General features: G+C 40.5%; 3 protein-coding genes and 2 pseudogenes across 3 annotated transcripts; 2 read left to right on the plus strand and 3 right to left on the minus strand.

Moving 5' to 3' along the window:
- Positions 1-34393: 34393 nt before the first annotated feature.
- Positions 34394-164185, minus strand: SCN11A (sodium voltage-gated channel alpha subunit 11). The gene is made up of 26 exons (XM_037828765.1): positions 163919-164185; positions 160544-160662; positions 159628-159729; positions 137449-137577; positions 136169-136263; positions 131841-132020; positions 131017-131083; positions 116351-116492; positions 115572-115769; positions 114512-114685; positions 111146-111275; positions 99820-100058; positions 85450-85635; positions 83107-83469; positions 80991-81419; positions 67722-67820; positions 66907-67021; positions 64750-64904; positions 62742-62915; positions 59329-59430; positions 58571-58843; positions 57877-57930; positions 54585-54726; positions 43874-43974; positions 38801-39071; positions 34394-35689 (listed from the first exon to the last, which is right to left on the minus strand). The coding sequence occupies exons 1-26, from the start codon at positions 164183-164185 to the stop codon at positions 34659-34661; spliced, it is 5337 nt and encodes a 1778-aa protein (XP_037684693.1). The 3' UTR covers positions 34394-34658.
- Positions 164186-221206: 57021 nt separating this feature from the next.
- LOC119526580 lies at positions 221207-223015 on the plus strand (annotated as a pseudogene).
- A 16712-nt stretch (positions 223016-239727) lies between these two features.
- On the minus strand, positions 239728-240012 carry LOC119528099 (cytochrome c oxidase assembly factor 6 homolog). The gene has a single exon (XM_037828778.1). The coding sequence runs from the start codon at positions 240010-240012 to the stop codon at positions 239773-239775; it is 240 nt and encodes a 79-aa protein (XP_037684706.1). The 3' UTR covers positions 239728-239772.
- Positions 240013-252835: 12823 nt separating this feature from the next.
- LOC119528107 lies at positions 252836-253201 on the minus strand (annotated as a pseudogene).
- A 1977-nt stretch (positions 253202-255178) lies between these two features.
- LOC119526589 (myelin-associated neurite-outgrowth inhibitor-like) lies at positions 255179-256449 on the plus strand. Its single transcript, XM_037825815.1, has 2 exons — positions 255179-255182; positions 255845-256449. Exons 1-2 carry the CDS (start codon positions 255179-255181, stop codon positions 256447-256449), a joined length of 609 nt encoding a protein of 202 aa, XP_037681743.1.
- Positions 256450-288358: the final 31909 nt, after the last annotated feature.

Genomic DNA, 288358 nt, shown 5'->3' on the forward strand with positions numbered 1-288358 from the left:
TGTGCTTGCTCGGACACCATCACCTGGCCAAGTTGACACATGAACTTAACCATCACACTGTGTATATGATAGTGAGGGTTTGTGAGCCAATGTGTCACTGGCTGCTCTGTCCTCTCACCAGCCTCCAGACTCCGGTTAGAGGGAGACGTGGGCTGAATCCTGAATTCCTGTCCAGAAAGAGAAAACTGAGAGAGAGAGAGGAAAGGGAACATCCAAGTAAGGAAGAAGCTGAGGGATTTCCAATTTTCTCCCTACAGACTCATAAATGTTCTTTCAGTTGACTTCTCTTTATCCGTGTTAAATATTATTGACCACCCTCTCCTTGAGAAATGTTTCCTTCCCTTGGCTTCCACTGCCAGAGGAGCCTCCTTGGTCTCCTTTGCTGGCCCTATCCTCTAACTGACCAGTGAATCATGGCATTGATTATGGTTCTTCCTAGGCCCTCTTTCTGATTTATTTCTGGATTCCCATGGCTGGTGAGGTAGAGAGATATCAAGTGAAGGCTTATTGGAGGAATAAAGGAATGAAGCAATCCTTTTCTCCTTTTAATAACTCTTCAGTCCTTTGTCACATGTGTTTATCTAACTCTTTTGGATCCAGATTATGTTTTTAACTGGCTATAGTAACAATCCCTTATATACACAAGGGCTTTATAGATATTTTACCTTTGAATAATGATATCTGATAGATACATGATGGAAAAACGGGTCCTTATTTTACATGTGAGGAAACTGGGCTTAGAGAAATTAAGAGGCTTCACCAATGACGCTCTGCTGTGACAAGTCAGAACAAGGATGAGAACTCAAGGTCTCCTGATCCAAGGCTCAAAATTTTCCAGATATGACTTTTGCCTTCTTTGGTTGCTCACCCTTGGGTAAAAAAGGAGCCAACTCCTTTCAAGTAGTAACTGTCCTCAGAAACTATGGCAGTGTTTGGCAAGGTTGAAGGGAGAGGATCCTTGCCAGTTTCTTGGTCCTTCTGTTTTCTCTGCTTCTCCAAGCACCTTTTATCCAACTCTGTGCTTTTGATGTGCCATGGATACAGGCTGAGAGGGCAAAAAGGAGCCCAGGGATGAGGATGCCCTGGTGGAGTCTGGCTTTCCTGTTGGAAATCCAAACACCAGGGAAAGGCAGCTTGGTTACCGTGGCAACCTGCCCACCAGGTCCCTGCAGCTGCAGTCCCTTGCAAGCCCCTTAGGAAGGGGCTGCGGGTGCCCTGAGCCAGCCCTGCACTCACGTTGGTTCCCACTGGGTTCCAGGGCTGCAGCAGGTGTGAGAAGGGTTCAAGCCCGAGGCAGGCTCCTCTCTCCAGGTTAGATCTTTGCCTGACACGGTTCCCATAGGGATGGCTATGGATACACACTGCTTGTGGTCAGATACCTGAATCAAAACTGCCCTGCAATTCTGTCAGCTCCTCTTGGATCAGAGCCTTTGGAAAGAAAGACTGAGATTTGTGTGCCCTGGCCCCTCACCACATCCCACCCCACAACCCAGAAAAAGGTAGATTTAAGAACTTGGGGCTGTGGGGGCTTTCCATTTAGTATATAGGCCATCCCCTCTGGGCCAAGGTCTGGGGACTCCAAGATGACTGAGGCACAGTGGCCACTCTTAACAGGCCATTGAGCTGATAACTGCAATACAGCATGGCCTAGCAACATGGAACTAGGAACAAGAACCAGTGGAGAGATTGACCAATTCTGGGAGGGGGAGGAGGAGACATTCCAGGCAGAGGGAAGGGTTCCTACAAAAACGTAAGATGAAACAACATGCTCTGTGAAATAACAAAGTTTGAGGTGGAGTGGAAGGAGGGGAAGGAGGCGGTGCAGCTGGGAACATGGACAGGAACCCCACACTGAGTCACCTCTATGTAGGCCACAGAGCTTCAGGGAAAGAGGAAGCATTTTAAGTGAGGAAGCAATGTAATGGGATTAGTGATTTAGAACAGTCATCCTGGATGCTGTGAAGGGACCAATTTAAGAAGGAGGAGACTGGAGATAGGGAGGACAGAGAGGTGGCTACAGAAATCCTGGCGAGGATGCCAAGGTTGGTGACTAATGTCTCTCATAATCAAGGGCCACCCTCCCTGTGAGGTGTGGCCATGGGCTTTGACTCTGTACATTTGTTACTTCTGTGTGGAAATGGCAGGACCAGGGAGCCAGGAGATCTGGCCATCAGCTGAGAGTTGCCTTACCCACTTAGGCTTCCAAGTCAGGTCCTCAGAAAGATGCTTGGAGCTGCTTAGCCTGAATGCTATTGATTAGGGAGTGCCCTTGGAATCAGCATCTGTGGGAGAGAGGAATAGAGATAGGAATAGGGTGGGACTGGGGAAAGGGAGAAGTCAACTGCAGCACAGGCCAACAGGAGCTGAGGCAATCCCTGTGGAGGGTGACAGTTGGACTCTGCTCCCAGTGCTCCTGGAAGGGTGATCTGTGAGTGGTGCATCTGCCAACTGGGACCCTGGGCAGGCCTCCCACCTGGAATACATTTGGGTCTGGACTAAGTGGTCTGGAAAGTCCTCTGAGGCTTGGCTCTGATCGTGTGTGCCTCTAAAATTAGGGAGAGTAGTAACAGCAGAAATGACTACCATGGATTGAGTACGTACTGCACACACATGGACTCTATGCCTTTGCATTTTACTTGTGCAACAGGTACACCTATTATCCTGTTTCAAATGTGAGGATGCTGGAGTCTGAGAGGTGAATTAACCTGACCAGGTGCTCAGCAGGTAAATGGCAGAGCTGGGATCTGAAGCCTGAGGTCTGGTCCCATGCCAAGCATCTCACCCAAAGGCAGAATGACTTCCCTCCTTATTGCAGCTCTTGCAGCTGTTCCAGGTGCAGGCTGCAGAGGTGGCTCCAGAGTTGCACGGGGACTTGGGTGATGAAAATGTGATCATCATGTAAGTAGTGATCAGGTGGGTCAATGAAGCATATCAACCTGCCAGGAGCCCCATGCTCCAACAGTCCCCACTGCCTATTTAAGAGTCCATGATTAGTGCCCAGAACTGACCTTGGGGCCTCAGGGTAGAAGGGTAAAAGAAAATAAAAGACACTGTCCTGAGAAGTGCGCATGTCTGTCTGGTTTCTAGCAGTAATCCCTTTGGTGGATGGAAGAAGTGTTCTCTGAGGACCTTTGGGCTAATCTTCATCCAATGTCTGCATCCCCTTCTCTTCCCCTGTAAGTACCACACTGTGATGTGATGTGAGCCCAGTTTGCTTCCTGACCACTAACTCATGAGCAAAATAATCACCACTGTGCTGGTTTGGATATATTGTGCCGCTCCCCCCCCCCCCCTCCAAAAGCCATGTTCTTTGATGCAATCTTGTGGGGGCAGACTTATTAGTCTTTTTATTAGGGTGGAATCTTTTGATTGAGTGTTTCCATGGTGATATAACTCACCCAACTGTGGGTAAGACCTTTGACTGGGTTATTTTCATGGAGGTGTGGACCCCATCCATTCAGGGTGGGTTTTGATTGGTTCACTGGAGTATTTAAGAGTACTCAGCAGCCGACACAGCTGCTGATGCTTGGAGACCCTTAGAGATGCAGACAGAAGGACATTTGGAGATCTTAAGCTAAGAGTTTGCCCTGAAGAAGCTAAGAGAGGACCCTCAGATGCTTAGAGAGAATGCTCTGGAAGAAAGAAGCAAGAACACACAGGAGCTAAGAGAGAGGAGTGGAGACAAAAGCCCAGAGACATTTTGGAGAAAGCCATTTTGAAATACAACCCAGGAGCAAAGGACCAGCAGACGCCAGCTGCATGCCTTCCCAGCTGACAAAGGCGTTCCGGATGCCATTGGCCTTCCTTCAGTGAAGATATCCTCTTGTTGATGCCTTAGTTTGGACATTTTTATGGCCTTTGAACTGTAAATCTGTAACCTAATAAATCCCCTTTATAAAAGCCAATCCATTTCTGGTATTTTGCATAACAGCAGCATTAGCAAACCACAACAACCACCATTCATTGAAAAGCGAGGACCCACCAGGTGTGCACCAGGACATCATCTCATCCTCTCAACAGCCCTGGGAAGCAGGTTCTGTGACTCCCATTTTCCAGACGAGAAAACTTAGTCCCTGTTCCAGTTTGCCAATGCTGCCATTATGCAAAACCAATCAAGACTCACCTTGAATGGGTGGGGCCACCCCTCCAAGGAAATAATTTAATCAAAGGCTTCACCCACATTTGGGTGAGTCACATGTCCATGGAAACACTCAATCAAAATGTTTCATCCAACAAGATTGGATTTAAAAATCATGGCTCTTCTGGGGTCCATAACAGTTTCAAACTGACACAATCCCGGTGCATTAAATGCCTGGGCTGGGCCACCCAGCTATTTTGGGGCAGGACTTGAATCTAGATTAGTCTGTCTGTACAGAGAGAACTATGAGAGGGGCCAGATCAGAGGGGCCAGGAGTACAGAAGGACAAAAGATTGTAGTACAGTGGACCACAGCAAGAAGTAGCAGGAAGCCATGCAGCGCCAGAGGGATGTTGGGGCTGGTGATTCCAGAAGTTATGCCAACAGAAGCTCCTGAACCAGAATCTTGAGAGGGGGATTTGGAGTTGTGGGAAAGGGCAATTCTGATGAGCTTGATGAATGTTACAGGAAGTCCTGAAGGGGATTTAAAGGCAGTACAGAATGACACTCAACCGGGGACTCAGGAGATCTTGTGTCATCTGTGAGAAAATGGATTTTTCCGTGACTTTGCCCCTTGGGGTTCCAAATTATCAGAACATGGATGAACCGAGGGCACTGAACAGAATTTCTGTTTTTTTCTCCACAGAGTAACAGTAGCCGGGACTGAACTCACCATCAGGATTCTTGAACTTTGCATGAACAGGACAGACTAGAGAAGAAAGACACCCTCATAGTGAACAGAACAGAGCTTGGAGTTATATTAATTTGGATATTAAAAATATGTGATTTTATTTCAGACCCTAAGCTCCTAGTTATAATAGGATTGGATGGGGGTGGTGCTGGTGGGAAAGATGCACTGTGGCTCACATTATCTTTGAAATGGATTCACATTTGTTTAAACGACAATTGTTTTACAGTCATCATTGATGCCTGTTTTCATAATTTTAAGGTAAGAGGAAAAAAATAGGTAGAAGAAAAGATTCCTAAATCAGCAAAAGCAGTGAAATGCAAAGGTGCCTTTCTTAGGCAATAGCATTTCATTTTACAGAGGGCTGCTCAAAGGAAAAGAACTTGCCTGACGGGGATTCAGTGCAAGTTGGGTGAAGAGGTTTTTATCCAAAGCGAAAACATTTGGGATCGCAAATGTCTTAGACCTCGGCTGGAGGAAAAACTCACAGATGGGCTGAAAGAAACAGGGTGTGCTCTAAGAGCTAGGCCATGCCCAGGAGAATCGGGAGCTCGGAATACAACTTAATCTAAATGGACAAAGGAAATACAGAATGGATGTTAATGGATAGTTCAATTTAAGATGAAATATGAGTTGAAGGAACATTTCAGTATTATATATATTTAATTGAAATGAGCTATGTATCTTAAAACAAAAATGATGCTAGCAATTCTGTGCAGAATGAGAAATGCTCTGTGACCTTTCTTTGTTCCATTACTAAAGCTTATTTTAAGTGAGAACTATAAAGTGCAAATATTTGCTGAATGAATGTTTGAATGAATGGATGGAGTAGAAATTAGCAAAGGAGGATTTAGAAAGCATAATTTTAATAGTGTGGTTAATTTCTTGTGCTTTCCAAGTTTTCTTCAGTGAAAATATTTTACTTTGATAATTAGAACAATACTAAAACTGGGTTAGGGAGACTGGTTAGGAGTCTGTCCTCTTGAGAGTTTCCTGAGGTGGGCAGTGAGATGCCTGCTTTCCTGGGGGCAGACACGGTGCTCTCCTGAACGATGGACCAGCACAGGCTGCAAGATGGGGGCAGCTGCTGGACAGTAAGGCTGGGCAGTGAACGAGCTGAGACCAAGCTTCCCTGTATTGGAAGTTGTGTATGGAGCTGGCATTCCTGGAGAGGACACTGAGATGGTCACTCCCTCAAGTATTTCACGCACACACACACACACAGACCCCATCTGCAATCCACCTCTCCGGGCATGCTCTTCCAGAACATGGGGAAAAACAGCCAGCTCAGGCCTCTGGCATGCAGCTAGGCCAAGGGGCTTTCACACCTTCCTGCCCAAGTGTCCTCTCTTCCTGAAGAGTGTTGGCTGCTGTTATTTTATTCTATACATGTAAAAGCATTTTCTTCTGAGAAGGAGACCACCGAACTCCTCCCTTCATGAAGAATGTTGCCCACTGCATGCAGCCCTCGGCACTGAGCTTGGAATGGGAATGTGTGTCCTCAAGAAAATGCTGCCCAACTCCAAAGTGGGTGGAGCAGGGCTAGAGAGCAGTGCTAAACCTGCTAGCTCAGCCAGGAGGCCATGAGCCAGTAGGAAAGTGGGAAGGCACTCAATGTGTTTCTTCCAGACATGGCAGCCGTGCATCCTGAGCCTAGGGGTGTTGCAGCCAAGGCAGGGAGGGGCCTGGGTGTGGTGCCGGGTGCCTGAGGCAGCACCAACCTGCAGTGAGCTGTCCTGGCCCCAGGGAGGAAGGGTGGGGGTGAGGGAGCATGACACCAATGTCACCAAGCATGCCAGCTGACACTTAGGGTGCTCGTTATGTGCAAAGGCCTTAGATGGATTATCTCATTTACATCTCCTTATATCCCTAAGAGTTCTTAATCTGGTGTGCATGGGTTGGGGTCTCAGGATAGAACTAAGGGGTCCATGGACTTGGATGGGGAGAGAATACATCTTAATTTTCACCAATCTCTAACTGAAATGTAGCATTCAATTATGAACGTGGGCAACAGACCCCAGTGGTCCCAGCAGTGCCATGACTTTGTTACCAACAGAAATTGCAGTTTTTCCCTAGCAGTTACTGTCGTGGCAGGTAACTTGAGTATTACCAGCCCTGATCTCCACATGGACAGTATGGTGTTTGTTGACCCACTGCTGGGACTTGCTATTTAACATGCTAATGACACAGCACATGTATTATATAATTGCAAATTTGTATGTTATTATTTTGATAAATGTGTTTAAGCATAATCAGTTACCTTTGAATCCTATTATTTTATTTTATGCATTTAAAAACATTTTTCAGAGAAGTTGTCTGCAGATGAGAAAGAAGTGCATAGGACAGAAAAGGTTAAGACCCTTGTTCCAAGTGCAGTGTGGAGAATGACTGCAGGGGCGTGAAGGACATGAGGTTGCTGGAGAGGAACCTAGTGAAGGACAATTCCGGGAAGGTAGAATGGAGGGTGGTGGGGCTGGAGCTGGGAGAAGGGGTTCCATGTGTGATATCTGAGGGGCTGGGATTGCAGGGGTCACAGATGGACCAACATAGAGACAAAGGGAGGGAGTAGCAAGGACTCCCAGGTTCTCGGATACAATATTCTAAGTGAGTTCAGGGAAGGCTTCTGCCATCAGCTGAGAGCCACTCAGTTGGTAAAGAGCATGTATGTCGTGTCCTGCTAGCCACAGCTCCAATAGAGAATAGAAGGAGGGCGAGGGATGGGGGGTATGCTCAGAAACTCCTTTCCTGTCTGATTCTAGCCCCCAAACCACATGCTCCCCAACACTTCTGGGATGGTGTCAGAGGAGATGGCCACCAAGAGTGGGGGTCAGACAGAGTCAGATTTGGGAACAGAGAGGGTGCAGTCATTCGTCTGGAGTCAGTACAGACAGGCCTCAGACAGTCAGACCTGGGAGGCTGCCACTGCCCTCACTGTCATTTATTTGAAGACATGTTGGTTTGCCATAATTATTCATGTGGACCCCCTCCACTCCTCCAGGCCCAGCAGTAGGGGGGATACTCCAGTTCTCCAAGATCAACCTCTCAGAAGCAGTGGGTGGGGCCGGCAGGTGGACCCCTCTGCCAGAGTGGTGGAGGAGAGTTAAGTGGGATCAGAACAAACAAATGGACTCAACAAAGATTGAGCACCTCGGGATGTCCAGCTGCAGGCCCAACCCTCTCACATAAAAGCCCTCATTGAGCTCTCACAGCAGTCCTAGGAGACAAGTGCTTTTATCTTTCTGATTTTAATGAAGAGAAAACTGAGTTAGGCACAGAATTTTCCAAGTCACAGAAAGAACAGCTGGATGAGACATTGAGGTGACCAGTTCTTGAAGACCTCTGTGCTGTCAAGCGCACTGGAGAAAACCATTTAGAGTTCTGGTCCTTCGGAGCCCTCCAAGGACCCTTGGCCACTGACTTGCAGGAGAATGTCTACCTGCAGGCTGGCAGGGACTGGGTCCCAGGATACTGCTTCACTCAAGGGGTTGTTTCTTTGGCATCATCTGAAAGATTTCCTAAAATATCAAAGAAATGAAACAACTGTGTTGAAGGAATTAGATTGGAAGTTCCTTGAAGGAATGGGGCTACATTTGCATCATCTTTGTATCCCCACCCCAGCCTTTCAAAATCTAGCACATCTACTACACTCAATAAATATCTATAAAATAATAATAATGATGTGTTAATTGAACCATATCTCATTTAAAGACCATAGCTACCTGTGCTGGTTTGAATGTATTATGTCCCCCAGAAAAAGCCATATTCTTTGATTTAATCTTGTGGGGCAGACATATTAGTGGGGATTAAGTTGGAATGTTTGGATTAGGTTGTTTGCATGGAAATGTGCCCCACCCAACTGTAAGTGATACTCTGATGAGATATTTCCATGGAGGCGTGGCCCCACCCATTCAGGGTGGGTCTTGATCAGTGGAGCCATATAAATGGGCTGACAAACAGAAGGAACTCAGTGCAGCTGCAGCTGAGAGTGACATCTAGAAGAGGAGCTACAGCCAAGAGGGACACTTTGAAGAATGCACTGGAACTGAGAGAGGAGCTTCAGCTTACAGAGACGTTTTGGAGACAGCCTTTGGAAGCCAACTTTTGCTCTGGAGAAGCTAAGAGAGGACAAACACCCCAAGAGCAACTGAGAGTGACATTTTGGAGAGAAGCTGAAGCCTAGAGAGGAATGTCCTGGGAGAAAGCCATTTTGAAACCAGAACTCTGGAGCAGATGCCAGCCATGTGCCTTCCCAGCTAACAGAGGTTTTCCGGACACTATTGGCCAGCCTCCAGTGAAGGTACCCGATTGTTGATGCATTACCTCGGACATTTTATGGCCTTAAGACTGTAACTGTGTAACCAATTAAACCCCCTTTTATAAAAGCCAATCCATTTCTGGTATTTTGCATTGCGGCAGTATTAGCAAACTAGAACACTACCGCATGAAGTATTACATTATAACCTCCATTTTCTTAGATCATTAGCACCTCAGAGAGAGTGAGGAGTGGGTTCTAGATCACCCAGCTGCTATTTGGTAGATGGATGTCAACCCAGGCAGCCCCATTGCCCACCATAGTCTCAGCCCAGGGAATGCAGCAGAATCCTTGCAATGAGGAAGGCATAGGGCTGGAAGCAGACTACACAAACCCACTCAAAGATCCAGTGGCATCCTCTCTAGCTTTCCCACCCATATTTCTGGTCACTGTAAATCCAATTTCAATTCCATTATCTCAGTCTCGGAATGAACTACCTAAGGAAATGTTGCATCATCATTCAGGGTTGACTTCAGAAGCATTGTATCTGTTAGAAATTCCCTACAAGCTGCTAGAAAGAGGGACCCACAAAAGAATAGCTTAAAGAATATCCAAGTCTCTCTCTGTCTCTCTCTCTTTCTTTCTCTCTCTCTCTAACATAATTTGATGTCCAGAAGTAGGTAGTTCAGGGGTCCAGCAGCTCCATCTTTCCGTCAGGTCCCACTTACTTTTTACCTTTCTGTTCTGCAACCCTTAGAGTGTGGCTTCTTAAGGATGCTTGTAGTAACAAGGTGGCTTCTGAAGCCCCATCGTCACATCTGTATTCCAGGCAGGAAGTAAAAGGGGGTGATGAAGGATAAAAAGACATTTGGAAACTGATTTAGCTCCCCCCTTTTAAAGAAATTTTCTGGAAGCCTCATCCAAAAATGTCCACTTAAAACTCATTGGCCAAAACTTAGTGCAAGACTACTCCTAGCTTCAAGAGAGGATGAGAACTGCATTTTTTTCAAGCTTGGGCACTTTGATACCTCTAATAAAGCCAGATTTCTTTTACTAAGGAGTTGGGGGAAGAAGTGGATATTGGGTAAAACCCTCACAATCTCTGCCACAGCTTGCTTTGCCTTGGCCTGACTTTGGTCATTGTAGCCAAGGACAGCCCTGGGGACCAATTTCATAGAGACCAAGCTGTAAGTGGCTTCCACAATCAGAAACCTTGAGGTGAGTCAGGCCCTGTTCTAAATGCTTTCCAACAGCAGCTTCAATGGTATGGCCTCTCATTGGCCTGGCCTCGTCTCAGGTAGAAATGCACCTAAAAATGAAGAGAATAAATACCCTTGGCTTATGTATTTAGTCAAGGTTCTCCAGGGAACTTGGACGAAGGTTTTCAATGAATTCCCCAGGAGAAGCTGACTGGCTGAAGTAGAGATGGAAATTCTTCCTCTTAAGACTTCATAGGAAGTAATTTTAATGTCCATATTTCTACCAACAGTCTCTTCAAAGCAGTCTGGGCCTTTTCCATCAGGCACCTCACAATTCTTCCAGGCTCTCCCCACTACCCAATTTCAAAGCTGTTTCCACATTTTTTGGTATTTGCAATAACATCTCCTCACTCTCCCAGTACCAAAAACTGTTCTAGTTTTCTGGCTGCTAAAAACAAATACCATGCAATGGGTTGGCTTAAACATTGGGAGTTTATAGGCTCATGGTTTTGAGTCTAGGAGAAGTCCAAAATCAAGGCATCAGGCAGGCAATGCTTTCTCCCAGAAGGCTGTGGTGTTCTGGGGCTGGCTGCCAGCGATCCCTGGTTCTTGGCTTTTCTGTCATGTGGCAATGCACATGGCAGCCTCTCCTGGCTTCTCTTCCAGGTCCTGGCTGCTTCCTGTGGCTTCTTCTCTCTCAGTGACCTTCTCTATAAGGCCTTCAGTAATAGGATTAAGACCCATTGTGACTCAGCTAGGCCACACCATCACTGAAGTAACCTCATCAAAAGGTCCTAGTTACAAGAGTTCACACCCACAGGAATTGATTAAATTTAAGAATATGTTTTTTTTCTGGGATACATGCAGCTCCAAACCACCACAGTTTAGCTATGTCCTGAGCCTTGGGGAAGCTAATGCTCGTGTTGGCACCTCATAAACTATGATGCTTCTTGCTGATGTCACCAAAGTCAACGTGATTACTGCTATTGTCCAGGACCTCACTACTCAAATGGGGTCCAAGGATGGCAACATTGGCATCGCCAGGGAGCTTATTAAAAATGAAGAGTCTCAGGCCCACCCCAGACCACTGACTCGGAATCTGCATTGTAAGAAGATCCTATGAGTCATATGCACATTAAAAGTTTGACTAGAAGCACTAAAGAGGCTGTGGACCTAATGATAAGTAAGATCAGATGACAGGAGACAGGTCAGCTCACCGCAGACACTTCCTCTAGCCTGATGTATGTATCTTGGGAAAGCCACACTCCCCCTCTGGGCTCAGTCCTCCCACCTTGAGTATGAGGGGTATGCATCAGACCCTCATCCATGAAGTGTGGTCTTGGACCAGCAGCCTCAGAATCACCTAGGAACTTGTTAGAAATGCAGAACCCGAGGCCCCATTTTAGCAAGGACCTTCGGTGAGCCATCTGCACATTAAAGACTGAGAAATCCTACACCACATGCTCTGTGTGTCCTGAAGTGAGAGAAATCAAAGTAGTTCAGGCAGCCAGCCCCAGGGTCGCAAGCTATGATGTAAATGGCAGGAGACCACTGCATCCTGCAGCATCCTCGGTTGGGCTGGATGGAGATCAACTCCCTTTGAAAGCTCAGTGATCAGCAGACCACAATGTCAAGGAGCAGTGAGTGTGGCGAGCCATACACGGTTCTGTAGATGCCGGGGCTGGGTCTGCAGCAGGGGTGGGGGGTGGGGAGTTCCTCGGCCAGCCGACACTTCTCCTCTGGAGCTGGATAGATTCCTGGAGACAGAAGCAGGAGCTGCAGGCAGGACTCGGGGGTGGCTGTGGACCACGCCTGCCGCCTCCTTTTCTCTCTCTCCAGGGAAGGTGGGTGCACCGTGGGTGTATTGGCAAGTACCCTGTTGAGCCAGTGCGGTCTGCTGTCAGAAGCAGAGGGAAGGGGAGCCTACCTCGGCAGTCTTCTTGCCACTGAACACTTGGTTGTTAAAAAAAAATCTTTTAAAACTGATGTTTTGGACTAAATAAAGCTACACTCCCACTCCAATTGAGCTTATAATGGAGTCTAATTTTATAAAGAAGCCAATTAATGGCTTTGTAAATATAAAAGAAAGGATCCCTGCTTTTTATTTTTCCCTTGACCAAAAAGCTCCAGAAGTTAGTCCTTTAAAAATGTCAAATCTTGCTTTAAAGAATGGCAGGACTTCTTCGAGGAGAAAAACAGGAAATGACTCACCGAGGGTACCCTGAGGATGCTAGGCTATACAAAAGGGCCCCTGCGCAGTAATGTGGGGTGCGGGTGGGGCTGCTGGTCAACCACAGGAAGGCCCGTGCCTCGCCCCAGGGAGGGGCACTGTCCTTCTTCTCTAGGCAGGGGGCTGCTCTGTGAGGCTGGAGGCACTGCAGGCATGCTGGCTGGTGGAGACAGAACAATGCTATGAGGCTGAGAACTAGACAGGCCCAGGATTCAGTATCTCAAGGAAAATGCACCTAGAGATAATGCTAAATTAACCATACAGAACTGCCAACCCAAGGACTCTTACCTGTGCTGGGTTCTTTCTGGCTTTCACGTTGATCCCATTGGATGAGCTGGGTGGAGTTTATTGCAGAACAGACCTGGAAAAGTGCCTCGCCTGGTTTCTTGTGAACTAACTCAGACTTGAATCATTTTTATTTCCTGCTTCTAGCTCCCCATCTGTCTTCCCTCAGGTCCCTTCTTCCCTTTCCCCCTTGTCCTTCCCTTCATCCTATTGCCTCCTCAGTTCCTGGATTCTGCCCTGCTAAAGTTCTCAGTAAGAATGGGAGTTCTGCCCCAGGCTCCCCAGATCTTTAGGTGATGGATTGGAAGATATTAAGATGGAACACATTGGTACAACCACAGCATTGTTAAAATATTGAACTTGTCTCTGACAGATATTGTGTAGCTGCTAATTTGAGCCTCTGTATTAGTTATTCAGAAAGTACAATCTCCCCTTATGGCTCAGGAATCTTTAATGAAATGACTGCTTACATAGGTATTGATATACAGTTGTATTAATTAACCACCACTGCGTAACAAATTGCCCTAAAACTTTGCAGCTTAAAACTACAGTCATTAGGAGTGGTTTAGCTGGATGATTCTGGATCTCTCAAGAAGTTGCAGTCAAGCTGTCTGAGGGGCTGCTGTCAACTCAAGACTTGCCTGGGGCTACAAGAATCCACTTCCAAGCTCATTTGGGGGATTGTTGGCAAGCCTCAATTCCTTGCTAGCTATTGGTTAGAGACTTCAGTTCCTCCCCATGCAGGCTTCTCACAACCTCACAGCCTGCTTCCCCTGTGTTAGTGACCCAAGACAGAGAGTGCCCAAGAGAGAAGCTGTAGTCATCTCAAAATGGCGTATCCTCACTTCTGCTATATGCTATTGCTATGGGGCGTGCAGAACAAATCTGGTACAATGTGAGAGGGGACAACACAAGGGTCTGAATACCAGAAGGCAAAAATTATTGGGGACCATCTCGGAAGGTGGCTACCACAGGAGTTGAGGATGTTGAGGCACTCAGAAATTAGCAATAGCAGGAAGCAATTGCTGCCCCCAGGCCTGAGGGGGCAAGAGGAAGAGAAGAGGGAGGAGCCCAGGGAGAGCTAAAATGGTACAGAACGGGAGCTGTAGCCTGAGAGAATGCAGCAGGCAGGAGGCAGGGAAGAAGCACCCTGACTGCTTTCCTGTTCCTTCCCTTCAACCTCCTGCACACCGCTAATCCAGCCACTCTCGGGGACCCTCTATAGAACTTGGGAACGCCCATTTTGTTTGTTCAGTGCCCAAGTCTTACCAGAGGTTAAATATTTTGAACATCATCTCTGGTCAGAACATTCAGCTTTGGAAGTAATTTGAACTGAAACAGAGAATGATGGCCAAAAGAAAGTCACGTGAGGGCCTGCAGTCTAGTAAGAGGGAAACCTGTGGTTCACACACTGTTCCATACATTTCTGAAAAAGCCTCGACAGAAGAGTGTGTGAGGAGGCTATTATGTCTCATGGAGAAGGGCTCAAAAGATCTGCCATTTTGGGTTTGGAATGAATCTCTCAGAGTCACCAGCACTGGGTTTTCCATGCTGTATGGAGTCCCAGGAGCAGGTGAGGGGCAGGGCAGACATCAGGGTGCAGCAGACAAAGCCCATTTTCCCTTTTGGAATCTCCTCCACACATTTGTCCAAGCCGTTCCTTGCACAGCAGTGGGATATGTAAAGTTTGAAGGATGGCAGGAGTCATCTAGGTCAGCTTAGAGTAGAATTAATCAAAGAAGCTTCCTGAGGTTGAGTTCAGAGCTGTGTTGGGAAGGGAACAGGGAGGAGAGGGCAATCTGATGGAGGGGATTGGTGTGAGGAGAATGTGGGGGCAGGAGTCACTGGGATTATGCAGAGAACACCCCAGGGCCTGGCAGGGCTTGAATGGGGTGGCCGAAGGGGAGGTAATGAGTAGGTGGATTAGAAGTAAATTGTCCATCCTGGCCTGCACAAGCAGACCCAGGTGCCCTCATTCTTTCTGCTCCTGAGGCCTGCCTGAGCCATTGAGCCCATGCCTAAGGCCAGCTGTGGCCCATCTGGGGCCAGCTGATGGAAGGTCTATAATGGCAGGCGGAGTTGGATGTGATACAGGAAAGTGGCCAGGTCACTGTAACCTGGACTGTGCCTTTGCATAATTATTTGCATGTTGATTATAATGTGTTTACTTTCTAAATGAAAAGAACCTCATCCAGAATTTCTTCCTCTTTTCCAACACCTCTGAGTTCTGGCATTTCTGTCCTGCCATTCTCCCATGGACCTCCAACCTGGGATGTGTTGCCCTCTTCTTCCTCTTCCTGGAAATATTCCTTGTTGCTCACACAGAGTTGTGGGGCTGTGAGGATGAACAAGCAAGCACCTGCCTTCAGAGGGCATTTAAGCCAGCCGTTCCATTTTAAATGCCAAAATTAGGTACAGAGAGGGGCTGGGCCTTGCTCATGGTCACCCAGCAAGTTGGTAGGAAAGCAGAGATCAGGCCCCCACTGCACTGTGAGGAAGGGCAGGGAAGTTTTCTCAGCATCGCATAGAAGGAGCGGGAAAGCAGCTGCAGGCCTCCCAGTGGCTCTGAGAAAACGCTGCTATTGGGCTCATCAGAGCATTCTTAAGTATAATTGACTTTTAGGCATTAAATTTTTACCAGAATGAGCTCACACGGTCTGTAGGGAGAGGGAAAGTGCCTGGCATTTCCTGCCTCCTGGGGCAGCGTCGGGGGGGGGGGGAGGTTAGAAAGCCCATCCTCCTGACTGCAGTATGGAGCCCTCTCCTGGGAGGGAGAAGAGGTATGGGGTCCCTGGAAAGTGGGAAGGGGTGCAAGCCTGGATACAGAGTGTTCACTGGCCAGCTGGTCCTGTCCTGCTGGAGGGGGGTGGGAGTGGGAACTAAGACCATCCGCCCAACTGCCTTCGAGCCGTCATCACCAGATCAAAGAGTGGCTACTCCAGAGACAGAGAAGAGAATTCATTCCCAGCTGGTGAGAAGAACCACTTCCCCTCCTCAGACCAGGCTCACTCACCATTTTGTCCCTTAATCTGTCCTACCATCAATCAGGGACCTTGTTACATCACCACAAATCTCTGGACATCAATTTTCTTATCTAGATAATGAGGAGGTGAACGAGATGATATCTTGAAGTTTTTTGAGCTTTGTCACCCCCTAATGAGGGAGTTATTTCAATTCTTGTCCAAAGGGCTTCTTTCCAAAACTGGAGCAGCCTCTCCCCACTCCCAGGCAGGACTTCACCTTCACTTGGTAAGTCTCCCTGGATCGGTGGACATCCCTGGATCAGCAGCTGTCTCTCCCTTCAAACTAGGGTGCTAAAATGGGGAACCCAGAGCCCTCCATTTAGATCCAGAAAACTCACGGGCTGTACTTTTTTTAAAAAAGACTTACTGAGGTCTGGTTGATCTGCAATAAACTGCAGTTATTTGAAGGGTACAATTTGATAAATTTTGATGTATGTTATCCACCCGTGAAGCCTTCACCACAATCAAACCAGTGAACATATCCATCACCCCCCAAAGCTTTCTCATGCCCCTTTACCCTCCCTCCCTCCCTACCCTGCCCTCCATCCCCAGGTCACCTCTTATTTTCTTTGTTACTATAGTTTAGTTTTTATTTTCTAGAATTTTTTATAGATGGAATCATACTCTTTTTTTAACCTAGTTTTTTTCACTCAGCATAATTTTTTTTAAGAATCATTTGTGTCATTGCATGTATCAATAGCTCACTCCTTTGTGTTTGCTGAGTGGTATTGCATTGCGTAGCTATACCACAATTTATTCACCCATTCGCTGTCTGATGGACCATTGGACTGTTTGTAGTTTCTGACTACTAAAAATAGAGTTACTGTGAATGTTCATGTACAAGTCTTTGTGTCGTATAAGCTTTCATTTCTAATAGGTAAATATCCAGGCGTGGAATGGCTGGGTTGTGTGGTAAGCATGTTTAGCTTCTTAAGAAACGGCCACTGTTTTCCAAAGTGGCTGCACCATTTTACATTCCCACCAGCAATGCTTGACAGTTCCAGTTGCTCCACACCCTCACCAAAACTGGGATGATTAGCCTTTTACTTTATTTAAGCCATTTAATCAGCGTAGTTGTGTATTGGAATCTCATTAAGGTTTTAATTTTCACTTCCCTAAAGACTGATAAAGACTAATGATCCATAGTTTTACCAGGCTGCTTTTCTTCTACTTATTGGGTTGTAAGAACCCTTTATATATTCTAGATGCAAGCCCTTTGTCAGATAGATGTTTTGTAAATATATTCACCAATCTGTGGTTCACCTTTTCATTTTCTTAGCAGGTGTTTTTTGGAGCAAATGTCTTTAGTTCTGATGAAGTCCAATTTCTTGATTTTTTTCTTTTAAAATTCATGCTTTATGTGTTTTAAAGATATCTTTACCAACTCAAGGTCACTAAGATTTTCTCCTATATTTTCTCATAGAAGTTTTATAATTTAGCCTACATTTAAGTTTATGATCCATTTTGAGTTTATTTTGTATATGGTGTGAGGTAAGAGTCATATATACATATATAGCATATGGCTACCCAGTTGTTCCAGAACAGTTTTTAAAAAGACTGTCCTTTATCCAAATTACCTTGGCATGTTTGTCAAAAGTCAATTGAACATATATATAGGTATATTTTGGTCTTTATTTTGTCCATTGTCTATGTTTATGCCAATATCTTAGTGAAGCTTTATAATAATTCTTGAAATCAAGTAGTGTTAGCTCTTCCACTTTGTTCTTTTTAAGGTTGCTTTGTCTATTCTAGGTCCTTTGCATTTCCGTATAAATTTTTAAATCAGCTTGACAATTTCTGTCATAAAACCTAGAGAGATTTTCATTTGGATTGTGTTTGGGGAGAACTCATTTCTGAACAATATTGGAATCCTAACAATATTGAGTCTCCCTACCCATGTTTGTGGTAAATTATAATAATTTAGATCTTCTCTAATTTCTTTCTGCAGTGTTTTTTAGTTTTTAGTGCCTAGGTCTTGCATCTCTTTTGTCAAATTTACTCTAAGTATTTCATATTTTTGATGCTATTGTAAATGGTAATTTTTATTTTAACTTCCAATTGTTCTGTGCCAGTATATATAAATACAATTGATTTTTAAAATAATGATATTATTATACTGCTGCCTTGCTGGACTCACTTGATTGTAGATTCCATGGGTTTTCTACACAGTCAATCATGTCATCTGCAAAGACAGTCTTACTTCTTCCTTTCCAATCTGGATATGTTTGACTTCTTTTTCTTGCCTTACTGCCATGTGTAGTATCTCTGTACAATGTTGAGTAGTGTGGTATGAGCAGACTTCCTTGCCTTGTTCTGATCTTAGAGGGAAAGTACATAATTATACAGTTAGCTCTTGTTTTGTTGTGGATCCCTTTAACAGGCTGAGGAAGTTTTTTTTTGCCTAATTTGCTGAAATTTCTTGTTTTTTAAGTCAGGAGTAGATATTAGATTTTGACAAATGTCTATTTTATTTTCTGTATCTTTTGAAATGATCATCATATAGTTTTTCTTTTTGGCTCATCAGTGTAGTGCATTATACTGATTGATTTTCAATGTTAGACCAACCATGTATTTTGGGATAAATACCACATGGTCATGCTATATTATTATCTGGGTTTGATTTGAAATTTTGTTTTTGAAACTAGGTTCACTAGGGATATTGGTTTGTAGTTTTCTTTTCTTGAGATGTCTCTGTCTGGTTTTCATGTCAGGATAATGCTGGCCTCATATAATGAATTGGAAATATTCTCTCCTCTTCAATTTTCTAGAGGAGTTTGTGAAGAATTTATAAATATTTTCCTTAAATATTTGATAGAATTCAGCATCTTAAGCCCTATGGGCCTGGTATATTGTGTGTGTGTGTGTGTGTGTGTGTGTGTGTGTGTGTGTGTGTGTGTGTGTGTGTGTCTGTGAAGGTTTTTAACTACAAATTCAATTGCTTTAATAGTTAGCCCTATTCAGATTACCTATTTCTTTTTTTATGCAATTTTATTGAGATATATTCACATACCAGATAATCATCCAAAGTGTACAATTAATGGTTCACGGTATCATCATATAGTTGTGCATTCATCACCACAATCAATTTTTGAACATTTTCATTACTCCAAAGATAATAAAATAAAAATAAGAATAAAAATAAAAAAGAACACCCAAAACATCCCATATGCTTATCCACCCCTATTATTAATTATTCTTTGTCTTTGTTTTCTTACTCATCTGCCCATATACTGGATAAAGGAAATGTCAGTTACAGGTTTTCACAATTACACAGTCACACCATGAAAGCTATGTAGTTATAAAATCATATTCAAGAATCAAGGCTACTGGATTATAGTTCAATAGTTTCAGGTATTTCCATCTAGCTATTGCAATACACTAAAAACTAAAAAGGGATATCTATATAATGTATAAGAATAACCTCCAGAATGACCCCTCAACTCTAATTGAAATCTCTTTGCCACTGAAACTCTATTTGGTTTCATTTCTCTTCCCCTTTTTGGACCAAGAAGACTTTCTCAATTCCACGATGCCACGATGAGGGCCAGGCTCATCCCCAGGAATCATGCTCCACATTGCCCGGGAGATTTACACCCCTGGGAGTCATGTCCTACATAGGGGGGAGGGCAGTGAATTCACCTGCAGTTCACCACGATTAATTTTAAATATTTTTTCAATTTTTAGAACATTTTAATTACTCCAGAAAAGAAATAAAGACAAAAAAGAAAACTCAAATCCTCCCATACCCCTAACCACCCCCCCCCCCATTATTGACTCATAGTATTGGTATAGTACATTTGTTACTGTTGATGAAAGAATGTTAAAATACTACTAACTGTAGTACATAGTTTGCAATAGGTATTTTTTCCTGTATATACCCTTCTATTATTAACTTCTAGTTATAGAGTCATACATTTGTTCTATTTCATGAAAGAGATTTCTAATATTTGTACAGTTAGTCACGAACATTGTCCACCACAAGATTCACTGTTTCATACATTCCTGTCTTTTAACCTCCAACTTTCCTTCTGGTGACATCCGTGACTCCAAGCTTCCCCTTTCCACCACATTCACACACCAGTCAGCACTGTTAGTTCTTCTCACAATAATGTGCTACCATGACCTCTGTCCATTTCCAAACACTCAAGTTCACCCTAGTTAAATATTCTGCTCATAATAAGCAACCACTCCCTATTCTTTAGCCTTGTTCTATATCTTGGTAACTTATATTTCATGTATACAAGTTTACATATTATAATTAGTTCATATACAATATTTGTCCTTATGTGTCTGACTTATTTCACCTAATATAGTGCCCTCAAGGGTTCTTCATCAACTGTTGTTTTTTTAAGCCAGTTTTGTTCACCCACCGTACATTCCGTCCTAAGTAAACAATCAGTGGTTTCCTGTATGATCATATACTTATGCATTCACCACCATCACCACTGTCTATATAAGGACATCTCCATTTCTTCCACAAAGAAGGAGGAAGAATCAAAGAAGGTAGAGAGACAAAAGAAAAAGGGAAAAGAAAGAAAAAAAAACACGACAGCTAGGAAGCAGCAAAAGGAAAGATAGCATTAAACTAAAGTAGAATAAAGAGTCAGATAACATCACCAATGCCAAGAATCCCATACCCCTCCCTTATGTCCCTCTCTTACAGGCATTTAGCTTTGGTATATTGCCTTTGTTATATTAAAAGAAGCATAATACAATGTTTCTGTTAACTATAGTTTCTAGTTTGCACTGATTGTATTTTTTCCCCAATACCACCCCTTTTTAACACCTTGCAAGGTTGACATTTATTTGTTCTCCCTCATGTAAAAACATATTTGTACATTTTAACACAATCATTGAGCACCCTAAGTTTCACTGAGTTATACAGTCCCAGGCTTTATCTTTCCTCTTTCCTTCTGGTGTCCCACATGTTCCTAACCTTCCTCTTTCAAACATACGCACAGTCATCTTTGTTCAGTGTACTTACATTGTTGTGCTACCATCACCCAAAATTGTGTTCCAAACCTTTCACTCCTGTCTTTTCCTGTCTGTCTGTAGTGCTCCTTTTAGTATTTCCTGTAGAGCAGGTACCCTGTTCACAAATTTTCTTGTTGTCTGCTTGTCAGAGAATATTTTAAACTCTCCCTTATATTTGAAGGACAGTTTTGCTGGATATAGGATTCTTGGTTGGCAGTTTTTCTCTTTCAGCATCTTAAATATATCACATGACTTCCTTTTTGCCTCCGTGGTTCCTACTGAGAAATCCACACATAATCTTATCAAACTTCCTTTGCATGTGATGGATCACTTTTCTCTTGCTGCTTTCAGGATTCTCTTTGTCTTTGACATTTGATAATCTGTTTATTAAGTGTCTTGGAATAGGTTAATCAGATAAATTCTGTTTGGGGTATGCTGCACTTCTTGGATCTGTAATTTTATCTTTCATAAGAGATGGGAAGTTTTCATTGATTATTTTCTTTATTATTGCTTCTGCCCCTTTTCCCTTCTCTTCTCCTTCTGGGGCACCCATGACACATATATTCATGCCTTTCATGTTGTCATTCAATTCCCAGAGACATTGCTCATATTTTTCCATTCTTTTCCCTATATGTTCTCCTGTGTGTAGGATTTTAAGTGTCTTGTTCTCCAGTTCCTGAGTGTTTTCTTCTGCCTCTTGAGATCTGCTGTTGTATGTCTCCATCGTGTTTTTCATCTCTTATGTTGTGCCTTTCATTTCCATAGATTCTGTCAGTTGTTTTTTCAGACTTTCGATTTCTACCTTATGTTTGCCCAGTGTTTTCTTTATAGCCTTCATCTCTTTTGTTATATCTTCCCTCAGCTCATTGATTTAGTTTAGTGCATTTCTTTGAAAATCTTTACTAGATTGTTTCATTAAAGTGAAATAATATCTCAACTGTTATCTTGATTGAAGTATAAGTTTTTTCCTTTGACTGGGCCATATCTTGGTTTTTCTTAGTGTAGGTTGTAGTTATCTGTTGTCTAGGCATCTGCTTTCCTTGGTTATCCCAATCAGGTTTTCCCAGACCAGAACAGGCTCAGGTCTCAGAAGGTTTCCCTGACGGTGTGTCTTAGAAGATTGACACACCCTGTGAAGTCTCCAGTTGCTGTGCTTTTCCTAACCTGCCCAGTAGGTGGCACCTGTCAGCCTGTTGCTCCTGACTGGTGTAAGGAGGTGTGGTCCCTTCAGTTTCTGTTTTGGCTGTTTTCCCCCAGGCTCTGGGATCTGGTTCTGAAGGGAAGGCTGGGCCCCACCTCCTTCCTCTTAGGGAAGATATACCTCCTAGGGATTTATCATCTGCATTTGAATAGTCTCTCTGTCTCTGTTATCTCCAACCCTGTCTGGGTCAGAGTGCTGGGAACTGAAAGTGACTGAGGCTCTCTCCACTGGAAATGGCTGCAGCTCTCTCCTCTGAGCCCTGCAGGTTGAGAGAGAGAAAGAGGGACAGAAAGTCCCCTTTTGGAGCCAGTACATGGTGCCCTAGTTTCACTCATTGGCCAGAGGTAACACCTGGTCTTCTGGCCTCTCCCTCCCAGTACAGATGAGTCTTTTGTTCTTTAAGGTCAGTTGTCACTAAAAGCCACTGTCTGCTTGTTGGGGGTTGTAGATTGTATTCAGCAGCCCACATTTGTTAATTAAAACCCCAGTTGGAGCGCAGCTGAGCTAAATTCGCTTGCTCCACTCAGAGAGTGCTGCTAGTTTCTATCACAGTGAGGCTTTGCAGCAAAGCCTACCATGGGAGAAGGGGGCTCCCAGCATAGTTCTGCTGTTCTTACAGATTCTATAGGAATTCCTCCAAATCCAGGTTGGTGTATGATGTGTGGACAGTCACGGTAGCACCCCAGCAGTTATTCCAGATTATTTACTAGTTGTTCTTGGTTGTTTATTAGTTGTTCTAGGGGACTGACTAAATTCCACTCCTCTTTATGCTGCCATCTTGCTCATTTTCTCCTTCATTTTTGAAGGACAGTTTTGCCAGATATAGAATTCTTGGTTGGCAGTTTTTCTCTTTCAGTATCTTAAATATATCATACCACTGCTTTGTTGCCCCCATGGTTTCTGCTGAGAAATCTGCACATAGTCTTATTGAGCTTCCCTTGTGTGTGATGGATTGCTTTTCTCTTGCTGCTTTCAGGATTCTCTCTTTGTCTTTGACATTTGATAATGTGATTATTAAATGTCTTGGAGTAGGTCTATTCAGATCTATTCTGTTTGGTATGCTGCATTTCTTGGATCTGTAATTTTATGTCTCTCATAAGACAAGTCTTTTCATAAGAAATTTTCAGTGATTGTTTCTTCCATTATTGTTTCTGCCCCTTCTCCCTTCTCATCTCCTTCTGAGACACCCATGACATGTATATTCTTGCACTTCATGTTGTCATTCAATTCCCTGAGATGCTGATCATATTTTTCCATTCTTTTCCTTATCTGTTCTTTTGTGTGTAGGGTTTCAGATGCCTTGTCCTCTAGTTCATGAATCCTTTCTCTACCTCTTCAGATTTGCTGTTGTATGTCTCCATTGTGTTTTCCATCTCTTCTATTTTGCCTCTCATTCTCATAAGTTCTGCCATTTGTTTTTTCAAACTCAAGTTCTTCCTTATGTTCTCCCAATGTCTTCTTTATATCCTTCATCTCTTCTGCCATATCTTCCCTCAACTCTTTGATTTGATTTTTTATTCGGTTTAGCATGTTTGTTTGAACATCTTTAATTAGTTGTTTCAACTCCTATATCTCATTTGGAGTGTTAGCTTGTTTCTTTGACTGGGCTGTATCTTTGTTTTTCCTAGTGTGACTTATAATTTTTTTTGGTATCTAGGGATCTGGTTTCCTTGACGGTTTATTCTAGAGGTCATTTTCACTCTTTTACCTAGGGGTTTTTTGTTGTTGGCTTTGCTCCTTATCTGTTCTTTGGCATTTATTTCAACTTATTCTAGACCTTCAGCATAGCTTCTGTTTAACTAATCAGAATTTTTCAGCTCTTGTTATTCTGGTTCTTGCCTTGTCTATTTGGAATGATTTTTGCTTTGTTTTATTTTTTGAGGAGGGTATTCCCAGATATGATTAACCCCAGTCAGATTTTCCCAGACCATATAGGCCCAAGTCACAGGAAGAGGGTGTAATCAGTATCAAGTTTCCCTGAAGATGAGACCCAGAATGTTGTCAGACATTTCTGTGAGTTCTCTAGACTCTGTGATTTTCCTGTCCTGCCTAGCAGGTGGTGCTTGACAGCCCACAGCTCCCCACTGGTGTAAACAGGTGCAGTGCCTTTAATTCTCAGCAGTTTCTGTTCCTGCCAGGAGTGTGGGGGAGACAAGTTGGAGACGGAGGGCTTATACTGTCTCTGCCTTTCAGCCCCTGGTGTCTGATTTCTCTGAAGAAGAGCTGCTACTTGAGCTGCCCCCCCCCCTTGTCTTAGGGAAGACATGCCGTTTAGAGAATTGTCTCCTTCACTTCACTCCTATCTTAACTCTACCCTTACCTGGGTCATTGCTAACAACTGGAAATAGCTGGGGCTTTCTCTAATGAGCTACTTAGAATAGTTTTAAAAAGAAGAGGAAGAAGAAGAAAAAAAGAAATCCCTTTTCCAGAGCCAGTCCCCAGCCCCCAAGTTTTACCAGTCGAGAACCGGAGTTGGTTCCCAGCTTTATGTACCCCTTTTCTTGTGGCACAGCCTTTTTCCAGTGTTCTGAGCTTGGCTGACTCCAAGAGCCTCAGTTTTAATTTATTTATTTTAGTATTATTTTTTCCATCAGCTCTTCATCCTGTCTGCATGGAGAGACCTCAGGTTTCCTTTCCTGCTTGTTCCGGGTTTATCTGTGCTTATAGCTTGTATTCAGTAGTCCAAATTCATTAGTTAAAACTACAAAATAGCTTGGTTGAGCTATTTTCCCTTGCTCCTAGTAAAGACTGCTTCTTTTTTTCTCTCAGGAAAGTGTTCCAACTCAGCCTACCATGCCAGTAGGGAAGGGGTGCCAGCCTCTGCTGTGGCTTTACTCACAGTTCTATGCGGAGATCTCAGCCGTACCACCCCTTCAAGACTGGTGTATGATGTGTGTCCAGTCACTGATGTCCCCCAAAGTGTTCTTTCAGACAGTTTCTGGCTATTTCTACCTGCTCTCAAGGACAAACTAAATTCCACACCTCCCTATGCTGCCATCTTGCCCAGCCTCTCTCTCACCTGTTTCTTTTTGAGTGAGGTTTGTAGTTTGTGTCTTTTAAGACATTTGTCCTCTTCATTTAAGTTGCTGAGTTTATTGGCAGAACATTGTTCATGATAATCCCTTATTATCCTATTAGTAGACTCTATAGAAATGTCCCCTCTCTCATTCCTGATATTGGTCATTTATGTCTGTGCTGGTTTGAATCTATTATGTACCCCAGAAAGCCATGTTCTTTTAATCCACTCTTGTGGGGGCAGACCTATTGTGGGTGGGATCTTTTGATTAGGTTGTTTCCATGGAGGTGTGACCCCACCCATTCAAGGTGGGTCTTAATTAGTTTACTGGCGTCCTCCATGAGAGGTTAAAAGGCAGAGATTTTGGAGAGAGCCCTGGGAGGAACAAGCAAGGACACACCCAAGCCCAGAGACATTTTGGAGAAAAGGGCCAGCAGATGTTACCATGTGTCTTCCCATGTGACAGAGGAACCCCGGATGCCGTCAGCCTTTCTTCAGAGTCAAGTCTTTGAATGCCTTAGTTTGGACGTTTTCATGGCCATAGAATTGTAAATTTGTAACCTAATATATTTGTAACCTAATAAATATCAATTTTTGGTATTTTGCATTCTGGCAGCTTTAGTAAACTGTAACAATGTCTTTTTTTCTTTTTTTCCTTGTCTCTCTGGCTACAGGTTTCTCAATTTTATTGATCTTCTCAAAGAAGAAGCTTTTTATTTCATTCATTTTCTCTATTGTTTTTCAGCTTTCTATCTCACTTATTTCTCTCTTACCTTTGTTATTTCCTTTATTCTTCTTACTTGAGGTTTAATTTATTTTCATTTTCCTAGTTTTTTAAGGCAGAAGCTGAGGTCAGAGATTTGAGACCTTTCTTTTTTTCTAACATAAGCATCTAGTACTATCACTTTTTTCTCTAAGTACTGCTTTATTTGCATCTCACAAATTGATACATTACTTTTATTTTCATTTAGTTCAAAATATGTTTTAATGTCTCTTTTGGCTTATTCTTTTACTCGTTAGTTATTTAGCATTTTGTTGTTTGTAGTTTCTAAATATTTAGTGATTTTCCAGATATCTTTCTGTTATTGATTTCAAATTCAATTCCATTACAGTCAGATACTAGACTTTAATGTTTTCAATATTTTAAAAAATTGAGACATGTTATGGCCCCATCTTGGTAAATGTTTCATGTGTACTTGAAAATAAGGCATATTTTGCTATTGTTGAGTTCTATAAATATCCGTTAGAGATGGTTGATTGTTCAAGTCTCTCTTACCCTTCCACTTTCTTGCAGAAGGCATCAGCACTTTCTTTTCACCCCAGGCATCTCTCCCTTGATAAGTCTCCCATGGAGTGGTCCATTTCCCAAGCTCTAATGTCTTCCCTTGGAACTGCAGAACATTCTTCTTTCAAACTGTAGTGCTAAAGTGGTTGACCCAAAACCTTATTTAGATACAAAAAAACTTCAAGTGTTGCACTTTAAACCATTAATTTACAAGAAAAATATCTGGAAGTCTGACTAGTACTCAGGAATCAATAGACTATGAGGCATCAGTGTGATTTGGCTCCAGAAGTGATTTTAAAATATAGGAAGAGCTTAGACTCTGGAAAGGGGTAGGGGGACTTGAAACTGCATTGGCAAAACAAGCGTGATAGTTTCACTCAGCCCATAAGCTTGTTCAGGGTAACTTGAGTAGGGGCATTGATGGAGTTTAAGGGGGACTGAAGGAGCACCTCCAAGTTCTCATGAGCACTAAGAGCACTATGAGCACTAAATGAGCACTAAGACACCTCTTGGTACCACCACTGTTTGAATAGCACATTTGTGGTCTACATTAATAGAAGTATATTGTCCAAAGAGAGGGGGTAATCCCACTGCCCTCTTAAACACGTGGTTTTAGAGAAGTTGAATTACCTAGATTTTGCCTGGAGAAGAAGGGATAGAAAGGCAACAAAATGGAAACTCTGGATTTTAATCCTGACAGGGCTACTTATTGGCTTTCTGACTTTAAGTAAACTGCTTATTGCTGCTACATGCCTCAGTTTCCCCATCTATATTCTCAAGGTCAAAAATAGTTTCTCTCTGGACTTCCAACCCACTGGGATAGTGGAGTAAGATGTTTCAGGGTGCTGTTCCCCAAAAGAATCTTTGAACAACTAGCAAAAACTGGCAGAGTCATCTTTTTCAAAACTCCAGAAAATAATTAAAGGGTTGTAGTAACTAAGCAAGTTCTGAATTAAGAAAAGGGCAGCCTGAAAAAATGCTGGGAGAGGCTTGCGGTGCCTTTGGTGGCCCCTCCCCCAACCCCTCCCCACTGCCTCATGGAGCCAGCCTGCACGCCCATCGTGGGTCCCAGGGAGCAGAGTGACCCTTATATACATACCGGGGTGCCTCTATGTCAGTGCCAATTTACCAGAGAAAGCCTGAAAGGTGAAAAAGGAAACTTTTCTCAGGCTCTCCCTCCCAGAATTTGTCCTGAAGGCAGAAAAGCAGCTTGAGGACAGCTAAAGCAGTACAAAAAACAAGTCAAAGCAACCTGGCGCTATCTGCATTAAGTCATAAAATAGAGCACCCAGGAGGGGTAAAAGTCTATTTCAAGGACCACACTCCACTTTGTCTAGTTTATGGATGGATGAGTAGAAAAATAGGGGAAGGAAACAAACAAACAAGCAGACAAAGGTACCCAGTGTTCTTTTTTACTACAATTGCTCTTTTTCACTTTAATTATTATTCTTGTTATTTTTGTGTGTGTGCTAATGAAGGTGTCAGGGATTGATTTAGGTGATGAATGTACAACTATGTAATGGTACTGTGAACAATCGAATGTACGATTTGTTTTGTATGACTGCGTGGTATGTGAATATATCTCAAGAAAATGAAGATAAAAAAAAAGTCTATTTCAAAGGGAGTAGAGGGAGTATTGAAACATCTATAAACTGTAACTGGGGGGATTTCTAAGGCCACCAGCAAGCATAAACCCAAGAGAAGTATAGGCTCCACCACTCCCTGCAAGCTCAGGTAAGACTGAGAGGACCTTGTAGTTGGCATTTGCCACGGCTGATCTACCTGATAGGAGGGTGAAGCTCTGAAGGAAACCACCAGCCAAAATAGAGGCAATTTGCAAAGGCTGAAGGGTGCATTTTGCTTTGCTTTGTTTCTTTTTGTTAGCTCCTGGAACGCAAAGAAATCACTGTTATATCACTATCTGGACAAAAACATAAGGAACAGATAGCTCAGGGACTAAATCCCAGAATTAAAACTTCAAAATATTAAAATATACAGTAGGCAACAAAAGATTATAAGACAAACAAAGAAATAGGATATAGCCCTTCCAAAGGACCAAAATAAAATCTAGAATCCATCAATAAAAATGACTAGACTTTGGACATACAGGACAAAGACTTTAAAAAATGATCCCCAATATGCTCAAGGAGATAAAGGAAAACACAGAAATGAATTAAAGGATATGAGGAAAATAACAAATGAACAGCATGAGAATCTTAATAAAGAGATAGAAATATTATAAAGGAACCAAATAGAAATACTGGAGTTAAAGACCACAATAACTAAAATGAAAAATTCCCTGGAGGGTTTCTGCCAGCAGATTGGAGTTAGAAGGAAGAAAGAATCAGTGAACCCCAAAACAAGACAATTGAAATGACTCAGGCTGAGGAACAGAAACTAAAAAGGAATTTAAAAATGTGAACAGACCCTAAGAGATATATGTGAGACATCAGCAAGCATACCAATATATGCATTACAGGAGTCCCAGAAGAACAAGAAAGAGAAAATGGGGAAGAAGAAATATTCAAAGAAATATTGGCAGCAAACTTCCCAAATTTAACAAAAGACATGAATATGCACATTCAAGAAGCCTCATGAACCACAAACAGGATGAACTTGAAGAGAACCTTGCCAAGGCACATAGTAGTCAAACTACTGAATGCCAAGGAAAAGGAGAGAGTTTTCAAAGCTGAAAGAGAAAAGTTACGTTATGTATAATGGATTCCCAATAAGATTAAATGTCAATTACTCATCAGAAACCATGGAGACAAGAAGGCAGTGGCACAAAATATTTACAGTGATGAAAGAAAACAATTGCCAACAAAGAATTTTATATCTGATAAGGACTGTCTTTCAAAAATGAAGGAGAGATTAAGACATTCTTAGATAAACAAAAGCTGAGGGAGTTTGTCATCACTAGACCTACCCTGGAAGCAATGCTAAAGGGAGTTCTTTAGATGGAAAGGAAAGTACTCTAAACAGTGGATTGAAGTGGCATAAAAAAAATAAAGACCTCCAGTAAAGGTAACCACATGGGTAATTAAATGCCAGTACTATCGTATTTTGGGGGGTATGTAACTCCACTTTTTACTTCTAACAAGTTCTAAAATGCAAAGACTTACAAAGTAATGATAAATTTTATGGTTTTGTGTATACAATGTATAAAGATATAATTTGTAAAAAGTACAACAAAAAGGTGGGAGAATGGAGAGATATAGGAACAATGTAGGAGACTTCAATACATTACTTTCCATGATGAATAGAACGAAAGATGGAAGCAACCCAAGTATCCATCAACTGATGAATGGATAAATCAAATGTGATACACGTGTGCGTGCACACACACACACACACATCACAATGGAACATTATTCTGTCATAGAAAGGAATGCAGGTTTGATACGTGTGACAACATAGATGAATCCTGAAGACTTCATGTTGAGGGAGTAAGTTAGACACATAGGGACAAATATCGTATGATCTGAAATAATTGTGAAATAATTAGAATAAGCAAATTCATAGACTCAGAAACTAGAATATAAGTTAACAGGGACCAGGGAGGATGTAGGGATGGGGAGTGAATGCTTGAATTTTTAGTTTCTCTTTGGGGTGATGGAAAAGTTTTGTTAATGGATGATGCTGATGAGAGCACAACACTGTGAACATAATTAACAGCACTGAATTACACGTATGAATGTGTTTAAAAGGAGAAATCTTAGGTTGTGTATATGTAACTAGAATAAAAATAAAAAAGACTGTACAACACCAAAAGGAAACCCTAATGAACTATAGTTAATAGTACAATTATAATAATATTCTTTCATCAGTTGAAGAAATGTATCACACTAATGCAAGGTGTTAATAGGAGAGGAATATGGGAACTCTGTATTTTCTGCATGTTTTTTCTGTAAACCTACAACTTCTCTAATAAAAAAAGATATTTCTACCTTATAGAATCATGATGAAGATTAAATGAGTTAAGGCTGGTAAAGTGGCTACCTAGACCCAAGAAAGTACTTGATAAATGTTAGCTCTTTTTGCTCACCGCCTCTTGATAATTCCTTGTGAAGTGAAGCACAGGATTGCCCACTGAATGACCCTGGAGGTTCTATGTGGGTTGCCAGGCAACAAGCTATCGGGGACCACTGGCTCCCCCTCCCTGAGCAGGAGGAGTTGTACATGATTTCAACCTCTCCCAAGAGAACAGGGTGCTAGTAGCTGACATTCCAGTATAACTCCCTGGAATAGTTGGCACCTGAGCCCTGATTGTTCAAGGTCAAGGTCTCACCCTTGCCCTTAAAAAGGTAGAGGAGCAGGGGGCAGGTCCTTTCCTGGAACACAGCCTCAGTGTGCCTGGCTCTTGCATGCCTCTTGGTGGAAGGATGAAAAGGTGGGCCCATGTATCTCATCTCATTGACTGTGAATTTCCCCAGTAAAGCCTGCTCTGTGCCCAGACTACACGTTGTAGTACTTGCTTTCATCTCCCTTCCCACACCGTTCTCTGAACTATCTCACCCCTCCTCATCCTCATCCTCTGAAAACACGCATGTCTCTGGGACGTTCTCACTTGGACCCATCAGCATCCTAAACCTTCAAAGTGCTCAAAGTTGGATTCATTTTTAGCCTCCATAGCCAGCAACACAATGAAAATAAATGAAAAACCTTGTTCGTTCTGTACTCATTAACTTGATGACCTGTACTGTCATCTTTCATGCCTCTCAGACCAAAACTTCTAAGGGTCCCCAAGACTCCTCGCCCACGGCCAGGGGTTGGCGTGTGCTTCCTGGAGCCACACCGTGTCTCCTCGGTCCCCTCCCCACTCGGTCCCTCCTCCCTGCCAGGACCAGGACCAGGATCTTTTCCTTCATTCCACTCTGCCAACCCCATCTGGTTCATTTTCCTCCTCTGCTCAGATTCCTTCACTGCATCTCACTTACCTAAAAATGTTCTAACTCCACACTCCGGAATTTGGGGCTCTCCAAAAAGAGGCTTAGCTCCTGCAGCTCCACTCTATGCACCGCCCAGTCTGTTGGGAGGTTGGCACTTATACTTTCTAGCCTCCATGGTCCTGCCTGTGCTGCCTCCTCCACTTCAAACACCCCTCCCGAACCACCTCCACCTGTCAAAATTCTACACATCTGTCACCCATGTCTCAGATGCCTTTCTCCCATGAAGATTTCCTTATAAACTTGCCTCCATTTATACCCTCACAGCAGTGGTGTGTCTCCAATTCATGGCACTTGCTATATTGTATTGTATTAGCATCACATGAACACTTGTCTAACTTTCCTCCCAGTTCACATTTATGTTCTTGAGGTTAAGGGCCATGCCTTTTGTTAGTATCAGTTTACACAGCTGTGTCGCTTCGGTCCTAAGGAACGTCTGTGGATTGACCTGAGCAGGAGTCAGCTTACCTGGAGAAGAGAAAACTCAGAGGACAAGGGACAGGCTGCATGTGCCTGAAGGGCTATTTTCCATGGACATGCACTATGGCACCAGGAAGGCAGTGCTCAGACCAACATCTCTGTCTCTTGGGGGTATCCTGGGTCCTCTCGCAGTGGGAGCTCTCTCCGGGAAATAGGAGCTTCCTGGCACCCATCTAGGGTTTGGATAATTCACCACTTCCTGCCTCTGTTCTCTTCCCCGCTACCCGCTCCCTTGCTCTCTATTGCCAGGCTCATACAGGGATGCTGTGCAGTGCTTGGGAAAGAACACTTTGGACCTATGCTGCCATCTAGTGATGGAAGGAAGGTTCAGCCTCTTGCTAAAACCAAGCAGATCCTGTGCTTTCCCAGGAGGTGGCTCCAGGAATCCAGCCCTGGCCAAAGGGACCATCCGGGGGTGTACAGGAGGGCCAAAGCATCTGCACATAACAGATCACATCTAAGCCCCTTGATGGTAATCTGGAATGGACAAGATCATGTCCTTCTAGATCCTCCCTGCCTCCAGCCTGGAAGGATCTCTTCTGGAATGTTGGCTAGCCATCTTTTTCAGAAAACTTGGTAGGAATCTGTAAAACACCCATAGTTCATAATTGGAGGCATCTTTTAGGGGAGAGTAGTAGGCCTCCCTCCTCTTGATCATCCCCAGTGCCTCAAGCAGAAGTAGGCTGTGACTTTAGACTGGTGATTTCCACAAGACCCTCACGGCCCTGCACAGGAGACGTAAGTCATCTGTCTGAAAAGGTTTCCTCATCCTGGGATGACATTCTCCCCCTTCTCCAGCATAGCACAAGGGTTCAGGCCCCAGCAGCCGAGTGGCCGTGTGCAAGTTACCCAACCTCTCTGAGCATCTCTCTTCTCATTTTAAAATGGGATGCACTGTCCTCATTGTATCGTTGTGAGGTGCAAATGAAATTATTTATGATAATTGCTTAGCCAGTGCCTGATGCACAGCAACCACTAAATAAATATTATCTAATGATATTATTTTTATTTTGCCAACTCTCCAGAGAATCAACTGCCTACAAAACTCAGGACCTGTACATGAATACATTAAATCATGGTTAGATCTTGTACCCACTGAAAATAGCCACCTCTTCAGCTGTGGGATCCCATGCTGTCCTTCCTTGCCCTGGAGAGTGGGGGCAGGTCAGAGGTTCAGACCTCAGACTTTATGCTGCTAAATGACAGGTCAGCTCTTCCAACCTTGTCTGAGGTAGAGGATTCCAGGGCTATTTCTATGGGGTTGAAAGCCCCTATTCTTTCCAACTAAATTATCTCAGTGTAGGTTGGGGACTGGCAGCCTAATGCCTTGTTTTGCTTCTGGTTATCTCCAATTTTTAAGGAAGTCTTGGGCTAGACCTGGGGCCAAGCCCTATGATAGGCCTGGGTTGTTTTCTGGGCCCCATTTCATGCAGACACTCAGCCATAACTGAGTCACCAAATGGCCAGATTATTACGCACTCCCTCCACCCCACCCCACCCCTGTCCTATGGCCCTGTTACTAACAGGTTTCTCTCTCCTTCCAAGGTGCCCACCCGCAATGTGGTAGATGGGTCATGTCCTCCATAAAGGCATGTTCAAGTCTAACCCCCAGTCTTGTGGATGTGGACTCATTTGTAATAAGCTCTTCGAAGATCCTGCTCAAATGTGGCCAAACTGAATTAGGATGGGCCTTAATCCAAGAGGAATGCAGACCTTATAAGGAGAGGAAATCTAGTCAGAGACACAGATGACTTAGCAGAAGGAGTAGAAGTCACAGGAGAAGGCGGAGGGAGACTGATGAACATGTGACGGAGGCAGAGATTGCCAGCAAGCCCCCACCTGAACGCTGCAGACTTCAGAGAAAGCATGGCCTGCTGGTACCTGGACTTCTAGCCTCCCATACTGTGCAACAATAAATTCCTGTTGTTTAAGCCTACCAGTGTGTGGTATTTGTCATATGTGGCAAACTAAGACACCATATATTTTGACCAGAGTCAAGTGGGACTTTCTTATTGGTTCCAGACAGTGGGGTAGTGGAGCCAGCTCAGGCCGGCTGACGAGAACTGATTGTATTTCTTCTCAACTCCTTGATCAGTGACATCCACTATGATGGGAGTAGTTACACTATGGAAATCAGTAAATGCTATAAATCAGGGCTTTTTTTCCTTGGCGAGCCAGTTATTAAACACTTATCCCATACCACTGACTCCAGCTTTAATCTCAAGCAAAGCACGACAGTTAAACCACTACTTACACAACCACTGAACAACAATAGGGAATTATTAATATGCTATCTGAAAGAAATGCAAACTGAAAGTCTCATTTATTTTTTTTCCAAATTTTTATAACAGAGAATTTAGCTGGTAAAAGATAGCATGGTAACTGAAACTACAAGTTCATGCTTTTAGCTGTGAAATAAACCCCAAATATTTAACTTTGGTAAAAAAATATCTGCAATAAGCTATTCACTTATTGACAAGTTTGGAATTTTCACTTAACATGCAAAAGATCTATGTGTGATAAACCACCTACTTGCCTGGGGGAAAACATCACACAAAGATATTGGATAGTGTACCTAGAAACATATGGAAAAACACAATTTAAAACTTTTAATGTGCTTTTTGTTTCTTTTTATTCTTTTATTTAGACATAATTTGAAATGCATTTCAACCCCAACATTTGCTTGTCCTCCATAGCCCTTTATAGTATCTTCTTCATTAAAATAGTACCAGTGGTTATCAGGCAGACATATCTTATATCACTGTAAGATTCATTTAAAATGAACATGGAAATAATACTTCTTTATTTTAGCCAGAAAAAACAAATGGAGTGGCTAGTTCAGTGAGTCCACTGTGTGTTCATATGCTGAGCCGTGGGGCCCTGGAGCTGAAAGGCTATGAGAAAAGCTATGAGGCTGTGGGGCAGGGGTGGAGGTGAAGGACTCAGTCATAGTGGACCTTGTCTTTGGTCAACCCAGAGCTGGACAGGTCTCCATTGCAGAGTGTCTGGAGTGGCGAATGAGACCTGTTTTCCAAGGCATCCTTGGGCATCTTCATCATGTACCTTCGAAAGGCCTTTTGAATAACAGCAGCACATTTTTCCTCTTCCTTCCTTTTGGTAGTAGTGACTATGGGTTCATATAACTTCTTGAAAGGGTTGGCTTCCATGAATTTCTCCTCCATCATTGCCTTCATGCCATCCAGGCCCTTGGAGTCACCAAGTACCCTAGTGGTGAAAGCAAAGAGAATATCCATGCAGTGGAGGCGATCCCCACTCACCATGGGCAAGTCCATTACTAGAAATTGAAATTTATTTGGCTTCGCAACACGTAAAGGCTCAGGCAGAGCATCGGCAAAGTCAGAAAGGGCAGAATATTCGATAAACTGTGTTGCTTCTGGATCAAACTTTTCCCAAACTTCATAGAATATTTCAAAATCATCTTCACCCAAAGGGTCCTCACTTTCTTCAGTGGCTGTATTGAAGTTTTCTAAAATCACAGCAATATACATGTTGACGACAATGAGGAAGGAGATAATGATGTAACTGACAAAGTACGTTATGGCTATGACACGGAGATAATGGCTCTCAAAGTTGGGGTTACCTGAGTCTTTTGGTTGCAACATGGGGCTGAGGAGGGCATCCCAGCCTGCTGACGTGGTTATCTGGAAGAGACAGAGCATGCTGTTGACAAAGTTTTGGAAGTTGAATATGTCATCAATTCCAGCCTCAGGCGCCACTTTGGAAAAACAGTTCATACCAAAAATGGCATAGATGAACATAACCAGAAAGAGCAGAAGACCGATGTTGAATAGAGAGGGAAGGGACATCATCAGAGCAAAAAGGAGTGTCCTAATTCCCCGTGCCGCTCGAACAAGTCTCAGGATACGGCCTATGCGAGCCAAGCGGACAATTCTGAAGAGCGTTGGAGGGAAAGGAATCTGTTCCTGGTGTTCCAAAGCAGAAATTATTGCACCTTAGGGGAAGGAGAAGAGTCAGTGAATTTCCAGTCAGCACACTGGATTCAGACCCAGGCTGTCTCTCCAACCTCCGAGTCCTGGGGAAGCCAACTTTCTATCAATACTTGTAATTTATGTCCAAATTTAAGAATTTCCTTTAATATTATCAGGGAAAACATCTATCTGTGCCTTAACAGATAAATAATTTCCAAGGGCCATACAACTTTAGGTTGTGAAAGTAATCACGGTTAAATGAAAAAAAATCACTTCTAAATGAAGTCACATTGTTTGATCTGGGCTTGGGCCTTTCTCAGAAACATACCTGATTTCAGAATGTGGAAAGTCATGTAAGAGCTGGGAGGGGCTCAAAGAATGTCCAAAAATATTGAAGAACAACAACTAAGGAAAGGAAAGAGAATCCAGAAGGATGGCTTAGTGGTTTATGAAAGGCTATTTTGTGAGTTTTCTTATGCACTTGAGGTACATTATCCATTTTGGGTATCTAAAGTCTCTCATGGGGTAACAAATATAATGGTTTTCCATATTTGATTAATATATATAATGGAAACCAGATGATCTATAGTTTCAGTTGTTCATATTACAGAGCAAGGTGAAATTTCTACTACTGAGTATTGGCTTGTGCCGGTGCTGCCTGTGGAGATTTTGGAACCCCTGACTCCAAAGATCTTTGAAAATGATCAGCTTCTTATTTGTAAGGGGGATTTGAATCAGCCCTGGCACAGGCAAGGATGGCTTACCTGCCAAAAGAGCCACAATGTGGTAATGGTGTTGGGATGCTTGTCTGTGGTCTAAAACTGTCCACAGATCACTCATATTTGTACATAAGCTCAAAGGATTCCTAAGGTTCAAACTCAGAGGCTTAAGAGATCAATTTCTCTGCTATTGTGGATATCCCAGAAATGGCATCTCAAGCAGAGGTTTCTGCACACAACTGAATATTTGGGCTACAAGGTCACCCTGTTCTCTCATTGTCTGCCCTGTAGGGAAGTGATACAATGACTTAATTCACATTTTGGCCCAAATATTACAGAATGGCTGGAACATACTTGCCTTGCATAGGCATGACCTTGCTCTGGCCCTGGGGGTCCTCTAAATGTCATTAGGAGTCATTCTGGTACAGGCAACCAAAACACACAACCAAAACCATCACCTGAAGACTATGGAGAACTGGTTGATGATACGATTCACTGACTGACCAATTATGCCAAAGATGTGTAATTCATGCACTCATTGGGCAGCTAACCCTGGTAAGATGTGGAATTTATTAAGTGACAATTCAGCAATAGCTGGCAGAGGTCCATCCTTTAAGGCCCACCTTCTACATGAATGTTTCTTTCACTAATCCAGCCCACAGTAATCTGTCCTTTCTCTGAACTTACTTCTTCGGTGTACCATGTAATTTTGGTGTTCAATTGATTTCCCTATCTTTTTCTGATTCTTTAAGGTGATTAATTCTTAATACCTCAACTGGACTGTGAACTTCTAGAGAGAGATTCACTTGAACTCATATTCATTTTGTATTTCTCTAAGGGTTTGGGACAGAGCTTGGGAAAGCATAGCAGCTAAGTGGTGGGTGGCACTGCACAGGCATATAAAAAGCTGCCCACAATGGTGAGCAGGATTTGGCTCAATTTGTGAATTTTCTCATCTAGGGGAGCAAAATGCTACACAGCATGTACAACTACAATGGCCTGGCAGCTGTTCAAAGGACAGAAGTCATAGATATTTTAACAAACTTCACAATGCCTAGCACTGCCTGAAGGACTGAAAAAAAAAAAAAATAGTGGAATGAATGAGCTGCTCCATGGATACTGGAGGAAGGGCTCTTTAAACTCTCAAGTGGGGCTACCCCAGACTCATGTTACCATCATTTCATAACTTTTATTGCTGCTGTCAATTTCAATAGGACTTGCCACTGGAATTGACTAATAAAGATTTAAGGGTCTATTTAACCATAAGTATGTTGAAGGATCTATTACTAGACTTTATCTACATACTTCATGGCTTATAAGTCAAAAGAACAGACTATGAACTGCATCATTTTCTTGGTCTCTGAAACATTTGTGTTGCATAGCAATAGGAACCAAAATATTTTGATGCAACTTATCCGATGATGCCTCTTTTCTTTCTGAGATCACACAAAAGCTTCTACCTGTTAAATCAGTTTTCATTGGTCTTCACTGCTTTTTAAACTATGGAAAAGAATCCTGGGCAGATTTATACAATTTAAAAAGCTAAATTAATAGTTTAGTTAAAACTAGGCTTCAAAAACCCAGAATAAACTCTTATGGTTTAGCAATGAAAATTTTAATGCTAAAAGTTGACATGTGTGTGTGTGTTTCGGTGTGTGGTTATAAAAAGATTCCTGGCAATAACCTCTTTCTTCCCCGTTCTCCTTTCATAAACCTTATGGTTACCCTCACCTATGGTTAAGAAAAATATACTGAATATAAAGTGAGGTTGGTTGATGAACAGTACAAAGCAGTAGTGGTAAGCACAATTCACCATGTGGTTTAAGTTAACATGAGATACAAGGCAAAGAGAATGTACTATCCTTATGACACACCCTTGGAAACTCACTGTAGAATGGGTCATGGGGACCTGTGTAGGAAGTGAGGAAAGATAGAGCAATGGCACAGGGGTGACAATAATTGTGGTCTGGAATCCACTTGTACTTTGAACAAAGGGAAATCAGGAGGAACTAAATGACAAATCCTAAAAAGTTTATATAATGCATATCAGTGCTTATAGTTGCATAGGCAAGGTGGAACCTTGACTTAGTTACCTGGATAAAACAGGTGCCCCCAGAAAAACTTTCAAGTCATCTTAATTTTGTCTACCTCCACTGAATAAATTATCCATATAATTATTTAACTCTCGATTTCAATTGAGTAGACAGTCCAGGGATTGGACAATAAGCACTCTCTCCTGGCAAATTCCTAGTGGAGAATGGCATTAGTATACCTGTCTATTTTTTTTTCAGAAACCACATTCAGGCTAATTTGTTGCTTTGTGGATTGTTTGGACATACTTCCAAATGACAGAAAGATTTACAAGTTTACTTCTGGCTCTCAGTTTAAAGCCCCTCTGCTGCTAATTTTACTTACTAACAATGGAAAGAACCACGACCACACAATCAAATAAATTCCAGCCATTGGTGAAGTAGTATTGCCTCAAAGCAAAGATTTTGATGAGACATTCTACTGCAAAGATGACCACAAAGGTCAGGTTGAGGTGCTCCAGGATGACTTTCGTGGCCTTGGATTGTCCGTCTGATTCAACCATCATGCAAACCATGTTTAGGACAATGAAAACTATGATGACCATGTCAAAGACCTGGTTTGTGACAAGGTCAAACACGAGACCTTGGCATTTGTTCTGAGAAAGAAAAGAAATCATAGGTCATTTTGAGTTGTAATAATGAAATTGCATACATAAAAAAAAGGCCATGAATACAACAGAATTATTTGTTCTCTCTTACAAGTAAAGCAGTTTCTTGAAAAATGTGCCGACACTTTTTAAAGGAAAAGAAATCCCCAGTGTTGCCTTATATATACCCTCATTTAAACTTAATTAGATAATTGGTTATAAGATGCTTAGGCTTATAGCTTTAAATCCATTTATATACATAAACTTAAAATACACATTTAAAAATTCTTAATAACATAATTTTGATGTGTTGGATGATGTCGTTTGCTGAAATAAAATAGCTCAAATTAGATTCAATAATAAAAAGATGAATCTGGATTTCTATATTTCATGTTTCTGTATTTTTACTTCAATAATATTAATGCAGAGAATAACTACTCACAGAAGTATGTTGGACAAAATGGAATTAATATCTCCAAGTCTCCATCAGTCAGTTCAGAATAATCAGACCTTATACCTAACCAAACCTCTGTATTCAACCAATTCTTGAATTTTCTAACTCTTGTTCACTTGAAATAAGGGTAGAAAAATGGGTTTCTGATCCAATGATTACTAAAAATGGAACAGAAAACTGATTACGTCATATAATTACTGATGGTGAACTTAGATTTGTTTGAACATACATAACATTTATGGCCATACTGCTCACAGAGTGTGTATGTGCTGATTGCTCTGGCACAGTTCTAACCCAAGTTTGTTTGCCAAATCTACCACAAGCAGTGAAATGACTCTCTCCACTACTTTCTTTAGTCTAACTGCTGTGAAGCACTACTAAAACAGTTCTTAAGACCAACTCAGACTTTGTTGTGGCAGTTTTTTACTATATATTGGTTCTTTCCAAATATATGTATATATTAGATTAGTTTATATTGTCATCTAATCAAAGTATGCATTCATGATCCTAATTAGAGAACTCATCCCATGGACCCCTAAAAATATATCTTTAGACCCCCAGGAAAAAGAGAATGGTGGTTTATTGTGGTAGCAGTGGAAAAGACATAAGCATTGGCTTTAAGAGCTAATATGGAGCTAGAAGTACGTTGAGTCAGAGAGTGTTTGAATGTTGGGGGATTTGGGAGAGTTAAGGCTGAATCACTCATTTCTTGCTGGTGGAGCCGTACAGCCAGCCAGAGAACACAGAGGATGAGGCATTTTAGAGGAAAATGATGAGATCTGTTCTGAGCATGGTGAATTTGAGGTGCCAGGGGGACACCCAAAGGACCACAGGGCATGAAGCTCAGGTGCAGAAGCTGGACTACAGATGTGTTCAACAGCATCAATACAGATGGGAACTGAAGCCAGGAGAGAGAATGATGTAACTCAGAGAGAGCAAGGGTGATGAGAAGAAAGAGAGGAGGGGTCTCTCAGTATTGGAGACACATTACATTTAAGTTAGAGCCTTTCAAACCATGTGCTTGGAGCCTTAAAACTTTTATCAAGAGCTTGGAGAAGAAATTTGAAAGTCAAGTGCATTTGTTACGTGGGAATACACCTGGGAAGTCAGAAATGACCTGGAGAAAGATACTTTAAAGGATTATCTCCAGGGAAGTAGAATGAGGGGGCAAAAATAAAGTTGAGGGAGAATAAGTACTGGCCTTACAGTTCAGCTCTAATATTTGGACAAATAGAGGAGACTAAGAGCAAAAATTACCTAATGTGGTAGATGATCAAAAAGCATTCTAATGTCATTCAGTGTTACTTCAGAATATAAAAGTGACTCCTACATCTCAGTTTGATTTTTATACCAAGCAATGAAGCCAACCTGTGGGGATACTTTAGGAAGAATTGAAATTATTCTGAATGCTTTGCTCTTTTGCTGGAAATGAAAAGCAATATTGCTCAGATTAAAACAGTTGGAATTTTCCCTCAATGCAATTACCATTCATTTGTTTCAAAGGTCAAAAGATAATATTTATATTTTAGAGATTTAAAAAAATATCTGGGGACTTCCTCATGATGTGGGACATGACTCCCAGGGATGTAAATCTCCCTGGCAACATGGGCCATGACTCCCAGGGATGAGCCTGGACCCGGCATCGTGTGATTGAGAAAGTCTTCTTGACCAAAAGGGGGAAGAAAAATGAAACAAAATAAACTTTCAGTGGCTGAGAGATTTCAAATGGAGTCAAGAGGTCATTCTGGAAGTTATTCTTATGAGTTATATAGATATCCCTTTTTAGTTTTTAGTATATTGGAATAGCTAGAAGGATACACCTGAATCTGTCGAACTGCAATCCAGTAGCCTTGACTCATGAAGACAATTGTATAACTATGTAGCTTACATGGTATGACTGTGTGATTGTGAAAACCTTGTGACTCATACTCCCTCTATCCAGTGTATGGACAGATGAGTAGAAACAATGGGAACAAAAATTAAATGAATAATAGGGGGATGGAGGAGTGGGATGTTTTGGGTGTTCTTCACTTTTATTTTTATTCTTATTTTTATTTTTTGGAGTAAAGAAAACGTTCAAAAATTGATTTTGGTGATGAGTGCACAACTATATGATGGTACTGTGAACAACAGATTGTACACTTTGGATGATTGTAGGGTATGTGAATATACCTCAATAAAACTGAATTTTAAAAAATCTCTTGGGAATAGATGAATGGATGGGTGGGTATGTGGGTGGATGGTTGATAGATAGATAGATAGATAGGTGATAGGTAGAATGATAAGGCAAATGTGACAAAATGTTAAAAGTTAGTGGGTTGGGAAGTCTGGGTGGGGTATGTTGGAGGATGTATTATTTCTGCCACTGTCCGGTAAGTTTGAAATTATCTCAAAATACAAAGTTTAAAAAATAAATGTCTGGGGAGGAAATGTTATTGGTAAAGAGTTGACAGTTGATTTGAAGTTTTAGTCCAGACTCAGAGAAACCTGGGGATATAATGCTGGATTTATCTTATGTAACACTTCCCTCTGGATATGGAAAGTTAAGATAAATGTACAGTGTTGAACTAGTGAGATTGTACTTAGTTACTGGAACCCTTCAGTGTGAAGACTTGATGAGTGAGTTGTGGTGGCAACTTGGCACCTGCTCCTGAAAGAGCCACATGACAAATGTGCTAAAACAGATTAGGTAAGGAATGTAGGTGACAGCTTCCCTAAGGAAAAGTAGAACATGCCCACTTCAAGCTATTTCTTGCAGCTGAGCATGCCCTATGCAATGAAAAGTCCCCAAAGCTCTTTTTGATGTTGCAGCTTCTGTTTGGTTGTGTGTTTCACTGCTTGCCTCATATCCTTTATGGAGTTACTGGTAAATATGGGGGACCATACTGTGTCTCGTGAATCTTTTTTCAATTCCAAACCTAGGACTAAATGATATTAAGTACATCATTGTATAGCACGAGCACATAAGTAAAAATTCCCTTGACTTTTTCCTTAGCTTAAATTCAAATAAGAACTTGAAAGTGAAATTAGTACTGGAAAATGAGATTGGTACTTAAAAGCCAGATACTGACTGAGGTAAATTGAAGCCCCACATACAGTTGACAGATTAAACTTCCCCAACTATAATCTTATCTTTAACCCCCCAGTCAAAAATCCTCCCCTGTATAAAGAATAAATTCTAAACACTCTGCCCTGACATTCACAGATATTTTTAGTACAGCACAAATATTTAATCCTAATGGAACAGACTCTTATCAGCACCCTATAACATATTCTTCCATTCCATAAATATTTACTGAAAACACACAATATGCCAGGCTCTAATCTGAATGATAGGAATACAGTACTTAATTAAATGTGTCTGATTGGGAAATATGAAAAGTTCCAAATCCTCTACATGCTTCAGATTTCAAGCCCTTCTTCCATGCTGATTTTCCCAATGTTTCAGCCCCCATTTGCCCTCCCTGCCTTGAAACTCTGATTTCAAACTATGTTACTGGGGCTACTAACTGTGCTTGCTGTATTACTTTATAATTCAGTGCAATCTAGCTCTTCAATTAGACTGCAAGCACAGAGCAGCACTGGATGCCACTTCTATCTTACTCCTTATTACTTGGCAAAGCAGGATTCACAGAAAGCGGGGGTCAGCAAACTACGGTTTACAGACCGAATATGGCCCACTGCCTGTTTTTGTACAGCCTGTGAGCTAAGAATGGTTTTTATATTTTTAAATGGTTGGGGAAAAGAATCAAAAGAAGAATAATATCTTGTGAAATATGAAAATTATATGAAATCCAAATTTCAGTGTCCTTAACTAAAGTTGTGTTGGAACACAGTCATGCCCATTGGCTTATGTGTTGTCTTTGGCTGCTTTTGCATCACAGCAGCAGAGTTGAGTAGTTGTGACACAGCCCTTAAGGCCTGCCAAGCTTGAAATATTTTCTATCTGACCCTTAACAGAAAAAGTTTGCTGACCTCTGATATAGAAAATTTATTTGCATGTGAACTCAACCTCACACCAGAAAAAGCTGGTAAAAGATATTACAAATATATTTTAAGCTTTGGCAACATGAAGTTAAAACAAACTGCTAAACTCATATTACAGTAGGTATACACCAAGCACTTAACGTGTGTTCATTAAAAAGCAAACTATGTTGTTTGCTGGGATCTCCCTGTTGAATTTGAATGACTAATTTTCTTAAGGATTTGGGGCATACCAGGATATCTGGGTTTTTGTTGAGTTCTTAGATAATAGCTGTGAATTTAAAAAATAGATGAGAATTGCAATGCAGAAATCTAAATTCCTCATAATCATTTACATTTATTTAAACACTATGAATTATTCAGTTGCTCTCACCAGAGGCCTTGGAATGGGTTTTTGAGGTTTTTTGGATCCTAATTTTTTCATTGCATTATAGTATTTCTTCTGTTCATCTGTCATAAAAATGTCTTGGCCACCTAAGTATATGGAGAAAATGAGAGCTAATTATTTTTAAAAGTTTTTTGGAAATCAGTTCTGAAAGTTTTAATAGTTTTAAAAGTTACGTTACATTTCTATCAACAATTCTCAAAATTTTAATTAAGGAATAAGGAGAAATAAGGTTATTTTTATCTGTTATATTTCATTTTTTATAAAATTTTTATAAAGTAAAGATTACAAATTTCTTTGCAAACCTCCAAGTTTACCAAAGGTAAACATATGTTAGGTACATAAATCAAACCACAATGCACAAAAATATAAATTAATAATAAAAGTTTAGACCAAAAAAGTCCTATAAAATGTCAATTTAAATTCTATTAAATAATGAATACATATAACACTATCAATAAAATTTCACAAAATCTGTCCAGAGCCATTCTTAGGAAAAAAAAAAAAGAGAGAGAGGGAGGGAGTGTTAAATGTTTTCACTACTGGGCAAGAAAGAATGGAAAAATGAATTAGGATTTTCATTTCTGGAAATTTGGGGATCAAAATATCTGGAAATGTTGGGACAAAATATAACAGAATTCCTTTTAAATGTATAGCTGAACTTGCACAAAGTAAGGAAAATCTCCAGGGCCTGAAAATTAGCTTAGGGTTTTTGCTAATCTCTGTAAACTAGAATCTTGCCTTTTAATAACCACAGTGGGGTCAGGATAAAAAAGGCAATGGGCTTATGTGAAGGGAGGGATGGAGCAGAGGTTCCTGCAAGAATCTGGGGCTCTCCAAGACTGCCTACTCAATGAAAGGGTGAAGAAGAAAACAGGACTGTCTGTTGGCAATGGATGTCAGCTAGGAAATGGGTATGTCTCAATCTTGCCTACGGGTAAAAACCAAGTTTTCCCTGATGATTTGTGACTCCAGGCCTGCCTGGATATGGGTTTGGAGTTTATATTTACACCTCCATTATGGAACAAAAATATACTGCCCTAGAAGTTAACCTAGAAGTGAACCAGCTTGTTTCAGGATGAACAAAAGAGACAAGTGTTTTCAGTAATCATATTCATCATGACAGTATTAAGACTGTTATTCTGAGACTGCTGTGTGTGTACTGTGTGTGTGGTAAAGAAAATGAGTAATTGTGGAAATCACCTCCTGGGCCCTTGAAAACCAGGTTCCTCAGAGTGGAAAGAGGAAATACAGATGTACTAGAAACAAGTTTAAGTGAAAACTTTGTAGTCCTGAGTTTGAATTATCAGTATGTATAATTCCACTTATAGTCCTGAATTCAAAGTAGCTCTGTGCACTGAAAAGACCTAGAATCAACAAACAATAAACATTCCAGATTGCTTTTTTTAGGTTCTTTTAGGTTCTAAAAGAGCAGGAAATTCAGAAATGACCTAAATGTCCAAAACAGAGGGAATGATTAGGATAAATTACAGTTTATCCATAACATGGAGTGCAATTCAGCCTTGGATTCAAAGATAATCTCATGAACACCATTTCCTGAGACAGAGACCACTCCTTAGAGAAATGGCTGATTCCAAATCTGACCTAAACCGGGAACATCTTATCAAATTCCAGAGAACAAGGAAGCTATCAAATAGGTAGGCCTCATTTGAATCTGATTTGGGAAAACAAAACAAAACAAAAACACTTTAATAGAAATAAATGAAAGAATGAGTAAAAACATAAATAAGTTTTAAAAATTAAAGACATGGGGAAATTTGAGCACTGACTGATGATATTAAAGAAGTGTTAACTAGTTTAGATATGATAATGGAATTGTGAGTATGTTTAAAAAAGATATATGCTTTGAAATACTTATGGATGAAATGATGCAATGTCTATGATTTGCTTAATTAAAAGAAATCCAGTGGCAGGTTTGGGTTAAGGGCATAGATGGCACAAGGATGTTCTTAAGTCAGTAAATGTGTTGGGTGATGGGTATTTTAGGTTCATTATATTGTACTCTTGTGCATGTTTGAAATTTTCAATAATAAAAAGTAAAACAAAACAAAACAAAAGATGCTATGGACTGATCAAAACAGGGATTTCAAATATAAGCCTAAATCTAAACTTGCATGGCTGACACCCAAATTGCAAGTATTGATTGCAATCAAGCTGCATTTACAGAGGTGACCTTACACAGCACACTCCCAAGGAGCTGCAGCAATATAGATGTGTAACAACAGTGAATGGCTCTCACAGCTGACACAAAGAGGGCTAGTTGGTGTCAAGGCACATTGTGGAAGGGTTATAAGAGGTTAACAAGAAAATAAAAAGGGCCATCAAACAATTAGGAAAATTAAAGGTGAAAGGTGAATATTTAGTTACATTATATTGGAATTGAGAAATGTCTTTAGGTTCTAAATGCCAGAAAAGAAGCCAAAAAGGACAAGATTGGGAGTTTGACTCCATAAAAATTCTAAATGTCTGTAAGTCAAAAATTTACTACAAAAATGTAACAGGCAAGTCACAAATTGGACTTATGATATAAAAACACATAAGAAAAAGATGGCAATCCCAATTTAAAAAATAGAGACTATAAACAGATAATTCTTAAGGAAGAAACCCTTAAGGCCATCAACTGGTGAAAACGTGTGTAACCTCACTAATGATCAAATAAATGAAAATAAAACCATCAGACTAGAAAAGATAAAGATTATAGCACTCAGAATAATAAGAACACAGTAAATAGGCATTTTCATACCCTGCAGAAGGAGGGTAATCACCACAGCATATCTGCAAGGTAATTTGACAAAGCATCTTAACAGCCTTAAATATTCTAATTCTAAGAACTTATCCTGAGTAAATAATTAGAGATAAACAGAGAGTTTCAAGAATGCGTAATGGGTATTTTAGGTTCTAAAAGAGCAGAAAATTTAGAAATGACCTAAATGTCCAAAAACAGAGGGAATGATTGGGATAAATCACAGTTTATCCATAACATGGAGTGCAATTCAGCCTTGGAGTCAAAGATAATCTCATGAAGTCTGGTCAACCAAGCTGGTGGCATAAGACACTCCAGGGTGCCATCCTCCCACAGAATCTTTGAACAATTAAGAAAAACAGGCAAAGCCATCTACCTCAAAACTCCAGAAAACAGTTTAAATGGTTACAGTAACTGAGCAAGTGCCGGATCAAGAAAAAGTAGCCTGAAAAATGGTAGGAGAAGCTCATGGTGCCCTTACCAGTGCCCGTTCCAACTCCTCCCCACTACATTAGGAAGCCAGCCTTCAATCCCATTGGTGGTCCCTGGGGGTCCCAATGGGAGCAGAGTAATCCCTATGCCCATACTGGGGTGCTTGTACGTCAGCACCAATCTATTCCATGGTAGCCAGAAAGGGTTAACAGGAAACCTGTCTCAGGCTTCCACTCCCAGAGAAGCAGTCTGCAGACAACTAAAGTAGTTCAAGAAACTGAAGTTGAAGTGGGCTGGGGCAAAGGACTACCTGCATTAAGTCATAACAACAGAGCACCCAGGAGGGGATGAAAATCTATTTCAAAGGGAGTAGAGGGAGTTTTCCAACCCTTGTAAACTATACCTGGGGAAATTTCTAAGGCACCAGCAAGCACAAACCCAGAAAAAGAAGCAGGCTCTGCAGCTCCATGCAAACTCAGATAGAATAGAGAGGACCCTGCACTTCTCATTCAACACACAATGATCTTCCTGATAGGAGAGCTAAGCTGTGAAGGTAACCACCAGCCAAAGTAGAGGCAATTTGCAAAGACTGTGAGAAGTGCATTTTGCTTTGTTTTCTTAGTTTTGGTTAGATCCTGGCATTGAAGGAAATTTCTGTTATATCACTAGCTGTAGACAAGCCAGGGACAGACAGGTCAGGGACTAAATCCAGAGTTAACACTTTAAAATACTAAAATTTACAGTACGCAACAAAAGATTACAAGACAAACAAAGAAGCAGGAAATGAAAGCCCATCCAAAGGAACAAGATAAAAATTCAGAAACCATCAGGAAGAGGAAGAGACTTTGGATATACAGGACAAAGACTTTAAAAACATGATATCAATATGCTCAAGGAGATAAAAGAACACATGGAGAAAGAACTAAAGGATATCAGGAAAACAAAGACTGAACCAAACAGAAATACAGGAGTTGAAGGCCACAATAATTGAAGTAAAAAATTCCCTAGTGGCTTTTAACAATAGCTTGGAGCTGGTGAAGAAAGAATCAGTAAACTTGAAAACAAGAAAATGGAAATGATTCAGGCTGAGGAGCAGAAAGAAAAAAGAAATTAAAAAAGCAAACAGAGCATAAGAGATGTATGGAACACCATCAAGCAAACCAATATATGCATTATGGGAGTCCCAGAAAGAGAAGAAAGAGAGAAAGGGGCAGAAGGAATATTCAAAGAATAATGGTAGAAAATCTCCCAAATTTAATGAAAGACATGAATATGCACATTCAGGAAGCCAGACAAAGCTCAAACGGCATAAACACACAGAGAACCACACCCAGACACACAGTAATCAAAGTGTCCAATGCCAAGGACATGGGGAGATTTCTGCAGCTGCAAGAGAAAAGAGAGGGTTATGTACAAGGGAATCCCAATAAGATTAGGTGCAGATTTCTCATCAGAACCAAGGAGGCAAGAGGGCAGGGAATGAAATATTTAAAGTGCTGAAAGAAAACAATTGCCAACCTAAAATTTTATACCCAACAGGACTGTTTTGCAAAAATGAGAGATTAAGACATTTTAGATAAACAAAAGCTGAAGAAGTTCCTCACAACTAGACCATTCCTACAAGCAATGCTAAAAGGAGTTTTTTAGACTAAAGGAAAGATACTAGACAGTAGACTAAAGTGGCAGTAAGGAACCATATTGGTAATTAAAAATTCTAGTCCTATTTTATTGTATTTATTAGTGTGTAACACTGTTTTTTACTTCTTACATGTTCTAAAATACAAAGTCATGAAAAGTAATGATAAATCTATGGTTTTGGACATACAATGTTTAGAGATATAATTTTTAACAAATACAACAAAAAAGTAGTGGGACAGAGGGGTATAGACAGTGTATGTACATGCTACTGATGTTAACTTGGTATAAAATCAGAAGTGACTATTATAGATTTAGGATGTTAAGTTTAACCCAGGGTAAGTGCAACAAGATATATTCAGAAAGAAATGAGAAAGGTCTCAAAATGATACAATATAAAAAAATCAAATAAATATGAAAGTAGGCATTAATGGAAGAATTGAGAGTCAAAAAATATGTGACTTATAAAGACCAAATAGCAAAATGGCAGAAATAAAGTCCTGCCTTATTAGTAGTTACTTTAAGTGTAAATGGATTAAACTCTGCAATCAAAAGGCAGAGGATGGTAGAATGCATAAAAGGTATGACCCTACCATATGCTATTTACAAGAGACTGGCCTTAAATTCAAAGATTCGAGGAGGTTGTACGTGAAAGGATGGGAAAAAATATACCATGAAAATAGTAACCAAAAGATAGCTGCGGTAGTTACATTAATATAAGATAAAATAGACTTTAAGGCAAAAAGTGTTATAAGTGACAAAGAAGGTCACTATATATGGATAAAGTGGTCAATTCAACAAGGAAGCATAAAAATTATAAATATATATGCATCTAATCCAGAGCTCCAAAATACAGGAAGCAAATATTGGCAGATTTGAAGGGACAAATAGACAGTTCTAGATTAATAGTAGGAGACTTCAATTCATCACTTTCAGTAATGAATAGAACATCTAGACAGAAGATCAATTAAAAAAATAGAAGACTTGAAAAATACTCTCAACCAACAAGACCTAACAGATATATATACATATATAGAGAGAGAACACTTCACCCAACAGCAACAGAACGCACATTCTTCTCTAGTGCAGATGGATAATTCCCCAGGATAGGCCCTATGTTAAACAGCAAAACAAGTATTAATAAATTCAAACGTATTGAAATCATACAATATTTCTTCTTTGACCACAACGGAATGAGCTAGATTTCAATAACAGAGGGAGAACTGGAAAATAAACAAATACGTGAACATTAAACAACATACTCTTAAACAACCAATGGGTAAAAGAAGAAATTACATGGGAAATTAGGAAATATCTTGAGGCAAATGAAATTGAAAACACAACATACCAAAACTTATGGGATTCGGCAAAGGCAGGGCTAAGAAGAAAATTCATAGCTCTAAATACTTGCTTAAAACAGAAAGTTCTCAAATAAGAGACCTAACCTCACAACTGCAGGATCTAGTAAAATAAGAGCAAACTAAACTCAAAGTGAGCAGAAGATTGAAAATAATGAAGAATGGAGATAAATGAAAAAGAAAATTTTTAAAAGAGAGAGAGAGAGAGAACCAAAAAAAACAAAAATTCATTCTTTGAAAATATCAATAAAATCAACAAACCTTTAGCTAGACTGGAAAAGAAAAAGAGCAGACACAAATAACTAAAATCAGAAAATGAAAGGGGGGACATTGCTACCAGCCCCACAGAAATAAAAAGAATTATAAGAAATATACTATGAACAATTGTATGCCAACAAATTAGATAACCTAGATGAAATGGAGAAGTTCCTAGAAATATACAAGTTCCTAGAAACACACAAACTACCTACAGTGACTCAAAAAGAAATAGAAGATCTCAACAGACCAATAACTAGTAAAGAGATTGAATCAGTAATGAAAAAGCTCCTAAAAAAGAAAAACCCAGGACCAGAGGGCTTCACAGGTGAATTTTATCAAACATTCCCAGAAGAATTAACACTAATCCTACTCAAACTCTTCTAAAAAATTGAAGAAGAGGGATCACTTCTTAACTCATAATATGAAGCCAACATCGCCTTCATACCAAAGTCAGATAAAAATACCACAAGGAAAGAAAATTACAGATCAATATTGCTTATGAACATAGATGCAAAAATCCTCAACAAAATACTAGCAAACTGAATCCACAGCATATTAAAAAAAATGAATTACACACATGACCAAGTTGGATTTACCACAGGTAAGCAACAGTGATTTGTCAAGAAAATCAATTAATGCATTAATAGAAAAAAGGGGGAAAAAAACCCACACGATCATTTCAATTGATGCAGAAAAGGCATTAAAATCCTGCTTTCTTGATAAAAACATTTAGAAAAGTAGGAATAGAGAAACTTCCTCAACTTGAAAAAGGGCATATATGGAAAACCCACTGCCAATAACATACTCAATGGTTAAAAATGGAAAGCTTTCCCTTTAAGATGAGCAATAAAACAAGAATGTCCACCATCATCACTGTTATTCAACACTGTACTGGAAATTCTAGCCAGAGTGATTAGGCAAGAAATCGAAATAAAAGCCATCCAGAGGGATGGAGAACATCTTCTTGACCAAAAGGGGGATGTGAAAGGAAATGAAATAAGCTTCAGTGGCAGAGAGATTCCAAAACGAGCCGAGAGATCACTCTGGTGGGCACTCTTACGCACACTTTAGACAACCTTTTTTAGGTTCTAAAGAATTGGGGTAGCTGGTGGTGGATACCTGAAACTATTAAACTACAACCCAGAACCCATGAATCTCGAAGACAGTGGTATAAAAATGTAGCTTATGAAGGGTGACAGTGGGATTGGGAGAGCCATAAGGACCAAACTCCACTTTGTCTAGTTTATGGATGGATGTGTAGAAAAGTAGGGGAAGGAAACAAACAGACAAAGGTACCCAGTGTTCTTTTTTACTTCAATTGCTCTTTTTCACTCTAATTATTATTCTTGTTATTTTTGTGTGTGTGCTAATGAAGGTGTCAGGGATTGATTTAGGTGATGAATGTACAACTATGTAATGGTACTGTAAACAATTGAAAGTACAATTTGTTTTGTATGACTGCATGGTATGTGAATATATCTCAATAAAATGATGATTAAAAAAAAAAAAAAAAAGCCATCCAGAATGGGAAGGAAGAGGTAACACTTTCCCTATTTGCCGACGATATGATCCTATAAACAGAAAATTCTGAAAAATCCACAACAAAACCACTAGAACTAATAAATGAATTCAGCAAAATGTTGGGATAAAAGATCAACAGGCAAAAATCAGTAGTGTTTCTATACATTAGTAATAAATAATCTGAAGAGGAAATCTAGAAAAAAATTTCCATTTCCATTAGCAACTAAAAGAATCAAATATCTTGGAATAAATCTAACCAAGGGTGTAAAGGACTCGTACACAGAAAACTATAAAACACTGCTAAAAGAAATCAAAGAAGACTTAAATAAATGGAGGGACATTCTGTATCCATGGATTAGAAGACTAAATATTGTTAAGATGTTAATTCTACCCAAAGTGATTTAGAGGTTCAACAAAATCCCAATCAAAATTCCAATAGCTCCTTTTGCACAGATGGAAAAGCCAATCATGAAATTTATATGGAAGGGTAAGAGGTCCTGAATAGCCAAAGCCACCTTTGAAAAAGAACAAAGTTGGAGGACTCATGCTTCCACTTCCCATTCGTAGACTTACTACAAAGTCACAGTAATCAAAACATCATGATACTGACACATGGACAGACATATATAGATCAATGGAATCAAACTGAAATTTCAGAAATAAACCCTCACATCTATGGCCAATTGGTTTTTTAAAAGGCTGACAAGTCCACTCATTGGGAAAGAATAGTCTCTTCAACAAATGGTGCTGGGAAAACTGTCCACATGCAAAAGATTGAGATGGACCCCTACCTCATACCATATACAAAAATCAACTCAAAATGGATCGAAAACCTAAACATAAGAACCAGAACTATAAAACTCCTGGAAGAAAACATAGGGGAGCATCTTTAGGACTTTATGTTAGGCAAAACATGAGCAACAAAAGAAAAACATAGATAAATGGGACCTCATCAAAATTAAAAACTTTTCTGCATCAAAGGACTTTATCATGAAAGTAAAAAGACAACCTACAGAAAGGGAGAAAATATAAAGAAATCCTTCAATTCAACAACAAAATGACAAACAACCCAATTTAAAAATGGGCAAAAGTCTTGAACAGACATTTCTCCAAAGAAAAGATACAAATGGCCAAAGAAGCACGTGAAAAGATGCTCAATATCATTAGCCATCAGGGAAATGCAAATCAAAACCACACTGAGATACCATTTCACATTAGAATGGCTGCTGCTATTTCAAAAAAAAAACACACATAAATTTAAAAGTATTGGAGAAGATGTGGAGAAATAGGAACACTTGTTCATGGCTAGTGGAAATGTAAAATGGTGCATCTACTGTGGAAAATAGTTTGGTGGTTCCTCAGAAAGTTAAATATGAAATTACCATATGACCTGGCAAATCCCACTTTCAGTTATATAGCCAAAAAAATTGAAAGCAGGGACTCAAACAGATATTTTCCCACCAATGCTCATATAATGGCATTACTCACAGCTGGCAAAAGATGGAAGCAACCCAAGTGTCCATCAATGGATGACTGGATAATCAAAATGTGGCATAGACATGCAATGGAATATTATTCAGTTGCAAATAGGAATGAAACTCTGATACATGCAACAACATGGATGAACCCGGAAGACAGGGTAAGTGAAATAAGCCAGGCACAAAAGGACCAAAATTGCATGATCTCACTGACATGGAAAATTATAGTAAGTAAAATCTTAAGAGTCAGAAACTAGAATATAGGTTACCAGAGGCCAGAGGGAAGGAATGAGGAGTTAATGGTTAAATTGTACAGAGTTTCTAATTAGCGTGATGGAAAAGTTTTGGCAGTTGATGGTGGTGATAGTAGCACAACATTGTGAACGTAATTAACAGCACTTAATCATATATTTGAAAGTGGTTAAAAGGGGAAATTTTAGATTGTATATATGGTACCAGAATAAAAAATTTTTAGAAAAAGATGATTTTATGACCCAGGTTCACAACTGATTGGAGAAAAAAGCTACAAAATTAAAAATGTAGCATAATCCCATGTAAAATTAATACATATTTGTTTAGAAAGTAACTGGAAAGGATTGTACCAAGATGATAAAAGGCATTGTCTAAATGGTTTGATGGTAGCCTTATGGGTGATTTAAATGTTCTTTTTTTCTTCCTTTATTTTCCAAATTTACTACAAAGCTCTATGGGTTTTAGAATCAGAAAAATAAACATCAATTTACTATAATGTAGGAACAAATTTCCCTAGTCCTGCTTCTTCCCCAACCATCTTCTTTCACAGTAGGTTCTACAGATCTGATGAGGCTAGAGTGTTGGGAGCCAACACAGAAATTTGCTGATAGTTGAGAGTCCATTCTTTTTAACCTGGATAATAAAGTACACTTGAAAGGTTATTAAAATATGACTGTAGTGTTATAAATATTAATCATATTGGTTATTGTTCTATTAGGATTCAATTATTATCAGGCTTAATCTTAACAATAGCAATATCCATTGATTAGGAAGGTAAGACAGAGACAGAGTAAAAATAAAATTTTATAAAATCCAGACATTTTCAGGCCCCTTCCAGGCTCATCTTCAAGAATATTCTCCAGGCTGAGGTGGCAGGATCCCTCTTTGTTTCATGCAGACGATAAAGGCTACTTTGCACAATAATCTAGACCAAAGTGATGCTCCATTCTAGCCCTTCTGAGAATAGAGATGAAATGATCAAATCAGGACAATGTGCATACTTATCTTTTTCTGCTGTTGGTTGAAGTTGTCAATAATAACACCAATAAAGAGATTCAGCGTGAAGAATGAACCAAAGATGATAAAAACTATGAAGTAAAGGTACATGATGGGTGTCTCCTCAAACCCTGGCTGTTCTTCTTTCTGTTAAGGTTTTTTTTTTTTTTTAAGTGAAGAAAAAGAAACAATTACTGGATAAAAATATAAACCGTTTTAAGTGTCTTTTTTAGAAGACTGAAGTGTTTCTCAGCAACAACATTAACTCCTCCATCTCCCTCAAAGGGCCAGGGCCCTGCAGGGAGTTCATTTTCTAGTTTCCCCTGACTCGGCTTGAGTGGTACCATGCAGGAGGGAGGGGCCTGGCAGGGAGGTTCAGCTTTTTCTTCTAAGCAACAGAGAGTAATTGAAGGGTTGTAAGAGAGGGGTGAGTCAGAATCACATTTGTCCTTTGAAAAAGTCTCTAGGTCTCTAAGATATCTTTATAGGCAAGTAATTGAAGGATGCCAGACTGGAGATGAGACCCCCAGGGAAGCAGCAAGTTCACCTGGGCAGAGGACTGAACCACCAACCATCGTTAAACTATCACATACATCATACAGAGCTCACTGTAATATTCAATCTGTAGTTATGTCTTCTTCCTTCTTGAATTCCTAGAACCCAGTATACCTTCTGGGTAGACTCTCAATGCACATGGAATGAATGAATGAATGAATGAATGAATGATCAAGCCCCAGAATGGACACGAAGTGACTTACAACCAAGCTTCCCCAGCTCAAGGCATGGCCAAAAGCATCTGAGATCCCTTTTGTCCAAGTTCTTCCCCTTGTCATCAGCTTTGTATACTTTAAGGAAGGTAATGAAAGGATTTCCCTTCATTTTCCCCTGATTACATTAAAAGATATAACTATGCATATTGATTCCTTTGTTGTCTGCTGAATGTGTTTGTGATATTTCAACACCCAGCATAAAGACTAGTATAATGTAGGCAAGCATTCAAAAATATTCTTTTTCTCTTTTGCCTTGAAGGGTACCTGGCCTTAGTCCCAGTTAGCTTCAGGCATCCATTTGTTTGAACAAATAGTCATTATTACTGAAAAATGGAAATAAAGAATTAATCTTTAGCATGTGGCATTTAAAATAAGATTATGCAGTAGGCTAGCAGTCTTGCAAGCTAAGTTATAAGCTTAAGATATAGGAATGTCTAAGTTCCTTTATGTCTCTCTTGGGCAAATCAAGGGCTTGGAAGATGTAGTGGGCTGAATTGTGCCCCCCACCCAGAAAGACATGTTTAAGTCCTAATATCTGAGACCTCTGAAGGTGCCTTTATTTGAAAATAGGGTCTTTGCAGATGTAATTAAATTAAGATGAGGGCATAGCTTGGGTCATAAATCCAATGAGAGAAAGGAAAGAGAAATTTGGATATAGAGATACAGAGGAGAAACAGAGAGAAGCAGGCCATGTGAAAATGGAGGCAGAGATTGGGGTAATGCAGCTATCAGCAAGGCATTTCAAGGATAGCTGGGAGCCACCAGAAGCTAGAAGGGCCCAGGAATAATTTCCCTTAGAGCCTTCAGAGGGAGTGCAACTCTGCTGAAAACCTTGACTTTGGACTGCGAAAAATAAATTTCTCTTAATTAAACCACCACGTTTGTAGTACTTTGTTTACAGCAGCCCTAGGAAACTAACACAGAGAAGAGTTTTATGTAAAGGAGGTTTGGATAGGAAGAGGAAAGGACAAATGCTCACCTCATTTGTCCCTAGGAAATTGTGGGAAAAAGAAACAGAGAAGACCAGAGACCTGAGATGTGGCTCCTGATTTTCCCGTTGGGTCTGGAGAGAGGGTTTTGGGTCCAGAAAATTAAAAGGGGAACATGCTCCACTTCTGTGTTTTTTTCTGGGAGGAAATTGCTGTGCTGGGGAGGCCTGGCTGACTTAGAAGGCTGGAGTAGCATAGTTAGAGAGAGGTATCCGGAACCTTCTTCCTCAGTTCCCATGTGGCTTGGACATGGAATGACAGCCACGGGGTCTTTCGTGGTGTGCCTTGCATAGCCAGGGCTGGGAGTAGGCTGCTGGGACAGGGGACCATGTGGAGGTTATGGCAGAGAGTCAGAATCTGAGGCCAGGAGGAGCTGAGGGGGAGAACGACCCATGATTTCATGAGTCACAGCTTCAGTTTTTGAGACCAGCAGGTTGCTCTGGGACTGAATAGAAAATGCCAGCAAGTTAGAAGCCAGCACACACCAGTTGGTATATCCCAGGACTACTGTCAAGGCAAAGATCCCTCCACACACCTCCGCCCACTTTTTACTCACCCTGGGAACACGTGTAAGCCACACACTTCTTCTCCCATGCATCTGGATAAGACTGCCTCCTCACCCCCCATCTCTACCCGAAGGCAGACGGATGCCTAAGGCAAACTAGGGTGAAGGGCATGTACTCAAAAAAGCAAAAGGACTAAGCAAATAAACAACTAAAGTTTTTTTCCTTTGTTAAGAACTACCTCTACTGTGTATACCACCTTTACTGCTACCAGCTCACCATACTGAACACTTACTAAGTGCCAGACATCAACTCTGCAGAATTTCAAACAAAACAGGAACACATATGTGTTATAATAGGAAAAAATATACACTGCTGATTGCATTCTTTACTCAATCATTTTCTCATGCCATGGCTTTGGGGAACTCCCCTTCTCTCTATCCCTCAATTTTCCCAACTAAGAAATAGAAATGAACAGGATTGCTGAGTACTCTTCAAACTTTAGGAATGCACAACCATTTTTTATCTAACAAGAATTCATCAATTGACAATCATCAAAAACCCTTTTTGTCTCTGGGAAGTCTGGAGCTATGGGAAGGTCTCTATTGCTCACGTGTAGTTCAGTCTTAAGGTGTTCCAACAATCAAGAGCAAGTACCCTTTGAAATTTGGCCTCTGCCTGTCCACCCCATTGAAGAAGAGGTGAGAGAGGAAAATCAAGACTTCCTGTGATTCTGTTGCTTCTGGCTTCATCTACATGAGTGTTTTCTCCTTGGTCATCATGAAGAAAGAAGACTGGTCTCTGGAGCACGCTGGCAGGTCAGATACACGCTGGCATGTCAGATACACACTGGAGTATGCAAAAGAAACTTTTATATGCGGCACAGATATTTCACAGTGTTTTGTCCTGAGGAAAACAGGTTAGAGAATCCCTGGCCACTGGAACTATGATGCAGGAGGTTCTGGATTATCAATGTAGACATGATGTCCCTAATTTGACTCTAACACCCTAGAACATGATGGAACACAGACTCACCCCTCTAGAATCGACGGCTGCACAGATAATATCTAACCAGCCTTTAAATGTCGCCTGCAACAAAAGCAGAGAAACATGAACACAATTGTAGATTTGCCTTCAGTAGACAGACATGTGCCATGCTAAAGCAAGCAAGGCCCAGTGGGTAGATGTACATAAGATGATGTCCCACCCTTTCAGGACAGAGTGTCCAAATAAAAGAATAGAAGAAAGGAGATCAAGGATGGGTGTCTCGGATTTTTTTTTCCTCTTTATTACACAAGATAAAAAGTTTTAAAACAAAACGAATGTCTGCCTTAGAAAATTGTTGGAGAAGCTGTTCCCTGACAGTACATCTGTTTACGCTGGGTATCCAAGACCTGCCTACCATGGTAAGATGTGGGACTGACTTCCAAGGGGGCACTGCTCTACATGCCATGACCTTGCATCTCAGGCTTGTACCCTGGAGAGTAAGGTGCTGTATACGCCATATATGACAAGGTGAGTAAGACCTCTAAAAGGGTGTCACTTGGATGCTGGGGTTCAGATGGTGATTCTCAGAAGGGGACAATTCCAGAGGGCATTGGCTCCCACATGAGGAATTTAGATTTGATTTTATTGTCTCAGTGGAGTCACTGTATCTTATTAGCTGAGAAACAATTTATAATTCTTTTACGTTTCCCCTCCTCAGAATGAAAAACATCCTGACACTTACCACTTGCAACAAAGCGAGATAAGCCATTCCCACATTGTCAAAGTTTACTCTCAGGATGTCCCAGGAGAAATTTCCACTTTCACACTGGCTTCGGTTCGCAATGATGTGGTAATGTATAACTGAGTTGTTTGCATCTGTTGTATTAATGCATCTTCCAAATTTTCCAGAAAAGAAGTTTACTCCCAGAATACAAAATATGAGCCAGAAAATGAGGCAGACAAGCAAAACATTTATAATTGCAGGTATGGCACCTATGAGAGCATTAACCACCACCTAAAGGAAACAAAACAGAAGAAAAACAAAACAGGTATGTAGAACTCACCAAGCTCTTGAGTCTGCAGGCTGGGTTCTCTGTATGGGGCTGGAACTCTTTGAGCAAAGACCCTCCACACCACTACCCCTCATGACAAGCCCTGCTCTCAGCTCAATGAGCAATGTATTCTTATTGTGTTCTTTCTGTTTTCCCTGAGAATAACTTGAAAAGTGCCCTTTGATGCTGGTGTTAGAGACTCAGAAGACACTTGCCCTAGCATTCCAAGGAGAAGCCAGAGCTCATCGTGGCTGTCATAGAAGCTGTTGTAGGGCAGAGACTGTATCTTAGACTTCCCTCCATCTCTCAAATTCTAAGCACTGCATTGGATGGGAAGGAGTCCAGGAAAACCTTGGCAGCTTAAGAAAAGCCTAGCCCCCAAACACCTGTCAGCCTCTCTGCCTTTCCCCTGCCGACAAAGCTTCCTCCCATCCACCTAAGAACGTACCTTCATTCCTTCAAACTTGGACAGCGCTCGCAGAGGCCTCAGCGCTCGCAGAGTCCGGAAGGATTTCAAGTTGATTGGGTTGATGAGACTGATCACAGAGATCTGTGGGGAAGAGAAGCCACGGGTATCACCTCAGCTCATGCCCAAGGAAGCCGGTGGGGAGTTCGAGTCCTCAGTCCGAGGAGGCTGAGCATCCAGACACTGTAACCAGGCTGACCTTGCTGGAATGGGGTGGGCAGATGGAGAGTCCATTTTCCTCTTTGTCTGGCAAGGCTATAATCCATAAAGGTAAGAGTGATGCATTTACATTGCTTAAGGAAAGATAAAGAAAGACTGAGAAACTGTTGTGAACTAAAGGAAACCAAAGAGACATGACAACTAAACACAGTGTGAGATACTGGAGGATTCTGAATTGGTGGCGGTGGGGGCACAGAGTGGGTTGACAATAAACAACTTTATTGTGACAATTAACAAATTTCACAATGTGAAAATTTCCTAACTTGGATAATTCCACTAAGATTACGTGAGAGAATGTCCTTGTTCTTAGGAATTATACACTGAAACATTTAGGGGTAAAGGGGTATGATGCCTGCTACTTAATTTCAAGCACTTTAGAAAACAAATACAGAAAATGACAAAGCAGATGGGGAGAAATAGTAACAATTGGTGAATCTGGGGGAAGAGAAAAAGGAGTTCTTTATACTATTTCTTGCAACTTCAATGTAAGTTTGAAATTATATCAAAATTAAAGGTTACAAATAAATAAATTACTTGTTTGCTAATATTTTCCCTCATTCAAATAGTTTCCTTTTGGGGGATTAGATGCACTTTTCTCTCCCAACATACTTCTCCCCAAAGGGAGAGGCCCGAAGCTTGGAAACCTCTGAAGGAACATTCTGTTGAAACCTAACATTATGCTGAGCTTAGGCTGAGGACCAGCTCTACAGCTGTTCTTACAGGTTATGCAGAGTCTTCAGAGGCTTAACTTGGAAGGGGAGTTGCTCAGCTTGATAAGAAGTGAATTAGGATATTCTTTCTTGACTAAGTTGATGTCAGAGTTTACTATTATCTAAAAATATCCCCCACTAATCCCGCAAATCCCACTGTAGTAGTACAATATTTACAAATTAAGAGAAGGTAAGTGAGTTAATATGATAGCATAACAAAATCTTAAAATTTGGAATCAATTTTTAAAAATCACCATTGATTCAAAATGTTTTTATCTTTATGGTTTTCAAAGTACAATGATTTTTTAAACAGGCTTTTTATTTGTTCTTTTAAAAACAGCATTGCTTGTCGGAGAGTTATGTAAGCAGTTTTTCCACAAATACTCCTTCTACCTTGTTCCTAACAAGAGAGAGGATGGCAAAACATAGCAATTCTTCTGGCTTTACCAAATCACAGTTATCATTGGTCGGAAGAAGTATTCCTACAGGGACGTTGTGCACCTTTTCATCTGCAACCTTACTTCCAGTCTCTGTCCCACCCAATGGGGAGGTATAAATGAGACATTCAGACCTAAAACACCCATATTCCTTCCCACTCTATTGCACTCTTTAGGCTGGGAAGTCTTTGAAATCTTAGGATAAACCAACTTGGACATTGTGTCTTTTTTAAATAAACTACTGGATTCAATTTACAAATATTGTATTTAAGATTTTCATATGCTTATTAAAAAGGGTTGACCAATAATTTTCTTTTCTTGTTATAATCATCTTTGTTCTGTATCTAAGGCCCTTTTGGACAATTAATGTGTGGCGACCTTGGAATGTACTTTATTAAACTCATTTTATCAAGGTTACACTTATCTCATTATGTAAGTTTGCAAGCTTCCCCTCTTTTTCTGTTCTTTGTGACAATTTGAATAATATGGGATTACCTGCTTGTTGACGCTTGGTAAAGCTTACCTGTAAAGCCTTCTGGGCCTGTTGCCTTTTTTTTTGATAGTGTGGTTTTGGACTACTGTAAAAAAAATATTTGGACTACAAATACTTTTGGTATTTTTAATGGTTAGTGCTAGATTTATTTATTTCCATAAATCTGGAAATTTGGGCAACTTAGAGTCCACACTTTCCTTTTTATACATGTAAAAACATGCTTAAGGTTACACAGAAAGAGAGCGGACAACAAGTTAGGTTTAGGACTAGGGCTTTTCTCCAGTAAACCACAGATCTCCAGAATGGAGAAGACAATATTCTTCCTTCTTGCTTTATATAATCTTCACTACAATTTAATAAGATAATGAGTGCAGTGTGGTTAGCACTCTGGAAACTGACAGGGCTGACAAACATGGATATTTTTATTCCCTTCTTTGACTCTTGTCGGAAATCCAATACACTGATGCCGTTATAGATCCAAGGCCCTCCTGCCTTTCTAAAATGCCTGAACCACATGGTCCATTTGTGTCCACCAGTAACATTACAGTTCTCCAGTGGGGTTTGCTGACCACATGGCTTGTGTTCAGGCATTTACCACATCTACTTACTTAATTAGCAAGGATAAAGTCTAGCTAATTTTCTGATGGTAGAAAGGATTAGATGTTAAAATGAAGGGCTCTGGAGTGATACTTATTAGGTTTGAGTCTCACCTCTACCACTTCTATCTGGGTAATCTTGAACACGTTTCTTAGCTTCTCTGTGATTTGGCTTCTTCCTCTGAAAATGGGAAAAAACAATAGTACCTACCACAGAGGGTGGCTGTGATAATTAAAAGAGATAATGCATATGAAGCACATGGCAGAGTTTCTGGCACAGGAAAAATACTTGATAAATGTGGTCCATGATTACTATTATTAGCCTGTGGATCTCACAAACTGAAGCGTGAATCCCAAATTCACCACTTATTAACTCTACGAAACAAGCTTCTGATCATCCTCTGAGCTTCAGGTTTCCCCGTCTATAATGTGGTAGGTATTGTATAGCACTGTTTATACTCTGAATATTGTTGTGTGGATTAAATGAGAGAATGTATGTGAACAATCTTATTACATTGCTTGGTAGTCAAGATAGGGACCAGCTTAGCCTGTTGACTGCTGACCTGCTTTAAGAAGTTGAAAAGAAATGGAAAGTTGGAAGGAGAGGGGGAAGTTGAAGGTACTTAAAATTATTCTAGGTATACATCAGATACAAGCAGTGCAAGTGGAGTGAAGTAGATGTAGTGAAGTGGATGGCTACCATCCATGGAAGGGGTTGGGATGGTGAGCATAAGAAGTGCAGCTTATGAGAGATGGGACCCCAGAAAGGCTCAACTGCTGATGGATAAGGCAATGTGAAGAGGCAATGAGCAAGAAAGTATTTTGGAGAGGTACCCATATGAGGCACAAAGGAAAAGTAGCTCCCATGTGATCCCCTCCCTCCACTTCCCCATCCTACACCCCCCCACCCCTGCATGGAACACAGAGATGGCACACTTACAATCACAATGGTGAAATCCAGCCAGCACCAGACATTGGTGAAATACTTCCCAAATCCAAAGGCTACCCATTTCAGACCCATTTCCATGATAAAAATGAAGGTGAAAATACTGTCAGTACAATTAAGTAAAATTTGGATGTTGGGTTGATTTTTAAGATTATCATCTTCAAATACCTGAAATGATAAAGGATAGCCTTAGGCCAGGTGGAATGCTTATATAGAACTTCTTGTTGGCTTTACTTTTATTTTTTTCTCTTTTATGTGAATAAACAAGTATCTCTCTTGGCAATAAAGTTTTGTTCAAAAAGTGGCCTAAGTCTGAACTTTTCCAATGAGATCAAATCCTTGATTGAGTGAAAATGAAAGAAGGAAAGTCCAATTTCTACACTTCTACTGTACTAGAGTCCTCCAGGTTCTCATCTTCCCCAGTCTCACCACACTGTTTTCTGAACTCCCAATCCTTCTAACTCTGGTCAACTATATCATTTTTCCAGAACTATTCAGTGGTGAACATCATCTCTTTTATCTTCCTAGTTATTTAAACGGCTCTATTCGGTGGCTTTCCATTGTCTATAATATCAATTCCAATTCCTTAGCCCACACTCTAGATCCTGTTTACCCCAAGGCCCATCAACTTCTCCCACAAACAGCCTGATCCATTTACCCCAGGGATCCCTACAGTTGCCTGTGAGAACTAAGAACTGTGTGTCTTCTGATACTTCTCTGATTGTGAGTTTTCACTCCAAGGTGCCACAGGGAGTCATGTGTCTATGGTCCTCTGACAACACCACTGTTTTCCCACTGACTAACACAGGGCTTGGTAGACACAAAACCATTTGTGGAATAAATGAAAGAAACCCTGCTGAATAAGAGAAGACAGCCATGAAAAGGTAAACACTAGAAGACTACAGGTAAGCCTAGCCCAAGGGTTAGCAATAAAAATTAATCAAGAGCACTCCCTGGAAGGGTTTGACAGATTTGCTTTTTGGTCTGGGAAATAATTTACTTTCCAGTAAACGAATAATTAGGGATGTATATTGTTGATCACAGGCCCAGATGGGCCCCAATATGTCCTCATCTTCTTTACCAGCAGGTTACACAGGTGTGAAGCACTAGTCAGGAAGGCAGGGGATATGGGAGCAAGATGTTCCTTTGTCCCTTTCATTTACTAGCTACTTGTTGTGAAATGATCTTTCGCTCTAAATCAGTGAGGGGGAACCCATAACTCCATTTACTTGACTTACAAACAGTAAGAAAGTTTAATTCTATATTATGGTCATTTTAAGGAGAAACATAAGATAGAAAGGGAGGGAGGGAGAGAAAAATATATAGGTGATAGGGAAGGTACTGTCCCTCAAGGGAAGGGGGTCCCAAGAAGGACCAAAATGTGAGGAGGGAGAGCAGAATGGAGTCTGTAACTATATGGCTGCAGAATCTGACAGATTCAGAGTTATTTAGAAACCTCACTGGGACTCCCAGCCACATGTCATCTGGAAAGATCTGTCATGCGCATAAAGCAGTATCTCCTTGTCCCTCTTCACAAGGGACTGTGAGTGACAGGAAACACCAAGGCAACTTATTATAGCCTATTTTGGTCCCTGTAACCCTCTCCCCCTAAAATTTTACAACTCTTTGGTCTTCAGGAAAAAGGGAGGGGAGGGCCACTGTCTAGAGGAAGAAACATAGGAAATTGTGAAAATCACCAGGAATCCTCCAAGAATGGGGAGTAGATGGGCAGGCCTGGGCTCAAGGGCCAACTCCAAGAATCACTTTAAAGCACTGGTTTGAACCACTCTTCCCAAAAAGCAAAGTATCTTTGGCTTGGGATTTCCCAGAGAGAGGATGATTCTAGAAATCATACAAAATCCCTGTCCCTTAAGGGGAACCAGCAGCAAAGATGCCACTTCTGCCAGGTCTCCACACAGTCACAGCCCCACAAAAGGCCAGGCCAGATGCAGTTCCCACTGCTACCTTGATCCCCATGTCCAACAAGATTATGATCACTTACCAGTGCCCCACTGCTCAGCAGAATCACAAAGATAATAAAGCTCTCAAACCAGCTGTGCTTCACTATTTGGTAGCATGTTTTCCGCAGGTTCCACCAAATGACCCAAGGGGACTTTCTCTTGTTCACATAACAGCATTCAAAGCAGCAACCCAGAGCTGGAAGGAATCAACACCAGCTGATTAGTGTTTGCGGTAAATTGCATTAAAAGCCCTAAGATTTCACCCCTTCCTATAGGCATACCCCTTGCCATGTGACTTTTGCAGTTCCTCCCACTATGGAGGTGGAATCTTTTTCCCACCTCTTGAATCTGGGCTTAGCCATGAGACTTGCTTTAACTATTAGAGTGGAACAGAAGTCACAGTGTGCCCACTCTTAGTCTCACGCTGAAGAGGCCTTGCACATTTCCATGTGCTCTCTTGCACCATCTCCATGAGGAAGGCACCCCCTAGGCTAGCCCACTGGAACCAGGAGGATGTGGAGCAGAGCCAAGTTGCCTCAGTTGAGCCCAGGTGAGATCAGCCAACCCCCAGTCAACACCACTCACATGAAAGAAGCCAGCCAAGAGCAGCAAAGATATCTACCCTAGATCAGCTGAATCACGCAGACGTGTGAGAAATGTTTATTATTGTATGCCACTGAGGCTTTGTGATTGTTGTTATGCAGCAGTATTTTGGTAGTAGTAAACAGAAAGTGTCCAAAGGACTGCAGGAAATGAGGTTAAAGACAGGCACAGGCTTTTTGAACCACCCAAGCCATAGATGAAAGAATTTGATCAATTGTCAAGAAGTTTACAAATAGCTAAGAATTTGCGCTCAACACACTCAAGTCTCAGTATAAATCACACCACCTTTCCAAGCCTGTCTCTCCCTTTACCCAAATTCTGCTGATCTTTACTTCATGGTGATCACAATATTCCATTCCAACCTCTCCTTAATCCACTGTGAAATATCCTCACTCTGCCTCTTTCCTCCCTCCATCTTTCAGGACACCTATGGGTTAATCTTCCTAAAACATTGTGTTTTACTGTCTTTTATTCCTCTTTCCCCTTCTCCTAGAAACTCTGCCTATCTTCACCATCTTCACTGTTGACATTCTATGCATACTTGAAAAACAGTCCAAATGTAAGTCAGGAGAACGGAGTCTACTGGAAATCCCTAGTCTGGTCTCTGCCTTCTGTGAGCAACTTTGGGGCTGCCAAACAACCTAGAAAATGAGATTGAAACCCATTCTTGGTATTCTTTCTGTGTTTTGTTTAGCATAAAGTCATGGAGAAATCTTTAATTTGGGGGTTCATTCATTCATTTAAGTCATTTATTTATTTATCAACATTTGTTGAGCCCATAATCTGGGCCAGATCCTATTCTCACACTAGAGATACAAGGCTGAATAAGTCACTGCCTTTGTTTTAAAGGACCTTGTGGGGGAGAAAGATGCAAATAAATTCCTCACAGTGAATATAGGAAATAATGAAGACACATATAAAGGCATCATTACATTCTCTCAGAGAATCAGGAAAGACTGAAATTATTGATTGTTTATCATTTGCCAGTGATTTCTATTCATTCCATACCCACAACAACCCTTTGTAATAGGTACTATTATTTCCCAATTTTATAAATGAGGTACAGAGGGGCTAAGTAAATTGAACAAGTCACACAGCTAGTTAGTAGAGAAGGCAGAATTTGAACACAGGCAGTTGGCTCCAGAGCCAAAGTTCTTAATGACAGTGCTATCTTGCCTCTAGAGGACAATCTTGAGGGATGTGCTGATGATCTGGCAGGGCTCCAAGTGACCCTGGGCTTATGTCCAAGATCTTCTCTTGCTCTACAACCTCAAGTAGGTCCTGACAAAGGATGTCCTGGGGACAATACAAAATGACAGACATGTTGGCCCAATGGGCTTTCTAGAAAACTTTTCTAAAGTTTCTACTTTGGTTGTTGGACTTTGTAAGATGAACCCACTTGAAGCAAGAATTTTCTGAAATCCCCTTCTGCCTGCACCTGATAATGGGCCTATGGATCTATGGGTTCCCTCTCTCCCCTTTTCTCCTCGGTCAAATTAGAAAGAAGGCATCTACCAAAACCAGAGAGCTTCCCTGAAGAACAGAAATCCCATCAAAGGAGTCTGTGAACCAGGTGCAGGAATACCACTACTCACCTTTGGGCAAACATCTCTCTGGTTCCTTTTTGGGAACCGTTTCAGATACTGGGCCAAAGAGAGTCCTCAGGTCAATGGAACTACATTCCGATAGCAAACTAGTAGCATCAGACTTCTGCACATTAAACAAAGGAAAGGGGCAGAGACATTTACCAAGTCACACTAGCACCATGGTAATACCCAATTTCCTATTGTCTGACTCGTTAGAGATGAAACTAGCTAGGCAAGGGCTTCTAGCATGAGGGGTGTCAGGAAAGAGTCCCTCCCGTTGGGTCCTTTTCTAAGTGCTCGGACCAGCCCTGGCTGAGGAAGGCAAGGCTTATGAAGAAACTGTACCTCCACCTTTTCTCCCCTACAAACCATTCTCCTGATAGGCAGCCTAACCTCAATTTGGGAAGCCAGGTCACGAGGAGAAGCTTTTTACTGGGACTGTGATTTTCACCTATCCTAGCTCCTGGCATAATTTGGCTAGACAAGTAGCCAAAGGATGATTTTGCTTACTAGGAGACATTTTGGCAATATCTGGAAACATTTTTGATTATCAAAGCTGACAGCATGCCACTGGTGTCTAGTGGGTAGAGGATGGGGATGTTGCTAAACATCCTACAATGCACAGGATAGTCTCCTACAAAAAAAGAATTACCTGCCCAAAATGTTACAGTGCTGAGGCTGAGAAATTCTGGCCTAGATCTTTGCTTAAGATCTAATTCTGGCAGTTTCTCTGCATTAATCATTATTTTCCTGTAACGGCTATCCTGGAGAAGGTGTTTTGGATGAGCCACATGTTCCTTCCGAAAGTATCCTGGGAAAATTACCTTTCGGGGATAAGTATCACCTTCAGGGAGAACATCAGTTTCCATGCTTTGAACTCCAAGACTGGTAGACGTCTTAGTCTCTTGATGAAATTCAAAGGCCTAACGCAGAGAAGGCCAAAGTAGAATGAATATCCCTTTTGGGCATCTCATTGTGATAAAACAAGTCTAAATTCTGTTTGCATTTCTGTTTGTCATAAGAATAGTCAGTGACATTATTATCCTTTTATCTGTTTTAGTTTTCCAAAGTAAAATCTCACCATGAAATAATTCTGGGGAAAAATTACTATAGGAAACAAATATTGAAATTTACTGCAAAGTCATTTAATTGAAACATGGTTTTGGTACAAAACTCAACAAATAGATCAGAGAAAGATAATAGAGAATGGAAACATATATGGGGATGTGCTAGTTTGGATGTATTATGTCCCCCAAAATGCCATGTTCTTTAATGCAATCTTGTGCAGGCAAAGGTATTAGTGTTGATTAGGTAGGAATCTTTGGATTAAGTTGTTTCCATGGAAATGTGACCCACCCAACCTTGGGTAATACCTTTGATTAGATTATTTCCATGGAGGTGTGGCCCCGCCCATTCAGCTTGGGTCTTGATGAGTTTACCAGAGCCCTATAAGAGCTCAGACAGACGGAGACTGAGTAGGCTCAGCCCTTGATCTTGGGGCTTTCCCTCATGAAGCCTGTTACTGCAAAGGAGAAATTAAGCTTACTTATAATTGTGCCTAAGAGTCACTCCCAAAGAACCTCTTTTGGTGCTCAGATGCGGCCAATTCTCTGAGCCAACTCTACAGGTGGACTTGCTGCCTTCCGCCCAATGTGGGACATGACTCCCAGAGGTGTAAATCTCCCTGGCAACACGGGACAGGACTGCCAGGGATGAGCCTGGATTTGGCACCATAGGATTGAGAAAGCCTTCTTGACCAAAAGGGGAAAAGAAATGAAACAAAATAAAGTTTCTATGGCTGAGAGATGCATTACACAGACATCCCTTTTTCATTTTTAGTTTATTAAAATAGCTAGAAGGAAATATCTGAAACTGCAATCCAGTATTGTTGATTCTTGAAGATAATCGTATAACTTTATAGCTTATATGGTACAACCATGAGATTGTGAAAACCTTATGACTCACACTCCCTTTATCCAGTGTATGGACAGATGAGTAGAAAAAAGGGGGACACAAAAGTAAATGAGGAGGCGGGGCAAGATGGCGGACTGGTGAGCTGTATGTTTTAGTTACTCCTCCAGGAAAGTAGGTAGAAAGCCAGGAACTGCGTGGACTGGACACCACAGAGCAATCTGACTTTGGGCATACTTCATACAACACTCATCAAAACGTGGAACAGCTGAGATCAGCGAAATCTGTAAGTTTTTGTGGCCAGGGGACCCACACCCCTCCCTGCCAAGCTCAGTCCCGTGGGAGGAGGGGCTGTCAGCTCCGGGAAGGAGAAGGGAGAACTGCAGTGGCAGCCCTTATCAGAAACTCATTCTACTGATCCAAACTCCAACCACAGATAGACTGAGACCAGACACCAGAGAATCTGAGAGGAGCCAGCCCAGCAGAGAGGAGACAGGCATAGAAAAAAACAACACGAAAAACTCCAAAATAAAAGCGGAGGATTTTTGGAGTTCTGGTGAACATAGAAAGGGGAAGGGCAGAGCTCAGGCCCTGAGGCTCATATGCAAATCCCGAAGAAAAGCTGATCTCTCTGCCCTGTGGACCTTTCCTTAATGGCCCTAATTGCTTTGTCTCTTAGCATTTCAATAACCCATTAGATCTCTGAGGAGGGCCCTTTTTTTAAATCCTTTTTTCTTTTTCTAAAACAATTACTCTAAGAAGCCCAATACAGAAAGCCTCAAAGACTTGCAATTTGGGCAGGTCAAGACAAGAGCAGAACTAAGAGAGCTCTGAGACAAAAGGCAATAATCCAGTGGCTGAGAAAATTCACTAAACACCACAACTTCCCAAGAAAAGGGGGGTGTCCACTCACAGCCACCATCCTGGTGGACAGGAAACACTCCTGCCCATCGCCAGCCCCATAGCCCAGAGCTGCCCCAGACAACCCAGTGTGATGGAAGTGCTTCAAATAACAGGCACACACCACAAAACTGGGCGTGGACACTAGCCTTCCCTGCAACCTCAGCTGATTGTCCCAGAGTTGGGAAGGTGCAGCAGTGTGAATTAACAAAGCCCCATTCAGCCAACATTTCAGCAGACTGGGAGCCTCCCTACACAGCCCAGCAGCCCAGAACTGCCCTGGGGGGACGGCACTCACCTGCGACATAGCACAGTCATCCCTCAACAGAGGACCCGGAGTGCACAGCCTGGAAGAGGGGCCCGATTGCAAGTCTCAGGAGCCATACGCCAATACCAAGGACTTGTGGGTCAGTGGCAGAGACAAACTGTGGCAGGACTGAACTGAAGGATTAGACTATTGCAGTAGCTATAAACTCTGCAGGGAGTTTTGATTGTTAGAGCCAACCCCCCTCCCTGACTGCCCAGAAACACGCCCCATATACAGGGCAGGCAACACCAACTACACACGCAAGCTTGGTACACCAATTGTACCCCACAAGACTCACTCCCACACTCACCAAAAAGGCTAAGCAGGGGAGAACTGGCTTGTGGAGAACAGGTGGCTTGTGGACGCCACCTGCTGGTCAGTTAGAGAAAGTTTACTCCACGAAGCTGTAGATCTGATAAATTAGAGATAAGGACTTCAATTGGTCTACAAATCCTAAAAGAACCCTATCAAGTTCAGCAAATGCCAAGAGGCCAAAAACAACAGAAAATTATAAAGCATATGAAAAAACCAGACGATATGGATAACCCAAGCCCAAGCACCCAAATCAAAAGATCAGAAGAGACACAGCACCTAGAGCAGCTACTCAAAGAACTAAAGATGAACAATGAGACCATAGTACGGGATACAAAGGATATCAGGAAGACCCTAGAAGAGCATAAAGAAGACATTGCAAGACTAAATAAAAAAATGGATGATCTTATGGAAATTAAAGAAACTGTTGACCAAATTAAAAAGATTCTGGACACTCATAGTACAAGATTAGAGGAAGTTGAACAATGAATCAGTGACCTGGAAGATGACAGAATGGAAAATGAAAGCATAAAGGAAAGAATGGGGAAAAAAATTGAAAAAATCGAAATGGACCTCAGGGATATGATAGATAATATGAAACGTCCGAATATAAGACTCATTGGTGTTCCAGAAGGGGAAGAAAAGGGTAAAGGTCTAGGAAGAGTATTCAAAGAAATTGTTGGGGAAAACTTCCCAAATCTTCTAAACAACATAAATACACAAATCATAAATGCTCAGCGAACTCCAAATAGAATAAATCCAAATAAACCCACTCCGAGACATTTTCTGATCACACTGTCAAACACAGAAGAGAAGGAGCAAGTTCTGAAAGCAGCAAGAGAAAAGCAATTCACCACATGCAAAGGAAATAGCATAAGACTAAGTAGTGACTACTCAGCAGCCACCATGGAGGCAAGAAGGCAGTGGCACGATATATTTAAAATTCTGAGTGAGAAAAATTTCCAACCAAGAATACTTTATCCAGCAAAGCTCTCCTTCAAATTTGAGGGAGAGCTTAAATTTTTCACAGACAAACAAATGCTGAGAGAATTTGCTAACAAGAGACCTGCCCTACTGGAGATACTAAAGGGAGCCCTACAGACAGAGAAACAAAGACAGGACAGAGAGACTTGGAGAAAGGTTCAGTACTAAAGAGATTCGGTATGGGTAAAATAAAGGATATTAATAGAGAGAGGGGAAAAATATGACATACATAAACCAAAGGATAAGATGGCCGATTCAAGAAATGCCTTCACGGTTATAACGTTGAATGTAAATGGATTAAACTCCCCAATTAAAAGATATAGATTCACAGAATGGATCAAAAAAAATGAAGAATCAATATGTTGCATACAAGAGACTCATCTTAGACACAGGGACACAAAGAAACTGAAAGTGAAAGGATGGAAAAAAATATTTCATGCAAGCCACAGCCAAAAGAAAGCAGGTGTAGCAATATTAATCTCAGATAAAATAGACTTCAAATGCAGGGATGTTTTGAGAGACAAAGAAGGCCACTACATACTAATAAAAGGGGCAATTCAGCAAGAAGAAATAACAATCGTAAATGTCTATGCACTCAATCAAGGTGCCACAAAATACATGAGAGAAACACTGGCAAAACTAAAGGAAGCAATTGATGTTTCCACAATAATTGTGGGAGACTTCAACACATCACTCTCTCCTATAGATAGATCAACCAGACAGAAGACCAATAAGGAAATTGAAAACCTAAACAATCTGATAAATGAATTAGATTTAACAGACATATACAGGACATTACATCCCAAATCACCAGGATACACATACTTTTCTAGTGCGCATGGAACTTTCTCCAGAATAGATCATATGCTAGGACATAAAACAAGCCTCAATAAATTTAAAAAGATTGAAATTATTCAAAGCACATTCTCTGACCACAATGGAATACAATTAGAAGTCAATAACCATCAGAGACTTAGAAAATTCACAAATACCTGGAGGTTAAACAACACACTCCTAAACAATCAGTGGGTTAAAGAAGAAATAGCAAGAGAAATTGCTAAATATATAGAGACGAATGAAAATGAGAACACAACATACCAAAACCTATGGGATGCAGCAAAAGCAGTGCTGAGGGGGAAATTTATAGCACTAAATGCATATATTAAAAAGGAAGAAAGAGCCAAAATCAAAGAACTAATGGATCAACTGAAGAAGCTAGAAAATGAACAGCAAACCAATCCTAAACCAAGTAGAAGAAAAGAAATAACAAGGATTAAAACAGAAATAAATGACATAGAGAACAAAAAAACAATAGAGAGGATAAATATCACCAAAAGTTGGTTCTTTGAGAAGATCAACAAGATTGACAAGCCCCTAGCTAGACGGACAAAATCAAAAAGAGAGACGACCCATATAAACAAAATAATGAATGAAAAAGGTGACATAACTGCAGATCCTGAAGAAATTAAAAAAATTATAAGAGGATATTATGAACAACTGTATGGCAACAAACTGGATAATGTAGAAGAAATGGACAATTTCCTGGAAACATATGAATAACCTAGACTGACCAGAGAAGAAATAGAAGACCACAACCAACCCATCACAAGCAAAGAGATCCGATCAGTCATCAAAAATCTTCCCACAAATAAATGCCCAGGGCCAGATGGCTTCACAGGGGAATTCTACCAAACTTTCCAGAAAGAACTGACACCAATCTTACTCAAACTCTTTCAAAGCATTGAAGAAAATGGAACACTACCTAACTCATTTTATGAAGCTAACATCAATCTAATACCAAAACCAGGCAAAGATGCTACAAAAAAGGAAAACTACCGGCCAATCTCCCTAATGAATATAGATGCAAAAATCCTCAACAAAATACTTGCAAATCGAATCCAAAGACACATTAAAAAAATCATACACCATGACCAAGTGGGGTTCATTCCAGGCATGCAAGGATGGTTCAACATAAGAAAATCAATCAATGTATTACAACACATTAACAAGTCAAAAGGGAAAAATCAATTGATCATCTCAATAGATGCTGAAAAAGCATTTGACAAAATCCAACATCCGTTTTTGATAAAAACACTTCAAAAGGTGGGAATTGAAGGAAACTTCCTCAACATGATAAAGAGCATATATGAAAAACCCACAGCCAGCATAGTACTCAATGGTGAGAGACTGAAAGCCTTCCCTCTAAGATCAGGAACAAGACAAAGGATGCCCGCTGTCACCACTGTTATTCAACATTGTGCTGGAAGTGCTAGCCAGGGCAATCCGGCAAGACAAAGAAATAAAAGGCATCCAAATTGGAAAAGAAGAAGTAAAACTGTCATTGTTTGCAGATGATATGATCTTATATCTGGAAAACCCTGAGAAATTGACGATACAGCTACTAAAGCTAATAAACAAATTTAGCAAAGTAGTGGGATACAAGATTAATGCACATAAGTCAGTAATGTTTCTATATGCTAGAAATGAACAAACTGAAGAGACACTCAAGAAAAAGATACCATTTTCAATAGCAACTAAAAAAATCAAGTACCGAGGAATCAACTTAACCAAAGATGTAAAAGACCTATACAAAGAAAACTACATAACTACTAAAATAAATAGAAGGGGACCTTAAAAGATGGAAGAATATTCCATGTTCATGGATAGGAAGACTAAATGTCATTAATATGTCAATTCTACCCAAACTCATCTACAGATTCAATGCAATCCCAATCAAAATTCCAACAAGCTACTTTGCAGACTTGGAAAAGCTAGTTATCAAATTTATTTGGAAAGGGAAGATGCCTCGAATTGCTAAAGACACTCTAAAAAAGAAAAACGAAGCGGGAGGACTTACACTCCCTGACTTTGAAGCTTATTATAAAGCCACAGTTGCCAAAACAGCATGGTACTGGCACAAAGATAGACATATAGATCAATGGAATCGAATTGAGAATTCGGAGATAGACCCTCAGATCTATGGCTGACTGATCTTTGATAAGGCCCCCAAAGTCACTGAACTGAGTCATAATGGTCTTTTCAACAAATGGGGCTGGGAGAGTTGGATATCCATATCCAAAAGAATGAAAGAGGACCCCTACCTCACCCCCTACGCAAAAATTAACTCAAAATGGACCAAAGATCTCAATATAAAAGAAAGTACCATAAAACTCCTAGAAGATAATGTAGGAAAACATCTTCAAGACCTTGTATGAGGCGGCCACTTCCTAGACTTTACACCCAAAGCACAAGCAACAAAAGAGAAAATAGATAAATGGGAACTCCTCGAGCTTAGAAGTTTCTGCACCTCAAAGGAATTTCTCAAAAAGGTAAAGAGGCAGCCAACTCAATGGGAAAAAATGTTTGGAAACCATGTATCTGACAAAAGACTGATATCTTGCATATATAAAGAAATCCTACAACTCAATGACAATAGTACAGACAGCCCAATTATAAAATGGGCAAAAGATATGAAAAGACAGTTCTCTGAAGAGGAAATACAAATGGCCAAGAAACACATGAAAAAATGTTCAGCTTCACTAGCTATTAGAGAGATACAAATTAAGACCACAATGAGATACCATCTAACACCGATTAGAATGGCTGCCATTAAACGAACAGGAAACTACAAATGCTGGAGGGGATGTGGAGAAATTGGAACTCTTATTCATTGTTGGTGGGACTGTATAATGGTTCAGCCACTCTGGAAGTCAGTCTGGCAGTTCCTTAGAAAACTAGATATAGAGTTACCATTCGATCCAGCGATTGCACTTCTCGGTATATACCCGGAAGATCGGAAAGCAGTGACACGAACAGATATCTGCACGCCAATGTTCATAGCAGCATTATTCACAATTGCCAAGAGATGGAAACAACCCAAATGTCCTTTAACAGATGAGTGGATAAATAAAATGTGGTATATACACACGATGGAATACTACGTGGCAGTAAGAAGGAACGATCTCGTGAAACATATGACAACATGGATGAACCTTGAAGACGTAATGCTGAGCGAAATAAGCCAGGCACAAAAAGAGAAATATTATATGCTACCACTAATGTGAACTTTGAAAAATGTAAAACAAATGGTTTATAATGTAGAACGTAGGGGAACTAGCAATAGAGAGCAATTAAGGAAGGGGGAACAGTAATCCAAGAAGAACAGACAAGCTATTTAACGTTCTGGGGATGCCCAGGAATGACTATGGTCTGTAAATTTCTGATGGATATAGTAGGAACAAGTTCACAGAAATGTTGCTATATTAGGTAACTTTCTTGGGGTAGAGTAGGAACATGTTGGAAGTTAAGCAGTTATCTTAGGTTAGTTGTCTTTTTCTTACTCCCTTGTTATGGTCTCTTTGAAATGTTCTTTTATTGTATGTTTGTTTTCTTTTTAACTTGTTTTTCATACAGTTGATTTAAAAAAGAAGGGAAAGTTAAAAAAAAAAAAGAAGAAAAACAAGGAAAAAAAGATGTAGTGCCCCCTTGAGGAGCCTGTGGAGAATGCAGGGGTATTCGCCTACCCCACCTCGATGGTTGCTAACATGACCACAGACATAGGGGACTGGTGGTTTGATGGGTTGAGCCCTCTACTATAGGTTTTACCCTTGGGAGGACGGTTGCTGCAAAGGAGAGGCTAGGCCTCCCTATGGTTGTGCCTAAGAGCCTCCTCCCGAATGCCTCTTTGTTGCTCAGATGTGGCCCTCTGTCTCTGGCTAAGCCGATTTGAAAGGTGAAATCACTGCCCTCCCCCCTACGTGGGATCAGACACCCAGGGGAGTGAATCTCCCTGGCAACGTGGAATATGACTCCCGGGGAGGAATGTAGACCCGGCATTGTGGGACGGAGAACATCTTCTTGACCAAAAGGGGGATGTGAAAGGAAATGAAATAAGCTTCAGTAGCAGAGAGATTCCAAAAGGAGCCGAGAGGTCACTCTGGTGGGCACTCTTACGCACACTTTAGACAACCCGTTTTAGGTTCTAAAGAATTGGGGTAGCTGGTGGTGGATACCTGAAACTATCAAACTACAACCCAGAACCCATGAATCTCGAAGACAGTTGTATAAAAATGTAGCTTATGAGGGGTGACAATGGGATTGGGAAAGCCATAAGGACCACACTCCACTTTGTCTAGTTTATGGATGGATGAGTAGAAAAATAGGGGAAGGAAACAAACAGACAAAGGTACCCAGTGTTCTTTTTTACTTCAATTGCTCTTTTTCACTCTAATTATTATTCTTGTTATTTTTGTGTGTGTGCTAATGAAGGTGTCAGGGATTGATTTAGGTGATGAATGTACAACTATGTAATGGTACTGTGAACATTCGAAAGTACAATTTGTTTTGTGTGACTGTGTGGTATGTGAATATATCTCAATAAAATGAAGATAAAAAAAAGTAAATGAATAATGGGGGGCGGAGAGGTATGGGATGTTTGGATTGTTCTTTTTTTATTTTTGTTTTTATTCTTATTTTTATTTTTTGGAGTAATGAAAATGTTCAAAAATATGATGACACTGTGAACAATTGTTGTAACTTTGGATGACTATATGGTATTTGAATATATTTCAATAAAATTGCATTTAAAAAACCAATCTATTTTATGGTATCTACTTCCCATGTTAATTTGCAGCCTAGCAAACTAACATGTTTTTTTAAAATTCCAAGAGACGAAATGAGAAGTATATATAAAACTTCCGGAGAATACCAAAATACTATGGTAGTTTCTAGGTAAAGTATTTGTGTGATTAAATGAGTTGGGTCCTGAACTAGTGGCTTTTTTTCATGGCATACCACTACATCTCCATTAGACTGGTTAAAATAAAAAAGGCTGACAAACAATGGCAAGGATGTGGAACAAATGGTGCTCCCATACAATGCTGGTGGGAATGAAATATGTTACAGCCACTATAGAAAAGTTTGACTATTTCTTACAAAATTAAACAAAGTTACCATACAATCTGACAGTTCCACACTAGTGTTTACCCAAGAGAAATAGATATATATTTCACACAAGGATTTAATTGTATATGACTGCTCATTATGCAACAAGTATGACTCTTAAAATAATTGTGCTGAACAAAAGAAGCTTGTTACAGACAAGTATACAATGTATAATTTCATTTATATAAAACTCCTAGAAAGACAAATCCATAGTAACAGAAAGAAGATGGTGGTTGCCTGGGGTTGAGGCTGAGGGAAGCATATTGGCAAGGAAGGTGCATAAGAGTAGGTTTTGAGGTGATAGAAATGTTCTATATCTTGATTGTGGTGGTGATTACATGAACGTATTCATTTTTCGAAGCTCATTGAGCTGTACCTTTAAAATCAATGCATTTAAAAAAAAAAAAAAAAAAAAGCCCAGGCGCTTGCCAAATGTGACCCCAAGTCGTGGCTCTGAGCAGCCTTGAAAATCGACAGGGAGAAAACGCTGGCCCTCCAGAGATCACCAAATCCTACTGGAAATTGGGCTTCCCCACGAAGCCGACCTCCACATCTAATGCACAAGGAAATTCGGACTCTTCCCAATAGGAGGACCTCCTTGCGGAATAAAAATAGAATGGAATTTGTTAATTGGGTGGACCTTGGAACTACCTTATTCAAAAGGAGGGCAGTGGTGCTTTAAGAAATCCCCCAATAGTATCCATGCTCCCCCAAAGCCATAGAACACAGAAACACGGACAAACCCTTACTCTTAAGTAAGAACATTGTATTTGCTCTGCAAAAGCTGATTCAAGAAAAGGACCATAACCCCCAATTCCAATATGAGGGGGGGCTGAGACCCTCCCATAGAGAAATTCTGAAGCCTTTACCACTACTTGCATGTATTTTAGAAACAAAAGCAAATAAGGGTTTTTCTCGCTTGTAAGTGGGCTTGTTAAAAAGTTGATTGACACTAGAAAATTTGTAAATCTTCACCTAGATGTTAGCTTTATTTCAAGAGAACTTTTTACAATGAATAAACTGCATGAATAATAATAAAAAAAAATCGATGCATTTTATTGTATGTAAATTATACTGTAATATAATTTATTATATTAAATTATATTGTTGCCTTTTTCACACTATGGACAAAAATAAATTTGAGTTGGATCATAACCTTAAACGTAAGAGCTAAAATTATAAAAATTCTAGACAAAAACATAGGGAAATATCTTTGTGACCTGGGAGTAGGCAAAAGGTTCTTAGGACAAAGAAAACAACAGCCATAAAATAAAATGATGGTAAACTGGATTTCATTAAAATTAAAATAAAAAACTTCTGTTCATCAAAAGACACTTTTAGCAAAGGGAATAGGCAAGCCACTGACTGGTAGAAAATATTCTCAGTGCATATATCTGACAAAGGACTTGTATCCAAAATATAAAGAACTTCCACAATTCAATAATAAAAGACAATGCAATTTTTTAAAAAATAGGCAAAGACTTGATAGGCACTTCACAGAGGAAGCTATAACAATGTCTAATAAGCATATGGAAAAGAGTTAAACATTATTAGTGATCAGGGAAATACACGTTAAAACTACAATGAGATACCACCACACGCTCTTTGGAAAGGCTGAAATATTTTAAAATGACACCACCAATTGTTGGTAAAGATCTGGAGCAATGGGAACTCTTACATATTTCTGGTGAGAGTATAAAATGGTTCAACTTATGTCTGGAAAATTATTTTTTTATAAAGTTAAACATATACCTGCCCTAGAACCTAGGCATTCAATTCCAAGAGAAATGAAAACACTTGTTCCCAGAAAAAGTCTAGTACAACAATGTTTATAGCAGCTTTATTCATTATAGCCAAATACTGGAAATAGACTATCAACAGGACAATGAATAAACAAATTGTGGTATAATTGAGAAATAAAAAGGAACATACTACTAACATGGATTAATCTCACAGATGTTATGAGAATTTAAAGAATTCAGACATAAAATACTAAATAACACTATTCAATGCATGTAGTATAAAGAAATCTATGGAAAAAAGATTTTTTAATTAAAAAATGGTTGTCTTCTGGAACAGACTGACTGGGAAGGGGTGATGGAAATCTTTTATATCTTAATAACAACGTGCATTTGTCAAAACTCATTGAATTAAACACTTAAAATGAGTACACATCAGTGTACATAAATTTAATTTAAAGTAGATTTCCAGCTAATAATTGTGAAGGAAATGATGGAATTTAGAAAATCACCACCAGCAACTACCATGGTATTATCTCAGGCAAAAGTCATCAATCTATATTAAAACTGGTGATTGAAAGTTTGATGAGAAACAGTATCTCGCAACAAAACACTTATTAATTAACAAAGGGGGAAATGGTAACCTCACAATGGAGAAACCTGGCAGCCGTCACCTTAACCAAGAGATCAAAGTTAGCTTCACCACTAAGGGGACAAATAAATATCCTGCCCCTCCTCATATGATGCACTGGGAGGACCCACATCACTTCTGTGGTATTCCTGCCAAAAATGTATACCCTAAATCTAATCATAAGGAAACATTAGGCAAACATAAAGACATATATAGAGTAACAGAAAACGTTAACAATTAGTGGATCTGGGTAAAAGGTTTCTGGGAGTTCTTTGTAACATTCTTGCAACTTTTCTGTATTTTAAAAATTATATCAAAACAAAATTTATTTCAAAAAACACAACCACTCTGGAAGGTAGATGAGTTTTTCTAATTACTGCACTGCCCTGCACTGACTTCTGCTGCATCCAAAAGCCAGTCCCCGTTGTTCATCCGGGAAATCCAATGCCCCCATGTCTCCCAGCAGCATTCATCTTCAACTGCTCCCCACCCCTGAGCCTCCACTGATCCCAGCAGAGACTGAGTTTGTTCCCACCACTGTCTCTTTTCCCATGCACTTACCACACTCCTTGTCCTCACCTGTCAGCCAATCCAAACATTATACTTCTTTCAGGGCTCAACCAAAGGCACTTGCTTCCTTCTTCCCAAGCCCCCTCTGAACCTTGCTCCCCTCTGAACCCCTCTGACACCTCCTGTGCTGGTTTGAATGTATTTTGTCCCCCAAATGCCATTATCTTTGTGGTCTTGTGGGACAGACGTTTTGGGTGCTGGTTAGATTTGCTTGGAATGTGCCCCACCCAGCTGGGGGTAATGATTTTGATGAGATGTTCCCATGGAGGCGTGGCCCCGCCCATTCACGGTGCGCCTTGATCAGTGGAGCCATATAAATGAGCTGACTCAGAGAGAGGGAACTGAGTGCAGCTGTGAGTGACGTTTTGAAGAGGAGCAAGCTTGCTAGAGAGGAACGTCCTGGGAGAAAGCCGTTTTGAGGCTGGAGCTTTGGAGCAGACGCCAGCTGCCTTCCTAGCTAGCAGAGGTTTTCCGGATGCCATTGGCCATCCTCCGGTGAATGTACCCGATTGCTGAGGTGTTACCTTGGACACTTTGTGGCCTTAAGACTGTAACTGTGTAGCGAAATAAACCCCCGTTTTATAAAAGCCTATCCATCTCTGGTGTTTTGCATTCTGCAGCATTAGCAAACTAGGACACCTCCCATCTGTGACATTTGTGCAAGACTATGATTAAAATCAGCCCTGGAATGTGCACGTGGATATCAAGGGGCAGCCACCACTTTGCCCTGTGCAGTGCTCATTACAGCAGGGACCCAGTGCTTCATGATAACACTAGCTTTGCATGACCTTCATACCTGTTTTCCAGCCTCAGGTTGTGTGACAGGCTGAGTATCATCTTCATCAGGAGATTCAGCATCACTTTCTTCCTCTGCAAGTGGGGCCAACCAAGTCCGCTCATGCCCGATGACCGAGGCTATTGGGACAGAGGTCTGTGCCACAAACTCCTCCCAGTTCTCTGGGCCCCTTTTCATTTCTGGGACCAGGGGAATGATGACTTGGCTCTCAGCAGCAGGAGCTCCTGTAACCTCTTTTTGCTTTGGTAAGTTTTGCTTCCTGCAGCACTGGCTACAGAAATGCCCAAGAGTATGCATCATAAAACAAAAAGCCTGGTGGAACCGGTCCAGGGCTAGCTGGACTTTGGTTTTCTTGGCCTCCCCTTCATTTCCATTTCTCTCCTCACTGCTGAAGGAATTGAGCAGCAAGGCAATGAAGAGGTTGAGTACCTGGGACAAAAACAAGGAGAATGGAAAAATTAGCAAAGGAAAGGATACAGTAGGTTTCCAAAACAACTTTTCCCCAAGACGCAAAACAGAACCAAACAACCGTTCTATTTTCTCTGTCCTTATTTCTCAATAAAAAGAGAGAAGATTGAGGAGAAATAGAGAGAGCAAGTCAAGACAAAAGGAATATTGAATGGAAAGGGCCCAAATAGCCAATTCCAGCTTATCTTCATAAAAGTAATATTTATGTGTAGATCCCGGCCAAGGGAAAGCAGGGTTACTGTCTGGCAAAACTGAAAGAGCACACACTCCCTAGGTATCAGTCAGGATCGTGAGCTTGGATTTTTGCTGAAGTTGTCCACAGGAATGTGGATCTGATGTCCAAGACTATTCTGCAGTCTTCTCCTATTTGCACAATTTGAGAGATGGTGTACTTTGTGTGAGTGCTTTAAGTCCTGCTACCCTAACCACGAAGACGGTATTGGGGCTGAGCCAGAGCAATTTGGACCAAATCTGCAACTTCCCTGGTGAAGCAATTATCGCTTTAAATTCAGAACATCCCAATAACTTCCTAGTCATGAATTTTTGCTTACACTGACACACCCTCCAACTCATTATTGCTACCTCCTCAAAACACTCCTTTGTTTGTGCCTCTCACCAGCTCAACAACATGCAGCCTTTGGGAGGAATTGCCTGTGAGCATGGAGGGGTCTAGCCACCGTTCCTCAGCTTCACAAGGAGAATTCCTGCCTATGGCTTTTTTGCTCACATTCTCCCAGTTTCCTCCATTGGTCTAAGTCCTCTTGCCTCTAAGTGTCCTACACATGTACCGTGTGTTCCACAAATCCTTTATCAATGCTCCCTTCTCACTCCTATTGGTGATGTCCTACTCTTCTGAACTTTTGTTTTACTCATCATCTACACCATATAATAGGGACTGAGGATAAAGCTATCGTTTGTAGATTATTAATGAAATGAATGCTGTGAAATCCCATACAATATACAGGGGATTAGTAAAGCCTCAACTTGATTCTGAAGGTCTTATGCTCAAGGATTCTATATGTCTCCTGTCTCTTCATAACATCACTTCATAAATACCTGCATTTCCAAATGCAAGTAACAGACTCAAGCCAGCTAACACAATGTGTCAGAACAAGAAGTCTGAAAATAGAATGGGGATTAATTTTGACATGAAAACAGGTTTGTTCCATCTCTCCATTTTGCCTTCCTCCCTCAGTGTTGCCTTTGTCTTAGGCTGGGTTTTCTCATGGTTACATAATGCTTACAGCTCTTCCAATGGTCATGGTTATAAAAGGGCCAAAAGGAAGAAATAAGACCATCTCTTTCTCATATCACTTTTTAAGAACAGGAAACCTTTCCCAAGTTTCCCACAGTGGACATCCCTTTACATCTTATTTGCAAAACTGAGTCACAAGCCAATCACTGGCAAAGAGAATATGCTTTTCAGAATAATCATTTTGAGTAGAAAAGATATTGGGACATTAGTCACCATAATCACTATGTGATAAGAAAGTTTTGTTTCATGCTTATCATACTTTCTCAAACCAAATTTAAATGGAGAATTTAAATATTTATTTAGGCATTGTATTTTCACTGTTGAGCTGTTGCAAAAGAAACCAATGCATTGGTTTATTCCATGTATCTTTCCTTTTAATTCTAAGAAACTCACCACAAGTTTTCCTATCACCATGATCAACAGAAAGACAATAACACACAGATGAGAATCTGCTTTTTGCATACATTCCCACATGTTGTCGATCCATTCTCCACAGAGGATACGGAATACCACCAGGAAGGAGTGGTAGAAATTCTCCATGTGCCAATGCCGTAAACACAAGGCAGGGCTATGGGATTTTGAACACTGTTTGGAAGTGAATTTAGAGCCAAAAAGCTGCATGCCAACAACCGAGAAAATAAAGATCACAATGGCCAGGACCACAGTCAGATTTCCAAGCGCTCCAACTGAGTTGCCAATTATTTTTATCAGCATGTTTAAAGTTGGCCAGGATTTGGCTAACTTGAAGATCCTCAGCTGTAAAAATAGACAACAAACAAAAATGGAAGAAAAGTCAGGTAAGGAATTCCCTCTGCTCAGCTATAAAGCCAACAACATGTTCCCAAACCTCAGCATTTACAACTTTCAAAAATCTTTTCGAGGTCAAATCTATCCTGAACATAGTCACCAACTCCTTGTTCCAATCTAATTCTCACCTGTATTTATGTTTTGTTTTTAAATGGGAATATTTTGTTCTAATTTTTTTTTAAATGATAAAGACTTTGCGATCATGATGGCAGAGTGGGTTTATGTGTTTAGTATATAAAATGAATGCTGTGAGATCCTATACAATATACCAGGGTTGGCAAAGTATGGCCCACGGGCCAAATCTAGCCTGCTGCCTGTTTTTGTATAGCCCAAGAGCCAAGAATGCTTTTTAGGTTTTTAAATGATTGAAAAAGAATCCAAAGAATAAGAACATTTCATAACACACAAAAATTATAAGAAATTCAAATTTCAGCATCTGTAAAAAAAAATCTGTTGGAACACAACCACACCCATTTGTTTACAAACTTCTATGGCTCCTTTTGTGCTACAGTGGCAGAGCTGAGTAGTTGCAACAGAGATTGCATGGCCTGTAAAACTGAAAATATGTAATATTTGGCCCTTCACAGAAAACCGTTTGCCAACCCCCTGCCACAAGTTTTAATCTAAACTTTACAACAAAGATGAGAGTTATATGATGTTTTGAACCCAGGAGAGAAAAGGCAACCAGCCACTCAGGAAAAGTAATAGTTTTTTCATAGAGAAATTTTCTCCATGGACCTTTGCAGGGCCTATAGGGGACAAAATCCTCAGAGAAAGCACAGCAGCCAGTTTTATAGGTTATTTGTTAAATTAACCTTCACTCTGAACTGATGGCTTCACTCTAAAGTACAATCTTGAAATATCGACTATTGGGGAGCAAAAACGTTGCAGGCTAGTAAGATTTATGTGCCCCTGAAAGAAGGACCACCATTGCCAATTAAGAGGGGAGCTGGAGGAATGTCTGGGAGAAATTGTGGTTCTATTCTCACATGTAGACAATGCCACAAAGTTTCCTGCCTCAGAGAATGGCTGCAATGAGACTAAACAAGAGTAAAGTCAATGTAATTCTGCTCACCTGAAAGCCAAGAAAAACCTTAGTACAGCAGCCTAACAGGGCATGTGAGCAGTGCAACCTCATAACATATTACAAATATAAAATGTACATTTAGGTAACCAAATCAAGTGTTTGATGCTATAGACCTAAAAATATTCTTTTAAAGAGAACAAATGTCACCTTAAAGTTCCTTCTTCCTCTCTCAGATGTGATTCTGCCATTGTTTCCTACCCATACCTCTCATGGGGACTGTCACACTCTACTTTGCCTTATGGTCATTTCCGGCCATGTCTTGTACCACCCCTGGGCTGCAAACTCCTTGAAGACAGTGCTTTCTTTATATTTGTGCCTTCCTCTCTATTAGCTCATTATCAAATACTCCGCAAAGGATAGGTGAATGCCTCCAAACTGGTGGAATGGAAGGCAAAGACTACAGAACAGGAAAGTGGCACAGGCAGCATGGAGGAAAGAACTCACTGTGAGAGCACCTGCTGGGAGCACCTACCCCTCTCCTGGCTCTGTAGTCTTCCTCTGCCTTCAGTGAGCTCAGATCTGAGGCTGCCTGGCTCAGAGTTCCAAAAGGGAAGAGTGTTGTTGGGTCGTATGCAAAGCAAGGAGCACAGACCTGACAATGGGAAACTCAATTTTGGGCCCAGTTGACTAAAGAGTCATACCAGAGAATAAGGAGTCAATTAAGACTCCCTAGGACTTCCCAAGTCTGTGAAAGATTTGGCATTGGTGGAGATGAGGGTGTTAGTTCTGGGGTGAATGTAAGAAGAGTTAAAATTTAGTACAAGCAGCTGCCATTCAACTCACTGAAGACTCTTTCCAATTCAAGCAAATAAGTTACATAGTAAAATAAGAAACGGCCTTACCACTCTTATGGAACGGAAGGATACCCAACGTTGTGGCTTTTCTGAATATATACTGCTCATCACATCTGCAAAGCTCAAAAGAGCAACAATACTATCAAAAACATTCCAACCATGGCGAAAATAGTGGTAGGGATCAAGTGCAATGATTTTTAAGCACATTTCTGCCATAAAAATGCTAGTGAAAACCTACAGTGGGACAAAGAAAAATGAGAAATACTTTGTTCTGAGGTAATTACAGAGGTTACAAAGAAATAAAATATATTGTCATGGTTGGCACAACATACCCTAAAATAATTATCCTAAAAGTCCATGAAATAGAAACATTTACTGCTGTAGCATGAAACTCATCATAACTTTCCTCCTCTCTCCACACCCCTCTCCGTGACTCACACCCCAGTATTACTAAGCTTACAGACATGAGGGTGGAAAACGAATGTTATTTCCCACTCTGTTTAAAATAAGGTACAAATGGTTTCTTGAAAGATGGCATGGTGAATCCTCTTCTGAATTCTATTTAAAATACCAGTGAAAATCCAAAACTGTGGGGGCAGAGATGTTAATTAAAACTTAAGATAAATAACCTCCATAAACCAGAATCCCAGAGGAGTTCAACTTCTGGCATGACAGTGTGAAGGGCTCCACTGACCTGCTCCCCCAGCGAACTGGTGGAAATTATTTTTGAGAAAATTTTAAGTAGGAAAAAATTTTCATTAGGAAATGGTCCTAAGGGCAAACAGTAAATTAAAAAAACACGTATTTTGAAAATCTATGAAAATTTGGTAAGAAAGGTGAGAGTCTGTGGTATTTTAATCAAGACCACTCCATCTCTCCCCCAGCTTCCAGTTAGAGGGCCAAATTCCAAAGAGGAGCAGGCCTTCAGCGTTTCTTATCCTGCCCCAGCTCTGGGGCACTGAGGCTAAGTCCCAGGCAAGCGTGGATGAGAGGTGGCAGCTCCCTTCTTCCAACCAGCCCCCCACTCACAGAATGAAGGCTCTGCCATGGCATACTGAGAATACTCAAGCACCTATCACATTATCCTGGCTCATGAGGTGGTGATTCTACACCAAAAGAGACAAGCTGAGAGGACCTCAGGCTGCTGTTGCCACCCAATGAGCACTCAGCTCCTAGAGCGGGGGAGTCACTCAGAGAGAAGTTGACCATCGTCCCCTCCCCCAGCTCCAGAGCCCTGTCTCAGATGTTTTGCCTGGAGGAGAAGCAGTCTGTAAAACAGATCACTCCTAACCTCTTCCCAAAGAAAGTAACTTCATTTGCAACAGAACAGGGAAAAGTCTAAACTTATGAGCACTATCAAGAACAGTGGAGGATGTGGTGAAGGCAACAGGGAGGAAATTCATGACTTAATGAAAACAGAGCCTACACTATAGACCAGCAAGTTTGCAGGAGAGAACCAGGGAATAAGACAGCTAGGAGAAGCCTTTGATACACATAAAACAGTAAAGGATAAATGGAGGAACAGAAAAATACATGAGATATATAGAAAACAAAAGGGAAAATGGCAGACATAAATTCAGCTACATTGATAATAATATTAAATGTGAATGGATTAAGTGATCAAATCAAAGGCAGAGATATTCAGATCAGAGTCAAGAAACATGTCTAACTATATGTTGCCTACAGGAGACACATTTTAGGTTCAAGAATACAAATAGACTGAAAGTAAAAGGAGGGAAAAAGATATGTAAACAGCAACCACGAGAAAGATGGAGTGGCTAAACTACTACCACACAAAATAGACTTTAAAATCTAAAATGTTACTAGAAATAAAGAGGGACATTTCATAATGATAAAAGGGTCAATTCATCAAGAAGATACAACAATTAAAAACATATATGCACCTAATAGAGCACCAAAATATATGAAGCAAAAACTGACAGAAATGAAAAGAAAAATAGACAATTCAAATATAATAATTGAAGATTTTAATACCCTACTTTCAGTAATGGATAGAACAACTAAACAGAAGATCAACAAGGTAATAAAAGTTTTAAACTATATTATAAACAAACTACACCTAACAGTCAACAGTGTTTTATGATTTAAAAAAAAAAACAAAAAACAAAAAACGAAAACACTCAACAAACTAGACAAGAACTTTTTCAACCTGATAAAGGGCATTTACAGGAAACCCACAGCAAAGCTCATACTCTATTGTGAAAAACTGACAGTTCCCCTAAGATTAGGAAGAAGACAAGGATATCTGATCTTGACATTTCTATTCAATATTTTATTGGTTGTGGCTAGGACGAATAGGCAGCAACAATAAATTAAAGAAATCAGATTGGAAAGGAAGAAATAAAACGATCTCTATTGACAGATGAAATGATCTTACACGTAAAAAAAAACACTAAGGAGTCCACCAGAAAAACTATTAGAAGTAATAAATGATCTTGGCAAGGTTGCAGAACACATCAATATAAAAAAAATCGCTGTATTTTCATATACTTGCATTGAACAATCTGAAAATGAAATTAAGAAAATTCCATTCACAAGAGATGTGGAGAATAGGAACACTCATTCCCTACTGGTGGCAATGTAAAATGGTGCAACCACTGTGGAAGACGGTTTGCTGATTCCCCAGAAAGCTTAGTATAGAATTGACATATGATCTGGCAATCCTACTACTAGGTATAGTATACCCAAAAGAATTGAAAGCAGGGGCTCGAGCAGATAATCACACACAAATGATCACTGCAGCATTATTCACAGTTGCCAAAAGATGGAAGCAACCCAAGCATCCATCAACTTATGAATGGATAAACAAAATGTGGTATACACATACAATGAAATATTATTCAGCCATAAAAAGGAATGAAGTCCTGATACATCCAACAACATGGATGAACCTTGAAGACATTAATGTTGAGTGAAATAAGTCAGACATAAAAGGATAGACACTGTATAATCTCACTGATTTGAAACAGTAAGAATAAGCAAACTCATAGAGTCAGAATCTAGAATATAAATTACTAAGGGGAGAGGCGGGGCAAGATGGCAGACTGGTGAGCTGTAAGTTTTAGTTACTCCTCCAGGAAAGTAGGTAAAAAGCCAGGAACTGCGTGGACTGGACACCACAGAGCAATCTGTCTTTGGGCATACTTCATACAACACTCATGAAAATGTTGAACTGCTGAGATCAGCGAAATCTGTAAGTTTTTGCGGCCAGGGGACCCGCGCCCCTCCCTGCCAGGCTCAGTCCCGTGAGAGGAGGGGCTGCCAGCTCCGGGAAGGAGAAGGGAGAACTGCAGTGGTAGCCCTTCTCAGAAACTCATTCTACTAATCCAGACTCCAACCATAGATAGACTGAGACCAGACACCAGAGAATCTGAGAGCTGCCAGCCCAGCAGAGAGGAGACAGGCATAGAAAAAAAAAAAATAAATAACACGAAAAACTCCAAAATAAAAGCAGAGGATTTTTGGAGTTCTGGTGAACACAGAAAGGGGAAGGGTGGAGCTCAGGCCTTGAGGCACATATGCAAATCCCGAAGAAAAGCTGATCTCTCTGCCCTGTGGACCTTTCCTTAATGGCCCTGGTTGCTTTGTCTATTAGCATTTCAATAACCCATTAGATCTCTGAGGAGGGCCCGTTTTTTTTTTTTTTTTTTTAATCCTTTTTTCCTTTTCTAAAACAATTACTCTAAGAAGCCCAATACAGAAAGCTTCAAAGAATTGCAATTTGGGCACGTCAAGTCAAGAGCAGAACTAAGAGAGCTCTGAGACAAAAGGCAATAATCCAGTGGCTGAGAAAATTCACTAAACACCACAACTTCCCAAGAAAAGGGGGGTGTCTGCTCACAGCCACCATCCTGGTGGACAGGAAACACTCCTGCCCATCGCCAGCCCCATAGCCCAGAGCTGCCCAGACAACCCAGTGTGACGGAAGTGCTTCAAATAACAGGCACACACCCCAAAACTGGGCGTGGACATTAGCCTTCCCTGCAACCTCAGCTGATTGTCCCAGAGTTGGGAAGGTGGAGCAGTGTGAATTAACAAAGTCCCACTCAGCCATCATTTGAGCAGACTGGGAGCCTCCTTACACAGCCCAGCAGCCCAGAACTGCCCTGGGGGGAAGGCACTCACCTGTGAGATAGCACAGTCATCCCTCAACAGAGGACCCGGGGTGCACAGCCTGGAAGAGGGGCCCACTTGCAAGTCTCAGGAGCCATACGCCAATACCAAAGACTTGTGGGTCAGTGGCAGAGACAAACTGTGGCAGGACTGAACTGAAGGATTAGACTATTGCAGCAGCTTTAAAACTCTAGGATCATCAGGGAGATTTGATTGTTAGGGCCACCCCCCCTCCCCGACTGCCCAGAAACAAGCCCCACATACAGGGCAGGCAACACCAACTACACACGCAAGCTTGGTACACCAATTGGGCCCCACAAGACTCACTCCCCCACTCACCAAAAAGGCTAAGCAGGGGAGATCTGGCTTGTGGAGAACAAGTGGCTCGTGGACGCCACCTGCTGGTTAGTTAGAGAAAGTGTACTCCACAAAGCTGTAGTTCTGATAAATTAGAGATAAGGACTTCAATAGGTCTACAAACCCTAAAAGAACCCTATCAAGTTCAGCAAATGCCACGAGGCCAAAAACAACAGAAAATTATAAAGCATATGAAAAAACCAGACGACATGGATAACCCAAGCCCAAGCACCCAAATCAAAAGACCAGAAGAGACACAGCACCTAGAGCAGCTACTCAAAGAACTAAAGATGAACAATGAGACCATAGTACGGGATATGAAGGAAATCAAGAAGACTCTAGAAGAGCATAAAGAAGACATTGCAAGACTAAATAAAAAAATGGATGATCTTATGGAAATTAAAGAAACTGTTGACCAAATTAAAAAGATTCTGGACACTCATAGTACAAGACTAGAGGAAGTTGAACAACGAATCAGTGACCTGGAAGATGACAGAATGGAAAATGAAAGCATAAAAGAAAGAATGGGGAAAAAAATTGAAAAAATCGAAATGGACCTCAGGGATATGATAGATAATATGAAATGTCCAAATATAAGACTCATTGGTGTCCCAGAAGGGGAAGAAAGGGGTAAAGGTCTAGGAAGAGTATTCAAAGAAATTGTTGGGGAAAACTTCCCAAATCTTCTAAACAACATAAATACACAAATCATAAATGCTCAGCGAACCCCAAATAGAATAAATCCAAATAAACCCACTCCGAGACATATACTGATCACACTGTCAAACACAGAAGAGAAGGAGCAAGTTCTGAAAGCAGCAAGAGAAAAGCAATTCACCACATACAAAGGAAACAGCATAAGACTAAGTAGTGACTACTCAGCAGCCACCATGGAGGCAAGAAGGCAGTGGCACGATATATTTAAAATTCTGAGTGAGAAAAATTTCCAGCCAAGAATACTTTATCCAGCAAAGCTCTCCTTCAAATTTGAGGGAGAGCTTAAATTTTTCACAGACAAACAAATGCTGAGAGAATTTGCTAACAAGAGACCTGCCCTACTGGAGATACTAAAGGGAGCCCTACAGACAGAGAAACAAAGACAGGACAGAGAGACTTGGAGAAAGGTTCAGTACTAAAGAGATTCGGTATGGGTACAATAAAGGATATTAATAAAGAGAGGGAAAAATATGGCAAACATAAACCAAAGGATAAGATGGCCGATTCAAGAAATGCCTTCACGGTTTTAACGTTGAATGTAAATGGATTAAACTCCCCAATTAAAAGATATAGATTCGCAGAATGGATCAAAAAAAATGAACCATCAATATGTTGCATACAAGGGACTCATCTTAGACACAGGGACACAAAGAAACTGAAAGTGAAAGGATGGAAAAAAATATTTCATGCAAGCCACAGCCAAAAGAAAGCAAGTGTAGCAATATTAATCTCAGATAAAATAGACTTCAAATGCAGGGATGTTTTGAGAGACAAAGAAGGCCACTACATACTAATAAAAGGGGCAATTCAGCAAGAAGAAATAACAATCGTAAATGTCTATGCACCCAATCAAGGTGCCACAAAATACATGAGAGAAACACTGGCAAAACTAAAGGAAGCAATTGATGTTTCCACAATAATTGTGGGAGACTTCAACACATCACTCTCTCCTATAGATAGATCAACCAGACAGAAGACCAATAAGGAAATTGAAAACCTAAACAATCTGATAAATGAATTAGATTTAACAGACATATACAGGACATTACATCCCAAATCACCAGGATACACATACTTTTCTAGTGCGCATGGAACTTTCTCCAGAATAGATCATATGCTGGGACATAAAACAAGCCTCAATAAATTTAAAAAGATTGAAATTATTCAAAGCACATTCTCTGACCACAATGGAATACAATTAGAAGTCAATAACCATCAGAGACTTAGAAAATTCACAAATACCTGGAGGTTAAACAACACACTCCTAAACAATCAGTGGGTTAAAGAAGAAATAGCAAGAGAAATTGCTAAATATATAGAGACGAATGAAAATGAGAACACAACATACCAAAACCTATGGGATGCAGCAAAAGCAGTGCTAAGGGGGAAATTTATAGCACTAAACGCATATATTAAAAAGGAAGAAAGAGCCAAAATCAAAGAACTAATGGATCAACTGAAGAAGCTAGAAAATGAACAGCAAACCAATCCTAAACCAAGTAGAAGAAAAGAAATAACAAGGATTAAAGCAGAAATAAATGACATAGAGAACAAAAAAACAATAGAGAGGATAAATATCACCAAAAGTTGGTTCTTTGAGAAGATCAACAAGATTGACAAGCCCCTAGCTAGACTGACAAAATCAAAAAGAGAGAAGACCCATATAAACAAAATAATGAATGAAAAAGGTGACATAACTGCAGATCCTGAAGAAATTAAAAAAATTATAAGAGGATATTATGAAAAACTGTATGGCAACAAACTGGATAATGTAGAGGAAATGGACAATTTCCTGGAAACATATGAACAACCTAGACTGACCAGAGAAGAAATAGAAGACCTCAACCAACCCATCACAAGCAAAGAGATCCAATCAGTCATCAAAAATCTTCCCACAAATAAATGCCCAGGGCCAGATGGCTTCACAGGGGAATTCTACCAAACTTTCCAGAAAGAACTGACACCAATCTTACTCAAACTCTTTCAAAACATCGAAGAAAATGGGACACTACCTAACTCATTTTATGAAGCTAACATCAATCTAATACCAAAACCAGGCAAAGATGCTACAAAAAAGGAAAACTACCGGCCAATCTCCCTAATGAATATAGATGCAAAAATCCTCAACAAAATACTTGCAAATCGAATCCAAAGACACATTAAAAAAATCATACACCATGACCAAGTGGGGTTCATTCCAGGCATGCAAGGATGGTTCAACATAAGAAAAACAATCAATGTATTACAACACATTAACAAGTCGAAAGGGAAAAATCAATTGATCATCTCAATAGATGCTGAAAAAGCATTTGACAAAATCCAACATCCGTTTTTGATAAAAACACTTCAAAAGGTAGGAATTGAAGGAAACTTCCTCAACATGATAAAGAGCATATATGAAAAACCCACAGCCAGCATAGTACTCAATGGTGAGAGACTGAAAGCCTTCCCTCTAAGATCAGGAACAAGACAAGGATGCCCGCTGTCACCACTGTTATTCAACATTGTGCTGGAAGTGCTAGCCAGGGCAATCCGGCAAGACAAAGAAATAAAAGGCATCCAAATTGGAAAAGAAGAAGTAAAACTGTCATTGTTTGCAGATGATATGATCTTATATCTAGAAAACCCAGAGAAATCGACGATACACCTACTAGAGCTAATAAACAAATTTAGCAAAGTAGTGGGATACAAGATTAATGCACATAAGTCAGTAATGTTACTATATGCTAGAAATGAACAAACTGAAGAGACACTCAAGAAAAAGATACCATTTTCAATAGCAACTAAAAAAATCAAGTACCTAGGAATAAACTTAACCAAAGATGTAAAAGACCTATACAAAGAAAACTACATAACTCTACTAAAAGAAATAGAAGGGGACCTTAAAAGATGGAAAAATATTCCATGTTCATGGATAGGAAGGCTAAATGTCATTAAGATGTCAATTCTACCCAAACTCATCTACAGATTCAATGCAATCCCAATCAAAATTCCAACAACCTACTTTGCAGACTTGGAAAAGCTAGTTATCAAATTTATTTGGAAAGGGAAGATGCCTCGAATTGCTAAAGACACTCTAAAAAAGAAAAACGAAGTGGGAGGACTTACACTCTCTGACTTTGAAGCTTATTATAAAGCCACAGTTGCCAAAACAGCATGGTACTGGCACAAAGATAGACATATAGATCAATGGAATCGAATTGAGAATTCAGAGATAGACCCTCAGATCTATGGCCGACTGATCTTTGATAAGGCCCCCAAAGTCACTGAACTGAGCCATAATGGTCTTTTCAACAAATGGGGCTGGGAGAGTTGGATATCCATATCCAAAAGAATGAAAGAGGACCCCTACCTCACCCCCTACACAAAAATTAACTCAAAATGGACCAAAGATCTCAATATAAAAGAAAGTACCATAAAACTCCTAGAAGATAATGTAGGAAAACATCTTCAAGACCTTGTATTAGGCGGCCACTTCCTAGACTTTACACCCAAAGCACAAGCAACAAAAGAGAAAATAGATAAATGGGAACTCCTCAAGCTTAGAAGTTTCTGCACCTCAAAGGAATTTCTCAAAAAGGTAAAGAGGCAGCCAACTCAATGGGAAAAAATTTTGGGAAACCATGTATCTGACAAAAGACTGATATCTTGCATATACAAAGAAATCCTACAACTCAATGACAATAGTACAGACAGCCCAATTATAAAATGGGCAAAAGATATGAAAAGACAGTTCTCTGAAGAGGAAATACAAATGGCCAAGAAAACACATGAAAAAATGTTCAGCTTCACTAGCTATTAGAGAGATGCAAATTAAGACCACAATGAGATACCATCTAACACCGGTTAGAATGGCTGCCATTAAACAAACAGGAAACTACAAATGCTGGAGGGGATGTGGAGAAATTGGAACTCTTATTCATTGTTGGTGGGACTGTATAATGGTTCAGCCACTCTGGAAGTCAGTCTGGCAGTTCCTTAGGAAACTAGAGATAGAGCTACCATTCGATCCAGCGATTGCACTTCTCGGTATATACCCGGAAGATCGGAAAGCAGTGACACGAACAGATATCTGCACGCCAATGTTCATAGCAGCATTATTCACAATTGCCAAGAGATGGAAACAACCCAAATGTCCTTCAACAGATGAGTGGATAAATAAAATGTGGTATATACACACGATGGAATACTACGCGGCAGTAAGAAGGAACGATCTGGTGAAACATATGACAAAATGGATGAACCTTGAAGACATAATGCTGAGCGAAATAAGCCAGGCACAAAAAGAGAAATATTATATGCTACCACTAATGTGAACTTTGAAAAATGTAAAACAAATGGTTTATAATGTAGAATGTAGGGGAACTAGCAGTAGAGAGCAATTAAGGAAGGGGGAACAATAATCCAAGAAGAACAGATAAGCTATTTAACGTTCTGGGGATGCCCAGAAATGACTATGGTCTGTTAATTTCTGATGGATGTAGTAGGAACAAGTTCACAGAAATGTTGCTATATTATGTAACTTTCTTGGGGTAAAGTAGGAACATGTTGGAAGTTAAGCAGTTATCTTAAGTTAGTTGTCTTTTTCTTACCCCCTTGTTATGGTCTCTTTGAAATGTTCTTTTATTGTATGTTTGTTTTCTTTTTAACTTTTTTTTTTCATACAGTTGATTTAAAAAAGAAGGGAAAGTTAAAAAAAAAAAAAATAGAAAAACAAGGAAAAAATAAAAAGATGTAGTGACCCCTTGAGGAGCCTGTGGAGAATGCAGTGTTATTCGCCTACCCCACCTCCATGGTTGCTAACATGACCACAGACATAGGGGACTGGTGGTTTGATGGGTTGAGCCCTCTACCATAAGTTTTACCCTTGGGAAGACAGTTGCTGCAAAGGAGAGGCTAGGCCTCCCTATAATTGTGCCTAAGAGTCTCCTCCTGAATGTCTCTTTGTTGCTCAGATGTGGCCCTCTCTCTCTAGCTAAGCCAACTTGAAAGGTGAAATCACTGCCCTCCCCCCTACGTGGGATCAGACACCCAGGGGAGTGAATCTCCCTGGCAACGTGGAATATGACTCCCGGGGAGGAATGTAGACCCGGCATCGTGGGACGGAGAACATCTTCTTGACCAAAAGGGGGATGTGAAAGGAAATGAAATAAGCTTCAGTGGCAGAGAGATTCCAAAACGAGCCGAGAGATCACTCTGGTGGGCACTCTTACGCACACTTTAGACAACCCTTTTTAGGTTCTAAAGAATTGGGGTAGCTGGTGGTGGATACCTGAAACTATCAAACTACAACCCAGAACCCATGAATCTCGAAGACAGTTGTATAAAAATGTAGCTTATGAGGGGTGACAATGGGATTGGGAAAGCCAAAAGGACCAAACTCCACTTTGTCTAGTTTATGGATGGATGTGTAGAAAAGTAGGGGAAGGAAACAAACAGACAAAGGTACCCAGTGTTCTTTTTTACTTCAATTGCTCTTTTTCACTCTAATTATTATTCTTGTTATTTTTGTGTGTGTGCTAATGAAGGTGTCAGGGATTGATTTAGGTGATGAATGTACAACTATGTAATGGTACTGTAAACAATCGAAAGTACAATTTGTTTTGTATGACTGCGTGGTATGTGAATATATCTCAATAAAATGATGATAAAAAAAAAAAATGTAGCTTATGAGGGGTGACAATGGGATTGGGAAAGCCATAAGGACCAAACTCCACTTTGTCTAGTTTATGGATGGATGTGTAGAAAAGTAGGGGAAGGAAACAAACAGACAAAGGTACCCAGTGTTCTTTTTTACTTCAATTGCTCTTTTTCACTCTAATTATTATTCTTGTTATTTTTGTGTGTGTGCTAATGAAGGTATCAGGGATTGATTTAGGTGATGAATGTACAACTATGTAATGGTACCGTAAACAATCGAAAGTACTATTTGTTTTGTATGACTGCGTGGTATGTGAATATATCTCAATAAAATGATGATTAAAAAAAAAAATTACTAGGGGATGGGGTGGGGATAGGGAATGGGAAGTTAGGGCTTTAAACATACAGGGTTCCTCTATTTGGAATGATGGGACTGTTTTGGTAATGGATGGTGATGAAGGTAGCAAAACATTGTGAATGCAATTAACAGAAATGAAATATATATCTGAATATGATTAAAAGGGGGGAAATGTTAGATATATGAAAAAAATAAAAAATTTACATACTACACAAACAGTGAACTCTAAGTTAAACCACAGACTTTAATTAATAGTACAATTATAAAAATCTGCTATCATCAATTGTAACAAATGTTCCACACCAATGCAAGCTGTTGGGGGTGGGGTGGTATATAGGAACACTGTATTTTATGTATGATTGTTCTATAAAACCACAGTTTCTCTAATAAAGAATCAAAATGGTTAATACTATGTTATGTGGTTTTCACGTCAATAAAAAAAGGGAAAACTTGTGGTTCAAAAAAAAATGGAGGGGATAAAGTTACATAGAGTGTTAAATTATGTGTTTTCCATGGCAAAAATAAGTCATTTTATCTTTAATAATTAGATAAATACAGGCTTAAGATATTTGCAAAATACTGTACTGAAAAAGTAGTAACAACATTGAACAAAATAGTCTATCTTCCTTTTCTTTGCAGAAGATAAAACAAGACATTTATGTATAGCTAATAGCACATTCTCTATTACACAACCCAAATAAACAGAAATGAGAAAAACAACAGTGTGAAAATAAGGTAATATAAAAACTCTTATAGCCTTAGAAAATGTCAGATATGACTCTTCCCTATAGCTTTGAAAAAATACCATAAATTAAGTGCCCCATTAAAAGTAATAAATTATCTATTTTTGTTAAAAATAAAATGATGGGCAATGTTCAATCCAGGATACACAAATAAAAATAAATCAGGAGTAACAAAGAAAATTCAATCTTTTCCCTTTAAATGTTGCTAACCTACCCAAGGCCATAACCAGTGCCTAAAAGCTTAACGTTTTGTTCGTTCTATATAATTGTGCCAGACTGATTTCCACTCCCTTTTGACTTACTCTTCCTCTTGTCTCTTTCAGACTTTCAGATGTTTGGTTCTACAGCATCCCTATATACTTTGGGACTTTTAGTTTTGCCAATCCAATTCAGTTTTTAGGAGATATTTATGGCTTCTTCAGATAGAACTCAAGCTACTTCTTTTATGCAAGTAATTCCTAAGCCTAGAAATTCCAGTTCCTAGTCCAATCCCACAGAACCACGCCTATCAGAGGAGAGAGGTTTGGATGTCTTCTTCGGAATTCAAGAGTTCAAGGCAGCCCCCCAACCCCACCACCACCACCATGAAGCAGTGGATAAGGTGGCTGCCATCTTCATATTGTGTGTCCAGGGAATGAGGCACATTGGATGGAAACATGGGCTACATAGACAGTTCTATATGTTTCCCATTAATTATGATGAGCCCTAGTGTGTGCTGTCTGCATACTCAGAAATCAATAAATATCCCTGTGGCAGCTTCTCCCTCTGCAGAGAGGGAAGAAGAATGTCATTTGATCAGGGCTTCTGACTTTAAAATGCAGTTTCACTTGAACACCCCAGAATACCTAGTCAGGGCGAAAATCTGAAAGGATGGCTTTTCTCATTTCCAAGTTGCCAACAGGTAAAGGAATAGATAGATCACATTTGCAGTTGGGAAGCTCTGTCTAGGGGTCTGACTCTGGGTGTTCTTGGGTATTCTCTAGAACTTATCCAATAACCACTTCCACCAGGAGGTACTGAAAGGTGGGGTCTGCTGACTCTTTTGAGGCAGAGACCATGTGCCTATAGACACAGTATTCTGCCTCCAAGTGAAATGACACTCTCAGCCAGTTTCTGGGGATGCCTCAGGAGGGAATAGCTAACTGCACTGGTCCAGGAGCCCAGAGGACCTGGCCTGGTAGAAGGTACTGATTTGGTGATTGGTTTGTTAAGTAGCATAGAATCTAGTCTGAACATTCCTGCCCACAATATAAGGAAAGGAATTTGAATGCAGACTGTCCGTAGGGAGAACGATGCAGTCTTATACTGCAGTCCTACTGCATCCCTGCTTCTCATGGAAGGAATGCAGAACTGAGGGTGACAGGTACCTATCTCCAGTCCCAGACCATCTTAAACTCCACAGAAGCAGCTTTGTGGGCCAAGTTCTGATTTAGTAGGTATAATGTGTTCTCATTGATGTAAAAGAAAAATTAATCCAAAAATAATACATATATATATATATATATATATATATATATGAATACACACACAGACACACACATACATATGTACTACCTGAAAATACCCTGCTTGCTAAAAATCATCTTTGCTGATAGGATCATAAGAAATGAGTTTTTCTTTGTATTTCCTTTGTGTTTTATTTTCCTTATTTTTAAAATTAAAAATAGCACGTATTTATTTTTAATTTGGAAAAATAAAATTTTAAGAAGAAACGGCAAGACATTCTGATAGGATTTTAAACCCATTGACCCATTAGCTAATTAGGGTAGGCTATCAAATGGGTAATTCTCTGTTGTGTTTAATTTCTAACTAATTTTCCCTTGAGAAAAATGCCTTCCACAGGAACCATGAATTAAAGTGAACAGTTCTTGAGAAGCTTGCTCCCCTAAGTTCTACCAATTTAACCGAGACTAGATCCATCTGATGAGACACATATTCAAGCAGGCTCAAGGCTAGGACCCCTCCCCCTGACATGCATTCCACGGTCCCCCTGACCCCCAGGAAAGTGAACCTCCCACAATCACCAGGCTCTGATTCACCTTTCAAGAGGAAATAACACCGAGTAGTGACAATCACATTATTTTGTGACAAATAATGTCAAAAATATCACTAGGGATCATGGAACTCAATACCATATATCTGTAGATATGGTTAATATCTTCTTGATATTCCACATAGCTCACCCTTTAGGATGTGTGCTTGCTTCTGGTTTACCCCACATCTACCTGATGCTAAAGAGATGCCTTAACATAATAGAGGGCCAATATAGGATCTAGATGGCCTTTCCTCGTGAAAATTTCTAAACAATGAAAATGAACTGGGTAAAAAGATAAAACCGTAACAGTCATTTTCTCCCTCTATTCTACTTGGACCTAGGTTATGTTAGGCCACTCACAAAATGTTTAGATTTTAAAGAACTCATAATTCAAAATTTGAAATATATTCTATGTTTTTAAAATCTCAAGTTACCAAATTCCCTGTATTCAACATTGTCTCGAAGTTGCAGTCCATGTTGTGATGCTCCATGGCCAAGAAGACAGTGTTGATTACGATGCAGATGGTGATGGCCAGATCAGTAAAGGGGTCAGTCATCACGGTTCTCAGGGCCTTCTTAATGCGTAGCCACTGGGGACTACAGTCCCACACTAGGTATTTGGATGCCAGGTTTTCCCCACATGGGAGGCAAGGTTGTTGAGATTTTTCATGTTCTGGAAGACAATGAAAGAGTGATTAAGGACTTATCTCTGAACCAGTAAGGCTGCTGTTTACCCAAGCGCATTCCTTCCCTCCCCTTCCCCTGGGTCTTGTGACACAACATGGTCAGTCAAGGAGGGCACTAACTTGTGTAGCCAGAAAGGATTTACCACCAATCATAGTATAATAGAGACACTTTCCCAAAAACAACTATCACATTGCATAAGCAAGTAAATCAAGTTCTTACACTTTCATTGAGCATCTAGGAGCTGGGATGCATGGTTAAGGATACAAATGGGAAAGTCAATGCTGGCTAGCTGTGAGCCTATGAGAGAGACAGACACAACCCTAAGTAACGTGCTCTCTCAAGTTAGACCATGGTGACAGCTGCAATAGAGGCGCAAGGGTTTAGGGACTGAGAGGAAGGAGAGATATTTGGGCAGAGGCATATGAAAGCCCTGAAACAAGAAGGCACTCTAACAGTTAATCAAGTTCAGGCCACAAAGGAGCTGCTCCTCTGATTTTGTTAGCACTATTTCAGGGACTCAAGCAGACCCATTAGGTGGTACACCTAGGCTCAAAATATGCTAAGGGAGAGAAAGCCAAGGAAAAAGCAAGAAGCTGGACATCAACAGGATCTGGAAGAGAAAGGTGAGGACATTGCTATGTGACTAAAAGCCAAGAAGTCCTAAAGATCTCTGGCAGCCAGCCCCAAAAAACCACAGTCTTTAAGGACAAAGCATTGCATTGGTGACACCTAGAATTGGACTTCTCCTAGCCTCAAAAGCTACCTCAATGATTTCGTCAAGGGAACTCAGGGAAACTGACCCATGAAGAACAGAAAGGTGAAGTCAGGAAGAGATTCCTGCATGTGGAAATAACTGGGACCTTTAAAAGACCCCTGCTTTCACAAATCATCACATAGACTAGAAATTTATCCTCCTTGAAATCACTGTGACTGTTGTTTCATTTAATCAAATTGTGATGGAGCTTCCAGTCAACCAAGGGAGTGGCATAAGATGCTCCAGGGTGCCATTCCCCCAAAGAATCTTTGAACAACTAGAAAAAACTGGCAAAAACAAAAACAAAAACAAAAACAGATAAAGGGTTGGAGTAACTGGGAGAGTGCCAAATCAAGAAATCACAGCTTTAAAAATAGTAGGAGAAGCTCATGGTGCCCTTGTTGGCCCCTCTTCCAGCTCCTCCCAAGTGCAGTGGGGAGCCAGCCTGGCTCCCATTGTGGGTCCCCAGCCCTGTTTTGGAGAAAGCAGAGAAATCCCTATGTGCATACTGGGGTGTCTGTATGTTGATGCCAGTCTATCAGGTAGAAGTCTGAAAGATTGAACCAGGAAACCCATCTCCGGCTCACTCTCTCAGAACTTTCCCTGTAGGTGGAAGCAGCTTGCAACAACCAAAGCAATATAAGAAATAATTAAGTCGAAGCAGACTGGGAGAAAAGATTACCTGCTTTAAGTCACACAGTAAAGCACCTAGGAAGGGAAGAAAGTCTATTTCATAGGGAGTAGAAGGGTCACTTAATTCCTGTAAATGAGCAAAATTCTAAGACCATAAACAAGCACAAGCCCAGGATAACACAAAGGCTCAGAAAAGACTGAGGGGATCCTACACTTCACATTTGCCTTGAGCTGAGCTCTTTGATAGGAAGCCTAAACTCTGAAGGAGAGCCCCAGCCAATTCAGATCCAAGACTGTAAAAAGTATTCTTTGCTTTGGTTTGCTTGTTTTTGTTAGCTCCTGGCACTCTAGGAAATCTCTGTCATATCACTTGCTGGGTACAAACTTAAGGAATATGCAGCTTAGGGACTAAATCCCAGAGTTAACACTTTAAAATATTAAAGTGAACAGTGAACAACAAAAACTTATAAGACAAAGAAACAGGAAATGACAGCTCATCCAAAGGAACAAGATAAAAATTCAGAAAGCATCAACAAAGAGAACCAGACTTTGGACATACTGGACAAAGATTTTTTAAAAGGACCCTCAGTCTAAAGGCATGTATCCTACAGAATAGCACTACAAATATAAATAAGTGCTTGCATGATATACTTCTAAGGTATGACACTGGTACAAAGAGTTAACAACAGAGTGGTATATGGGAAAAACTACCTATTGCATACTAGGGACTATAATTAACAGGAATACCTTACCAGAACCACACAAATACCAGGGATAAATAATTAAGAGCTTTGGGGTGTTCGGGGTCATGAGAAATGTTTAAAATGGAGAGTGATGATGATTGTACAAATAAGTGCTGATAATGTGAGACACTGATTGTTTATCTTGGATGAACTTCTGTTATGTGAAATTAGGAACCCCCTACTTAATAAGTCAAATCCTTGATCTTGAGGTTTGCTCTTGTGAAACTTATGGCTGTAAAGGGGAGGCGAAGCCCACCTATAATTATGCCTAGGAGTTACCTCCAGAGAACCTCTTTTGTTGTTCAGATGTGGCCTTTCTCTCTCTAAGTCCAACTCTGCAAATAAATTCATCACCCTTCCCCTGATGTGGGACAGGACCCCCAGGTGAGTGAGTCTCCCTGGTGACAAAGAACACGATTCCCAGGAATGAACTTGACCCTGGCATCGAGGGATTGAGAATGCTTTTTTTACTAAAAGGGGGAAAAGAAAGGCAACAAATCAAGGTTTCAGTGGCTAAGAGATTTCAAATAGAGTCAAGAGGCTGTCTGGAGGTTACTCCAAAGCCAGCTTCAACTAGATATGCCAAATGACCACAGTGTGACAATCCCAAATCAACAGTAGTCCTGAAAACCCTAAAGAATACTCTGGTCTCTAACTGAGACTCTATAAAAGTTTCACTCACTAAGTTTATTTTTTAGAAACAAATCCTCTAGAGTGTTCCTACGTCAGATAAGTCCCAAAACCCAGAGGTAACAACCACTTCAAGAACATCAACCAGACGTGCCCCCCTTTCCCATGTGACGCCAGTTTTCAGCATGAACAAATAAGGGTGGTCACTATCCAGACATCCCTGAAGATTGGGAAAGTGATTAAACTAGAGGAAGGGGTAGAAACAAACAAGGTAGAATTTAACAAAGGTTTACAAACACTGAATCTTTATAATATTTTTTTTGCTTAGTTGCTAGGGTATTAGAATAGCTAGAAGGAAAGAACTGAAATGGTGGAACTGTAAACTGTAACATTCTTTGAAATTTACTCTATAGCTAATTGTTAAATTGTACTTTGAAAGCTACCATCTTTCCATATGTTTGATATATATCACAATAAGGAAATAACTGAAACTATGATACTGTAACCCATCACATTCTTTGAAATTTTCCTATGTAACTACATGATAACTCATACTTTGAAAGTTATTACCTTTCTGCATATATGTTATATTTAATGAAAAGGAAATAACTGAAACTGTGGAACTGTAACCCATAACATTCTTTGAAATGTGCTCTATAGCTACTCATTAAGTTGTAAATTGGAAGTTATCACTTTTCTGTATATATGTTATATTTCACAATAAGGAAATAACTGAAATTGTGGAACTGTAACCTATAAGATTCTTCGAAATTTTCTCTCTAACTATTTGTTAAATTGCACTTTGAAAGTTATCACGTTTATGTACATATGTTATATTTCACAATAGAAAAATGAAAAAAAATCAACCCTCAATATGCTCAAAGAGACAAAAGAAAAACAGAGAAAGGACTGAAGGGTATCAGGAAAGCAATGAATGAACAATATGAGAATCTCAATAAGGAGACAGAAATTTTAAAAAGGAACTAAACAGAAATACTGGAGTTAAAGACCATGATAACTAAAATGAAAAATTCCCTGGAATGTTTCTGCCAGCAGATTGTGAGAGGCAGAGGAATCACTGAACTCAAAAATGACAATTGAAATGATTCATGCTGAGGAGAATAAGGAAAAACACATTTAAAAAGTAGAAGGAAAAAAGAACAAAAAACAGTGAACAGAGCCTAAGAGACCTGTAGGACATGATCACATGTACCAATACATGCATTACGGGAGCCCCAGAAGGAAAAAAAAGAAAGGGGGGAAAGGGATATTCAAAGAGATATTGGCAGAAAATTTCCCAAATTTAATGAAAGACATAAATAGGCGCATTCAGTAAGCCCAACATACTCCAAACAGGATAAACTCAAAGAGAAACATGCCCAGACACATAGCAATCAAACTGATGAATGCTAAGGACCAGGAGAAAGTTCTGAAAGCTGAGAGAGAAAAGCAACAAATTCTGTACAAGGGAATCCTGATAAGATTAAGTGCAGATTTCTCATCAGAAACCATACAGACAGGAAGACAGTGGGACAAAATATTTAAAATTCTGAAAGAAAACAATTGCCAACCAAAATTTTATATCTGGTGAGAATGTCTTTCAAAAGAAGATAGATTAAGACATTCCCAGATAATCAAAAGCTGAGTTTGTCACCACTAGACCTGTTCTACAAGCAATGCTAAAAGGGAGTTCTTCACACTGAAAGGAAAGGACTCTAGACAGTGGATTGAAATGGCATAAAGAAATAAAGACCTCTGGTAGAGGTAACCATGTGGGTTATTATAAATGTCAGTACTACTGTATTTTATTTTTTGGTATGTAACCCTTTTTTTTTTTTACTTTGTACAGGATTTAAAACACAAATGCATAAAAAGTAATGATAAATCTATGGTTTTGTACATACAGTTTATAAAGGTGTAATTTGTAAGAAATACAACAAAAAGGTGGGAGCTGGAAGGGTATAGGAACAGTGTATGTATATGTTATGGAAGTTCAGTTGGTTTCAAATCAAAAGAGATTGTTACAGATTTAATAACCACAAAAGAAAATATATGAAAAATATATACGGAAAGAAATGCATAGGGACTCAAAATGGTACAATAGAAATAAATATATGAAAATAGGCATTAATGGAAGAATTGAAGGAAAAAGAAGATATAAGACTTTCAAAGACCAAAAAGCAAAATGTCAGAAGACAGTCCTGAATTATCAGTAGCTACTTTAAATTTAAATGGATTAAATTCTCCAGTCAAAAAGTAGAGATTGGCAGAATGGACACAAAAAAAAAAAGTAGAACTCAATTATAGATGGTTTACAAGAGACTCACCTTAAATTCAAATATACAAGTAGGTAGAAAGTGAAAAGATGGAAAAAAATATCATGAAAATAGTACCCAAAAGAAAGCTGGGATAGCTATACTAATATCAGATAAAATAGACTTTAAGTTAAAGATGGTTACAAGGAAAAAAGAAAGTCACTAAATAATGATCAAGGGGTCAATTCAACAAGAAGACATAACAATTATAAATGTATATGCACTGAATGACAGAGCCCCCAAATATGGGAAGCAAATATTGACAGATTTGAAGAGAGAAATAATGGTAGGAGACTTTAATACACCATTTTCAAGAATGGATAGAATATCTAGACCAAAGATCAATAACAAAATAGAAGATTTTTACAATACTATAAACCAACTAGACCTAATGGACACATAGAAAACACTTTACCTAATAGCAGCAGAATACATACTCTTCTTTAGTACACATTAATTATTCTCAGGATAGACCAAATGTTAAGCCTCAAAGCAAGTCTTGATAAATTTAAAAATAAAGAAATCATACAATGTTTCGTCTGTGACCATAACAGAATGAAGCTAGAAATCAATAATAGAGGGAGAACTGGAAAATTCACAAATATGTGGAAATTAAACAATGTACCCTTAAACAACCAATGGGTCAAAGAAAAAATCACAAAGGAAATTATAAAATATCTTCAGGTGAATGAAAATGAAAACATAATATGCCAAAATTTATGGGATATAGGAAAAGCAATGATGAGAAGGAAGCTGATTGCTCTAAATACTTACATTAAAAAAGTAGAATGATCTCAAACCAGAGACCCAACCTCACAACTGGGGGATGTAGGAAAAACAAAAACAAAAACAAACAACAACAACAACAAAAACCCCACAGAAAACTAAACCCAAAGAGAGTAAAATGAAGGAAATAACAAAGATTAGAATGGAGATAAATGAAATAGAGAATTAAAAAACAATAGAGACAATCAACAAAACCAAAAGTTGGCTTTTCGGTAAAATCAATAAAATTGACAAGCTCTTAACTAGACTGGCAAAAAAAAAAAAAAAAAAAAAAAAAAAAAAAAAGAGAGAGAAGATGAAAATAACTAAAATCAGAAATGAAAGAGGGGACATTACTACTGACCCCACAGAACTAAAAAGGATTATAAGAGGATACTATGAGTAACAGTACACCAACAAATTGGATAACTTAGATGGAATGGACAAATTCTGAGAAACACACAAACTACCCATGGTGACTCAAGAAGACTTAGATGATCCCAATAGACCAATAATAAGTAAAGAGATTGAATCAGGAATCAAAAACCTTCCAGCAAAGAAAAGCCCAATAAAGATGGCTTCATTGGTAAATTTTACCAACACTCCAAGAAGAATTAACACCAATCCTGCTCAAACTCTTCCAAAAATTGAAAAGGAGGGAATACTCCCTAACTCATTCTATGAGGCCAACATCACCCTCATACCAATGCCAGATAAACAAACCACCAGAAAAGAAAATTACATACCAACATCTCTTATGAATATAGATTTTAAAATCCTCAACAAAATCCCAGTAAACCCAATCCAATGGCATATTGAAAGAATTGTAAACCACGATCAAGTGGGATTTTCCCCAGGTATGTAAGAGTGGTTCAACATATGAAATTCAATTGATGTAATACACCACAATAACAGAACAAAGGGGGGAAAAAAACACATGATCATCTCAATCAAGGCAGAAAAGGCATGTGGCAAAATACAGCACCCCTTCTTGATAAAAACACTTTAGAACACTAGGAATAGAAGGAAACTTTCTCACCTTGATAAAGGGAATATATGAAAAGCCCACAGCTAACATCCTACTTAATGGTGAAAGACTGAAAACTTTCCAAGATCAGGAACAAGACAAGGATGCCCACTGTCACCACTGTTATTCAACATTGTACTGGAAGTTCTTGTCAGAGCAACGAGGCAAGAGAAATAAATAAATGGCATCCAAATTGGCAAGGAAAAAGTAAAAACTTTCCCTATTTGCAGATGATATGTCTTATATATAGAAAATCCTGAAAATTCCACAGCAAAGCTCCTAGAGCTAATAAACAAACTCAGCAAAGTGGCAGGGTACAAGATGAACATGCAAAAATCAGTAGTGTTTCTATACACTAGTAATGAACAATCTGAAGAGGAAACTAAAAACTTCCATTTACAATAGCAACTAAAAAAGTCAAATATCTAGGAATAAATTTAAACAAGGATGTAAAGGACTTATACACTGACATCTACAAAACTTTGCTAAAAGAATTTTAAAAGATCTAAATAAATGGAAGGATATTCCATGTCCATGCATTGGAAGACTATTGTTACAATATGAATTTTACCCATAGAGATTTACAGATTCAATGCAGTGGCAATCAAAATTTCAACAGCTGCTTTGCAGAAATGGAAAAGCCAATCATCAAATTCCTATGGAAGTGTAAGGGGCCCTGAATAGCCAAAACCATCTTGAAAAAGAAGAATGAAGTTGAAGGACTCACACTTCCCAATTTGAAAGCTTATTACAAAGGTACAGCAATCAAAATAGCATGGTACCTGTCCTAGTTTGCTAATGCTGCAGAATGCAAAACACCAGAGATGGATAGGCTTTTATAAAACGGGGGTTTATTTCACTACACAGTTACAGTCTTAAGGCCACAAAGCATCCAAGGTAACACCTCAGCAATCGGGTACCTTCACAGGAGGATGGCCAATGGCATCCGGAAAACCTCTGCTAGCTAGGAAGGCAGCTGGCATCTGCTCCAAAGCTCCAGCCTCAAAACGGCTTTCTCCCAGGACATTCCTCTCCAGCAAGCTTGCTCCTCTTCAAAACATCACTCCCAGCTGCACTCGCTTTCCTTCCCCCGAGTCAGCTCATTTATATAGCTCCACTGATCAAGGCCCACCCTGAATGGGCGGGGCCATGCCTCCATGGGAACATCCCATCAGAATCATTACGCACAGCTGGGTGGGGCACATTCCAAGCAAATCCAACCAGCACCAAAAACTTCTGCCCCACAAGACTACAAATTTAATGGCATTTGGGGGACACAATACATTCAAACCAGCACATTCCACCCCCTGGACCCCAAAATGACATTATCTTTCCAAATACAAAATACATTCATTTCATCACAATATCACAAAAACTTAAATCATTTCAGTAACAAAAGTTAAGTACAAAATCCCATCAAAATCATTTATAGGCATGGCCAGTCCTAAGGCATAATTTTTCTTTAGCTGTGGATCTGTGAACTTAGAACAAGTTATGTGCTCCCAATATACAAAGGAGAGACATTCATAGGATAAACATTTGCATTGCCATAAGGAGAAACAGTAAGGAAAACAGGGTTAACAGGAGCAAAACAGTTCCTAAAACCCGCAGGACAAAGTCCATTAGATTTCAAAGTCTGAGAGTCATTAACAGAACAACAGTGCATCCTTGGAGCTTGAGAGAGCAGGAGCCTAACCCTTCCCAAGGGCCTTTTTGGCAGCTGTTTCCTCTCCAAATGCTTGGGTGAGTGCTCCAACATATCCACACATTGGGGAGACCACCTTCTCGGCCCCACCTTCCTCAAACATTGGGGCAGCTCCCGGATTCCCTTCCATCTCCGGGGCACATGCTCAACCCCTTCAGAACAGTGGGGTGGCAGCCAGGCTCTCCCCAATTCCCTAGGAATGTGCTCCACCCTCTTTGGGACCTGAGGTGGCAAAACTCTTCCAGAGCATCGAGGTGGAAAGCCCGCCCTCGACCTCCAGGGCAAAATCACCCTTTCCATGCATGTGGGCTGCTCTGCTCTCCCAGCTCGAGACCTCTTGACTCCAGACCTCAACCTCCATGGCTCTGTCTTTGAAGAAATTTTTCCTTTAATTTGTTCCTTGTCTGTCTCCTCCAGTCCAGACTGGCAATGGCTCTGTCTGTAAAGATCTCGCAAAAATTTTGTTGGCTTCGCATGAAGGATGCAGGGGTCAAAGCTGTCAGACAATAGGACTTTCCACAAATCCTTTCTGGATAATTCCTTTTCCAATCTTGGCTTGTACTGAAATGGCAGCTGGGTTCCATGTTTAGTTACATCCTCACGTTGGGCTGTAGCTTCTGGGATTCCACCCCCTGGAAGCTCGTAATTTTCCAAGCCATCAGCTTCTGGTTTCTTTGAACCCAAGAGTTCAGTTCTAAGTTTATCTCTCTCTGCTCGCATTTTACTATAAGCTGCAAGAAGAAGCCAGGATACATCCTCCACATGTAGCCTGGAGATCTCCTCAGCTAAGTATTCCAGGTTGTCGCTTTCAAATTCTTCCTTCCATCTGACACCAGGACTCAATTTTGCCAAATTCTCTGCCACTTTAGAGCAAGGATCGCCTTTCTTCAAGTTTGCAACAACATATTCATCATTTCTGTTCAAGGCCTCATCAGAAGTATCTTTAGAGTCCATATTTCCACAAACAGTCTCTTTAAAGCAGTTTTGCCCTTTTTTATCAAGCTCCTCACAATTCTTCCAGAAACTTCCCCTTATCCATTTAAAAAGCCGTTCCAACATGTTTGGTATTTGCAAACTCAGCAGCAAAAGCACCTTACTTCTCTGGTACCAAAATCTGTCTTAGTTTGCTAACGCTGCAGAATGCAAACACCAGAGATGGATAGGCTTTTATAAAATGGGGGTTTATTTCACTACACAGTTAGAGTCTTAAGGCCACAAAGCATCCAAGGTAACACCTCAGCAATCGGGTACCTTCACCGGAGGATGGCCAATGGCGTCCAGAAAACCTCTGCTAGCTAGGAAGGCAGCTGGCGTCTGCTCCAAAGCTCCGGCCTCAAAACAGCTTTCTCCCAGGACGTTCCTTTCTAGCAAGCTTGCTCCTCTTCAAAACATCACTCCCAGCTGCACTCACTTTCCTTCCCCCGAGTCAGCTCATTTATATAGCTCCACTGATCAAGGCCCACCCTGAATGGGAAGGGCCACGCCTCCATGGGAACATCCCATCAGAATCATTATGCACAGCTGGGTGGGGCACATTCCAAGCAAATCCAACCAGCACCAAAAACTTCTGTCCCACAAGACTACAAAGATAATGGCATTTGGGGGACACAATACATTCAAACCGGCACAGTACCATTACAAAGACAGAAAAATAGACCAATGGAATTGAATTGAGAGTTCAGAAATGAACCTTCACTGCTATGGCCAATTGATTTTTGACAAGGGTGCATGTCCACTCAATTGGGAATACTCTCTTCAACTAATGGTGCTGAGAAAACTGGATAGACATTTCAAAAGAATGAAGGTGGATCCCTACCTCACACCATATACAAAAATTAACTCAAAATGGGTCAAGGACCTAAATATAAGAACAAGGACTATTAGAATTCCTAGAAGAAAATATAGGGAAGCTTCTTTAGGACCTTGCATTAGCCAATAATGGCCTTAGACTTTACACCAAAAGAACAACCATCAGAAGAAAAAATAGACAAATGGGACTTTATAATCATAATTAAAATTTTTGCACACAAAGGACTTTATCATGAAAATTAAAAGACAACCTAAAAAATGGGAGAAAATATTTGGAAACTACATATCTAATAAGGGTCTAATATTCAGAATACAAAAAAAATCCTACAACTCAACAATAAAATGACAAACAACCCAATTTAAAAATGGACAAAAATCTTGAATAGATATTTCTCCAAAGATTTACAAATGGCAAAAAAAAGCACATGAAAAGATGTTCAACATCATTAGCCGTTAGAGAAACAGTCATCCCAAGTCTAGCCAGTTCCCACTACTACCCACATGTGGCAAAGAACGCACCACAGGAGAGAGCCACTTCTTCCAATATCAGAAGTCACTCCTTGCAATAAGATACAGTGGTTTGGTTCCAAAAAAGCCTTCTTTGCAGTGGACTTCTGGGGAACTGAGAAGAGGGAGAATGGAAGCACATCCTTGAATTTAAGCTTTCCCTTGAACTAGGAGGTAGAACTCACCTTGCATGGTGATGGTAAGGATGCTGACAGCACTAAGTGCCCTCTGCCTTTGGAAGGGGTCTTCGTACTCATCGCAGTGTTCCACTGAGAGATTCTGCGACAGTCGTTTGGTTTGCTCCAGGAGGTGTGCCTGTTAAGAGAAGGCATGGTGGAACTTCTAAGGGCAGGGGTTGTCTCTCCTCAAATCTTCACAAACTATTTTATTTTAATGCCACGTGAGGCACAATACTTAATATTTTATGCATGTCAACTCACTACATCTCCACTGCATGCCATATGTTCAATTTTCTCATTTTGTATTTAATAGATTAGAGACATATGGTTTGACCATTATGATTGCTTATGTATGCACATTTCTAGAGTCCTACTCACAGAAATTTTACTTTCTCTTCATTGTACCCATTGTCAACAAAGAGAAAACAAAATTTTCCAGGCTATGAAAGGAATAAAAAGTCTAATTTGGAAACAATGCCTGTGAGGGGCAGAAGTGAGGGATACTTTTAGAAAGGTGGATTGGGGCCAGATAGTGAACATCTGCCCAAACAAATCTTAAAACAGTCAGCAACTAAAAAGATCAGTCAAAATAATTATCACAAAATCTATAAACTAAACCTCAAGCACTTCCACAGGCTGTTCTGGAAACCTTATTGACTTTTACCTTACCTACAATTCTAAAAGCTTTGGCGATTAAAGGACCTAAACCTTCATCTAGCCAGAAAATTCCAGACATCTACAAAACTTTGGTTTATTTTCCAAAGGCTCTAACCAGCCAGGGCCCCAGAGGGAACTATCCCTTAGTGATAAGCTAATCTAAAGATAGTCTGTAGCCTTTGTACACCTATTAACTGTTCTAATTAAAGGGGAAAGACATTTTATATTGGGTGTCTGGGACTTTGCCTACAGTTCTGTGAACCAGGAGAAACTTAAAAATATTTCTCTTTAAGGTCTCCCTAACATGCTATATTCTTTTTTTTTTTTATTAAATTCAGTTTTATTGAAATACATTCACACACCATACAATCATCCATGATATACAATCCACTGTCCACAGTATGATAACATAGTTATGCGTTCATCACCACAATCTATCTCTGAACATTTTCCTTACATCAGAAAGAACCAGAACAAGAATAAAAAATAAAAGTGAAAAAAAAACACACCCAAATCATCCTCCCATCCCACCCTATTTGTCCTTTAGTTTTTATCCCCATTCCTCCACTCACCCATACACTAGATAAAGGGGGTGTGATCCACAAGGTCTTCAAAATCACACTGTCACCCCTTGTAATCTACATTATTATATAATTGTCTTCAGGAGTCCAGACTGCTGGGTTGGAGTTTGGTAGTTTCAGGTATTTACTTCTAGCTATTCCAATACATTAAAGCCTAAGAGGTGTTATCTATATAGTGCATAAGAATGTCCACCAGAGTGACCTCTCGACTCCATTTGGAATCTCTCAGCCACTGAAACTATTTTGTCTCATTTTGCATCCCCCTTTTGGTCAAGAAGATACTCTCAGTCCCACGATGCCGGGTCCACATTCATCCCCGGGAGTCATACTAACATGGTATATTCTGACAGCAAGGAAGTTTCTAAACCATGAGCTCTCCTTTCCTTATCACTACATCACAGAACAGGCTACAGCAGTGGATGGGGTCTGTCTCCGATTCTGCAAATGTTCCTGAACTCTCGCTCCTCTACCCCACTGTCAGACATGCACACCCACCCTCTGCCCTCCAACTTCATCTGCCTCCATCTATCTCAGGAAAGTGGCTCTAGTCATCATTACCTGGCCTGTATCTTCAACATTTTCCTCTCTTTTGACTTCTCTTTTCACAATAAAAAACATCTGAACATTTCCCACCTTAACAATATGAACAACTTTTTTTCTACTGCATAACCCCCCATTGTTTCATTTTTGCATATCCAACTGCCTACTAAATATCCCTGCTTGGATGGCCCATAGTCACCTCAAACTTGGCATATTCAAAATGGAACTTGCAATCTCCCCTACCTCAGAAATACGTTCCTTTCCTGTCTCAGTAAATTACCCTGTACCAAGTCAGCTACCCAATCTGTAAAACAGGCATCATCTCCACCCTATGCATCCAACCAAATGTCAAATTCTACCTTCTATAGATCACTGTAGTCCATTAAACTTCTTCATCCTTACTGTTCTGGCTCTAGTTGAAGAGTCCACCACCTTCCATTAGGATTACTGCAAAAATCTTTTAATTGGTTGCCTCCTGCCTTGCTCTCTCCCAATCCCTTTCCTTCATGCATCCAGGATGACCTTTCAAAAGTGTAAATCTGATCATTACCATTCCCTTGCTTTAAACCTTTCAATGCAGCTTCCCCCTTGCCCTCAGGGTAAAGGGTGAACTCCTTAGCTTGGTTTTCAAAGCCTTTTGTGATCATCCCGTCTTACAGCCTCTTGCCATCCACTCTCAACCTCATCTCTCTCTCTCTCTCTCTCTCTCACTCACACACACACACACACACACACACACACACACGTCTCTAATGATCACACTCGCAAGCTCTCCTTTGTTTCCAGATCTTTGCACCTGCTTTCTCTACCTACAGTACTCCATTCCTCCTCTTGCTTAGACACTGCTTCCTCTGTGAATCCTTTCCTGATCCACTGTCTCTGTCCCTACCCCCTCCTCCTCCCACCTTCATATCACAAACACCAAGTCTGGGTTGGTTGTCTAAAACAGATGCTGTTGGTTGCCCCATCCATATACCCTACAGCCTTACTTGAGAGATTTTTCTGGTGATCTGAGATCATCTGCCCTAGTGCACAGCAAACCATAAATACAGGAAAATTAATGTCTCCAGTCCCCAGCAGTTTTTAACCAATTATGGACTGAAATTGGTGCATAAATGATTACACTCTCACTCCAGAGGATTAAATTCCAATTATATTCGGTGGTAACTGGCTTAATAATGCATCTTTAATGGCCATCTTCCCTCCCATACATCACTTCCCCCCTCCCCTATGATTGCTTCCGGGGATCATTTTCCAAATAAACTACTTGCACTCAAACATCTCAAGGTCTGCTTCTGAGGGAACCCATGCTAAGACATTGCCCCTCCTCTGCTCTCCCACAGCACTCACCCTATCAGTCATCTTATTGAATAGTAACTGCCTACTGATTAGCTGTAAACTCAGAAGTAGGAATCATATCTGTCTTATACATCTTCATGTATCCCCAGTGCCAAGCAGATAGTAAACAGTGCAAACACTCTTAAATAGATGTTCGTAAATAGCTGGATAAATTGAATATATATGTGGATGAATGAAAGCAGATGCAAGTGAGCCAATGGATAGGGTATTATTAATCCTGTGGATAGAGACTTACCTTTTTGGGGGAATCTTCATCAGAAGCTGATCCTGGAGCCTGGTCTTTCACAGAATCCTTCAAAAAGAAGGACTGCCTTTTCCTACTACCAAATAGTCTCCTCTTCTTTGGGGAAAAAGACGATGTTTCAAGGGAATTAAGTGAACTTCTGTCAATTCCCATGGCAACCAGAGCCTTAGAAAGGGGAAGAAAACCAGATTTACACCTTCTCATAAAACATGGTAAATGGCCGTGACCTGATGAGCATAGTCTTCTCTCTTCTGGGCACATCGTACCATTTAGACAGCTCGCCACCTAATTGGAATAGGCTAGCTTTGTCATCATTTATCTGGGGGGATGTGTCCTGTTTTTCCATAGAGATGTCAACCCTCAAAGGCAGCATTATCTCTTCATATCTCATTATCACTAGCACTTAGCCTAGTGCCCGATTTGTGCCAGGCACTCAATGAAGGTTTGTGCCTGATGATGCAACAGTAAGCACTTACTATGGGCTCACTCACCCCTGACGAATCTCTGCAGGGGATGAAAAGGAGTACAAAACATGACTCTTGCCCTGAAAATCTCACAATCAAGTTGGAAAAATATAAAGGTAGCAGGGAAACAATTAGAATGGCCTGTAAATATGACAAGAACTTCAAGAAGGCAGAGATGATCTTGGGCTGTCATCTCTAGAGCCACGATTTTACTTTCCCAAACACCCTCAAGCAAAGGCTCTCAACACAAAAATCTCTGGATTTCTACAAGAAAGCCTGGTAGAATCTAGATTTACATATACATTAGTTTTATCCCGTAGCCAGTAATTTGAGACCTGTCCTAGAAGGCCCAGGTTTCAGAAGATCAAAGAAGAGTATCAAGATCCAGGGTTCCCTCTTAAAGCCTTGTGCCCAGGCGTCCTTCTGAGACACAGTGGCAGTCACTCTGCAAGGGATGCAGATTCTCAGAAAAACACCAGCAGAGGAAGGGCTGGACCAGGCCTCATACAGCAGCCTTGAGCCCCAGGCTCCATCACTTCTGGGGTCACCTCCAAGCAGACCTCACTGCTTGACTCCCACACCCCTACCTCCTTCTCTTCCTTCAGTAGCTGCTGGGCTTCCTGAAACATCTTTTCCTTGGCCTCCGTCTCAGCAGCCACGTTCCTGTTCTGCTCCTCGTAGGCCATGGTGACGACGGCCAGGGTTAAGTTAATCAGGTAGAAAGAGCCCAGGAAGATGATGACGACAAAGAAGAAGACTGAGAATTTCCCAGCAGTGCGCAGGGTCTGCAAGGGACAGAGCACACGCTTGTATCTGAAGTCTTCCTTCCTCAACAAAAGATTAAACAATAGCAGAAATTTGGTGTTGCCCTGTATTGGTGCCTTCCCATGGTGCAGCCCTGAGTGGCACTATAAGGATGGTTCAGTTGAACATAGCATAGTCTGCAGCCTCCCTGGTCACCCAACGACACTTGATGCCCTATCTCTTGGTGGAGTAGCACCATCTACTCATCCACAGGGAGGTTTTAATAACTTTACTATTACTTTCTCAAGGATATTTGCAATTAAAAAAAAAAAAGCATGAGACAGTACTGCTTCATGAAAATGAAAGTTCTAATGGTGGAACATCAGGGAGTCTGGACAGTGGCAATATTGCTAGGAAGCAGAGTTTTTTTATACTCTTCCTCCAAGTAACACATTTATAATTTTCTTGATGTTCCTAACACAATATCTAATGCAGATTTAACAATACAACTCTCAATGATGGGGAACAGTTGACAAACGTGGAGGATAGATGGCAGTTTATAAACAAACTAGAGATAGATAAGTGATAGATAAGATAAAGTAAGATAAGAAAAATAGATGACCTGTTGATAAAGCCTCTCCCAGGAATCTTGGGTCACAAGCCGGAACATTGCAAGAAATGACCAGTGAAATTGGTCAAAATTCGTATAACCATAGTCAGGATTTCTCTTGGTGTGATTGCATGAAAATTTTTCAGAACAGGCCCTAGATATTAGAAACAATGGAATAGAGAAAGAATTACATTCCCCACAGCCCAGATTCTCACTTCTTCCCTATGACAGTAGACATTCAGAGGGCCATGCACCCACTAAAGAAAACCCTGGGTGAAGATCATGTCTGTAGAGGCCATCCCTGACTGAATTCTCCCAGAACACAACTTAATGTAGCTCTCATTGACTTTTTTTCAAATGAATTGACTAATAAATTTGTGTTAGCACGTTTTTACTTGAAAAATTAAATGCAGTCACATAGTGAACAATTAACAGTGAAAAGGGTATATGTAATGAGTACTGTCCCACTTGCTCCCCAGACTTGTAGTCACACTGTAACCAAGAAATAAAGAATTAACAAATAATCAGGATTATGGAATCATTATATAGATGTTTTTTCTTTCTAGATTGTAGAATAGCCAAAAGTTAATACCTGAAATTAGTGAAACTCAACTAGTCTTGGCCCTGATTATACTTATTATTGTAGCCTAGTCTCAGCCCTGTTTGTACTTGATATTGTAATGGGAAAAACTCCATCTCCCCTTATTTGAGTCCATAAAAACTGTGAACTCCTTAGACTCAGGGAGACAGATTTTGGGGTCGATAGGCCATTTGATCTCCTGTTTCATGTGTAGAATTTAACCCTTTCTTTCTTTAAAACCTGGTGTCATGGATTGGCTGTTATGTGCATCAGGCAGAGAACCCTCCACTTTTTTGGTATCATCACTTCCTAGGGACAATAGTTAACAGTTACTATAGTAAGTTTCCAGAAGCTTTCTCTGAATATAGAAGCACATATATTTAAATACATATCTTTTCTAATATATAAATGGAAGCATGCCTTGAATGCCCCTCTGTACCTTGCCTTTTTTTCACAGAACAATATAGCTTGGAGGTCTTTCCATATCAACATATGGGGAGATACCTCATTTCTTTTTGTTAATTACAGTCCTATGATTTATTTAACTGGGCTACATATGAATCTTTAGGTTTCAGTGGTTAACATTCCTTTTTGATTACAAACATTTGGGTGATGAGTATTGTTCTGGTTTGCTAATGCTGCCTTTATGCAAAATACCAGAAATGGATTGGCTTTTATAAAGGGGGTTTATTTGGTTACAAAGTTACAGTCTTAAGGCCATAAAGTGTCCAAGCTAAGGCTTAAACAATAGGATACATTCCCTGGGAAAAGGCCATTGGCATCTGGAAAACCACTGTTATCTGGGAAGACCCATTATTGGTGTCTGCTTGCTCCCAGGTTGCATTTCAAAATGGTGTTCTCCAAAATGTCAGCTTTCAATGGCTGTCTTCCAAATGTCTGTCTTAGCTGCAGCTCCTCTTCAAAATGTCATTCTTAGCTGCTCTGAGGTCCTTCTGTCTGTAAACTCCTTTATACGACTCCAGTGATCCAAATAACATCCACCCTGAATGGGTAGGGTAACACCTCCATGATAATGCACTTTTCCATTTATTGTGTTAGGCATTTGTGGGCTATCCAGGGATTTGCATCCTTATTGCCAGGGAAATTCTCTTGTACTATATCTTTGCTATTTTATTCCTTTTTGTTTTTTTCTGGACTCTATTTTCTGGAATTCCTACATGGTCAAATGTTGGAACTTCTGGATTGATATTTATTCTCACATTTTCGTTCTCTGTCTTTGGATTGTTCTTTATGGGATATTTCCTCAATTTTATCTTTTAATTCTATTAATAGATCTTTCTCATTCTTTGTTCTATTTTCATCACATGCTATTTTTGTTTTATGTATACAATGACCTCTTTAATTTCACTGTAGACCCTATTTAAAGTTAACCTTTTATGGTTCTCTGAATTCTTGTAGTTTTGTTCAAGAAACAGAAACCTCTTTTTCTGTTCCTCTATCTTGGCCTCATTTATATCAAAGGCTTTCTTTCAGATGCCTAATGAGCTGGGCTGTTCAGTAGCATTCAAACAGAAGTCCTGACATGCTGGGGTCCTGGGAATTTGCCTATGTGGGGCTTGGTGACTGGCAGACTTGCTGTAGGGTGACTGGGTGGGTGGAAACCATTGTACTGTCTTCTCCACTAGATCACAATGAAATTCTGCAAAATCCCCAGTGCTCTATCCCCAGTGCTCTATCTCCCAGGAACCTGTTGGGGCTAAACCCACCATACATTTCCCTCATTTCCTGGTCACCATTAAAAATACAAGCCTGGAAAGACATCATCAATGTGGCAACGTAAGACATCTACTAAAAATCTCTCCTCAGATATTCAGTAATAAAAAGGAAAAATTTCACTTGATAAGAACTCTAGAGGAAGGTAATGACTGGAAAAGGATTCCACAAATGTGGAACTGAATAAAGAGAAAAATATCAGGTAGGAAACTTGCATTTCAGATTGGCTGGGTCTCCTCCCTCCCCCTCACTTGGAACCCACCTCCACCAGTGACACAGACCATAAATCTCTCACAGCAGTAACATAATAATCCCCATGTATATCCAGACATAGAAACCCAAGTCCACAGAGATCCAGCACAAGCCACAAGCCACTGAGGAGTGTGGAGTATCAACGGGCACCAAGGAGGAGCTTCTAAAATGGAGGAATAGGGAAGGAATGGCAGAAACTACTTCTTTCCCCAAAACAAGAAGTGGCCAGGCAGAAACTTTTTGAATCAATTGTTTGGGGACCCAGGGGTCAGGGAAGGATATTTCAACACCCTGGTCAGTGCGGGGCAAAGAGATTGAGAAAAGGAGGGAAGAGACTGCAATTCCAGCCACGGCTCTGGGTGCCCATCTGCCACCCTCAAGGGAAGCAGCAGTGTGCAGCCCAATCCTTGACTAGGGGGTGGGTGCAAACTGGGGCAGTTGTGGGAGCCCTCTGGGCCAAGTAAAGAGGGGACATAGCCCAACACTGAGCCAGATATTGGCTGGCAAAATGAGAAAACAAGACTCCTGCAGTTTCAGCCCTGCCTGGTCATGGGCTACTGGGCTCCAAAGAGCACCATCTGCTTGGCAGGCCAGAAAGTAGAGAGGGAAAAAGCAAGACTTTTTGAAGTCTCTCCAGACCCCATTCCAGGATCTATTAGAGCTGGTCTAAATCACCTGCATGGGTTCCTGGCCCTGTTTGTGCTGGGAAATACTGACAATCCAACAGTCAAAGAAGTGCCCTAATAAAAACCTAAGCAACAATTAAATCCTAGACAAGAGGGAGAAATTGAACTTCAGAATATACCCATAAAGATAATCAGATGACCACATATCAGCAAAAAATCACAAGGCACATAAAAGATGGGAAGATATGGACCAGTCAAAGGAACAAATTAAAAAGTCCAAGGAGAAACATAATTTGGAGCAACTAATCAAAGACATTCAAACAACTCCACTAAATCAATTCAAGAAGATGAAGGAAAATATGCATAAAGAGATAAAAGATATTAAGAAGATACTAAATGAGTATAAAGAAGAATTTGAAAGAATACATAGAAAATAACAGACCTTATAGAAATAAAAGACACTGTAGATAAAATTTAAAATATTCTAGAGACATACAGCAGCAGATCTGAAGAGGCAGAAGAAATGATCAGTGAGCTAGAAGACAGAGCAACTGAATTCAAAATGACAAAAGAACAAATAGAGGAAAAAAATGGAAAAATTTGAGCAGGGTCTCAGGGAAATGATTAACAGCATGAAGCACACAAACATACGCATCATAGGTGTCCCAGAAAGAGAAAGGAAGGAAAATGGGCCGGGAAGGATACTTGAGGAAATAATGGCTGAAAATTTCCCAACCCTTATAAAAGAAAAAAACGTGCAAATCAAAGAACTCTAATGTACCCTAAACAGATTAAATCCGAATAGACCCACTCCAAGACACATATTAATCAGATTGTCAAATGTAAAAGAGAAGGAGAAAATTCTGAAAGCAGTTAGAGGAAAGCATTTCAGCACATACAAGGGAAGCCAAATAAGATTAAGTACCATTTCTCATCGACACTATGGAGGTGAGAAGGCAGTGGGACAATATATTTAAGATACTGAAAGAGAAAAATTGCCAGCCAAGAATTCTCTATCTAGCAAAGCTATCCTTCAAAAATGAGGGAGGTAAAATATTTACAGATAAACAGAAGCTGAAAGTTATTAACAAGAGACCTGCCCTACAAGAAATACTAAAGGGAGTTCTGCTGGCTGAAAAGAAAAGACAGAAGAGAGGGGTTTAAAGGAGGGTACAGAAATTAAGACTATTAGTAAGGATAACTAACAGGATAAAAAGAGAGAAAAAATAGATCTGACAAATAAAAGCCAAAGGATAAAATTCTTGAAGTAAATACTGCCTTTACAGTAATAACATTGAAAGTTAATGGATTAAACTCCCCAATCAAAAGACACAGATTGACAGAATGGATAAAAAAATATGATCCATCTATATGCTGTTTACAAGAGACTCATTTTAGATGAAAGATACAAAAAGGTTGAAAGTGAAAGGATGGAAAAAAGATATTCCAGGCAAGCAGTAACCAACCAACCAACCAAACAAAAAAGCTGGGGTAGCTATACTAATATCAGACAAAATAGACTTTAAATACAAAAATGTTTTAAGAGACAAAGAAGGACACTATGTATTAATAAAAGAGGCAATTCGTCAAGAAGAAATAACATCATAAATATTTATGCACCTAATCAAGGTGCCCCAAAGTACATGAAGCAAACACTGGCAAAACTGAAGGGAGTAATAGATGTCTCTACAATAACAGTGGGAGACTTTAACACATCACTCTCTTCAACAGATAGAAGATCTAAACAGAAGATCAATAAAGAAGCAGAGAACCTAAATAACATGATAAATGAACTAGATCTAACAGACATAAATAAAACATTGCACCCCAAAACAGCATGATATATATTCTTCTCAAGTGATCATGGAACATTCTCCAGGAAAGAACACATGCTGGGGCACAAAACGGGTCTTAATAAATTTAAAAAGATTGAAATTATTCAAAGAACTTTCTCTGATTATAATGGAGCAAAGCTGGAAATCAATAACAACCAGAGAAGGTGGAAATTTTACAAATATATTGTATTAGGGTTCTCTAGGGAAGTAACCAATAAGAGATATCTGTAAATATAAGATTTTATACAAGTGTCTCATGCAACTGTGGGGATGCATGGGTCCAAATTCTGTAGGGCAGGCAGCAAACTGGCAACTCCAATGAAGATGTTGGATGAACTGCCCAGGAGATGCTGGCTAGCCGAAGAAGAAGTGAAGGTTCTCTCTCCTCCCCCTTAAAAATCTTCAACTGATTGGATTAAATCCAGCTGATTGAATTCTCTCATTGTGGAAGACACACCCTTCATTGATGTAATTAGCCACAGATGTGGTTAATTGGCTGATGATTTAATAAACCAGCCTTTTGGTTTAATAACCAGCCACAAATGTCCTGGAGTAATGGTTAAGCCAGTGCTTGCTTGACCAGACACCTGGGCACCATCACCTGGCCAAGCTGACACATAAACCTAACCATCACACATACGGAGGTTAAACAACCTGGTCTTAAACAATCCATGGATCAAAGAAGAAATTACAAGAGAAATCAGGAAATATCTTGAGATGAATGAAAATGAGAACACAACAAATGAAAACTTATGGGATGCAGCAAAGGCAGTACTGAGGGGGAAATTTATAGCCCTAAGCACCTACATTAAAAAGGAAGAAAGAGATAAACAGTGGGGAGAGAGGATCTAAGATGGCAGCATAGAGAGGAGTGGAAGCTAAGTAGTCCCCCTGGAACAACTAAAAAAAAACAGAAACAACAAGTAAATAATCCGGAATAACTGCAGGGGAACAAACATGACCGTCCACTCATCATACACCAACCTGAATTGGGAGGAATGCCCAAGATCACAGGATAAAATCTGTAAGTAAAAACTGAAGATCCAAATTGGAAGACCCCTCCCTCACAGACTGAGCTACAAAGCCTCGTGGTGCCAGAGAGAAGTTCTCTCTTGGCAAGCGAATATAGCTCAGCTGAGCTCCAAATGGGGTTTTAATTAGCAAGTGTGAACTGCTCCCTATGAGGTACAAATCCCCAACAAGTAGACATAGGCTTTGGGTGACAACTGACCTTGGAGAGCTGGAGGGTCGCCTCAGACTAGCTCTGTTCCTTTTTTGACTCAGTGGAGAAAGCCTCAGCCATTTTCAGTTCCCAGTTCTGTGACCCAGACAAGGGTTCAGCACAGGCAGAGAGAGACCAATGAAATACTAATGACCTCCCCCTAGGGCATCTATCTTCTCTAAGAGGAAAGGGGTGGGGCCCAGCTCTACTACCTGCCTTTCATTCAGAACTTACATCAGTCAAGAATTATAGGCTAACAGGTGCCACCTGCTGGGCAGAAAAGCACAGTGACCAGAGACATCAGAGGGTGTACCAATTTTCTAAGACACACCCTCAGGGAAACTGGATACTGAATATTTCTTCCTTCTGGGACCTTAGCCCATTCCGGTCTGGGGAGGCCTGATTGGGGTAACCAGGGAAACCATGCCTAGACAACAGAAAACTACAGCCTACACCAAGAAAAATGAGGTTATGGCCCGGTCAGGGGAACAAACTTGCACTTCGACTGTGATGCAGGAATTGAAAGAAATAACAATAACTGAATTCAAAAAGTTTAGGGAAGATATGGCAAAAGAGATGAAGTGTATAATGAAAACACAGGACATACATAAGGTAGAAATTGAAAGTTCAAGAAACCAACTGGTGGAATCTAAGGAAATGAAAGGCACAACACAAAAGATGAAAGACACAATGGAAACTTACAACAGCAGATCTCAAGAGGCAGAGGAAAACACTCAGGAACTGGAGAACAAGGCACCTGAAAGCCTACACACAAAAGAAAAGATAGAGAAAAGAATGGAAAAATATAAGCAACGTCTCCAGGAACTTAAAGACAAAACGAAAAGCAAGAATTTACATGTCATTGGTGTCCCAGAAGGAGAAGAGAAGGGAAAAGGGGCAGAAGCAATAGTAGAGGAAATAATCAATGAAAATTTCCCATCTCTTATGAAAGACATAAAATTACGGATCCAAGAAGTGCAGCGTACCACAAACAGAATAGATCTGAATAGGCCTATGCCAAGACACTTAATAATCAGATTATCAAACATCAAAGATAAAGAGAGAATCCTGAAAGCAGCAAGAGAGAAATGATCTATCACATACAAAGGAAGCTTGATAAGACTATGTGCAGATTTCTCAATAGAAACCATGGAGGCAAGAAGGAAGTGGGATGATATATTTAAGATACTGAAAGAGAAAAACCACCAACCAAGAATCGTATATCCAGCAAAACTATCCTTCAGATATGAGGGAAAGCTTAAAATATTCTCTGACAAACAGATAATGACTGAGTTTGTGAACAAGAAACCTGTTCTACAGGAACACTAAAGGAAGCACTGCAGACAGAAAGGAAAAGACAGGAGTTAGAGGTTTGGAAAACAGTTTTGGGAGATAATAGCACAGCAATGTAAATACACTGAACAAAGATGACTGTGAATATGGTTGAAAGAGGAAGGCTGGGATCATGTGGGACACCAGAACAAAAGACAAAGGATAAAGACTGGGACTGTGTAACTCAGGGAAACCTAGGGTGCTCAACGATTGTAATAAAAGGTACAAATATGTTTTTACATGAGGTAGAAAAAATGAATGTCAACATTGCAAGGTGTTAAAATAGGGTGGGATTGGGAAGAAAATACAATCAATGCAAACTAGAGGCTAGAATTAACAGAAACATTGTATTATGTTTCCTTTAATGTAACAAAAGCAATATACCAAAGCTAAATGCATATTGGGGGGGGGGTAGGGGAAGGGTATGGGACTCCTGGCATTGGTGATGTTGTCTGACTCTTTATTCTACTTTAGGTTAATGCTATCTTTCCTTTTGTCACCTTCTAGCTATCAAGTTTTTTGTTTGTTTGTTTGTTTTCTCTCTTTCTCTTGCCTTTTTCTTTTGCCTCTCTGCCTTCTTTGATTCTTCCTCCGTCTTTGTGGAAGAAATGTCCTTATATAGAGAGTGGCGATGGTGCTCAATACATAAATACGTGACTATACGGGGAATCAATGATTGTTTACTTAGGATGGAATGTATAGTATTTGAACAAAACCATCTTAAAAGAAATGGGTTGATGAAGAAACCTTGAGGGCACAATATTGAGTGAAATAAGACAGACACATAAAGGCAAATATTGCAGGGTCTCACTGATATGAACTAACTGTAATATGTAAACTCATAGACATGAAATATAAGTTACCAGGATATAGAATGAGGCTAAAGAATGGGGAGCAGTTGCTTATTATGAGCAGAATGTTCAACTAGGGTGAACTTAAATATTTGGAAGTGGACAGGGGTGATGGTAGCATGTAATGAGAATAACTAACAGTGCTAAAAGGTGTGTGAAGGTGGTGGAAAGGGTAAGCTCAGAGTCACGCATGTCACCAGAAGGAAAGTTGGAGGTTAAAAGATGGGAATGTATAAAACAGTGAATCTTGTGGTGGACAATGTCTGTGATTAACTATACAAATATTAGAAATCTCTCTCACCAACTAGAACAAATGTATGTCACTATAACTAGAGGTTAATAATAGAGAGGCATATAGGGAAAAAATATATACCTATTGCAAACTAGGTACTACAGTTAGTAGTATTTTAGCATTCTTTCATCAACAGTAACAAATGTACTATACCAAAACTATGAACCAATAATGGGGGGGTGGGGCATGGTTAGGGGTATCGGAGGATGTGAGTTTCCTTTTTTTTTGTCTTTGTTTCTTTTCTGGAGTAGTGAAAATGTTCTAAAAATTGAAAAAAAAATAATTGTGTTGATGGATGCACAGCTGTATGGTGGTGGCGTGGGCAATTGATTGTACACTTTGGATCTTTGGATAGTTGTATGGTATCTGAACAATCTCAATAAAAAAAATTAAAAAAAAGGAAGAAAGAGCTAAAACCAAAGACCTAACAGAATAACTGGAGAAATTAGAGAAAGTACAACAAACTAATCCCAAAGGAAGCAGAAGGAAAGAAGTAACAAAGATTGGACCAGAAATAAATGAAATGGAGAACAAAAAATACAATAGAGAGAATCAATAAAACCAAGTTTGTTCTTTGAGAAGAACTATAAAATTTATAAACCCTTATCTAGACTGACAAAGACAAAAAGAGAGAAGATGTAAATACATAAAATCAGAAAATGAAAGGGGGGTCACCACCACAGACCCAAAAGAAATAAAAAAGATCATAAGAGGATACGGTGAACAACTGTAGGTCAACAAACTAGACAACTTAGATGAAATGGACACATTTCTAGAAACACAAAAACAACTTACACTTACTCAAGAAGAAATTGAAGACCTAAAGAAACCAATTAAAAGAAAAGAGATTGAATCAGTCATCAAAAATCTCCCAAAGAAGAAAAGCCCAGGACCAGGTGGCTTCACAGGTGAATTTTACCAAGTATTCCCCCCAAAATTAATACCAATCCTGCTCAAACTCTTTCAAAAAATTGAAGTAAAGGGAACACTATCTAACTCATTCTCTGAAGCCAACACCACCCTTATACCAAAGCCTGATAAAGATATTACAAGAAAAGAAAATTACAGACTAATCTCTCCAATGAATATAGATGCAAAAATCTTAACAAAATACTTAAAAATTGAATCCAACAGAACATTAAAAGAATTATACACCACTACCAAGTGGGGTTTATTACAGGCACGCAAGGGTAGTTCAACACAAGAAAATCAATCAATGTAATACACCAGATTTACAAATAGAAAGGGAAAAATCACATGATCATCTCAATTGATGCCATAAAAGCATTCAACAAAATTCATCATCCTTTCTTGATAAAAACACTTTGAAAGGTAGGAATTGAAGGAAATTTCCTCAACATGAGAAAGGGTATATATGAAAAACCCACAGCTAACATCATACTCAATAGTGAGAGACTGAACACTTTCCCTCTAAGATCGGGAGCAAGACAAGTATGCCCCCTGTCACCACTGTTATTCAAAATTGTGCTAGAAGTTCTAGCTAAAGCAATTAGTCAAGAAAAATAAATAAAAGGTATCAAAATTGACAAGGAAGAAGTAAAACTTTCACTATTTGCAGACCATATGCTCCTATATCTAGAACTTCCCAAGAAAAAGTATGACAAAGCCACTAGAGCTAATAAACAAGTTCAGCAAAGCGGTATATACAAGAGCAACATGCAAAAATCAGAAGTGTTTCTATACACTAGTAATGAGCTATCCAAGGAAGTAATCAAGAAAAAAAATCCATTTACAATAACAACTAAAAGAATCAAATATCTAGGAATAAATTTATCAAAGGATACAAAGGACCTGTACACAGAAAACTACAAAACACTGCTAAAAGAAATCAAAGAACTAAATAAGTGGAAAAACATTCCATGTTCATGGATTGGAAGGCTAAATGTTGTTAAGATGTCAATTCTACCCAAATTGATCTACAGATTCAATGCAATACCAATTAAATTTCCAACAGTCTGCTTTGCAGAAAAAAGCTAGTTATCAAAATTATTTGGGAGGGCTCGTGCTTCCTAACTTTATAGCATATTATAAAGTCACAGTGGTCAAAAGTGTGATACTGTCATAAAGACAGACAAATTGATCATTGGAATCAAATTGAGAGCTCTTAAATAGACCCTCAGATCTATGGCCAACTGATTTTTGACAAGGCTCCCAAGTCTCCCAACAGGGACAGAACACTCTGTTCAATAAATACTATTGGAAGAACTGGATATCCATATCCAAAAGAATGATAGAGGATCCCTAGCTACACCTTATACAAAAATTAAATCAAAATGGACCAAAGAAATATAAGAGCCAGGACCATAAAAATCCTAGAAGAAAATGTAGGGAAGCATCTTCAAGATCTTGTGGTAGGCAGCGGTTTTTTAGACTTTATACTGAAAACACAAGCAATGAAAGAAAAAATAGATAAATGGACCTCCTCAAAATTAAATACTTGTGTTCTTCAAAGGACTTTGTCAGGAAAGTGAAAAGCAACCTACTCAATAAGAGAAAATATTTGGAAATCACATATCCAATAAGGGTTTAATAACCAGAATATATAAAGAAATCCTACAACTCAACAACAAAAAGACAAACAACCCAGTTATAAAATGGGTAAAAGACTTGAATAGAAACTTTTCCAAAAAGGATATACAAATGGCTAAAAGTACATGAAAAAAATGCCCAACATCACTAGCAAATCAAAACCACAATGAGATATTATTTCACACCTACTAGAATGGCTGCTACAAGTGTTGGAGAGGATGTGGAGAAATATGAACACCTATTCACTGCTAGTGGGAATGCAAAGTGGTACAGCCACTGTGAAAGATGGTTTGGTGGTTTCTCAGTAAGCTAAGTATATAGTTGCCCCAACCTAGCAATCCCGCTACTCATTATATACCCAGAACTGAAACCAGGGACACGAACAGATATTTACACACTGATGTTCATAAGGGCATTATTCACAATTGCCAAAAGATGGAAACAATCCAAGTGTCCATCAGCAGATGAATGAAAAAATAAAATGTTGTGTATACCTACAATGGAATCTTATTCAGCAGTAAGAAGGAATCAAGTTCTGAAACATGCAACAACGTACATGAAACTTGAAGACAGTATTTTGAGTGAAATAAGTCAGACACAAAAGGACAAATATTGTATGATCTCACTAATATGAACTAATTATATTTAAACTCATAGACACAAAATATAGGATATAGGTTACTAGAAGATAGAATGAGGCTAGAGAATGGGGAGCAGTTTAATACGTGCAGAATTTTTAATTAGTTCTAATTTAATCATTTGGAAGTGGATAGAAGTGACAGTAGTTCGTTATTGTGAATATAATTAACAGTGTTGAATTGTGGGTGAATGTGGTAGAAAGGGGAAGTTTGGGGTCATATATATGTCAACAGAAGGAAAGCTGCATGTTAAAACATGGGAAGGTATAACATAGTGAATCTTGTGGTAGACAATGACTGTGATTAACAATACAAATATAAAAAAGTTCTTTCATGAACTAGAACAAATGTATGACTCTCTTACAAGGAGTCAATAATAGAGTGGTATATGGGAAAAATATACCTATTGCAAACTATGGACTATAGTTAGTAATATCTTCATATTCTTTCATTAACAGTAACAAATGTACCACATCAATACTAGGAGTCAATAATGGGGGGGATAAAGGGTATGGGATGTTTTGTGTTTTCTTTTTTATTTTAATTTCTTTTTTTAGAGTAATGCAGATTTCTAAGTTTGATCATGGTGATGAATTCACAACTATGTAATGATACTGTGAGCCACTGATTGTATACTTTGGATGGATTGTATGGTATGTGACTGTGTCTTGATTAAATTGCATTCATATATATATATAAAAGCCTGTTTTATTTTTCCAATCTTCCCTTCTCTGAACGCTCCTTCCCATAAACATATAAAGGAGATTAAAGCTCTCTTAATCCTGCCCCACCTCCAACGTTCTCATTCCAATAAATGGTTTCACCAGTTGCTCAATCCTGAAGAAAAGAAATGTCTATAATAGTTTTCTCTTTTGCACTTCCCACAATTCTCTTACACATGCATTTGAATACACATATTCACACCAACATCCCTCTTCAATCTACAAATCCTCTTCTTTCTCTTGCCTAAATATCTTCGAAGTCATCCATCCATTTCTTTTCATCTGTATTGTACAGTCTCATAAATCTTACCTGTACTAACACAGCCTCCTAACTGGCTTCCTCATCTATTCTATCCATCCATTCTCCAGAGAGAAGTCACGGGATCTTCAAAGAAATCCAATCTGCCTGAGTCATTCCCTGAATTAAAAATTTTCATGTCTCCTGTTTCCTTTATGATTAAGGTCAAAGTCCTTGGCATGGATGGCTACTCGGCCTGCGGTTGATCCCTCTCAACCCTCATCCCCAACATGCCCCTGGGCTTCTTATCACCACCATCACCCCATGCTCTCACGGCCAGAGGCCAGAGGCCTTCACTCTTGCTGTCCTCTCTCTCTGGAAGGTTTGTTCTATTCCCTCACCTATCTAAACCTCCTCCTCATCCTTCAGATCTGAATTGTTAGGTCATCAACTGGTCAATCTTCAGGGAAGGCAGCAGTGGGAAAAGGACCAAATTCAGGTCTGGGCCCCGAACAGACCTAGGCCTGCCTGGGAAGATGACCTGGAGTCTTTCTTCTCATAATGCTATTTCTTTGGACACTATTATGATAAATGTGGGATGTCATGCCCTAAGATTTGGTTTACTATAAAATTCATGAACTTTGGGACTACATCATATCCAGACTGAAAGAGCTGTGACTGGCACCCAGACTTAGTGAGACCGGGACAATATAAAAGACCTGCTGGAAACCAAGTCTGTTGTTTCTGTGTGTCTAGATGACCCCCACATGCCTTGGATTTTGTCTACAGTAACCCTACCTGCCCTATGTGGGTGAGGGGTTAAAGAAGTGCTGTATGTGGCAGCTGCTGGGCCTCCCATTAATATAAAGACGCTGTGTGTGCTGTGTGTCCTGTCAAGTATCATTGTTGAAAGCTCAGTAAACCTCATAATTGATTAAAGTCTGTTGTATCTTATGAATTTGACCACCCTGAACCTGTGACCATGAAAGATGGCATTAGAGAAGCCTCCCCTAATTCTCCAGACACAATTATATCCTGTTACCTCTTACAACACATATCACACTTTCAAATATTTACTCAACGTCCATCTGCCCTGAAAGATGTCAGTTTCAAGAGGACAGAGCTGCCTTGTTTTTAAGTGCATTCTTTGGGCCTAACACAGAACCTGGAATGCTGTAGGCCCTTGATACTAGTTTGTTAATTGGGAATAAATGTAGTCTATTTCATCAGAGTGCCTAGCATATTATCTTAATCTGAAGCACACTCAATAAATCTTCACTGTTGCCACAGAGAGCACTGATACCCTGAAGAAGGAAGGGTATCTCCAAAGGACCAGCTATTGGGGTAAAAATTATGCAGGCAAGTACACCTGTGTACATAATTAGACGAGTGTTGGTCAACAGATCAGCAAAGAGAAGTGTGTTTAAGGTAATGACGTTAAACAGAAAACCATAACCATGTGAGGCTCTCAGTCATAAAGTCCTTTCTCAAATTTGAAAGTCATTAATATCCACTCCATAAAGTTGAAACATCTCTAAATTTTAAGTAGGCTCCTTATAAGCTATACATTCACCATAACTGGGCGGGGGGGGGGGCAAATAGGGGGACGGGCACTGCTCTAAATGCTTGGAAATAATTTTTAATTTAATAATGTAAGTATAAACTTGCTTAAACAAATGAAATAATCTGTACTGTCTGAAAACTATCCTCACTGCTTCCACAAATCATTAGATGAAAACTGTCACATCATTTCAAAGACCTAGAAATGCATAAATGAGACAAAAATGAAGAATATAAATCTCTTACTTGCTACCCATCCAGGTACCACACATTTTGTCTTCACCGGAATTATCTTTCTTTTCAAAGCAATGGTCTGAAAAAGGAAAAAGTCATAAATTCTGATTATAAAACACTGAAAGGAAAGAGACTAGCAAATATGCAAGGTTATCCTTGACACAGATGGTTCTGAATCCCCTAAGACCATCAAAGTGGGTATCCAGAGAGGAGCTGGGCCCTAAGCCCTCAGAAAGGGGCAAAAGAAAAGGAGCGAATGAGCAGAGGAAGGAAAAATAGGAGGAGGAAGCAGTGGCATAACCACCAGTACCACCAACTTGTCTTCCATATATGATACTGAACCAGGGACCATGCCTAGGGGTAAGCGGACGCAGACTCAGACCATGGGAAGCTTATAAGCCAAGACAGATATGAAGAAAAGTGTAGCCACTAGAGAGTCAAGACTCATGGAGGGTCAACCTCAGGATGAAGAGGGCAGGGCTCAGAAAGAAGTGATATCACTGGAGAAACTACTTGAGGAGAGAGGCATGAGAAATAGCTGGTTTGGTCAATTCCAGGTATTCTGAACACTTATGCAAGAGATGACAAAGAAGTGGGCAGAAATCTAAATGGGAAAGGATGGGGACCTAACACTGCCCTTATCTGTGTGACTTTGGGCTTGTCTTTCACCATGGAAACCCAAAGAATGAGGCAATTCTCTAACAAATGCACCTGCTTGCATGAGAACACTGGATTGCCCTGGGACTCATTTAATGCAGTGTCCAAGTATGAGTGGGGATAAATGAGGTTAGCCATGCAGAGAGGAGAAACCAAGAAATGAAAGGTGAGGTAGTTACCTTTATAATCCTGGTTGGTGGTATTTAAACAGTCCTTACTGACACATTTAAAGTTCAGGGTTCCCATGAAGAGCTGCTGACCTACCAGGGCAAAGATGCTGAGGCAAAAGAGGGTCAGGATCATCACGTCAACAAGCTTCTTCACAGAGCGTAGCAAAGCCCCCACAATGACCTTCAGACCTGAGAAAGAAGACATGTGTGTGGAGAACATTGCCTCCCCTCCCCCTCCCCCACACATGGACATAGGCAAGTAGCAGGGAGGGAGGAACCTCAGTCTCAGGAGCTGTCAGATTGCAGGCTAGAATTGGAAATTGGCCTGGCCTAGAATTCTGAGGCTCTGAGTTCTAGTTTCAACTCTGTCCTCTGGAAGCTGTATGTCATCAAAATGGTCAACCACTCTTGGACTCAGCCTCATCTTTCTTGCCCTATGACTGCTACACGGTTGTCTGGAGAGCAAGTGAGAAGACTTTGAGTGGAAATATGCTATACTGACATATGTAACTCTGATGACAATTTTAAAGGCAGCTCCACTGCTGGGGCCCCATGTAGCATTAAGGCCCAAGTGAGCCCACACTAGAGAATGAGCTAGACCCCTACTTAGTTTTTAGCACATACTGCCTACCATCAAGGTGCATAAATTGCCATGAGACATAGATAAATTGGAAGGGAGAGGGCAAGAAAGGGAAGCTTTGTCTAGACCCAAATAATGAGGATCTCCCAGGGAGAAAAACTTAATTTACCAGTTACAATGTTTTTTGTTTTTTGTTTTTAATTCATTTAAGAACTATTGGCTAAGCACCTGCTATGTCCACAGTGTGCTGTTAGGCTGCCAAAGTCACACATGAAAAGCATAACCTTCTGGTAAACGTTTAATAATCAACTCTCTGTGGGGTTAATTATAAAAGATGTGCAGCATTTACAGGTTTCCCTGTTTAATGAACTCTGTGGTAAAGGCCACTCCTCCCTCTCTCCCCTGATGGCCCATTTCAAGCTACCAACAAAAAGTTGGGAAAAGATGTCCACAATCATCTTAGGAGCCAGAACAAGCCAGTTTCAGCACAGTGCTGAGCCACAGTCTCTTGTCTCAAGCTAAGGGAGAAACCCCCAGACATAAATTGTAATATATGAGATGACATTAAATGTCAAAATTTCAATTGATTGGTATGGACCATGAATATTAGACTTGAAGGTAGAGGAGATAAAAACACTAGGCAGATAAAAACAAGGGAGGCCAAGTCTGCGTAGGATGAGCCCTGAGAAGTAAGGCTTCCCATGAAGTGGGAAGACAAATGGAGAGGAGCCTTGAAGCCAAGTGGGGACATTCACTAAGTCTCCAATTGCAGCCAAACCAGAGGTTACTACAACCTCAGACAGGCCAGATTTTAATTTATAATAAGTCTTCTTTGAGTATTCTCCAAAGAGAGAAGGTTTACATGATGGTTATGATTTCCAAATAATTACATTGTTCCATAAAAGACTTTACCTCACACCCTTACTTCCAAAAAAGCATCCAGGGTTCCCAAAACATGCCTTAGATGTCCTGAATATCCTTGGGGATGAAGAAGGAGCCACTGAAATTTAGTGATGGCCTTAACATGTATCTGATCTATATAAAATATGCAGAAAGTTCCTAAATTCATCCGGGAAAGTGGGGCCTTACTCGGAAAGAGGGAAAAAAGAAAGAAGAGGAACAAATCCTACATAAATACTGCCAGTTTCTTTACCACTGTGCAGTTACTTTTCTGGAGTTTCAAAAAATAACTCTCTGCCTTTGTTTGAAAGGATCAAAATTGCCTGAAGTTTCAATATTGAAGCTATATGTATATGTATACATATGTATATGTATGTATATGTAATATATATGTATAGTTTAAGTCTATATATTAGTAGAACCAAATAATTCCCATGGCTTTTCACGGATTGCCAAAGCCACTGACGGAAGAGAACAGAAGGGGAGGGAAAAAGATGGGAGGGTGGAGTGGATTTCAGAGAAGGAAGATTTTTTTTTAAAAGAGAGGAAATGGGAAAGAAAGGTGAGGGGCTTGCCATACTAGCATCATTTTTGATAAACTGCAATACATATTCACAACCCACCCCTGGCTTCATCCTGATTCATAGGACTAAAGCACCTTCTTCACCTGGCTTCCAGAAGACCACCTTTGGTTTTTCTCTACTTCACTGGTGGCTTCTGCTTGTCTCCTTGGCAGGTTTCTCCTCTTCTCCCTTCCCCTTTAATGCTGGAGTGATCTGGGGCTCAGTCCTCAGTCCTCTTCTGTTCTCCCTCTACACTCCCTTTCCTGGTGATCTCATCAGGTTTCAGGGCTTTAAATACCATCTATAGGCCCATGATTTCCAAATTGGTGTCTGCAGCCCAGATCACTCCCTAGAACTTGAGACTCACATATTTAATTGCCAGCTTGACACTTTCATTATATAGCTAACAACAATCTCAAACTCAAAATGTCTGAAACTAACTTCAAAACAGCCCCCAAATCTGTTCCGCTCATAGCACCCCTCTCCCCCTGTCTTAGTTAATGATGACTTCATCTTTCCAGGCACTCAGGCCCAAAACCTTGGAGTTATCCTCAACTCCTCCCTTTTTCTCATACCACATATATAATCAACCTATCAGGAAATACTATTGTCTCTACCTTCAAATTGTGTGCAGAATCCAACCACTTTCTACCAACTCCACTACCACTACCCACTCTGAGGCTACTACCATCATCTTTTGCTTGGATTACGGCAGTGGTCTTCCATGTCAGTTTGGGTTCTCTGAGAAGCAGACACACAGAGAGGGATAGATGTGCAAGAAATTTGGTGGGGGGGTGGAGTGCCTGTGAAGGATAAAAGGGATGGAGCAGGAGTAGGCCAGGAAGACTTCAGACTGCATTGCAGGTCTGACACCTGGGAAAGGAGAGAGGGAAGGAAACAGAATTGGGTAAGAGTATAGACTATAGTGCAGGTGTGACAATCAGCCATATTGATGGGGAGCCCCTAAGCCAAAGTTTCCCATTAGAAGAGTCCTGCATCCTACAGAAATGAGACCTGTCCCAGTGCCCTCACATGCATGGGAAGTGTGGCCTTGGCATGGACATGAATCCAATAGTGGATCTACAGTGGTAACAGCTGGGGTCATCAGTCAACAATGCTCCTGGCAGCAGAAGATTGAGTAGCACATTCCCATATGTGATGGTTAAATTCATGTGTCAGCTTGGCTAGGATAGGGTGTCCAGTTATTTGGTCAAGCAAGCACTGGCCTGATTATTACTGTGAGGATATTTTGTGGATTTAAATAATCAGTAACATGATTGCATCTATGGATGCCTGCATCTACAATCAACACAGGAGATTGTCTTCAACAATGAGAGAAGTCTTATTCAATCAGTTGAAGGCAGACAGAAAGAAGAATTTCCATTTGTACTTCAGCCAGCCAGCCTCTCCTGATAAATTCATTGGAAACCTTCATCAGAGTTCCCAGCTTGTGACCTGTCCTATGGAATTCAGACTTACCAATCCCCACAGTCATGTGAGCCAATTCTTATAAAAAATCTCTTAAAACACACACACACACACACACACACACACATGTTGGTTCTATTGGTTCTGTTTCCCTGGAAAACCCTAATACACCATGGCAGCCACCATGCCTCCACCTACCTTTGCTTCCCTACATTCCATCTTCTGGCTCCTCTGCTTAAAGCCCTTGCATGTCTCCCATTTCTCTCACAGTAAAGCCCAAGTCCTTTCAGTGCCTACAAGCCTCCCCTTCACCTCTGTGATCTCACTTTCACCAGCTGGGTCCTCGCTCCCTCTGCTCTAGCCCCACCTGCATCCTATTCCTTGGTCTTTGCACCTAATATCTATGCCTAGGATATTCTTCCCCATAAATCTCTTGCATAACTTCCTCACTGCCTTCACATCTTTGCTCACATCTTATCTTCTCAATGACACCTATCATGACCACCCTACTGAAAATTACAACCTGCTTCCCCAGACCCCTGGGATTTCCAATACCCCTTGCATTGTCTACTTTTTCTTTTTCTTTACCATGGCACATATAACTTTCTAATATGCTAAAAACTTACATATTTATTATAGTTATTGCTTAATGATCATCTCCCCACTCCCAACTAGAATGTAACATCCACGAGATAGGGATCTTTGTCTGTTGGCACAAGTGGTCCATAGACATCTGTTAAATAATCAAATAAATGAGTAGTGAAGTAGTTCGTTTTTTGATTCACACAATGACATTTTGAAAAATTTAAATATAGAACAACATTATTTCCAGCTAAGAGCTAGCGTTGAACGTTAGAGTGCCTTACCTGAAATTACTGAAATTGCTTTCAAAGCTCTGAACACTCGGAAGGTACGCAGGGATGACAGATTGATGCTCATGGTTGGTGAAAATGATGCACACCTACAAGACAAAGCACAGGGAAACCCTGGACTTGCTCAATCCTGTGGGCTGTGCTGCACATCTCAACAAAGACTACAAGAAGTGTGTCCTGGGGCCTGTATCCACCAAGATGAAATCCATGGCCTCACCTTCCAGCCTCACCTTCAGGATCTAGCAATATCAGTCTCCATGGCTATGGACCATGGATTGCACAGGAGCCTTAATTCTTATATTTGGACATTGAAAGAGGACTCCTTGAAATAAATCATGCAGTTGCAGCTACACTGATGTATAACAGAAATCAATCCAAATATTATTGACTGGCTACTACCATATGGCAGCCTGGCACTACACTGCTTCCCAATAACCAAGAGCACACAACCATTGAAACTTCAAATGTAAAACTCTGAAATTAATAGGACCTACTTCAACAGGATTTTGTGAACATTAGAGAAGAAAATATATGCAAAGTGCTTAGCAAAATGCCTGGCACAACTACGTAATGTTAAGTTTAGTATTGTGCTGACCATGGGCTGTTAAATATGCTTTCCCCTCTTTTCGGAAGGCTCTTCTCATTTTTTATCTTGCTGACTTTGTCTCATAATTCAGATGCTAAAGTGATAACCTTCAACCCTTATCTCACTTCACACACAATAATTAATTCAAAGCAAACCATGGACTTAACCATAAGAACCCAAATAATAAAATTTCTAGAAGAAAACATGAGAAAAACTCTCTGTGACTTATCAGTAGCAAAAGATTTTTTAGACTCCTAGGTTCTTCCTACTGGCAGCCCAATACATGCATAATCCCTATCCTAGCACTCACCATACCATATTGTAATTGTAATGATTTGTCTGTCTTCCCTTTTGGATTGTGAGCTTTAAGAAGGTGAGAACCATCATTGTTTGCTTGCTTGTTTTGTGGTTACAAGCCCTGTATCTTGCACAGGCCAGTGTTTGGTGAGTGGACGGCTGGAATGAGAGCATGAGTGTGGCCTAGAAATGGATTTGAGCCTGAAGCCACTGCATGGCACAAAACTGGCTTCATGCTATTGTTCAAGATCAACCAACTCTGCCCTCAGAGCCGTAGGCATCATTAGGCCACACTCAGCCACTCAACATGGATCCACACAGAGACCTGATGGAAGCAAAGAGACTTCTTTTCCACCCCAATCTCTTCAATAAAAATCTTTAACATTCTTACGCTGTTGCAATGACAATGGAGTCCAGCCAGTTCCATGGATCTCGAAGAAAAGAAAACTCATCCAGAATAAAACCTCTTGCCAATATTTTTATCAAAGCTTCAGAAATATAAATCCCAGTAAAGACATACCTACAAAGCAAATCATTGAGAACAAGAAAGAGCATAAGTGACATGGAAAGCAAAAAGTCCCAACTGTCTTAACTGATCTTGAAGATATTTTACTCCATTTCATTGTGACAGTTAATATTCTAGTCTTCAGCAAACCAGAGTTCAGAAAGCTCCTCAGGCATGTCCTGATATTTAGAATGTCTGAGAAACAGGCTCATCCAAAAAGTTGTAACGCTGGGTTGTCAACGTCTAGCTTTATGGTCATATACTTGAGAGTAGTTTCGGCACAGGAGAGCACCCTAGGACTAGGGATTGTAGCCTGTTACCACCATTCTAGAGTGATCACTCTGATGTACAGAAGGGGATGATGGCAAAGGAACAATGAAGAGAGTTAATGACAGGTCAAAAAACTGGGTCTTTCCATGTTTTCCCATTAGTTCTGTATGTCATAGTCTGTCCTCTAATTACTTTATTTGCCTTCTGTCCCCTCTCCTCTTAAACAAACAAACAGAAAACACTACAATGGAAACACAATACCCTGTCTCTCTTGCTTTAATCCCAAGCAGTAAAAAAATGCTGGCTTTGCATAGACATGCATACATACATACAAACATACGTATATTCACACATACACATACACACACACTCTGGTTCCACTTCTGAGACAGAAATAATCTAGTCAGTCAAATAACCTGCTGGTTCAGAGTGAAAGAAGTGGATGTTTTCAGGTAGAATATCCAGCCATTATTAGTTCTTAAAGCTAAAGAACCAAAGTCGCGGGAACTTAAAAAACTCCAAAGCAGCCAAATGGCAGTGATGAAGCTGCCATAAGCATGAGCTGCTTTCTGCTTCAGCCATCTTCTGAGTTGCTCACCTTTTAGGTGACAAATGAACAAACACATCAGATTAAATAATGTGTGCTCTGAAATATCATCTTTTAAACTCAGGTATAATTTTTAAAGTTATAGGTAACGTAAAAAGGCTATAATTGCACATTTGTGAGACTTTTGCAAGCTTTCATCTGGATCTCAAGCAAATGAGACAGGCAGCCCCTGATTGTCATTTCTGCCCAACCATTTCCCATCCCCACCATTCTCCCTATTCCATCTGAAGCCTGGTCAATGGTGGGACAGGCCACACCAAGATGATATCTGATAAAGAGAAGAGACCTGAACATCAGCAGAAAGCAGGGCTTGGGAGCTTGGTGAGAGGATGACCCCAGCCCACCATGCAAATCAGCCCCTCTGTCAAATTTAAGCATATTTAGGGTATCTAGTCAGGACCATGAGCGATATCCGGGTGGGTTAACAGAACCTCATCACCTCATCCTAGGGACTTTTGCATTTATTCTATAAGCACTATTAACTTAGAATTGATTTCCCCATTTAAACGCTTCCTAACCAAACAAAACTGAAGAAATACTACCCCCATGGGCCCGAACACTCAGCTGCATGCTTCCTTTCATGAGGACATTTTCAACAGCCTTCTTCCACTCCCACATTCATGCATCCACTGCCCATCCAAATGCAGGCAGAGGAGAGCAGCAGCTTTCCCCAACCCTTCCTACAGCCTAAACAAGAGTTCTTTTGGATCTCTGCCTTATGGATCTTTTAGTAATGAAAATGGCATTAGAGCAAGTTAGCTTCCAGTTGGGCTACTGCTTCTCTTAGTGGGGAGAGAGGACTCATTACATCTTGGGCCACAAGTGCTGGGCAGGACAAATCACTGCTGTGGGAACAATGCCCTCTCCTGGATCTGTCTCCTTCACAATACCTGCTCTGTTGACCACAAGCCATCCAGGGAAGCTTCTGAAAGCAATGAGCAGCAGACCCTGCCTTCTCAATTTGCCTCTCACAGCGAACAGCCACCTCTTCAGAGGGGAGCTAATTTTCCCCATTGAGGCTGCCATGATGGTTTCTATTCCCAGAGGTGTCATGTGCCCTCTCCAAGGAACAGCCCCTGAGTGGGCTGGCCTTTGTCAGATTCCAAATACCACCCGGCAACAGAGAGGGATCCACTCTTTAAAGCCCACACCCAGGAAAGGAGAGAGCTCTCCAGGGGCAAATGGACCTGTTCAAAACTTGTGGTCAGAGAGAAAGAGAGAGAGAGAGAGAGCACTTTCCAAATTCTGACCTCTAAACCAGGTCCCAGAAACCCATGAAGCCAAACAAAAGACAAGAGATGTAGTTTAAGATTTAGAGAATACTTCTAGGAAGATGATAGAGTGAGTGAAAGAGGTCTCCCAAATTCCCATTTTAAAAATCTGTGGAACCAGAGCAACTAAAGAGACAATGACAATTAAAGGCAATATACAGTCCTGGCCAGGATCTAAGGGAAGGAAAAGACTCAAAAGGACATTATTGAGGCATATGAAAAAAAATTGAAATATAGACTGCAAGCTTTATTTCAATGTTAAATTTCTTGAACTTGATAACTACACTTAAGGTGGATACATAAATGTATATCTTTGTTCTTTGTAAGTGGCAGTATTAGGTGTTCAAGGAGTATGATATATACAACTGACATTCAAGTATTCAGAAAAAGGATTGCTAAATAGATATTCGGGCAGGCAGAAAGACAGTTTGTGGGGCTTGGAGCTATGTACCCCAGAAAAACATGTTCTTAAATTTCATCCATTCCTGTGGATGTGAACTCATTGTAAATAGGATCTTTTGATGAGGTTACTTCAGTTAAGGTATGGTCTAACTGAATCAGGATGGCTCTTAATTTTATTGCTGGAATCCTTTAAAAGCAGAGTGAAATTCAGACACATAGAGAGAAAGTCATGGGAAGCGGCTGGAAGTCAGTGGACCCCAGAGAAGCCCAGTCAGGCTGCCATGTGCATTGTCATGTGACAGAAAAGCCAAAGACCAAGGATTGCCAGTAGCCCCAGAATGCCACAGTCTTCTGGGAGAAAGCATTGTCTTTATGACACCTTGATTTTGGACTTCTAGCCTCAAAACTGTGAGCCAGTGAAACATTGTTTAAGACAATCTATTGCATGGTATTTGTCCTAGCAGCCAGGAAACTAAAACAGAAAGACAAATAGATGACTGGATAGATAGCTGGGTTGATAGACTGATGAATAGATAGAAAGATACGGCAAATGTGGCAAAATGTTAAAATTGGCGGATCTTGGTATCTGGGGAGGTGAGTGTATGATGGAGTTCTCTGTATGGGGCTCATGTTATTTTTGTAACTGTCCTGTAAGTCTGAAAGTATTTCAAAATTAAAAGTTTAAAATTTAAAAAGAATCTGTGGAAACAGTTGAAAATAACAATATTTTCTAAAGAGGCTGTTCCAGTTTGCTAATGCTGCTGGAAATGTAAAATACCAGAAATGGATTGGCTTTTATAAAGGGAGTTTATTTGGTTACAAAGTTACAGTATTAAGGCCATAAAGCATCCCAGGTAAGGCATCAACAATAGGGTACCTTCACTGGAGGAAGGCCATTAGCAGCCAGAAAACCTCTTAGCTGGGAAGGCAGGTGGCTTGTGTCTCCTTGCTCCCAGGTTGCATTTCAAAATGGCATTCTCCAAAATGTAAGCATCAGGTTTCAACAGCCATCTTCAAAATGACTCTCTAAACTGCAGCAGCAAGCTCCTGTCTGAGTTCTTATAGAGCTCAGGTAAACTAATTAAGACCCATGCTGAATGGGCAGGGCCACACTTCCATGTAGGTAATATAATCAAAGGTATTACCCACAGTTGGGTGGGGTCAAATCTCCATGGAAACAACCTAATCCAAATATTCCAACCTAATCAACACTAATACATCTGCCCCCAGAAGACTGCATTAAAGAACATGGCATTTTGGGGGACATAATACATCTAAACCAGCACAGAGGCATAATGGAAAACAAGCACCTCCAGACTCTAGTAGGAGGTCTCCAGGGATCATCAAACTAGATTTCTCTGAATTATTCACCCTCACTCACACTGCCCTTCATTCCAGGCTTGATTACATGGTCTATTCCCTGATCAGATCCTCCAAGACTTGAAAATTCTTAGTCCTACTACATGCTGGAGGCACAAGGTGCCTCTAGCCAGCTCTGACTGCCACCCCTCCAGGATGAGGGGTTTTCTTACCTGTGTGCCTGAATGTGAATGGATTAAACTCCCCGATTAAAAGATATAGATTGGCAGAATGGATTAAAAAACATGAACCATCAATATGCTGTTTACAAGAGACTCATCTTAGACCCAGCAACACAAAAAGATTGAAAGTGAAATGATGGAAAAAAATAATCCATGCAAACTACAGCCAAAAGAAAGCAGGTGTAGTAATAATAATCTCAGATAAATAGACTTTAAACGCAAAGATGTCATAAGAGACAAAGAAAGACACTATATACTAATAAAAGGGGCAATTCACCAAGAAGAAATAACAATCATAATCCGATCAAGGTGCTCCAAAGTACATGAGACAAGCATTGGCAAAACTGAAGGAAACAATAGATGTTTCCACAATAATCGTGGAAGATTTCAATATACCATTCTCTTCTACAGATAGATCAACAAGACAGAGGACCAATAGGAAATTGAAAACCTAAACAATGTGATAAATGAATTAGATTTAACAGATAGATTGAGAGCATTACATCCCATATTATCAGGATATACATTCTTCTCTAGTGTTCATGGAACTTTTTCCAGGATAGATCATATGCTGGGGCATAAATTAAGCCTCAATAAATTTAAAAAGATTGAAATTATTCAAAGCATATTCTCTGACCACAATGGAATTCAATTAGAAGTCAATAACCATCAAAGATCTACAACATTCACACATATCTGGAGATTAAACAATACACTCCTAAACAATCAGTGGATCAAAGAAGAAATTGCAAGAGAAATTGCTAAATATCTAGAGACAAATGAAAATGAGAACACAACATATCAAAACTTATGGGATGCAGCAAAGGTGGTATTGAGGGGGAAATTTATAACTCTAAATGCATACATTAAAAAGGAAGAAAGAGCTAAAATCAAAGAATTAATGGAACAACTGAAGAAGATAGAAAATGATCAGCAAACTAATCCTAAAGCAAGTAGAAGAAAGAAATAACAAGGATTAAAGCAGAAATAAATGATATGGAGAACAAAAAAAAAAAAAAATAGGGAGAAAAAATAAAACCAAAGGTGGTTCTTTGAGAAGATCCACAAATTTGACAAACCCTTAGCTAGTCTGACAAGTCAAAAAGAGAGAAGACCCAAATAAGCAAAATAATGAATGAGAGGGGGGCATTACTATGGATGCTGAAGAAATTTTAAAAATCATAAGAGGATACTATGAACAACTCTACACCAACAAACCAGACAACTTAGAGGAAATGGATAATTTCCTGGAAACACATTAAAAACCTTGACTGACCAGAGAAGAAATAGAAGACCCCAACAGACCAATCACAAGAGATCCAATCAGTCATCAAAAAGCTTCCTACAAATAAAAGCCCAGGGCGAGATGGCTTCATGGGGAAATTTTACCAAACTTTCCAAAAGAACTGACACCATTCCTACTCAAACTCTTTAAAAAAAATTGAAGAAAATGGAACACTACCTAACTCGTTTTATGAAGCCAACATCATTCTAATACCAAAACCAGATAAAGATGCTACACAAAAGGAAAACTACAGGTCTATCTCCCTAATGAATATAGATATAAAAATTCTATACAAAATATTTGCAAATTGAATCCAAAAACACATTAAAAAATTATACACCCTGACCAACTGGGGTTCATTCCAGTCATACAAGGGTAGGGTTCAGCATAAGAAAATCAATCAATGTGATACAACCCATTAATGAATCAAAAGGGAAAAATCAAATGATCATCTCAATAGATGCTGAAAAAGCATTCAACAAAATTCAGCATCCTTTTTTGATAAAAACACTTCAAAAGGTAGGAACTGAAGAAAACTTCCTCAATATGATAAAGGGCATATATGAAAAACCCACAGCCAGCATAGTACTCACTGGTGAGAGACTGATAGCCTTCTCGTTAAGATCAGGAACAAGACAAGGATGTCCACTGTCACTTGGACATTGTGCTAGAAGTTCAAGCCAGAGCAATCTGGCAAAACAAAGAAATAAAAGGCATCCAAATTGGAAAAGAAGAAGTAAAACTGTTATTCTTTGCAAATGATATGATCTTATATTTGGAAAACCCTGAGAAATCAATGATACAGCTACTTGAGCTAATAAACAAATTCAGCAAAGTGGAGGGATACAAGATTAATGCACATAAGTCAGTAATGTTCCTATACACTAGAAATGACCTAACTGAAGAGATACTCAAGAAAAAGATTCCATTCACAATAGCAACTAAAAAAAGCAAGTATCTAGGAATAAACTTAACCAAGGATGTAAAAGAACTCTACTCAGAAAATTATATACCTTTACCAAAAGAAATAAAAGGGGACCTAAAGAGATGGAGAGATATTCCATGTTCATAGACAGGAAGGCTAAATGTCATTAAGATGTCAATCTTACCCAAACTGATCTACAGATTAAATGCAATACCAATAAAAGTTCAAACAACCTAATTTGCAGACTTGGAAAAGCTAGATATCAAATTTATTTGGAAGGGAAAGGGGCCTCAAATTGCTAAAAACATTCTAAAAAGAAAAACAAAGTGAGAGGACTTACCCATCCGGACTTTGAAGCCTACTATATAACCACCGTAGTCAAAACAGCATGGTATTGGCACAAAGATAGACATATTGATCAATGGAATCAAATTGAGAATTCGGAAATAGACCCCCAGATCTACAGTCAACTGATTTTTGATAAGGTCCCCAAATCCACTGAACTGGGACAGAACAGGCTCTTCAACAAATGGGGCTCGGAGAACTGGATATCCATAGCCAAAAGAATGAAAGAGGACCCCTACCTCACACCCTATACAAAATTAACTCAAGGTGGATCAAAGACCTCAATATAAGAGAAAGTACCATAAAACTCCTAGAAGATAATGTAGGGAAACATCTTCAAGACCTAGTAATAGGAGGTCACTTCTTAGACCTTACACCCAAAGCATAAGCAACAAAAGAAAAAATAGATAAGTGGGAACTCCTCAAAATCAAAAGCTTCTGTACCTCAAAAGAATTTGTCAAAAAGGTGAAGAGGCAGCCAACACGATGTGAGAAAATATTTGGAAACCATGTATCTGATAAGAGACTGATATATCGTGCATAATAAAGAAATGCAACTCAATGACAAAAGTAGAAACAGCCTATTTATAAAGTGGGCAAATGATATGAAAAGTTCCTTTCTCCAAGAAGGAACTACAAATGGCCAAAAAACACATGAAAAATGTTCACCTTCACTAGCTATTAGGGAGATGCAACTCAAGAACACAATAAGATATCATCTCACCCCAATAAGAATGGCCACCATTAAACAAACAGGAAACTTCAGTGCTGAGGAGGATGTGGAGAAATTGGAACTCTTATTCGTTGCTGGTGGGACTGTAAAATGATACAGCTACTCTGGAAGACAGTTTGGCAGTTCCTCAGAAAACTAGATATTGAGTAACCCTACAATCCAGCAATTTCACTTCTCGGTATATAACCAGAAGATCTGAAAGCAGTGACACAACAATATATTTGCAAACTGATGTTCATAGCAGCATTGTTCACAATTGCCAAGAGATGGAAACACTCCAAATGTTCTTCAACAGATGAGTGGATAAACAAAATGTGGTATATACACACGATGGAATACTACGCAGCAGTAAGAAGGAATGAAGTCGTGAAACATGACGACATGGATGAACCTTGAAGACATAATGCTGAGTGAAATAAGCCAGACACAAAAGGAGAGATATTGTACATCACCACTAATGTGAACTCTGTGAAAAATGTAAAATAAGTGTCTTATAATGTAGAATATAGGGGACCTAGAGATAGACAGAAGTTAGTGAAGGGAGAAGGATAATCTAATATGTATAGACAAAATAATGAGGGTGAATTTAATGGTATGGGAATGGTCAGGTATAACTATGGTTCATTAATGGGATTATAAGTATCAGTGCCTTGAAGGCGAACATGTTCTTAACTGGTTGTTTAAAGGCATATAACCCACAGAGTAGCCCCACAAACCTAAATGACTGTTACTATGACATACTTATGAGGTATGACACTGGTGAAGAGGGTTAACAACAGAATGGTATGGAAAAACTACCCATTACATATTAAAGACTACATTTAATAGGAATAACTTACCAACACTATGCTAATACTAGGGATGAATAATAAGCAGCTAATAAGAGCTCTGGGATGTATTATGTTATGATAATTGTTTGAAGCTGAGACTGATGATGATTGCACAACGAAGTGATGATAATGTAAGAAACTGACCGTTTATCTTGGGATAGAATATTTATTAAGTGAAATTAGGAACCCACTACTTAATAAATCAAGCCGTCAACTTGAGGTTTGCTCTTGTGAAACTCAGGGTTGTAAATGGGAGGCTGAGCCCTCCTACAATTATGCCTAACAGGCACTTCCAGGGAACTTCTTTCATTGCTCAGATGTGGCCTTTCTCTCTCTAAGCCCAACTTGGCAAATAAATTCATTAACCTCCCTGAGATGAGGGACATGACTCCCAGGGGAGGGAGTCTCCCTGGCGATGTGGGACATGACTCCCAGGAATGAGCCTGGCCCTGGTAGCGAGGGATTGAAAATGCCTACTTGATCAAAAGTGGGGAATAAAAGGTAAAAAGCTGAGGTCACAGTGGCTGAGAGATCTCAAGTAGAGTCAAGAGGCTGTTCTGGAGGCTTCTCTTATGCAAGCTTCAGCTACACCTCCCATATGGCCACAGTATGCCCTGCCCTAACCAAAAGTAGTCCTGAAATACCTAGGTCCCTACCTGAGATTCTATAAAAGATTCACTCACCGAGTTTAAATTTCTCAGAAACTTAAATCCACCAGTTTTCCTATGCCAGACAAGGCCTAAAACCCAGAGGCAACAGCCTCTTTAAGAACAATAATCAGATGCAGCCCCCTTCCCCATACTGTCGGCATACCCTTTCAATGTGAAGAAGTTGGGGTGCTCACTGTCTAGATACCCCTGAAGATGGAGAAGGAGATTAAGTAAGAGAAAGGGGTAGCAACAAACAAGATAAGATTTAACAAAGGTCTGTGAATACTGAAAGTTTATATAAACATTTGTTTGGATGCTGGGGTGTTGGAATAGCAGGAAGGAGGTAGATGACATGGTGGAACTATACCCTATAGCATCCTTTGAAATTTGCTCCATAGCTACTCATTGAATTTTGCTTTGAAAGTCTTCTTTCTGTATATACCCTATATTGCATGATAAGGAAAGAACTGAAACTGTGGAACTATAACCCATAATAGTTTTTGATATCACTGATATAACTGCTTGTTGAGCTGTACATTGAGAGATGACACCTTTCTGTATGTATGTTATACTTTACAATAATGGAATTAACTGAAGTTGTGGAACTGTAACCCATGACATTCTTTGAAATTTGTTCTCTAACTACTTGTTGAATTGTATTTTGAAAGTATCACTGTTATGTATTTTTGTTAAAGTTCACAATTAAAAAATGCATTTAAAAAAAGATATGGAAAACATTAAAAATTGAAATGCTACATATTAAACTAGAGGAGAGAGCCAAAGTTGTATTCATAAATATCATCCCTATAAAAGTTTTCATTGTATATAAAAAGAAGGAATATGAATGAATGAAGCATTTAAATTCATATTTTAGAATACCTTAAATCCTAACAAAAGTATGATGAAGAAAACAAAAGAACATAGAAAAATAAATTAAATTTTTAAACAGAATTTAGAGACGATTTTAGAAAAACATAAAAATAGTCAACCCCTGGCAAAACTAATCACAAAAAAGAGAAAAAACATGAATAAAATTATATGAGAAAGAAGATACAGCAAAATGTTCAGAGGAATTCTGAAGTTAAAAAAGACAATTCCCAAGGAAAAAAATGAAAATGCTATTAAGAAATTAATCCCTCCTTACTCCGCTAACTATCCAATTCCTTATATACCACCCCACAAAAGAAGGGTAGGTATATATAAATGCTCTACAGGATACTTCATTCTCTCTTTCCTTTAATTTTCAAGGAATGGCTCATTCTTATGTTGTAGAAACCATCCCAAGATATGGAAAATATGGGACGCTGTCTGCATTGGGTTGAATAGTGTGCCTCCAAAAATTCAAGTCCACCCAGAACCTTAGAATGTGACCTATATGGAAATAAGATGAGGTCATACAGGATTGGGTTGGGGCCATATATCCAACATGACTGGGATCCTTATAAGAAGAGGAAAATTTGGACACAGAGACATCAAAACAGATGGAAGATGATCATGTGAAGACTGAGGCAGAGATTGGAGTTATGCTGTCACAAGTCAAGGAAATCCAAGGGTTGCTAGTAACTGCCAGAAGTTAGGAAAAGGCCAGGGAGGGTCCTCTCTTGCCATGCTGATGACTTCTAGCCTCCAAAACTGTGAGAGAACAACTTTCTGATGTTTTAAGCCACCCAGTTAAAAATAAAAATATTTCCTTTCAAAAAAAAGCATAATCTTTAACAGAGATTGATATCTTTACCAAAGATAGCACAAAATTATATACATCAATGGTTTTTATAGAACAACAATTGGAAGATATAACGGAAGAAAAGACTACATTTGTAGTAGCAACAAAAAGAATAAAATCCACAAACATAAATTTAACAAGAAATTGGAAGATTCATCTAAAGAAAACTTTAATGCAATTCTGAAGGACTCAAAAGCAGATTTTAACAAATGAAAGACATATCATGTTCTCTGTGAGTTCCAAACTTATCTAGATGTTAATTCCCTTTAAGTTAATTTATAAATTTTATAGCCATTTCAATAAAACTAACAAACCTGACTATGTGGAAAACAAACCAACAAGAAAAGCCATACAATTCTCAAAAGGAGACGCAAAAAGAAGATCTCTAGCATTTCTAGATATTACAACATTAGAAAATCTTGATTGTTAAAGAGTATAGTTCTGGTGTGTGAAAATATGGAGCAATAGAATAGATGAGAGTCCAGGAGTAGATCCAAATAACATAGGTAACATCTCAAATCAGTGGCAATAAGATTGTCTCTTTAATAAATGGTGTTGGGACAAATGAGTGGCCATTGGGATGAAAAAATGAATTGTATGATTCACACCCTATACTTAGATCAATTTCAAATTAATAAAATATTAAATTTTATAAAGAGAAACTAGAAAAGCACTAGAAGAAAGCATAGGGAAATCTTTTATAACCTAAAGCTGGAAAAGCCTTACATAGACATAAAAGAAAAGTTTGTTAAATTTTACTCCTAAAAAGAGAAAAACATCATAAACAAAATTAAAAGACAACTGATAATCATTGAAAGCATGAAGTGGTTGGACAAATCTCCCACAGACAAAGAGTGTCAAAATTGGGCAAAACATAAAAAGACAACTGTTGGCACTTGAAAGTGACCAAAAAGAGGCAGAAACTGTAGGACAGTTTCCTTCCAGTGTAAGGTAACTGCAATGTACAAGAATTATGAAAATTAACTGCAATTCATAAGAATTATGAAAATCTGTAAAATTTTCATCCAATAAGCTCCCCAACTCTCCAGCCCAAGGACTGCAGCCCTGAAGTTTTGAGGACAGAGTTCAGGGCTGGCAGAGCAGCTGGAAATCCTGGAAGTGAGAAAGCAACATAACAGAGGCCAGAAGACATTGGAATGACATACTTAAAATGTTAAAAGAATAAAATATTGTTAGCCAAGAATTCCATGTACAGCACAACTATCTTTCAAAAGAGAATACAAAATAAAGACATTTTCTGATAAAAATTAACTGAAAGAATTTGTTACCAACAGAACTGATCTTCAGTTCAGTTAAGGGAAATGTTAAAGAAAATTGTACAAGTTGAAGAGAAATGACACCAGCAGATAACTTTGATCTACAGGAAGGAATGTATTTAAAAGGCACAAAAATGTTTGAAGCAAAAATTATAAATTTTATTATTGGACTTATAACATGTTAATATTAATATATGACAAAACAGCACAAAAATTGGGGGAAAAGTAAATGGAATTCTACTGTTTCAAGGTTTCTGTGTTTTACCTGAAGTAATTCAATATTAACTCTAAGTAGATTGTGATAAATTAAGGATATATATTTTAATCCCTGGATCAACTACTAAAAATTAGTGTAAAGAGGTATAAAGATAGTCAAGAAATAAAATTAACACCCCCCCACACACACACAGGCCAAGAACAGAGAAACAAACAAACAAAAACCCCACAAAAACAGATGAGATAAACAGAAAACCAAAACCAAAATTCAAAACTAGCAACAATTTCATTAAATGCAAAGTGACTAAACATTCCATCAAAAGGCAGAGATTGTGAGATTGGATAAAAACAAGAACCAACTATATGCTGCCTACAAGAGATAAGCTTTAAGAACAGAGGCACAAAAGGATTCAGAGTAAAAGAATGAAAAAAGATACAGCATGCAAATAATAAGCATAAGAAAGCTGGAGTGGCTATATTAATAACAGACGAAACAGATTTTAAAAAAAGGCCTACTACTAGAGACAAAGAGGGACATTTCATAGTGATAAAAGGATGAATACTTCAGGAAGACATAATGGTTATCAATGTATATGTGCCAAATAATAGTGTTTCAAAAAGCTGACAAAAACAAGGGGAGAATAGAGAGATGGAAGAAAATGGTGGCATAGAAAGGAGTGGAAGCTAGTTTTTCCCCCTGGAACAACTAATAAACAACCAGGAACAACTAGTAAATAATCTGGAATAACAACGGGGGGACAAACGTGACTGTCCACACATCATGCACCAACCTGAATTGGGAGGAATGTCCAAGATTGTAAGTAAAAACTGTGGATCCAAGCCAGGAGGCCCCTCCCCCCATGGCCTGAACTGCAAAGCCTCATGGTGCTAGAGAGCAGCACTCTCCAAGCAAGCAAATACAGCTCAGCTGAGCTCCAACTGGGGTTTAGTTAATAAACGTGGACTGCTCAATACAAGATATGAATCCCCAAGAAGCAGAGAGAGGCTTTTGGTGATGACTCACCTTAGAGAGTCAGAGAGTGGCCATGGACTGGCCCTGAAGGGGGATTTCTGTCCCTTTTTCAGCTCAGTGGAGAAGGCCGCAGCCGTTTTCAGTTCCCAGCACTCTGACCAGACAAGTGTGGAGACAGCACAGACAGACAGTCTATTCAAATGTAAATGACCTTGCCCCGGGGGGTATATTTTCCCTAAGAGGAAGAAAGTGATGCCAAGCTCTACTACCTGCCTTCCATTCAGAACCAGATCTCAGAGCCTGGGGGAAAACAGCCATGGGCCACACCTTCTTACATCAGTCTAGAGCTACAGGCTGACAGGCACCACCTATGAAAAGCACAGTGACTTGAGGCCACACACAGTGTACCAATCTTCTTAAACAAACCCTCAGGGAGACACGATACTATTGCCTCCTGCTGAGACCTGAGCCTGTTCTGGTCTGAGAAAACCTGACTGTGGAAACCAAGGAAATCAGATGCCTAGACAACAGAAAACTACAACCTACACTAAGAAAAACGAAGTTATGGCCCAGTAAAAGGAACAAACTTACACTTCAACTGAGACACAGGAATTGAAACAACTAAGACTAAATCAATTCAAAAAGTTGAGGGAAGATATGGCAAAAGAGATGAAGCATATAATGAAAACACTTGGCATACATAAGGAACAAACCGAAAGTTCAAAAAAATAACTGGCAGAATCTATGGAAATGAAAGGCACAACACAAGAGATGAAAGACACAATGGAAACATACAACAGCAAACAGCAGATCTCAAGAGGCAGAAGAAAACATTCACAAGCTGGAGAACAATGCACCTGAAAGCCTACACACAAAAGAACAGATAGAGAAAAGAATGGAAAAATGTGAGCAACATCTCTAGGAACTTAAGGACAAAACGAAATGCAGGAATGTACATGTCCTTGGTGTCCCAGAAGGAGAAGAGAAGGGAAAAGGGGCAGAAGCAATCATAGAGGAAATAATCAATGAAAATTTCCCATCTTTTATAAAAGACATAAAATTACGGATCCAAGAAGCGCAGTATACCACAAACAGAATAGATCTGAATAGGCCTATGCCAAGACACTTAATAATCAGATTATCAAACGTCAAAGATAAAAAGAATCCTGAAAGCAGCAAGAGAAAAGCAATCCATCACATACAAAAGAAGCTTGATAAGACTATGTGCAGATTTCTCAATAGAAAAGCACAGAGGCAAGAAGGAAGTGGAGTGATATATTTAAGATACTGAAAGAGAAAAACCACCAACCAAGAATCCTGTATCTGGCAAAACTGTCCTTCAAATATGAGGGAGAGTTTAAAATATTCTCTGACAAACAGACAAAGACAGAGTTTGTGAACAAGATACCTGCTCTACAGGAAACACTAAAAGAAGCACTGCAGACAGAAAGGAAAAGACAGGAGTTAGAGGTTTGGAAAACAATTTTGGGAGATAGTAGCACAGCAATGTAAGTACACCAAACAAAGATGACTGTGAGTATGGTTGAAAGAGGAATATTAGGAGCATGTGGGACACCTGAACAAAAGATGAAAGATAAAGACTGGCACTGTATAACTCAGTGAAGCCTAGGGTTCCCAATGATTGTAATAAAAGGTACAAATATACTTTTACATGAAATAGAACAAATGAATGTCAATATTGCAAGCTGTTAAAATAGGATGGGAGGGAGAACTAAGATGGCGGCTAGCTGAGACAGGGCGAAAAAAACACTTCTGTGAAAAACACTAGCTAAAAACCAGAAAGTGACCTAGAATACCGCTTACAGCGATGCACCAACTGGATGAGGGCTCCTAGCTCCAGAGGGGCCATATACTTGATGAAACCGGGAGTCGGCATTCTGAAATGAGTGAGTAAGCTGGCTGGAAGACCCACAGCAGCACAGCAGGCTGGGGAAGCCAGGGTTCAGCGTATGGAGACTAGCTGGCTGTTTTTAAAAAAAAAAAAGGAGTGGCTCCAGTAGCAATTGTGGGAACCATGCAGTAAAACACAGCAAGAGGGGCCTGGGCTGGCCTCTTGCTGTCTGGCTGCGAAGATAGCCCACAGCAGATACCCTTGAGTTCAGGGGAACGGAGGGGAGAGCCGGAAGCAGAAAGAAACCCTGTGGCTCGCAGCTGGCCCCCCAGAGGGCTGGATAAACTCCTGCCCGGGGCCATGCCCACAGCCCAGAGCCCCGCCAGTTGTCCTGGAGCTGGGAAGGAGGAACTATGCAAGGAGGAGGGGGCTGAGATGCCCCGCTCGGCCATTTTTGCTTCGGGGCTGGGAGTGCACCGCCACACGGCCCGGCGGCCCGGGGCTTCCCTTGAGGGACGGCGCGCACTGATGACGTAGCACAGCCTCCCCTCGGCTGAGCTCCTGGAGGAGTGCAGCTGGGAGGGGGGATCCGCTTGGAGAACCCAGGGATGCTACGCCAAGTCCGGTGGTTTATGGATCAGCGAGGGAGAGAGGCTGGGGCTGAACTGAAATGAAGGCTTAGACTCTTGGGGCAGCCTTGAATCTCCAGGATCCTGGGGGATTTGAACATTAGAACTGCTCTTCCTCCCTGGCTACCCATACACATGCCCCACATTCAGGGTGGACAGCTCCAGCAACACACCCAAACTGAGTTCTCCAACTGAACCCACAAGAATCATTTCCCCACACAGAGTGGAAAAAAGGTTGAGAACTGACTCGAGGGATATAGATGACTCACAGATGCCATCTGCTGGTTAGTTAGAAAAAGTCTACATCACCAAACTGTGTTCCTGAAAAATTAGATCGATATCCCTTTTTCTTTACAACTTGAAAGAGCCCTATCAAACAAAACAAATGCCAAGAGGCCAAAAACAACAGAAAATCTTAATGCATATGATAAAACCAGAAGATATGGAGAATCCAACTCCAAACACGCAAACCAAAATATTGGAAAATACAGTATACCTCGCAAAATTAATCAAAGATCTACAGTTGAGGAATGAAAACATAGCAAAGGATTTAAAGGACATCAAGAAGACCATGGCCCAGGATATAAGCTACATAAAGAAGACCCTAGAAGAGCATAAAGAAGACATTGCAAGAGTAAATAAAAAAATAGAAGATCTTATGGAAATAAAAGAAACTGTTGGCCAAATTAAAAAGACTCTGGATATTCACAATACAAGACTAGAGGAAGCCGAACAACATCTCAGTGTCCTAGAAGCCCACAGAACAGAAAATGAAAGAACAAAAGAAAGAATGGAGAAAAAAATAAAAAAAATAAAAATGGATCTCAGGGATACGATAGATAAAATAAAACATCCAAACTTAAGACTCATTGGTGTCCCAGAAGGGGAAGAGAAGGGTAAAAGTCTAGAAAGAGTATTCAAAGAAATTGTTGGGGAAAACTTCCCCAACCTTCTACACAATATAAATACACAAAGCATAAATGCCCAGCAAACTCCAAACAGAATAAATCCAAATAAACCCACTCCGAGACATATTCTGATCAGACTCTCAAATACTGAAGAGAAGGAGCAAGTTCTGAAAGCAGCAAGAGAAAAGCAATTCACCACATACAAAGGAAACAACATAAGATTAAGTAGTGACTACTCAGCGGCCACCATGGAGGCAAGAAGGCAGTGGCATGACATATTTAAAATTCTGAGAGAGAAAAATTTCCAACCAAGAATACTTTATCCGGCAAAACTCTCCTTCAAATTTGAGGGAGAGCTTAAATTTTTCACAGACAAACAAATGCTGAGAGATTTTGCTGATGAAAGACCTGCCCTACTTCAGATTCTGAGGGGAGCCCTGCTGGAGGAGAGACAGGGAAAGGAGAAAGAGATATAGAGAATTTTAACAGACATATATAGTACCTTACATCCCAAATCACCAGGACACTCACTTTTCTCTAGTGATCACAGATCTTTCTCAAGAAGGGACCATAAACTTGGACATAAAACAAGCCTCAAGAAATTAAAAAAAAAACATTGAATATACTCAAAGCACATTCTCCAGCCACAATGGAATACAAATAGAAGTCAATAATTTTTGAACTGTAATTCCACTAGTTGCTTCCTACATGATATAAAATACACAAACTCTAAGGACAAATCAGTGGTTTTGAACTTAATGTAAAATATGTAATTTTAGACAACTATATAAAGGTGGGGGAATTCAGGAGTATAGGAACATAGTTTATGTGTCCTATTGAAGTGAAGGTGGTATCAAAGAAAAACAAGATTGATGTGGATTTAAGAGGTTAATTTTAAGCCCCGCAGTAAACACAAAGAAATTATCAGAGAATATAACCATAGACACAAAAAAGTAGAGTTTGGGTTAAGAGAAATGGGGGAAGGGGCAATGGGGAGTTAAGAAATGAGTGTAGGATTGCTGTCTGAGGTGAAGGGAAATTTCTAGTAATGGATGGTGGGAAAGAGCATTACAACATTCTAAACGGGATTAATCCCACTAATGAAAGGCTAGGGAGGGAGTGGAATGGGAAGATTTAGGCTGTATATATGTTTCCACAACTGAAAAAAAAAAAAAAAAAAGTCAGTCTAACTAGATGACAATTGAATACTAAGGATGAACTTGGATGGGACAGGAGGATAGAGGACAGGTGGCTCAAAGGGACACAGTTGAGACATAAGGAAAAGGAAATATAGAATGTAAGATTTTTATCATTGTTGAATCTATTGTACTTCTTAGCTGTGCTTAATGGGATTGCATGAAAGAATGTTCTTGTTCATGGGAAGTGTATACGTGAATTATAGTGAATGCTCAAGGATGTGTGCAGCTAACTCTCATATGTTCAGATGACAGAGCAATAGATGATGGATGATAGGGAGGGAGAGAAAGAAATAGCGATGTGACAGCAGGTTCAAGTTGGTGGATTGAGCTATCGGGAGAGGGGGGACAGGGTATGATGGAATTCTGTGTATGGCGCTAGTATTGTTTTTGCAACTATTCATATAACTTTGAATTTATTTCAAAATAAAAAAAATCAAATATTAAAAAAAAAAAGGATGGGATTGGGGGGGAAATACAATCAACGCAAACTACAGACTATAATTAACAGAAACATTGTATTATTCTTCCTTTAATATAACAAAGGCAATATACCAAAGCTAAATGCATATGGGAGGGGTGGAGGGAATAGGGGAAGGGTATGGGACTCCTGGCATTGGTGATATTGTCTGACTCTTTATCCTACTTTAGTTTAATGCTATCTTTCCTTTTGTTGCTTTCTAGCTGTCATGTTTTTTTTTTCTCTCTCTCTCTCTCTCTCCTTTTCTGTTTTCTCTCTACCTTCTTTGACTCTTCCTCCTTCTTTGTGGAAGAAATGGAGATGTTCTTTTATAGATAGTGGCGATGGTGCTGAATACATAAATACGTGACTATACAGGGAACTAACGACTGTTTACTTAGGATGGAATGTATGGTGTGTGTTCCAGTTTGCTAATGCTGCTGGATTGCAAAACACAAGAGATGGATTGGCTTTTATAAAAGGGGGTTTATTTGGTTACACAGTTACAGTCTTAAAGCCATAAAGTGTCCAAGGTAACACATCAGCAATCAGGTACCTTCACTGGAGGATGGTCAATGGTGTCCGGGAAACCTCTGTTAGCTGGGAAGGCACATGGCTGGTGCCTGCTCCAAAGTTCTGGTTTCAAAATGGCTTTCTCTCAGGATGTTCCTCTCTAGGCTGCAGTTCCCCAAAAATGTCACTCTTAGTTGCACTTGGGGTATTTGTCCTCTTTCAGCTCCTCCGGAGCAAGGGTCTGCTTTCAACAACCATCTTCCAACTGCAGTTCCTCTCTCAGCTTCTGGGCATTCTTCAGAGTGCCCCTCTTGGCTGTAGCTCCTCTTCAAAATGTCACTCACAGCTGCACTGAGTTCCCTCTGCCCGTCAACTCATTTATATGGCTCCACTGATCAAGGCCCACCCTGAATGGGTGGGGCTATGCCTCCATGGAAATAGCTCATCAGAGTTATCACCTAGAGTTGGGTGGGGCGCATCTCCATGCAAACAACCTAATCCAAATGTTCCAACTTAATCCCCACTAATATGTCTGCCCCACAAGATTACATCAAAGATAATGGTGTTTGGGGGACATAATACATTCAAACTGGCACAGTGTGTGAACAAAACTGTCTTAAAAAAATGGGTTGATGAAGAAAACTTGAGGGCACTATATTGAGTGAAATAAGACAGACACATAAGGACTAATATTGCAGGGTCTCACTGATATGAATTATAATATGTAAACTCATAGACATGAAATATAAGTTACCATGATATAGAACAAGGCTAAAGAATGGGGAGCAGTTACTTACTACGAGCAGAATGTTCAACTAGGGTAAACTTAAACGTTTGGGAATGGACAGAGGTGACGGTAGCAAGTTGTGAGAATAACTAACAGTGCTGAATGGTGTGTGAAGGTGATGGAAAGGGTAAGCTCAGAGTCATGTCACCAGAAGGAAAGTTGGAGGTTAAAAGATGGGAATGTATAAAACAGTGAATTCTGTGGTAGACAATGTCCATGATTAACTGTACAAATATTAGAAATCCCTCTCATGAACTAGAACAAATGTATGACACAATAACTAGAAGTTAATAATAGAGGGGCATATAGAAAAAAAATATACCTATTGCAAACTATATACTACAGTTAGTAGTATTTTAACATTCTTTCATCAACAGTAACAAATGTACTATACCAAAACTATGAATCAGTTATGGAGGGGGTGTGGCTAGGGGTATGGCAGGATTGGAGTTTCCTTTTTTTTGTCTTATTTCTTTTCTGGAGTAAAGAAAATGTTTTTAAAATTGAAAAAAAATTAATTGTGGTGATGGTTGCACAGCTGTATGATGGTACCATGGGCAATTGATTGTACACTTTGGATCTTTGGATAGTTGTATGGAATGTGAATAATCTCAATTTAAAACATTTAAAAAAAAAAAAGAAGGGGAGAATAGAAAAATCCATGATTATAGTTAGAGATTTCAAGTCTCTCTTTCAATAATTGACAGAAGCATGAGGCAAAGAATCAGTAGACACTGAATCAACCACCTATCATCCATCTTAACCTAACTGACCCTTTTACGGACTAGCATACCAAACGACTGTTGACTCCATATCCAAGTACACATGAAACTCCCAAGGAAGAACCATATGGTGAACCATAAAACAAGTTTCTCTTGATTTCAAAAGGTTGAAATGTTAGAGTTTTTTCTCTAACCACAATGGAATTAAATTGGAAATCAATAACAGTAAGACAACTAGAAAAATATGAAATATTTAAAAATTTTAACACACACTTCTAAATAACATATGGGACAAAGAAATCACAAGGAAAAGTAGGGAATATTTTTAACTGTATCAAAATCTATGGAATGCAGCTAAAGCAGTGCATTTGTGGAAAGTTATAATTTATACAATTGTACAGGAAAAGAAGAAAGATCTAAAACCAATTACTTACACTTCCACCTTTGGAAACTAGAACTAGAAGAGCAAATTAAAATGAAAGTAAGTAGAAGAAAGGATACAAAAACAGATTTTTGGAGCTTTCCTGTATTGCTGGTAGGACCACTTTGGGAAAAGTTTGGCAGTTTCTTACAAAGCTAAATATACACCTACCAAAAGACCCAGAAATTCTCAACTCTTGGTTATTTTTCTAAGAGAAATGCAAACATATATCACAAAAAGACATACAGAAATGTCCATAGCAATTTTATTCAAAATAGCCCAAATCTGGAAACAGCCCAAAATGTCCATCAACAAGTGAGTAGGAAAACAAACTGTGGTAGATCCATACAATAGAGTAATACTCCTCAATAAAAAGGGGGAAAAACAAACTAGTGATACACATAACAATATGGATGCATTGCAGGACACTATGCTAAGCGAAAGAAACCAGACACAAAAGACTGTGTACCATATGATCTCATTTGTATGAAATTTTAGAAAAGACTAAACTAGTCTATAGTGACAGAAAACAGATCAGTATAGCTAACATAGCTGACCTCATTAAATGATCTCATCATTCATTCAATTTACTATTCAATATATTCCTGAAAGGTTAAAGCATTGAATATGTTAAACTAGAAAAACTAGGACAACATATAAGAGAATATTTATCGAAATATAAAACTTGCTAAGTTAAAAAATTAACTTGTATTAAGCAAAGCCAATTAAAAATGACAGGAAAAAAGTTAATGTTTAAATTATACAAAGAACTCGCACAAACTGACCAGAAAAGAAAGAAAAACATTAAGGCTGATAAATGGCAAACACAGAAATATGTATTTCAAAATTAAAAAGTCAATGTCCAACTCAACTAGAAATTATTTTTAACTCAATCAGTAAGAAGAAAGTGTAATTCTGGCAAGAATGTTGTACGACCAGTTATTAGAATACACTGTTGATGGCAGAGTAAATTGATACAAACTTTTTGAAAAATGATTAGTCAACATGTATATATTTAAAGCATTAAACTGTTTGAAACTTTTGACCTAGCAAACCCTTTTCTAAGACTATATTCTAAGAAAATAATAACATTTTTTAAGCTTTAGCAGAAAGATGCTTACTGAAATATAATTTGCAGTAGTAAAATTGTGGTTTATTTACCTGATAAAATATTATATGCCATCAAAATGGATCCCTACAAAGTCTTAAGTAAGTCTATGGAAGCTATGGAAGCTGATAAAAGCTAAATATAAAATTGCATGCGTGCAACTTGTTCAAGCATAACTTTGAAATTGTAATAATTTTTGTATTAATTGCAATTATTTATAAACATTTTTTAATTGTAATATTTTAAAAATAATTGTAAAGAAATAGACAAAAATAGAACTGACTCTGCCAGCATTTGTTTTGGGGAATTGGGATTATGGAAGACTTTTTCTTTCTCTCTATACCTAAACTCTTTAATGTAATCATAATTCTAAGGATGTATTTAAACACTTAGGACAGGTGAGTGAAAGAAAAACACTTACTCAGGAAAGCCAGTTTCTGTGCTATTGTTGTCCTTAGAAGGAGATATGGCCATGAACACACAGTTGATGATAACTGTGCAGATGATGAACATGCTAAACACTGTAACCAGAGTCCATTAAGGCAGATACACTATGGGGTGGCAGGTGTGACTGGCTATTGTAGTGGAGGCAGGGCCCCCTATCCACAGGTGCATCTATCCTCCAGCTGTGAATGCTGGCTGAGAACAACTCACAGCTGTCTCCTTCTATGGAGAATTGTCCTTGGAAGGGGAGCCACCTCATCTGGAGGGCTACGCACCTCCGTCCATACGTCTGACTGACTCAGACTTATGAAAAGCCAACCCTTTATACCAAGGCAGGACAACTCCAGGGTGCAGTTCCTGCTCCATAGCTTCCCATGGGCTCAGGCTGAGGCTGACTCCAGCTAAGACCAAATCCTTGCTTAGCTCCTCCTTTAGCCCCATCCTGCTTCCTTCTCTTTCCTTCTCCAGAAAGTACTCTTCCACTGAATCACTTAAACAAAAATCCCCTCTGCTTCTAAGGAATCTGACTTAAACAGTTATCCCCTAGCTTTCTCCTTAGCATTTCATTATCTCTACCGGGAATCCTGAGATGTTCTCAGCCTGAATCCAGAGGCTACCCTGAGCCCTAGACCTTCCTCAGCCTGAGTGCCCAGGCCAACTCCCATTCATGCAGTGGGGTCTCTGATTGGCTTCCTCATCATCTCTTTTCCCACTGCTGCTCTCAGGCTGGCAGATCTCAGCCCTCCCTGGCTCTGCAGACTTGCTCTCCTCCAACTGAGGAAGCCCCAGCTCATCAGCCTGACCCAGCTCGGTGACCACTCTTTCCTCTACACCTGAGGCTCATGCACTTTTCAGATGACCTGGGCTTCATAAAAAGTTCAAGAAAAGGATATGAATGGACTAAGATTTTAATGGCTAAACTTCTTATTGAATTGAAAGGCCCCAAAATGAACAAGGCATGCTTGGCACTGAAGCGGTGGATTGTTCTGTCTTTATTCAGCACCATAAATGTCTGCAAAACAAACAAACAAACAAATAAAACACACATACACACACACACACACAACAGGAATTACATGCAGTGACAAAGCAATATTCAATATGAGTTCATTTAGAAAAAATTCAGTGGCACCACTGCCTGAGGTTTGTTTTGGTTTATTGTTATAATACAGTTTATGTCATTCTGAAGTCTGAGGTACCTTCTGACCAGTCTACACTGGGGCTCTGGAGGGAAGTAGATCCCTACTTGGCCTGGGCCTCACTCAGAAGCCCAAGAGAAGTGTGGGCTATGGGCTCTTCACCAGAAGGGATGTTCTGAAAACACCACAATGGGGAGTAGGGGCTCTGCAAATATAAAAAGTAGGGAATAAAGTAATAACCAGGGCAAACAAAACCCTTAATATTGTTCTACATCCTCCATGTATATATTTATGGAGTCAAGGATTAGAAGAAAACTTGAAGAGATGAAAGTAGGGTTGAACATTCACATTCAGCAGATTATTCTAAATTATTTTGATTATTAATAAAAACTTTGTAATGAATCTTAGAATAGTCAAGGATCTAAAGAGCCCATATTGTTACCTCCACATCTGGGCAGTTCCACATGGGAAAAATCCACCAATCAATTACAACCTTGAGGATCTTCAAGAAAGACATTAGGAAGATTCCCAGAGTTTCTATTCTGTTCTCCCCATGAACACAGGGGCAAATCTGCCCAGTGGTTCCCATCTAGCAAAGGGAAGGGCGTTTGGAAATGTATGTGGGTATTGTGAGTTGTCACAATGATTGGGGGCTACCCTGGCCTTTAGTGGGTAGGTCCAGGGATGCCAAAACACAGAACAGACCTGCCAACTGATGCACTCTTCCACCCAAAGTGCCCAACTGGGACCCATGGTGAATCCTGAACCTGTGCCCATTTCCTCCTGGCATGTTTACCAGGGCTCTAGGAATGAAGAATCCCCTGGACAACAACTCATCACCCCCAGGCTTCTAATATCCACCCCCAGACCTCTCTCTTTCCATTTAACTCAATTCTGGGTGTCTCCACATCTGTCCCCAAGTCTTTCAATTACAAAAGCCTGCACAAATCAAGGATCATTCCTGTCTACTGTCTTATTTCTCCTTTCAGACTTGCAAAAAGTGTCCCTTGACCCTATGATCCAGAATGTTCTTAGACAGGAATGACAGGCCTAATCACTCAGGCCCAGAGATGGCACGTGAGCACTATGTTGGCTGAGGCACCAGATCTTGGGCCATGGCCAACCATTAGCCTCCCTTCAGTGAGTTGGACTCACTTGTCTGGTGGGCATTGAGACTGGAAGGAGGGACATTGTGAAGTAGGATGTTTCCCTTTGCCTCCATAACAACATGAAATGGGTTACAGTATTCTTTAAAAGCTATGAGCCCAGGAGTCCAAACCTTCCTTGGGAATTCTGTGCTCTTCCTTTGGTGAGATGATTTTAGGGCAGAGAACAACTTTTCTTTGAGGTAGGTCACTCCAGATAAGTGGCATTTTATATGGCGCTGCTTCTACGTCCTTTGATTTTGATATTTTATTAAAGCCTCTCCTGACTGCTTTAAATATTTTAACTAATGGTGTACTTAAACTACATTTATCAGAGCTTTAGTGATTAAAATGATAGGTACCAGCTCCTCCTGCCTGTTACAGCTCCACCTCTTCTCCCTCAAGCTTTCTCTATAATGGCAGCTTCTAAAAAGAGGAAGTGTATAGAAAGACTACTTGGGCTTGAGTCCCAGCTCTATCATTTTCTGGCTGCTTGACCTAGCTCCAAGCCATGTCACCTGTCTAGGCTTCAGCTTCCTCATCTGTAAAGTGGAGGGCTGACAATGACTAAGCACACCTTATATGACTGCCAAGAGCACTGGCCATGTGAGATCACGGATATACGGAGCTCTAAACAAAAACCATGTCTTCTAATTTAATGGGAGGACTCAGACTGAAAAGACATGGTCCTGGGACATCCACCAAGACTGGAACAGAGCCTAGCTTCCTAGGACTGTCTGCAGCACACCAAGCTGCTGCCTGACTCCTGGGTCTCCCAACCAACCTTAAGGCAGAGGCAGGCATCAGCTGTTAACTCACCTCCAACAACCATGCCTCCAAGAAGCCCTTGGAGTCCTGGGGCATAAGGAAGAGAAATATTAGAGTGTTTTTGCTCCTCATCTTCCCCTTGCTTGTCCTTCCCACTTACACCTCACTTTCCTCTAGACACAGGGCTCCCATTTGGTCTGGAAACCCTCAGTCTGTCTCAATTTAAGGACATGCAGGCCAGACAACCTTTCTTTGAGAGGTCAGTTTTCATGGGTTCCAACAAAGAATGTTCTATTTTCTAGGATCTCCTCCAAGCTCCCCAGCCTCCTTCCTCCTGGACCTCAGTTCTCCATGTCCTGATGAGATTGCACAGTTAGACGATGGTCTGCAGAGGACTGTCCTCAGAGCCCTGGGCTTTCAGCTAGCTACCAGAGGTGCTCAGAGCTCACATTTCCTCACTAAGGGACCCCTTTAAGGGATGGCACAGGAACTTTTACTAGGATTTCCCTGCAAGAACTACATCCAGGTAGATAAAACAGCAAGTTTACGGCATATTTGCATGGTATTAACATATAATCTGCATGTGCTTACTTGGTTACTATTTTCTTAGACCTCAATTATTGAGCCCCTACTATGTGACAAGTGTTAGTCTAGTCCCTTGGCCTTGATATTCTCATTTAATAGCCTAGAGAACCTATTGTCCAAGAGTCTTTCAAGGTAAATCTTGTTGCTGAAATAGTCATTCCTGGACAGCTATTAATATTTTATATCAGTATAATGCTTTACAGTTTATAAGTTTCTTCTATGGCATGCCTCTTCTGTAGGGTAGGGAAAGCAGGCATTCCATTTTAGGAATTAGGAAAGTGAGGATTAGTGAAGTGAATTACCTGAAATCATAAAAGCAATCACTTGAAATGAACCACACCCCAACTTTTCTGACTGCTAGTCCAGTCCTCTTTCCAGAGGCCATTTTGTGTTTTCTCTGTTCTCTTCTTACCCTTTCTGCTTCTCCTAGTCCTAATCTCCTTCCCCAAGACATACTTTACAGAGAGGAAATGAGGGCTGAGAGGGGTTCTCAAGATTATGAAGGGAATGGCGGGGTGTGAAAGCAAAGGAGGCATAGAGCCTGCCCCCTACAAATCCCAAGATTAATTAGAAAACCCTGTAACATCAATTATAAGATGGTCAGAATGCTCCAGCCTCCCCAGAGGAATACCTTATGATTTCTGTAGAACGGGTCCAAGTCTTCCAGAGGCTTTCCTACAAGCTCATTGGGAATGTCACCATAGAGCTTGGGCAATTTCCTGGAAACCTTTAGGTCAAGCTGAGGTCGAAGTGGGGGTTCCGCAGTTGTCTGGTCTTTGGATTTCTTTTTCTCCTTTTGGATGGCAATACGTTTTTCAATTGCAGCCAAAGAGTCAGCAGTGAAGGGTCGGAAATTCCGCGCATCTGGGAAGATCACTGGGTAGCACCTGTCGTCCATCTTCATCCTTGGGAAAGAGACAAACAGTGGATCCTGAGGGAGCTTTTGGAAGGTAGAAATAATGCAGCCTGCCTTGGGATTTTACTCTCAAAGGATGGTGTCATGAGTGGCTCCAAGTATTGAGGCTGAGGTGAAGGGGCAAGGGAGCTCATTGCCTGTAGGGCTGATCAGAAGCAGTGTCCACCACTGTGGATATAAAAGGAAACTTTGGCAAAGGAAAAATAAAAGCAAGGCATCATTCCTGAAAGGCTGAGGGATAGGTGGGAAGTCGAATTTATGAACAAGTTAGCAGAAGAATCCTAGTCTCTAAAACTGATACCCAAGTTATCAAGCAAGATAATAAGGCTGAATCAGCTGAACTACTGAAGTGGGGTCTGCAAATTGCAGACAAGTGGGCATAGTGTGAACAGGAGGGGAAGGAATAAGAAAGAAATTGAGTGGGTTATAGCATTGGGTTGCTATAAATGTAGACTATAAATATAGGGGTCTTTTTTATTTAAAATCACTTATCAAGTAAAAAAACATTTCCAAACAAAACAAAGTGAAGCAATGGGAAAAACAAACATCCTGAAATAAATTTATTCGTTCCAATATACTCCTACCATACCAAAAGAAAATTGACAGGGTCTTTTCTAACACTTGGTCAGCAAAGTTCTTAAAATGTTACAGAATGAAAATATAAGATCCATAAACACAGGCATGAACATTTATACTACCACCTATGATCCCACATCAGCTGTCTTCTGAGATCCAGACCTGGCAAAAGCTATAACCCAAGAAACCAGAAAGGAGTTGTCAAAGCTAATAGAGTCAGTGGTGGTTTGGAGCTATGTATTCTAGAAAACATGTTCTTAAACTTAATTCATTCCTGTGGGTGTGAACCCATTGTAAGTAGGACCTTTTGATAAGGTTCCTTCAGTTAAGTTATGGCCCACTTCATTCAGGATGATTTTTAATCCTATTACTTGCATCCTTTAGAAACAGCGTGAAATTCAGACTGACAGAGAGAAAGCCATGGAGAGAAGCTAGAAGCTGGAAGTCAAAGGAACCTGGATGAGAAAGAAGAGGACATCGCCATGTGACAGAAAAGCCAAGGAACCCCAAGGATCACCTGCAGCCAGCCCTAAAATGCCAAGAGAAAGTAGCACCTTCAGACACCTCAATTTTGGACTTCTAGTCTCAAAACCATGAGCTAATAAATTCCCATTAGTTAAGCCAAGTCCATTGTATGGTGCTTGTTTTAGCATCCAGGAATTAAAACAGGGTTGTTCTAGTACAGGATAATAGCTCTTCCAGTCCCTATCCCTAACAGCCCCTTCTGCAAGGACTTTCTCTGCAGCCCAGGAGTTAAAACTAGACTCTGAGGAAAAGCAGAAGCATTCAGGTTGAATGCCTTTATTCCTCATGACAGGTATCTCTTCCTTTCTTATTTCTAAATACCAGTCTAGGATTGACTCCAAAACCACTCCAGGGGATTACAGTGCGGAATCTAACCTAGCATTGGTTTGTTCATTCAACAACTATGTGTGCAGTTAGGAAACTCAGACATCTGTTAAGTGGCTATCACCCAGAACTCACCTACTTCTCTCTCCTTCTCTGAGGAAGTGACAAAAATGTGTTTAGCGGCCATTTTCTTGCCTTTCCATTAACCCCACATCCTTTTCTATTGTGTGCCCCTCCACATCTGGAGGAGATGTTAAGTCTAATGAAAAGGCACTGCCAGACCTAAAACCCAGAAATTGGAGACAAGCAGCCCAAATGCTCTTCAGAACAGAAATTCTCAGGGGCAGGATCCCTCCTCCTGAGGTGGATAAAAGCCACACTCAAACAATACAGATTTGTTTGTCTCTCTTCACCACTGTGAAGTGGGGTGTGCAGAGCTGCCATCTACCAACCCCAACCCAGAGCAGTTTTAGGCCACTCTGAGAGACCCGCCATGATGGGACTTCTTCCCCAGCCCATTTGGACTATGTAAACAGCAAGGATATTTGTCCTTTCTGGACTCTTTATTCTCTACAATAAAGGGATCACTTGCCAAAAGTTTCTATTGTGTCCTGAACCTGCATTCCCACAACACACAGCTGTGGTAACTCATTCCACAGTCCTTTCAGCCATGATGTTAGGCCCTAGGAATAAAATGGTGAAAAGGCTGCCATTCCTGTCTTCCTGGTCCTGCAATTATGCTTCCCTAGTGAGTGAGGAAGACAGATAAAAGAAAATTATAATATGGTGGGATAAATGCTACTATAGGTAGAGGTAGGGGATACTAGGGCTATACATAGGAGAGACATCTAACCAGTCTTGGGCATCAGGGATGGCCTCTCAAGGTTTTAGTGCTTAAATTGAGACCTGAAGGAGAACCAAAAGTAAAATATTAAAAAAGAAAAAAGGGGGGCATTATAGTGATGCAGGGAGAGCAAAAAGTATACAGGTGAGAATGAACATAGGGCCCAGCAGCCTGTTCTGTTTACCTGGAATGAAGCTTTCACTGGTTGGAATGGACATATAAAGCTTTAATGAGCAGAGAAAGAGCATGTGGGATTCTGTAATCCTTGGAAAGGACCATAGACTTCACTCTGAGGGGAATGAGGGACAACTAAAGGGTTTAGTATATTTTATTATTATTATTTACTACTACTACTACTACTACTACTACTACTACTACTACTACTACTACTACTGCAGAGGAGTAACACTATCTGATTTGTCTGATAAGAAGTGTTATGGCTTGAGGCAGGGAGGTGAAGGAAGAGGGAAGACTAGAATTGCAGAGATAACCTTAGAAACTGTTGCAACAAATCAAACCACTGAGCATGACCTAATGGAATGGATGGATTAAAGTGAATGGAGGGAGGATCCAAGATGGTGAATTAGGAGAGACAAAGCAGAGTACTCCTCCATGAAAAACACTAGATAAAAGACAAAATGTGCTCCAGAATAGCAGTTTCAGGGTTCTACTGGCTGAACAAGGTCTGCTACATCCACAGTGACTGTGCACATGGTGAAACCGAGAGACTGCATTTGGAAACAAGTCAGTGTTTGAGGCTGGAGTGAGTGTTTGAGGCTGCCATGGTGAGGAGAAACCTGGGGTTGGCATCTGGAGGTGGGTTAGTTTAAAAACCTGGAAAGCAGCTGTGGACCTTGTAGTGAGAGTGGTGCAGTCGGGTGTGGAGGGGAGTGCCTTCCATGCCCTGGGCACCTGTCTCAGTATCTGGTGTGGGTGATAGCCTTTCACCCACCCACAGTTAATTGTCCTGGAGCCAGGAATGGGTCACTGCAGCAGGCAGAGGACTGCGGAAGTGGAACGTTACCAAAGAAGTAATCCCAAACAAGATCATGGCTCAAGATATAAAGGACATCAAGAAGACCCTAGAAGAGCATAAAGAAGAATTTTCAAGAGTGAATAAAAAAATAGATGAGCTTATGGAAATAAAAGAAATTGTTGATCAAATTAAAAATATCCTGGAAATACATCGCAGCAGACTAGACGAACTTGAAGAATGAGTAAGCAAACTTGAAGAAAACGTTCTGGAGAGTGAAAGTACAAAAGAACAAAGGGAGAAAAAAATCAGAAAATTTGAAATGGATCTCAGGGATGTGATGGACAACATGAAGCAGGTGAATATAAGAATCATTGGTGTTAGAGAAGGGGAAGAGAGGGACAAAAGACTAGGAAGAGTATTCAAAGACATTGTTGGGGAAAACTTCCCAACCCTTCTAAATGACATAAATATGCAAATCATAGACACCCAACAAACTCCAAACAGAATAAATCCAAATAAACCCACTACAAGACATCTTCTGATCAGATTGTCAAATGCTGAAGAGAAGGAGCAAGTTCTGAAAGCAGCAAGAGAGAAGCGATTCACCACATACAAGGGAAACATCATAAGACTAAGTAGTGACTACTCAGCAGCCACCATGGAGGCAAGAAGGCAGTGGTATATCATATTTAAAGTGAATGGATTTGAAAATTACTTAAGAAACAGCCTTGGCAAGTGATTAATTGGAAGAGGTATTTGAGGGACAGTAAGGATCCAAGGTTTTGGAGGCGTTAGTCACTGAGATAGAGAGTATACTAGGGAAGCAGAAAACTTTGTGGAAATAAATTCAGTTAAAACACATGGATGTTGGCACATGTGAGGATAAATGGCACCAGAAAAAACATGGGATATATTTCTAGTGACACTGAAGTTCTGAATAGGAAAGTGAAAGACATGAGAACACAGGTGGTGTTTTCATTTCTTCTAGGTTAAGCTCATGAGTTTACAAGTGAAATAAAGCTATGAAAGTTAAAAAACAAACAAATGTGGAATTGAAGCTGCTTATAAGGACCTGCAAGTGGAGGGAACCAGGGGGCACTTGAATAAAAGGGGATCATAGTGTACATACATTATGCTCTGAAAATAGCATGTATGGAAAAAATGTAGTTAAAACTTCTCTTGGCAGAGGACTGTGTGAAGACAGTAGAGTAAGAAACTCCAGGAATCAGCCCCTTCACCAGAACAACTAATTTAACAGACAGGCAGGAACCAACTGAATCAACGATTTCAAAACTCTGGAGACCAGCAGAATACTGTATAGCATCGAGGGAAGAATGGGAGGAAGAGGCTGGTAAATTACAGTAAATACCAGTAAATTGCTCTCATTTCATAGTGGTTACCAGTACCCATCTGCACCCTTGTAGCAGGCAGCAGTGGGGTCCAGCACCTGGCATAGTTCACTGGTACCGGAAAGGGACATAAAAATCTACTTTCCCAAGGTCCACGATGGGCACAAGCTGATCACTGATCACGGCTTCTGATTAGCTACTGCAGATTACTAGGGGCCCGGCTCTGAGGGCAGCTGTTGATGCAACCCACCCCGAACAAAGGCAGTGGAAGAGACTTAAAGACAGTATGCCCCCTCAGAGCTGCAGAGTATGGGTAAAGGGCTGCATTTGCTGGGCAGGGCCCAAAGCAAGAAAGCACAGCTTTGGGGAGACATGGAAGAAGCTCCTGGCACCTTCCTCATCCCCTCTACAAGGTAGTTTGGAGCGGGCCAGCACTCTCTTTGTGGGTTCCTGGCCTTGTTCCAGCTAGGAAACTCCTATCTGGACACCCTGTCCCAGAATCTGCCCTCCAGACAAAAGCAGTTTGAGACAATGAAAGCAGTGTTAGAACAATTGAGGTGGGGACTGCCTGGGGCAAAGGTTTATGTGTTTTAAGTCTGGCAGTGGCACACCTGGGAGAGGGAAAAGATCTGTCTCCTGGGAAGCAGAGGGGGCATTCAAACCCCTATAAACAGGGGAACTCCTAAGGCACTAGTATGCACAAGCCCAGGACAAGACACAGGCTCAGAAAAGACATGGAGGACCCTGCACTTTGCATATGCCCTGGGTGGACCTTCCTGATAGGAGGACTGACCTCAGGAAAATCTCTGTCATATCAACAGCTGGTTACAGCTCAAGAAACAGAAATTTCAGGGAATAAATCCCAGTGTTAACATTTTAAAATATTAAAATGTACAGTGTGCAAACGATTATAAGACAAAGAAACAGGAAATGATGGACCATCCAAAGTAACAAGATAAAGATCCAGAAAATATCAATGAAAAAGACCAGATTGTAGACATATCAGACAAAAACTTTATAAAAAAATTATCTTCAATATGCTCAAGGAGATGTAGGAAAATACAGAGACAAAACTAAAGGATATCTGGAAAACTATGAATGAACAATATGACAGCTCAATAAAGAGATAAAAATTTTAAAAAGAAACAGAATAGAACTACTGGAGTTGAAGACCACAATAACTGAAATGAAAAATTCCCAGGAGTGTTTCAAAAGCAGATTGGAGCTGGCAGAAGAAAGAATCAGTGAACTCAAAGACAAGACAATTGAAATGAGTCAGGCTGAGAGGATTTTTTTAAAAAAAGAATTATAAAAAGTGAAAATAGCCTAACAGACCTCTGGGACACCATCAAGTGTACCAATATACACATTACAGGGCCCCATAAGAAGAGAGCAGGAGGCAAACAGGATATTCAAAGAAATAATGACAGAAATTTCCCAAACTTAGAAAAAGATGTGAATATGCACATCCAGGAAGCCCAGAGAACAGGGTAAAGTTGAAGGAAAATAGACCCTATCACATACTGATCAAAGTGTTGAATGCAAACAACAAGGAAAGAGTTCTGAAAGCTGCAAGAGAAAAGCAATGTGCTATGTCCAAGGGGGTCCCAATGTGCCAGTTTGAATGTATTATGTCCCCCCTAACGCCATTATCTTTGATGTAATCTTGTGTGGGCAGACCTATCAGTGTTAATTAGATTATAAGTCTTTGAGTGTTTCCGTGGAGATGCACCCCACCCAACTGTGGGTGATGACTCTGACTGGATAATTTCCATGGAGTTCTAACCCCATCCATTCAGGGTGGGTCTAAATTAAATCCCTGGAGCCATATAAATGAGCTGACAAACAGAAGGAACTCAGTGCAGCTGAGAGTGACATTTTGAAGAGGAGCTACAGCCAAGAGGGACACTTTGAAGAAAGCACAGGAGCTGCAGATGAGAGACAGTTTGAAGACAGCCATTGAAAGCAGACTCTTGCTCCGGAGAAGCTAAGAGAGGACAATTTCCCCAAGTGCAACTAAGAGTGACATTTTTGAGGAACTGCAGCCTAGAGAGGAACATCCTGGGAGAAAGCCAATTTGAAACCAGAACTTTGGAGCAGACACCAGCCACGTGCCTTCCCAGCTGACAGAGGTTTTCCAGACACCACTGGCCATCCTCCAGTGAAGGTACCCAATTGCTGATGGGTTACCTTAGACACTTTAAGGCCTTAAGACTGTAACTGTGTAATCACCTAAACCCCCTTTTATAACAGCCAATCCATCTCCGGTGTTTTGCATTCTGGCAGCGTTAGCAAACTAGAACACCCAATTAGACTGAGTTATGATTTCTCATCAGAAGCTATGGAGGCAAGAAGGCAGTGGGTTAAAATAAACTTTCTTTCAAAAATGAGAGGAATATTAAGACATTACCAAATAAACAAAAGCTGAGGGAGTTCATCACCACTAGACCTGCCCTACAAGCAGTGTTAAAGGGGATTCTTCAGACCAAAAGAACTCCAGTAAAGGAAACCATCTGGGTAATTATAAATGTCAGTATTATTTATTACATTTTTTGTTATGTAACCCCATTTCTTATTTCCTACAGGTGCTAAAATTCAAATTCTTAAAAAGTAATGATAAATCTACAGTTTTAGACACACGATGTACAAAGATATAATTTGTAACAAGTGAGCTGTAAGTTTTAGTTACTCCTCCAGGAAAGTAGGTAAAAAGCCAGGAACTGCGTGGACTGGACACCACAGAGCAATCTGTCTTTGGGCATACTTCATACAACACTCATGAAAACGTGGAACTGCTGAGATCAGCGAAATCTGTAAGTTTTTGCGGCCAGGGGACCCGCGCCCCTCCCTGCCAGGCTCAGTCCCGGGGGAGGAGGGGCTGTCAGCTCCGGGAATGAGAAGGGAGAACTGCAGTGGCTGCTCTTATCGGAAACACATTCTACTGATTCAAACTCCAACCATAGATAGACTGAGACCAGACACCAGAGAATCTGAGAGCAGCCAGCCCAGAAGAGAGGAGACAGGCATAGAAAAAAAAACAACACGAAAAACTCCAAAATAAAAGCAGAGGATTTTTGGAGTTCTGGTGAACACAGAAAGGGGAAGGGCGGAGCTCAGGCCTTGAGGCGCATATGCAAATCCCGAAGCAAAGCTGATCTCTCTGCCCTGTGGACCTTTCCTTAATGGCCCTGGTTGCTTTGTCTATTAGCATTTCAATAACCCATTAGATCTCTGAGGAGGGCCGTTTTTTTTTGTTGTTGTTTTTTTTTTTTAAATCCTTTTTTCTTTTTCTAAAACAATTACTCTAAGAAGCCCAATACAGAAAGCTTCAAAGAATTGCAATTTGGGCACATCAAGTCAAGAGCAGAACTAAGAGAGCTCTGAGACAAAAGGCAATAATCCAGTGGCTGAGAAAATTCACTAAACAACACAACTTCCCAAGAAAAGGGGGGTGTCCGCTCACAGCCACCATCCTGGTGGACAGGAAACACTCCTGCCCATCGCCAGCCCCATAGCCCAGAGCTGCCCCAGACAACCCAGTGTGACGGAAGTGCTTCAAATAACAGGCACACACCACAAAACTGGGCGTGGACATTAGCCTTCCCTGCAACCTCAGCTGAATGTCCCAGAGCTGGGAAGGTGGAGCAGTGTGAATTAACAAAGCCCCATTCAGCCATCATTTGAGCAGATTGGGAGCCTCCCTACACAGCCCAGCAGCCCAGAACTGCCCTGGGGGGACAGCACTCACCTGTGACATAGCACAGTCATCCCTCAACAGAGGACCCGGGGTGCACAGCCTGGAAGAGGGGCCCACTTGCAAGTCTCAGGAGCCATACGCCAATACCAAAGACTTGTGGGTCAGTGGCAGAGACAAACTGTGGCAAGACTGAACTGAAGGATTAGACTATTGCAGCAGCGTTAAAACTCTAGGATCATCAGGGAGATTTGATTGTTAGGGCCACCCCCCCTCCCCGACTGCCCAGAAACACGCCCCACATACAGGGCAGGCAACACCAACTACACACGCAAGCTTGGTACACCAATTGGGCCCCACAAGACTCACTCCCCCACTCACCAAAAAGGCTAAACAGGGGAGAACTGGCTTGTGGAGAACAGGTGGCTCGTGGATGCCACCTGCTGGTTAGTTAGAGAAAGTGTACTCCACGAAGCTGTAGATCTGATAAATTAGAGATAAGGACTTCAATAGGTCTACAAACCCTAAAAGAACCCTATCAAGTTCAGCAAATGCCACGAGGCCAAAAACAACAGAAAATTATAAAGCATATGAAAAAACCAGACGATATGGATAACCCAAGCCCAAGCACCCAAATCAAAATACAAGAAGAGACACAGCACCTAGAGCAGCTACTCAAAGAACTAAAGATGAACAATGAGACCATAGTACGGGATATGAAGGAAATCAAGAAGACTCTAGAAGAGCATAAAGAAGACATTGCAAGACTAAATAAAAAAATGGATGATCTTATGGAAATTAAAGAAACTGTTGACCAAATTAAAAAGATTCTGGACACTCACAGTACAAGACTAGAGGAAGCTGAACAACGAATCAGTGACCTGGAAGATGACAGAATGGAAAATGAAAGCATAAAAGAAAGAATGGGGAAAAAAATTGAAAAACTCGAAATGGACCTCAGGGATATGATAGATAATATGAAACGTCCGAATATAAGACTCATTGGTGTCCCAGAAGGGGAAGAAAAGGGTAAAGGTCTAGGAAGAGTATTCAAAGAAATTGTTGGGGAAAACTTCCCAAATCTTCTAAACAACATAAATACACAAATCATAAATGCTCAGCGAACCCCAAATACAATAAATCCAAAAAAACCCACTCCAAGACATATACTGATCACACTGTCAAACATAGAAGAGAAGGAGCAAGTTCTGAAAGCAGCAAGAGAAAAGCAATTCACCACATACAAAGGAAACAGCATAAGACTAAGTAGTGACTACTCAGCAGCCACCATGGAGGCAAGAAGGCAGTGGCACGATATATTTAAAATTCTGAGTGAGAGGAATTTCCAGCCAAGAATACTTTATCCAGCAAAGCTCTCCTTCAAATTTGAGGGAGAGCTTAAATTTTTCACAGACAAACAAATGCTGAGAGAATTTGCTAACAAGAGACCTGCCCTACTGGAGATACTAAAGGGAGCCCTACAGACAGAGAAACAAAGACAGGACAGAGAGACTTGGAGAAAGGTTCAGTACTAAAGAGATTCGGTATGGGTACAATAAAGGATATTAATAGAGAGAGGGAAAAATATGGCAAACATAAACCAAAGGATAAGATGGCCGATTCAAGAAATGCCTTCACGGTTTTAATGTTGAATGTAAATGGATTAAACTCCCCAATTAAAAGATATAGATTCGCAGAATGGATCAAAAAAAATGAACCATCAATATGTTGCATACAAGAGACTCATCTTAGACACAGGGACACAAAGAAACTGAAAGTGAAAGGATGGAAAAAAATATTTCATGCAAGCTACAGCCAAAAGAAAGCAGGTGTAGCAATATTAATCTCAGATAAAATAGACTTCAAATGCAGGGATGTTTTGAGAGACAAAGAAGGACACTACGTACTAATAAAAGGGGCAATTCAGCAAGAAGAAATAATAATCGTAAATGTCTATGCACCCAATCAAGGTGCCACAAAATACATGAGAGAAACACTGGCAAAACTAAAGGAAGCAATTGATGTTTCCACAATAATTGTGGGAGACTTCAACACATCACTCTCTCCTATAGATAGATCAACCAGACAGAAGACCAATAAGGAAATTGAAAACCTAAACAATCTGATAAATGAATTAGATTTAACAGACATCTACAGGACATTACATCCCAAATCACCAGGATACACATACTTTTCTAGTGCTCACGGAACTTTCTCCAGAATAGATCATATGCTGGGACATAAAACAAGCCTCAATAAATTTAAAAAGATTGAAACTATTCAAAGCACATTCTCTGACCACAATGGAATACAATTAGAAGTCAATAACCATCAGAGACTTAGAAAATTCACAAATACCTGGAGGTTAAACAACACACTCCTAAACAATCAGTGGGTTAAAGAAGAAATAGCAAGAGAAATTGCTAAATATATAGAGACGAATGAAAATGAGAACACAACATACCAAAACCTATGGGATGCAGCAAAAGCAGTGCTAAGGGGGAAATTTATAGCACTAAACGCATATATTAAAAAGGAAGAAAGAGCCAAAATCAAAGAACTAATGGATCAACTGAAGAAGCTAGAAAATGAACAGCAAACCAATCCTACACCAAGTACAAGAAAAGAAATAACAAGGATTAAAGCAGAAATAAATGACATAGAGAACAAAAAAACAATAGAGAGGATAAATATCACCAAAAGTTGGTTCTTTGAGAAGATCAACAAGATTGACAAGCCCCTAGCTAGACTGACAAAATCAAAAAGAGAGAAGACCCATATCAACAAAATAATGAATGAAAAAGGTGACATAACTGCAGATCCTGAAGAAATTAAAATAATTATAAGAGGATATTATGAACAACTGTATGGCAACAAACTGGATAATGTAGAGGAAATGGACAATTTCCTGGAAACATATGAACAACCTAGACTGACCAGAGAAGAAATAGAAGACCTCAACCAACCCATCACAAGCAAAGAGATCCAATCAGTCATCAAAAATCTTCCCACAAATAAATGCCCAGGGCCAGATGGCTTCACAGGGGAATTCTACGAAACTTTCCAGAAAGAACTGACACCAATCTTACTCAAACTCTTTCAAAACATTGAAAAAAATGGAACACTACCTAACTCATTTTATGAAGCTAACATCAATCTAATACCAAAACCAGGCAAAGATGCTACAAAAAAGGAAAACTACCGGCCAATCTCCCTAATGAATATAGATGCAAAAATCCTCAACAAAATACTTGCAAATCGAATCCAAAGACACATTAAAAAAATCATACACCATGACCAAGTGGGGTTCATCCCAGGCATGCAAGGATGGTTCAACATAAGAAAAACAATCAATGTACTACAACACATTAAAAACTCGAAAGGGAAAAATCAATTGATCATCTCAATAGATGCTGAAAAAGCATTTGACAAAATCCAACATCCCTTTTTGATAAAAACACTTCAAAAGGTAGGAATTGAAGGAAACTTCCTCAACATGATAAAGAGCATATATGAAAAACCCACAGCCAGCATAGTACTCAATGGTGAGAGACTGAAAGCCTTCCCTCTAAGATCAGGAACAAGACAAGGATGCCCGCTGTCACCACTGTTATTCAACATTGTGCTGGAAGTGCTAGCCAGGGCAATCCGGCAAGACAAAGAAATAAAAGGCATCCAAATTGGAAAAGAAGTAAAACTGTCATTGTTTGCAGATGATATGATCTTATATCTAGAAAACCCTGAGAAATCAACGATACACCTACTAGAGCTAATAAACAAATTTAGCAAAGTAGCGGGATATAAGATTAATGCACATAAGTCAGTAATGTTTCTATATGCTAGAAATGAACAAACTGAAGAGACACTCAAGAAAAAGATACCATTTTCAATAGCAACAAAAAAAATCAAGTACCTAGGAATCAACTTAACCAAAGATGTAAAAGACCTATACAAAGAAAACTACATAACTCTACTAAAAGAAATAGAAGGGGACCTTAAAAGATGGAAAAATATTCCATGTTCATGGATAGGAAGGCCAAATGTCATTAAGATGTCAATTCTACCCAAACTCATCTACAGATTCAATGCAATCCCAATCAAAATTCCAACAACCTACTTTGCAGACTTGGAAAAGCTAGTTATCAAATTTATTTGGAAAGGGAAGATGCCTCAAATTGCTAAAGACACTCTAAAAAAGAAAAACGAAGTGGGAGGACTTACACTCCCTGACTTTGAAGCTTATTATAAAGCCACAGTTGCCAAAACAGCATGGTACTGGCACAAAGATAGACATATAGATCAATGGAATCGAATTGAGAATTCAGAGATAGACCCTCAGATCTATGGCCGACTGATCTTTGATAGGGCCCCCAAAGTCACCGAACTGAGCCATAATGGTCTTTTCAACAAATGGGGCTGGGAGAGTTGGATATCCATATCCAAAAGAATGAAAGAGGACCCCTACCTCACCCCCTACACAAAAATTAACTCAAAATGGACCAAAGATCTCAATATAAAAGAAAGTACCGTAAAACTCCTAGAAGATAATGTAGGAAAACATCTTCAAGACCTTGTATTAGGAGGCCACTTCCTAGACTTTACACCCAAAGCACAAGCAACAAAAGAGAAAATAGATAAATGGGAACTCCTCAAGCTTAGAAGTTTCTGCACCTCAAAGGAATTTCTCAAAAAGGTAAAGAGGCAGCCAACTCAATGGGAAAAAATTTTTGGAAACCATGTATCTGACAAAACACTGATATCTTGCATATACAAAGAAATCCTACAACTCAATGACAATAGTACAGACAGCCCAATTATAAAATGGGCAAAAGATATGAAAAGACAGTTCTCTGAAGAGGAAATACAAATGGCCAAGAAACACATGAAAAAATGTTCAGCTTCACTAGCTATTAGAGAGATGCAAATTAAGACCACAATGAGATACCATCTAACACCGGTTAGAATGGCTGCCATTAAACAAACAGGAAACTACAAATGCTGGAGGGGATGTGGAGAAATTGGAACTCTTATTCATTGTTGGTGGGACTGTATAATGGTTCAGCCACTCTGGAAGTCAGTCTGGCGGTTCCTTAGAAAACTAGATATAGAGCTACCATTCGATCCAGCGATTGCACTTCTCGGTATATACCCGGAAGATCGGAAAGCAGTGACACGAACAGATCTCTGCACGCCAATGTTCATAGCAGCATTATTCACAATTGCCAAGAGATGGAAACAACCCAAATGTCCTTCAACAGATGAGTGGATAAATAAAATGTGGTATATACACACGATGGAATACTACGCGGCAGTAAGAAGGAACGATCTCGTGAAACATATGACAACATGGATGAACCTTGAAGACATAATGCTGAGCGAAATAAGCGAGGCACGAAAAGAGAAATATTATATGCTACCACTAATGTGAACTTTGAAAAATGTAAAACAAATGGTTTATAATGTAGAATGTAGGGGAACTAGCAGTAGAGAGCAATTAAGGAAGGGGGAACAATAATCCAAGAAGAACAGATAAGCTATTTAACGTTCTGGGGATGCCCAGAAATGACTATGGTCTGTTAATTTCTGATGGATGTAGTAGGAACAAGTTCACTGAAATGTTGCTATATTATGTAACTTTCTTGGGGTAAAGTAGGAACATGTTGGAAGTTAAGCAGTTATCTTAGGTTAGTTGTCTTTTTCTTACTCCCTTGTTATGGTCTCTTTGAAATGTTCTTTTATTGTATGTTTGTTTTCTTTTTAACTTTTTTCTTCATAAAGTTGATTTAAAAAAGAAGGGAAAGTTAAAAAAAAAAAAAAAGAAAAAAGACAAACAAGCAAAAAAAAAAAAAGATGTAGTGCCCCCTTGAGGAGCCTGTGGAGAATGCAGGGTTATTCGCCTACCGCACCTCCATGGTTGCTAACATGACCACAGACATAGGGGACTGGTGGTTTGATGGGTTGAGCCCTCTACCATAAGTTTTACCCTTGGGAAGATGGTTGCTGCAAAGGAGAGGCTAGGCCTCCCTGTATTTGTGCCTAAGAGTCTCCTCCTGAATGCCTCTTTGTTGCTCAGATGTGGCCCTCTCTCTCTGGCTAAGCCAACTTGAAAGGTGAAATCACTGCCCTCCCCTCTACGTGGGATCAGACACCCAGGGAAGTGAATCTCCCTGGCAACGTGGAATATGACTCCCGGGGAGGAATGTAGACCCGGCATCGTGGGATGGAGAACATCTTCTTGACCAAAAGGGGGATGTGAAAGGAAATGAAATAAGCTTCAGTGGCAGAGAGATTCCAAAACGAGCCGAGAGATCACTCTGGTGGGCACTCTTACGCACACTTTAGACAACCTTTTTTAGGTTCTAAAGAATTGGGGTAGCTGGTGGTGGATACCTGAAACTATTAAACTACAACCCAGAACCCATGAATCTCGAAGACAGTTGTATAAAAATGTAGCTTATGAGGGGTGACAATGGGATTGGGAATGCCATAAGGACCAAACTCCACTTTGTCTAGTTTATGGATGGATGTGTAGAAAAGTAGGGGAAGGGAACAAACAGACAAAGGTACCCAGTGTTCTTTTTTACTTCAATTGCTCTTTTTCACTCTAATTATTATTCTTGTTATTTTTGTGTGTGTGCTAATGAAGGTGTCAGGGATTGATTTAGGTGATGAATGTACAACTATGTAATGGTACTGTAAACAATCGAAAGTACAATTTATTTTGTATGACTGCGTGGTATGTGAATATATCTCAATAAAATGATGATTAAAAAAAAAAAATTTGTAACAAGTACAGAAAATTGTGGCGAACAGAGGGGTATAGGAATAATATATATGTATGCTATTGAAGTCAAGTTGATAGCAAATCAAATATAGTCGTTACATATTTAGGATGTTAAATTTTAATCCCATGGTAACCACAAGGAAAATATATGAAGCCTTCTCTTGAAAACCCTTCAGGAAGATAACCCAACACATTGTTGAACATGTTCAAGACAGCCAGCTTTTCTTTCAGTGCCAGAACCAGTCACTCTTTCTTCAGTCACACCTTAAACAAAGTAGTTGGATTGTATTTAAGGCTGTGGTAAAGGCAATGTATATGTCCTTAAACACATTCTGGGTGATGCAGTGCTCATCGTGTAAGAGCCGTATGTCAACTGAAACCAAATGGGGGAGCGTAGATTCACTGCATCCCATTCCACCATCATTCAGGGTCATGATGCTGTAGGAAGGGCCTGGATGATGGAACTGCCCAGGCTATATAAATTATTCTCTCCCTCTCCCCCTCTCTCCTATTCCCCTTCTTCCCCTCTTCTCTGCTCCCTTCCTGTCCTTTCCCTGTCCTCCCCTCCCCTCTCTTCCTTTCCACTTTTCTCTGTCTCTCTTACATAAATATGTATAATTGAATTTGTATAAATGAAGTGGGCCTATAATGAGACACTACTGTATTTGGCTCTAGAGCTCAGAAAAACACATTTAAAACAAGGCTTAAATATTTTGAAGTCAATAGCCTATTGACTATTGATCCTATGAAAGTAGATGGGCCAAGAAGGACCCTGGATAGCAAAAACTTGACCTTATGCTAAGTTACAGTAAGGAATCCAGTGGAGGGCTGCTGCTACAATAATGTGACTATTAAAGAAGAAACTGGACACTCCAACTCTGCCATTTTGACCACAGGGATATTTTACCTGGGTTCCTGAGGAAAAGAAACTTGATAAAAATTAAAAACAAAATGAAACTGACAACCACTGGAACTGTATGCATTATAATTTGTTATAGGTAGTAAAACAACTGAAGAATTATATCTTAAAGATAACATTAAAATTTGCAAAAAGTGACTCAGTTAAAAGAGGACCTTATAAAAATTATCAACTGAGAGCTCTTTGGGGGCAAGATGGCGGCATAGAGAGGAGTGGAAGCTAAGTAGTCCCCCTGAAACAACTACAAAAAACCAGAAACAACTAGTAAATAACCCAGAATAACTGCGGGGGGACAAACGAGACCATCCACTCATCATACACCAACCTGAATTGGGAGGAATGCCTGAGAACCCAGCATAAAATCTGTAAGTAAAACCTGCGGATCCAAGTTGTGAGACCCCCTCCCCCATAGCCCGAGCTGCAAAGCCTCGTGGTGCCACAGAGAAGCTCTCTCCCAGCAAGTGAATATAGCTCAGCTGAGCTCCAACTGGGGTTTTAAGTAGCAAGTGTGAACTGCTCACTACAGGTACGAATCCCCAAAAAACAGACAGAGGCTTTGGGTGATGACTGACCTGGGAGAGCCAGAGGGTTGCCTTGGGCTGGGTCTGAAGGGGACTATCTGTTTCTTTTTTGGCTCAGTGGAGAAAGCCCCAGTCATTTTCAGTTTCCAGGGCTGTGACTTGGGGAAGGGTGGAGACAGCACACGCAGAGAGTGAGACCATTGAAATGCTAATAACCTCCACCTGAGGGGTCTGTCTTCTCTAGGAGGAAAGAGGTGGGGCCCTTTCCATTCAGAACCAGACCCCAGAGCCTGGGGGAACACAGCCATACCTCCTCATACCAGTCAAGAATTATAGGCTAACAGGCATCACCTGCTGGGCAGAAAAGCACAGTGACCTGAGGCATCAAAGGGTGGAGCAATTTTCTAAGACTCACCCTCAGGGAAACCAGATACTGAATATTTCTTCCCTCTGGGACCTGAGCCTGTTCTGGTCTGGGAAAACCTGATTTGGATAACCAAGGAAACCATGCCTAGACAACAGAAAATTACAACCTACACTAAGAAAAACAAAGTTATGGCCCAGTCAAAGGAACAAATGTACACTTCAACTGAGATACAGGAATTTAATTCTAAATCAAATCAAAAAGTTTAGAGAAGATATTGCAAAAGAGATAGAGGCTGTTAAGGAAACACTGGGCATATATACGGCAGAAATCAAAAGTTCAAAAAAACAACTAGTAGAATCTATGGAAATGAAAGGCACAACACAAGAGATGAAAGACATAATGGAAACATACAACAGCAGATCTCAAGAGGCAGAAGAAAACACTCAGGAACTGGAGAACAAAACACCTGAAAGCCTACATGCAAAGGAGCAGATGGAGAAAAGAATGAAAAAATATGAGCAACGTCTCCGGGAACTCAAGGATGAAACAAAGTACAATAATGTACGTATCATTGGTGTCCCAGAAGGAGAAGAGAAGGGAAAGGGGGCAGAAGCTATAATAGAGGAAATAATTAATGAAAATTTCCCATCTCTTATGAAACACATAAAATTACAGATCCAAGAAGCGCAGCATACTCCAAACAGAAGAGATCTGAATAGGCCTATGCCAAGACACTTAATAATCAGATTATCAAATGTCAAAGACAAAGAGAGAATCCTGAAAGCAGCAAGAGAAAAGCGATCCATTACATACAAAGGAAGCTTAATAAGACTGTGTGCGAATCTCTCAGCAGAAACCATGGAGGCAAGAAGGAAGTGGTGTGATATATTTAAGATACTGAAAGAGAAAAACCACCAACCAAGAATCCTGTATCCAGCAAAGCTGTCCTTCAAATATGAGGGAGAGCTCAAAATATTTTCTGACAAACAGACAATGAGAGACTTTGTGAACAAGACACCTGCCCTACAGGAAATACTAAAGGGAGCACTACAGGGTGATAGAAGACAGGAGTGCGTGGTGTGGAACACAATTTTGGGAGATGGTAGCACAACAATGTAACTACACTGAACAAAGATAACTATGAATATGGATGAGAGAGGAAGGTGGGGAGCATGTGAGACACCACAAGAAAGGAGGAAAGATAAAGACTGGGACTGTGTAACTTGGTGAAATCTAGAGTGTTCAACAATTGTGATAAAATGTACAAATATGTTGTTTTACAAGGGAGAACAAGCAAATGTCAACCTTGCAAGGTGTTAAAAAGGGGGAGGCATTGGTGGAGGGATGCAATCAGCATAAACTAGAGACTGTAACTAATAGAATCATTGTATTATGCTTCCTTTAATGTAACAAAGGTGATTTACCAAGGTAAATGCAGATAAGAGGGGGGGATAGGGGAGGCATGTTAGACACTTGACATTGGTGGTATTGTCTGATTCTTTATTCTACTTTGATTTAAGGTTATTTTTCCTTTTGCTGCTTCCTAGCTGTCATTTTTTTTTTCCTCTTTCTTTTGCCTCTCTACCTTCTTTGACTCTCCCTCCTGCCTTGTGGAAGAAATGTAGATGCCCTTATATAGATAGTGGTGAAGGTGGTAAACACATGAATGTATGACCATGCAGAGAACCATCGATTATTTACTTGGGATGGAATGTATGGTGAGTGAACAAAACCATATTAAAAAAAAAAATGGGTTGATGACAAAACCTCGAGGGCAGTATACTGAGTGAAATAAGCGAGACACATAAGGACAATTATGGCAGGGTCTCACTGATAGGAATTAATTATAATATGCAAACTCATAGACATGAAAAATAAGGTACCAAGATATAGGATGAGGTTTAAGAATGGGGAGTGGTTGCTTAGTATGAGCAGAATGTTCAACTAGGATGAACGTAAATGTTTGGAAATGAACAGGGGTGTTGGTAGCAAGATGTGAGAATAACCAACAGTGCTGAATGGTGTGTGAATGAGGTGGAAAGGGGAAGCTCAGAGTCATGTATGTCACCAGAAGGAAAGTTGGAGGTCAAAAGATGGGAATGTATAAAACTGAATCCTATGGTGGGCAATGTCCATGATCAACTGTACAAATACTAGAAATCGCTTCCATGAACCAGAACAAATGTATGACAATACAATTAGAAGTTAATAATAGAGGGGCATATAAGGAAGAACTATATACCTATTACAAACTATATACTACAGTTAGTAGTATTTCAACATTTTTTCATAAACAGTAACAAATGTACTATATCAATACTAGGAGTCAACAATTGAGGGGGGTTAGTTAGGGATAGGGGAGGATTAGAGTTTCCTTTTCTTATTTTCTTTTTTCATCTTTCACTTTATTTCTTGTCTGGAGTAATGAAAGTTTCTAAAAATTGAACAAAAATTAAGTGTGATGGATGCACAGCTGTATGAGGGTACCCCTTTGGATAATTGTATGGTATCTGAACAATCTCAATAAAAATGAAAAAAAAATGCAAAAAAAAATAGATTGGGGTGATGAATGCATAAACTATATGATGGTACTGTGAACAGTTGATTGTACAGCATGGATGATTGTATGGTATGTGAATATATCTCAATAAAACTGAATTAAAAAAAAATTATCAACTGAAACAAATCTGACAACATAAACCACATAAAATAAAATTTTTTTAACTAAAAAAAAGATGGAAGAATAAAATCTTCCTTAATAAGGTTAGTCTCAGAAAAATAAGACTGTGGAAATATGAAACTGCATGCAAGAAAAATTAATAAAATAAAAATTAATATGGCAGATACTGTAGTTGATAAAATTTGGATCAACTCAAATCTTCACTGTCAAATTTATGTAGGAAATACCTATTCCTGAAAATTTTCTGAATAAAAAATAGACTGCATGGCATAGAAAATTGCTTGAAGAATTAAATTGGCTTCAGTGCAATTATATCCCAAGCCTAACTAACAATCAAATCTAGAGGCAAATTTTTCAGCTGCTAAATGACTCTTTACAAAAAAATTATTTGATTACACCCTCCCAAATAATGAAAAGAGAATCTAAGAATTCCAGCATGCATGGAATTCAAAACAGTGTATCTAACTCAAGAATGCAACAACAACAACAGAAAATTCCAAGTTGATTGCCTTCAATTGGCTTAAAATTCAATTTGGAGTGGCATCATCAACATGGTAACATAAAACATCCCCTGAAAAACTATCCCCTCAGAATCAACTAATACAAGGACAAATCCCACTTGCTTGGATCTCTGGAGTACAACTGAGACAGGAGAAAGACTCCATAAACACCAAATTGAAGGGGAAAAAAAACCCACCGAAATTGGGAAGGAGATTTGCATCTCAAATCTGCCTGTCCAAACCCTTCTCCCTTACTTGGTCCCACACACCTTGGAAGTCACACAGAGGCAGCACAGCTTGGGTCCCTCCTGTCATGTATGCAGACCACAGAGCCACTCACAACAGCAAGTTAGAACCCCCTGCATATACAGACATGGGGACCCAAGTCTACAGCGACCCAGGGTGGAAGACAAGTGGCTGAGGAGGGCCACATACAAAAATGCCCCCAGGAAATAAAGAGACCATGGCAGAACTATTGGCAAGAGGTGTACACATTCAACCCATACTGTTTGCTGGAACACTAAATACAAAATGGACCTTTCTGGGTTGATCCCTTCTGGTTCCACTAGGTGGGATACACTAATAGGGAAGAAACCAGAGGCAGAAAAGCCTCATGGAAAACAAAAGGAGAGAGATGACTGAACTTCTACAAGACAGGTCAGGTCCCAGAACTGAAAAGTTTAATGAAAAGGAGACAATGAGTGAGGGAGAGAATTTAAACAAATCATAGGAGCTAGGGAGAAAATTTTGCACAAATACAAAGACAGTAGATGAAGCTTTCAGGAGAAGGAATAGAGGAAAGGAAACTTTCTCCTGGAGGTGAAACAATTGCACAAAAAGTACAATATTAAAAATTGTACTGCATATCCAGGGCAAGAAATAGATTAAAGAAATCTGAGAAAATCTGATTAAACACAGGCTAAAGTTCCAAAATAAGTGTGACTAAGTGTCAAAGAGGAGCCTTGACATAAAGTCAGTCAATAAAACCCTAGACACGAGAGAGAAAGTGACCTTCAGAGTTAACACATCAAAATAATCAGATGCCCAGACATCAGCAAAAAATTACAAGCCATATTAAGAAACACAAAAAGTGGCTAAGTCAAGAGAACAAATTAAAACCTCAGGGGAAGGAGGCGGGGCAAGATGGCAGACTGGTGAGCTGTATGTTTTAGTTACTCCTCCAGGAAAGTAGGTAAAAAGCCAGGAACTGCGTGGACGGGACACCACAGAGCAATCTGTCTTTGGGCATACTTCATACAACACTCATGAAAACGTGGAACTGCTGAGATCAGCGAAATCTGTAAGTTTTTGCGGCCAGGGGACCCGCGCCCCTCCCTGCCAGGCTCAGTCCCGGGGGAGGAGGGGCTGTCAGCTCCAGGAAGGAGAAGGGAGAATTGCAGTGGCTGCTCTCATCGGAAACTCATTCTACTGATTCAAACTCCAACCATAGATAGACTGAGGCCAGACACCAGAGACTCTGAGAGCAGCCAGCCCAGCAGAGAGGAGACGGGCATAGAAGGAAAACAACACGAGAAGCTCCAAAGTAAAAGCAGAGGATTTTTGGAGTTCTGGTGAACACAGAAAGGGGAAGGGCGGAGATCAGGCCTTGAGGCGCATATGCAAATCCCGAAGCAAGGCTGATCTCTCTGCCCAGGGCACCTTTCCTTAATGGCCCTGGTTGCTTTGTCTATTAGCATTTCAATAACCCATTAGATCTCTGAGGAGGGCCGTTTTTTTTTTTTTTTTTTTTTTTTTTAAATCCTTTTTGCTTTTTCTAAAACAATTACTCTAAGAAGCTCAATACAGAAAGCTTCAAAGAATTGAAATTTGGGCACGTCAAGTCAAGAGCAGAACTAAGAGAGCTCTGAGACAAAAGGCAATAATCCAGTGGCTGAGAAAATTCACTAAACAACACAACTTCCCAAGAAAAGGGGGGTGTCCGCTCACAGCCACCATCCTGGTGGACAGGAAACACTCCTGCCCATCGCCAGCCCCATAGCCCAGAGCTGCCCCAGACAACCCAGTGTGACGGAAGTGCTTCAAATAACAGGCACACACCACAAAACTGGGCGTGGACATTAGCCTTCCCTGCAACCTCAGCTGAATGTCCCAGAGCTGGGAAGGGGGAGCAGTGTGAATTAACAGAGCCCCATTCAGCCATCATTTGAGCAGACTGGGAGCCTCCCAACACAGCCCAGCAGCCCAGAACTGCCCTGGGGGGACGGCACTCACCTGTGACATAGCACAGTCATCCCTCAACAGAGGACCCGGGGTGCACAGCCTGGAAGAGGGGCCCACTTGCAAGTCTCAGGAGCCATACGCCAATACCAAAGACTTGTGGGTCAGTGGCAGAGACAAACTGTGGCAGGACTGAACTGAAGGATTAGACTATTGCAGTACCTTTAAAACTCTAGGATCATCAGGGAGATTTGATTGTTAGGGCCACCCCCCCTCCCCGACTGCCCAGAAACACGCCCCACATACAGGGCAGGCAACACCAACTACACACGCAAGCTTGGGACACCAATTGGGCCCCACAAGACTCACTCCCCCACTCACCAAAAAGGCTAAGCAGGGGAGATCTGGCTTGTGGAGAACAGGTGGCTCGTGGACGCCACCTGCTGGTTAGTTAGAGAAAGTGTACTCCACGAAGCTGTAGATCTGATAAATTAGAGATAAGGACTTCAACTGGTCTACAAACCCTAAAAGACCCCTATCAAGGACAGCAAATGCCACGAGGCCAAAAACAACAGAAAATTATAAAGCATATGAAAAAACCAGACGATATGGATAACCCAAGCCCAAGCACCCAAATCAAAAGACCAGAAGAGACACACCTAGAGCAGCTACTCAAAGAACTAAAGATGAACAATGAGACCCTAGTACGGGATATGAAGGAAATCAAGAAGACCCTAGAAGAGCATAAAGAAGACATTGCAAGACTAAATAAAAAAATGGATGATCTTATGGAAATTAAAGAAACTGTTGACCAAATTAAAAAGATTCTGGACACTCATAGTACAAGACTAGAGGAAGTTGAACAACGAATCAGTGACCTGGAAGATGACAGAATGGAAAATGAAAGCATAAAAGAAAGAATGGGGAAAAAAATTGAAAAACTCGAAATGGACCTCAGGGATATGATAGATAATATGAAACGTCCGAATATAAGACTCATTGGTGTCCCAGAAGGGGAAGAAAAGGGTAAAGGTCTAGGAAGAGTATTCAAAGAAATTGTTGGGGAAAACTTCCCAAATCTTCTAAACAACATAAATACACAAATCATAAATGCTCAGCGAACTCCAAATAGAATAAATCCAAAAAAACCCACTCCGAGACATATACTGATCACACTGTCAAACATAGAAGAGAAGGAGCAAGTTCTGAAAGCAGCAAGAGAAAAGCAATTCACCACATACAAAGGAAACAGCATAAGACTAAGTAGTGACTACTCAGCAGCCACCATGGAGGCGAGAAGGCAATGGCACGATATATTTAAAATTCTGAGAGAGAGGAATTTCCAGCCAAGAATACTTTATCCAGCAAAGCTCTCCTTCAAATTTGAGGGAGAGCTTAAATTTTTCACAGACAAAGAAATGCTGAGAGAATTTGCTAATAAGAGACCTGCCCTACTGGAGATACTAAAGGGAGCCCTACAGACAGAGAAATAAAGACAGGACAGAGAGACTTGGAGAAAGGTTCAGTACTAAAGAGATTCGGTATGGGTACAATAAAGGATATTAATAGAGAGAGGGAAAAATATGGCAAACATAATCCAAAGGATAAGATGGCCGATTCAAGAAATGCCTTCACGGTTTTAACGTTGAATGTAAATGGATTAAACTCCCCAATTAAAAGATATAGATTCGCAGAATGGATCAAAAAAAATGAACCATCAATATGTTGCATACAAGAGACTCATCTTAGACACAGGGACACAAAGAAATTGAAAGTGAAAGGATGGAAAAAAATATTTCATGCAAGCTACAGCCAAAAGAAAGCAGGTGTAGCAATATTAATCTCAGATAAAATAGACTTCAAATGCAGGGATGTTTTGAGAGACAAAGAAGGCCACTACATACTAATAAAAGGGGCAATTCAGCAAGAAGAAATAACAATCGTAAATGTCTATGCACCCAATCAAGGTGCCACAAAATACATGAGAGAAACATTGGCAAAACTAAAGGAAGCAATTGATGTTTCCACAATAATTGTGGGAGACTTCAACACATCACTCTCTCCTATAGATAGATCAACCAGACAGAAGACCAATAAGGAAATTGAAAACCTAAACAATCTGATAAATGAATTAGATTTAACAGACATCTACAGGACATTACATCCCAAATCACCAGGATACACATACTTTTCTAGTGCTCACGGAACTTTCTCCAGAATAGATCATATGCTGGGACATAAAACAAGCCTCAATAAATTTAAAAAGATTGAAATTATTCAAAGCACATTCTCTGACCACAATGGAATACAATTAGAAGTCAATAACCATCAGAGACTTAGAAAATTCACAAATACCTGGAGGTTAAACAACACACTCCTAAACAATCAGTGGGTTAAAGAAGAAATAGCAAGAGAAATTGCTAAATATATAGAGACGAATGAAAATGAGAACACAACATACCAAAACCTATGGGATGCAGCAAAAGCAGTGCTAAGGGGGAAATTTATAGCACTAAACGCATATATTAAAAAGGAAGAAAGAGCCAAAATCAAAGAACTAATGGATCAACTGAAGAAGCTAGAAAATGAACAGCAAACCAATCCTAAACCAAGTAGAAGAAAAGAAATAACAAGGATTAAAGCAGAAATAAATGACATAGAGAACAAAAAAACAATAGAAAGGATAAATATCACCAAAAGTTGGTTCTTTGAGAAGATCAACAAGATTGACAAGCCCCTAGCTAGACTGACAAAATCAAAAAGAGAGAAGACCCATATAAACAAAATAATGAATGAAAAAGGTGACATAACTGCAGATCCTGAAGAAATTAAAAAAATTATAAGAGGATATTATGAACAACTGTATGGCAACAAACTGGATAATGTAGAAGAAATGGACAATTTCCTGGAAACATATGAACAACCTAGACTGACCAGAGAAGAAATAGAAGACCTCAACCAACCCATCACAAGCAAAGAGATCCAATCAGTCATCAAAAATCTTCCCACAAATAAATGCCCAGGGCCAGATGGCTTCACAGGGGAATTCTACCAAACTTTCCAGAAAGAACTGACACCAATCTTACTCAAACTCTTTCAAAACATTGAAAAAAATGGAACACTACCTAACTCATTTTATGAAGCTAACATCAATCTAATACCAAAACCAGGCAAAGATGCTACAAAAAAGGAAAACTACCGGCCAATCTCCCTAATGAATATAGATGCAAAAATCCTCAACAAAATACTTGCAAATCGAATCCAAAGACACATTAAAAAAATCATACACCATGACCAAGTGGGGTTCATTCCAGGCATGCAAGGATGGTTCAACATCAGAAAAACAATCAATGTATTACAACACATTAAAAACTCGAAAGGGAAAAATCAATTGATCATCTCAATAGATGCTGAAAAAGCATTTGACAAAATCCAACATCCCTTTTGATAAAAACACTTCAAAAGGTAGGAATTGAAGGAAACTTCCTCAACATGATAAAGAGCATATATGAAAAACCCACAGCCAGCATAGTACTCAATGGTGAGAGACTGAAAGCCTTCCCTCTAAGATCAGGAACAAGACAAGGATGCCCGCTGTCACCACTGTTATTCAACATTGTGCTGGAAGCGCTAGCCAGGGCAATCCGGCAAGACAAAGAAATAAAAGGCATCCAAATTGGAAAAGAAGAAGTAAAACTGTCATTGTTTGCAGATGATATGATCTTATATCTAGAAAACCCTGAGAAATCAACGATACACCTACTAGAGCTAATAAACAAATTTAGCAAAGTAGCGGGATACAAGATTAATGCACATAAGTCAGTAATGTTTCTATATGCTAGAAATGAAGAAACTGAAGAGACACTCAAGGAAAAGATACCATTTTCAATAGCAACTAAAAAAATCAAGTACCTAGGAATCAACTTAACCAAAGATGTAAAAGACCTATACAAAGAAAACTACATAACTCTACTAAAAGAAATAGAAGGGGACCTTAAAAGATGGAAAAATATTCCATGTTCATGGATAGGAAGGCTAAATGTCATTAAGATGTCAATTCTACCCAAACTCATCTACAGATTCAATGCAATCCCAATCAAAATTCCAACAACCTACTTTGCAGACTTGGAAAAGCTAGTTATCAAATTCATTTGGAAAGGGAAGATGCCTCGAATTGCTAAAGACACTCTAAAAAAGAAAAACGAAGTGGGAGGACTTACACTCCCTGACTTTGAAGCTTATTATAAAGCCACAGTTGCCAAGACAGCATGGTACTGGCACAAAGATAGACATATAGATCAATGGAATCGAATTGAGAATTCAGAGATAGACCCTCAGATCTATGGCCGACTGATCTTTGATAAGGCCCCCAAAGTCACCGAACTGAGCCATAATGGTCTTTTCAACAAATGGGGCTGGGAGAGTTGGATATCCATATCCAAAAGAATGAAAGAGGACCCCTACCTCACCCCCTACACAAAAATTAACTCAAAATGGACCAAAGATCTCAATATAAAAGAAAGTACCATAAAACTCCTAGAAGATAATGTAGGAAAACATCTTCAAGACCTTGTATTAGGAGGCCACTTCCTAGACTTTACACCCAAAGCACAAGCAACAAAAGAGAAAATAGATAAATGGGAACTCCTCAAGCTTAGAAGTTTCTGCACCTCAAAGGAATTTCTCAAAAAGGTAAAGAGGCAGCCAACTCAATGGGAAAAAATTTTTGGAAACCATGTATCTGACAAAAGACTGATATCTTGCATATACAAAGAAATCCTACAACTCAATGACAATAGTACAGACAGCCCAATTATAAAATGGGCAAAAGATATGAAAAGACAGTTCTCTGAAGAGGAAATACAAATGACCAAGAAACACATGAAAAAATGTTCAGCTTCACTAGCTATTAGAGAGATGCAAATTAAGACCACAATGAGATACCATCTAACACCGGTTAGAATGGCTGCCATTAAACAAACAGGAAACTACAAATGCTGGAGGGGATGTGGAGAAATTGGAACTCTTATTCATTGTTGGTGGGACTGTATAATGGTTCAGCCACTCTGGAAGTCAGTCTGGCAGTTCCTTAGAAAACTAGATATAGAGCTACCATTCGATCCAGCGATTGCACTCCTCGGTATATACCCGGAAGATCGGAAAGCAGTGACACGAACAGATATCTGCACGCCAATGTTCATAGCAGCATTATTCACAATTGCCAAGAGATGGAAACAACCCAAATGTCCTTCAACAGATGAGTGGATAAATAAAATGTGGTATATACACATGATGGAATACTACGCGGCAGTAAGAAGGAACGATCTGGTGAAACATATGACAACATGGATGAACCTTGAAGACATAATGCTGAGCGAAATAAGCAAGGCACAAAAAGAGAAATATTATATGCTACCACTAATGTGAACTCTGAAAAATGTAAAACAAATGGTTTATAATGTAGAATGTAGGGGAACTAGCAGTAGAGAGCAATTAAGGAAGGGGGAACAATAATCCAGGAAGAACAGATAGGCTATTTAACGTTCTGGGGATGCCCAGAAATGACTATGGTCTGTTAATTTCTGATGGTTGTAGTAGGAACAAGTTCACTGAAATGTTGCTATATTATGTAACTTTCTTGGGGTAAAGTAGGAACATGTTGGAAGTTAAGCAGTTATCTTAGGTTAGTTGTCTTTTTCTTACTCCCTTGCTATGGTCTCTTTGAAAGGCTCTTTTATTGTATGTTTGTTTTCTTTTTAACTTTTTTTTTCATACAGGTGATTTGAAGAAAGAAGGGAAAGTTAAAAAAAAAAAAAAAAAAAAAAAAAAAAAAAAAAAAAAAGATGTAGTGCCCCCTTGAGGAGCCTGTGGAGAATGCAGGGGTATTCGCCTACCCCACCTCCATGGTTGCTAACATGACCACAGACATAGGGGACTGGTGGTTTGATGGGTTGAGCCCTCTACCATAAGTTTTACCCTTGGGAAGACGGTTGCTGCAAAGGAGAGGCTAGGCCTCCCTATATTTGTGCCTAAGAGTATCCTCCTGAATGCCTCTTTGTTGCTCAGATGTGGCCCTCTCTCTCTGGCTAAGCCAACTTGAAAGGTGAAATCACTGCCCTCCCCCCTACGTGGGATCAGACAACCAGGGAAGTGAATCTCCCTGGCAACGTGGAATATGACTCCCAGGGAGGAATGTAGACCTGGCACCGTGGGACGGAGAACATCTTCTTGACCAAAAGGGGGATGTGAAAGGAAATGAAATAAGCTTCAGTGGCAGAGAGATTCCAAAAGGAGCCGAGAGGTCACTCTGGTGGGCACTCTTATGCACACTTTAGACAACCCTTTTTAGGTTCTAAAGAATTGGGGTAGCTGGTGGTGGATACCTGAAACTATCAAACTACAACCCAGAACCCATGAATCTCGAAGACAGTTGTATAAAAATGTAGCTTATGAGAGGTGACAATGGGATTGGGAAAGCCATAAGGACCAAACACCACTTTGTCTAGTTTATGGATGGATGTGTAGAAAAGTAGGGGAAGGAAACAAACAGACAAAGGTACCCAGTGTTCTTTTTTACTTCAATTGCTCTTTTTCACTCTAATTATTATTCTTGTTATTTTTGTGTGTGTGCTAATGAAGGTGTCAGGGATTGATTTAGGTGATGAATGTACAACTATGTAATGGTACTGTAAACAATCGAAAGTACAATTTGTTTTGTATGACTGCGTGGTATGTGAATATATCTCAATAAAATGATGATTAAAAAAAAAAAAAAAAAAAAAAAAAAAAAAAAAAAAACCTCAGGGGAGATGCAGAATTTGGAACAACTAATCAAAGAATTTCAAACAAATATAAATCAATTCAAGGAGATAAAGACTATTAAGGAAAATATGCATAGGAATAAACAAATGATGGATATAGAGCTAAAAAGTCATAATATAATTAAACAGGAAAAAGTCATATTTCCTGATCATGGACATTCAAAATATTAGGGGGTAATGTGGACAAGAACAACAACAAGAGGGGAAACTTGGGATATACGAAAGCAGAGAAATCAAAGAAGATCTAAATAAATGAAAAGACATTCCATGCTCATGGATTGGAAGATTAATATTAAGATATAAATTCAATCCAAAATGCTTTACAGATTCAAAATCCAAATCAAAATTCCAACAGCCTATATTGCAAAAATGGAAATGCTAATCATCAAGTTTATTTGAAAAGAAAAGGGGCCCTGAATAGCCAGAAACATCTTGAAAAAGAACGAAGTTGGAGGACTCACATTTCCTGACTTTAAAACTTATTACAAAGCTACAAAGGTCAAAACAGCATGGTGTTGGCATATAGATATATACACCAATGGAGTCAAATTGAGATTTCAGAAACTGCTTTTTGACAAGGTTTCTATGCCAGTTTGGCTGTATTATGTCCCCCCAAACTCCATGTTCTTTAATGCAATCTTGTGGGGGCTGATGTATTAGTGTTGATTAAGTTGGAATATTTTGATTGTTTCCATGGAAATCTGACTCAATTAACTTTTGGTTGGATAATTTCCATGGAGGTATTACCCCACCCATTCAGGGTGGGTCTTAATTAAATCACTGGAGCCATATAAAAGAGCTGAAAAACAGAAGTAACTTAGTGCTGCAGCCAACAGAGATATTTTGAAGACAGCCATTGAAAGTAGACTTTTGCTACTCCGGAGTTTGCTTGGGAGAAACTAAGAGAATATCCCCAGACGCCTAGAGAGAAACATCCTGGGAGAACGCCATTTTGAAACCAGAACCCCAGAGCAGACACTGGCCACGTGCCTGTGCCTTCCCAGCTGAGAGAGGTTTTCCGGATGCCACCGGCCTTCATTCAGTGAAGGTACCCTATTGTTGATGCCTTACCTTGGACACTTTATAACCTTAAGACTGTAACTTTGTAACCAAATAAACCCCCTTTATAAAAGACAATCCATTTCTGATATTTTGCATAATGGCAGCATTAGCAAACTGGAACAGCTTCCAAGTCCACTCAATTGCTAAAGAATAATCTCTTTAACAAATGGTGCTGGGAAAACTGGACCTCCACATGCGAAAATATGAAGGACAACCACTATTTCACACCATATACAAAAATTAACTCAAAATGGATCAAAGACCTAAACAGAAGAAAAAGGACTATAAAATTCCTGTAAGAAAATGTAGGGAAGCATCTTCAGGATCTTGTGTTAGGCAATGGTTTCTTAGACTTTACATCCCAAGCATAAGCAACAAAAGAAACAATAGATAAATGGGACCTCATTCAAATTAAAAACTTTTGTGCATCAAAGGACTTTATCAAGAAAGTGAAAAGACAACTTATGCAAAGGGATGAAATATTTGGAAACCACATATCCAAATAAGGGTTTAATATGCAGAATATATAAAGAAACCCTACAACTCAGCAAAAAAAGACAAACAACCAAATTTTAAAATGGGCAAAGACCTGAATATAGGTTTCTCCAGAGAAGATATACAAATGGCTTAAAAACACATGAAAAGATGCTCAACATCTTTAGCTATTAGGGAAATGCAAGTCAAAACCACAATGAGATACCATTTCACACCCACTGTTCTAGTTTGCTAATGCTGCCGGAATGCAAAACACCAGAGATGGATTGGCTTTTATAAAAGGGGGCTTATTTTGTTACACAGTTACAGTCTTAAGGCCATCAAGTGTCCAACGTAACACATCAACAATCAGGTACCTTCACTGGAGGATGGCCAATGGTGTCCGGAAAACTTCCATTAGTTGGGAAGGCACGTGGCTGGCATCTGCTCCAAAGTTCTTGCTTCAAAATGACTCTCTCCCAGGATGTTCCTCTCTAGGCTGCAGTTCCTCAAAAATGTCACTCTTAGTTGCACTTGGGATATTTGTCCTCTCTCCTTCTCTGGAGCAAGAGTCTGCTTTCAACGGCTGTCTTCAAACTGTCTCTCATCTGCAGCTCCTGTGCTTTCTTCAAAGTGTCCCTCTTGGCTGTAGCTCCTATTCAAAACATCACTCACAGCTGCACTGAGTTCCCTCTGCCCGTCAGCTCATTTATACGGCTCCACTGATGAAGGCCCACCCAATGGGTGGGCCAACACTCCATGGAAATTATCCAATTAGAGTCATTGGTGGGGCGCATCTCCACAGAAACACTCAAAGAATTACAGTCTAATCAACACTGATAACGTCTGCCCACACAAGATTACATCAAAGATAATGGCATTTGGGGGACACAATATATTCAAACTGGCACACCCACTAAAAAGGCTACTATTTAAAAAAAAACATAAAATTACATGTGTTCGACAGGATGTGGAGAAATAGAAACACTCATTCATTGCTGTGGGAATGTAAAATGGTGCAGCCACTGTGGAAGACAGATTGACAGTTCCTAAGAGAGCTAAATATAGAATTACCATATGACCCAGCAATCCCATTACTAGGAATAGACCCCAAAGAATTGAAAGCAGGGACTTGAACAGAGATTTGCACACTGATGTTCACAGTGGCAGTTTTCACAATTTCCAAAAAAGGCAAGCAACCCAAAGTGTCCATCAACCAATGAATGGATAAACAAAATGTGATATATACATATGATGGAATATTATTCAGCTATAAAAAGGAATGAAGTTCATGCAACAACATGTATGAACTTGAAAACATCATGTTGACCAAAATGAGCCAGAAAAAAAAAAAGGACAAATGTTGTACAATCTCATGGATAGGAAATTATTAGAATAAGAAAACTCATAGAGTAGGATCTATGATATAGGTTACCACATGCTGGGTTGGGGGTAGGGAATGGGGAGTTAATGCTTACATTGTATAGAATTTCTATTTGGATTGATTGAAAAGTTTTGGTAATGCATAGTGGTGATGGGAGTACAACTTGTGAATGTAATTAACAGCACTGAATTATTTATGTGAAAGTGGTTAAAAGGGGAAATTTTAGGTCATGTGTATGTTACTAGAATAAAAATCAAAAGAAAAAACAGGGCTGTACAACACAATGAACACTTAAACAATTTTTCATGAATTATAACAAATGTACCACACTTAAGCAAGATGTTAGTAATAGGGTGGTACCTGGGAACACTGTATTTGATATATTTTATGAATATTTTTGTAAACCTACAACTTCTCCAACAAAAATTATTAATAAAAATATCAGGACAAAAAATCAATTGGTCCAACTAGAATTAAAAGTCAGAGAGCCATGAGAGAAATTATTCAAGAATAAAGTAAATTCTCTGTAACAAAGAATATGATTATAAACAGGTTCCTAATATATAAAAATGATGGCAATTAGAAATTTCCTTAAACAAAACACTCTTTAGTAGGTCATGACTGACAGATAAAACCTATTAAATGATAGCAGCAGCTGACAGGCTGTTTCGGTTTGCTTAAGCTGCTGGAATGCAATATACCAGAAATGGGTTGGCTTTTTCAACGGGGATTTATTAGTTTACAAATTTACAGTTCTAAGGCCATGAAAATGTCCAAATTAAGGCATCAAAAGGAAGACATTCTGAGGAAAGGCTACTGGCATCTGGGGTTCCTCTATTTTATGGGAGGCACATGATGATGTCTGTTGGTCCTTCCTCCTGGCCCATGGTTTCAAAATGGCTATAGGAGCTTCCGTGGGTCCTTCTTGCTTCTCCCAGGGCATTTTCTTTCTAAGCTCTCTTTCTCTCCCTGAGCTCTCTTAGAGGACTCCATAAAGGATTAAGACCCACCTTGAATTTGGGTGGGTCACATCTCCATGGAAACAACCTAATCAAAAGATCCTACCAACCACGGGTCTGCCTGCACAAGAATGGATTAAAATAACATGGCATTTTCTGGGGTACATAACAGTTTCAAACTAGCACAAAGGCTAGAAGAATAGAACAAAAGAAAGTGCATTTGACCTTGATGCTGACAACATACTCCAATAGGAAAAAGAAGGTTGGTGATGTGAGTCTGTCTTCTTCTCTATGAGTTCAAATACAGTTCTTGATTTTCTGAACAATAGTAGCTACAAGGTAATTATTTATATCTATTAGTTTTTAATTTTATCATCCTACAGATAAAGCAGAAGGGATTTCATTGTAATTACTGAACAGTGTGTAAATGTTACTGTTATCAAAATTAACTGGGGGCGGGGCATAGAGAGGTGTGAAATTAAGTTAGTACTCTAGAGGAACTAGTAAATAGCCAGGAACAACAAGTAAATAGTCCGGGACAACTGTTGGGAGACATCCATTGACTGGACACACGTTGTGCACCAGTCAGGAATGGGTGGAACAGCTGAGATCTCATCATAGAACAGTAAGTAAATCTTACAATCAATGCAAGCTAGAGTCTATAGTTAACAGTAACATTGTAATACACTTCCATTATTTGTAACAAAGGCAATATACCAAAGCTAAATGTCTAAAAGAGGGGAATATAAGGGAGGTGTATGGGATTCTTGGCATTGATGTTGTTGTCTGACTTTTTTATTGTATTTTATTTTTATTTTTTATTTTTTTGCTTTTTATTTGTCTTTTTTTCTTTCTGTTTATTTTTCTTTTTTACTTTTTTCACCTCTTCCTCTTTCTTTGTGGAAAAAATGGAAATGCCCTCATATAGATTGTGGTGCTGAATGCAAAAATATGCGATTATACAGGGAACCACTGATTGTTTACTTAGGATGGAATGTATGATATGTGAATAAAACCATCTAAAAAATAAACAGAGGGATACAAGTGCTGGAGAAAATGTGGAGAAAGGGATGTACTTAATCACCATTGGTGGGGAAGTAGAGTGGTGCAGCCCATCTGGAGGGCAGTGTGGTGGTTCCACAGGAAGCTAAGCATGGGGTTGCCATATGGTCCTGCAACTTGGTTACTGGGAATATACTTGGAAGAACTGAAAAGAGGGACACAAATGGACATTTGCACAGTGAGGTTTATGGTGTCAGTATTCATGATTTGCAGTGGATGGAGGTGGCCTAAGGGTACATTGACTGATGAATGGAATGGTGAACTGTGATATATACATACAATGGAATACTGAGCTGCTACAAGAAGGAGTGACGTTGTGAGGTGAATGGAATTGAGGACAGTATGTTGAGTGAAATAAACCAGAAATGGAAAGAAAAACATTACAATGCCTCACCAATATGGAGTAACTATAATGCGCAAACTCTGAAAATTGAGTCTAAGAGCATAGGTTACCAGGGGAAGTTTTATCGTAAAGGTTCCTAGATTGTAAGCTCTTAGAGTGGTTAGATTTCTTCCTGAGCTGTAATTGTTATTTCTAAATTCTGAGATGCTGAGCTCTTTGTGTATAACCTGGTCAGTGCCTGGAACTTTGGGTATATGTGTGACACCTGAGACTTAGAGCCAGAGTCCAGCAGCTATGAATGTCAGCATTACCCCATACAGCAAATGTTAAGGAGTCTGAAAAAAAAGAGACCAGACTTCAATTAGGGATAAAAATGAAATGGACTTGGTTAGGAACAAGGTAAATAAGACTAAAGGGTAAAGGAAGATAGTGACGGTGTTTTTAAACTTCAACTTCTGTGTGAGACCAAAGAAAGAGATATTTATATCAAGTACAAGATCTATATTTTTGTAGCACACTATATAACTTAACTAGTATGATCACTTTATTCAAACAACATAATTACATGGAATGTTGAATAGGGAGTGAATTGGTTGGTTTGTACAGGTTAGTGTGAAGCCCCACTACATCATGGAGTAATTTGGGCAGAGAATAAAAACATATTTGCAAAGCCCACTTAAGGTTCTGGGGGGAAATGTGGAAATATTAAATTTCCCCACCTGGGGAATTAATGATATTCTCACAAGCATTGGGGGCTACCAATTTAGAAGGCTGAGCCCTCAATCTTGGGGCTTGCCCTTATGAAGTTTGTTACTGCAAAGGAGAGGCAAAGCCTACTCATAATTGTGCCTAAGAGTCACCCCAAGAGAACCTCTTTTGTTGCTCAGATGTGGCTCTCTCTCTAAGCCAACACTACAGGTAAGTTCACTGTCCTCCCCACCTATGTAGGACATGACTCCTAGGGGTGTAAATCTCCCTGGCAATGTGGGACTTGACTCACAAGGATGAGCTTGACCCTGGCATCATGGAATTGAGAAAGCCTTCTTGGACCAAAAGAGGGAAGAGAAACGAAAGAAAATCAAGTTTCAGTGACTGAAAGATCTCAAATGGAGTTGAGAGGTCATTCTGGAGGGTATTCTTATACATTATATAGATATCCCTTTTTAGTTTTCAGTGTATTGGAGTAGGTAGAAGGAAATACCTGAAACTGCAACCCAGTAACCATTTTTTCTTGAAAACAATTGTGTAACTATGTAGCTTACACTGTGTGACTGTGTGATTGTGAAAACTTTGTGGCTCCCTCTCCCTTTAAACAGTGTATGAACAGAAAAATAGAAAAATGAAGACAAAAAAGTAAATGAATAGTAAGGAAGGATGGGGGGTATGGGATGTTTTGGGTGTTCATTTTTACTTTAACTTTTGTTCTTATTCTTGTTTGTGTGTGATAATGAAATGTTCAAAAATTGATTATGGTGATGAATGCATAACTATATGATGGCACTATGAACAACTGATTACATGTTATGTGAATATATCTCAATAAAATTGAGAAGTGAGATAATCCAGAGTTCCATTCTTCCACAGAATCTTTGAACAACCAGCAAAAACTAGCAGAGCCACCTATGTCAGAGCTCTAAAAATGGCTAAAGTGTTGCAATAACTAAGCAAGTGCCAAATAAATAAAAAGGCAACTTTAAAATGCTAGAAAAATCTTGTGGCATCTTTGCTGGCCCCTTCCCCACATCCTCCCTGATCACTGTGAAACAATCTTCAGAGCAGGTCCCTGATCTGAGTTCTGGTGGAAGCACAGTAAATCCTATGTGCATACAGGAGTACATGTATGTCTGTGCCAAGCTATCTGGTGACACTATCTGGTGGCAGTCTGAAGGACTGAACCAGAACATTCCACTCTGGCTTACCATCACAAAACCTGCACACAGAAAGTTTACAGACAGCTAAATCAGTATAAGCAGTAAGCAAACCACAGCAACCTGGAATAAAGGATGACAGTCTTTAAGACAGGCAACTGAGCTCCCAGGACCAAAAAGACTTCCATAAGACAAAGAAGGGGCACTGGAATGCCTGTAAATAGAGAAATTTCCAAGTCCATGAGTGCATACACAGGACAAGATGCATGATCAGAAAAGACTAGAGAGGACCCTGCAATTCTGCCTTGGTCTACTCTTCATGTTCATATTTGAGAGGGCTAAGCTCTGAAGAAAAGCATTACCCAATAAAGAGCCATTCAGCAAAGACTATGAAAAGTGAAGTTTGTACCTTTTTGTTTTTGTTAGCTCCTGGCATTCAGGGAAATCTCTGTTATATCACTAGATGGATACAAACTTAAGGAACACATACCTCATGTATTAAGTTCCAAAGTTAACACATTAAAATGGTAAAGTGTCAGTGAATAACAAAAAAATTACAAGGCAAACAAAGAAATAGGAAATAATGGCTCATCCAAAAGAACAAGGAAAAATATCAGAAACCATAAATAAAGAATACCAGACTTTGGATATAACACAAAAAGACCTTTTCAAAATGGTCTTAAATATGTTCAAAGAGCTAAAGGGAAACATGGAGAAAGAAGTAAAGGATATTAGGAAAATGATAAATGAAAAAATGAGAAGTTCAATAAAAAGAAATTATAAAAAGGAAAAACCAGAAATAATGGACTTGAAGACCACAATAACTAAATAAAAAGTTCTAGAAAGTTTCAAAAGCAGATGGGAGCTGGGAGAAGAAAGAAGCAGTGAATTTGAAGATAAGACAATTGAAATTATTCAGTCCAAGAAGCATAATGAAAAAAAGTATGGAGAAAATTCAGAGTTTAAGAGACTTGTGGGATACCATCAAGCATACCAATGTTATGATTTGGGGGCCCCAGAAAGAGAAGAAAGAGAGAATGGGGCAGAAGGAATAGTTGAAGAAATAATGTTTGAAAACTTCCCAAATTTAATGAAAGATATGAATATACACATCCAAGAAAACCAAAAACACCCAACAGGATAAACATAAAGAAATCCAAACACATACCTTTTATAATCAAACTGCAAATGCCAAAGTAAGAATCCTGAAAGATGCAAGAGAGAAGCAATATCACGTACAGGGATATCTCAATAAGATTTAGTGCCAATGTCTCATGAGAAACCATGGAGGCAAGAAGGCAGTGGAATGAAATATTTAAAGTGCTGAAAGAAAATAATTGCCAGCTAAGAATTTTATATCTGGCAAAAATGCCTTTCAGAAATGAGGGAGACACTCAGCAGATGAACTCACTGCCCTCCCCCATATGTGGGACATGACTCCCAGGGGTGTAAATCTCCCTGGCAACACGGCACATGACTCCCGGGGATGAACTTGGACCCAGCATCATAGGATTGAGAAAATCTGCTTGACCAAAACGGGAAAGTGAAATGAAACAAAATAAAGATTCAGTGGCTGAGAGATTTCAAATGGAGTTGAGAGGTCACCTTAGAGGGAATTCTTATGTGCTTTTTAGTTTTTAGTGTATTGGAATAGCTAGAAGGAAATACATGAAACTGCTGAACTGCAACCCAGTAGCCTTGATTCTTGAAGACAATTGCATAACTGTAGCTTACATGGTATGACTGTGTAATTGTGAAAACCTCATGGCTCATGTTCCTTTTGTCTAGTGTATAGACAGATAAGTGGAAAAATGTGGACAAAAACTAAATGAAAGATGGGGTGGGATGGGGGGTGGAATGCTTCGGGTGTTCTTTTTACTTTTATTTTTATTCTTATTTTCATTCTTTTTGGAGTGATAAAATGCTCAGAAATTGATTGGGGTGATGAACGCACAACTATATGATGGTACTGTGAACAGTTGATTGTACACCATGGATGATTGTATGGCATGTGAAAATATATATATCAATAAAACTTAATTTAAAAAAAAATGAGGGAGAGATTAAGACATCAACAGATAAACAAAAGCTGAGGGGTTTGTCACCATGAGACCTGCACCTACAAGCAATGCTAAAGGAAGTTCTTCAGATCAAAAGGAAAGGACACGAGAAAGTATATCAAAGTAGCAAAAAGAAATAAAGCCCTCTGGTAAAGGTAACTACATGGCTGATTTTAAATATTGTATCATTGGTTTGTAACTCCACTTTTTACTTCTTATAGGATCTAAAATGAAAATGTATAAAAAGTAATCATAAATCTATAGTTTTTGACATATAACATACAATGATGTTAATTTGTGACAAGAACAACATAAAAGTGGGAGGAGGGGTGGACAGAACAGTATAGGAACATAGTCTGTGTATGCTATTGAAGTAAAGTTGGTATCAAGTTAAACGAGACTATTATAGATTTGGAATGTTAAGTTTCAGCTTTATGGTAACAACAAAAGAAATCTGATAAATAGACACAGTAAAAGAAATTCTAAGGGGTTCAGTACAAAAGATCATCAAGGGACAGAAGAAGATGGTGGCACAGAGAGGAGTGGAAGCTAGTTTGTCCCCCTGGAACAACTAATAAACAACGAGGAACAACTAGTAAATAATCTGGAATAACTGTGGGGGACAAACGTGACTGTCCGCTCATCATACACCAACCTGAATTGGAAGGAATGCCTGAGATCACAGCATAAAATCTGTAAAGTAAAAACTGCAGATCCAAGCTGGAGCCCCCTCCCCTCATGGCCCAAACTGCAAAGCCTCGCAATGCTAGAGAGCACTATTCTCCCAGCAAGTGAATATACCTCAACTGAGCTCCAACTGGGGTTTTAGTTAACAAACATGGACTGCTCAATACAAGATACAAATCCCCAACAAGCAGACAGAGGCTTCTGGTGATGACTGACCGTGGAGAGCCAGAGGGTGGCCAGGGACTGGCCCTGAAGGGGGATTTCTGTCCCTTTTTCAGCTCAGTGGAGAAAGCCTTAGCCAGTTTTAGTTCCCAGCACTCTGACTCAGACAAGGGCGGAGTTAGCACAGGCAGAGAGACTATTCAAATGTAAATGACCTCTTCCTAGGGGGTATATTTTCCCTAAGAGGAAGAAGGTGGTGCCAAGCTCTACTACCCACCTTCCATTCAGAACCAGACCCCAGAGGCTGGGGGAAAACAGCCATAGGCCACACCTCCTTACACCAGTCTGGAGTGACAGGCTGACAGGCACCACCTGCTGGGTGGAAAAGCACAGTGACTTGAGGCCTCACAGGGTATACCAATCTTCTAAGACACACCCTCAGGGACACATGATACCATTGCCTCCTTCTGAGACCTGAGCCCATTCTTGTCTGGGAAAACCTTATTGGGGTAACCAAGGAAACCATGCCTACACAACAGAAAACTACAACCTACACTAAGAAAAATGAAGTTATGGCTCAGTCAAAGGAACAAACTTACACTTCAACTGGGATACAGAAATTGAAACAACTACTAATAAGTCAATTCAAAAAGTTTAAGGAAGGTATGGTGAAAGAGCTTAACCGTATAATGAAAACACTGGGTGTACATAAGGTAAAAATTCAAAGTTCGAAGAAACAACTGGTAGAATCTATGGAAATGAAAGCCACAACACAAGAGATGAAAGATACAATGGAAACATAAAACAGCAGATCTCAAGAGGCTGAAGAAAACACTCAGGAACTGGAGAACAAGGCACCTGAAAGCCTACACACAAAAGAACAAATAGAGAAAAGAATGGAAAAATATGAAGAAAGTCTCCAGGAATTTAAGGACCAAATGAAATGCAAGAATGTGCATGTCATTGGTGTCCTAGAAGGAGAAGAGAAGGAAAAAGGGGCAGAAGGAATAATAGAGGAAATAATCAATGAAAATTTCCCATCTCTTGTATCATTGGTAATCATGTGCAGAACCAAATTAAAAATATAAGTAACAAAAACTGGAGGAATTATGAGGAGGAGAGAAGGATCGCTGTCAATAAGCTAAATTCTTCATCTTGCATAGGGACAATTCAATAATTTCTACATAAACTTGATAAATCAAGAAATAGAAATATAAGCACAGAGTGCAGCTGAGAGTGACCTTTTGAAGAGGAGCTACAGCCAAGAGGGACACTTTGAAGAACTCACTGGAACTGAGAGAAGAGCTTCAGCTTACAGAGACATGTTGGAGACAGCCTTTGAAAGCAGACTTTTGCTCCGGAGAAGCTGAGAGGACAAATGCCCCAAGGGCAACTAAGAGTGGCATTTTTGAGGAGCTGAAGCCTAGAGAGAAACATCCTGGGAGACAGCCATTTTGAAACAAAAACTTGGAGCAGACACTGGCCACGTGCCTTCCCAGCTAACAGAGGTTTTCTGGACGCCACTGGCCATCTTCCAGTGAAGGTAACTGAATGTGGATGCATTACGTTGGACACTTTATGGCCTTAAGACTGTACCTGTGTAACCAAATAAACCCCCTTTTATAAAAGCCAAAAAAAAAAAAAAAAAAGAAATATAAGAACATGATTTAGATTTAAAGAGGCAATGACTAGAAGAATTAAATACTGAAATGGTTAAAAGTGGGACTGAGATACAGGTGAAAGTGGAGACACTTGATTTTCATTTTATATCCTTCCCCAAATTTTTCCTTCTGAGCTATTTGAGTTATGTGCATGTGTTACTTTTATAGGGTTTTTAACTGGATTGTAAAACTCATTCAGGGGTTCAAAATATCCTCTGATTCAAAATAGAGAGTCACAATATCAGGTACAAATGACAGGCTCTAAATATCCTTGCATCATAAAAGCAGCAATCTTAACTTGCAGTCCTAGGCCAGAAAGCCAATGACAGGTGAATTATGATTTGACATGGGAAAATCACATAGCGTGGCGATCCCTGAGGAAGTTTGCAAGACCTCAGTGAGGCAATGGGCTTTTACTTAAGAAGAATGCTTAGCAGCTGCCTTCAGAGATAGCTTGCTCACTCTTCTCTTTGTACTGGCCAGTGCTCAGTGGGCACACAGGCCCCACTCCCTCTGAATAGACAAAAGACACTCAGCTAGGAAAGGGGACCGGGGCCTCACTTCCCTAAAAAGAGACGCTAAATTCCTCAGAAATTCCCTTGCAGATCAGATTAGGTAGCTCCAGTCCTACTTCAAGTCCATAAGCTTAACAGAGGTATTTAGACATGAACTCCAATTATTCATTCTGCATTTATTGACTCCTCAAACATTTACTGAACTTTATTATGTGCCAGGCACTGTGCTAGGCACTAGGAGTGCAAAGTGGTATAAAACACTGTGTGTGCCCTCAAGGTTCTTACAATCCTGTGCAGAATCAGGTGAGTAAAAGACAGAGGATGCAACCACACAGTGACTATGGCTACAGTGAGGTAAGCACTGGATGCTCTGGGAGCCCAGAGAAGGAAAAAGTTATGAAGAACTGGAAGTCATTTAGCTGGGAGGAGAGAGGAAGAGGGTGTTTTAGACAGTGGAGAACACATGTGTGAAAGCCTTGAAGGTAGCACAAGAGCTTTTACTTCCTATTTATGAATTTCCCCATAACTATAAAAGTTACATAACCCTATTGTGCTGGACATCTTCAGTTCGCCCTTCAGTTCACTCCCCATCCTTCTCTACCCTGCTCTGGACCCATGAAGCTGACCCACATGGAGCCAATCATTGGGGTTCTGGTTGGGTTTGGCCATTGGCAGACACCAGAAGGAGACCCTGAGAACATAGGAAACTGAGTTAAGGAATTTCTTCCCCCAGCTCCCTCTCTGAGGGTGGCCATGGGTTGTCTGTCTTCTACACATGGCTGCAGCTCCCATCAGGTGGCCCACTCATGACAGCTCTCTCTCCACTTCCATAGCACCTCTCTCCCCTTCACATATGGGGTGTAATGGCACCTCATTTTTACCAGTCCCAAGAACTGCACCATCATTTGTTCCCACTACTAGATTCTGCTCACACCTTTGTAAAAAGTTCTCAAAATGCCCAGTTTGAATGTGCCATCTCTTTCCTGCCAGGGAACTGGCTGATGGAATAATCCATCAATAAGATTTAGAAAACAAGAAGAGGAAGTGATCTCTCACAAGCCAAAGCCACCTAATACATCCAAGTTTTAACATTTTGGTGTATTTCTTTTCAATTGTCTTTTCATGTATATATTTTACATAGTTGTCACTGTTATTTATATACAATTTTTCATCCTGACCTTCTAAGGTTAGAACACTGACACTTTCGCAATGATAGCTATCATTTAATGGTGACTACACTGTTCCGTGTATAATGTTGGGCATGTTAATTATATTATCTCAGTGAATCCTCAGAACAACCTCATGAGATGATTATCGTTGGACTTCTGAAGGGAAACGTTCATCTGGAATTAAGGTAAATTATTTGCAGCCTCCTCTTAAGGGGAAGGAGTTTTAACCTTATACCTGCCTTGACTAGTGTTTCTCACTGTAACCCCTTTCTGACATCTGATTTCCTTATCTAAGGATAGGTTTGGTTCTTTTTGCCTCCCTTCAGGGCCTGGGAATTATTCCAGCTTCTTTTGTGATTATATCCACGGACAGAGATGCTCTGAATGTTTCTCCCATTTGCGATGTCAGGTGAATATAATGTAGCCAGCCCTGCTGCCAGGAATTCTCAGAAGGGTTCCCTCGCTTGGTCAATGGCACCAGAATCCATCCATCCACAAAGAAAAGAGAACCAACAAGTTCTCTCCTTGGCTCATCCCAAACACCTCTCAAATCCCTCCCCTCTTTCCATCCCTACTACCATGGCCTTACTTCCCAGCCCGTTATTGGCCTAGCAAGTTTCTACTCATCCTTCAGTTTGGCTCAAACCTCATTATCTTTGGGAAGCTTTCAGGCACAGTCAGTGGCTCCTTCCCTTATGCTCCCATAGCACTCTGGACAATTTATCTTCTCAGGTTTATTAGGTTATCATTGTTGACACTTGTTTCTCTCTACCAGACCACCAGAGGGCCAGGGATGGGTTTTGTTCACTGGGTGCCCAGCAAATACAAGGTACTCAGTATGTTTATTGAGCAAACAGCTTTCTATTACTCAGAGATAAAACCTGCCCTTGGCTCCAAGGGCAACCTTTAAAATCCAGACACATATTTTTCTCTTCAGTTTCCAGAAAGGTATGAATCAAAAAGACCTCAGATTCAAACTGAGCAGTCAGCTCTTCGGGCTGGATTCAGCATTTCTTAACGCAGGACTCCTGGACTGCCTGCATCAGAACCACTTGTGACTGATGAAATGCATATCCCAGGTCTCCACCTCAGATCTACTGAATCTGAACCTCTGGAGTCCAGGAATCTGCATTTTTAACAAGCATGCCAGATGATTCTTGTGCTTGTTGAAATTTGAGAATTGCTGCTTGGAGTAATACTGGACATCAGTCTAAGTGGAAAGTTCTTCCTTATGCATAGATATTCCCTTCCCAAGTTTCTATGTCTCCAAAAAGGAAGGGAAGGAAGCCTGTTTCAGGGAGCCAAACTGGATGCCCTGATCCTCACACTTTACCCTAACCAAGTGATAGAAGCCATTGGGTAAGTCACAAAAGGTTTGCAACTACATATCCGGAATATTTCAGCATGGATCTGATCCACACAACCTGGAATTCCAAAGGTCCACGCTGAGCTTAATAAGAGTGACCAGCTATTGAGCTATGGGCTAAGCTCTGTGCCAAAGGCTTCAAATGGATTATCTCATAATTTCACAAAACTCTACAAGGTAGGTATTATCATATCATCCCCATTTTACAAAAGAAGATGGTGGGGCTTAGAGATATTGAGAAACTTCTTTGTTTACACAACTGCCAGGGAATTTCAAGCCCAAGCTATCCCATTCCAGAACTCACATTTTAACCACCATGCAATTCTCTTTACCTGCCTAGCTCTTCATACTTAAAGCTAAGACATCCCCAAGGAGGCAGAAGAAGGGAGGCAGGAGGAAAAAGCCACCCTGCTTCCAATTAAGGCCAGGCTGGTTCTATGTGACATGTCTCCCAGACTAGCAGCCCCAGTTGTCACCTCCCGTTCACATTTCGGTCCCACAGGTATTCCACTGGTCTCACTATGACTCCCTACCCTGACCCCCGCCCCAAGCCAGCCAGCCCAATGACAGTTGTGCCCTAGAGGATGTCCTCCCTCCTCTTTGAGATGGTGGTCTGAACAAGAAATTCTTAACTTTAGTGACACATAAGCCATGTTCATTAATGTGGACTAGAAAAAAATATTTCCTTCTCCCTTCATGGATCCCATAAGAAAATCAGAAAGCAAATGAACACAGACTTAAACACAATCAATCTCAATTGGAGCCAATCCCAAGATTAGTTTGCTGGCTCTTCAGAAAAGAAATCATGTGCATCAATTTTTGATTAATTGGCTATAAGGAATTCAGAAAATACTTGGAGGGTTTGCATGATAACCTCAGATGGAAACAAGATTTGACCTTTTCTAGAAAAGTCCAATTCCTGACACTCCAGGGCTGGGAGCACCTACCAAGCCAGCCAGCCATCCCTGCCCCCATGCCTTGACCACCCTGTCAGAGCATTTGAAAGGAGGAAGAATCACCTGATGGATTCCATCACCTGAGCTCGTATCTCTCACCTGGTCTCTGCCTCTGATTTAGGCAGGAAATGATGACAAAAGGCCTGTACTCCACCCTGATGGGGAAAACATAAAACAAAAAACAAAAAATAAACCTGTCTAAGTTCCAAAGTGGCAGGCCCCAGCCTTGAAAGAGCAGAAGAGCGAGGCCACCCTCGGCCTGAAGGACTTACCTGCCTTCTGGTCAGGCCACTCCAGACTGCAGCCCCAGCGATGCCTCCCCAGGCTCTCTCCACGGAGTGTGTCTCTTGCCAGAGCACAAGCTCCTGCTCCAGGCAATCCGAGTCCTTCTGGGAGGGGCGGCTCAGGAACTGGGTGGAGAGTCAGGAGGAAGACAAATGGGAAGGAAGCCAAAGTGATTTTAAAGAATCTCGTAGGAAACCCTGTAACCGGAGAAATGACTGAGAGGGTACTTACATTTATACTTTGGAGTCATCTGCCTTTAATCCGTGCTTAATCTAACTCTGCAGAAAGCATCATTAATAAAGAAACAGGTTGTTTGTTTTTTTTTTCCTTTGGCCTTATCCAAGTGGGTGAGGGAATAGAGAAAAAACTATCTGAAAAGCCATGCTGTGCTTTTGCTCTCAGCTCAGCTTGCAGGCTACCTAATCCAGGGGCTCTGAGTCTCACCCCTCAGGATTTACTGAGACCCACATGAGGTGGAATCACTTGTAAGGCACCCACTCAGCTCCTCCTCCCTTCCTTCCTCTTGTGCCATCAATACTGGGGTTCAGACCTAGGAAAATAACATGCTTGCTCATGTACTGGCCATAACGGACTCCAAGAAGACCCTTTGGCCACCAAAGCAACTCTACATCAGGCCTGCTACTGAGCTCAAAACTATTCCGTGTTGAGTTTCTGTTTTTTTAATTCTTGAGGAAATTTTAAATCTCTCTGGAGAGTGACAAACCATGAGCTAGTAGCAGTCATTGTGGCCTTCAGGAGCTAGCTGACAGTTCACTGAGATAAAGGATTCAGCATGGGTTTTTTTAAGGAGGCAGGTAGTGGGAAGTAAGTGATCACAGGCAAATTTCCTCTCTCCATGGTCCTGCCAGAAGGGGCACTGAATACTAATCAAAAGAAATGGGCTTGAGTCTTAGCTCTACCATTTGTAAGTGGCATGACATTGGATGAATCACTTAATTTCTCTGAACCTCTATCCCTGTAAAATGGGATAACTTCTTTCAAACCTCTCTACCCTGAAGAAGCAAATGTGATAGTAGCTGTAAAGGCACTTTGTAAATCTAAATATAAGTATCTGTTGACATTTCTTTCAATTTTTAAGAGGGACAATGCTTAGACACTTCTCTCTCCTCTGCTGGCCCAACATCCAGATCCCATGGGGAGGAACTGAAACTACAGACACAGGATTTGTCCCTGGCCTGGCATGAGGAATATGGCCTGGACTTCCTCAGCAGTGCTCAGAAATTCTAAACCCTTGCCTGATTTCAAGGTGATACTCAAGATAAGAAAAGACCAAAGAATGAGAAAAGCAGAATTAATAAGCACTTTTTACATGAATAAAAACATGTGTGCATTTGAGGAGATAAAGGATGCTTTTGAATCTATTATCTTAAAGGGCCCAGGCCTTTTTGAATATTAATTCTTTGTAAATATTATTTTCCTAAGCTATTAACTCACATACAGACTTCTTGCTCTGAAGTTTCAGAGAATCTTTCCAGCTCCATTTCAAGGTAAATGTAAATGATTCCAAGTGTAGGGACTTAAGAGATAGGGAATAATAAACTCAGGCCACCAGAGGTGATGATTACTTTGCACCCAGCAATATGGGGTGGCATTCAGGACTTGCCTCAGACTCTTCTCTTCTGTGGGAAACTTGGAAAAAGCAGACATGCACTTGACAAATATATCAGAGTGCTGTTCTGAGTCCACATAGCAAGAGGATGCTAAGATCAGAACATGGTGGGCCAGCAACATCAGAGTGACCCCCACATTGCAACCCTAAAGCCATACAATACATCGCCCTCCCTCAGGTACTAACAGGCAGTGGCAGTTAAGGCACCTCAGTTTTAGCAGCAGACATACCTCCCCCATCTGTTCATTTAGCAAAGATAACATTGAGCCTCCACCATCGCAGAGCACCGTGCCAGGGTCCTGGGAATGTAAAAACAAGACCTGTGCCCTCAAAGAGCATGTGGTCAGCTGTGTGAGAAAGGTACACAAAGAACATTAAACCGAAGAGAGCATCAAGGAGCTGTTAAGCAAGATACAAACAGAATCCTTCACAGCACAGAGAAGGGAGCAACTCGTTCTGGGAAGGCTTCCAAGAAGAGGTGAGATTTGAGCTGAGTCTTAGAGGATGAGTAAGAACTCAATAAGTGGGGTTGGGCTTTCCAGGAAAACCATGAGCAAAGATACACCGGCCTGGAAGTGCAGGGCATGTGTAGAGAATCTCAAGTGGTCCCACGAGGATACAGTATTGACAATGGGAAAGGCATAGAGGAAGAGGAGGCTAAATTGAAAGAATGTTTTTCATGGCCTTGAATAACACATTAAGGAACCTGAATTTTAATTTGCACTGAGTCACAACAGGTATAACATTGGCTCCAGCCTAAACTTTTGATTAGTTTATGCATGACCACCAAGTCTTCTCTTTCCCTGATATGCACCACTCCTCTGGTATCCTACTGGCAGTAAGGCCTCCATGTAAATAAGCAGTTGTTAAAAGCTAATGTTGAGCATGTGATGTATGGCCATAGCAGAAGGTAAGAGCAGCCAAAGGTGAACAGAGCATTTTGTGGGAAAACTTTGAGTGAGCAAACCAAGGAGAACTGGATGTGGCTGATTCTGAGGACACAACTCTGAGGACATACAGAACCCATTTCCTATGAAGCAGTTCCCTTCAGAGTTCTAAGGTAGATCCTTGGTGACTGAAGGCAATTTTCCTTCTGCCAAGGAGTGAGACTGCAGTCAGGGCAGCTGGACAACCAAATACAGAAGCTCATCTCTTAGGAACCAGATCAGATCAAGGGAAGTTTATTCTTCCGTATGCTTCCTGGCCACCACCTCTTCCTTTTCTTCCTGGCACATGGCAGAAAAATAGTGGAAATCAATCCTCCCTAAACGTTACCGGCTAACCCCCATATTTAAGTGACAGTAGCACCACTGTCATCTTCCATCCCATTGTACTGGTTTGTTTTTCTCTATAGCACTTAGTACTGCCTGACATGTTACTATATGTGTATTTATTTGCTTGCCTATCACCCCTACAGAAAATGTACTCCTTGAGGCCACAGAGTTTTATGATCTTGCTCACTGCCATGCCTCCATGTTTAAAATGGTACATGTCACTTAATAGGTACTTAGTAAGTATTTGTGAATAAATGAAATAATTGCTCACTTCTTGTTCTGGTTTGCTAAAGTTGCCAGAAATGCAATATACCAGAAATGGATCAGCTTTTACAATGGGGGTTTATTAATTCACAAATTTATAGTTCTAAGGCCATAAAAGTGTCCAATCTAAGGCATCAGTAAGAGGATAACTTCACTGAAGAAAGGCCGATGGCATGCAGATGCACCTCTGTCAGCTGGGAAGGCACGTGGCTGGCGTCTGCTGGTCCTTTGCTTCTGGGTTGCATTGCTTTCAGTTTCTGATTCCAGTGGCTTTCTCCTTATGCATCTGTGGGTTCTCACTTAGCTTCTCTGGGGCAAACTCTGGGCTTCATCTCTCAGCGTACCATCTCCAAACATCTGGGTCTGTGTCAGCTTTGGGCATTTCCTCTCTAAGCATCTCTTCCCTCTCTTCAAAATATCTCTGCCTTTTATCCTCTCATAGAGGACATCAGTAAACTAATTAAGACCCATCTTGAATGGGTGGGCGTCACACCTCCATGGAAATAATCTAATCAAAATTTCCCACTCACAATTGGGTGGGACATATCTCCATGGAAAAAAATCCTAATCAAAAGATCCCATCCACGATAGGTCTCCACCCACAAGATTACATTAAAGAATATGGCTTTTTATGGGGTACATAACAGATTCAAACCAGTATACTCCCTCACAGTCCTTTCTAGCTCTAGCTTCTCAATCCTATCTATCTGGTCCAGGGAAAGAAGCCCTACCATGTCCCCACTTGTAAGATCTTTCTCTTCACTCCCATCTTACATTTCCAGCCAGCCTCACCTGAGTACAAGCCCTTTATCACTGTCATGATGGCCTTGCACATGGGCATGTGTTCTAGCTCCTTCCCGTTAGTCTGTCCATGCACTGACCACCCCTGATCTAGCCACATCTCACTCTCCTCTGTCCCCTGCACTGACCAGGTCCTGAGTCCACTCTGATTATTGCTAAAGCCTCTCTCCTCTTTCCTTTTTCTTCTCTGCCTTTCTCAATCCTTCAATTCCTCAATTCCTCAATTCCTGTTGCTTCCAGAAGCCTTTCTTGACCATACAATCCCTTTCTGAGCTCCTGCTACAATATCAATCATCAACATTACAATAACACATTGCATCTTACACTTTTATGATCAGTTCAGCACAGTTTCAAACTTATTTTAGATATTAGCTTTGTTACTTGGTTTAGGTTCCGCCCAAAGCATTAGACAAGTACTTCAGTGCAGGAGTTTATTTGGGAGGTGATCACAGGAAAACAGGAGTAAAAGAGTAGGGAATATATGGCTGAGAGAGAGGAAAAGCCATTAAAAGGTGTGTATATGAGATGATTACTGATGTGGCCAACTGGGGTTCAGCATCTCTGGGAACCCTCTGAGGAACCACATAGAACGTACTTGAGAATGGGAGACTTGAACCTTTATCGTCTGGTTTACATCCCCTACTGGATGAGGGTTGCTGGCAGGGGCACTGTGGTAACCAGCCTCCAAGATGGCCCCAATGGTCCCTATCTCCTGTATTTGTGTTCTTGTGTAGTCCCATCCCTAAATGAACTGGGCTGACCTGTGTAACCAGAAGGATACTGCAGAAGTGGTGATGTTTGATTTCTGAGGCTAGGTAATAAAAGGGGTTGCAATGTCTGCCTTTTTCTCTTGGATTGCCCACTCTGGAGGAAGTTAAATGCCTTGCTGTGAGGACACTCAAGCAGAAGCAGCCTTCTGGAGATTCCATGTAAGGAGGAAATGAGGCCTCTTGCCAATAGCCTGTACTAATTTGCCAGCCACAAGCTATCTTGGAAGTAGCTCTTCCAACCTCGGTTAGGTGTTAACAGCCTTCCCACCTCCAAATCACTGGACTTTGTCTTCTCATGGGCTGAGAGATCTGCTACACTCAGAAACTTCCTAAAATATGGTCTTTTCCCTCCACAGGGTTTGCCAAAGGGCTGGACATACAAGTAGGGACTGAGCAACGACTTCAATGCCCAGTTCCTAAGGTCTATGCAACACAATAGTGAAAAGTGCTCCAACTTCAGATTTCCAGTGTATTCCTTATACCTATAGCAAACATGAATTTCACCCTGCTTCCTTTTTCTGATATAAATTATTGGGAGCTCTTTTGGTTGCAAGTAACAGAGAGTATAAGAGAATTTCTTTGCAGGGCACAGGAGTGTGTCATATAGAATCCAAGAGAATCAAAGCTACTGACCCTAATGGAATAGAACCAATGAGTGAAAACTCTCAGGAAGCTTAGGATGTTCTGTCTCTCCTTGTGTCTTGTTTTTATTGCTGTCCCATAATCTTGTTGCTTTCCCTTTTCACTGTGCATTGGCTTTCTCTGGTCCTAACTGACATGACAAAAATGGCCACTCTCAGCCACCATGTTTATTTATATGCTGATCTCTTTTATACCCAGATCCAAAGTTCCTAGGGAAAAAAAGGACTGATCAGCTCTGTCTGTCCTGACCCTGAATCAATCAACAGAGGTCAGGGAGGTGGCGGGGGGGGGGGGGGATTGGTGGGGTTCACGCAGTTCCCAGTGCCACCCTGTGGATGGAGCAGGGAGAAGCAATTCCCAAAGAATTCCCCAGTGGGGGTAGCACCAACTTCACGATATTTTAGGGACTGCATGAGACAATATTTATGAACTTCCCTTTGTATGCTCTTAAATATTATACAAAGGTACAACTTTCTTGTTTTGCAGGAACCAGCATAGTATAGAGGACACACCCACCCCTACACATGACTTAGAACAAAAGACCTGGGCTTGAATCCCACCTTGTTTTGCTACCTAATAGCTGTGTGATCTCTAAAATTTCTGTACCTCAGTTTCTTCTTTCAGATAAAGATGCTGATAACACCTACTGTACAAAATATTCATGGGATTTAAATGATTAGGGGATAAAGTTCTGTGAACTGTAAAGAACACATTAAATAAATGTATGTGGTTGTGATTACATGTGTGGCCTCCCACCAGCTACCAGGTGCCTACCACCCCCCACACATATACACATGCTCCAAATCTTCACACCCACCACAGACCTACCACATTCAAGCTCCAGTAAGTAGTATCTACAGTGGATTGCTGGCTTGTTTGAGCAGGAGGCAGAGAGTAAGGGATGGAGGGTCTCAGGTGGAAAGGAGCAAGGCAGGCAGACGGGCGTGCCGCCAGCCTGAGCCTGGCATAAATGGCCAAACCTATATGGAAGCCCAGTGCAGGGACTGGCTGGAAGTCAAAAAGGATATAATTAACTTAAGGATCACAATAAACTTGTAGCAACTCTTAATAGGTTTCAAATATTTCTTAATTTACTCTGGCTTCATTTCTTCCTGTACTTGTTGGTGAGGAAGGAAGGGAAAAAGGCAAGGAAAAGCCTTAAAGGGGCAGCATGATTAGCTTGGCTTTGAATAAAAACTCAGTGGCCTGCCATGGTGTGGTATATCTGTGTGGCCACTCCCTTAGGGAATACACTGAAGAAGGGAGTCAAGCTGTAGGGAGAGGAAGAAACATTTGTCACCTGACTGCCGCTCTCCCTGCTGTCTCTTAGAAACTGAATGTGGTCTGGGGACTGCAGTCCAGCATCCCCTGAAGAGTAGAGGCAGGTTTGCCTTCTGATGCCCCAGTTGTTTCATCACTTTTTCCTGACTAGGCAGAAAGTGGATGATGGTATTTCTAGCACAAATTTAAAGGCATCTGGAAAACTAATTCACAATGAGCACAGGAAGAGAGACAGTCTGATAACTGAGGTTCAGGTTCGGAAATGGAATGATTAGGTGTCACAGGAGGAATCACAAGACATTCTTCTTGGCTTGACCACGTGGCTTTCGGTTAATTGCTTAATGCCAAAGCCCAATCTTGATGAGAATTTTCTCTCCTTTGAAGTGGTGAGCACAAAACCTCCTCCGCCTACCTCCCACAGGTAAGGTGGCCCAACCAAAACCTCCAGTCATGCTTAACCCTGTGGGCATCTGTCACCATTAAAAAACATTTCCTTTCACCTGTAGCACAGATGTTAGCTGCCTTTCTCTTCAGCCACCTCTCACATCCCTTCCTGCTGCCTCTCATTTCTGGCCATCCTGAAGAGCCCACTCTCACAAAAGCACTAGTGGGCAATATAGATCTCACTAGTGTTTTTGTGGGAGAGACAGGAGAGGGGGATTTCATTGCACAGCCCACAGTGAGAAGGGAGACCCTTCTTGGCCTTCCCCAACCCAACTGGATCCTCAGTTCTTTCTCTTTACCCCAGTTTCTTACCATCTTTCCTTTTAGAAATGAGGCAAATTTCTTTCAATGCCTTAAGCAGAACAGTTTTAAATAGGTCTTCCCTCTTTTCCTTTTATATGCTGCCCTTGGGGTCTTATCTTCCATCTTAAGCAATTTATCTAAGTATTTCTTTCAAATAAATAACTATCTCTCTCCAACAGAAATTTTAGTAAAGGAACATTTCACCCTCTCACTGACTCTCCATAATTCTGAGCTAAAGGTAGCATTACTTTATTGATTTTGCTGTTAATTTTATATTGAATTTTAGAAATTAAAAATGAATACTAGAAACCTTAGTGAATGTTTATGTCAAGGCTTGGTTTTTAAGACATTTTACTCAAGAGACACCTAGAACTGAGCCAATGTGTACCTGATCATAGATGTCTGTAGAGGCAGCCCATTGGGGACCCTTCTGCCACCTCCCCCTCCTCAGGTCACTCTCTTAGATTATCTGTGCCCTGGTCAGTCCAGCCTGTTGGCTTCCCAGCTCCCTGGAAGGTGGGCAAGGCCCTTCCCTGAAAACACTCTTCTGAGAGGAGGTCAGCACAGTGGGCAGTGGGCACAGCCCTACTATAGAAACTTCAATGTGCCCCAGAGCTATGGTCCTTGTTCCAGAGGGAGGGGCTTGCAGGGGGGTTCCTAAGCCCCCTTTCATGCCCATCCTCTCCATCAGGGAGCCCAAGGGGCTCTGAGATAGGGGCAGAGCTGCTGCGATTCAAAGCCTCAGTGATTCAAAGCTATACCCCCTGCTTCCACTGTTGCTGTTGGAACCACCACTCTAACCCCAAATGCAGAGACACAAGTATCTGATAAGTGCATTCAGGCACACACTCACTCATACATTCACACACACAAATAGAGCCCAGCAAAATAGAGATACGAGCATAAACAGACCCAGAAAACCTAAAACTTCTTCAGGGCCATCTCCTGATTTCCTCTGTAAGATCAGGCTCCCCACACTCCAGAAGCCATGGGGTTAGGAAAGGGAGGTTCACAGGTCGGGTCATCCCAAAGAGGAGACAAACTAGAAAGCAGGCAGATAAAAGGCTCTCCTAACTGAGCACTGCTGTGGTGAGGTTCATCTCCTTGCCCCTGCTTCTAACTATCCAGACCACATGGGTTGTCTTCTCCTCTCCTTCCCACCAAAATCCACTCCAACATTCAGAACTCAGTTCCTCTTCCTTGGGGGAGATTTCACATAGCAATGTCTGACTTTGCTGATCTCCATCGATCCCAAAAGTCCATGTTATGTCAGCTACACTGGCTGTACTCAGTCCCCACCTTTTCCTTCTGGTGTTTCATGTTAGATAAGGCTTGTGGTGGTTTGGATCTATGTACCCAGAAAAACATGTACTTAATCTTAATCCATTCCTATGGGTGTGAACCCATTCTAAATAGGACCTTTTGATGAGGTTACTTCAGTTAAGGTGTTGCTCAGGCTGGGTCTTAATTCTATTACTGGAGTCCTTTATTAGTGGAATGAAATTCAGACACACAGAGAGAAAGTCATGGGAAGAAGCCAGAGGTCAACAGAACCCAGAGAAGCCAGGAGAGGCTGCCATGTGCATTGCCTTGTGACAAAAAAGCCAAGGACCAAGGATGGCTGGCAGCCAGCCCCAGAAGACTACAAACTTCTGGGAGAATGCATTGCCTTTGTGATGCCTTGATTTTGGACTTCACATAAGCCTCTAAACTGTGAGCCAATAAATTCCTGTTGTTTAAGCCCACCCATTGCACGCTATTTGTTTCAGCAGCCGGGAAACTAAAACAGTCCTCATCTCCTCAGTTAGGTTGAAAGCTGCTCCAGAGCAAAGACTGTATTCTCTTCCCTTGTCTCTACCAACTCCCAGCCATGGGTGTTCATAGCTCATATATTAACATTAATTAACATGCACATAAATTAACATTCAAATTCCCCACTAAAGGGGACAAAGGATGCTAGATGTGAAATGGCTCAGCTGCTTCCAGAAAGACACTTGTGCTTCAAAGCTCAAGGAAGGCAGGAGGAGATTGGGAGGGAGGGTGGGAGTGAGGGCACCCACTAAAAGCTTACAGAATACAGGAGAGAAGAACAGAGCATCAGAACAAAGACACATTTAAAAGGGCAAAGGAAACACTAGATGGCTGTTAATGGTGAATTGAATATGATAAATTATTACTTAAATCACTTGGTTTCCCTCCTTGTTGTTATGCACAGTTAATTGAAGAGAACAAAATGCTGCTGAGAAGAGCCTCAGAGCTGCAGCTTGCCTGGGTGGAGGTGGGAGGGGGAGCCTGGGAGCCTCACAGTATCAGGCTTGTAGCTTCTCCAAGACCATGTAGCCATCATTAAAGGCCATCACTTACTTCTCGACCTCCTGCAGATTCCATTCCTCAGTACTCTGGTCCTCCAGCTGGCTTGAGCTGTCGGCAGGCGGGTGGTCTAAGGGAGAGAGAATCAGTGGCCATGAGTTTAATGGCCCCGAAGCAGGAGGAGGGGGGTCACCTAATGAACCCCCAGGCTCTGAGCACCAAACTTTCCCCCCTCCCACCCCATTTCTCATCCCTGTGAAAGCCAGGTGGCCTCAATGGCAGATTTAATCTCTGCTCAAAAATTTGGATTTTGACTTTCTGTTTTTCCTAATGTTTCTATTCTATTCAATATATACTGAGTTCTTACTAAATTATAAAGCACTTAGTGGAGGAGGGGGACAAAGGAGACATACAGAAATGAGAAAAACACAGCTTCTGCCTTCACTCTATTGGAAAGAAAGCTATAAGGTTATTAAATTCATTGTGGGCCACATGGAAAAATCTTTCTAACACTTGATTTAAGACAAAGAATCTGCTAGAGTCTTGGATTTTATGGATAATCCTGTGGCCAAAGGCACAAGAGGAAGGCAGAACAGTCCTGATAGCACCATAATAAATAAAGCTTTAGAAATATATAGAGTTGTGTTACAGATCAAGATTTCACATGTGATATTTATGTGACAATTAATTAACAAGACTTGGAGATTTATGGTTACATTATGTAGGGGATAACATTAAAATGTTGGTGTCCACATGTCCACATCCAAGACGGTTTCACAAATAATAACAAAAGGCTTTTTCATGATCATAGAAATAGAAGAGGAGGGTTATAAGATAAAGCACAGAAGTAAGTTTGAAGCCCATATCCTTTTTCCTAAACACTTAAAAAATTTATTTTTTAATCTTATGTTTTAAAGACCATTCTCAGCCTTCAGTTTTATCACAAGAAAAAGTTTTTAAGTGCTATACTCCTCTGAATGAAGCTTTTGAGTAGAGAGAAAAAGTTGTTCACAAGCCTGTTAATTAGCTGCTCACAGTCACTTATTGCAGTCAGGAGTCAGCACTGAAACCCACCCACCCTCAAATATACACACACATACACACATGGATAACAAAATAGAAATGCCAAAAAAGAAAGGAATATGGGATAATGGCTTTTATATTAGGAAAATGTGGCACTTAAAAAAGAGCCCAGAGTGACATTTCCATGAGCATGGAGTGTCAGATACTCTGACTAATTCTTGCAATTGAAACAACTAAAATACTGGTTAAAGTATTAAGTGATGAAAAATAAAATATTTTAAAATCTCCAATGATTTAAATACTCTTCAGATAAAGAGAAAACAAACCCTTGAATGGAACTTAGTATCAGAACCAGCTTTCACCCAAAGGATTTCTGTCAAACCCTGGAGACCCTATGCTTCCGTTTGGATGGCTGCACAGGGCTGGGGGACAGGAGAGAGAGGCTGGGGCCCATCTACAGTGACATATCTAAAGGGAGTCCCTTGTGTAAAGCTGTGGCATCAAAGGGTTATACCCATAATGTGAGGTGAACAATAAATAACCTCTGTCTCTAGATGGAGACTGACAGAAGCAAATGCAAAACCTTTCTGAAGGAATTTCACTCTAATCCAGACTTCAAAGAATTCCCACCATATAGTTTTGAGAACAATTATCAGCTCACAATAAAAAACTGCAAAACATACAAAGAAATAAGTCACTATGATTGAGAGCCAGTCAAGGCAATAGACACCACAAAGGCTTTAGATAGGGAATTATCAGACAGAAAGTTTAAGAACTAGAAAAGCTTGTAAATATGAGGGAACAAGAGATCATATGGAATGACTCTCAAATTTTAAAATGGAGCAAATAGAATTTCTAGAAATGAAAATATTTAACTGCAATTAGAAACTCAGTGCATAAGTTAAACAGCAGATTAGATACACATGAAGAGAAAATTAATAAACTAGAAGATAGATATGAGGAAATTAAACCAAAATGTAAGATAAGAATACAAAATTATGCAAAATAAGAAATATGGGATGGTGATACCACCAAGATGGCAGAATGAGATACTCCAAGATTATGTCTCCACACAGAATTTTTAAACAATAGCAAAAACTGGCAGAACCATCTTTCTCAGAGCCCTGGAAAACAGTTAAACAGTTACAGTAACTGAGTGAGCACTAAACCAAGGAAAAGGCAACTTCAAGATGGTAGAAAAAGCTTGTGATGCCACTGCTGGCCCTTTGCTTACCACCCTCCCTGGCATGGTGTACAGCCGGCCCCATGTTCTCCATGCAGGTCCCTGGTCCCAGTTCCAGAGGGAGCAGAGTAACCTTTTTGCATCTACTGGGCACATAGTCTGTATCAACCTGTCTGGTGCCAGCCAGATGGACTAAACCAGGACACTTGTCTCTGGCTTGCTGTCTCAGAACTTGTCCTTGTAAGCAACTTGAAGGCAGGTAAATCAGAGTAAGAAACAATCAAGTCACAGCATTCTTGGGCAAAAGATTACCAGCTTTAAGACATACAGTTGAGTACTCAGGACTGGGAATAAAGATTATTTCTTAGGAAGAGGAATGAACATTCAGATCCATGTAAAGGGTGGAATTCCTAAGTGCATGAGTGCATGTCCAAGACAAAACGCTTGCTCAGAAATGACCAGAAAGGGCCCTATGATTTTGCCTCAGGCTGTTCCTCGGGTTCATTAGGATGGCTAAGCTCTGAAGGAGACCACCAGCAAGCAGAGTGAAACTATAAAAACTATAAAAGGTGTTTCTGTTTTTGTTAGCTCTTGACCTTCAAGGAAATCTTTGTCAAATATCACCCAGTTGCAAGCTTGTGGGACAGACACCTCAGAGACTAAATTCCAGATTTAACACATTAAAATATCAATATTACCATGTGCAAGGAAAGATTTAATGCATATCACAAAGCAGTGAATGATGGCCAATCCAAAGAAGCAAGATAAAGCATCAGAAATCATCAATGAAGATCAGACTTTGGGCACACCATACAAAGACTTTTTAAAAATGGTCTCAAATATGCTCAAACAGCTAAAGAAAAACAAAGAAAAAGAACAAAAGACTATCAGGAAAACAATATATGAACAAAATTAGAATTTCAATAAAGAGAAATTATAAAAAGGAACAAAACAGAAATAATGGAGTTAAAGGCCACAATAACTGATATAAAAAATTCCCTAGAGGGGTTCAACAGCAGATGGGTGCTGGCAGAAGAAAGAATCAGTGAACGCAAAGATAAGACAATTGAAATTATTCAGTCCAAGAAGCAGAAAGAGAAAAGAATGGAGTAAAGTGAATAGAGCCTAACAGACCTATGGGACACCCTCACACATACCAATATACACATTTTGGGGGCCCCAGAAGGAGAAGAATTACAGAAATGGGCAGAAGGAGTATTCAAAGAAATAATGGCTGAGGCTGAGGAGCTGGAGGTCACGTGTTGGGGGCAATGTTGAAGTGGCCCATGGATTTTGAGGCGGAGCTGCTCAGCCCTGGCTCCCTGAAGTGGTAGTACCGTGCCCCTCTGCCCAGTCCCACTCCAGACTTCAGTCCCCTGGACACCAAGCTGTGGCTGCTGCTGCTTCAGACACAGATATCACCACCAACTATGCAGCAGCCTACCCCAACCAGTAGCTAGTGACACCTTCCAACTCCAGAGCAAAATTTTCAGAACATAAAACATGCAGATAGTCACAACCAGAGGTGGAGACATTTAGATGCTGTGCCTCTGAAAGTCATCCTCACTCATCAGCACTCACAACACCTAGTTCTCCAGTTTCCTCCTGGATGAAAAAGGATCAGCCCACCTTTACCCTCCAAAAGGTTGGAACAATATGTGAGCATTTCCTGAAAGACCATGAAGATAAAATTCAGGAAGAGTATGAGCAAATCCTCAATACCAAATTAGCAGAACAACATGAATCTTTGGTGAAATCCACACAAGATCAGATTATGCAACATTATGAGACAAGGCCAACAAGCTATGTGTCCTGAAGGTTTCTTGCATATCTGGCTACCAGGTTTGACCTTAAGAGATGGCTACTGTACCCTTTGCAAATGGTTTGATATCACATTTCAGCAACAATTTTGCATCCTGAGAACACATAAATATTTCTGCAGATTTATTTTTTATAAAACTTAAAAGACCTTGAAACTTTCTGGTTGCTACAAGCATATCTTTCTTTCCTGCTCATCCAATAAATAGTTGTGCCCTACTGTGATAGATTTTCCAAACAAAAAACCAAGAGCAGCAGTTTAGCAAAATATGCCTTCAGTGGCACTCAAAAAATGGAGTTTCCCCAAGCACAGGTCTGTAAGAAGTATGTGTGAGAGTGCGTGTACATGTATGCATGTATTTTTAGTTATTATTTGTATTGTGAAAATTTTTTTAACTTGGAAATTCTGGATGTGAATTTGATGTACAACAATTATAGTTAAAACATTCGCTTTTCTACAGAAGATCATTAATATTTTGTGACTATTAAGTTGTAACAGTGGATTGTTTTCTGTATAGATATTGTTAAATACAGGTACTGTTTCCAGGCACAGAATATGAATCATAAGTTAGGATGGACATCAGCTGAGACTATGATGACATACTGAAGGTCTGCAGTCTAGGTCTACAAATGCCTGGTGAGGAATTAGAACAAACCAGAGGTTGGGCCTTTTGATACATGGACTCTGCCTAGCCATTTTAGAAAAATACTTTGACTCTAAGCCGTAAAATACTTACATGGAGTCTGTGCTCACCTCATTCACACAATCAAAGAGCTCCTGGACACTAAACCTGTCCAGGAAAAGATCTCCCCTACAGCAGGGAATCAGGGTTTGTTCCAGAGCATAGCATAGCATAGTAAGCATGGCGCTGGGCCAGGCCCCAGCAGCACTGCTCCCTGGGTAGAGTTTGGATCCTTTTGTCAGGTTTCCCCATATTCTTCTAAGAGATGTCCATGTTCAACTGCTTGAGCTTTGTTTTGGCAACCCCCTGCCCAAGGTTGCTTATGGGCTGTTCTTTATTTCCAAGGCTGAGGAACAGAGAATAGCCTCTGTTTTGAGAAGGTGAAATTTTATATAGATAGACAGATAGATAGATAGATAGATTTTTTTTTACTGTGAATTGTTCAGATCTCATTTTACAAAATGCCTTCTTTCATTTAATATTGTTTCTGGAAAGCAAAATTCTACTAAAGTTGTTTTAGTGTAATATAGAATAGTTCTTTAAAAAATTAGGGCTTATTTCGAAAAATTCTGAATTTAATTCAAATGTATGCTAATACCTTACAAAGTAAGGTAATATTCACAGACAGCTGTTTTGACCAGATGGCTTAGAGAAATTTCTGGAATAATCACATCCAATCATTAATAAGATTCCTTATTAGTGAATGTCTTTGACTTAAATCTAACCCAAAACAGCAACATTATTATTTTTACATTTTCATTATATAGTGTTAACAAGCTTAGTTGCAAACAAATAAAATACTTAAGGTAGAAAAAAATAATAATGGCTGAAAACTTCCCAAATTTAACAAAGCACATGAATATATACATCCAAGAAGATCAATGAAACCCAAACAGGGTAAATTCAAAGAGATCCATGTTCCTGCACATTATAATCAAATTGCTAAATTCCAAAGATAGAGAGAGAATCCTGAAAGCTACAAGAGAGAAGCAACAGAACATGTACAATTTTAAAACTTATTACAAACTACAGTAATCAAAACAGTGTGATACTGGCACAAACACACATATATGACTAATAAAATAGAATTGAGAGTTCAGAAATAAAACACATCTATGGCAAATTGATTTTTGATAGAGATGCCAAGCCCACTTAATGGGGAAACATCCTCTTCGACAAAAGGTTCTAGTAAAATGGATATGCAAAAGCAAAAGAATGAAAATGGACTCGTACCTCACACCATGTACAAAAATTAGAAGTAAATATAGTGACATATCTTCGAGAACGTGCATTAGGCAATGGAGTCTTAGCCTTTACACCAAAATCATGTGCAAAAAGAAAATAAATTGGACTTCATCAAAATTTAAAACTCCTATACTTCAAAGGATATTATCAGAATATATATAGAGAGAACTACAAATCAACAACAAAAAAGACAAAGAACCCTATTCAAAAATGGGTAAAGGACTTGAATAGACATTTCTTCAAAGAAGATATACAAATGGCCAATAAGCACATGAAAAGATGCTCAGCATCACTAGCCATTAGGGAAATGCAAATCAGAAGCCCAATAAGATACCATTTCACATCCACTAGAATGGCTATTAAAAAAACAAATGGAAAATAACAGGTGTTGGTGAGGATGTGGAGAAATAGGAACCCTCATACATTTTTGGTCAAAACATAAAATGGATCCAGACTTCCGGAAGATGGCAGTTAGGAGAGATAGGGCAAAAAAAATCTCTGTGAAAAATACTAGATAAAAGCCAGAAAGTGACCCAGAACACCAGTTCCAGTGATGCACCAGCTGCACAAGGTTGGCTAAATCCACAGGGACCGTGCACTTGATGAAACCGGGAGTCTGCATTATGAAATGAGTGAGTGAGCCTGCTGGATAACCAGCAGCCATGCTGCAGTCTGGAGAAACTGGGGGTTAGTGTTTGGAGTTGGACTAGTTTTAAAAACCCAAAAGCAGCTGTGGATACAGCAGTGAGAACCACACAGTGAGGTGCAGCAGGAACTGTGTCCCCACAACCTGTGGGTACACCTCAATATCTGGCATGGACGATAGCCTTTTGTGCACCCACTGCTAACTGTCTCAGAGCTAGGAAGGCAGAGGTTAGTGAAAAGGGGAAAATAACCATGCCCCATACAGCCGTCTTCCCGGTGAGCTGGGAATTCTCCTGCCTGGTGCCAGCGCCACAGCCCAGAGCTGTGCCAAACAACCCAGCATGATGGGAAGTGTTTCCAGCAACACGCGCACATGCCACAATATCTGGAGTGGATGATAGCCTTTCACGCACCCACAGCTAATTGTCCCAGAGATAGGAAGGTGGAGGTGTGAAAAAAAAGGGAGAAATTAACATGCCCCATACAGCCATCCTTTCAGCAGGCTGGGAACACCCCTACATGGCCCTGCAGCCCAGAACTTCCCATGGAGGATGGCGCTCACTTATGACATAGCACACATTTCCCTCAGCAGAGCTTTAAAGGGAATGGCTTGGAAGAGGGACTCACTTGGAAGTCCCAGGATCATACATCAATACCAAGGACTTGGAGGTCAGTGGCAGAGACAAACTGTGGTGAGACTGAACTGAAGGTGTAGACTCTTGCAACAGCTTTAAATCTCCAGGAACACCTGGGAGGTCTGATTATTAAAGCCACCTCCCTAACTATCTGCTCAGACACACACCCCACATTCATGGCAGGCAGCACCAACTACACATGCAAACTTGGTGCACCAATTGGACCCCCACAAGATTCAGACCCACACTCACCACAAAGACAAAGTTGGGGAGAACTGGCTTGAGGGGAATAGGTGGCTGGCAGACACCACAGGCTGGTTAGTTAGTTAGAGAAAGTGTACACCACCAAGCTGTAGATCTGACAAATTAGAGATAAGTGTTTGAATAAGTCTACATATCCTAAAAGAACCCTATCAAGTTAAGCAAATGCCAGGAAGCCAAAAACAACAGAAAATTTTAAGGCATATGAAGAAGCCAGACAATATGTATAACCCAAACCCAAATACCCAACTCAAAAGATCAGAGGAGACACAGTACTTGGAGCAATTAATCAAAGAACTAAAGACAAACAATGAGAGCATAACACAGGATGTAAAGGACATGAAGGAGATGGTAGAAGAGAATAAAGAAGAAATTGCAAGAGTAAATTTAAAAAAAAAAAAGATCTTATGGAAATAAAAGAAACTGTCGACCAAATTAAAAAGATTCTGGATACTCACAGTACAAGACTAAAGGAAGCTGAACAGCAAATCAGTGACCTTGAAGAAGACAGAACAGAAAGTGAAAGAACAAAAGAAAGAATGGGGAAAAAAGTCAAAAAAATCTAAATGGACCTCAGGGATATGATAGATAATATAAAACGCTCAAATATAAGAGTCATTGGTGTTCCAGAAGGGGAAGAGAAGGGTAAAGGTCTAGGAAGAGTACTCATAGAAATTGTTGGGGAAAACTTCCCAAACCTTCTAAACAACATAAATACACAAATCATAAATGCCCAGTGAACTACAAATAGAATAAATCCAAATAAACCCACTCTGAGACATATTCTGATCAGATTATCAAATACTGAAGAGAAGGAGCAAGTTCTGAAAGCAGCAAGAGAAAAGCAATTCACCACATACAAAGGAAACAACATAAGATTAAGTAGTGACTACTCAGCGGCCACCATGGAGGCGCGAAGGCAGCAGCATGACATATTTAAAATTCTGAGAGATAAAATTTGCCAACCAAGAATTCTTTATCCAGCCAGGCTCTCCTTCAAATTTGAGGGAGAGCTTAAATTTTTCACAAACAAACAAATGCTGAGAGAATTTGCTAACAAGAGACCTGCCCTACTTAAGATACTAAAGAGAGCCCTATTGACAGAGAAACAAAGAAAGGAGAGAGAGATATGGAGACAGGTTCGGTACTAAAGAGATTCAGTATGGGTACGTTAAAAGACATTGAGAGAGAGGGAAAAAATATATCTGACAAACATAATCCAAAGGATAGGATGGCTGATTCAAGAAATGCCTTCACAGTAATAACGTTGAATGTAAATGGATCAAACTCCCAATTAAAAGATATAGATTGGCGGAATGGATAAAAAAATATGAAACATCAGTATGTTGCATACAAGAGACTCATCTTAGACACAGGGACACAAAGAAACTGAAAGTGAAAGGATGGAAAAAATATTTCATGCAAGCTACAGCCAAAAGAAAGCAGGAGCAGCAATATTAATCTCAGATAAAATAGACTTTAAATGCAAGGATGTTATGAGAGACAAAGAAGGCCACTACATGCTAATAAAAGGGGCAATTCAACAATAAGAAATAACAATCATAAATGTTTATGCACCCAATCGAGGTGCCACAAAATACATGAGACAAACACTGGCAAAACTAAAGAAGCAATTGATGTTTCCACAATAATTGTGGGAGACTTCAACACATCATTCTCTCCTATAGATAGAACAACCAGACAGAAAACCAACAAGGAAATTGAAAACCTAAACAATCTGATAAATGAACTGGATTTGACAGACATATATAGAACATTACATCCCAGATCACCAGGATACACATTCTTCTCTAGTGCTCACAGAACTTTCTCCAGAATAGATCATATGCTGGGACATAAAACAAGGCTCAATAAATTTTAAAAAATTGAAATTATTCAAAGCACTTTCTCTGACCACAGTGGAATACAATTAGAAATCAATAACCATCAGAGACTTAGAAAATTCACAAACCCCTGGAGGTTAAACAACACACTCCTAAACAATCAGTGGGCTAAAGAAGAAATAGCAAGAGAAATTCCTAAATATAGAGAGATGAATGAAAATGAGAACACAGCATATCAAAACCTATGGTATGCAGCAAAAGTGGTACTGAGGCGGAAATTTATAATGCTAAATGCATACATCAAAATTGAAGAAAGAGCTAAAATCACAGAACGAATGGAGCAACTGAAGAAGCTAGAAAATGAACAGCAAACTAATCCTAAACCAAGTAGAATAAAATAATTAACAAGGATTGAAGCAGAAATAAATGACATAGAGAACAATAAAACAAGAGAGAATAAATAACACCAAGAGTTGGTTGTTTGAGATCAACAAGATTGACAAGCCCCTAGCTAGACTGACAAAATCAAAAAGAGAGAAGACTGAAATAAACAAAATAATGAATGAGAAAGTTGACATTACTGCATATCCCAAAGAAATTTTAAAAATTTTAAGAGGATACTATGAATAGCTGCATGCCAACAAACTGGATAATGTAGAGGAAATGGACAATTTCCTGGAAACATATGAACAACCTAGACTAACCAGAGAAGAAACAGAAGACTTCAACCAACCAATCAAGCAAAGAGATCCAATGGGTCATCAAAAAACTTCCCCCAAATAAATGCCCAGGGCCAGATGGCGTCACAGGGGAATTCTACTAAACTTTCCAAAAAGAACTGACACCAATCTTACTTAAACTTTTTCAAAGCATAAAAGAAAATGGAACAGTACCTAACACATTTATGAAGCTAACATCAAACTAATACCAAAACCAGGCAACGATGTTATGAAAAAGGAAAACCACAGGCCAATCTCCCTAATGAATATAGATGCAAAAATTCTCAACAAAATATTGCAAAGCGAATCCAAGGCAAATCACACACCATGCCCAAGTGGGGTTCATTCCAGGCATGCAAGGATGTTTTAACATAAGAAAATCAATCAATGTATTACAACACATTAACAAATCAAAAGAGAAAAATGAAATGATCATCTCAATAGTTGCTGAAAAAGCATTCAAAAAACCCAACATCCCTTTTTGATAAAAACATTTCAAAAGGTAGGAATTCAAGGAAACTTGCTAGATATGATAAACAGCATATATGGAAAACCCATGGCCAGCATAGTACTCAATGGTGAGAGACTGAAAGCCTTCCCTCTAAGATCAGGAATGAGACAAGGATGCCCGCTGTCACCACTGTTATTCAACATTGTGCTAAAAGTGCTAGCCAGGGCAACCTGGCAGGACAAAGAAATAAAAGGCATCTGAATTGGAAAGAAAGAAGTAAAACTGTCATTATTTGCAGATGATATGATCTTATATCTGGAAAACCCTGAGAAATCAATGATACAGCTACTAGAGCTAATAAATTTAGCAAAGTAGTGGGATACAAGATTAGTGCACAGAAGTCAGTAATGTTTCTATATGCTAGAAATGAACAAAGTGAAGAGACACTCAAGAAAAAGATACCATTTTCAATAGCAACTAAAAAAAATCAAATACCTAGGAATAAACTTAACCAAAGATCTAAAAGACCTATACAAAGAAAATGACATAACTCTACTAAGAGCAACAGAAAGGGACCTTAAAAGATGGAAAAATATTCCATGTTCATGGATAGGAAGGCTAAATGTCATTAAGATGCCAATTCTACCCAAACTCATCTATAGATTCAATGCAATCCCAATCAAAATTCCAACAACCTATTTTGCAGACTTAGAAAAGCTAGTTATCAAATTTATTTGGAAAGGGAAGGTGCATCAAATTGCTAAAAACACTCTTAAAAAGAAAAACAAAGTGGGAGGGCTTACACTCCCTGACTTTGAAGCTTATTATAAAGCCACAGTAGTCAAAACAGCATAGTACTGGCACAAAGATAGACATATTGATCATTGGAATAGAATTGAGAATTCAGAGATAGACCCCCAGATCTACAGCTGATTGATCTTTGATAAGGCCCCCAAAGCCACTGAACTGGGACATAACAGTCTTTTCAACAAATGGGGCTGGGAGAGTTGGATATCCATATCCAACAGAATGAAAGAGGACCCCTAACTCACACCCTACACAAAGACTAACTCAAAGTGGATCAAAGACCTCAATATAAAAGACAGTACCATAAAACTCCTAGACGATAATGCAGGGAAACATCTTCAAGACCTCGTATTAGGTGGTCACTTCCTAGACCTTACACCCAAAGCACAAGCAACAAAAGAAAAAATAGATAAATGGGAACTCCTCAAACTTAGATGTTTCTGTACCTCAAAGGAATTTGTCAAAAAGGTGAAGAGGCAGCCAACTCAATGGGAAAAAATATTTGGAAACCATGTATCTGACAAAAGACTGGTATCTTGCATACATAAGGAAATCCTACAACTCAATGACAATAGTACAGACAGCCCAATTATAAAACGGGCAAAAGATATGAAAAGACAGTTCTCTGAAGAGGAAATACAAATGGCCAAAAAACACATGAAAAATGTTCAGCTTCACTAGCTATTAGAAAAATGCAAATTAAGATCACAACAAGATACCATCTCACACCAATTAGAATGGCTGCCATTAAACAAACAGGAAACTACAAATGCTGGAGGGGATGTGGAGAAATTGGAACTCTTTATTCATTGCTGGTGGGACTGTATAATGGTTCAGCCACTCTGGAAGGCAGTCTGGCAGTTCCTTAGAAAACTAGATATAGAGTTACCCTTTGATCCAGCAGTTGCACTCCTCAGTATATACCCGGAAGATCTGAAAGCAGTGACATGAACAGATATCTGCACGCCAATGTTCATAGCAGCATTATTCACAATTGCCAAGAGATGGAAACAATCCAAATGTCCTTCAACAGATGAGTGGATAAATAAAATGTGGTATATACACACAATGGAATACAATGCAGCAGTAAGAAGGAATGATGTCATGAAACATATGACAACACGGATGAACCTTGAAGACATAATGCTGAGCGAAACAAGCCAGGCACAAAAAGAGAAATGTTATATGCTACCACTAATGTGAACATTGAAAAATGTAAAATAAATGGTTTATAATGTAGAATGTAGGGGACCTAGCGATAGCGAGCAATTATTGAAGGGGGAACAATAACCTAATAAGAACAGATAAGTTATCGTGGGTAAATTTAACATTCTGGGAATGCTCAAGAATGACTATGGTTTGTTAATTTCTGGTGGGTATGGTAAGAACAAGTTCACAGAAATGTTGCTATCTCAGGTTATCTGTCTTTCTTACTCCTTTGCTGGGTTATAGTCTATATATTTTCTTGGGGTAGAGTAGGAACATTTTGGAAGTAAAGTAGTTATTTTAGGTTAGTTGTCTTTTTCTTATTCCCTTTTTTTGGTTTGTTTGAAATGTTTTTTTATTGTATGTTTCTTTTTTAATTTTTTTATATAGTTAATAGTTAATTAAAAAAAAAAACACTGAAAAAAACATGCAGAAGCTCCCTGCCCCCGCCCCGAGGAGCTGGGGGAGAATGCAGGGGTGTTGGGCTTCCCCACCTTGATGGTTGCTGATGTGCCCGCAGACATTGGGGACTGGCGGTTTGATGGGCTGAGCCCTCTATCACAGGACTTGCCCTTGGGAAGACTGTTGTTGCAAAGGAGAGGCTAGGCCTCCCTATAATTGTGCCTAAGAGCCTCCTCCCGAATGCCTCTTTGTTGCTCAGATGTGGCCCTCTCTCTCTAGCTAAGCCAACTTGTCAGGTAAAATCACTGCCCTCCCCTCTACATGGGATCTGACACCCAGGGGTGTAAATCTCCCTGGCAACGTGGAATATGACTCCTGGGGAGGAATCTAGACCCGGCATCATGGGATGGAGAACATCTTCTTGATCAAAAGTGGGATGTGAAAGGAAATGAAATAAGTTTCAGTGGCTGAGAGATTCCAAAAGGAGCTGAGAGGTCACTCTGGTGGCCACTCTTACGCACAATATAGATAAACCTTTTTATGTTCTAATGAATTGGAATAGCTAGCAGTAAATATCTGAAACTATCAAACCACAACCCAGAACCCCTGAATCTTGAAGATGATTGTATAACAGTATAGCTTATGAGAAGTGACAATGTGACCAGGAAAGCCATGTGGATCGCACTCCCCTTTGTCCAGTGTATGGATGAATGAGTGGAAAAATGGGGGCAAAAAAAAAAAAAACAACTAAAGGAAGACTGAAGGGGGACAATTTGGATGTTCTGTTTTTACTCTTGTTTTTTTATTCTTGCTTTCACTTTTTCTGGTACAAGGAAAATGTTAAAAAAAATAGAATGGGGTGATGAATGAACAACTATATGATGGTAATATGATCAATGGATTGTATACTTTGGATGATTGTATGGTATGTGAATAAATCTTAAAAAAAATTTTTTTTAAAAATGTAAAATGGTACAGTGACTGTGGAAGAAGGTTTGCCAGTTCCTCAAAAAGTTAAACATAGAATTACCACATAGCCCAGCAATTCCACTTCTAGGTACATATCCAAAAGAATTTTAAGCAGGGACTTGAACAGATATTGGTACACCAGTGTTCATAGCAACATTATTTACAATAGCCAAAAGAAGAAAACAACCCAAGTGCCCAACAACAGATGACTAGATAAACAAAATGTGATATATACATACATTGGATTATTATTCAGCTGTGAAAAGGAATGAATTTCTGCTAAAAGCTACAGCATGGATGAACCCTGAAGGCATCACAGATTAATTAATCCAGAAACAAAAGGACAGACATTGCATGATTTCATTCATATGAAATTACTAGAATATTCAAATTCATAGAGACAGAGGAGAGGGGAAGGGAAGAATGGAGAGCAAATGCTTAATGGGTACAGAGTTTCTTTTTGGGGTAATAGAAACGTTTTGGTAATGGATGGAGGTGCTGGTAGCACAATATTATGTATGTAATTAATACCACTGAATTATATACTTGGAAGTGGCTAAAATGGGAAACGTGTTGTATACATGTTATCACAATAAAAAATTTTATAAAAAAGGAAAAATATGGGTTAAGAGATACGGAGGACAGATTAAGAAGGCTTAATGTAACTCTATTGGAGTTCCAAAAGGAAGTAATAGAGAGAATGAGGAAAAGATGATATTCAAAATGATAATAATGAAGAAATTTCCAGAATGGTTAGAAAACATCAATCTTCAAATTCAAGAAGCTCAATAAATTCAAAGCAAGATAAATTTTTTAAAATAAAGAAGTTTATGCATAATGAAATTCCAGAGCATCAAAGACAACTAGATTCTGAAAGTGTTCCTAGAGAATCATGTATCATACAGATTGTGTATCAATGAAAGGCAATTTAATTGATGGCTAACATATCAACAGCAATAAAGGAATGCAGAAAGCAGCAGAATAAAATCTCCAATATACTGAGATTTAGAAAAACTGTAAAATCTAAAATCATATGCCAATAAAGCTATCTTTCAGGAACAAGAGTGAAATATGGACAATTTCATACAAAAATTGGGAAAAGTTTATCACCCCAAGATCCTCACTAAAGGAAGCTTAAAAATTTACTTGAAGCAGAAGAGAAATTATCCCAGATGGAAAGTCTGAAGACACATGGAAGGATAGCGACTAAAGTATATAAAAATATGTGGGTAAAGTTAAGTATACACTGACTCTCAAATTAAGCATAATATCTCTAATAATAGTAATAATGTCTAATTGGGGGAAGGGAGTAAAAGGGTAGACTAGAAATAAAAATACTGAAAAACAAAAGCATATAAATTGGGAGAGGTTGATAGGAAGTAAAGAATTCTCAGATCCTTGTATTGTTCAATTCAGAAGGAAGATTAAATGTTGATTAACTTTATAGTAGTGTAGGCATTTTAAAATAACTTGCTGAAGAAATAGGCCTAGAGTGTAAAACTTCCATTCAGGTTGAGAGGAAAAATGTTGTAAGAAAAAGAAAAGAAATCAAGAATAGAGATTGTTTAAAAAATAAGAAAACAGAAAATGCAATAATAAAAAAAACCTGATAGAAGAAATAAATATATCTTAATATGTTAGTAATCGCTACAAACATAAATAGACTGAACTCTCCAGTTTCAAACCAATATTTTCATATTGGATTTAAAATAAAAATCCACTTATGTGCTTTTTATGAGACATTTAAAACCTAAGGAAATAGAAGTATCGAGAGTCAAGAACAGAAATATGTATACTATCATAAACCATATTTCCGTAATTGTGAAGTTAGTTTCCCAGTTTTCACAGGTTCAAAATATCCACACACACTTCACTCAAGACATATTTGAGTGCAGCAGAATTTACTGAAGTTCTGGGGAGATGGTAGAGGCTTTATATTATAGAAATACAAACTGTTTCAAATCAAATATTGCACAATCCTCAAAATAATTCTTTGCCCACCCCACCCCAAAGCCCCACCCATTTCCCTGGCTTCTCCCTTCCCTTCCTCACTCCTCCTGTGCACCCAGGAATTCTATTTCTTCCCACTCTTCATGACAAACCAATTCAGCTTTCTCTAGTCCCTCTACCCAAACCTAGTCCATATCCAAACTTAATATGGATGTTCAGAATAATAGGCCTTTTACTTGAGAGCCTTCCTCCTTGGAAGGCAGTGCTTTATCATTACATGTAGAACTAAAGGTGGGGAAATAATTTAATATCTAATATGGCTCAGCATGTGGATCATTCAAGAGGAGTGGTTCCTAACCAGCAGTGAGAAGCTAATCCTCTGGAAAGCCTCCTTCAGACCTTCTTAATCAGAACTCCTACAGTGGATCTGCATCCTGTGCATCTCTGTTAAATACAAGGAAAAACTTAAAAGAAATTACTTTTGCTGAGTAGGTCTTGATCACTCAAAAAAAAAAAAAAAAAAGAAAAGAAAAAGAAGAAGGAAAAATAAAGTGAGTTTCTTCCCCACTCCTGATTTCCACCAGCCTAGTCCAGCTCTCACAATTTGCCTGATAGATTGCAATGGGTTCTTCTCTGGCCAACCTGCCTCCCATTTGTCATCACCCCCCACCCCATCAGCACTGCACACCACCAATTCTGAGACAAGGGCTGTTCAAAAGACTTTGAGGGCTCCCCATTAGCTACTGAATGAATTACGTAACCTTGAACAAGTTGCTTAACTCCTCCATGCCTCCATTTCCTCATCAGTAAGTTTTAGATAATAAAAATACCCATGTCATGGGGTTGATAAATGAATTAAAAGATATTTACTTATATTTGGAAGGCCCTTGGAACATTGCCTGGCACATCATAAAGGCTTGACAAATGTGAGCTGTTACTATTGTAGTCTTACTGTTTTTTGTTTTGTCTTGTTTTGATCACACCTCTCTACCCTGCAAGTAAAGCTGTACAATATGGTCCTACCCTCACCTGTCTTTCTAAATTCATCTTCCACTGCAGTCCAGATTGTATCATGTCCATTCCCCCAAACATGCCTCTGTGTTCCCACTTCTGCACTTGCGCTCACTCTGTCCTTTCCCCTTGGAATGCTTTATTTTTCTTTATATATACTGATTAATAGACAGATGGGCCACTCCTTAAGGCATAACTCTTTAAGGCACAATTAAAGTGCTACCTCCTCAACAGATTTCCATTTCCTTGCCACCATCCTATATCAACTCTGCATCATTTTTGGGCAGGAATATTTGAATAGTCCAACCACCCTCAGTGTCTCTCTACTGAGGTATCCTCAGTGCCTCCAGAAAATTCTTTTCCCCTTAGGAAAAGCAAGCATCCACTGATTGACAATGACGTGCCAACCACTGTTAGAGGAACATTATTTTATTACCCATCACAAAAAATTTTTCATATACCCATATAAATCAGATACTATACCCATTTTGCAGACAGGAACACTGATATTCAGTGCCAAAATCACCAAGTTGGTGGTGGAGGAGCCTGGATTTGAAGCCAGTTCTGCTTCCGTCAGCACCCATGCTTCTCCCACCACAGTCATCTCTGCACTACCGGTGCAATTGTTGCCAGTTCTGCAGAATACCTGCACAGCTATTAAGTTAATATTTTTATTTAATTCAAATCAGCATTTAATCTTAAATTTATTCTCAAACAAGTCTGTATGTCACTACTATTCATTAAAAACTAATTATACTTGCCATAAATAGAAAGTAATCCTAAAAATAATACAGTGACAATAACATGATATGATAAGATTTTAAACATAGCAAGCAACAATAAAAGCAAACTCCCTAATGTGGCTCTCAGGCCCTGCATGACATGGCCCTGCCCTCTCCAACCTCAACCCCTTCCTTTCTCCCCCTGCCCTTTTCACTCCAGCCATACCAGCTTTCTTTCTCTCTTCAGCACCTGCCATTCTTCCTCCAGCCACAGGATATTTGCATTCTGCCTAGAACCCCCTTCCCTACACTCTTTGCTTACTTAACTCCTTCCAGCCATTCAGATCTCATGTTAAGAGTAGTTTCCTCAGGAAAACCTTCACAGATCTCCCTTATTGGGCAAATCCTCCCACTCTCAGGCCTCAGAGCACTGTGGCTCACTCGTTCACTCTTTTGTAACCGCTATCCCACAGGCAATTTTTCAATTACGTGATTTTTTGATTTGTATCTGTCTCTCCCACTGGATTGTGTAAATTCCACCAGGCTGTGACTGCTCCTGGTTTTGCTCATCAATAAATTTCCAGAATTGAGCAGAGTGCTTTATACACTGTAAGCACTTAATATTTGCTGAATGAATGAATGATGAGTGAATGAATGATGAACGAAGGAATCATTCCCAGATTGTTGAGATATAAAGCAGTGAAGTACTGCAACTCCTTGTGGGTGTAAACTTTTTCTTCCCTGTGAGAAGGGAACTTCTTTGTTTCCAATTTGATTTTAAGGAGGGAGAGATACTGCAAGCTTTCTCCAGCGAGGCCAGAACTGCTTCCTTGGGTCATGGAGGCACAGCCAGGAGTGTTCCTCATGGGTTTTGAGATTTAGAGCTTTTGGAATCTTCCCAGTCTTCCCAGACACTGCCTTTTCCATGATCTGGGGTCCATTCTCTGCAGATCAGTGCTATGATGTTCACATGAGACATGAGACTGTGACAGTCTTATGACAGGCAGGGACATCAACACATAAAAGTAAATACATAACTACTAAAGTATAAAATGGACTGCCATGAACCTTCTAAACTTCAGCCTTCAAAAGACGCCAAAAATCTGTTCACTTCTCAACTAAGTCTGTATAGTGTTCCTCCAGAATCTCTCCTGACTTTGACTCCCCATCTCCACCACCAATCTAACTCAGACTCTTGTCCTCTGGCATCTGGATCATTTGTACAGATCTGTCCAGCCCCTCATTCTCTACACAGTCAAATATTCATATATGGGAATGTTGTCTCTTGGCTGAAAAAGACCTTGAAGTCTCCCAAGTCCCTAAAAATCACATCAAACCTCTTTGCTCAACAAGAGAGAAAGCAGTCCACTGTCCACTGCTCTATGGTCACCCTGAAATTCAACCCAGGCCTGCAGTCCATACCTATGGCCTGTACCACACCCATGCCAGCCCTCGGCACTTGGGGAAGAAGGAGACCAAGCAGAAGGAGAGTGTGGGTGCCTCAGCATAAGTCCCCACAGCTGAGGAAACACTCAGAGGAGCAGGCAACCCTGGCACACATACATTGTGTGCATCCTTTAAAGCACAACTTTGTGCTTAAGCACAACTGTGTGGAAGTGAATGAAAGGATCTCTTGGCTTTCTTTGAGAAAAAAAAAAAAAAACTCACCCTGAAAGACTGGAGTAGTTTACTTTACATGGATCCTGGAAAAACCATGGTAAATTGCAGTCAGAGAGAAGAATGGAAGAAGCAAGGGGAATCACTTACAGAGGCAAAGTGGTTTTTAAAATCTCTCTCCAGGAGGGCAAGTAACCGTGAACAATCCAACTAAAGACCCAGAACCACTGAAGACAACTGTGGGCCAGTGACCTCTGTTCTTAATGGAAGTTAGGAGTCCCAGCTATTATATCCTCTCATTGCAGGAGCCCAGGCAAGCCACTTAAACTCTCAAAGTCTATAAATCAAACACCATCAGAAAGTCGGAGGTGAGGGAGAGAGAACACATGTGAAAGGGTTTTGTAAACTGTAACCAAGCTTCAAGTGTATCTGAGCCCAGGAAGGAGATTTGAGGGCTTTATGACTTTCTAGCAGGTGGTTGTTTCTGGCAGGGAGGGGCTCACGATTGAGTCAGGTCAGACCCAGAATCTTATCCTCAGCTTTGATGGATTGGAAACATTCCATTTATTCAACAGAAGTCATGCCTGCTGTCCCAGGAAGCCTCTTCCCGGTTTCAGGATACCTGGGAAACCAAATTAACAACCAAGGGCTTACCCACTGCGGGTGCAAGCTGAGCCAAAAGTAACCAGGCTGTCCAGTCATAGGCACTTTTTTTTTTAAACCAACCCTTACACAGAGCCCAGAATTCCTGCCGTAGTGGATAATTGGTCTGTCTAAAAACCAGGGTGAGACATACAAGAGCACCAGACACAGTATGTCACTCTCCTGGCCACAGCTGAACAAACCCTGAAATTGGCTTTCTCCAATCCTCCATGTCTACCCTCTCTGTAAATTTCCATCCTTCTGCCTGCATCTGTCATTAGCACATCGCAGTTTCCAAGGTTACAGTTTATTCTACATAGCTCTCAATTTTCTTCCTTATTTTCCTGATTTGGTAAAAGCCTAATCTCATCAACCACATGTTTGCAAGCCTTCTCTGGAGTTGAAATCCCCATTTGCTATGGCAATTCTCATTATCCTGGAATGTCACTTCCTGATGGACAAATTCAAAGACTGTAACTATCACCCTTTGTTCTTAATTACATTTCTAAGAAATATTTCAGAAAAACAGACCAAGCAAATGGCTTAATGTTGGCTCCAATATGAAAAGCTTTATCAGAATTGGAAAAGTGGTTGCAATGAAAACCGAGGTGGGCCAGCGGTCCTAGGCTTAGCCCTCGGGTGATGTTTAGGCATCAGTCTCCAGCTTATCTTTTTTTTTTTTTTTTTATCTTTATAATAGACTTTAATTTTCTTTTTCTTCAAATATAGATTCCTTACTACAACTAAGGATATATTATACCATTTTATTTCAAGTCTTCATAGTTTCAATATCTTCTGTTATTTGATCAGTGTAGTTAAGTGTTATATTTAAGAGCAAGTATTGATGTTTACCATGATTCAAACTATTATTGACCCATAGTCAATGGAGCATTTTTGAATGTCCAAAAAGAATGGTTTCAACCTTTCTGAAAAGTTCGGGAACAGCTTAGGATTCTGCAGTTGTTTGTGAAGGCTGGAATTGTCCTGCTTCAAATTTTTCTTTGAATTTTAAGTAGTCTCTTCTTTTATCAAAATATTTTATCCACTGTTGTGGACAGCTTGATTCAAATGAGCTTCTTAACTTCTTGCACTGAGAAGAGTCCTCGGTGTTCTTGTCTAAACATTTCCAGTACTCATCCCGGGCTCCCCAGCAAACCTGCCTTTCTTTCATAGACGGGGCTGCCATTCCAGTGGGCTCAAGCTGGCGGATTCACTTGCTTCTCCAGCTTATCTTTTTGCACTCTTCATCCATGATCTCAGCAAGGGAGTGGCATGCCATCCAACTTATGGCAGATTTTTGAGGCAGAATAACATTGTGACCATCCCAAGACAAAGCATGAGGCCTAGCATGCAGGCAATCCACAGACAGAACTCCAATTCAAGAGAAGAAGTGGGACCAGGAATGGCTCCACTGAACCTCAGACTTTCCAGTGAGTAGAATGAATCTGATAAGGAATGCAAGTGAGAAAGCATTAATTCAGGAAGCCTGGGGAACAAGTGTAAGACAGACGTATGGACTGGAGGCCAATGCTAGTCCCAGTTTGGAGCCGCGAGGGCCAAAAAGCTAAGTGTGCAGAAGGAAGCAGTAGCCCATGTTGCCCACTCTGTGGGACCATACCTGGACCAACACAGGATGTAGAGTTCCCGGAACATGTTAATGAGTATAGAGGGTGTTTGTTTCCATAAAGCAAGAGAAAATTAGCTTCACTCCCAGCAAAGTGCAAAGTCATCCTGGTCCACTGAGGAATGTTTTTACTTAATAGTTTAATGGCCCTTGATAAACAGTAGGTGAGCCCCTGACTTAAATGGAAAACTCTAAGTTTTTATAATATGGCTCTGCAGAGCTAATAAGCTGGGGTGGGGAGATGCTTTAAAGCTGCTACTCCTATTTGAAGCTAAAGGGAGATAAAAGAATCCTGTGGATTATTTTACTGGAACAAGCTTAAAGAAAGGTTTCATTCATTAAGAGAGGAAAATTCCTCTGAAAGTAGGGAATCAGTAGAAACACTGTGTGAACGATAAAGTGGCAAGGCAAATGTGCCATGCTACACAGTGAAGATGGTGTTGCTCAGGTATGGGGTGGGATCAGAAGAGGGAAACCAAGAGGGAAGACCCAGGGCTCGGGGACAGTAGCCAGGGCTGTCATGTGGCATCTGTAATCTTGGTGGCTTCCATTTTGGAACTCAGTTTCTATATCTGTGAAGTGAGGGTTTTCTATTATTACTAGCAACCAGCACTTACTGAGAACTTACTTCATATGCCAGACACAGGTTCTAAGCATTTTATGTGGGTTACCTCATTTATTCATCACAACAATCTCATGGCGGGGGGGGGGGATCCAAATTTCTGGCTTCTTTTGAAAAATCAGGAAAATGGACAATTGGGCTCCAGTTCAATGCAGCATCAATAAACCAGAGTTGAGTATAGGCCAGTTAACCACAGGCCTCACCCCCTCTGTTGCCCTGCATAATTTGTTTATAGAATCTGAGTGGTTCCTGGATTAGATGGTTTCTCAGAGTCTCACACCACAACATGGAAAGTTGGTATTCTCTGCTCCATGTCACCCTTCCTGGAGTGACCAGGCCATTCCTCAATAGGCAGGTCTCTGGCAAAGGGTAGGCACCTTGGGCAACCTCAGTCATGGACTCCTAGGAAGAAGGAGCATTGGCATCGGGGTTCGGGGACAGGTGCTTACTGTGCCCTGGGAAATAGAGCTTCAGTGGGCACTGGGCCTTCTATAGCCTGCCATCCCTGTGCCACAAGCTTGAGTCTCATTTGAATGGGGAAAGGAAATAATGGAAAAATGAACAAAGATATTCTGAAGTTCCCAGGACTATGCCAGGATAAACAAGGACCCTTCTTTCCAAGAAGAGAAACAAGATGTATCCCTAAGGCAAGTTACTTAAACTCTGTACATAAGCTTCCTCATCTAAAAGTTAATAATAACCCCTAAGTCAAATGGAGGCTGTAAAAAAGCGGGGTGTGAATCCCATTGCATTGCTAATAACTCTCAAGTTTTTGGTTCCGGTCTCTTGGCCATCGTGACAGTCCTGTGGTCTCATGAAAGAATTATCTATCTGTAATTTAAAAAAAAAAAAAAAAAAAAATCCCCCTTCCTGCTCAAGCTAGCTTGTGTTGAGTTTCACTCATCAGGAAGTTAGGAACAGAAATTACTTAGAGATAAACTTACAAATTACAAATGCTTCAGTCCTGTGTGCTTTTTCAAATATTCTATTTCTAAATGGGCTTCCGGTGAAGACAATGATCAGTTCATTGATTTGTTCTCAGGGGAACAGGGTAAATTGAAGTCCTGCTGATAACATTTCTAATTGTTTTTAGTCCAATTGCTTTGAGAAGGTTTCTACATAAATCCTCATTTTCCAGCCTCAACCCCTTCTACCTCCACTCCCACCTCATTCCCCAGGCTATGGGAGGGATCCCAGAGCCATCCTGCTCCATGGCCAGTAGGCCCTTTCCATCAAGAGGTCCCTTAGACTCAACTTGGGTTTACTCTTTCCTCAGGTGAGGTCCTTCCACTGGGGCAGCTGCTCTATACAATTGGAGATCAGTGCTGCCTGGTGTCTGCCTCCTCCTGGCTCCTCAACATTGTGTTCAATCAAATGAGCACCCCTGTCTTCCCGTAATTGCTATTTTAGTTTAAATAGGACAAAGCTGGTTTCTACTGCTTGTGACCCAAGAACTCTAGCTCAAACATGGCCCCTCAGTGATGAGGGCAAGAAGGTAGAGGGTAAAAGAAAGGTGTTTTTATTGGGCTGTCAAGGAAGGCCTTTCTGAGGAGGTGGTATTTGTGTTGGGTTTTCAGTGAAGTGTCAGAACAAAGCAGGAAAAAGTCAGGGGAGACCATTCCAGGAAGGGGAGAGCAAATGCAAAGACCTTGAGGAGGAAACAAAGAGCAACAAGGAGACCCACATGGCTGGAGCCAAATGAGGAAGCAAGAAAGTGGTAGCGGAGAAGGGCACAAAGCTAAGCAGGAACGGGATTACACAGGGCCTCTAGACCACAGTTAGGGGTTTGTGTTTCATAATGTGGTGTGAGCTTTGAACAGAGGAGTGATGTATTTTGATTTTTAGGAAGATTTCCTGGCCAGTTGGCTTTAGAATGGATTGGGGGATGGGGTGAGGAGTAGAGGTAGGAAGATAAGGATGCTATTCCAGGAGTTCAGGCAAGAAATGAGCAAGTCTTGGGTGTGGTTTATGGCAGTGGAGATGAGAAGAGTAGCTGAAGTTTTAAGGAAGAGTTGCCAAAACTTGCTGGTGTGGGTTGTGAGGGTAAGAGATGAATCAAGGTTGACTCCGGGGGTTTGGACTGAGCTATGGAGTAAATGGAGTTGCCATTTGTTGGGATGGTGAAAACTGTGGGAGACAGACTTATCATTTAACAGTCTGCATTAATTATCTACTGCTGCATATAAGAAATTACCTCAAAACTTAGAGGCTTAAAATAACAATAAAAATTTATTATCCCACAGTTTCTGTGCATCAGGGATTCAGGAGTGGCTTAGCTTGGGGCTTCTGGCTCATGAGACTGCAGTTCAGATGTTGGCTGAGGCTGCAGTCTGTCATCTGAAGTCTTAATTTGGGCTAGAGGATTTGCTTCACAGGCGGCTTACTTATGTGGATAGCAAGATGGGCTGGCGGCTGGTGGGAAACTTCAATTCCTCCATACCTGGACCTTTTCACAGACTGCTTGAGTGTTCACACAACAGGGCAGCTGACTTTCCCCAGAATGAGTGATGCAAGGCAGTAAGCCAAAAGCCCCAATGTCATTTATGACAGAGCCATCATTTCTACAATATCCTAACAGTTACACAGATCAACCCATTCAATGTGGGAGGGAATTGCGAGGGAGCATGACTACCAGGAAGTGAGAATCACTAGGGGCCATCTTGTTGGCTGGTTACTTCACAGATCACACAGATGCCAGAAGAGAGTGTGGACAGAATTAATGGTTGTGTCAGAGGAGTCAGGCTAGTAAAGAGGAGCTGGAGAACAGGTGGGGTTTGGGAGTGGAAAGGTCAGATACTGGGAGATGAAAACTAGCCAAAGGGAGTGATTCTAGATATAAGGAATGGAGATTTTAGTGGGAATGGATGATCCCTATTAAAGGGGACACTGGGCTGGACCTATATATCAAAATCCCTACAGATTCCTGCTGGGGGATCAGAACATACTGACGGGCCCACCAGGGTTTATGAATGGTGATAATAGGAAGGTGACAACAGAGGAAAGAGAGAACCCCAAGTTGAAGATGTAAAAGAAATCTATCAGGTTACTAGTCAATGTCAAGATTCCAGCATTTCTGTGCCTGTGCGTGTTGAGTGAGGGTAGGACTGAGGAAAGAGTCAGCAGGAGGACTCAATCAATGGCTTTGTATACACTGAGCCAGGAATCAAGTGTGTTGAAGAGGAGCCAACATAGGACAAGGAGGCACTGACCTATGGACCAAATGCATACAATTCTGGGGAAACCTGGGTAGAATTCATGCACATTCCAAATGACATTTAATCTTGGTCATGCAGAGCTAGACTTTTGCTCAAGAGTTGTACTGAAGTCTCTTGAAGCAGGGATCAACAGAGCCACATGACATTTTCCAGCTGTTACCACTCCCTCCTTGCAAAGGTCAGGGTGGGATGCAGTTCCAGAGCTCTCACTTTTGGAACAAATACAGTAGGGCCACTAGAAAGGAGACACATTTAATCAAGAAACACAAGGCTCTGACAAGCACACATACAAAAATTGTTTTACTATGAAACTGCCCCAAACATAGTGACTAATGCAAGGTAAAAGAGAGAGTCTAGATATCATAGGAAGGGGAGGATGTGAAAATTAGCACCACAGGCATTTGCCCATTCTTCTCTTTTCTTGAGTCACTGTCACCTTGCAGTGTGCCCTAATAGCACAGGCATGCCTGGGGCCATAGTCCTAGCTGTCTCCTGCCTCCAGCCCATATACACAGAGCTGGCACATAATTTGATTTTGCCCTCCTGTGAGAGATTTGGGGCATAAACTCTGCAGTTGAGCCTCAGGATCAAGTCTGAAGGCAAGAGTCAGTCTGTCCCACCTGTAGGACTGGCTACGTGGAAGATAAAGATGTAGGGTCTCTTTCACATAAAATATTAAGGTAAGCCAAGTGCAGGGCCCTTCTAACTGCATGCACATGAAGCCGGCCCCACCTGCCTGTTCTTCCCTTGAGTCCACAGCCTTGATGCCCACCATTAACATTCTTCCCAGTGTGCCCCTTCCAGCCCTGGACTGAGCTGCAAAAGGCACTGAAGGAGAAGTACTATCCCTTCCTCTATTTAGTGGTCCCTCTCTCCCTCTCTGAGCTTAGGTAACCCATCTTCCCGCCTCCCTGGCCTGGTACATATCCTGTGGTCTCCATCAAAATCTCAGAACTATCCTATCCCTCTGTCTTATGGTTTTCTTCCTGTCTTGGATAGCAGTGGCCTCTCTGCAGCTCACATCATATCTCTTCCAGTCTCAGAGGACCTTCACACACTCCTCTCATCTCTGTCCACCCCTTACTCCATCTCCCTGGACTTGTTTCTTGAAAGCCCTCTCCCTATTTTTACCTCCATTGTCACCAGGTTTCTGCCCAAAAAAGACTCCTGCATGCAGCTCGGGAATATTCCAAGTTCTCACAGCAATCCTGTTCAGAGTTTTTATTTTGTAAGTGACAGAAGATATTTAAAAGTTTATTATGACTCTCATTTTATAAATGAGAAAACAGAATGAATGAGTTAAGTGACTTGTCCAAGATCACACAGCTAGTTTGTGGCGAAGCCACGTCTGGATTCCAACACCTGCTGACCCCTACTACAGTTCCTAAAATAATTAAAAACCTCCACTGCCTGCCTTCTCTATACCTTTCATCTCCAGTTCAGGCTTGGGTCCACATTTCAGTCTCTTTGTGAGGAGAAAACATATTCCCATATTTAACGGGGTCATGAAGGAATAAGACGGCGTAGTTTTTTTTTGTTTTTGTTTTTTATATTGGCTACATAGTCTTTGGCCATCAAGAGGCAGTGGTCCCTGGAACAATGCATATCTCTGAGACACCTGAAACTCAGAGCTAGAGCTCGGCAGATATGAATGTCAGTATTAGTGCATACAGCCACTGTCAAAAAAAAAAAAAAAAAAGCTGAAAAAGAGCCCAGACTTCAATTAGTGATATGAATGAAGCAGGTCTGGTTAAGACCAGGGCAAGCCAGGCCAAAGGGTAAAGGTTGAAACTGATTGTGTTTTAAAACTTCAACTCTCATGTGAGACCAAGGGAATAGATATCTATTTGGTACAGGATCTAAATTTTCTAAACGGTACAACTCTACAGTCGATTTGTTCAAACACAATTGCATGGAACTTTGAATAGGAAGCGAGATACGGTAGGTTAGTATAGGCTGGAGTGAAATAGTGACACATCCTAGAGTAATTTGGGCAGATGATAAAAAATATATTTACAGCCTCCCCCTCCCCAGCCCCGAGGATCTGGGGGAAGGTGCGGATGTGTTGGACATCCTCACCTGGACTGGTGTTGATGTTGTCACAAACACTGGGACTGGCAGTTTGACGTGCTGAGCCCTCGAGCATGGGACTTGCCCTTATGAAGCTCATTACCACAAAGGAGAGTCCAAACTTCTATGTAATGGTGCCTAAGAGTCTCCCCCTGAGTACCTCTTTGTTGCTCAGATGTGGCCCTCTCTCTCTCTAACTGAGCCATCTCGACAGGTGAACTCACTGCCCTCCCCCCTACATGGGACCCGACTCCCAGGGGTGTAAATCTCCCTGGCAATGCAGAGTATGACTCCCGGGGATGAATGTGGACCCGGCATCTTGGGACTGAGAGTATCTTCTTGACCAAAAGGGGGATGCAAAATGAGACGAAATAGTTTCAGTGGCTGAGAGATTCCAAATGGAGTCGAGAGGTCACTCTGGTGGACATTCTTGTGCACTATATAGATAAGACCTCTTAGGCTTTAATGTATTGGAGTAGCTAGAAGTAAATACCTGAAACTACCAAACTCCAACCCAGCAGTCTGGACTCCTGAGGACAATTACACGATAATGTAGATTACAAGGGGTGACAGTGTGATTGTGAAGACCTTGTGGATCACACCCCCGTTATCTAGTGTATGGATGAGTGGAGGAATGGGGATAAAAACTAAAGGACAAATGGGGTGGGATGGGGGGACGATCTGGGTGTTCTTTTTTCACTTTTATTTTTTATTCTTGTTCTGGTTCTTTCTGATGTAAGGAAAATGTTCAGAGATAGATTGTGGTGATGAACGCATAACTATGTTATCATACTGTGGACAGTGGATTGTATATCATGGATGATTGTATGGTGTGTGAATGTATTTCAATAAAACCAAATTTAATTAAAAAAAAAAAAAAAAAAAGAGGTAGTGGTCCATGTCTCTTCCTTAAGTCTGGGCAGGCCTGTGACTTCTTCAACCAATAGAGTAGGGGAGAAGTGACACTAGGTCAGAAGAGGCCATTCTGTTTTTGCCTGGTTCTAATAGATGTCACTCTAGGGAAAGCCAGCCTCCATGCAAGAATGTCCAATACCCTGAGACTACCACACTGGAGAGGCCACCTATGGGTGCTCTGGTCAACCACCCAGCTGAGCTCCTGGCTGATAGCCAGCATCAATTGTCAGCTCTGTGATGAGCCCTCTTGGACATCCAGCCAACTGAACCTTTAAAAGACTCCAGCCCCTAGCTATCAAGTGACCCTTCACCTGTAAGTCTCCCCAGATGAGGCCCCAGACATAATGGAGCAGAACCAAGCCATCCTCACTGTTGTTCTGTTTGAATTTCTGACCCACAGAATCTGTGAGTATAATAAAATGGTTGTTTGAAGACAATATGATTTGGGATGATCTGTTACACAGCAATAGTAAGTTGAACAGACTCATACAACCTATGCATCTATCCATTGATGTTTAAGTCATGAATTTCACATGACGTCCTCTAACAGCTTCTCAGAATTCTCTTAACAGGTAATGAAAAGATGTCACTTTTGAAGATGTGTTAGAGAAGTAGGGCATCCCTGCTTTCAGTTATACTCCTACTTGAGCCAGGTATGCTGTATGAAAAGAACTGGACAGGCTAAGGTTTCAACTCCAGTCCCATATTTAACCTCTCTGAACTTCTGCTCCTTCTCTATAAAATGAATGTGGGGTATAATTTCCACTTCATGTAACTGGTGGGAGAGTCCAGGAAAAGGGAACCTGCTCTGGGAACTTTTCAGCACATGTAAGAGTAAAATCATTAAGGCCACCTATTGTTTGTTCATGGCCTACCCACCCCGCACCTTCTCTCCTTGCCTTGTCACCTGGCAGATATAGCCTGACTCTGTCAGAATAACTTTGCCAATCCAAGCCATTAGCTTTACAGAGCCTCACACAGCTGCCATCCTTCCCGCCAGTTTGCACCTTTCCAATAAAAGCATTGCCTCTTTTGATTACAGGAGAATTCTCCACTCTAATTGACTTTCAGGCATTAAAGTTTTACTGAGATGATTTCAGAGGATCCCTTGGGAGCAAGGGAAGTGCCCAGCATTGCCACCCTTGGGGCCCTGGTGCTAGCGGTGCTAAATTTTAGCAAAGCACCTTCTGCAGAATAATAAAGAGCAGCTCAAAACACAGGAAGCACTCAAACCCCCACCCCCACTCTACCCCTCACCCTATGCACTGAAGGGAGGGGTAGTGGGGTCCCAGGCTCACTGCTGAATCTCACTGATCTCTGCAATAGAGGGCAGAGCAGGATGCAAACATGGAAACACCCTCTGTGGAAACACAAAGAAGTGAAAGGCATGGGTGCCTGCCCAGGAGGGGTCAGCAATACACATGTACACACAATAGATCAATGGTGATACAATATGAGGCAATATAATTGTGTGGCATAATCAGCACTAAAAGAAGTTAAGCTGGAGGAGAAGAGAGCAGCAGTTAGGGATAATTGAGGAAAGTTTCCTGCTAGAAAGGAGATAGGAGGCAGGTCTTTGAGAATAATAGTAGTAAACACTTATATACCACTTGCTTTGTGCTTAAGTCTGCCCCAGACCCTTTATGTATGCAGACACATTCATTCCTCACAACCACCCTTTGAGGTAGATTCTACCTCTCATCCCCATTTTACAGATGAGAAAACTGTGGTGTGAAAAGGTTGAGTAACTCAGCCAGGGTCAGAGCTAGTAAATGGTAGAGCAAGAATGAGGATCCAGAGAGTCTGGCTCAAGAGTCTGAGCTTTTACCACTACATCATGCTGTCTTTCAAGGCATTAAAGCAAGGAGATGAGGAAAGAAACCCCTTCCAAGCAGGAGACACTGCATATACAAAGACACAGAGATAGGTCTCGGCTCTGTTCAATGGCCAACCATATCTTTCCTCTGTCTCCTGAAAACAGACTAATGGCTCCTATATGGCTTTATATGCTTAGAAAATTTCTGTAATAATACACAAGAAAATGTTACCAGTGATTACCCCTTACAAATGGAAATGGAGAGGAGTGGAGGGAAGAGAGTTCTTAGTTTTCATTTTATGTTATTCAAATTTTAGAAAATTTTGCCTTGCATCAATTTACAATTGGAAAATATTTTTTCAAAAATGTAAAAAGAAAAGACTCTCTTCCCCATTTCCCCATCACACCCCTAAAGGAAACAAACAATATTAGAGGCAGCCTTTAGCTGGAGGTATAAGGAAGAAAGATGAGCTTCCCAATTCTTTCCTCTGCCCAGAGGGAGCTGGGGACCAGTCCTTCTGCCAACTCAATGGGCCCATCTTCTAAGCCCAAGACATTCGGTTCTTGTTCACCCCCACCCTGACATTCCTCTCTTCCCCCTCTCTGAGCTTCCCCAGCTTTCCACTCACCACCATGAATTTGCAGATATCACAAAGACAGTTGCAGACCTTTTTGTTTGACCCCATCATGTTTTACTATTTTTTAAATTAGTCAAGAGCTTATAAAAAATTAAGAATTTTTGTAGAAAAATCTGAAGTTTTGACTTCTTTTGAAAACAAACAAGATCTGCCAATTCTGGGCCTGCATTCCACAAGGCCACTAGGAAGCAGAGTTGGACAGGACACTTGCCCTCAGTTTGCCTCAGTCTTCACCACTCCCCACAGACTCACAGAGTTAAGGTCAAATGTGATTTACATTGCACCTGATATACTGATTTTCTTACATCTGTTACATCACTTGCTGGGTCCTATAAGCAGTTGAATTTTCAGTCACTGGTTTAGAATGAAAATAATTTCCAATCATTTCACAATTCTGTTCTCTCCAAAACCCTTAAGTGTGGAAACAAAGCCCAACACATCCTTTGCAATCCATACATCCTCTAGCAGTGAAGCATTTCCTTGAAGGCCTGATGAACAGATCCATCATGATCAAGTTACAGAGTAAAAACCCGGATTCAACCCATCGTGGACTGACTGTGGCCACATCATCAGGGCAGCTCAACACTCAATCCTCCTCAAGAATGCTCTGTGCTTTTATGCCTCTGAACATAGATAGGCAACATGCTGATCTCCTCTAGGCCTATGGTTTAACTAAATATAACAGCTGACTTCTGTTTGCTGTCTTTAAAACAACCTGCATCTCTCTAGCTGATCTATTTTCTCCCCTTGACAGTCAACTTCCGATTACATCTCTCTCTTGTTCATGTATATTATATGAATGACTCATGTATCAACAAAAGAAGGAATCACTTTACCTTCCACCTCATTCATTTTAAATAGTAAGAATACCCTATAGTCTTATGTATCATACTGAAGCTTTTCACACTTTTAATCTCACATAATCCTTATAGCAACCCTGTGAGGCTGGCAAGGTCACTATTTTACAGATTAGGTTAGGAATTTTACAGGCTAGAAAACCAATGCACAGATGGATTAAGTGACTTGTCAAACATCACAAAGCCCACTCTGGACCTGAATCTAATCCACTATATTACTTTTTCTTTTTCTTTTTCCACACTTATTAGAATGGCTTTAATCAACAAGTCAAATAATTGATGAGGATGTGGAGAAATTAGAATTCTCATATACTGTTGGTGGGAATGTAAAATGATGCAACAACTTTGGAAAACGAAGTTCTTCAAAGAGTTAAACATAGTTATCACTGGATAACATCCACACAAAAGCTTGTACACAAATATTCATTATAGCATTGTTCATAAGTCAAAAGGTAGAAACTCCCCAAATATCCACCCAATAATGGATAAAAAATATGGTATATCTATATAATGAACTATTATTCAGCCATAAAAAGGAATGAAGTACTGATACATGCTACAACATGGATGACCCTTGAAAACATTATGCTACGTGAAAGAAGCCAGTCACAAAAGACCATATGTTGTATGATTCGATTTATATATAATGTCCAGAATAGGCAAATCTATAGAGACATAAAGTAGATTAGTGGTTCAGGGTATGGGGGAGAGAATGGGGCGATTAGCGGTGATGGATAAATGGTACAGGGTTTTTTTTGAGTGATAAAAATGTTCTAAAATCAATTGTGGTGATGGTTGCACAATTTTGTGAATACAGTATACATTGAGTTGTAAATTTTAAATAGGTGAATTGTATAATATGGGAATTGTATCTCAATAAAGCTGTTACCAAAAAAAGAAACAGGGAACATATGCCAGGGCCACTAACTACACTCGTTCAAATTGAAATTCTTGGTGGGACATCCAGATGCAGATGTCGAGCTGCTTAAAAGAGAGGTAGGGGATAGAGACATAGTACCATAATTCATTAGCATAAAGATTCATTTGATAGACAGCAAAATACCCTATTAATTTAGTCGAACTTACTAAACTTCTTAGCTCAAGGGATAGTTTCAAGGAGGGCACCTTCAACATTTAATAACACTCAGCTGTCAAAGGTTAACACAGAATTAATGACTGGACCCCTCGCTGTTACCCAAGACAACACTGTGTTATCAAGACTGACTGATGTCCTTCAAATATATATATATATGTATGTATTAGAGACCTCTCATGTTGTTTAAACTATAATTGTCTACACTTCCTATAATAAAATGCTTTACAATAAGTGGCTATGGAAATGCCCTTTGAGTAACATGCAGAGTATTTTAGGATGATAAATGTTGAAATTTAATATTCCATTAATTTAAAATAAGTATTGTTTGGTATAATTTACAGTCTAAATGGACTTGGAATTAGCTTATTCCTCACTAAAGAGAATGGATCAAGCCATGAAACCTAATTGGTTACCCAGGTCACCACAGTTCTGCATCTTGTTCTATCCTACACTTGCCACAATTCTCCCCAGCCACCCCCAATATTACTTGGTGGTAAACAGGAATTCCTTAATACAGATAATGACAGTTGAAAGGAAGAGAAAAAATTAAGTGATTCCATGTTTTAATGATCATGTATCCCTTATTTGGTACTCGGTAAAATCTCAGTTCTAAAATCCCCAAAAGATATAGGATTCTGTTTGCTCTTTCTAATCAGTCAAAACCACTTTTGCATAGAATGTCAAGGAAGTAACTACATGGTACAGCATGTGAGGTAGAGAGTACATCCTTAACAGAGGTGGCCCAGGGTTTCATACTGGTAGGTCTAAGTCCTGACCTTACAGCCTTGAAATTCTAAGTTTGTACTTCAATATGTGACTAAAAGAATAAGAATGAAATATTCAACAGTACATTCTGTTTTAATTTTTAGTAATAAAACAGAAAACTAAACTCAGACCATTGCTTTGCTCTTGATCTAATCTGACTGTACACTAGAGAAGTGATTCTTTATAAGAGAACTTTTGCTCCTTAGGTGCGAAATGTCAATGTACCAGTTTCATCAAAGATTGGATTGGACTATCTACGGTTAGGTAAATGGAATTTTAAAAAGAGCAAATTAAATATTAGAAATCACAAGGATTTCTCCCTCAAACATCAGAGGCTTCCTTTAACAGTCTTTAATGCAGATCATTCACAATCATTAAAAATTCATCAAGGTCAATCATACTGCACAATCCCCAAAGGAAAAAACTGAGAGAACCCATGAGTAATTTTCACAGCTTCATTGCAGAGTCCAAGATCAAAAGGATAGCTATCTTCTTTAAAATGGACCTAAGATGCACATATGATAGTTGCCTTGTTTCTCATTCTTCCAACTACATCCATGATTCCAGAGATTTCTTCATCAAGAGGCTCCATCAACTCAATAATTCCATTTTTTCCTTCACCGTCTGAAAGAATAAACATTCTTCCAGTGGGATGAATCTTTTCCATCCTCCCTACGAAGCATACAGGCTGGTCAATGAACTGAGCTAGCATGCTCACACTGATGCACTGCTTCGGCAACTCCATTACATCCGCCATGACTGTGGCACAAGACTTACCGCTGTCTTTTCTTGATACTTTAGGAACAAGTAGAATTTGACGGGATAACTTCGCATTTTCTCTTCTATTCTTGACCACTGTCTAGCCTTCAGCCATTTGTCAGGCTGAGGGTTTCTTGCACCACTCTCCCTCCTCTCTCCATACCTCCCCTGCAAGCTCAGTACCTAAGTTAGCAACAGACACCATCTCTAATCCTGATTCTCAGGCACTGGGCCCACTTAGCCCCAGAAAATGGGTCCCCCAACCTGTTGCAATGAGAAGAAGAAAGGAAAATTAGCTTCTCCTGAGAGGCTGCTCTGCCTCAGAGAGAAGCCTCAGATCACCCATGACTATGGTACTTTGGGACAACTGGGACTCCCAAGTTTCTGGGGATCCACCTAGACTTCTCTGGGGGTGGCCATGAGTGCAGAATGAACCATTCTGGAAGGCCTTTTATGGGCAACAGACCCCGGACACCGGGCCACTCCCGGGAATCCTGCTCATTGCAGAATCCAGGATCCAGGCTACTTAAGTCTGTGAAAAGGGAGCCCCACCAAAAGTGAATCCCATTGCCACTTAAATGTCCTGAATCAAAACTGTGTCTCATTTTTCCTTAGCCAGGACATGCCATATTTAGGTGACTCAGAGAGACACTGACCTTGGCTTCCTTCTCCTCACTCTAAAGTTATTAATTTCCAATAAAATACTTTCATACTAAACAGGAGGGTTATTACTTTTGCTACAAGAAACAAATCATGCATTTGATCATAAAACCAGACCAATGGAAGCTTCTAGTCACTGAACAAGGTTTCACAAAATTGCAGGGAAGCATGGAAAATCCAGAAGAAACAGGTCTGAGAAGGAAAAACCTACATGTTCAAAAAAAGCAAAACCCAACTGGTTTTTATTCAGCACTTTCTGTCAGCCTGTGTGCAATGGTAGCAGTTGTTTATGTCTCACCTTATATACCCTCAGTCCACCCATGTTCCACAGCTGTGGAGATGGTTTCTGGTCCCTCAAGTGCCTATATGTCTCTCTTCTTGTCTGCCTGAGAGCTTCTTCCACACCAAGGGAGCCTAGTGCCATACACGGGTGAGGGTTCACCAAGCTCCCAGATGCCTCTATAGTTATTGCTAAAACAGGATGTTTAAAATAAAATAAAAAATAGGACCCAATATAATAGTGCTGCATTTAAGGACTTAAGGTGAATTGCTGGACTTGGATAGATTGTCAGAATTTCCTTAAGAGATGTCTAGGACTTGCATAGGTGATGGTCTAGAACTTTCTGGTGGATTGGATAAAGTCCCCTACAAAGACATGTTCAAGTCCTAACCCCTGGGCCCATGGGTGTGAATTCATTTGTAAATAGGATCTTCAAAGACCCTGTTAAGATGAGACCAAACTATCAGAGTAGGCCTTAATCCAGTATGACTGGAGTCTTTATAAGCAAACAAAATTTGAACATGGAAGTACAAGCCACAGAAAAAGATGGACTGCTCTGTGACAGAGGCAGAGATTTATTGCCAGCAAGCCAGCATCAGAATGCCACAGACTTAGAAATGCATGGCCTGCCAATATGTTGATCTGGACTTCCAGCTTCCAAACTGTTAGCCAATAAATTCCTGTTATTTAAGCCAACCAGTGTGTGGTATTTGCCAAGGATGCCATGGCAAACTTGCATAGGAAGTTTGTGCAGGGCTGGTTTTGAGACTCTTGGTCTTTTTCCCATTTATGGTTGAGGTTGAGGAGACTACAGATTGTTAAAGAGGGAGAGGATCTCTTCAGAGAGAACTGGTGGTATATTATGATTCCGCCCTACTCCTGCCCCCATATCCACAGAAGACAAATACGTGGATGGGTGCTTGCTTGCCTTCAAACCCAGTGAGAAGGGCTGCAAGGAGCTCCTGTAGAACTTGACCCAAGTCTCTTGGAGTCTGTGAGTTCTGTGGGGCAGAGAGGTGTTTGTCCAGCCAAATTATGGGTGAGTGTTTCTATGGGACAAACATGAAGCAAAAGGTGAAAGACAATTTAAAGAGCCCTAGCCCGGGAGATTCACCTGCAGGGGTGGAGGGGTGGAGGGTCCTCAGCAAAAGGAGGCTGGAGGCACACCTGTGGATTCATGGATCCAGGGCAGAAACCTAAGTGGCCCACGGAGGAGCTATTTGTTTGCAGGTGAGAGTTTGTCAGAAATGTGGGGGCAGTCTCTGCAGACCCTTCAAAAGCATTACATGAGAAAGAGCTTCAAACATCTGCGCAGCCAGAGGAAACCAGCACCAAACTGCAGCAGTGCCTACCAAGTAAGACTTCTTGCCTCTTATTCCAGCTCCCCACAGCCACGATCACCCCACACACACACACAAAGAGGCAAACACACTCTGAAACTAGAAGGTTGGCAGGAAAGGGTAGAAGAGACAAAGTGTGACTTGTGGGCCCGAGAAGGCCCAAGCAGGGAGACGAGAAGTTCGGTATTTAAATGAAGTTAATGCATTAACTGGAACATGGGGTTAAATACCTTAATTACTTGAATGAGACTATGTTCTTTTTTGCCAGAGGTGACAAAAAGACTTATTGTCTAAGAATGATCAAAATCTCACGAAAGGAAGGGGCGGGTGCGCCGGGCCCAGCGGAGGGGGCGACCGGAAGGTGGTCGCGTGCCCTCGCCGAGCCCCCGAGCCCCCGGCCGACCCCCAGCCAGCGCGCGCTGGTCGCCGAGGCCCAGGCTGCTGCCGAGGGCCGCCTGTTTCCCCATGGGCTACGCAGCAGCTCTTGCCTGTTCTCCTCATATGTACCAGGGAGCAAATCCTGCCTTCCAAACATGTTACACTCCTGGCACACCTTACAAAGTGTCCTGTTCCCCCACCAGTGGGGCGGTGCCGCCGTATTTCTTTTCCCCCAGCCCTTACCAGACTGCCGGGTACCGCGTGCGAAAGGCCCACTCCCAGCAGAGCCCGTGTGTGCAGCGAGGCCCTTCCCACACTCAGCCCTTGTATGCAGCGCCCCCGCGCGTCGTCCACCGCACCGCGGTGGTGCAGCCCAAAGGCACGCCGGCCTCGGTGGACCCTGCACCCATCCCACCGCCCAGGGGCAAAGGGGTCACCAAGGGCACGGTGGTTGGGACCACCATGGCCACGTCAGCAGGCACTCTGCCGACTACTCACTCCCTAACTCCTGTCGCCCCCCACCCCGTCACTCTGCCCATGTACTGGTCCCCAGGAACAGTCACCTACAGCTACGCGATCCCTCAGTGATGATCACTCTGCAGAGGTCTGAGGTAGGAGCTATGCAGTCACATCACGGAGATTCCACAGCTGGTGCTGCAGGTCTCGTGCCTCCAACGAGGACTCTTAACGCCCTCGACACTTAGCTAAACACTGTGACGTTCTGGCCCAGCAGGCCTCAGTGCAGGTGGCCTTCAGCTAACTCTGGGTTGGTCTTACAGCAAATCCTATTTTGTGTGAACTGCCTGGCTATTTTTTAGCTACTATAATGATTAAAAAAAAGGGGGGGGGGAGTATTTATCTATTCTGAATCATATTTAGTTGAATGCATGTTAAAACACACACACACACACACACACACACACACACACACACACACACACACAGCTTGCTCAATCTACCTGCAGTGACTGATGCAAAGGAATGAAAAAATATTGCACAACTTGTACCACTAATGAACTGTTGTAATGTATGCAAAGTCTTGAAGTTATAAGTGTAAAGAGAATTTCTTCATATAGTGTCTGAAATGGCTAGATGATTCTTCAACCTCTTGGGGTTGATGGGGCTTGCCCATTGGGAACTTGGACTTCTAGATTCAGTGATCTATTTCTTTCTGTGAATACACTGGGAGTAGGTCACAGGGCTGGGGATGGTGGAGGCTGCAGCTGCTCTGATGCAGTCAGGTCAATGGGCACACCTTTCTTTCCAGTTAGGCTTTGGGGTCAGTGAACCATAGACATTCTTATAGATCATAAGGAAATACTAGAGTTGTGTGGCCAGTACAGTTAGGGTTGGGGGTTGTTTGTGTATTAGCAAAACAGTTTTCTCCACTATCTAAATTTTCATTACAACTCTGTTACAGTTTAGAGATGCTATTTTATATATCTTCATTGGAGAAGTCCTGTATAGACTACATTATCTTCCTGCAAATGAAGATAATGTGAAAAAAGAAAGCCACACTTGGAGGAGGTATTGGCTCTGCTTTATTTAGCTTAGAAAGTCGTTCCATTTTTTCTCCTCTGAGAAATGTTTGAGTCTGCTGAAAACATATGCAGGTATTGCTCTCCCTCCCCTCCCCACCCCAAAGAAGAGCCAAGATTTCAGTTCTGCGTTATGAAGCAAATTGCATATTTAAGAATTATTAAAAGAGAGCAAAACTTATATATTTATGTATATATAATGATATCTGCCCTAGGTTTCACTCAAGGGATAGAGAAGGAAGTTGTCCTGTTGAGCCCACTTGAATAGGCAGTGGTTAGGAGGCAGGGAAGAAAAGGAAAAAAAAAAATAGTTGTTTTCTGCTTGCATTCCATGTATCTGCTTTTTCATTTTAACATTTACCATAATTTAGTGGGTTCTAAGATTTTAACATTTACCATAATTTAGTGGATTCTAAGATACTCCCTTTTAATGCTAGGTCCCTTGTTATCCTCCTCCTTTGAAAATAACATGAGGTTGACATTTTGAATGCTTCATAATAGGGATGTTCTCCACTGAGTCATCTGAAACTCCCTTGCACAGAAATTCAATAATAGCAACTCCATTTATTTGTGAGACTATATTAAAGGTCAATTTGTGGCTAGGACTAGAAATCAGTCTACAGAGTGGACTGGGTAGAATACATCTCTAACAAATGGAGCTGAGGGTTTAGCCTACTGCTGTAGACTATCATTCTGAGACCACAGTAGGCAGTTTAAGGGGCTATAGGTGGTACAATATGGAGAAAGCATGGTAGTGACAGTAAATACCTCTCAGAACATGGCAGTTATATTAATAAGATTCAACAGGCAGAGGTTGGATGAAATGTGGTTAAAAAGTCAAAATGCCCTCCCCCGCCCCCGCCCAGGACCACAGCAGCAAAAACAGGAGTCCATTGCAGAATCATTGATAACACTTACATATAGTAAAGAGTAGGGGGACAAAAGGATCAGGTCCACATTAAAAATACAGTCAAATAGTAGACTCCAGCAGCATCAATGTGGCATCATCCAGGGCAGGGCATGCCTAGCAGGCAGAGCATTTCAGTCTGCTTGGGAAGCCTGCCCTTTTCAAGAATGGGTACATCTTGCTGAACAGCTTCATGACACTAACTGTCAATCATCCAATTACCCTCCTTTTCAGGGATCCCAGGCTCACCAAGCAACCTTCATAATTAACTGACTTCCATGAAACATTTTCTTAAAGGAAGACCCTATGAAACACTCAGTCCACAGTTTTGTTGCTCATTAAAAATAAATAAATCAGCACTTGCCTAGTGTGGACTTTGAACTTGAAACCTTGTCTTTGAGAAATCAAAGCACTCAGAAAAAAACTTCTCTAGAATCCCTCAACCACATTTACCAATATACTAACACCTACGTCTATCTTCACTGCACAGCATATTCTAAAAATGGCCACTTTTTCCACCACCTCTGAATTCACTCAATGTGACTTTACACCTTCTCCTATCAAGAGGTAGAGTCTATTTCTCCAACCCTTAAATCTGGACTTGACCATGTAACTTGCTTTGACTAGTAGGATATTAGTAAATGTGATGCAAGGAGGGGTTTAAAAAGTATTTCCACATTGGGACTTGCCTTTTCTTGATGCATGTGAACAAGCTTGAACTATCCTTTTGGAGAATGACAAACCATGTGAAGAACAACTGAGGCACCCCAGTTGACAGACAGACAATTGCCAGACATATAAGTAACATAGCATGCCAGACTAGTGATCTGAGATTATCCAACTGCCAGCCAACCTCCCAGTTGACCCCATGGAGCCCAACAAAGATCATTTAAGTCAGCTCAGACAGGAAACCCTCAGCAGCCCTGAAGAGTTGTGAGTCAAATGAGATAACTTATTTTAAGCCACTAGATTTCTGGGTGGTTTTTTATGCAGCAAAAGCTAACTGATAATACTTCCTACAACTTTGGATGAACTCTCCATGCTCCTACCTGAAATCTACCCCTCCATTTCTGCACCAGTCTCATCTCCTCTTATAGATTTAGAGAGAGTTTCACCATTTCTCCCTTCTCACTTCTGCATCAAAAAATTTTCCCTCCTTAATGAATCATTCCGTATTAGTTTACTATTGCTGCTGTAACAAATTACAGCAAATTCATTGGCTTAAAAAGGTAATTTTATTCTCTTAGTTCTAGAAGTCAAATGTCTAAAATCAAGGTGTCAACAGGGCTGCAATTCTCCTGAAGGCCTCAGAGGATGATTCATTACCTTGCTTTCCGTTTCTAAAGGCTGTTCTTCCTTGGGTCATAGCCCCTTCCTCCATCTTCAAAGCATAGCAAATCTCTCTCTTGTAGTCTCAACAGCTTTACCTCTGACTCTAACTCTACTGTCTTCCTCTTGTAACAACCCTTGAGATTACAATGGGTCCCTCCAGGTAATCCAGGATAATCTTCCCATTTCAAGATTATTAACTGAATTGCGTCTGCAAAGTCCCTTTTGCCATATAAAATAACATATTCACAGGTTCTGGGGATTAAGGTGTAGATATCTTTGGGGGCCATTATTCAGCCTACTACACATTCCTATCAGCTTACAAATGGTTCTCTTATTAAAAGACAAAACAAACTTCTTTTGATTCCACTTCCCCACCAGTTTCTGTCCCAATTCTCTGCTCCCCTTTGCGGCAAACCTCTTTTAAAGGGTTGCCTGTTCTTGCAATCTCCAATTCCTCTCCTCCTGTTCTCTCTGAAAACTAGTCCAATAAGGCTTTAGCCTCTACCCCTCTAACAAAACTTCTCATGTCAAGGTCACCAGTGACACCCATGCTGTTAAACCCAATGTTTTAGTTTGCTAATGCTGCGGAATGCAAAACACCAGAAATGGATTGGCTTTTATAAAAAGGGGGTTTATTTGGCTATACAGTTACAGTCTTAAGGCCATAAAGTATCCAAACTAACACATCAGTAATTGGGTACCTTCACTGGAGGATGGCCAATGGCGTCCGGAAAACCTCTGTTAGCTGGGAAGGCACGTGGCTGGCATCTGCTCCAAAGTTCTGGTTTCAAAATGGCTTTCTCCCAGGACATTCCTCTCTAGCAAGCTTGCTCTTCTTCAAATAACATCACTCACAGCTGCACTCCATTCAGTCTCTTTGAGTCAGCATGTTTTATATGGCTCCACTGATCCAGGCCCACCCTGAATGGGTGGGGTCACACCTCCATGGGAGTATCCCACCAAAGTCACCACCCACAGCTGGGTGGGGCACATCTCCATGCAAACAACCTAATTCAAACGTTCCAGCTTAATCCCCACTATTCTGTCTGCCCCACAAGATTGCATCAAAGAATATGGCTTTTTCTGGGGGACATAATACAGTCAAACCGGCACACCCAACGACCAGTTCTCAGTCCACATCTTCCTTGATCATTCAGCAGCATTTGACACAGTTTGGTCACTCTCTCCTCCTATATACACTTACTTCCCTTGACTTCCAGGTCACCACTTCTCCTGGTTTCCCTCCTCTCTCTCTGGCAGCTCCTTCTTGGTCTTCATTTCTGAGCCCTTTTGTTTTTCCCCACCAACCTGGACCTCTTCTCTTCTCTATCTGCTTTCTCCCTTGGTGATCTCATCCATCAACATGGCTTTTATGTCTTCTATCCGCTGATGACAATTGGCTTATATTTATATCTATATTTTGTTTCCATAACACTTATTGCCTTCTAACATTCTACAAAATTTACTTATTTATTGGGTTTAATGTTTCTTTCTTCTCCCCACTAGAATGTCAAAAAGGGCGGGGATTTTTATCTGTTTCTTTCATTGATAATCCCAAGTGCCTAGAACAATATTTGGCACACATATAGGCACTTAATAAATGTTTGTTGAATGAATGAATTAGTACTTAGATAATGGCAATAAATGACTATGGAGCCTCCACATTCATTCCAAATTCCCATCCTAAAAATCCAGAAAGGAGCTTAAGATTCAGATGGTAGGAAAATGGGGCTTTTTTATGTCTCCATTGTAACATAATATCTGTAAGTATTTTTCATAAATACCAACCTCTGTCTTTAAGGAACATGTTTATGAATTAATACTTTTAATTCAACATCTGTCAGCTCCCTGTGAAAGTCAGAAGTTGTCCTGTGATTGCTATGCCAACTGGTTGCAAAGTGAAATGGCCAATTTTGCAACAGATGCAGGATTTCACTAAGATTACAAAGGTGTTGGTTGAGTGCTGATTCAATAATTATTAGAAAGCCTGCAAGAAATGAGTCTCAGGCATAGTTATCTGGTTACAACCAAAAAAGAGAAAATCAACAAAGATGATGACAGTTTGTTAGCAAACATTTTCACACTGAGATGACCTTTACTTCCCAAGTTGTAGTTATGGGTATTCCAGTAATAAGTACTAAAAACAGGAACTAGTGTTGCAGGTTCTGGGTGAAAGGACTCCGATGGAAGAAGTGTGAAGGCTGTCAGCCGTAATCCATGAGATGCTGGCTGAGGGATTGACCAAAGTCCCTTGAGGCTCTGTCTTTCAGACCCCGTGAGTTTAGGCCCTAAAGGTGCGGTCAACGCCTAAAGCTAGAATACTGAAAAGATAAGTCTGCCTTGTGGCTACTGCCATCTACTGAAATTAAGCTTCATTTCCAGTTTTGCTGTTGTCGACATTATAAATGACTAAAGAGGACATTAACTAAGGTTAGTATAGTTTGGAGGACTGACAAAGTTTAAAACTCCTTCCTGGTGTTGGGGGGTCTGTTGTGAGATTCTAGATTTGTGTCTGAGTTGATCCGGAGTCTGGTTCTACAGATCTTCAACGCATGCACAATAGCAGAGAAATTCGCTCTTGGAATATAGCTTGTTGTTTTATATCTGATTTGCACATGTTCTTCACACTGCTAACCACTCTTCCTCCTCTCTTCCACTCTGCAAACTGCTCTTCAAAATTAAGCTCAAATGTTCTCTCTCGAAAGATCTTCTCAACTACCCTAAGCTTGTTCTCTCTTCTTTGCTTTCAGGTCATGTTTTGCTCTGTTCTGTCACACTTACCACATCAATTTAATTATTTAATAGTCTGTTTCCCCGACTAGACTCAAGATTTTTGGGTGCACCTATCATGAATTAATCTTATTAGCATATGTTTCACTACCTAGCACATTGAAGATACTAAATATTCATTAAATCAATGATAGAATACCATGACTCTGCCAAACCACCCTCAGTTTCACCAAGGGTCCGTCAGCCTTCTGAACTCATTTTTTAAATGAGATAAAATTCACAAAACATTAAATTCACCATTTTAATCATTCTAAAGTGTACAATTCAATGACTTAGTTCATTCAAAAGGTTGTGCAACCATCACCACTATCTAATTCTAGAACATTTTCATCACTCCAAAAAGAAACACTGTACCCTAAAAGCAGTCCCTCCCCATGCTCCCCAACCCACAGCTCCTGGAATCACTATCTTGTTTCTGTCTTTATGGATTTGCCTATCCTGGAGATTTCATATAAATGAAATTATACAATATGTGGCCTTTTTATGTCTGGCTTCTTTCATTTAGAATATGTTTCCAAGGTTTATCCATGTCATAGTATGTATCAATACTTCATTCCTTTCCGCTGCTGAAGAATATTCCTCTGCATAGATATGCCACATTTTGTTTATCCATTCATCAGCTGATGGATATTTGGTGTGTTCCCACTTTTTGGTTGTTATGGATAATGCTGCTATGAACCTTTGTGTACAAGTTTTTGTGTGAACATATGTTTTCATTTCTCTTGGGTATATACCAAGGAGTGGAATGCTGCATCACTAGGTAATTCTGTTTAACTCTTTGAGGAACTGTCAAACTGTTTCCATAGCAGCTGTTTCATTTCACATTCCCACCAGAAATGTATAAGCATTCCAAATTCACCACACACTGAATATAGCCATTCTAGTGGGTTTTAGTTTGCATTTCCTTTATGACTAAAGAGGCTCAGCATCCTTTTATTTGCTTACTGGCCATTTGTATATTTTCTTTGGAGAAATATTTATTCCAGTAATTTACCCACTTTTTATTTGGGTTGTTTGTCTTTTTGTTGTTGAGTTGTAAGAGTTGTTTATATAGTCTGAATACTAGATTCTTACCAGATATATGATTTGAAAAGATTTTCTTCCAGTCTGTGGATTGTTTTTTCACTCTTTTGATACTGTCCTTTGATGCACAAACATTTATAATTTTGATGAAGTCCATATATCTATTTTTTTTCTTTTGTTGCTTGTGCTTTTGGTATCATATTTAAGAAACCAGTGCCTAATGAAGATCACAAATACTTATACCCATGTTTCCTCCTAAGAATTTATAGATTTGGCACTTGCATCTAGGTCTTTGATCCATTTTGAATTAGTTTTTGTATGTGATGTGAGGTAGGGGTCCAAAGTCATTCTTTTACATGTGGATAACCAGTTAACTCAGCACCATTTGTTGAAAAGATTATTATTTCCCCATTGAATGAACTTGGCACCATTGTTGAAAATCAATTGACCATAGGTGTATGGCTTTATTTCTGGGCTCTCAATTCTTTTTCATTAATCTGTATGCCTCTCTTTATGCCAATAGCATACTGTTTTGATTACTGCAGCTTTATAGTAAGTTTTGAAATCTGGCCAATGATTCCTCACCAATAGGGTACAAAGAAATCCAGATGAGACACAAATACTGTGAAACTGTGTACTTGTAAGTTTATCTTGCTCACAATATTATACAAAACCAGTGCTTCAATAAATTCTCCTTAGTCACTGATGCTTTGTGTGAATGAAATATGTTTGAAATTTAAAAAGAAAGCTGAGTTTCACCACCCAGGATGATTAATACAAGCAAAAGCAAGAGGTAAAAGGGATCATGAACATATACACTATCCAGGAATTTGATATCTATCCTTATGCCAGTACAATACTGTTTTGATTACCATAGCTTTGTAGTTAAGTTTTGAAATCAGGAGGTGTCTTAGTTTACCAGGCTGCTGTAACAAAGCACCACACTAGTTGGATCAAACAGGAATCGATTGTCTCAGAATTTTGGAGGCTAGAAATTTAAAATCAAGGTGTTGTCAGGATTATGCTTTTTTTGAAGTCTGTAGTGTTCTTGTGATGGATTCTCAGCAATCAATAACTCAATTTCTTCCATCACGTAGCCATCTATCTCCTTTTCCTGACTGTGTCCAAATTTCCTCTACTTATGAGGACCCCAGTCACATTAGATTATAGCTCACCCTGATTCAGTTTGGCTTTACTGTAACTAATAGGATCTCCAAAGATCTCATTTACAAATGGGTTCCCATCCCCAGGACCTGAGATTAGGAGTTGAACATGTGTTTGTGGGGGGTATGATTCAATCCATAACAGGAAGTGAGAATACTCCAACTTTGTTCTTTTTTTCAAGATTGTTTTGGCTATTCAGGATCTCTTGCAATTCTATTTGAATTTTAGGGTCAGCTTGTCCATTTCTGCAAGAAATACAGTTGGAATTTTCATAGCAATTGCATTGAATCTGTAGATCAATTTGGGTAGTAGTGAAATCTTAACAACATTGTCTTCCAATCCATGAATATGGAATGACTTTCCATTTATTTGGGTCCTTTAAAATTTATTTCAACCATATTTTGCAGTTTTCAATGTGAAGTCTTATACCTCCCTGATTAAATTTATTCCTAAGTATTTTATCCTCTTTTGAACACTATTGTAAATGGAATTGTTTTCTTAATTTCATTTTCTGATTGTTCATTGCTAGTATATAGAAATATACCTGATTTTTATATGTTGATCTTATATCCTGCACATTTGATGAATTTTTGAAATAGCACTAATAGTTTCTGTGGATTCTTCAGGATTTTCTATGTATAAGATCATGCTATCTATAAATAAAGACAGTTTTTCTTCTTCCTTTTCAATTTGGATGCCTTTTATTTCTTTTTCTTGCTAATTAATCTGGCTACAACTTCCAGGACGATGTTGAGTAAAAGTGGTGAGAGCAGGTATCTTTGTCTTGTTCCTGATCTTATGGAGAAAGCTTTCAGTTTTTCACCATTAAGTACAGTGTTATCTGTGGTGCTATGCCCTTTACCATGTCAAAGAAGTTCTCTTCTATTCTAGTTTGTTGAATGTTTTTATCATGGGATGGTGTTGGATTTTATCAAATGCATTTCCTGTATCAATTGGAATGATCATGTGTGTTTTTTTTCTTCCATTCTATTTTTTATTTTCTTATGTTGAACCACTCTTACATTCCTGGGATAAATCCTCCTTAGGCATGGTGCATATTTGTTTTAATATGCCACTGAATTCAGTTGGCTAACATTTTATTGAATATTTTTGCATCTATACTTATAAGGGACATTCATCTGTAATTTTCATTTCTCTTAATGTCTTTCTTTGGCTATGGTGTCAGAATACTAGCTTCATAAAATGAGTTGTGAGGTGTTCTTCTCTCTTCAATTGTTTGGAAGAGTTTGAGAAGTTTTGTTGATTATTTTTAAACATTTGGGAGAATTCACCAGTGAAGACAACTGGACCTGTGCTTTTCTTTGTAGGAAGTTTTTTGATTACTAATTCAATCTCTTTTTTTGTTATAGGTGTATGCAGATTTCTATTTCTTTTTTTGTCTGTTTTGGTAAATTGTGTCTCTCTAGGTATTTGTCTCTCTAGGATTTTCATCTCAGTTATCTAATTTTTTGACATAAAATTGATTATACTATTCTCTTGTAATCCTTTTTATTTCTGTAAGGTCAGTATTATTGTCCCCACTTCCATTCCTGATTTTAGTAATTTGAGTCTTCTCTCTTTTATTCTTGGGCAGTCTAGCTAAAGTTTTACCAATTTTGTTGCTCTTTTTAAAGAACTAATGCTTGGTTTCATTGATTCTCTCTATTGTTTTTCTATTCATTACTTTTTTATCTCTGCTTTAATCTTTATTTTAAAATTCATTTTATTGAGATATATTCACATACCATGCAGTCATACAAAGCATACATTCAGTTGTTCACAGTACCATTATATAGTTGTGTGTTCATCACCAAAATTAATTTTTGAACATTTTCATTACCACACACAAAAATAATAAGAATAAAAATTAAAGTTAAAAAGAACAATTAAAGTAAAAAAGAACACTGGGTACCCTTTTTTTTGCCCCCATTTTTGTACTCATCCATCCATATACTGGACAAAGGGGAGTGTGGTCCATATGGTTTTCCCAATCACATTGTCACCCCTCATAAGCTACATTTTTATATGATTGTCTTCAAGATTCATGGGTTCTAGGTTGTAGTTTGATAGTTTCAGTTATTTACTGCTAGCTATTCCAACTCATCAGAACCTAAAAAGTGTTGTGTATATTGTCCATAAGAGTGCCCACCACAGTGACCTCTCGGCTCCTTTTGAAATCTCTGCCACTAAAGCTTAATTCATTTCCTTTCACATCCCCCTTTTGGTCAACAAGATGTTCTCCATCCCATGATGCCGGGTCTAGATTCCTCTCTGGGAGTCATATTCCATGTTGCCAGGGAGATTCACTCCCCTGGGTGTCTGATCCCACGTAGGGGGGAGGGCAGTGATTTCACCTTTCAAGTTGGCTTAGCTGGAGAGAGAGGGCCACATCTGAGCAACAAAGAGGCATTCAGGAGGAGACTCTTAGGCACAATTATAGGCAGGCCTAGCCTCTCCTTTGCAGCAACAGTCTTCCCAAGGGCAAGTCCCTGGTAGAGGGCTCAGCCCATCAATCTGCCAGTCCCCTATGTCTGTGAGCATATCAGCAACCATCGAGTTGGGAAAGCCCAACACCTCTGCAATCTCCACCAGCTCCTCAAGGAGGCTCTGCATATTTTTTTCATTTTTTTTTTAATTAATTCTTTTTTTTTAAATTAACTATATCAAAAAAATTTAAATAAAAACAGACAATAAAAAAACATTTCAAACAAACCATAACAAGGGAGTAAGAAAAAGACAACTAACCTAAAATAACTGCTTTACTTCCAATATATTACTACTCTACCCCAAGAAAATAACCTAACATAGCAACATTTCTGTGAACTTGTTCCTACCATACTCATCAGAAATTAACAAACCATAGTCATTCCTGGGCATTCCCAGAACGTTAAATTCACCCATGATAGCTTATCTGTTCTTATTGTGTTATCATTCCCCCTTCCTTAATTGCTCTCTGTCACTAGTTCCCCTACATTCTACATCATAAACCATTTATTTTACATTTTTCAATGTTCACCTTAGTGGTTCTACTTTAATCTTTATTATTTCTTCTGTAGAGTTAGATGTAATTTGCTCTTCTTTTCTAGTTTTTCAAGGCAGAAGTTTAGGTTATTGATTTGATATCTTTCTTCTTCTTTAGTGTAGACATTTACAGCTATTGATTTCTCTCTGAGAATTGCTTTCACTGCATCCTGTAAGCTTTGGCATGTTATGATTTTCTTTTCCTGCATCTCAAATTATTTTCTAATTTATTTTGTTATTTCTATTTTTGACATGTTGGTTGTTTTAGAGTGTGTTGTTTAATCTCCATATATTTGTGAATTTTCCAGATTTTTTTTCTGTTATTAACATCCAACTTTAGATTCTTTCTTCTAGCTGCTTAAATCCACTGTGAACCCTTCTACTGAAATTTTCATTTTAGTTATTGCACTTTTCGACTCTAGAATTTCTATTTTGTTACTTTTTATAATTTGTATCTCTTCAATCATATTCTCTGTTTGGAAGTCATCATTTTCTTGGTTTATTTTAGTTCTTTATACATGGTTTTCTTTAGCACTTTGAGCATATTTTAAATAGTTGATTTAAAATTTTTGTCTAATAACTAATGTCTGGGCTTCCTCAGGGCTTCTTCCTTTCTATTAATTTCTTTTCTCTTTCTGTGTATAAGCCATACTTTCTTTGCAAAACTCATAATTTTGTTGAAAACTAGATTTTTTAATATTATATTGTCGATAACTCTGGAAATCATATTCTCATCCTTCCTCAACATTTGTTCTTGCTGCTTGTTGTAGTTGTCGTCATTTGCTTGTTTAGCAACTTTCTTGAACTAATTGTGTCAAGTCTGTATTCTTTGCTGTGTGTGGCCACTGTTCCATTAATTGAGTTGATAGCTAGTGATTCAACAGAGATTTCCTTAAATATCTGGAACCAAAAATAAACAAACAAAATAAAATTCCCAGTCTTTGTAGACAGACTGTGTGTACGTTGGGAAACAAATTCAATGCTCAGCCAGGCAGTTTACAACTCTAACCCAGCCTTCCCTTTCTGCTTGTGCAGAGCCTGAAGGCTGGGCAGACATTAGAGCTTAGGACCATCTCAGGTCCTTTCTGTGCATGCAACCCAGCCTGGGCAGGTACTTGGCCTGGATTCCCAGAAATATGTGGCAGATTCTCAAAGCCCTCATTCCCCAGTTCACCTAAATCCCCAACCTTTCCTCTAAAGCTTTGCAGTTAGTCTATTGTTCTTGTAGTAGGAGATGATATAAATTGCTTTTGACCTTAAGGAGCTCAAGGCCAACGTCAAGGCCAACATAAAATTTAAATTACTATGTAATGTCCTGATGGTGAAATGCAAAAGAGACAGTGAGAACACAGTAGAAGGCCTTAAAGTCAGCCTGGAGACTCAGACAGGGTGGGGAGGAAATGCTTCCCAGAGCAGAATTTTAAGAGAAAGTGATATCGGAACTAGGTTATAAAGAAGGAGGGGGAGTTAGTGATACCAAACAAAAGCAGAGAGCTCTTTGCCCAATGGACATAACAGCCCATCCATGTCACTGGAGTTTCAAAGAGAGAAAGAGTTTAATGCTATGTGCCAAGCAGGAAATCAGATGGTCTGTCAGCCCAAAAATCTGTCTCCCCAAGTCTACGGAGTTCGGGGTTTTTATGGATTCAAACAAGATGGGGGTGGGGTTGTTACCGGTACAATAGTAAGTATTAACAAGGCTGAGACTAGGCTAGAATAATCATTACAATAGAAAGTATAAACAAGGGTGAGACTAGTTGAGTTTCAGTAATTTTGGACATTAAATTCTGCCTATTTTACAATCTAGAAAGAAACATCTATGTAATGATTCAGTAATCATAATCACTAATCACTCGTTAATTCTTAATTTCTCAGTTACATTAACCAGGCTATTATGAATAATGCTGCTATGAACATTTGTGTACAAGTTTTTGTGTGAACATATTTCTTCAGTTCTCTTGGAAATATATGTAGGAGTGGAACTGCTGGGTCATGTGGTAACTCTGTGCTTAATTTTTTGAGATCACGAGTAGTTGTAGCCATTAAGCTTGGGGTGGTTTGTTATCGAGAAAAAGACAAATGAAACAGTTTGTTTCTAACCCTTCTCATCACTCAGCTGACTCTGGACTTGTGTTCAGTTCCAATTTCAGCGACAATTGCTTCAAATATTGTCACCTTTCTATCTCTCTACCTTCCCCTTCTTCCCAGATCCTTCAGTTACACAGGCCCTGTAGAACTATTTGACTTTGACTCTAATCATATGTAGTGTTGTTAAAAGTAAAAACTGGAAATTTAAAAAAAGATAATACAAACAGAAGTTTTGATTTTGCCTTGCACTCCACCTTCAAAACCTCTGTGTTAACAAAAAAAGCCCTTTATGGGCAAGGACCTGTATCCCTGGGACCTATCACAGTGCCTGGGGCATGATATGCACATAATAATCTTGTGTGACAGCAAAGAATGAATGAAGAGATATAAACAAAAACAGATTTTCTTAAGAACAGTACTTTCAAATTATCTTTAGCCTATCATAGAGGTATGAACTAATTTGTTTAGGATTGGCATGTAGTGATCAAATGATTTCCAGATCTTGCACATGTATTTTTTCAGTGAAAAAAAGAATAAGCTCTAGAGAATGGAACTGATCAGTTCATTAAAGACAGCAGTGTGATCTTGTGACTTAGAGACTACTAGCAATGTAAATTGGGGGTTTTAAATTTTGATTTGAGGAATGGAAGATTATAATGCACTGATTCTCAATGGAGGAGGAAACAAAAGAGAACCACAGGAGTGGTTCTGAGGACTTCTGAGGACAGGGGTATGTGGTTTGAAGAAAACCTGCTGTTCAGTTGAGAACCACTAAAATTTATAGGACGTAGTGAAGGTTGAGTCAAGAGGGCGGGTTGTGGTTGTAGCTCTGCCACTTACTCTCCTAACCAGGTCATTTGGTCTCAATTTCCTGTTAAATAAAAGGGCTGCACTTGATCACTAAGATTACAGTTAAGTCTACATATTATTGTATGTCCCATCAATAATATTCTGAATGACAAAGGCAGATGAAATTAATCTAGATAAGGAAACTCCTTTATTTTTAAAATAAAAATAAAATTATTTACCCATTTTGAAAAGAAAATAGTATTTAATTTTGGCTTTGAGATTCACAAATTAAATAATCTCTAAATCATACAGAGTTCTATTCATTGTGATAAATGAAATCTAGTAGGTCCAACATGGAGGTACCCATGCTGAGTCTCACGTCAGCAAAACCAAAAACCAAAGCTCATTACTATTCCTGTAATGGTCAGCTTGCCCAGAAAACCAAATTTAAGTACAGTCAATCACTTATCACCAGCTAACTTCCTCATTCCTAAGCAACGACCTGCTCCCCACTTTGTAGGAACCCCACTAAGTAAAATGGAAACTTAACGTCTGTCGGCCAATCAGAACATTTCCTCACTAGCTTCCACCTTTGCCCTACATGAGCCTCCCCTTTCCACTCCGTCAGTGGAGGAGCTCCCTTCTACTTTCTCAATGGCGTTCTGCCCAATTCATGAGCTGCTCAATTAAGCTGTGAGATCCTAAGTTGTATGAAAAGTTTTTCTTTTATCAGTTGAATAGAATTCACATACTAGATACAGTTTCTTTACATGCAAATTTCATGGTGTTTTTATTTGGTCTCCTTGCCAACAGCCTCCCTGATCATAAGTTCTACCTAAGATGCTGTTTTCTCTTCCCAGTCTCTGTGTATCTGGAAAAAAAGGAAGCAATGTTTAAGTAACAAGTGATGATACTCATCTTTTACATTTTCTTATGTGCATTTCTATGTTTCTATTGCAATTATATTTATAATTACAAATTATGTTTCTTTACTAAGGATGGCTAAAAATGTACCTGCAGCTAGAGTTTGTAAATGTAAGTTAAATGCTTGATTAACTGCAATTAGAAGTTCACAAAAATAAAAACCAGGTGGAGGTTGGCACTATTCATCAAAGAGCATTAACAGAGGAAAAAGGGGGCATTTTTTTTTCTTTTCTAAAAATAACCAAATAAAGAAAAGTCATCGATAATGCTGCCACCTGGCTATAACCACCATTAATAGAGTCCATCATTAATAGTGTCTTCCAATCCTTTTTTTTGTTTTTGTTTTTGTTTTTGGCAGATATAGCAAACACAGTGGTCCAAATATACACTTCAAAGGCTTGACTCACATACAAACTTTCACATACTTAAAAATTTATTTGTGCAATAGCTGGAGCTATAGAGATGTTAAGTAAAATAAAGTGGCCATCTGCTTTGGGCATTGCCAGGAGAAGATCCCCTCTCTGAGAAGGCATTTCCAGAGGACAAAAACAGTCAACCTGCAGGGGTTGACTAAGAAAATGAAACACACCCTACAGGGTCGCTATCTAGTGATAAAACTGGTTTTGGTCCAGTAGAGAGAACTTATCAGAATGAACAAACATACCACACTAATCAGTGCATATCTGCTCCTCACTTTGTAGGACCTTCCCCCCACACCCCACACCCCCGCACATCAGTCAATCAGCATATTTTCTCACTTGCTTCTGCATTTGTCCAATATGTGCTCCACCCACTCAGGGGAGCTCCCTTCTACTTTCTGAATGGGATATTGCACAATTCATGAATCACTTGATAAAGCTATGAGATCTTAAATTGTGTCTATGTGTATATATATATATGTGTGTGTGTGTGTGTATATATATATATATATATATATATATATATATATATATTAATCATAGGAGACACAACTCCTGTTAGAGAAGAAAATGCCCAAGGCAGAGAGGGAGAGGAAGCAATTTCCTGGCTTCTTCCTCCCTATTACCTCCAATCTCCCATTAGTGCCTCCCATTGGCTAACCTGACCAGAAGCCAGCTGACATGAAATCCTGGAAAATGCAGTTCCTTGAGGACAAGCCCCAAGCAGTATAGAGCAGGGTAGGGCAAGGCATATATAGGCACAGGCCAGTACAGTCCACCCCTTTTGCTACTCAGTTTCCATTCTCACCCTTCTACCCATACTTAACCCTCCTAAAACAACTTCATAACCACCATGATTCTACCTAACATAAAAATATTATGCAGATTTGTCTACAAATAAAGAGGCTCTCACTCTCTCTCCAACAAAGGGAAACACAAAATCCCATCTGACATGTTATCCATATCAAGTCTAGGACCTCCAAGGGATCTGTAGTTCCACTACGTCTGGTTGTATCTCCTCATAACCTGACTGCTATGGAATTAATTTATGAAGTTAAGCACAACCAAAACTGTTAGGCAAAACCAAAGGGAAAGGGAGGGGAAAATAGCTGATTAAAATACACATAACATAGCAGTGTCAGTCCTTAAATTTGTATCTGGTCACAAGCACATAGTTGATACCTATCATATCCTTCTCCCGCTACCCATTCCGTATAATCCTTGCCTTTAACCAAGGACAATACAGAACTTTGGCTGTTTGGGATTCTTTACTTTGTGAGGTCACCCAAACCTTCATGCCTAATGGGTTTTAGTCCTTAATTATCCCACGTTTTATGAATTGCTATTACCCACTCCTATTGACCTTTGCTATTGAACTTACAAGTATTAAGAGATGCCCCAGTCAGGTGAAATCACTGCGTTCCCCCCACGTGGGATCTGACACCCAGGGGAGTAAATCTCTCTGGCAATGTGGAATATGATTCCTGGGGAGGAATCTAGACCCAGATCGTGGGATGGAGAACATCTTCTTGACCAAAAGGGGGATGTGAAAGGAAATGAATTAAGCTTCAGTGGCAGAGAGATTCCTAAAGGAGCCAAGAGGTCACTCTGGTGGGCACTCTTACGCACAATATAGACAACCCTTTTTAGGTTGGAATAGCTAGCAGTAAATACCTGAAACTATCAAACTGCAACCCAGAACCCTAGAATCTTGAAGATGACTGTATAAAAATGAAGCTTATGAGGGGTGACAATGTGATTGGGAAAGCCATGTGGATCACACTCCCCTATGTCCAGTGTGTGAATGGATGAGTAGAAAAATGGGGGCAAAAAAAAAAAAAAAAAAAAAGACACCCAGTGTTCTTTTTTTCTTTAATTGTTCTTTTTTAATTTAATTGGTAATGACAATGTTCAAAAATTAATTTTGTTGATGAACACAGAAGTATATAATGGTACCGTGAACAACTGAATGTACGCTTTGTATGACTGCATGGTATGTGAATATATCTCAATAACATTGAATTAAAAAAATAAAAAATAAAATCAGAACTAAAAAAAAAAAGAAAAAAAAAAGAGAAGTGCCCCAGTGAATTCCCTGATTCCAGACATAGTATTCTCTGTCCCCATTGGGTAGAAATTCTTCCAATTCAATGGAACCATTCTTGTGTCTCCTGATAGCAGGATTCCTCTCTTGGGAATTAACACTTCCAGATCAGCAGAGCCAAGGTTACAGAGAGGAGAAGCCAAACTCTTGCAAGTGGGTTATTAGCTGTGAGGAGCCTCTCCCATTTCCAACATTTGTTTCCCAACCTGTGTGCTCTTGCCATGAGAGAAGGTACAACATACATTTATTGTTCAAATCATATTCTATAAGTCAGCACCCCGACTTAGTAAGGTATTCTTCCCCAGCTGGTGCCATAACTGAGTCTTAAGCAAAACATTCCACCATTTTTTCAAGCCACCTGTTTCTGGATGGTGGGGCACATGATAAGACCAGTTGAGACTCTTGTTGCATTTATTTTGTAATAAAATAAGTTCCTTGGTTGGAAACAATGTTATGTGAGATACTTTGTGAATAAGAATGCCATAAAACCATGGATAGTGGTACTGGCAGAAGCAAGGTAGACACAGAAGAGAAACCATATTTAGACAAAAAACCAGTGAGGACAAACTGATGCACAGTTGTATTCTCTTTCTTCACAGCTTTAGCCCTAATCCATAAATTTCATATACAGGGTTTTTCTTATCTTTGCTTTCATTTTCCCCTTATGGAAATTTTTTAAATCTCTAAATGGTTGGGGAACTTACTGTTGGATTATACTATTGTTATTAACTTCTAGTTTTCCCACATTATGTTTATAGGAAATAGGAAAACATACCCCATAGTGATTAACAGCTTGAGTTCTTGAGTCAGGAAATAAGGATATCAATCCCTGCTCTGTCTTTTTCTGGCTATATGACCTTGTGATACTGGACAAAGATGTTGAATTCTCTGCCCTTTGTGCTCAAATGACCATTTCCTGAAAGACAGGGTTTCAAAGAGAGAAAGAGTTTAATGCTAGGCATGAAGCAGAAGAGCAGATGGCCTATCAGCCCCAAGTCTAGGAGGCTCAAGGTTTTTATGGATTCTCACAAGGGAAGATGAAGTCATTACTGCGGGACACTGATTACGTGCTTCGACTTGGCGGGCCTGGGCCAGGGGATCGGCCACCCCTGGGGAGGGTAGTGGGTACGGGTGAACAGCGCCCTTCACAGCCCCCCGGGCCTGGGAAAGTGAGGCCGGAGGCAGGCCCCATTTCCTCACCCAAAATACCACTGTTAGGGGAGGCTTGCCGGAGGGAACCACCTTTTCCCCACCCCCTTATCTTGCCCGGACACTCCCCGTTGCCAGAGCAACTCCCATCACCACCAGTGAGCATACATTGTTGCCAGACACCGTTGCCAGAGCAACTCCCGCCCCTTTTCAAACAACCTCCGTGCTCTCTTAGAACCAATCCTAACCTCCGCACCCTCTCAGAACCAATCCTAGCCTTTATCCCCTCAGCACTGACTTGTAACAACCCCCGCCCTCTATGCCAGCCTATATAACCTGTGCTCACCCCTAATAAACTCTCTTGGCTTCTTCACCCTCAAAGAACAGTGTCCTGCCTGTTCCTTCTCGCCGCCCTCCACACCTTGCACGCCTCCGCCAGGGACCGGGCCCAGTCCCCCGCCTCGCCCTCGCCTCCGGGAAAGAGCCCCCGCCGCCGGTACCCTCCGAGCAACGCCGAGAGCCGAGGGTTCAGCAACCGGCTGCCACCCCCCCCCAGACAATTCAACTGCGACTGCAATTACAATTTTAATAACAAGTCTAAGCAAAAAGGAAGGGAGATAGCATTATCATTTCAATAGCAAGTCTAAGCAGAAACCATTTACAAATGTAAAGGAGTGAAACTGGGCTGGAACCAGTTAATGGCTGACTCAAGTTCCTCCATTAGCATTAGAGCATTTGCCCTTACAAATTTCTAAAGTAAAAAACAAAACAAAACAACAACCAAAAAAAAAGGACAAAGGCACAATCATTCTCAGGCAGCTGTATTACAGTTCAAACATTTCAGGTTTTCTCTGTCTAATATACCAGAAAGAAAAAAAGGAATATTTGTATAGTGATTCAGAAGTCATAAGCATTCATTAAATCCTAACTTCTTGGTTCCACTTGGGCAGAGTACTAACCTCTCCAAAGGCTCAATTTCTTCATTTGTATAATTGAGGTAATAGTAATACTTATCTCACATGATTGCCCTGAGAGAGTTAAATTAAAGTAATACATGCAAAACCTTTAACACATACAAATCTTAGTAATGATTCTATTTGGGGAGATTTATAGAGGTTTCTTTGTGGTCAACTTTTGATTGTTCAACTGACGCTTAAAATAACAAAAAGTCTATTCTCTATAGATTTAATATTGCAGGACAGTTGCTGCCCTGTTCCGTATTTCCTTGACTCACCTCTGAATTCACCTGCAGCTGCAATGGACAGTGTGCTAATGGCTACCTTCGAGAACCCATGCATCTCTCTGTTTTTTGGCCTGAAGGTGCCCTGAGGGCAGCCCAGCAGTGTTTGGGATTTAAAACCATCAGAAACAATTCTCAACCAGTGAGGAAGAGGGTCAGTGAATAAATACTCCAGCTTTGCTGTCCCTTGAGGGATCAATTCTAAGGTGCATAGTACATGTTCCTCAGAGGATCCCCAGATTCTGAATCCTCAGTCATGTAACTGAGAAGTTAGGATTTAAGGACTGATTATGATCACTGAATCATTATATAGATATTCCTTTTTACTTTCTGGTATATTAGACAGAGGGAAATACCTGAAACCTGAATTGTAACCCAGCTGCCTTGATCTCTGATAACGATTGTATAGCTTTTATCTTGTGCCCTTGTGATTGTAAAAACCTTGTGACTAACCTTCACTTGTACCCATTTTATAGTCTTATGATCACTAAAGACAACCCCTAATGTTTACTAATGAAGGGTCTTGGGTCAGCCCAGAACTAACCACCTCAAGTCCAAAGTTTTCTTGATAACCGAAGCTGGATCTAACCAAAATGGGCCCGCCTAACATGGATCTAACCAAAATGGGCCCGCCTGACATGCGCAGTAGCTTAGACTTTAACCTACAACTCACCTATGCCTCATTATAATACTAAAAATCACGCCCATCATCATATTAAGGCTGCCGTTTTCTTACATACATTCTGTGACTAAGCATCTCATCAATCTGTGAGTGCTCAACAATTAGATCACTTCTAATTACATCCTCTGGGGCCACTGTACTCATTATCCTAAAACCTGCCCATTTTTTCTGATGCTTTAGAACTATCAGAATTATTACAGTTCAGGGAGACAGATTTTGGACCAACAGTCCATCTGTTCTCCTGCTTCACACCTAGCAATAAAACTCTTTCTCTCTTTAAACTCAGTGTCTCAGGAATTGGTCATTTAAGCACATTGGGCAAAAGAATCCACCGCCTTGGTCTGGTAACAGTCACCGACAGGGGAAACCTGCTCATACCCTATCCTGCTTTCTATCTCACTGTCCTTGCTCTTTCTCTTGTGCTTCTTAAGATTACCTCCTAAGTAAACAATCTGCACAAGACCTTGTCAACCAAGAAATAAACTAAGCTGCAAAGGCAAAACAAAGGCATTTATTTGAGGTTTTAGAAATGCAATTCAGGGGGCACAGATTCAGGTAGCAGCCCAAAGTGTGTCCGTCTTGGCACTTCCAGGTAAGGGTTCCTAAAGAAAAAGAAAAAGGCTATATAAGTTGTTTGCAGTTGGTGGATATTCGGGGCACTCCAAGGTCCTTCAGGTTAGATAGTTTACTGAGTTCCTTATCTTGTAGTTTGTTTCTGGTGTGGTAATGTCCTCAGGATTTTGAGGAACATTCTTGTGGCTGTGCATACTTTGGCAGCTTGATGTCTGGCTGAGATTTGCATAAGAGTAAACTCCAGCATTACCCTCCCCCACTACATTTTAAATCTCTTAGTCATAGTCCCTCAATTTGGTTTTTTCTTCTTACAACCTTATCTCAGAGTCTGCTTTTGAGAGGAATACAGACTAATGTGTGGACTGTGTTCAAATCCCAATTTAAACCAAACTGTAAAAGAAATGGCACTTATGAAACAATTCAAAATTTTAACATTGACTGTATCTTTATGAAGTTAAGGAATTGCTGTTATTTTTATGTCGAAAAAGACACTGTGCTTATGAATTTTAATAAAAAAGAGTGATGATATCGTGGTTATGTGAAAAAAAGAGTACTTATATTTTAGAGACACTCACTGATGGCAATATTTATACATTAAATGACATAATTTTTGGGATTTGCTTCAAAATAATGTGGTTAGGAGAAAAAATGGGTGAGTACACTCTTGGCCACACAGGTGCCTGAAGGGTTATCCAGGTTCATTAGACTAGTCTGTCTACTTTTGAATGTTTGAAGTTTTCCATAATAAAAAGCTTTTTAAAAGAAGTATCCCAATTGTTCTTAAAGTGCAGCCTGGACTGAAAGCTGCTATTCATGATCCTGGACAAAAGCACTGGGTTTTCTGCCCAATATGTTAACAGCCAATCCATGACACTGGGGTTTCAAAGAGAGAGAGTTTAATGCTAGGTGTACAGCAGGAGATCAAATGGCCTCTCTGCCCAAAAATCTGTCTCCCCAAGTCTAAGGAGTTCAAGGTTTTTATGAATTCAAACAATGGGAGATGGAGTTGTTACCAGTACAATAGTAAGTGTACACAAGGCTAAGACTAGGCTAGGATAACTATAACAATAGAAAGTATAAACAAGGATAAGACTAGCTGTGTTTCAGTGATTTCATGTATTAACTTCTGCCTATTCTACAATATAGAAAGAAAAACTTCTATATAATGATCCAGTAATCATAATCATTTGTTAATTCTTAATTCCTCAGTTACAATAACCTTTCTTATTTTTCATCTGCTCAGTTGATAAAACCTGGAAAAGGTTTATTAAGAGCTCCCTTCCCATGACTATTATATTTTCATCTATTTTTTCCTTGTATTTTCTGCAGTGCTTGACATATATTTTATTGCTTTATTATTTGCCACGGTAAGGTTTATGAAAGAATTCCTTTCCTTTACCTTGAAAAAATATGTGCTTATGGCAAGGAAAAAAAAAAAAAAATCAAGCAGTGTAAAAGGTGTGCAGTGAAAAATGCAGTTCCTTTCACCCCAGATTCCCAACTCTCAGTGCCTCTCCTCAGTGTCAGCCACAATTACCTGTCTTCTTATGACTCCATGGAGGAATAGTTAATGTGTATAAGAACATTTTTATGCGCAGGCAGACATATATTCAAATGTCCTTTTTTAATGTATAATCTGGGCTCCTGTATTTTATATCCTATTAGACTCCTTGACTTTATCACTTAAGTTTTTATGGTAAAATGTTTGCTTTGGTGGAAAACTGAGCACTCACTGTAGCATACCTCTCAGCATTATCTGATTCTGATTCTACAGAGCTGTTTTACAACTCCAAAAATTGTAGATAACTGATAGCAATACAAATTAACTCTTGTCTATAGACATGCAAATCAATTCTGTCAGGTGGAGAGACAACCCTCCCCCAGCCCATGGGACCATGTGCACATTCATTTCAACATCCTTCATTCCATACGAATTTGTGCTTCTATGACTTCCCCTTTGAACCAGTTGTGACATCTGCCTGATTCCCTCATTACGAGTAAAATAAAATCATTAACCCATATTTATTTTCTACCTGTTTGAGAGGTGTGATTTTACCCTCATTATGAGACTTATACTTTACAATGTGTAGTAAACATTTTGACTACACAGCTTGTGAATGTGAGGAAAACAAGTCCGTTTTTGTCTCCCATTGCCTTTTTTTTGGAAGAAAAGAGATACAGCTTTCATTATGTGCAAATGATGTGATGATCCACATAGAAAAACCAACATAATCAACAGAAACTCTATTAAAATTAATTTTTAAAAGTTCATCAAGATGATCTGGACATAAGATTAACTTTGAAAAATCACAGCATTTTTCAACACCAGCAATAACCAACTAGAAAGTATAATTTAAAATAAGATATCGTCAACAATATCAACAAAAAAGCTAAGAAGTAACTTAATCAGGAACACATGAGACCTCTGTGTGAGGAGACATGTACAAGGATGCCCATTATCGGAGAAAAGGATAAATAAAATGTGGTGGATGCATACCATCCAGGATGTTGTGTAACAGTTACAAACAATGGACAAGATATACACTAGTTTGCTGGATGGATCTTAAAAACCATAGTACTGAATAATGTGTTTAATCTGCATGTATATTAGAAAATATGTCCCCTATGGATAACTGTATATGTTTGTATTGGTTTTGATGAGTTAGAAGAATGGATTATTTCAAGGGGATGGATGTGGAAGGCAGGGCATGAGTGAGAGGTAAAATGATCAGCTTTATTCCTCTTTACATAGTCTCTTTTCAAAATTTCTTTTTAAAACATCAAAGAGAGAGGCGGGGCAAGATGGCAGACTGGTGAGCTGTAAGTTTTAGTTACTCCTCCAGGAAAGTAGGTAAAAAGCCAGGAACTGCGTGGACTGGACACCACAGAGCAATCTGTCTTTGGGCATACTTCACACAACACTCATGAAAACGTGGAACTGCTGAGATCAGCGAAATCCGTAAGTTTTTGCGGCCAGGGGACCCGCGCCCCTCCCTGCCAGGCTCAGTCCCGGGGGAGGAGGGGCTGTCAGCTCCGGGAAGGAGAAGGGAGAACTGCAGTGCCTGCTCTTATCGAAAACTCATTCTACTGATTCAAACTCCAACCATAGATAGACTGAGACCAGACACCAGAGACTCTGAGAGCAGCCAGCCCAGCAGAGAGGAGACAGGCATAGAAAAAAAACAACACGAAAAACTCCAAAATAAAAGCAGAGGATTTTCGGAGTTCTGGTGAACACAGAAAGGGGAAGGGCGGAGCTCAGGCCTTGAGGCGCATATGCAAATCCCGAAGCAAAGCTGATCTCTCTGCCCTGTGGACCTTTCCTTAATGGCCCTGGTTGCTTTGTCTATTAGCATTTCAATAACCCATTAGATCTCTGAGGAGGGCCGTGTTTTTTTTTGTTTTTTTTTTTTTTTTAAATCCTTTTTGCTTTTTCTAAAACAATTACTCTAAGAAGCTCAATACAGAAAGCTTCAAAGAATTGCAATTTCGGCACGTCAAGTCAAGAGCAGAACTAAGAGAGCTCTGAGACAAAAGGCAATAATCCAGTGGCTGAGAAAATTCACTAAACAACACAACTTCCCAAGAAAAGGGGGGTGTCCGCTCACAGCCACCATCCTGGTGGACAGGAAACACTCCTGCCCATCACCAGCCCCATAGCCCAGAGCTGCCCCAGACAACACAGTGTGACGGAAGTGCTTCAAATAACAGGCACACACCACATAACTGGGCGTGGACATTAGCCTTCCCTGCAACCTCAGCTGAATGTCCCAGAGCTGGGAAGGTGGAGCAGTGTGAATTAACAAAGCCCCATTCAGCCATTATTTGAGCAGACTGGGAGCCTACCTACACAGCCCAGCAGCCCAGAACTGCCCTGGGGGGACGGCACTCACCTGTGACATAGCACAGTCATCCCTCAACAGAGGACCCGGGGTGCACGGCCTGGAAGAGGGGCCCACTTGCAAGTCTCAGGAGCCATACGCCAATACCAAAGACTTGTGGGTCAGTGGCAGAGACAAACTGTGGCAGGACTGAACTGAAGGATTAGACTATTGCAGCAGCTTTAAAGCTCTAGGATCATCAGGGAGATTTGATTGTTAGGGCCACCCCCTGTCCGGCGCTGCCCCGCTCGGTCCCCGGTTCCCGGCCGGCGAGGGGAAACAGGGAAGGAGAGAGAGAGATGCAGACTGCGCGAACTAACCTGGTCATGAATCACGACTCGAACCACACGGCAGTTGTGAAAGCAAGCCCTTTACTACAGCTAGATGAACATTCTGTGTTACTGGTTCCCACACGGGGCACGGCGCCTCGTGGGAGAGCAGCCTCGATGTGGCCGTCAGGCACGGCTCCTTGTGGGCTGTCTCACCCTACCCCGTCCGGGTAAGACCTTTTATACACAATTAACAACCAATAAGCTTCTAGGCTAGTATCGCGTATACAGGATTTCGATTGGTAGGAGCGGGTGGCGGATACATGCGTCACTATGCGGAAACAGGATGCAGGCGCCATCTTGGCTCACTCGATGGGCGGGGGTAACTCTAGAGCAGGCTGCAGCGCATACGCTAGGCCCGATTCGGGAGGCGGCTTTCCACATCTCCCCCTTTCTTATTTATTTTTGACCCAGTGTCTCCAGTGATGAGCGTGCTCCCGTGAACCCAAATGGTTCACAACCTCTTTGGTGCTTTGGGGAGTCTGGACTAGGCCTCAGCCATCCAGCGGCGGAGCCTCTAGCACCAACCAGAATGCTCACGTCATATGGAGACCGGAGAGTCCGTAAGCTGGAAGCAACGTGACTCTCCCTGCAGTGCTTTGCCTGGCAACTGGGGAACAACGACGGGGGCAGGAACAGCAGTAACCAGAGTCGGGGGTGTCACTAGGTGTCTCTGTGCAATGGCTAGGGTCCAGTCTGGCCACAACTAGGACTCTGCCCTAGAGACCCACCTGAGACAAAATTATGACTACTGGTGTCGCCTTTTACACCCGAGAAACAGCCATGCGATTCGCTACAAATTTTGCTCCAAAGCGCCCCACCTGAGGCGACCAGGAAGGGGTATGGTTAATAAATCGGTCACTATCGGGGGTAACAGAGGTGGGAGTCATAGCCATCATAGTGGTAACACGCAATTGCTGCTGCGCTTGAAACAGGCGTTCTAGCAAACATTTAACAACGACTAATCCCACCAATAATCCCACTGCAATGAGGATCCAATTAGTTAAATTGGGCCAAGAGAACCAGGAAGAAACACTGTGCAATAGTTTCTGTAGAACCTCGCCTAACCCGGAGAGATCGACTTTAACGGGTTTTAACTTGATCCCCCCAATTGTGTCTAAACTAGATTCCACCTGTTGGGAGAGATTAACAAATTCAGGAAAATATGACCTTTTCAGCCAATCAGAGACTCTGGAAATGCTTCCGGTCACGTTGGCCCTGACAGGAGTGACACAGAGTTTAACCGTAAGCCACCGGGTGTCACATGTTTGCTGAAGCACTCTCCAGAGTCCATCTATTTCCAGTCCAAGTTCATCTATCTCCGCTTGGAGTTTCTGAATGGCCTGGAAATTTAAGTTCAGCATCTGATTGTGGCGGCGTAGCACGTCTCGGGTAAGGTTGACCAAGCCATTTACCGTTTCCATCGTTATGGCGAGTCGCCGATCTGTCCATGCTTGTAGCACAGCCTGCCCGATCGTTGGGACAAACAAAGAGGAAGCTACACTGGCAGCATTCGATAGCCATTCTTTTATGCCTCTTGGACGCCTAGACTTAGAGAAGGGGATATTGTTAAGTGAAACAACTTGAGAAACAGGGCCAACCCAGTCGGTTGCCTTGACGGGGAGCCAGACATAACTTGGGCGATACACTAGGATAGCGGGGCGGCGAGGCATCCGGGTCTTTGGAACGGTTGCAGACTGTAGGAGCAAGCCCTGGAAGGAAAAGGCACCTTTGAGTCTCCTTTTTACTCAAGATCCCTTCACAAGACTGGCGGCTCTTCCCTGTAACGTTAAGAAATTCAAGCAAGACTCCCTTACTTAACTCGCCATTACCAGTTTCACAAGTAGCATTCGCCGCAACTGTGGTGTTGACAACCTTGACAGAGAGGTTAGCAAAAGAGAGGATCAGTGTGTCATTGGTGAGGGGGAAGGACTCGTAGTTCCACTAAAAAGAAAAAGGCAGATTAGAAGGATTGCTATAGGAGAGCAAAGAACAGAGTTACCGATCCTCTTTTTGGGCAACCGCGGGGTGGTCAGTCCTACTATTATCGTCTTGTCGGTCGTCGCCATCATCAGCAGGGTCGGAGGCTTGGTCTAATGGTTCAGATTGTATATTCGTTGGCGTTTCTGACAGCTGTTCCTTGGCTTCTTCAGGTGATGTCACGGTTCTCACCAGTCTTTCCGGAACCCACACTGGTTGACGTCCTGGTTCCTGGGGAAAAACACAAACAGAGCCTCTGGCCCAGCTGAGCACCGGGTCAGGGCCTTTCCACTGCCCCGACAGGACATCCTTCCAACGGACTAGACCTCTATGCGGAGGACTCGGGGTGGTGTGTTGCAGGGCAGGTGTCATTCCTTGTGAATTTTCGTTTAAAAAATTATATGTGAGCAAGGCTACAGACAGTCGAGCTTTTGGGGACAGGCCGTGGCCTATACCCTCTTTCTGTTTTTTAAGCAAGTCTTTGAGAGATCTGTGCACTCTTTCAATGATTCCTTGCCCCTGAGGGTTATAGGGGATGCCATGTTTTAATTGGACATCCATGTTGTCACAAAATTTTTGGAAGGATTTACTAGTGTAGGCAGGCCCGTTATCCGTCTTTAACGTCTTTGGCTTACCCCAAGCTGCCCATGCAGCAAGGCAGTGTGCAATGACGTGGGAGACTCTTTCTCCTGGTTCAGCAGAGGCAAATAAAACTTGGGAGCATGTGTCCACCGACACATGTAAGTACTTGATCTTACCATACTCTGAATGATGAGTGACATCCATCTGCCAAGTATCCCCTGGGGTGAGACCCCTAGGGTTGACCCCAACCGAGGGGACTGCTCTCTGCTCTGCACAATTGTTGCAGGCTCGGACAATATCTCGAGCAGCTGCACGTGGTATGCTGAACCGCTTAGCTAGGGTACCTGCGTTGATGTGAAACTTGGCATGGAATTCTCGGGCTTGTTGATACGGTACCAGCGTCGGAAAGATGTGCAGCTGTCGAGTGGCTACATCTGCGCTATGGTTCCCCTGGGCCATAGGGCCAGGCAAACCTGTGTGGGCTCTAATATGGGTTATGTAAAAAGGGTGTTGCCTGGTCCATATAACCTCCTGTAGTTTGGCAAAGAACGTCCTTACTGTAGAGGAATGTTTAACAATGCCCACCGTTTCTAAAATTTGTACAGAGTTCACAACATAAGCAGAATCCGAGACGACATTTAAGGGCTCGGAAAGGCTTTCCAGGACTGCAATGATAACCTGCAGTTCTACCCATTGAGGCTTTTGTGGTTGGAAGAGCACTGTTTTAGGAGTGTCCCCCTCCACACAATACGCCCCTGTTCCAGAGCTGGAGCCGTCCGTGTATACGGTGGGGGCGCCTGCTAGTGGCCTAGGAGAGGTTACTTTGGGAAAAATCACTGGGTGCCGGGTGACAAACTGCAAGAGAGGAGCCTTAGGGAACTGATTGTTAATGGGACCAAGAAATGTACACCGGAGAATGGCCCATTGATCTATGCATCCGGTGAGTATCTCAAGCTGCTGGGAAGAATAAGGCACCCTGAGATTTTTGGGCTGCTGACCGAAATGCTGCACAGCCCTTTTAATGCATTCTAGGGCCAAGTCTGCAACCGCTGTAGGATAGTGCTCTAGGACTTTTTTGGGGGAAACTCCAGGGTGGACCCAGAGCAGCGGCCCCCGCTGCCACAGTACCGCAGTGGGCTGTAATTCTGTCGGCAGCACGCAGGCTTCAAAAGGCTCATCAGGGTCTATTCTCTTCAATGCAGCGCCACTGAGCGCCTGTTCCACCTGGCATAGTGCTCGCCTTGCCTCTGGAGTGAAGCTTCGAGGTGAGTTTATATTAGAATCCCCCTTCAACAGGTCGAACAAAGGTGTTAGTTTGACATTGGGTATTTTTAGGTATGGGCGGATCCAATTGATATCCCCCATGAGTTTTTGTAGATCATTGAGAGTGTGTATATTGTCTAGCCTGAGAGACACCTTTTGGGGGGAAACATGAGTGGGTGCGACTTTCGCCCCCAGGAAAGTGGTAATGTCAGTCATTTGGATTTTTTCAGGGGCAATCTCTAGGTTAGCTTCTCTAAGACTAAGGACTAAATGTGACAAAACTGTTTTAAGAAGATCTGTGTCTCTATGGGCTAAGAGAATGTCATCCATATAATGGATGATTTTCACTTGAGGGAACTGCTGCCGAGTGCTAGCTAGCTTCGCAGCGACATACAGCTGGCACATGGTAGGACTATTAGCCATGCCTTGGGGCAGGACTGTCCATTCAAAGTGTTGACAGGGCTCCTCTTGATTACTAGAGGGCACAGTAAAGGCAAACTTAGGGGTGTCTTCAGGGTGGAGCGGAATAGAAAAGAAGCAATCTTTCAGATCTATGATGAAAATCGACCAGTGCTCCGGTAATGCCGAGAGGAGGGGCAGTCCCATCTGAACGGGCCCTAAAGGCTCCATGCAATCGTTAATAGCTCTTAGATCATGTAGCAGTCTCCATTTACCAGATTTCTTTTTTATTACGAATATAGGGGTGTTCCACGGTGACGTGGAAGGGGCGATATGGCCCTTTTCTAGTTGTTCTGATACTAGGGCGTGCAACGCTGCAAGTTTTTCCTGTGGCAAGGGCCACTGAGGCACCCACACCGGAGCCTCGGTTTTCCATTTTAGTTTTATAGGTGTGGGTGGGAATCTCTCCTCAGTGGCCCCTATGAAAAACCCAAGCCTCGTCTGTCAGACTTGGGGGCAGCTTGTATAGGCTCCGCACGTCCGTGCAGTGAAGCTCCTAAACCCTTGCCGGGGGTATACCCCATTTCTTTTAGCAGTCGCTTAGAGGTTGGGGAGTAGCCGCTAATTAAAGTAACGTCCATTTGGGTCAGAATGTCTCTTCCCCACAAAGACACAGGCAGGGCTAATACATAAGGCTGGAAACTGCCTTGGTGTCCTTCTTCATCGGCCCAATGAAGGGCAGCTGCACTGAGCATGGGCGCTGAAATTTGGCCTATTCCTCTAATGGGCTCTTCCGCCCTGCTCGTTGGCCAGGTGGGGGGCCATTCTTGTTGTCTTATGATAGACCGATCGGCCCCTGTATCGAGCAGGCCCAAGAAAGATCTGCCTTGCACCTTAATGGTTAGCATAGGTCGAGACTCCAGGGACATATGGAGTCCCTCAAAAATCGCTCCACTGGATCCGAACCCTTTTTTCCCCTCTCTGTCTGATTCTGCTTGGAAAGACTGCATGTAAGCTGGGTAAGAGCAGGAGCTGCGCCAGCTTATCACCTTCTGCAATGACTAAGGTGCCCCGCTGAGATTGAACCATAACTTGGGCACGGCCTGTGAAATCTGAATCTACAAGTCCTGGTATAACTGTTAATCCTTTCAGGGCCGTGGATGCTCTTCCCAATATGAGCCCTACAGTACCAGCCGGTAAGGGCCCCTTGAAGGAGGGTCCCTACTAACTGGACACCCATGGAGGGGGTTAGTACGAGTCTGGAGGTGGCACAGAGGTCCAGTCCTGCTGAGCCGGGGGACGCACGAATTTGATCGGATCCTGTGTTGTCGAATGGCATGCAAGGGGGTCCGTCGAAAGGGCGGACCCCCTCTTCCCGTTTTTTGGAATCTGCTCGGGGCGGCCAGAGAGGCGTCTACCCTGCGCATCGAAAACCGATTTACAGTCTTCTGCGCGGTGGGGGCCTTTGTGGCAACGGCCACACGGCCTGGTTGCTGCACCTGGTTCGCCAAACCGTTGAGTGGCAGGGGGTTGACGTCTATTGGGACAATCTCTCTTAAAGTGCCCTGATTGGCCACAGCCATAGCACCCGTTAGACTTTGCCCCTAAGGTTCTCGGGCTTTTTGTAGCCACCTGTAGGGAGCTGGCTAGCATGGCAGCTAGACCTGCATTAGTCAAAGGGCTGCCAGCATCTCTACAGAGCCTGACCCACTCTGTCAAATTTTTTGCTCTGTTTTGTGCCAGGATAACTTTGCACTCCTTGTTGCACTGCTCAAAAATCATTTGCTTAACCACAGTCTCTGCTACTCCTGGATCTGAGAAGATTCTCTCAGCTGCGGTTTGCATCCTGGCTACAAAATCCGCAAATGGTTCTGTGGGGCCTTGGTGTATATTGCTGAGTGAGGCCTGAGCCTCTCCCTCACCTGTTAGCTTTTTCCAGGCACCCACAAAACAGCGGAAGATCTGGGCATAGACCTCTTGTGGGAAACCCGTTTGGTTCTGGGCATGGGCGCCTCTCCCCAACAGCATGTCAGCATTCCACCCGCCACGTCTCCCCGCCGCATTCCTTGCGGCCTGCTCTTCAGCTAACTCCTCAAACCATGCTTTCCAATCTATGAATCGGCCTGATGGCAAGCAAGCACGGGCTAGCTGAAAAATATCTGCGGGTGTATGATTTAGAGCAGAGAGGTTCTCGATCATGTTCAAGGTATAAGGGGCATTGGGGCCATACTGATGGACGGCCTGCCTCAATTCCCTCAATAGTTTGTAATCATATGATTCGTGCCGATTGCCACCTTGGGGATTGATAATAACCGGGTAC

The sequence above is a fragment of the Choloepus didactylus genome, chromosome 1 (genome assembly GCF_015220235.1).
Source record: "Choloepus didactylus isolate mChoDid1 chromosome 1, mChoDid1.pri, whole genome shotgun sequence".
NCBI lineage: Eukaryota > Metazoa > Chordata > Mammalia > Pilosa > Megalonychidae > Choloepus > Choloepus didactylus.

Coding starts and splice junctions, on each gene's coding strand:
- SCN11A (XM_037828765.1), bottom strand. CDS start 164,185: ATGGACGACAGGTGCTACCCAGTGATCTTCCCAGATGCGCGGAATTTC. Junction 137,578..159,627: donor ACAGAAACTGGCTTTCCTGA/GTAAGTGTTTTT, acceptor TTTGCTTTGTAG/GTATGTCTTTACTGGGATTT. Junction 85,636..99,819: donor TGTTGAATACAGGGAATTTG/GTAACTTGAGAT, acceptor GTCCCACTGTAG/GTTTTCACTAGCATTTTTAT.
- LOC119528099 (XM_037828778.1), bottom strand. CDS start 240,012: ATGGCAGCCCCGTCTATGAAAGAAAGGCAGGTTTGCTGGGGAGCCCGG.